Source organism: Meles meles, chromosome 3, assembly GCF_922984935.1.
Source record: "Meles meles chromosome 3, mMelMel3.1 paternal haplotype, whole genome shotgun sequence".
In the NCBI taxonomy this organism is placed as follows: Eukaryota; Metazoa; Chordata; class Mammalia; order Carnivora; family Mustelidae; genus Meles; species Meles meles.
The window spans coordinates 97,274,079-97,525,903 of NC_060068.1; the positions used below are offsets into that span (position 1 = coordinate 97,274,079).

Genomic DNA, 251,825 nt, shown 5'->3' on the forward strand with positions numbered 1-251,825 from the left:
GGTGTAGAGAGATGGGAGAGATTGATGTTATAGAAGCAAACAAACAGTAATTCTTCCCAATTGGACTTCAACCTGAGAAAGGAAGGCCCGGAAAAGAGTGATAAAGGCCAGTCCTGACACTCTTTTTATTCCATAACAATAGAAAGAAACAGACTCTCTCTTAAGGGTCTTCACTTCTGGTCTTTTGGATCCCAAATCCACTGTTCTCTGTTGTATGTCAAAACAAAAATGAACACTTAAGAGCTTAAAAAAAAAAAAAGCAGCCCAGTGGGATTCTCAGGAATTAGGATTCCCCCAGAGAGAAGTGGTTCACCTTCAGATAAGACCAAGAATAAGCCAATTGTTGATATCCAGTGCTCAACATGCAAAGCCTAGAGGTTAAATCTGGAAGAGTTTAGAGAAGTCAATGCAAAAACCAGTGAACATGATCATGATTTATGTAGATAAATTTAGCCACTTTTAGTATGAAAAATGGTCTGCCATGCAACATAAACAATCTTTTGTACAACTACTTTTTAAAGGCATCCATTTATCTTTCATCATATTTTATTACTGCTGTGTTTTATTATAAACATTATGAGCAGGATCATTTACAGGGAAAAGAGTCAAGAAAGTAGCGCTTATGAGAGGCAGTGATGAAATGCTGATACAAACTTTTGAGTGTGTGTGTATGTGCAGATTTTCACATCTTTTTTTTTTTTTTTTTTTTTTTGGTCTGCTTTTGTATATTCTAGGCTAAGGGATTTCCTCGTGCAGAATTTCTATCAGAAATGCTTGTTGCTTTCTTCAGAACTCTCAGAATTCCTGAGTGAATTAGCATGCCAAACACAGTGCCCGACACATCCTACACATTTATTTAAATTTTTTTTCATTTATTTGTGTTCACTTGAGCATCTCTCTAGGAAAGGTAATTTTTGAGGTCCTTATTGTGGGAAAAATCCTTCAGGTTTCAAAGATGACCCTTCTGAGCATGCTGTGCCCAGGTTGTCTATGAGTAGCTCTACCTTCTGTTGTTTGCTGCTACCACTATCGTTTCTCTTGATTCCTGGTTGCTGTATACCTTCCAGAGGTCTTACACTCTCCTCCAGAAACAGGGATTTCTCAAAAGAATCCTGGATGCTGGCTCTTTTATTTTTTAAAATTAAATTTTATTTTATTTTATTTCAGGGTTCCAAAACACATTGTTTATGCACCACACCCAGTGCTCCATGCAATACATGCCCTCCTTAATTCCCACCACCAGGCTCACCCAACCCTCCCCACCCCCACCACCCTCCCCTCCAAAACCCTCAGTTTGTTTCTTAGAGTCCATAGTCTCTCATGGTTCATCTCCCCCTCTGATTTCCCCCAATTCCCTTCTCCTCTCCTCCCAATGTCCTCCCTGTTATTCCTGGCTGTTGGCTCTTAATCTATTCTTTACCCCACCATCCTCCACTGGCACTTATTTACTGAATGCCTACCATGTTGGAGACATTATGCTAAGCACCAAGGATATGATAAGACATATTTGGTGGTGGGGGAAATCAACAAAATATGATAATATCAACAATTATAATAATGTGAATAGGTTTATTATATAGGAGTATGCATTTAAATATGGAAGGAGAAAGAGGAATGTTTATCAGAGAAGGTGAGGTTTGAGGGATGTTTTGAAAGATAATTAGGAATTAGCCAGGTAGAGAAGAGGAAGGAAGGAAGGACGGACAGACATTACAAGCTGGGAGACCAGCATGTGCAAAATTCTGGAGACATTAACCAGTGGATTGGTTTGAGGAGCTGTAAGTGACTGTACAAATGAATGAAGAGAGATTTAAGGAGTAGGTGGAGATGGGGGATAACATATAAGGTACTGACTGCATGACTCGGGGGTTTGGGGGGTGGTGATCAGAGGCAACTTTATTCTTCCTTACCAATGACCCTTCCGAATTTATTTAGTGGGATCATTTTCACCTGCTTACAAGGAGCAAAAGGTCTGAAATCATCATTTCATTGCCTGCATATTTCTAGAATGTCCAGTGCAGTACAAGGGTTTTAAGATTCATTGAGAGGTGGGATTTCTCCCCACTCACCACGCTCTGACCTGGTTAGTTGTTGCCTGCCCCTGGCAATATGTCTCTCGGCCTTCCCACTTGCTCCCCCATTTACTAGCTGTTCTTTCTGGCCCAGCCAGGATTGAAAAGGGTGTGTGAGAGAGAAGTAAAAGAAGAAGACAGTTCTTAGCTTACCAGGTAACACTGCACTTTTGGGTTCAGCAGATGGTTAAAACTAACTCTCTCCATGGGACCTTTCTGTGGTTCCTTGAGATCTGACCTCCCCACTGTGGTCTCTGGATTCAGGCAGATGCATCTCTATTCCGGTGGTCATTTGCAGTTCTTTCCTGAGCCCTTAGGAATCCAGCAGTGACACTAGCACTGACATGGGAATATAGGTCTGTCGACTGGGAAACGAGAGACCCTGAAATGACAGGTTGTGTGATTTGTCTGTGATTGAGGTAGTATTACAAACCAGTGGGAAAATGGTACAAGTGACTTTCATAAAGGAAAAAGTGAAGTTCTATTCCAACTTACACTATTCTCAAAAAAAGGATTCCTATTAGATTGAAAATCAAATGTGAAAAACAAAACTTTAAGACAATTATAAAAAAAAAAATGTATAGGAGAATCTTTGACATGAAAGTAGAGAAAGATTTCCTAGGCAAGACAGAAAGTATGACTCATGAAGAACAAATCTGATAAGTCTTTAAATTTAAAACTCCTTTCTTTCAAAATATGTTATGGTTAAGAGATCCAAAGACTTGGGTTGCCTGGGTGGCTCATAGGGTTAAGCCTCTGCCTTCCGCTCAGGATCCTTCTCTGCTCAGCAGGGAGCCTGCTTCTCCCTCTCTCTGCCTGCCTCTCTGCCTACTTGTGATCTCTGTCAAACAAATAAAATCTTAAAAAAAAAAAAATCCAAAGACTTATGGAAAATATTTGAACCATGGGTAACAGACTCAAGATTAGTATTCAGAAATGTAAAGACCTGCTGAAATAATAAGAAAAATGTAAACAGCCCAATGAACATGCATGGAGATTATGAACAGGAACCCACTGAGGTGGAAATCCAAGTGACCAAGAATCATACAAACATTTTCTCAACCTCACAAATAATCAGGGAAGTGCAAATAAAATAATCATAAAATACTCTCATACTTTTTGGATTGACAAAGCTTTTAAACTCCAACAACATCAGCAGCTGGTAAGGTTGTAGGAAATGGAAAACATTATATGCTTCTGGAGAATATAAATTAGAATGCTCTCTAAATTCCTAAATAAAATAAAATATGTAACATACCCTGTGACTCCTAAATGTAAATCCTAGAAAATGATTATACATAGTATAATATACAATGTGTTAGTTCCCTGTGGCAGCATAACAAATTACCACAAACTTAATGGCTTAAAACAACAGAAATCTATTCTCTCATGGTTCTTCAGGCCAGGAGTTGGAAATCAAGGTAGAGGCAGCATTGTGCTCCCTTCAGAGGCACGGGAAGAATTCATTCCTTGCCTCTTCCAGGTTCTGGTGGCTGCTGCTGTTCCTTAGCTTGTGGCTGTGTGTGTGTGTGTGTGTGTGTGTGTGTGTGTGTGTGTGTGTGCGCTCTGTCTTCACATTGCCCTTACCTCTCTGTGTGTTGTTAAATTTCCTTCTGCTTCTCTGTTACAAGGATCCACGTAATTGAATTTAGAGCCCACCTGCAAAATCCAGAAGAGCTTCTTCTCAAATCTTTAACTTAATCACATCTTTAGCTTTAACTTAATCACATCTTTTTAAGGTAATGTAGACAGAATCAAGGGATTAGGACATGAGCAAATACTTGGGGATATCACTCATCCCACTACAGGGACATATGCAATAATGTTTATTAGGAATTGCTGTTAATACCAAAAAATGGGAAGCAACATAAATGCCCCCCCATAAGATAATGGATAAAGTGTGATCTGTCCATATACATAGCAATATAGAGCCTAGAACCCATTTCCTCTTTATATCAAAACATGTAGATCTTGAAGACGTAATAAACCAAGTTACAGATACCATTTATTTAATTTTTGACATGGGAATACAGATATTTAGTAAAAGTGTAAAAGCATAAGTTGAATAGCTACATGCAGATGTATGATAGTGTTAGAAATGGGGGGCGCCTGGGTGGCTCAGTGGGTTAAGCTCAGGTCATGATCTCAGGGTCCTGGGATCGAGCCCCGCATCGGGCTCTCTGCTCCGCGGGGAGCCTGCTTCCTCCTCTCTCTCTGCCTGCCTCTCTGCCTACTTGTGATCTCTCTCTCTGTCAAATAAATAAATAAAATCTTAAAAAAAAAAGAAAGAAAGAAATGGGAAAGCATCAGTGGAATAGAAGATAGGGAGAAGAACAAAGATTATTTCATGTTAAGTCCTTTCTTTTTTTTTTAAATATACCAAGTAGAAATTCCAAAATTTGAATAGTTCTTAATTCTCAGTGATATATGCATAGGTATTTATAATTCCACATGTTAACATTATTTGTTAAATGTTTTATATTTTATTTTTAATATTAAAAAATAGAAAACATTTAATAGTTACTCTGATAAGAGTATGAAGGATAGATTAGAAAAGAAAGGAAATAGAGGAAAGGAGATCAGTTGGAGACCACCAAAAAGAGGTAAGACATTTGAAGATTTGAACTAAGAGAGTGACCATGAGAATAGCAAGCAGAGGGTGATTATAAATAACGTCTAAAGAATCTGTAGGACCTGTGACGAGTTGACTGGTCAGGGTTCAAGGGCGATGCCAGGTTACTTACTGGAGGAAGCAGATGAATGGTGGTGGTAAGTCACAGGCAATTACTGATCAGCTTTCTATCATGAAAGATTAGTTTTTACTTTCTAGAACTAGATGTAAATGGAATACAGTATGTACTCTTTTTGACTGGCTTCTTTGTTTCAACATAATTATTTTGATATTCATCCCTGTTATATATAAAAATAGTTCTTTTTTATGGCTTTTATTGATTGCCAATCAACCTAGACAGTCCCTTCCTTGCTGATTTGCTCCCCAACTTGTCACCACACAAGATTTATTCCCCCCTCCTTCACCTACCCACTGCTCTACCATAACAAAATCTGCAGCTTCCTGAAATCTTCTTGTCACCATTTGATGGGCAATGATAATACCAGAGGAGTTTCTTGGTAGCTTGCAAAGTGTTACATTAATAAAATATTAAGTGAACAATATTCTCAAGGGGGTTGCATGAGGTAATCCTCAAAGTCCTATTCTCAAAAATTTTCTGATATTCTGCATTTCTGCTTATTTCATGGTCCTACAAATGAACCATCATTTGTAATATGGATTTGCTAAAGATGCAAAGACAGTCAGTGCTAGTGAGATAAGGCTAAATGAACCCTCCAGTTTGGAGTTGCCCCCACATTCATCTTTTGGTTGGTCTATGAGGAAAATAAACAACAAACAAACTAGTAAGTAAACATCAGGAGACTGAGTTCCACATAATTATCATTTTGTGATTATCAGGGCTACCATGTGGATCAAATTCAATTGGTATCCCGAGGATTCCAGTGCTGCCTTAGAAAAATAATCAGTCCAGCATACCAACATCTAGGCAGTCAGCCGAAGCCTGATTCCAGGAAATAGGCACTTTGACAGAGTAACAAGCACGGATGCCGAAGAGAAGGAGAAGCCCTGAAAGAGTTATTTTAAGTAGCTGTTTAATGATTGAGCACCTTGAAATGCTTTCATTCGGAAGGGTGAAATTATACTACCTAGGGATGTCTGGGTGGCATTTAAAGTTGACAGTAATGAGTGTTGATTAAAAAAAGAAGAAGAATAAGAAGAAGTATTTTATTGCTCTAGCAATTGCTAGACCTCCTGAAATATCTCCATTCTTTACACCTGTACTAAGAGAAAAGAACAAAGCAAAGAAGAGGAAGGAAGAAAGAAAGGAAGGAAGGAAGAGTGTTTCTACCTTGGTTGCTTTGTTTCCAAGACTCCTATAACAGTTTAAAAGCCAACAGCAATTGATCTCTTACAACTTGCCAGGCTTTGTGCTTAGTGCTTTACAAATATTAGCTAATTTAACCTTCACAACTGTGTATGAAGCATTATTTCTCCTTCCTTAAAGTGCTAAAACCAGAGAAATCCTAGGTAAAGAGGTACAAGTTAGTTCTTCTACAGGACTACAGGAAAGTGAATCTTTCTCTACTCTTTCACTAAGCTTCTCCAAGTTAAGCAAAGGGACATTAAAGTGTGTAAAGAGACAGGGCTCCACTGAGTCCTCCTTTCTACTGCTCATAGCATGTAGAAGACCTCGGACAAGTCACATGACCTTTCCAGGCTTCAGTTCCTTCCTTCTTAAAAGGATGGATAAACAGTCCCCACCCTGGCTGCACACTAGAATCATGGGAGGAAATTTGAAAAACTGCCAATGCCAACCCCCCTCCCGCCCTAATTCCTGACTAACTGAATCTCAGAAGATCTGCAGGCGAGGTGAAGTATCTGGGTTTATTGCAGGGAACAAAGTGTATAATATGTCCCTACCTCTTTGAGCTAACAATTCAATTTAGTGGGAAAGCAAAAAGGAAAACAAAGATCATATATCTCCATATATATATATATATATATATATATATATATATATATATATATAATATATATAAAATACATATGAAACACTTATATTTCATATATATGTATATAAAACGCTGGTGGCAAGTACTATTAAGAACAAGAGACAAGGACGCCTGGGTGGCTCAGTGGGTTAAGCCTCTGCCTTCAGCTCAGGTCATGATCTCAGGGTCCTGGAATAGAGCCCCGCATCCGGCTCTCTGCTCAGCAGGAAGCCTGCTTCCCCCTCTCCCTCTCTGCCTGCTTGTGATCTCTCTCTCTCTCTGTCAAATAAATAAATAAAATATTTAAAAAAAAGAAAAGAACAAGAGACAAGAAGTTTGACAGAATGCAAGTGACATAATTCATTAAAAATCAGGAACTTGCTTGCACTGAATTTAGAGTAGTGTCTTTGACTTAATACATGCTCTTCTCTTCCTCGTGGGCTTATTCTGTTCCCAGACAAGCACCCCGAGTTGCCCTGCCTACATTCCTATTCTCGCTCCCATTGTGTTTCTTCTTCCTTGTCATTGTTTATATTTCTGTTCCAAGGCTTAGGGTGCCATTCAACCCTGTAGTTCCCATTTTTCTATCCTTGCAAGGGTCTCCATTGTGCACTAGAGCATGGTTGGAGGAAGACACTAATTGTTCAGGGTTTGGCCAAGCATTGATTATGTAGCTATTTTGTGCCCTGCTTGAGTGGCTGGTCCACTGGCTGCAGTCCATTTCCTAATAGAGAGGTGTCAGCTTCACAAAAACATCACCTCGATTGGCACCAATTGCCACTTTTCAGAGCCATCATCACCCAAAGGCTCAGGAACGAAAGGTCAGCAGGAAAATGAACTTTTCACTCACACCTTCTGGGGTGGTCCCTAGTTTCTGATCATGCAGGGCACAAGGCCTTTTGGGGAACAAGGTTCGCTGCCTTTCACGTCTTCCAGCAGATGCTTCTTGAGAAGCCAGCCTTATGACACTAATCTTCAGTTCGTGCAATGACCAGACTCACAGCAGAGCTCCGTCTTGGTAAATTTCTGGCCCTGTCTTGGTTTCCCGGTGATTCCCAGTCTCTCCACTCCCAGCCTTGAGAGGGTTCAGACTGCAGATGGTCCTGGAGAAGGAGGTGGCAGGAGCATGTTGACAGCACCCACATCCTTACCAGGCAGAGTGATTGAGCTGTCACCCAAAGAGTTCTTAAGTAAAAATAGCTCCTGGTCAAAGACAAATTTGCAGCACAGAAATTATGTTCACGTGAGTTCTTTCCCTTTGATCCTCTGACATGTTGTGAGGGGTGCAGGGCAGTCATTGTTATTAGCCCCATTTTACAAATAAAGGGCTAGAGAACAGAGCAACTGGTGACTTGCACAAGGTCCCACAGTTATTTTATGGTGGAGCTGGCTCACCAAGCTGAACTGTTAAGCGGGTAGGGGCGTGTGGATCATGTGAGATCACATGTACTAAAGCCCTTTGAAAGCTGGAAAGCCCTATATATTTGTATTAGTTTCTTGAGACTGCAGTAATAAATTATCACGAAATGAGTGGCATAAAATAACAAATGTATTCTCTCCCAGCTCTGGAGGCCAGAAGGCTGAGATCCAGCAGGACTTCTCTTCCCCTGGGGAGTTTTGGGGGCAGTCTGCTCTCTGCTTCTTCCGGCTTCCAGTGGAGGTCATTGTTTTTTTAGTGGAGACCACTTCACTCCAGTCTCTGCCTGGTGGTCACGTTCCCTCTTCCGCTTCTCTGTGAGTTCTCTTGTCTTAAATCTTCCACTTGTTATTGAATTTAGAGTCTACTCCCTAAACCAGGGGTATCTCCTCATCTCAAAATCTCTCATTTAATTCCATTTGCAAAGACCCTTTTTCCAAACAAGGTACCAGTCATAGTTCAGTGATTGGGACATGGACATGTATACAGTATTTAAGGCAGTCGCTGGTGATGGCACTTGTGGTAATGCTGCTGGAGGGCAGAGCCCTGGCATTGTTCAGTAATCCACACCCCCCCCCCTTTTTCCATCTCTGACAATCAAGTCAAGGCAATATAACCTACTAGTTAAGAACAAGGACTATGGGGCGCCTGGGTGGCTCAGTGGGTTAAAGCCTCTGCCTTCGGCTCAGGTCATGATCCCAGGGTCCTGGGATGGAGCCCCGCATCGGGCTGTCTGCTCCGCGGGGAGCCTGCTTCCTCCTCTCTCTCTGCCTGCCTCTCTGCCTACTTGAGATCTCTGTCTCTGTCAAATAAATAAATAAAATCTTAAAAAAAAAAAAGAAAAAAAAAAAAAAAGAACAAGGACTGTAGAGGCAGCCTGCCTAAGGTTCAAATCCTAGTTCTACCACTTGATGATTATGTGACATTGAACAATTTCCTTAATCTCTCTGGGTCTTTTCTTCCCCTGTAATATGAAGGTAAAAACGTCTTTTCTTACAGGGTTATTGCAAGGGCCAAATGATTTAATAATGTGTAAAGTGCTTAGACAAGTGTCTATATGGCAGAAATATTAAGTATAATTATTCCTTAGGTGGCGCTATGACTAATGGTAAGTTCTCTCACCTCACCTGTTTTATCATTCAGCAATGATTTGGGTAAATAATGGACTTGCTCCTCTGAAGAAGTATTTTTTAATCAGTCACTAATTCTAAGCATTTCTGGGTATGTTTTCTAAAAAGGAACATTCTAAATTTTGTGGGGGCACCTGGGTGGCTCAGTTGGGTTAAGCATCTGCCTTCGGCTCAGGTCATGATGCCAGGGTTCTGGGATCAAGCCCCCTGTCGGGCTCCCTGCTCAGTGGCGAGCCTGCTTCTCTCTCTCCCTCTGCCGTTATTCCTGTGCTCTCTGGCTCTCTCTCTCTGTCAAATAAATAAATAAAATCTTAAAAAAAAAAAAAAAAGTGTCACCTACCAAGCTGGAGCAGCCTTAATTAATTAATTAATTAATTAATTAATTTTGTGTAGGAAAAAAACCTAAATGCAATGAGAGGGAATCATGTCTTTTTGAATTCATTATTTGATCTAAAACTTTAGTGTGTCTTCCTAGGATTTAGAAGAGATCTGCAGGTTGACAAGTCCTTAAAATATTAGAGACATTTAAGAGAATGCAGTGCTTTTTAGAAAGGATTAAGTGTTTGAGCAAAATGTTACAAAGTGGAATGATAATAGATTGATTCACTGGTGTAGGTTCAACCCAAACAAGTAATGTTAGGTTTCCTGGACTAGAGCTGAGTACTACTGTGCTTCTCTTGGGTTTTATTTATAATAAACTCTCTTGCCTTTCCTAAATTTGTCCAGTTTCTCCCATGTTAATCTCAGCGAGAGGCACAACGTCAGAAGAGAGGTAAAGAATGATGTTTTTGCTCCTGCAATTAGGCTTAACCAAGACAAGCATTAAGTTTGGCATCTCATTAGTGTATCCAAAAGAAAATGATGGGGGAACCTAAGTGCTGTCGTAAAAATAAATGTTGACAGAGAATAGACAAGCTGGAAGGAAACTTGGGTATCAATTTCTACAATGCCTATAACTTTATTTTTTTTTCATTGTGCAAGTAAAATATATTCGTCAAAAATTTTGGAAATCTTGAAGAAGTACCCCCAAAACTAAATAAAACTACTTATAGTAGTCTTACTATCCAGAAATAAATACTACTAGTATTTTTGTTTTTCCCAATATAAGATGCAATTTTCTTTCTTTCTTTCCATGCTGCTAAAATTAGAAATGTTTCTCCTCTCCAGAAAATATTTTGATCCTTTTTTTATTATAACAAGGTGATAACTTTGGTTATAAAAGACAGAGATAGATCAAAAGACTCTCCCTCTCCTTTGAGTCCTATCTCATTGCAGTGCCAAGGGGTACCCAGTTGTCCACACTATTCCATCCTCCGCCCCCAAACAGGACTGTGCACCTGTCCCCCCAGTTCCACACAGCCCCTTGAGTGGATGAAGCAGGGTTGTCTTCTGCCAGCTGAATAGCAATACTAAAAGGCAGTCAGAGATGCATCTCATTTTCTAGGACAGTTGAAAACCTTAAAAATAATAATTACAATTAACTGATATCTTTCTATCTAAATACTTTGAACAGTAGCTCATTTAATCCTGACAATATTCCAATTGGGTGTTTTCCCTCAATAGGTGCAGAGTCCAGCTTTGAGCCCACAGTAATCTTGCCTTTAACCACCTTAGAAAACTCCTATAGAGATGCTGACAGTGCGATGGTGATAACAAAGCTGCAGAACATTCTAGTGATGAAGAGAGACCGGAGGAGTTTCCAAACTGAAAATCTGAAAGTAAGTTGGAAATTCAGAATTTATTATTAAAATGTGAGATGTGGGGTGCCTGGGTGGCTCAGTGGGTTAAAGCCTCTGCCTTCGGCTCAGGTCATGATCTCAGGGTCCTGGGATCGAGCCCCGCATCGGGATCTCTGCTCGGCGGGGAGCCTGCTTTCCCCTCTCTCTCTCTCTCTGCCTGCCTCTTGGCCTACTTGTGATCTCTGTCTGTCAAATAAATAAGTAAAATCTTTAAAAAAAAATAAAAAATAAAATGTGAGATGTTACCATACATAGAGAAATTGAGTGGATTTAATGACATTGGGAAGTGTTTCATTTTGTTTTAAAATTAGTCATCCATTCAATGATATGTAGTATTATATAATACTTTGGTTTATCTTCTTTTTAAAAATTTATTATTATCATTTTTAATATGTTATGTTCGTCACCATACAGTATGTATCTTCTTTTATATTTTGTGATTGAAAAAGAATATCAAATAGAGAAGTCCGCTGATCTGCCTTGGCCTGCTCCTCCAAGGGAAGCCATAGCTCAAGTGAGAGGCCACCACCTACTAGGGAGAGTCAAGCCATGGGAAGATCAATGGGGCTTCAGATTCAAATTCCTGCTCTCTGTTTGCGAGCTAAGATATTTACTCGGGGATCCTTGTTCACCCTTTTTACAAAATTTCTTCAAAAAAATATTTTTAGTCTTAATTTTAATTCCAGCATAGTTAACATACAGTGTTACATTAGTTTCAGATGTACAATATAGTGATTGAGCAATTCCATACACCACCCAGTGCTCATCATGACAAGGGTCCTCCTTAATCCCCATCACCCATTTCACCCATCTCCCCACCTGTCTCCCTTCTGGTAATGAAACACTTTGTTCTCTACAGTTAGAGTCTGTTTCTTAAGAAAGACTCTTAGGAATCTATTTATCTCTCTTTTTATTTTCATTTGCTCCTTTGTTTTGTTTCTTAAATTCCACATATGAGTGACATTATATGGTATTTGTCTTTCTCTGACTGACTTATTTCACTTAGCATTATACTCTGTAGCTCCACCCATGCCATTGGAAATGACAAGATTTCATTCTTTTTACGGCTGAATAATATTCCTGTGTGTGTGTGCGTGTGTGTGTGTGTGTGTGTGTATCACATTTTCTTTATCCATTCATCTATCTTTAGACACAAGGGCTGCTTCTGTAATTTGGCTGTCGTAAATGATGCTGCTACACACATAGGGATGTACGTATCCTTCGAAATTAGTGTTTTTGTGTTCTTTGGGTAAATACTCATTGACGAAGTTCCTAGATCATAGGATAGTTCTATTTTAACTTTTTGAGGAATCTCCATACTGTTTTCCAGAGTGGCTGCACCAGTTTGCATTCCCACCAACAGTGCACAAGGGTTCCTTTTTCTCCACATTCTTGCCGACACTTGTTGTTTCTGTGTTGTTGATTTGAGCCATTCTGACAGGTGTGAGGTGATATCTCAATGGGATTTTGATCGGCATTTCCCTGATGACGAGTGATGTTGAGCATCTTTCATGTGTCTGTTTGCCATCTGGATGTCTTCTTTGGAGAAATGTCTGTTTATGTCTCCCGCCCATTTTTTAATTGGACTATTTGTTTTTTGGGTGTTGAGTTTTATCAATTCTTTATATATCTTGGGGACTAATCCTTCATTGGATATGCCATTTACAAATATCTTCTCCATTCAGTAGGTTGCCTTTTAGTTTTGTTGTTTCCTTTGCTATGCAGAAACTTTTCATTTTGATGTAGCCTCAATGATTTTGCTTTTATTTCCCTTGCCTCAGGATACATTTCTAGAAAAATTTGCTATCGCCCATGTCAGAGATCCTTGCTCATCCTTAATTTCCTTAATAGAGAAATGGAATAAAATCTCCTTTGCAGTGTTTTTGAGAGGATTAAATAAGACCCTGTATATAAAGTGCCTGGCAGCAGAAGTTAGTTAAGAAATAAATAACTTCTTTTATCTGTGCTTCGTCCTGACAGTTCATCGTTTTCAAAATATAATATATCCAACAGGGAAAGAACATCATCATACATTCTAGTCTTGACAATGCAAAACCCACTGTGGTGGATATGGTAATCAAGCAGGATGAATGCAGAGGTTAGAGAGGAATAGTATATACCCCTCCCCCATACAGTGCCCCTACTTCCCCAGGCAGGGGCAGCAGCTGGGCCAGGAAGCTGGGAGTTGGCTGGCCTTCTGAGGCCAACTGGGATCAGATGAAAAAAGAGTGGAGAGAGGAAGAGAATCTCTCCCAAATACTCTGCTAATCTGCTCGTTTTAAAGCCCCTGAATCTTCCCAGGCTCATCCAGAGTCTTCAGTCTGTGCTCCCTATGTCCCTTGGGGACGCAGATGAAGATAAAACAGTTGGAAATATCAGCTCATTATAATATTACATATGAGAGGTCTGGAACAGGATGGTTGAGAATAAAATAATTACAACCCCCACAGGATCTTGCCTTTGACATCTCTCCTTTAAAGAGTCCAAACAGCCTTGCCAATAATAGACTCATCCTTGCTCCTGACACTGTTAAGAAAAGGAAAAGGGACAAAAAGAACAGAGAGACTGTTCCATGGCCCTAGTCAGTGAACCCCAGTTATTGGGCTCTGAGGAGTATTACTAACAGCCTTGGAGGGGCTCACAAACTTCACGTTGCTCATGGGGCCAAAATTAATCAGAGAGCTAAGTGGCAGAAGCAAAGGAACGTTAAAGTAGTTTCCCCTGAGAGTTGAGTTTTGACTGTAGCAGGGTGAGGTGAAGCTTGCCTTAAAAACAAAAAACAAGGGCACCTGGGTGGCTCAGTGGTTTAAGCCGCTGCCTTCGGCTCAGGTCATGATCTCAGGGTCCTGGGATCGAGTCCCACATCGGGCTCTCTGCTCGGCAGGGAGCCTTCTTCCCTCTCACTCTCTCTGACTGCCTCTCTGCCTACTTATGATCTCTCTCTGTCAAATAAATAAATAAAATCTTAAAAAAAAAACCCACAAAACACAAAATACAAGAAAATATTAAAAAGTCCTTGAACTCCTGTGAGAGTGGTGGGAGAAAATTTGTCTGAGAGCTTCAGGGATCTGTGAGGGAAGGAACTAAAACCCCAGTCCCTTTCCTTGTGATTCAAAGTGACTGAAATTTCTTGAGGTGAACTAAGGGTTAGTGGGTGACCATCATCACCACCCACAAACAAGAAAGGCAGGGAAGTCCCTGAAACAAAACTGCTTTGAGAGAAGAATGAGACAAGAGGGAGGGGCTGGGTCCTGCTATGAGCCAGCTGGTTGAAAGGAGAATAGCAGAGGAACCTGTTCTCCACAGGGCAGACTGGAGCCTGGGATGTGACTGTGAATGAATCGAAGCCAGTTTCACTGGAAGTCAGGCCAGGGTTGGTGTGGAAACCTCTCCACTGAGAGTAGTGCCAGAGGGCGGAGGGTGAGGGATTATCCTCTTTCCCTCCTCAAGAACTGTTGCAGCTGATCCCTGGAGAAGGCTCTGAATTGTGGCGGATGGGAGGCAGAACCCAGCCATGCCACCACCAGGAAGTCTTCTTGGTCATGCTAGGAGAGACTCTCTGCAGACCTCCTTGGCTTCAGCTGCCTCCAGCTTCCATAGAAGCAGCTGGAAAAGTATTGGTTTCTGCCGGAAGGGTGCAGCTAAGAAAAGAGATTGGTTTTCCTATTGATCTGAACAGCAGTGGGCTTGAGAATTGTATTTTCCAAGGCCAACTGGGTGGCCATCATTTCTATCCCCTAACTGTAGTGCCGTGGCTCAGAGCTTGGGCTCCAGGGTCAGACATACCTGAGTTAGAATGCTGCTCCTATCACTCAGTAATAGTCCTTGAGCCAGTGGCTTAAAGTTCTTCAACCGGTCTCCTCATGTGTTCTTTTTTTCAAATGGGGACAGTAACGATGCCTATCTCATAGGGTTGTTGTGAAAATTACATGAGATAATGCATGTGAAATGCTTGGCACCTAGGAAGCCTCAACAAATGTTCAATTAAACAAACAAAGACCAAATCAGTGCCAGGCGTATTGTCTGGGAAGAGAACTGCGTTTGGCAGCATCTCGAATGGATATAGCAAGTAGTGTGTGTGAGCAACGGCGAGCAGGATACTTCACTAACACAGAGAGATTGTGCTAAGAAATAACGAGCACTTCGGTGGGAAGAGGGCAAGTGAGTTTGGGACAGGCCCAGAGCATTCAGAAGAAGGGCTTGAATGACGAGTGGATACAAACAAGCATCAAGGCATCCTGAATCTAAAACAACATCACCATTTCTGATGTAATTTTTCATTCGCCCTAAAGATTTTCAGATTTGCACAAGGACTTTCTCTATTTTAGTATTTCTCCACTTGTTTCTCCCTTCCCCCAAATCTTTTTTGAGGGTTCTATTTCCATCGTTTTGTTACTTTTTTATTTCAGTTCTCGTTTGAAAATAATACGTGTGCCATTATTCATTTGGTGTTTCTGTCAAACATGCTCTACGTAAGACATGAGAATGCACTCTTCTGAAACATTTGGAGGTGAAAAACAAATGGTGCCTCTTGGGATGGTAGTGGAAGAGTCATAAAACTTCATACGTCAGGAATCTTCTTGACAGGCCTTCCTAGGCCCGAGTCCAAGATGAAGCTGAGAAAAATGAAAAGGGATTTGGCTGACAAAGCAGATGACAGCAGGGAGAGCCAGTGAAAGGGAATTGGCCAATGGCAAAAGGGGAATTGGCAAGGCTTTGTGAAACCCCTTGCTGGAAAACCATAAACCTCAGATTGTCCGTCTGGCGCATCAGTCCTCAGAGGCAAATCATTTTTGCCTGTGGAAGGTGCCTGCCAGGAAGCTGCACCTCAGGGGGTGCCTTTGGAAAAGGGGATCGTGTCTGGATCGGTGCCCAATATTAAGTGGATGGGGATGAGAAGAAACGGCTCACAATGAGATCTCTGAGGGCTGGGAAATGGGGAGTCGCTCCAGTGGCTGACACTTGTGAGTCACAACCATGGGAAAAGAAGTTGAGAAACAGAGGAAGAGGACAGGATGCTGGGGAGGGAGGAGGTGGGAAGCAGCTTTGTTTCTTCAGTCAGAGGTTGTCAGGGCCTGTCGTCTTCTGTGAAGGGCCTCCACTGGAAGTTACTCATCGACCCTTTCGAAACTCAAGTCTGCCTTCCTCCAGGTGAATAAGCCACTTATATGGGTCTCCTAAATGAGTGCTTCTACTGTGACCAATCTCCCTCAAAACTAAAATGTGTCTTTATGTGCATGATCTCGACATAGGGCAAACTGACATCTGGGAGCAGAGCTGATCCTGGCCAGGTGGGAGAGCAGGGCCTTCACTGCAGAGCCCTTCCCATTCCTCAGTTTCCTTTTCCCTTGTCTTGGGGTTGTACCTTTGGCTTCTGGGCCATCCAGAATCCTGTTTCCGACCTACTCCTGTGGGCTCCCACTCAATTCTTTCCTTCCTGAGAGTGCTGGTTTTTGACATGTATTCCCTTCATCTCCCCTATCAAGATTTCCTTGATAATACATTTCCTTTACTTCGCGAATTAGGGAAAAAAAAATACTCGTGCTAAAGGGTTAATACTGGTAATTATTCAGTGTGACAACCTCTGTTAGGCACACTGCCCTAGCCTACTTCTTCCCAACTCGTTTTCATGTCTGATGCATAGAGAAAATTTTTCCATACACTGTGATAAACGAAAGTGAAAGACAGTGGGCCACGAGGGCTCGAAGGGATCGATATTTCTGGACTTCTAAAACCCTTCTGTGCACATCAGTTGGGAAGCCATGTCTTAACTGAGCAGTTTCTCAAATGTGCTTCGGTGATCTGTCGCAGTCTGTACGCGTCTCAGAAGAAGAGTGGGCCTGCTCCAGTGGGTTTTCCCCTTCAGCTACAGCATCTCAGCTTTTCTGTTCTATTCATGAGACCTCTGAATAAAATTTTAAGGGAAGGAAGAGTGTTGGCAGCTTAAAGTAGCTAGAAGTCCCTATCTTAAATCCAATACATAAAATCTTTCATGATAGAAGGTCAGGTGACCATAACAGAATGATGAGGGAGATATTCTAAAGGCAGGGGTTTTCTGGGCCCTTCTACCATATCGTTCAGGCCGTGGAGTTTACTCCATACAGCCCCCTCCCCACCCCACCCCCCAGGCAGGCCCTGCATGTGACCTGTGCATTTCTTGCCCCTCTGGCTAGAGAGGTTTTGTTTCTTTAAAAACTCTGATCCTGGGGCATCAGGGTGGCTGAGGGGGTTGAGCATCCAGCTCTTGGTTTCAGCCCAGATCTTGTTCTCAGGGGTCGTGGGATCAAGCCCCACATCAGGCTTTGTGCTCAGCACAGAGTCTGCTTGGGATTCTTTCTCTCCCTCTATCCCTCCTGCTTGTCTGCACTCTCTCTCCCTTAAATGAATAAATAAATCTTGAACAAAAATTTAAAAAAAAATAGAAACTCTGATGCTTGAAAAAGTTATCCTCGTACCAGCAGGTAGATTAATGCCAGAGCTTGCTAATGTCTTAGCTCACTGAACCCAAAAACACAATCACTGTTCTTGCCTTTGGTACATTTTGTATTGCATTTTGATTTATGTCAGCCACTTTTCAGAAGCCATACAACTCTGTAGGAGATCAAAGGTGCTGGAAGAAAGCCAAGCAAAACAAAGTGCTTATAGGATGGCTGAGGTTTCCAAAAGTTGAGGCATTGATTTGTTTACTATTATAATTATATTATTTTGTTGTTTTTATTGTATGTATTTCCACCCTGCCTTGTTCCCAGAATGGGAAAGAGTCATTGAATCATGTTCTGTAGGAGAAATTTAATCTCAAATTTCAGGTTACTTGGTGTTTGATGAATATATAATTTCAAAACTATCAAGGGTTTTAAAAAATTTATTTACTTGAGAGAACACATGTATGCCAGAGAGAGAGCACAAGTGGGGAGGGGGAACACCGAGGGAGGGAGAAGCACACCCCTTACTGAGCAGGAAGCTCGATGTGGGGCTCAATCCCAGGACCCTGGGATCATGACCTAAGCCAAAAGCCGAAGCTTAACCGACTGAGCCATCCAGGCATCCCCAAAACTAGCAGGGTTTATTGTGAAATTATTTTACCAATTTCATTGCCTGATTTTCCTTTTAAATCTTGTACTGAAGTATCAGTGAGAGTTACAAAAGTGTGTGTGTGTGTGTGTGTGTGTGTGTGTGTGCATGTATGTGCCTGTGTGTGTTTCTTATTTATATTCCACATCCTATAATTTAATATAATTTAGGGTGAATGCCTTAAAATACTGGCAAAGTTTTATCTTTCAGCCAGGATTCTCCAGTAACATTCTATTTATCAGTGGAATTTGGGTAATACACTTGAAATTTGCTTCTTTGCCTTCAGATGTTTTTCTACTAGAGATTTGTTTTTTGTTTTTTTAATTGCTTTTCAGAAGCAATGGAGAGTGGAGTTGTAGAATTGGTTAGAACAGATATGTTTCTGTGATCCTTGCCTCAAGTTTTCTTTCTAAACTTCTAAAAGCTCTGGATACAGTTGTCTCATTTGTTCTGGATACTTCTGGGCCAGTGAAATTCTGATCTTCAAAACAAAAAGTTTTAGGAAGAGGCCAATTAAGGTTTATTTCTTATCAAATAAATCTGTCTCAAGCCAAAAGAACCTGTGCTTTCCATGAGTCTCATCACTTACTGAAGCAGGATTCATGCTCTTGAAAACAAGGGAGAAGTCAGCTAGTCAAGACTGTTTCCCTTGCTTCCAACTCTGGCCTACCCTCTGATGCCTTTTTCCTGTCCTCATGTGTTATACAGTCTGTGTGGCATTTTATTTTAAAATATTCCAATACAAACATTGTGACATCCTTGTACTTACAAGTTGACTCTAACCTAGCCTCCAAGTACAGTTAGCTAGTCTTTAGAGTACCCTATCTATCTTAGGGAGCTACCCTGTAGAAGTGGTTAATCACCAGTCGGAGTACCCTAGCTCAAATCAATGTTGTCTAAGATGGTCTCAGCATTGTAAATATAATTAGCCAAACCTACACTGGAAGGCTTACCAATTAGCATAAGGGATGTTTAAAATAGTTTTTAACTGGTGAAAAGAGTAGTATTCAGAGTGGTTGGTTAGAAGTGTCATGAATTATGTGAATGAATACAAATGGTTCAAATTTGAGGTCTAGACATCTGGATTGGCCCCGCAGTCTTCCCCTTCACAGAGCACCTTGCGCCTGACACAGCACAAAGCGGGTCACACCCCCCATCAGAAGATGCTTGCCTCAAATTCAGAGAAGCCTTTTTATGGGAAATGCTGAGCAAGAGGCCTGGATAGGAGAGGGCCCAAGGGTAAAGGGTGGGACTTCTCAGCTACCCATCAGGTTTAAGATTATTTTTGAGTCTGCTTAAGTGGTGTCCGAACATTATCTAAAACCTCTTTTCATTATAATACAATTCCTGGTAGCAAGCCTGTGGAGAAAGGAAAGCATTAGCTTCCCCATTCTCTCACCCTTCTAAATGGCTGAAGGCTGTTGACATTTACCAGAAAAATTTTTGTATTTGCCAGGAGACCGGTTTGGCTTGGATGGATTGCTGTGCCATGCAATTTTCAAATCTATGCTTCAAAGTCCAGAAAGGGCTCACTTACAGATATCAAAGGTTTATTTAGATAAAGATGTTTAGCTTAAGGTTGAAATTTTTTTCTGGGAATTTTAGGACTCTGCATTCTGTAAATATCCCTTTCTCAATTGTTAGAGCTGCTTGGAGGTCTTATACTTGTCCCTGAACACCAACCACGTTACTGTGATTTCTGGGATATTTTCTGAACCCTTTTAAATTCTGGAATCCCGTGAGTTTCCTTCTTGAGCAGTAATTATGCTCCTTTTCTGTGGCATTTTCTTATAAAACACTGGATCCTGAACAGGTTGCCAATCCAGAGCCACTGAGGAAAGGGGACAAACTGAGTACAATGTTCCCTCATTCTGTGCTGGCAGTGATAGGCAAGCATTACCCAGGGATCTGGGAGAGACCCACTGAGGACCCTAGGCTTCATGCCTGCAGGATTTCTTTTGAGATTTCATGCCTATCAAGCTCATCTTCAAAGAACACAATGCCTGCCCATCTGATTTTTTATTATTGTTTGAATGAGAGTCAACCACTGACTAATTGTGTCTGGAACATGTCAGGCCAGAACCTGCCTTGGTGGGAGAAGTTAGACAAGATGATTGGGACCGTGAGGGGGAATTAGGGCGACACCCTTGTGGAAGGATCAGGGTAGAAAAAGGTAGCAGAATTTAGTATTAGTAATGGATTTTCTTTTATTCTGCTCTCTGAACTTTTTGGACCCCTCGGGAGCTTTGGAGGTTCCCATTGGCCTACAGAGGGTCAGCATGCTCTGGAAGGCTGCAGGGTTATGCAGCAGGGAGCCTTTGGGAGAAAGCACTCAGGGGGCAGATCTCAGGGAGACTCTGGGCTGCAGCAGTGGGGAGGCATCCAGGGGCCACCCTGTCCTGCTTCTCACATAAAGATCAGGTCACAGGCAAAGACAAGGAACACCTTCCAAGCAGTAATAAGGTCTTGAATACAAGAAAGCAGGGAGCCAGAGCACATCAGCATGAAATAAGGACAGACTGGTGTGTCCAAGGGAATGCAAGCCAGGTTTCACCCAATTTTCACTAACAAACTGGATGTTGATATGAGAATCCTAAGGTATAATAATCATAACTGGGCATTATAATAATCATAAGTGGGTCATTATGCTTAACACGTGGTCCTCAATTCATATGGGGATTCAGTCATTTTCTGTGATTCTATGTCTGTTCTCTTCATGTAATCTGGAGTTCTAGAACCATCCTGCCCTTATTAGAGATAATGACCTGGCATGGTTGGCTTCTCTCTGCTTATGGAAGTGACAGTTCTGAGGCCACTAGCTGAAGATGCTTTTCAGTCATTTATTTCCCGGTCTCTTTCACATCCCACACTCACCAGCTTTAACTGTACTCAAAAAGTGGCTGTCATAGTCCTGACCAGGCTGAGAAGTAAGTGATCCATCACTTAAATATTGTGTGAATCTTAAATGAAGAACTAAATCTTTAGATTACCTTTGAGAAAGCTTCAAACTGGGTTATCTCTGGCACAAATTCATTCTCCCCCCTGCAGTACCTGGAAACTATTCTAGAACCCTGCAGTGTTTCTGCCTTCACTTGAGTTGCTGGTGTTTCAGAAGTGACCTGATGCTCCCACGGTGTTAGTAGTCTGGGTAAATTTACCAGTTCCACATCTGTGGAAAGACCCATCCTGGCCCTGGATTTCTGATGATTCTCAGAGATCCTTACACCCTCCTGGACCTTCCTACCTCTGCCTTCTGGGACCATGTATACTGTCTCTGCATCAACCTCTGTTCATCCAGGCACAAGTGCCAGTTTAGGTATTTAAAAATTCACTTTGTAAGTGTTTCATGAATAATGTGTTGTACTGGAGGCTTAAGACTCATGGGTCAGAGTACATAGATGGGTCATATCACCTAACAAGGCCTCACAGGTTCCTCATGCCTCTCTCTCCTGTTTCCCAACCTCCCTTACTATCCCTGGGAGCTCCATGATCCTTTCCCTCTGTTAAGCAAATGAACCGAATTCCCTTAGCTCCTACCTATAACCTCACAGAACCAAGTGTCCTCTATATAATGAGATCCATGCTTCTGAGAAAATAGCTAGAAATATAAATAACAGCAACAGAAATTCAGTTGCATGTTTTATTAGTTGATCAAAATCGAGCCTGAGTCTCTGCCTCCATTCAAAGGCAGCACGATATTTTAGAAAGGGGATTGAATTTAGAGTCGGCCCATTAGACTTTAGAACCAGCAGCACCCCTCCCTAGCCACATGAAGAAGCCAGCAATCCACTTGGAGTCTCAGCTCATCATCTGAAGAGTGAAGGTGTTGCCAATATTTTGCATCTTTATACTGATCCAAGGAAATGATTTCTGCAACGCACCATGAAACGTTAGAGCAGTAGTTCTAAAGACATTTTTAGCTTGACCGCAGCTGAGGAGTGCTGCTGGCATTTGGGAGTGCGGGCTGTCCTGCAGTGTGAGGAGATTCTGCATAACGCAGGACTGTCACGTTAGCAATAGCATCCCTATGGAAAAACATTGTTTTCGAACACAGAATAAGCGAAAGGTATGTTACCTCTGATCTTCTGCCTTTCACACAAAATGCAGATGGATTTATACATGGTGTAGATAATTCTTTAAAAAGATTTTCCTCATTTTGGATTATTTTACCACAATCTTTGTTCCAAGGTGATAACTCCTCTGGCATCTAGTATTCTGCCAACATTTTCATTATAATCTTGAGTCTTCTCTTATAAGGACTATTCTCATTTAAGATGTCTTTGTTTAATCTCAGCCAGAACTATATTTTACCCTGCAGAAGACAAAAAGGAGGAGAATAAATGATGAGGTAAAAGCTGGGGGCATTTTGCAAATGGTGAAGGTACAAAGAAACAAGTCATAAATGCCTTGGGCAGCTACGCAGGCCACAGTAGTCCTCCTCCCAAGGACCATATTATCTGGCATAAATAACTGTTGAACTGAGGCACCTGGGTGGCTCAGTGGGTTAAAGCCTCTGCCTTCAGCTCAGGTCATGATCCCAGGGTCCTGGGATCGAGCCCTGCATCAGGCTCTCTGCTCGGCAAGGAGCCTGCTTCCCTTCCCCTCTCTCTGCCTGCCTCTCTGCCTACTTGTGATCTCTATCTGTCACATAAATAAATAAAATCTTAAAAAAATAATAATAATAACTGTTGAGCTAAAGGCAAGTCAGGTTTCAAATCTCTCCCATCCTCCCCCCTCAGCTGGCAGTATGCACAGTAGCCCGTAATAGGACCCAGGCCTCCAGCCACCAGACCCCCGGGAGCCACACAGTTCTGATTCTTTGGCTCTCTATCTGCCTGTGAAGCTGTGGAGAGGCCCAACATCTGTAAAGCAGGCTCCTGATGTGCTGTTCTGGCCACGGTGAAGTGCTGGGGTGACCCGTCTACACTGTCCCTTTATCTTCACTTGGAGACGTGGGGCTGCCCCTTGTGTCATGGAGGCCAACCGTGAGAGCATGGTGCGGAGAAAGAAATGGTGTGTAGTGTCCTTGGGCCAGGAGCTGGATGAGCATTAGCGTTCCTCTCACTGACTGCATCCTTTGGCTTAATGAGCTGCTTTGGAAGATGCTTGACAAATTAATATTTCTTCATGGATATTTTCTCATTTATGTAAGCAGAAAACAAAACACTGCTTTACTGGGCTTAAAAGGAATGTGCTTCAGATGAGAGTGGGAGGGCCTAGCTGGCTTGGGAAGTTCGGAACCTATAAACCGGTTGTAATCCCACTTCCAGTCGGTAGGCTGAACCCTAAGTTTTTGTTCTTAGATCACATGTCTGATTACTTTGAAAGTGTCACATCTCCCTCTGAAGCTTTCAGTGGCTATGTGTGCTGATAGGAATCTCACAGTTTCCTCAGCCTCTCATGCGTAACCTAAACGCAACCTACTTTTCTAGTCTTCTCTTATAATGCTCTTCACAAACTTACACCACAGGTCTCTTCAAAGAAAAAAAAAATATTTGTTCTTCCCTGAAAGCAGGTTCTCCAGCTGATTCAACTGCTAATTAATGAGCAGTGTGACCCCGGTTAATCATTAAAGTCCCCAAGTCCCCAGAGCCTGGTGTGTGAAATCCAGGGGCAAGGCCCAGGCTGATGAATTTTTCACAGATTGCCCAGGTGGATCTAACACACATCAAAGTTTGTGAACATCTGGGCCTAAAACTCCTCCAACTCTGATTTTCCCACATTTTACCCATGCACTTCAATTCTGTGTCTCCATGTGTTTTAAAGTATCTTTCCCTGAAACATTTCACTTTCCTTCTAGTTAACCCCTAAACACCTGTGTGTACATGTGCATAGACACACACGCGTGCACACACACACACACACACAAGTCAAAGTCCTTCAAGATCACTAAGAACACCACATCCCCCAGTCCTTGCCTGAGGGCTAAGCTTGCCTTTCTAGACTCTCTTTCTTCAAACACCTCTACCACAACACTTACTACTACCTTATCTTAGTTCTCAGGGGATCTTGTTTAGCTCACCATATAGACTATAAAATTCCTGAGCATAAATATTCCTTCTTGTTCATCTTGCATATTCCACACTACTCATGGGAGTAGCTCGTGAGAGTTGGTAGAGTTGAGTTACATTGACTTGACATGAATTAACTGAGAGACATCTTGGTGAAGGTGACAAGTTAGAGGGTCTTGGGAAGATTGCTGATAGGGTGGAAGGTTTGTATAGCTCTTGCTATCGTGGAACATTTCCTATCTGTCTCTATCCGCAAGTGATTGTAGATTCAATAAGAAAAGCCACAGCTGTTTTTTGTCAAAATCAGATGATTTTATATCTGTAATCTTGCAGGCAGAGCAGTTGAGCTGATATATTTAATGACTCACTCTCGACAGACGAAAGTCTGTTCTTGAGAAATGAGGAGGGGGAGCTATTAATCTTTTCTAAAATAAACAGACTTGTAATGACTCTTTAATCTGAAGAGAAGAGATCCTGAGCTGGAACACAACACTCAAGTACCCGCCAAATTTCCTGACTAGTGCAGAGCACCCAGATGATAATTGACTGTGGGACCATTTTCCCTGTGGTCTCCAAGGGACAGTTACAGTACCACCAGCATTTAAAGGGCTTTATCAACATAGCTGCTCCAGCTTCATGAGAAAGAGCAGCTCATCATCATCTGTGGCCTTTGGGGCACTTGCTTTTCTAAGCTCCCTTCAAAGCTTTGGGATACCCACTCAGTCAACATTTTGCTTTTGGTTGCATAACCCTGTGTCCCATCCTACCTGGCCCTTCTCTTCCAACTACCCACATCCACAGGAGCTCGTGCTCCTCCCAGAGGCATGGGGAAGAGAGATTCTCTTCTCTGCTTTCCCAGTACTCATTCTCTCATCTTTGAAATTGGGCCAATGCCCCCCTCAAGGTCATGGAGCATTGTCTTTCTTTGCTGCCAACCAGGCTCAGCAGTCTCTCTCCCATGCACCCTGCTTGACTTCTCAAGGACAGGTTGCTCCACTGGATTCTCTGTGCTGCCTTGCCTTACAACATGTTTCACCTCCGCTTCTCTTCTCTGATTTTTTCACATGCTTCTTCCTTGCCTGTCCCTTAACTAATGGCATCCCCAGACTTCTTTCTCAGCTTCTCTTCTTCCTTTGTATTCTCCTCCCTGAAAACATCATTTATTTCCACAGAACTTGAGGCTCTCAAGCCCCTAGCCCTCTCCGAAAACATTTCTTAAATGCCCTGATGGGTATCATTTGGACATTTTATTGGTTTCACTCACCATTTCCAAATCCAGTGGATGATATCTTGTCCCCAGCTCCTCTTCAAAGAAACTCCAGTGCCGATTTCCCATTTCCTATAGTAGTCCCACGACCATCCCAATGACCTTGTCTCCAAATCCTGGAATAGGTGTGAATCCTAACTCTTTTCCATTCCTCTCTCTGTGCATGTCACTATTTACCAGATTCTTAGAGTTCATTCTTACAGAATTTTTGTCTGAACTGTCTCTAGTAAGTCTCTTCTTTCCACATCCACAACCATAGTTTAGATTGCCACTGATTTTTGTCTCATAGTAGCCTTGTTAGTGGTGATCCTACTTCAAACACCATTCATACCTAGATACCAAGGCTTGGGGCAGACTTTGCATGTGTTCTCACACATCATTGCTGGAGAGTGAAGCACGTCTCCATGTGACTCCATGAGGAGGGAGCATGTGACAGCTTGTATCTGGTTTCTCCTGGACTTTACTCTATGCACCTTTCCCTTTGCTTTTTAATCTGTGTCCTTTCACTTCAATACAACTGTGGAATAACAGTTTCTGAGTTTTGTGAGTCCTAGCAGATTATTAAGCCTTAGGGTGATCTTGGGGACCCCTGGCATAACACATCATTCACAGACTTCAAAACTTTCATTGTGAATTTATCAGTTGCTACTGGTGATTCATAACTGACTCATAACTGATTACATACTGATTACAACCCACCACCAAATCCTAACACAAAAATTATACTTTGCGAGGGGAGGGAACATGTCTTTCTCATCATTTCATCCCCTGCTATGCTTTGCACAGAGACTAGCTCAGAAAGCTGCTCAGATAACATAGAATTGTAAATGTTAGGAGCAAGATGTTGAGCAAATATTAGAAAGTATATCCCTGGTTTGTGTCATTCACAAGCCCAAGAAACACTATTTAAGGCTCACCTGCAAAACAAAGGGACTCCAATATACAGTGGCTTAAATAAGTCACACTGTTTGTTTTCCTCATAAACCAGGCTTGAAATGAACAGTCCAGGTTGTGGTTTTTCCCCATGTGGGCAATCAGAAAATCAAGTCCTTTTCTGTTGTTACTTAGCCATCTCTTAAGGCAGAATTCAGCCACTTGCAGCCCTTAGGTCAACTCTGTCCTATCACCTACTTTAGTAAACCAAGTCTTATTGGAATACAGACATGCTCACTTCTTTATGTATTGTCTATAACTGCTTTTGTGCTCCAAGAGCAGAGCTGGGTAGTTGTAACAGAGACGCCATGGCCCACAAAGTCTCAAGCATTTAGTATCTGGCCTTTCACAGAAAAAGTTTGCTCAGGTGACAGGAAGAGGGAAGAGTATTGGAAGAACACATTTTGATTGATATTTTAAGGCTAAGCATAAGAGTGGTATATGTCACTTTCACTCATATCTCCTCGGTTGGCATGTGAGTCATGTCATGTGATCTTGCCTAGCTGCAAGGGAGGCTGGAAAATACTGTCCTCACCTCAGGAGTCAACATGCTTTCTCTGTAAAGAGCCAGGGAGAAAATCTTTTCAGCTTTGAAGGTGCATGGTTTCTGTCACAATTACCTGTCAGTGTAGTGTGAAAATGGATGTAGACAATATGGAAATAAATGAGAATGGCTATGTTGCAATAGAACTGTACTTACAAAATGAGGCAGTGTCTGGTTTGGCCACAGGCCATCATTTGCCAACTCCTTCACTAGCTAGATGGCCATGTTTCTGTGTTTATGTATTTATGTCTAATGATAAGTGTTCCTAGTATTAAAAAGAAGGAGAGAAGAAAATGCTTGGGAAGGGGGGAAGGTGTCGGTCTCTGACACAAATACTTTTTGTACCTGGGCAAGTCTTAAAAATATTTATCCTTGATTTATTTGTTGGTGTGTATTGCACGATGACTCTTGTTGCAAAAGTTACGTGTGTTGGAAGAGTTGATCCATTTACCCGTTTTAAAAAATAGTCTCCCATTGCCCCGAGTCCAGCTCCACACTAGAGAAGCATAACAGTCCTCTCTGTTCAGTGTTTCCAGTGGTTTTCAGCTAATTCATTCTGCTGGTTAAAATCCACAAAACCCAAGGCATAATGCTGCTGGATATGGTTGATTGTTGCTCTGCATTGATTCTACTTCTTCCTACGTGCCTTTCTGTATTGGACAGTCAGAATGCTAAAAGCTGTATTGCCTAGACTTTTGTATCTAGGAGTTCTAGATGCAAATTAATTTTCACCAGCTGGACACATGTGGACACAATCTGTACCATGGAGGTGAGACAGAAGCTATCTCCCTGCTGCCAATTCTGTTGGGAAGCAGGTTGTGGGGATGTGTCAGAATAACAGAGGCACTGGATTCAGTATTCTGTGACTTTTGTCACCAGCTCTCACTATGAAGACGCAGTGTGGCTGCCATGCTAGGACCTGGAAGCCAAGACCGGGAAATTGCTGCCAGCCCTAGAGTAGGCAGAGAGCATCTCAGCAGATAGCACATAAGGGCTAGAGATGTAGGCTGGGAATATACCAGATGGGAGCTCCAGGACTTAAGGAAAGAAGTCACCAGAGGCAAATAACTGATATGCAGGACCATAAGTAGGCCTTCTTCCATGAGTATATTTTCTGGCCAAAGGCAGACGGTGTGTTTTATTTAGATTTTATAGGCAAGAATATGTATGCAAAGTCATTTGTTTCTGACAAAGTTCTAACTGTATACCTCACCCTTGGATTATTTATTATTTTGTCTCACAATTATATAGGTTTGGGGATGTCATAGCACATCTTGGGCCTCAGTTTCTTAATCTGGCAAATGACAGCATAAGATAAGATGGACTCTCCAAGGACCTGTTCTTTTCTAAAATACTACATGCTATTTGTGAAATCAAATCTTATGGCCTACATCCTTTTTCCTTTTCTTAGCCCTACAGCACTGAGCCAGCCACAGATTTGTCTTAGTGCTATTGGTTACTGTTATGGGCTGACATGTGCCCTGTACCCCCAAATTCATATGTGGAAGCCCTAACTCCCAATACCTCAGAATATGAGTATTTAGAGATAGGGCCTTTAAAGATGTGCTTATGGAAAAATAAGATCATATGGGTGGGCCTCAATCCACTATGGCATATTTCCTTAGAGGAGGAGAGGAGATTAGGAAACATAAATACATAGACTGAGAGAAGAACATGTAGGGACACAGAAGATAGCCATCTGCAAGCCAAGGACAGAAACCTCACAAGAAACCAACCCTGTCAACACCTTGGTCACAGAAGTCTAGCCTCCTGAATTGTGAGAAAATAAATAAATAAGTTCTGTTGCTTAAACCACCCAGTATACAATACTTCATTATGGCAGCTCTAGCAAACCAATATAGTTGTATTAAAATAAGACTTTGTAGAAAACTTTGGACAGGAGAATAGGATAGCACTGAGGAATTGCATAAGCCATGCACATTGTGACCCAACAGACCTTAGCCTCTGCCTCTGTAGCCAGCAAGCCCACAACTGGAACCACTTAGTTTCCCCCTACAGGCCACCATTGCCCTCCCTAAAGGGTTAAGCTTATTTCGGGCCCAGGTGCTCTGGTCTGAATATTTGTGCTCCCCAACAAATCCTTATGTTGAAACCTAATGTCCGATGTGATATTATGAGGAGGGGGGCCCTTTGGAGGGTAGAGCCTTCATGGATTAGTGAAGGGTATTAGTGCCCTTATAAAAAGACGCCTTTCCCCTTTGTGAAGTTACAGTGAAAAGATGACTGTCTTGTAGATCAAGAACCAGAACCCAGATCTGTCAGCCACCTTGATCTTGGATTTCCCAGCCTCCAGAACTAGGAGAAACAAGTGTCTGATGTTCATAAGCCACTTGGTTTATGGTATTTTTGTTATAATAGCCTGAACAGACTAAGACAACAAGTGAATGTAAGTAATCTTGCTAGTTTAGCATCAAGTAAACTTTGGTCCACCTGTCTCAGAATATTAGGCTACTGAGAGAGGTTAGTGAGTAGTGGGTAGTGTCTGCCCAAGGCTGCTCACATGGCTACTGGTACCCTGACTTCAGGGCCATTACACTGCTCTAGGGATCCCCAGCCTTTTTGATATTCTGACACATATGGGAATTATAATAGTTTACAACACACTGTTGTGGGGAGGGAACAACCCAAAGGCTCCAGCCACCCAGGACATCCTTGTGTTCACAAAAATTTTGAGTTAATTACTTGAGCATACTTGTAACCCATTCCTGCAGAGACACACAAATTGAGGACTGTGATACTGTATCCCACTGCATCCATTAATGGCAATAGGTAGACCTTGTAGTCTATACTATACCTTGTTGTCTATACCTTCTTGTCTATACTATAGTTATTATCTATACTATACTAGTACTTGAGAGTGACCGTGAGACATCTACTAAGAACTGAGAAATAAGGAAACGATGTTGCTTTCTGTACATTAAATGTTAAGATAAATATGTATTAGGCCAGAAGAAGGATATACAATCACCTGAAAAAAATAAAAAATAGCATGTTGCCCAGGTACATTGTTGATTAGAATTTGACTGAAAGCATAGAGAATATAAAGAAATAATCACCATCACAGAAATCTAAAAAATGGTGGGATGAATATTAGCTAAGACTAGTTAGGGACAGAGAGACTTTGTTATTAGTCTTCCATTTCTCCCCTTGTCAAGACCTTCCCAATAGTGAGATGGATATACCCAGCTAGCCCAGCCTCGTGCTGTTAGTACACATTTATCTGAATCTCCTAGGCATCCTTCTCATTTTAATTTGTGTCTGCCATGTGGTTTTTTTTAGGGGAGGGGAATGTACTTATTTTAGGAACTTTCAAGTGTTCTGGTCTCTGAGCTAGGGAGGTCTCTTGATGACTTCTGATTATGACTTGGGTTCCCAGGAAGCTTTTTTTTCCCCCCCAGGAGGCTTCTTCCCGGAAGAATATAGGGAGAAATTTCTCTGAACCAAGCTAAGGAGAGCTTTCTTGTCCATTTGATGACTATATATTATTTCATTTAAATTAATTTTTTGACACCCTTGACTCTCATGCAAACAAATTTTTTTTTTAAGATTTTATTTATTTATTTGGGAGAAAGAGAGAGAGGAGAGAGGGAGAATAAGCAATGGGAGCTGCAGGCAGAGGGAGAAGCAGTCTCCCTGATGAGCAAGGAGCCCAACGTGGGACTCAGTCCCAGGACCCTGGGGTCATGACCTGAGTCAAAGGCAGACGCTTAACTGACTGAGCCACCCAGGCATCCCTAATGTTTATTTTTATTGGCATGGATAACTCTTAAAGCCTGATTACCAGGCACTGCCGATGAAATTCTGAGTCTTCAGGGAAATGGATGGACCCTCACATGAAGTGATTTAACTGAAGGCCTGTAATGTGAGGAGGTATTTGTCTGCAGTGGGCCCTCCCTTAGTCCATACTACTCTCTCTGTTATATGTCTCAATGTCAGTGTAATAATTCATGTCCCTTTTAGAAATAAGACATAGTCTTGAGGCATCTGTGTGGGTCATTTGGTAGCGCGTGTGACTCGATTTCGGGTCATAAGTTTTAACCTCAAGTTGGGTATAAAGATTACTTAAAAAGAAAAAAAAGGATATAATCTTGAAACATGTGAATTGTGCTGAATGGTTCTGGTCTCTGTGATCAGATGACTCTGAAAGATTACATTTATTTATTCAGTAAATCTGGTCTACCCCAAATCTCTACTGCCAAAAAAAAAAAACCACAAACAAACAAAAAACAAAAAAAACCCACAACAACAATATGAGAAGTTTCCCTTGTAACACTGTGTCTTGCCAACTATTTATCTAATAGGAGAAAACTGAGCTTTTTTTTCTAACTCTAGCAATTCTGTGTCCTCTGGAGCAGCGCTTTTCAAACCTGAATGTGCATATCACTTGGAGATCTTTATTAAAATGAAGTTTCTGATTGAGTCTGGGCCAGGGCATGAGATTTTTGCATTTTTCCAAGTTCACAAGTGGTCCTAGTTCTACTGCTGGGCAACATTCTGAGTTACAAGACTCTAGGAAACATACATAAGTAGACCAGGTCGTCACTTAAAGCCGGGACTTGAAGAGGCAGGAATCAGGGCTCTCAGTCCTCTGCATAGTATCAGTCCCACAACCTGTCATTCTACCATCATGGTCTTATACTTTTGTCTCAAGAAATTTTTCTCATCCCAGGAATCCTTTGTTAAAATGCACATACTCACAATGGAATACTATGCAGCCATCAAAAGAAATGAAATCTTGCCATTTGTGACAACGTGGATGGAATTAGAGGGTATCATGCTTAGTGAAGTAAGTCAGTCAGAGAAAGACAACTATCATATGATCTCCCTGATATGAGGACGTGGAGATGCAACATGGGGGGTTAGGAGGATAGGAGAAGAATAAATGAAACAAGATGGGATTGGGAGGGAGACAAACCATAAGTGACTCTTAATCTCACAAAACAAACTGAGGGTTGCTGGGGGGAGGGGGGTTGGGAGAGGGGGAGGGGGTTATGGACATTGGGGAGAGTATGTGCTATGGTGAGTGCTGTGAAGTGTGTAAACCTGGCGATTCACAGACCTGTACCCCTGGGGATAAAAATACATTATATGTTTATAAAAAAATAAAAATAAATAAAAAATTAAAAAAAATAAAATGCATATACTCTGATGAAATCGTGCAGTAAGTCCAGCTAATACCATGATCTGCAGGAATTAGCAGGAATTCCTTAGAAGCCATTTGTAACAAAGATGGCAGTGGACTATAAGGAAGGTTGTAGTATGACCCTTCAGAAAGGAATATCAAATAGGGGGGTGCCTGGGTGGCTCAGTGTGTTAAGCCTCTGCCTTCGGCTCAGGTCATGATCTCAGGGTCCTGGGATCGAGCCCCACATCGGGCTGTCTGCTCAGCGGGGAGCCTGCTTCCTTCTCTCTCTCTGCCTGCCTCTCTGCTTACTTGTGATGTGTCTGTCAAATAAATAAATAAAATCTTAAAAGAAGAAGGAATATCAAATAGGAATGCTTTTAGTTGCAAGCAGCAGAAAACCTAATGAAGAGTGATTTAAGCAATAAAAACGTTCTCCTAATAAGAAGTTTAGTAGTTCAGGGGCACCTGGGTGGCTCAGTGGTTAAGCCGCTGCCTTCGGCTCAGGTCATGATCTCAGGGTCCTGGGATCGAGCCCCGCATCAGGCTCTCTGCTCAGCAGGGAGCCTGCTTCCTTCCCCTCTCTCTGCTTGCCTCTCTGCCTACTTGTGATCTCTGTCTGTCAAATAAATAAAAAAATCTTAAAAAAAAAAAAGGAAGTTTAGTAGTTCAGGGCTCTATCGTATCACCGAGAATCCAGGTTCTTTCTGTCCTCTATCTCCCAGACCTCCATCTTTGGTTATTGGCTTTTCATTCTTGTGCTTGTTGCCTCATGGCCCAAACTGACTGCTGCAATTTCAGGCATCACTTTCACTTTGAAATTGGAAGGAAAAGGAATGAGCTTCCCAAGCCTTATTTGTGCCGTTTACTAGGAAAGTGAAATTCTTATCAGGAGCTTCAAGAAGACTTCTCCTTGCATCTTATTGTCAGAACTGGATAACTTGCCTTCTCTTAAACCAATCACTGGCAAAGGGGAATGAGGTTACCCTAGGATTAGAGTAACCATGACTCAATCTTCTGAGGTTAGGGGCGGGGCCTACCCTTCCCAATAACAAGGCAAATCCACCTACTGCAAAATCAGAGAGTGAAATGTGGGGTGAATGACATTGAGTAGACTATGAATACCTTTCCTGGGAAGAAACAAGTTCATACTTGTAAGGGAGAAAACAGAACACCAGAGACCAGTTCCGGCTGTGCGTCTAGCTGATCCAGGCACAGCCCTAGCACCCACCTCCTGATAACTCCCCATGACTTCTTTGCTTTAGAACAGAAACATGATTTGTTTACCTTGAGTTCAAGAAGGCTGGGGAGGTGGGCTGCAGAATGTGTGATGGTTGCTTGATCAGTATTCGCTGATTGGTCAAAAAGGGAATGGTGAAAGAATAATTTGAAGTGTTGAGAGAGACATGGAAAAAGATGTCCAGAAGTAATGGGTCTAGTTCTTTGAATGAAACAGAGCTTCTAATAAAAACATTATTTTATTTATACTTCAAAACAATCCTATGAAGTAAGGACCATTTTTCACAGTTTATAGATTGGAACTGAGAGAGACTAAGAATCTTGGCCAAATTCACACCGTTTGTCATTGGAAGATTTGGGATTCCAGTGGACTTTCTGATTCCAAAGCTCTGAACCCTATCACCGCAACTTAGACATTCACGTGAGGGTCTCATTCAGAGTGGCTTTTATACTCTTGTCCAAGAGCTCTGCTTTGCTGAAAAGTCTTTTTACCCTGCCACATGTGCAAACACACACAGGAAAAACTATTACTTTCACACAGTTACATCTCAAAATGACCAAGTTCCAAATCTACAGTATTAAACATACATCTCTAATTCAGAACACATTTTACTTCTCTCTACCTCTGTCTCTGCTCCACCAGTCATTGTTATTATCTTCCTGTTACAAAAATTTTCTAAGTTTATTGAAGGAAACAGAAATTTGGAATGGAAACGAAAATATTCACTCTCGGGTCATGGTCTCGGGGTCCTGGGATCGAGCCCCGCATCGGGCTCTCTGCTCCACAGGGAGCCTGCTTCCTCCTCTCTCTCTGCCTGCCTCTCTGCCTACTTGTCATCTCTCTCTCTGTCAAAAAAAAAAAAAAAAAAAAAAAAAAAAAAAAAAATTCAGGATTTTATTTGCCTTCTTCAATTATCTAGCGGTTTTCCTACACTGGATTCCTAGTCAATCCAGATACAAGAAAGCACTCCACTAGCTCATTGGATATCTTGTCTGATGGATATCCAAGTCAGGCAATTAGAGAATTCTAGTGGAGGGCATCTCATTTGGGACAGCTTGTCTACTGATTTGTTTCTGCCTCCATTGACTAAATGTCTTTTGAGTTGCCTCCAGCAATTAGACATTCAGATCCTCAAGGCAAAGATCAGCACTCTGAACCCCAAGAGAAACAGATGTCTAGGAAACATATCCTGCTCTTTTAACTTGGGGCCTCTTGGTTCTGCCTGGTGAGGAAATTCTGTGGCTTCTGTTAGTGTTTTTGGTCTTCCTTGGCCGGCATGTCCGTGGGCCCAGCTATCTATCCCCTTTTCTGGGCTGCAGCAAGTGTTTGAATAGGATGAGGCTGTCTTATTCCTTGCTACAGTCCTCATAAGTATTTATCTCTGAAGCATCATCAGCTTCATTATCAGCTAAATTTATACAGCCTTTTCAGGAGAATAAAAAGCAGAAAATGCCTTTTTTTTTTTTTTTTTTACAGTGCTAATATGAGCTATAACAAAAGGAGAAGAGAAGAAATGAGTATGAGGAGGACAGAGAGAGGGAAAGGAAACCAACCCTCACCTTGTGCTAGGGACCAGCCTAGGCATTTTGGCATACATTCTACATTTCAGCCTCATAAGCCTGGGAAGGAAGCATTATTTTCACATTTTACAAAATAAGGATGTTAAAGCTTAGGGAGGCTGTGAACTTTGGCCAAGGACAAATTGTAAGTGGAAAATATGGGATTTGAATAATCTCTCTGAGTCCTGAGCCTCTTGCCATAACAATTTGATGTTTTGGCCACATAGGACACTTTTTGGAAAAGACATGGAAAAGGGAGACTCCTTTCCACTATTTCTGTTATGGATTTCAAATGGTCTCAGTGTCTTCCCAGCAATAACATGTAGATGATGGTCACTGGGATAAAACCACTGCCCAAACATGCTGTAGAAAGCCAAAACATGGCATTTTAATCCTTTGGCTGCAAAGATTTGAGCCTAGGAATATAATGCCCAGGAATACACAGAACCAAGAAGAATGAAGATAGCCCTGGAGATAGCTTTGAAATACTAACATCCATCTAAATGAACTTCCCAGGCTCCAAATTCTAAGAATCCCTTTCCCTTTAGCAGTTGATGGATGCACTCTTTAATCTGGCCAGACCTCTGGCCCAGCTTCAGGTTCCCTCTTTCTGTATAAAGTCCAAAAGCTGGAGCTCCACTAGGCTGGGAGTTTCAAAGCTGGGAACAGAGGCGGGCCTTTCTCTTCCAGCGGCCTCTCACATACTTGGGGATAGCCTTCTCTTTTCTTATGTTACCTTCCTTTCAATTCCATCTTCTGACTTATATGTGGTTATAGCCCCCATAAAGCTCTCAAAAACATATAGAGTGCGGATTCCATGGCGGGTACCCAGTTTTCCTTTGGGGGGAGCAAAGTGATACCTGCATAGCTGTCTGTCAAAGTCTGGCACAGGATGATACTTGAGAAAGAGTGGGCGGGAAGAAGAGATCTCCTAGGGATTCAAAACTGTCCACTGTTGATGCTGCTAGAACTTTTTTTCCTGTCCCAATCTCCTCCTTCCTGTATCATTCCACTAAATGGCCTGGAAGGTGAGTTTAAAGCACCATCTGCACTCTTCCAACCCAGCACTGGCAGTCTCCATGGTGATGGGGAGAGAGGGTCCACAGAATCCATATTCATGGCAAAGAAAGGAAAGAGGCTGCTGGTATGGACACAGAGGCGCTGGAGGAGATGGCAGACCTTACGAGGGTGTGCCCCACGGCCAGCCACTTTTAGGGACTTCTAATTCAATATCTGCAGAGCAGCTCTAGGATATCTGGCCAGAAAATACACAGTAAGCTCCTCCATGGTTCACCCGCACAAGCCATGTGTAGCTACCAGGGACCAACACAAACCAATTCCTTTGGCTAGGGCAGGGTTTACACCAGAGATCAGAGGATACATGCGGACATAGACAGCGCTGCTGGCTGGAAGTCCATACAGGATGGATGTGCCTTCTGTTCCCACCATGGGAAGTACGGAAAGCTCCAAATTTCCAGGTAGGGGAGGCTAGGCTCTGTTTCAAGGAGAGAGAGTAACATCTGGTGCCTAAGTCCCATCTTTTCCATACTGCCATTCTCTGAATTGAAAAAAGCAAGAGCAAGACAAAGAATAATGCTTCAGATGCCTCCTTAAAACCATTGCAGTAGCCCCTGAAAATAAACGTTGGTCTTAATCCACTTAAGGTCATAAAAATTACAAGACATAAATGCCACTCTGAGGACAAACATTTCCAGTCAGACAATGAGTAGGGATGCAAAATAGTAAGAAAAGGAACAAAACTTAGCTTCGGCCTGTGCACACTTTGCTCTAAATTAGAGCAAGGTATGCTGTGTAGAGTTGTTTCATCAGTTCTTTTAAAAAAGAAATGAAAATAGAAACAATTGAGCAAATCAAACTGAGAGTCATTTTGCCCAACAATTAGCTAAAACACTTAAAAAATTTCAGGGTCATGAAAAACAGCTGAAGGGTATTCTAGGTTAGAGGAACCAAAGAACATGACAACTAAATGCAATACTTGGTTCTGTACTTGCTCCTGGATTTAAAAAAAAAAAAAAAAAAAAAAAAGGAGAAGAGAAGCTGCAGGATTATTAGGACAGTATTAGCACAGTATTAGGGCAAGTGGAGAAATCTGAATTTAGAATGAATAGTAGATAATATTGTGTTGGTGTTAAACTCTCCCATGTGATATTTATAATATACCTTTGTAGGAGAATGTCTTTAATCTTAGGGGAAATGCCCTGAAATATTTAAGGGCAAAGTGTCACAGTGTCTGCGCCTTTCTTAATGGTTCAGCAAAAAAAAGTAATGATGATGCTAAGACACACACACATAAGAGAGGGAGAGAAAGAGAGAATTAAGCAGATGTATAAAGCATAAAGGTGAGTGAGTGTTCGTTGCTTTTTTTGCAACTTTTGTTTCAAGTGTTTCCAAATAAAATTAGGAGGGAGAGGACAGAGAAATTGTTATAGATTAAAACATGCTTAAGAGACATAAAAAAAAATGTAGTGTCTGGGCCGTATCTGAGTCTTAAATGGAACAAGCCAACTATTAAAAAAGGATATTTTTAAGATAATCTAGAAACATTGAACATAGATTAGGTGTTAGATAGTATTAAGGAATTTTTAATTCTGTTGGAGGTGATAATGGTGTATTGTAGCTATGGGGGGAAAAGCCTTTATCTGTTAAAGAAAGTAAACCTATCATCTTTTACAAGTGAAATGATATGTTGCCTGGGATTTTCTCTAACATAGTCCAGAAAAGAAAAAAAAAATAGAGCAAAGTGAGATGAAACAACACTGACAGAATGTGGATAATAGTTGAAGCTGGATGATGTATATGTGGACATTCTTTACTTTGTGTCCCAAAATCTTCATAATAAAAAGTTGTTTTTAAAAATTGAAATACAGGAGCACCTGGGTGGCTCAGTTGGTTAAGCATCTGCCTTCAACTCAGCTCATGATCTCAGGGTCCTGGAATCGAGCCCCACTTTGGGCTTCCAGCTCATTGAGAAGTCTGCTTCTCTGGCCCTCTGGCCCTCTCCTCTGTTTTGCTCTCTCTCTTTCCTCTCTCTCAAATAAATAAATAAATAAATAAATAAAATCTTTTTAAAAATTGAAATACAGGGGCACCTGAGTGGCTCATTCGGTTAAGCGTCTAACTTTAGCTCAGGTCATTATCTTGGGGTCCTGGGATCAAGCCCCATGTGGGGCTTCCTGCTCAGCAGGGTGTCTGCTTCTCTGTCTCCTTCTGCCTCTCCCCCTTCTCATGCTCGCTCACTCTCAAATAAATAAAATCTTTTTTAAAAAATTAAAATACATACAAAGGAGTGCTAGAAAATAAAATCATTTGGGCACCTGGGTGCCTCAGTGGGTTAAGCCTCTGCCTTCGGCTCAGGTCGTGATCCCAGGGTCCTGGGATCAAGCCCTGCTCAGCAGGAAGCCTGCTTCTCCCTCCATCCCCCCACCTGCCTCTCTGCCTACTTGTGATCTCTGTCTGTCAGATAAATAAATAAAATCTAAGAAAGTAAGAAGGAAAGAAAGAAAAGAAAATCTTTCTTTGTAAAAGATAGGGCCAAACCATTTATATAGATTTGTAAATTGTAGCTTTTATATCTTAGCTTTAAGAATTTGAGTGGTGGCATGGGCATGCACACACACACACACACACACACACACACACACACACTTTTTTTTAAATTCCTAAGACACTGTTGCCCACATTCCAGCCCCAGAGGTGATGCTGTGATAAGTAGTCACTTCCCATTTGCCAATGGATCACTTAGCAGGTCAACAACAGCCTTCCAAGCTCAATTTTTTCTTAAATTTGCTTTATGTTAGAATCTCTCTCTCCCTCGTTCCCAAATCTTCTATCTTCCCCACTCCTAAAAACAAAATAAAATACCGCTCCCCACAGGGCTCCAGCAAAGGTATTTTTTCATTCCTGCTTAGTTAAGACAGGATCATAGCACAAAAAGCAAGTTAGACAGGCTCACAGTGAGTCTGTGGTTGGACTAAGATTAGGACCTTGGATGGACCTTAGACCTCTGCTCTAACCATTAGTCAACATGTCCTCTCTTGAACATCTGTAATTAAGGTGGCTCTAGTCTCTATAGTAACCAATGTGCCTAAAATAGGAATTACGTGAGGAACAAAACATTTAAAACCAATTGGATCCATTCATACTCAAACAATGTCAATTTAAGGCTGTTACCCAAGTTTGTTGGCTTTTTGAATGTTCTCCCACCATGGGCTCAACGAAAGGAAGTGAAGGGGGGCTCTATATGGTCCATTCCATACAGAAAATCACATGCTGTCATCCCTTTTCCGTCCTCAAACATTTCTTTGTCCCCGAGTCATAAGCCCTTAAAACAAACTTTTTGTCAAGGCAGTTTTATGACCACAAGACTGAAACAGAAGTGGAACTCTGAGAATCCTTTATAGGCAAAGAAAGCTTCCCAAAGAAGAAATGGGACCGAGTCCAAATCCCTCACAGAAACCTGGCAGCTTCATGCATTATTTTACGTTTACAAGGTGGGGCTTTGAACACTTCTCCTACTGAGTCAGCTCCCCTGGGGGTCTTTGGGGAAGAAGTGGAATAGTATCTGGTACCAGAGCTAACAGGGCACAAAACTGCAGTGTAAAGGAGTCCAGCCCCTCGCAGTGAGCACCTGCTTCCTAGGGTTTGTAAGGATTCACTGGGAATGCCCTGCAAGTGTACCGGTCTGTGTTCCATGTAATCAACATGATTTCATCATTATCATTATTATTACTTCTGTATGTTAAGCATAACTTCTGGCTTCCATACCAGATAGTATCTGTCTACCCCATCTCTATTTTTTCATCTCTCATTCTGGAAGTTTTTGACTTCTGAAACACTGCTAAGGGACACCTGGGTGGCTCAGTTGGTTAAGCGGCTGCCTTTGGCTCAGGTCATGATCCTAGCATCCTGGGATCGAGTCCCATATCAGGCTCCTTGCTCGGCAGGGAACCTGCTTCTCCCTCTGCCTCTGCCTACCTCTCTGCCTACTTGTGATCTTTCTCTCTCTGTCTCTCTCTCTCTCTGACAAATAAATAAAATCTTAATAAAAAAAAAAAGAAACACTGCCTCTCTCTCTCTGACAAATAAATAAATAAAATCTTAAAAAAAAAAAAGAAACACTGCTAAGTACAAGAAGCACTATGACCTGTCCTAATTAAGTACCCAAAGGTTGTTTTGTTTTTTTGATTTTCCCAAGTGGGAAAAGACAAGCAGTAACATTTCTTTTTTGACCTTTCTTTTTCTTCTTTATTCAGGAAACATTTATTGAATAGGAGCTCGGTGCCAGGCCTGGAGTCTAGCGGCTCACTTAGATACAAGTGCCTTCAAGGAGCTCACAGGGCGGAGAAAGGAAAAGACTCGTCCACAGTTGAATTACGGCATGGCTAGGTTTGCCAGATTTAGCAAACAAACATCAGTATGCTCGGTTAAATTTGAAATTCGAATAAGTAACAAATAATTGCTACAGAATATTGTATGGAACCTACCTTATCTGAAATTCAAGCATAACGGGGCATCCTGTCTTATGTCTGATAATCCCAGTGTGCACAACACAACAGCTGCTGGCAATGAATGTGAGCAGAAAGGGCTGTGGGAGCGCAAAGGCTTGAACAGACACTTGGGTCCTTCATAGAGGAGATGGCATAAAGGACACCTTTCAGTAAGGAAAAATGCTTGCCAGGTAACGAAACCAGGGAGGACCTTCATCCACCAGTGGCTTAAGGAATTAAGTCAGGCCGAATGTTTGGGAAACTACAAAAAGTTTATGAAAGCTGGAACATGGGGGTCCATGTAGATAAGGAGCTTGAGGTCCACTGCGTAGGCTGGATATCACACAATAGGCCATTTGGGTCCTCAGAAAATTTTATGCTGGGGAGTGACTGGGTCAGACTTGATTTTAGGGTGAGAAAGGATGAAGCATAGGAAGAGACAAAGGTTCAAAGGAGCAGTTAGATGGCAGTGTAAGTCATCCAAGGAGAGTTCCCCATAAGGACTGAAACTGAGCCAGGGCCTCTGCAGATAACAGAACAAGGCAAATTGGGGTAATGATTAATCAATTAGGCTTGTCAGAATCTGTTGATGGGCAAGCCAGTTGACTGTGACACGCCTGCCTCTGTGGTGTCTAGCATAGGAGCTGGGGAGAATAATGATGCCGTGTTTGGCTGCAAATAGTATGATGTATATATACAGGTTAATTCCAGTTTAGTAGTTTAGCAGCAGTTGGTTAACATTTAAAGTATCTAATGAGCACTGTCCCCTTCAGAGGTAGTTAAAACATTGAGAACTCCAATTGGGAATCAGTATCTTTCAGGACTATTACTTAGGAGTTCATATAGCTTGTCTTAATCTACCCCAGTAGGTTGGTTACTTAGCTTAGGGGTAGGGGATCACTTAGGAGTAAGACTCCGGCATGCCCAGCGTCCAATCTCAAGTCCCACTGATCTTTTAACTTCATGAAGAGCATGACCCTCTTACAAGACTGGCCCATTCTGCCTTTGAAGTATCTCTGCATTTGTTTTTCATACTTATGAATAAATATTAATATATCTGCCAAAATTGATCCAAGACTCACTATCATTTTGACATACCATACTCTTTGGTAGTGAGGTTGTCAATAAGGGATTATATACATCTCCCTATACCTGCCTCTTACCACTGGATGGTATAATAATGTTAATATATACCAAAAAGAACATTAGATAATTTGCTGAGGATCAAACTGGCTTAAATCCATTCAAAATAGCTGCCATTGGAAGTTGACTTGAGGTAGAAGTGAGGAGTTTTCTTTAAAAATCATGGATCTCAACTTACATCCCACCCTGCAGGTTTTAGACTCATCCAGAATATACTATTAATGCCACATGTGGGGATGCCCCTTATCCAACCTTCTTTGAGTCAGATTTAATTGATGAAGTTCAGCTGAAGAAACATGATCATACATGATGACTTTCTCAAAACTCTGAAAAGACTTAAAAAATAAATAACATACACCCAGGCATCCCATCACAAATGTGAGCTCCAAATAGAAGATTTTATTGTAAACCTTCCAGACATTCAGACTCCACTGTTATTTTTGAAAAGGCATTCCAATAACAGATGCCCCTTCAATTGGGGCATGGTTTAATACAAAGCAGCAGGCATTATTTAAAAAAAAAAAAATAGGTCTCTTGAGACACATCAAAACAAATTAGCTGTTATGCTAAAATTGCTTCCTGTTGGGTTTAATAAAGTTAACAAGATAAGTAAAATGAAAAACAACATTAGGAAGCAGGGAATAATTTCCTCCCAAGTATCATGCTCTTGCAGACATTGATAACAATAGATAAGAAATTTCATTTGTCTATTTTTATTTACCACAGTGCCCTCATTCCATTTCTGTTTTTCAAAATTTCCTCCAAGACTTCTTTTGATGTGAAGTTATTTATGATACTATGCCTCTGTTTAGAAACCTAGTTAGAAACCTGTGATTCAAACATTTTGTTGGTTTTTCGTGTTCTGTTGCCACATTGAATGTAGTTCCTCCAATAAATTGGTAGACTATAACTGAGGAAAAAGTTGAAACTGTTATTTAAATAGCCTTGGGATATTTTGCATGCCTTTCATTTAACCAAGTTTCCTTGGTCCCAATTAGCATAAATAATTAAAATTTGACAGCAAGCTAAAAAGACATGGTGTCTTCCCCCAGTAATGACCTAAAAATAGGCTTCTCCAAAGACAGTTTTCTTACTGTTTCTAACCATTACTCCCTTAGCTTATGTATAAAGAGCCTCAAGATTTAGGAAGACACACAGGTCTGGAAGTCATCAGAATGGTTTCTAGTTCCAACTCTTTCACTATTATTTAATCACTTTATCTCTCTGGTCCTTAGTTTCACCATCTGAGAAATGAAGGGGTGGAATCCTTGATAATAATCACCTTTCATTGTATTTATAAGTGCTAAGCCCTTGACTAAGAATATTACACACATCATCTAATCAATGCTGACAATAACTTTTAAAGGCACTGAGAAGTTAAGTAACTCCCAAAAGGTCACTCAGCAAGAAAAAGACTAAGCGAGTATTTAAATACAGATCCACTCAATTCCAAAGACCATACCTTTTCTTATCCACAGTGCCTCCAATTATGAGATACCACCTCTAGATCCCTTCCCAATCAAATGCCCATGGTCCTGTGATTCCTTTAGAGTAACTGTTACTTGTAAGCAAGGAAAAATATGTTTAGCAAAAGAGTCCGATGGTCCAATGGACAGAAATATGGAACAGAATGGCCTAAAAAGAAAAATTCTGCATTCTGTCCTGTTTTGTTTTTCAAATTTTTGATTAAATTCCAGCTAGTTAACATAAAGTGTAGTAGTGGTCTCAGGAGTATAATTTAGGGATTCATCACTTATGTATAACCAGTGCTCAACACAAGAAGTGCTCCCCTTAATACCCATCACCCATTTAGAGCATCTCCTACTCACTTTCCCTCAATCAACCTTCAGTTTCTTTCCTATGGTTAAGAGTCTCTTATGGTTTGGTTCCCTCTCTTTATTTTTCCTTCCCGTGTTCATCTGTTTTGTTTCTTAAATTCCACAGATGAGTGAAATCATGTAGTATTTCTCTTTTTCTGATGGACTTGTTTCACTTAGCATAATACACTCTGGGTCCATCCATGTCATTGCAAATGGCAGGATTCCATTCTTTTTAATGGCTGAGTAGTATTCCACTATCTTTATATCTATATAATCATAACTTCTTTGTGCATTCATTAGTCAATGGACATTTGGGCACTTTCAGTAATTTGGCTATTGTTGGTAATGCTATAAATCTTGGGATGCATGTACCCCTTTGAATCAGTATTTTTGTATCCTTTGGGTAAATACCTAGTAGGGCAATTTCTGGGTCATAAGGAAGTTTGATTTTTAACTGAGGATCCTCCATACTGTCTTCCACAAACTGCAAAAACTGCACAAACTCCACATCCTTCCCAACATCTCTTGTTTCCTGTGTTGTTAATATTAGCCATTCTGACAGGTGTGAGGTAGTATCTTATCATGGTTTTGATTTGTATTTCCCTGATGACAAGTGATAGTGAACATCTTTTCATGTGTCTGTTGACCATCTGGATGTCTTCTTTGGAAGAATGTCTATTCATGTTGACTGCCCATTTCTTAACTGGATTATTATTTTTAAGGTGTTGCATTTGATGAGTTTTTTATAGATTCTAGATACTAACCAGATATCAGATATGTCATTGACAAATATCTTCTTCCATTCCATATGCTGCCTTTTAGTTTTGTTGATTGTTTCCTCTGCTGAGCAGAGCCTTTATCTTGATCAAGTCCCAGTAGTTCAAATTTGCTTTTGTTTCCTTTGCCTCCAGAGACATGTCTAGTAACCAGTTGCTATGACTGAGGTCAGAGAGGTTTCTGCCTGTGTTCTTTTCTAGGATTGATGGTTTCCTCTCTCACATTTAGGTCTTGCATCCATTTTGAATTTATTTTGGGGATGGTATAAGAAAGTGGTCCAGTTTCATTCTTCTGCATGTTAGCATTCCATTTTGATGGAACTTGATCGTTGGCAGGTATATCCCACAGGTATTTGGAAATTCAGACTAGAGCAAGGGACAAAAGTCAAAGCTGAAGATAAAGAACTAAATCCCCTGCAAGAAGATACTGATTGAAACTATGCAAATGAAAGAGAGTGCCAAGGGACAAAGTATAGAAAAAAGAAAGGGGAGACAGCTAAGAGCAGATCCTCGTGAGTATAAAATAAGAAGGCGGAGCCAGAGAAAGACTTCTAGAGAAGGAGTTGGGCAACCTCAAAGGTGGTGTTCCTGAAGGCAAAGTCACAGATAGGATGGCCTCAGGTGCCATTCGTCCAAAGTTAGGAAGATTAAGAGCAGATAAGTCCACTCAATTGGACCGCATAGTGATCCATTTGTTGATGGGAAGTCAAGAGTCAAGAAACACCTGATTACTTTAGTTCCCCGCCCAGATATTTTCTTTCACACCGAACTACTTCCATATCAGTAAAACCTTTTTTCTATTTTATTTCAAATAATTAACCCATTAGGTTTTGTAGTATGTATGAAGGAAGGGAGGATTTGTATTTGTCTAACTTTATGAGATTAATACTTCCATTTCCCTCATACACGTGATGCTCATCATATTTTGCTTCACTGCCACCTTGCTAAGGCTGTAAAGCCACAAATAAGAAGCTTGAATTCAGGAAACAATTTGCTAAATTAATACAAGACTAGTTGGACCATTGATATTGCATCGCCTGGATCTCCTTAAGGTTAGGAACTCTAATCATCTTAAGCTGCCCACCCACATGGCAATTCTCTGGGCTCAGTCACCACCTAGAGCTTCCCTCATAAACCTCCAACCTTGCCCACTCATAGCCTTATCCTGATGCACCTGCTTTTTCACTTCATAGGAATCACAAATCCTTCATCTTCTGCTTTTTCTCACATCCATCAGCCTCCTCCCGTCTGAACTCTTCTCTCCCAGATTCCTCAGCACCCTTGTCCTGTAGTCCTTCCATTGCCTTTGCCCAGGAAACCCAAGAGCTGACCAGAAACACAACAGCCTGCCTTGGCTGCTTTTTTCACCCTGGCTGCTAATGCTGCTGCAGCATCATGGTCTCTAGGGCTTCTCTACCCATCAATCCTTGGATTTATCTGGCATAAGCTGCTTCATGATCTCTAAGCCACAACTCAGTCTATAGGAACCCTCCCTCTCCTTCCCTTATGTCCTACCTGACCTCCTACTGGACAGAGAGAATCAAGGTAATCAGGAAGGATCTCCTTCAACTTCCTGCCTCCTTCACTATAAATATATTCATATCCGCACTCACCCTTTTTTCCTTTTCCCTCCTTTGTAAGGCTGAGATCTCCCTCGTCTTGTTCTGAGTTTGACCTCCGCCATGAACCACATACTGTTCTTTCCACCTCTCTCTGCTATACCCCCAGCCTCTTCCTCTCTCTGGGCTACTTCCCCTCACCTTCTAACTATGAGAGCACTTCTCCAGTCCTGAAAGACCCACCCCTAGACCAGAGGCTCTAGTTTATTTGAATCTATTTCTTCCCTTTCTCACCTAAACTTCTAAAAAATGTGGCCTACCCCCTTCTTTACTGCCAGTTCCTCAGCCCACTACAATAAGCCTTCTGTCCTCCTTCCATAGCTAAAACAGGTCTCCCAGGCCACGAAGTGACCTCCTACCTCCCAACCCAATGCATACTTGCTGCTCCCTACCCGGCAATCCCTCTGCTTGGGCTACATGGATGATTACTCACTCTTCAAAACTCTCTTGACTTCTGTGATTCTACACTTTCACAATTCTTTTCCTAGCTTTTACTAATCCAGTCATTCATTCCAAAAGGCATTTGTTTGGGACTTGCCATAGCAGGATTAAGCCAGGGGATTGCAAGTATCAAGAAGCGAGGACATGATGCCTACCCTCATGGAGTGTACTGTCCAGTGAAAGAGACAACTTAAACAGGCAAAAAAATCCAAACTTAGAGTCAGTTCTCATGATCCTTGGTCATCATAGTCTATAAAGTCACTACAAAGACTGAATTAGCAAATATTAAGCCATTGCTCCTAGACGAAATTAAGGGTCAGATTCCTACAAGACCCTGGGCACATTTTTGTCAACTGATCAATACATAGACTTGTTTTATGTATGTTCCTATTTAAAGACTCCTTATTCAATAATTCAGTGTGTATTTCTTGCTAATAACAAGTTCTATATAGTATCTCCTTAGAATAAAACACAAACTGAGAGGAGTTTAAGGCTCTCCTGATTCTGGGTATTCCCCCAAGGCCAGAGTCTCTTTTCATTAAAATCATTTCCTGAGCTTCTCCCTCATTGTGCTCCAGCATTTGGGACCACCGGCCCTACACTGATGCTTTTATTAATGTGCTGAATTTGTTTATTTCTCTCTCTCTCATACACACACACACGTGCACACACACACACACACAAAGACTTAACATCTTTCAACTCAGGTCAAATTATCCGAGCTTATGTCTCATCCTACAAATCATCTTGACACATTTATTTCTGCTTCTCTAACTATAATTTATAAGATGTTGTGATTAAATTTGAACCTGACACATCAGATTTCCCTGAGCATCAAGATGACATTGCATCAGCCAGAGGTGGATGTGAAGATTACTGTGGAGTCAGTGAGGCGCCGGAGTGTGGAAACAAGAGTGAGCTCCAGACTCTAACAGACCTGGGGTGGGTTATGACTGTGATTTGCTAACAGAGGTTTCAGCTTAGGTACTTAACTTCTCTGAGCCGTAATGTGCTCATCTGTACAATGGAAGTAAAAGTATCTTAGAAGAATACCGTGAAGAAAAAAATCTGGATTGCATGTAAATTTCCTGGCCCATAGTCAGGGCTCAGTTGATGCCACTCTTTCTTTCCTAAGACTTGTTCAGTTTTCAGGACTGTCTCGATGTCTACTCACCAGGGGTGATTCACTGGGCCCACCAGAGTACAATCTGATAGCACCACAGAGGAGGAAATCCTCATGGCTTAACTACAGAGGAAAGACTTAAGAGAGGAGGCAAAGATGTTGGGAAACGAAGACATAGATGCAGAGGGGCAATGAGCCTGTCTTTAGCATCTTAGAAAGGTGAAGAAGTGGGGGCCTGGGTGGCTCAGTCAGTTAATCGTCTGCTTTCAGCTCAGGTCATGATCCCGGGGTCCTGGAACCAAGCCCCACATTGGGCTCCTTGCTCAGTGAGGCATCTGCTTCTCCATCTCCCTCTGCCCCCTCCCCTGCTTGTGCTCTCTCTCTCTTTCTGTCGAATAAATAAATATAATCTTAAAAAAGAGAGAAAGAAAGGGGAAGAGGAGGTGATAGAAGAGACACAGTGACAGGAAGAATGGGCTGAGAAAGAAAGCAAGAAGTAATCCTAGCAAGGCCATCAGCCTAAGTGGAATAAGCCAATAGACTGTCACCATGTGAATCACCATCCCTCGGCACCTAGAGGAGCCACGTACCCCCACGTACCCCCTCAGATTTGGCTCCCAAGAAGACTAACACTGAGGGGGAAGGCCCAGGCAGGCCTTATCACAAGCCCTCAGGCCCCAGGCAGAGAGGAAAGAGCTGCTCTGCGGTTTATTTCCATGGCTGGGGTGCTGAACCCCAAAGTGGAGAGAGATGGGGCAAAAGAGCGTGTCTGGTGAAACGGGGACTTGGCTATCAGGCCTGGCAGCAGTGGGTCTGAATCCAACTCATTTGAATACAAGGACCCAGATACCAGTCCAAAGGATGCTCCTCTATGAAAGCACTTGAACTTGTAGTTACATGGTACACAAATGCTGCTTAGTACAAACGTAGATTTTGAGGTCCCTTTCCATGATGTCAGCAGTCTGCTCAAAGATTCAGAGGCCCTGGTTCAGCATAAGGTGCAACTCTGAGAGAAAGTAGAAAACCCCCACATATCTTTTATAGTTCTCTCTTCCTCAGTTTTCCAAAGGTGGAACTGGGGTCACTTCAGCTCTTTTAAGGGAAAGAATCATCTTCTCTCCTCTTCCTCTGTGCCCCGGAATGGTGGAATCTGACCCTCATAATTATATTCTGGCTTCACTCGGTTTCATCTCATTCATTCCCCGCCCCCATCCCTCTTTTGCCAAATTCCTCTTCCTGATGAGTCAGGGATTAAAAATGCTTGGCATCCTTGCTGAGTAAATAGTATTTGTCCACAGTGATACTGGTCAGTGGCAAAATGCCTTTTGCTCTTTGATGAAAAGGTATAAGCACACAGTTAGCAAGTTAACTCTTTTTAGGACTGATAAGGCGAGGACAAGGAACAGGACTGCAGTTCCATATAAGCATCACACTTATGCCCTTGGCCCTGCTTGTACTCTGCTCTAACTGGGCTGACTTGCACAGAAGAGAAGGAGAGAAGGAAGGAGGGAGGACAGGATGGGAGGGGAAATAAATGTGCTGATTTCCTAAATCTCCTACCATTTGATCATACCTGTGAGGATGCTATGATCACTCCCATTTTACAGATCCAGAGAAATCAAGTCACTGGTCAAGTCTGCAAGTATCAGAAAAGCTAGAATTTGAACACTTGTATTTTTAGTGGGAGCCTGTTGTCCTTTCCACCACATCGGGCTACTGATGGAAGTGAGCAGGCAATTGACTAAAATTGATTCTGCCTGACTTGGGGCCTTTAAGAAATGGTTTGCCCCAGATATAATGGAAGTTGCAGTGGGGATCAGATAGCATTTGCCTCTTACCCCTTGCCCTGGTGTCAGACTGCCCCCAGAGAGGATTTCTTTGTGTTTCGGGGGATCTGTTGTGTTTGAGCCAGCTATGGACGAGGCATTTCCCCTGGAGTGGTGGACACAGCAGTCTCCTGCTGCCCCAGCAGATTCCACTGGGGTGGGGTTGGGGGGTTGGTTGTGCGGCCATGCAGGAGGTGTTGACTTCCTTTAGCAGGTTCTGACCATCTCAAGGGGTCATGTTGGCTCAGGAAGCTGCAGTGTTCTCTGCCACGTAGGCTTTTTGTATTTTTCTCCTTTTCACAGCTTCACGAGCCTCTCTGAATGTTCTTTAGGACTCAGGAACTGATGGGTCCTACACTCCCAAAGATTCCATTTGTGTTCAAGCCTACTGTTTTATGTACACAGTTAACCAAAGTTCAGAGAAGGGAGTTCCTCAAGATCACACAGCCAGTGAATGACAGAACCAGGGCCAGAACCAGGACAACTGAATATGACTTAGTCATTCAACAGAAATTCCTTGAGTGCTGATTATCTGCGAGTAGTAGGCCCTGAGCTAGGTGCTGGGTGCCCAGTGTTTTAGCAGAAACATGCTGTGCTACTGGGGCTGGTGCTTCCCTGTTCCTCCCTTCTGGATGTTTTCCAATTCCAGCCCTAGGCTAACCCCAAGACTCCCAGGGCCACTCACCATGGCATTCCTAAAGACTTAGAAGAGGTGCCTTTGTGTGCAGCCTTTTCCTCCAAGACCCTGGAATGCGCGTTATGGGACTTGCTGATTTATAGCCATGTTGCCTTTCAAAGAATTCCCTGGCCTGCGTTAAGTCAACAGATATGAGAAAAGGCTTGTTAAAAGTTCTGTCACGGGAGCCAGTTGCTCCTTGTGTTAGCAGGATGCTTTCTTTAACCCCAGGCCCCTTGGGCCTGCAGCAGTACACCCTGGTCCTACAATAAACTGCTCGGAATCTACGTGGAAGATTTGGAAGCTCCTTGGAATATAAATGTATTCAATGCCATATCCAGCCTTGCCTTTCTTTTCCAAAGCCTGGGGCCTCTCTTCTCCCTTCGGCTGCTTTCTCTATTGACATTGACCTATTTTCTATTTTCATACTCTTGTCATTCTGCTTGTCAGCTGAGACGAGTGGCCACATCCTGTCTGCATGTGCTGACCTTTTGGGAAAGGAATTCATTCATTCATTTGTTCATTCACTCATGTATTCACCAATCCAGTCAACAATCCTGGCCCTCCTCTGGGAGCTGGGGATCAGCAATAAACAAAGATCCCGCCCTAGTGGCTACTGCTACGGTGTACCCTCCAGATTCAGGATCACACTGCTCATTCTCCCAGGTGCCAGGCATGGCGCCGGCTGCTGCCCCACGACTGACGACTCCTGGGAATTGCCCTTGGCCAAAAGGAGCTGTGTTACCCAAGGTAACACCCCTTCCCTGGTGTACTCTGCATCCAATGACTTGTTGCTGTGGGGGTACAAAGACCCAGCCCTTTTTGTTTCAATTCAGGACACAGAATCACTACCCCAGCTTCAGAGCTCCCCTTGGGATCAGCTGAGACCTGTGTTCAGCTGCACTCCACTCTTTGCCCAGCCCCTGCTTCCTCAGTCCCTTATGCCTGCTGTTCCAGGGAGCACCCCCCCCCCGCCAACCCCCCCCCCCCCCACAAATCTCCACCTCAGAGCTTTTTCCCAGAGTAATTGTCCTACAGTGTCTGCCATTGTGCAGTTTATATCCTGGAAAAGGGAGACAGAACATAAACGCAGTAAATAGTAACATGCTGTGTGAAAAGTGACATTGCTATGGAAGAAAATAGAGTGGGGTTAGGGGATCAGGGATATGGAATGGAGAGATAATTAATTTTCGTTTTTGATACAGTGATCAGAATAGGCCTCTATGAGAATGTGACATTTGAGCAAAAATTTAAAATTGGCTAGCTGAATGGTCAAAAGCTTCTGAATCCAAACTTGTTCCTTTTATCAGTTAGGATTTTCCAGAGAAACAGAACCAACAGCGTATGAGTGTGTGTGTGTGTGTGTGTGTGTGTGTGTGTGTGTGTGTGTACACATGTGTATGCTCCTTAAGGAGATTTACTTCAAGGAAATGACTCAATTTGGATTTGTTTGCTATTTCTTCATGATGAAATTTAAGTGAAATTATGTATTCTGGGCAGGAATATCGCAGATGTGATGATGTGGCATTTTCATGGCATCCCATAATATGATATAGGATCTTGGTTTATCCTCTTACTGGTGATGTAGACTTTGAGCTCATCAGTAGCATGGTATCTACCAGGGGTCTCTACTGTACAGTTGTTCTTTTTCTCCTTTGCTGTTAATAAGGGTTTTGTGGGCAGATATTTTGAAGCTATGTAAATACTCCAACTTTTATCCACTAGTTTTAGAATCTATTGATACTTTTTGTCTGAAATAATGAGGGTCTCAAATAATGTGGGTCTCAAACTGTGCTTTTCTAATTCCATCATTTCTTGGACATTTATAAACAGGCATTATACTTAGGGAAGATTATTCTTTTCCTCTTATGTATTCATTTACTTATTAATGTCAGGAAAAAGGAATGGATGGCCATTTTAATCAAGGGGACTTAATCCGATACTATGAATCATATTTATCAAATAATCCCTAACTGGACCATTTGGCAGCCCTTTGAGCTATCTTCTGTGTCCTTTGGACATGTCTCCATCACTCTTTGATCGCTTGCTTATCTTCTAGAATTATGAGATGTTCTAAAATGTCTTATATTTTTCCTGTTCCAGACCTGAAATCAATGCTGTTCCCTTTCAGTGGAGGCTGGTATTGAGAAACCAAGGTCTGGGCTCTAGGTAGACTCTTCATTATTGGGGTCACTACTCCCAAGCTCTCTCAGGGATAGAGCTAGGAAATATATGTATTAATGTGTGTGATGTACATGTGTATGCATGTGTGTACATGTGAAGACATAGCTGTATTTGCATGAGTACACAGAAATGTCCATCAGTGTTCATTTCTATACCTTGCTCTACATACTGAGCGCTCTAAGTTTACACCGAACTTCCAATTGTAATTCTACGCCAATGATTCCTTCCAGCTGTCTCCCTTTATTTATTACTCCCTTGTCTAGTGAGAAACCTGGTTCTCATCACCTTATTATACTGACTTACTTTCTAAAGTCCTCCTTATATCCTGCTTTTAATCTATCTCCCAAATCCAATGACCTGCCACCCCTGTTTGGCCAACTTCTCTGAGCCACCAGAATGTTTACTCTCATTTAAACATTTGGCTACAATGGTAAAAATACAGACTTGTTCACTAATAGCCTAACCACATTTTCTTTGTAGAAAATGCTACAAAAATTATAGTACAACAGACACTTTGAATGTGTTTGTTTTTTCCAGGCAATTTTGTTGGATTGGCTAAGGTGAAAGTCTATAGCTCTGAAAGTGTTTTTTCTAAGAAAAGCTGACTGCTTTGTGGGTTTAAATCTAGGAGCTGTGGGGTGCCTGGGTGGCTCAGTGGGTTGAGCCGCTGCCTTCAGCTCAGGTCATGATCTCAGGTCCTGGGATCGAGTCCCGCATCGGGCTCTCTGCTCAGCAGGGAGCCTGCTTCCATCTCTCTCTCTCTGCCTGCCTCTCTATCTATCTGTGATCTCTCTCTGTCAAATAAATAAATAAAATCTTAAAAAAAAAAAAATCTAGGAGCTGTACAACGAATGTATCACATGAGCCATTGTCCAATGGCTCCTGGTCTGCCACAAAAGAGAAAGGTGGCCACTGTTTCCTTCCAGATTTTTACTTTGTAGAAACAATAAAATGGATGTTACAGACTTTCTAAGGAGGCTCACATTTTCCCCAAGGCCCAAAGTTAGAAAAGGAAAAAGAATACATGGGGCATGGGTGGGCCTCTTGGTATGCATTTCAACAGTTAAAAATTATTTAGGAATGTGTTACTGAACTTCTTGGTAGTCCTTGGTAGGAAAGCTATCTTTTTTTAAAAAAATTATTTATTTATTTATTCATTCATTTATTCATTTATTTGACAGAGAGCACAAGCAGGGGGAGTGGCAGGCAGAGGAAGAGGGAGAAGCAGGCTCTCCACTGTGTGGGGAGCCTAACATGGGGCTCGATCCAAGGATCCTCCAGGACCCTGGGATCATGACCTGAGCCGAAGACAGACGTCTAACTAACTGAGCCACCGAGGCATCCTGATAGCAAAATTCTTTATGGAATCAATTGGCTGTAGTTTCAGGAATGTTTCATACTAGAAGATCCTCTAGGCTAATCAGATATTATTCCTTTTCTCTTTACTACATGCATTCTGGTCTGAGCATGATAGATGATAGTGCTAAATGATTTACTCCTAAACCTGCCCTGGAATCACGGGTGTGCTGACATGTTTAACAAAGTCAGCTTGCTAGGAGACAGAGCACTGATTTGCAGTTTTCCTCATTTTCATTTGCTCATGAAATTTGCTCATTTGTGTGGGGTAAATACTCTCACCATGGCCGGTGTTAGGCTACCAACATGACATCCGTTAAGTACATGGTAGGAAGAGATGTACACAATCACTTCTCATGAGTAAGCACTTCCAACCTGGGTGTGCGGCCTATGAACCAGTCAGACCTCCCCATCCACTTCAGCATTGTCTTCAAACTGCTGCTGACTTAGAAGGAAAAGTTCTTAAAAGGAAAGTTCTGTGCTCTGAAGAGATGAGGGTTAGGGATATATACTGGAGTCCTTCCTTGCTTCAGTGTATTTCCGTGCTTAACCTTGACACATGACCGCCCTGTGTCTGCAACCAGCAGGAGGGTTCTTGCTGGAAGTACTAGGGTGGGAAGAGAACAAGTGCAAAAAAATATAAAATAAGCCAATTGCTTTGAAGTCAGAATTAACCCTTATGGCAGAACATCTGAGATCAGCTGCCTCCTATGTCTTCATGGTTCTGCTCTTCCTGAAGACAAGGGTGAACCCAGAGGGAGTTCCTGCTGGGTTCCCGTTAGCAGGATTTGTGGATCTTGAGGTTAAAACTCACCAAGCAGTAGACACAAGGCAGAGTCTGTTTCATAGAGCACCTCTGACCCCCACTGGCTGCTGGCATGTGTTGCATCTTGGGGCAGCCTGGGCTAGAGCGAACGCTGCCCTTCCCCAAACTGCACACCAGTCCTTCCCAGGGGTTTCCAGACCCATTTATTCTTTGCTGTATTTTCAGTATTTCCTACATGGTGCCATCTATTCCTCATCGGGTTTTTTTCAGTTTTTAAAACTCTTCATCTCTTTCTCCTCTGAAATGGAAGATGTGTCTTTTATCATTATGTTGTATATGGATTTCATTCCAAGTCATAAGAAAATGAGCCAAGAGAAGGTTTGAGCTGGTTACATTTGTGGTGGGTTTTGGTTTCTCCTGTTCTGGTCCTTCGGGTGACAAACACCAGGTGTTACTCCTTTGCTCATGAGAAGCCCTTCAGCTGGGTCAGCAACTGAGCCCATGCTCTCTTGTGCTTGCTGGGGAAGAGCCAAAGCACTGGCCACAAAGAACACTCCCTAAACCTCTGTAGGGAGCCAGGGCAGGGCGGTGAAGAGAAGCTGGGGCCGGAGGGCCACAGAGACCCTTCTATCATCAGGACACCCCATCTTCGGAGCACATTTGGGTGTCTGATTCCATCTGCTCATTTTGGTATTTCTCTGGCATTTCTCACCATGACATCTTGGTAGTCTGGTACTCGCATTAAAGCAAGCCCAGGGAAAGGCAGAGTGTGGTTGGGTAAGGAGCATGCTTTCCAGTGGGTTTGCTCAAACCAGTTTAGCAATTTCTACTAACTGCTGACTGCGTGCTAAAAGGAAAACAATTGTACATCACAGGTATTCCCTATAGGATATTTTTTTAGGGCTCTGTTTTAAACTAATTTTGATTTTTTGAATTGGGACCTGAATCCAGTTGTTAATCCCCTTTTTAGAAGGAGATTTGTATTGTCATTTCTAGCTTAGTCTTCTCTCACTCTTTGGAGTCATCACCCAACTGTGACTGTCCCTGCTGAATAGCAATATTCTTATCTTTCTGTGTATTACTTTCAAAAGATAAAATTCAGGGTTTCTTAACCTCAAGAACGGCTTTCTGTCTTATTTCTCACGGCCAGCAGAGGGCGCCAGGGTAAGGCTCACCGGAGTGTGAGAACAGTGCACACCCGAGAGGTGAAAGATCCCCTACCTCTCCAGAGAAGTGACATTTCACCCGAGGGTTTCCCAGCATACACACAAAAGGGCTGAGAAATAGAGCTACATCTCCTGGGACCACAGGTAAAATAATCTTGATCTGGGACTGAAAAGAGCTTTGCAACCACATCCACCCCTGGCAAGGGGAGAGAAAGCAGGAAAGTGCTTCTTTGAGAATCAAAAACGAAAGGAGGGAGCAGCAGAATCCTGGATCTGGGCCATTATTTGTCATCATCACCACAAAACTTGGGGCTAGGGGGCGGCGAGCAGAGATATTCATGAAATCAGGAACAAATCAAGCTCTATGGTTGATAAACTTCATATGGATATTATTTTGTCACTTGTCACATTTTTTCCTGTTCTGCTTCTTCCTGTCCTGTAGATAATTCCCAAATTACATAAAAGTAATCTCTTTAACTTAATAAGGTGTATATTATAGTCCTACATACTATTCTGTGAGTTTTGAATGGCCAGTGTCTGATAATAGAAAACTTCATAAAGTTCCCTGGCACCTTGCAATGGCACCATTAGCCAGTGTCTCTGTGGCTTTGCTAAAAATTAACTTGTGGGTCCGTTTTACTTCTTAATACTGGGTAAGACTGAACAATAAAAAGCTATGGTATAGCTATCATTTTCAGGGAGCACACAAAGCAAAGCAAGGACTACAGATAAATACAAAATATGGTCCTTGAATACAAGAAGCTGATTGCCCTACTAGGAATATGTGCGTGGCCCAAAAATGTATCAAAGAAGTATCAAGTAATCCATTTAATGATAATGATGATAATAATACTAACTACTGTGTATTGAGTGCTTACTCTTTCCTAATCACTGTGCTAAAATAAATCCTTTTATATACCTTTTCTCACTAAATCCTCAAAACATCTTTATGAGGTAGGTACTATTATTAGTGTCATTTTAAGGATAAAGTAACTGAGGCACACAGAGCTTAAATAACTTGCCAGGATTTTATTCCAGGCTGTCTGACCCCCAAGACCATGTCCTTAGAGATCCAGTGATCTATACCGCCTCAGGAGAGCAATGGGAGTTCTAAGGTAGGAGATAGGTGTGGACTAGAGGAGGCCTTCTTAGAGGAAGGCTTGGCAAGAGGGAGGAGTGTGGTTTTGAGGATAATGTGGAGGAGAGGGAATGAGAGCACACAGAGGCAGAGAACCGAAAATGCTCAAGGCAGCTTGGGCTTCTGGGAGTAAAGCTGCTTTCTGCTGTAAATTCTTTGCGCACGTACGTAAGTGAACGGCAGATGGTTGCTTGGGAAAAGCAGGTTGAAGTCAGGTAATGGAAGGACCTCCTAGAATAACACCTTCCAGAAACTAGGGTTGAAAAAGGTAGAGCTGGAGCCAGGACAGACAGTAAGTAGATCACTTCAGTGATTCTCCATATGAGACCATGAAGGGAAGTCCTTGAGTGGTGGGCAGGAAACGACAACTACAGATGAGCTGTCCCCAGTGGGACCTGGCTAAATTCTGGCCTCAGGTACTTTATATTCTAATCCCTATCAGGAAGTATCAACCACTAGTGAATTTTACAACTTTGACACATTCACCTAAAAAACAAACTCTGACCGGTGCTTCATATTTTTTAAAGATTTTATTTATTTCTTTGTCAGAGAGAGAGAGAGAGAGAGAGAGAGAGCACGAGCACATGCACCAGCAGGGGAGCAGCAGGCAGAGGGAGAAGCAGACTCCCCGCTGAGCAAGGAGCCCAACAAGGGGCTCAATCCTGGGACCCTGAGATCATGACCCGAGCAAAGGCAGACACGTAACAGACTGAGCCACCCAGGCACCCATGACAGTACTTTATTACTTTTTTTTTTCACATACCTGTCCCTGTCCCAGGTGGGCTTAGGAATTATCACCATCATCATCATCATCATCATCACCATGTTACTGATGGGGAAACTGAGGCTCAGAGAGCACATGACTTACTAAGAACCTCCCAAATAGGAAATAACTGAGACAAAGCTCAGATCCAGATCATCCCACCCCAGGACACTCAGGAATGCACTCTGCCAACGCTGACTGAGCAGCCACGATACACCGTGGGCCTGATGTTGGGTGTCCAGAGAAGTCACTCTACCCACTCCTTAGGGAGCTCACAGCGTTTAAGTGAATAAAGCAAAACAGTTGCTAACAATAGGTGAGAAAGTCGGTTCCAAGCGTCTCAACATTTGTAATTGGGATGACTGTGTATATAAAAATGAAAGTGCTTTTTGAAAGTAAAAGGTTAATTCACAGGCAGTTTATTTAATCTCTCACTTCATGCCTGGAAATAGCTGAAAACGACCAGCTCCCTTCCTACAGAGTGGGATCAAAATGTGATGAGTCCGATTGGTACAGTCTCACCACTTCAGTCCCCTCTTTCTGAGTAGAGGAGGCAAGTGCTGACTGTTACCAATCCGCCACCTGCTGGAGCCAAGCAGAACTAACCCGAAATTCCACGGAAGAGGCTCATGTGGGCAAAAAAAAAAAAAAAATGTTCTCTTCTTTGGACCTTAGAGTGTGAGTTGACACCCCATAGTTGCTCCCAGCCACCCTTTTCATTGGTTAGCTTGGTGAAATGGGACCCTGAGGAGGCTTTTGGGAAAGGAAGTCATAAAGATTTTGTAAGCTATGGCATCAGACAGACCTAAGCACATGTCTAACTTGGCCACTCACTTGCTATGTCATTTAAAAAATACTAGTCAGACTCTCTAGACCTGCTGCGTTGTCCGTAAATTGAGATTCCTAGCCATCAAATGTGCGTTGAATGAATGAATGAAGAGAATGCATGAATACATTTTTGGTCATTAGATTAGGAAAAAAAATAATAAATACATATATTTATATTTTATATATATGTATCTCACCTGTTATAGCGTATGACACCAAGACAAGAATAAATGGTAGTTAGGAGGTATTATCATTAGAGCAGAGTGGTAACCAAAACCAATTCATATGCCTGACATGGAGCAAAGCTGATCACTGAGACAGCAAGGAAAGGGTTCACTGCAGAGAGAACTCGCTGTGGAGATGGAAGGGCAAGCCTCAAATCCACCTCCCCTCACTGGGATTAGAGCAAATTTTACATTTGTAACGGTTGGGATTATGCACATATTGGAGAAGACGGTGGGGAAATACAATACTATCCACGACCAAGGATGGGGCATCCGCACTGAGCAAACGTGTGTAACATACTTCCCATGTTCGCTTTGGAGTAGAGATTTAACACTGAAATGAGGCAAAATTTAAGCCCCTAACATCAGGAGGTGATCTGTAAAACAAGGAGAATGTTGTGCTCTTCTTCCCAAAGTTGGTATAAACTGGATGGGGTCTAGAACTCCTTATCTCTGGGAAGGAATGCAGAGCCTAGCTTGTTCATAGGCTAGAATCTTATCGGTGACCTTGGTCTGTGTCAACCCAGGCCTCTGTGGAGACAGCTAGTGGATTTGTTAGTGGGGTCTGAAAAGAAACAATAGCTGATTAGGGAGAACCAAGTCTCTGGAAAACAAGCTTTAAATTTTCTGTTAGTCTCAACCTCCTTAACCCTATGGGGCACGATTTCAGAAGTTATATAGGAATACAAGTCTAGAGGGAATTTTTGGAGGAATAACCAATGGATTCTTGCATTTCAGCTTTATAACAATTCCACAAACCAAATTCTTCATGTTGCAGATGAAGAAAATAAGGCTCAGCAAATTCAAGTATAGTAGACACCAGTGGTTATCTACCTAATACCCTCCTTTTCTTTGGGCAGAGTTCCCTTTTATTCAAATGCCCATCTCTCCCCAGGTGGCTTTGGCTTAAATACAGGTTCTGTAGGCCAGCCACAGGAATCCCATCCTTCTTACTGGAGACTGGCTTAGGTGGGAACAAGGGACCTAGTTATGTTCAACAAATCATGAAATGAGGTGTGCTGGGGGGGGGGGGGGCGGGTCCTGGGAAAGGATTACTAGCTAGTAAAAAGAGATACACAGGAAGGAAAATTTCCATTTTTTTCTTCAGATATTGTGTCTGGATGTAACTCAGGAAACCAAAAAGCTAAAGATAATACCAATACCTAAGATGGCAGATTAAAAAGACAGACAGAACTTGCATTGTGATGTCATCAAGCTTTTGAATCAACCAATTCTACAGAATTTCTATCCTAGACTTTTTAATATACAAGATAGTGAGTTATTCTTCTTTTTAAGCCTTTGAGGCTTTGTTTCCTATTACTTGCAATGAAAAGCTTCTTAACAGATTGATTAAGGAACTTGGTGAAGTTCACACATCTAGCAAATACCAGATCTACCTCTTAATTTTCCCACCTTCCTACCCACACCCTCACTCCCAGTTCAGGTCCTCTGGACAGGCCTGTGAGCACAGGAGTGGGAACCCTGAGCAGCATCGAGACCCTGGTGCCTGGAGCAATTGTCTGAAGTCTCGGGAGACAGCAAATCCAGTTAGTGACTGAAGAGTTACTAACTAGAAGAGGAGACAGAGAAAACTGGACTGGATCATTCCTGGGATGACTCTTGTAGCCATTCCTGTTCTTTATACCAATGTTCTTCCAGATCTAAGAAACCCACCTCCTTAAGAAGTTCCTATCTACTCTTGGAGTGGCTGGGTGGCTCAGTCAGTTAAGGGTCTGCGTTCAGCTCAGGTCATGATCTCGGGGTCCTGGGATTAAGTCCCGCATTGAGCCCCACATGTAGCGCCTGGCTCAGCAGGGAGTCTGCTTCTCCCTTTCCCTCTGCCCCTCCCCACCACTTGTGCTCTCTCTCACTCACTCTTTCTCAAACAAATAAAATCTTTTCAAAAAAGTTTTTAATCAGCAATAATCGCGCCTCGGATAAACCTCATTGGCTACGATACTGCCACTGTGCAAAGCTTCAAAAAAGTTTTTAAAAAAGTATTTCTTATCCGCTCTTTTCCTCTCTGATTCACCCTCCCTACATTGCTTATAAAACTTTCTTGCCATGAATTCTTTTTTTTAAATTTTTTATTTATTTCTTATTTATTTATAAACATATAATGTATTTTTATCCCCAGGGGTACAGGTCTGTGAATCGCCAGGTTTACACATTTCACAGCACTCACCATAGCACATTCTTGCCATGAATTCTTAAGAGAAGACTGCCCTAAATTACTCTTATCACAAAGTTCTAGGACAGTTATGGTTACAAATGCTTTTACTTTTGATCAGTGTTGAACACTGCGGATATGCCCAACTAAGAAATAAAAACATGACAACTTATTTTTAAAAACAATTTTCAGAGGAAAGTTGTGGAGCCATATATGGTTTGGGCTTTTTTCCTTCGAAAATGAGTAGGAAGCAGCATGAGTTCTAATTCATTGACTTATCAGGGTTAATCATTTAAATATAATCTTCAACATGTTTTCAAAGGTTAGGATGCCATTTGTGCCTTGTCAAATCTCTATTTCCCAGCAAAGTTCTTCCTGAGTGAATAATAATTGATCTTTTCTTGTTTTTCCCTACATCCCACCATGACCTCCAATCTTAGATGAGGCGATACCCTCTGGGAAAGGGACTTAGCACAAGTTTTGTTTTGTTTTCCCAGAAAAGTAGTTCTGCTTGACACAACTGTAGCTGGCATCATACTAACACTGTCTTCAAAAACAACCTAAATATTGCACAAAATATCTAAAGCAATTGTCTGAAGTCTCTGGAGACAGCAAATCCAGACCAGACTTGAAAGAAAGTCCATAACGTGAGTTCCACATTCTTCCCAGATATTTTCCTACAGACATTTGCAAATTGCAGAATGGGGGCATACAACCAGAGTCTCCTTGGACTGAAGAGGCAGAAGTCAGAATTTAGAGCAGCTTGGAGTTTGCTAGTAGGGGAGCCAAGTCCTGGAGGAGGGAGGTGAGCAGAGAAGGACACTGAAATTCTGCATATATATTCCCTCTGAAATCAGAGATCTCAGTAGTACTAGGGAGGCAGAAGTCATCACGAAAGCCTTACTAAGCTTGGTACAAATCCCAGGCTTTGAACTGAAACCTCAGAAGAGTCATGCCCTAAGAATATGAGGCATGCTGTATGAATAAGGACCAATCCACAGGAGTAGGAAAAAACTGAAATGGACTAGCTCCAAGAAGCTAAAATCAAGTTTTCTCAAGATCTTAAATATCTACCTGCCAGAAGAAAATAACCTGGGAAGAGGATGACATCATCTCAAGTCTTTATAATTTTTCACTGATGTCTGGCATATAACCAGAAATGATGATGCATGTGAAAATATAGGGGATCGAACTACTAAAATCCAAGTTTAAAAATATGGATAATAGAAAAAGATTTTTAAGTGATTCAGATATTGACATTAGCCCACAGGTAGTTTAAAATAACCATGAGGGGTGCCTGGGTGGCTCAGTTGGTTGGGCAATTGCCTTCAGCTCAGGTCATGATCCCAGGGTCCTGGGATTGAGCCCTGCATTTGGCTCCCTGCTCAGTGGGAAGCCTGCTTCTGCCTCTCCCACTCCTCCACTTGTGTTCCCTCTATTGCTATGTCTCTCTCTGTGTCAAATAAATAAATAAAATCTTTTTAAAAATAAAAATAAAATAATCATGATTAATATGTTTAAGAAAATGTAGGAGGGGCGCCTGGGTGGCTCAGGGGGTTAAGCCTCTGCCTTCAGCTCAGGTCATGATCTCAGGGTCTCTGGGATCGAGCCCCGTATCGGGCTCTCTGCTTGGCAGGGAGCCTGCTTCCTCCCCTCTCTGGCTGCTGCTCTGCCTACTTGTAATCTCTCTCTCTCTCTCTCTCTCTCTCTATCTGTAAAAAAAAAAAAAAAAAAAAATTTAAAAAAAAATAAAAAAAAAAGAAGAAAATGTAGGAAATGGTAGAAGAGAAGTTGGAGAATTTCAACAGGGAAATAAATCTATTTTTAAAAAGAAGCAAACAGATAGTAAAATTTTAAGAGCACCAAAAACATCAATTATAGAGCTAATGAAGGATATATAGTCGTCCTGCACTTAAAACTACAAAAAAGTACTAAGAGAAGTAAAAGAAGACCTCAATAAATGAAGGAAGATAACATGAACATGGGATTCAAGGATGTAACATTGTTAAGAAATCAGTTCTTTCCACATTCATCTCTAGAGTCAGTACAATCCCAACAAAAATCTCAGCAGCTTTTTTAAATTGGTAGAAACTGACAAGCTACGTGTAATACGTATATGGAAATACAGAAGATCTAAAAGAACTGAGGCAGTCTTGAAGGAGAAAAACAAAACCAGATATCAAAGCTAGAGTAATTAAAAGCATGTGGTATTAGTATAAGAATAGACAGTAGACAGTGGAACAGAATACAGTTTAACAGATCCACATCCATATGATCAGTCACTTCCTTCATGACAAGGACACCACAGCAATTCAGTGAAAGAAGGACAGACGGTCTTTTCAATAAATAGTGCTGGCTCAAATGGAAAAAAAAGGAGCTTGGCCCTCACCTCAAACCATACACAAAAATTCATTCAAGATGGATCATATACCTAAAGTTGAAAAGTAAAACAACCAAACTTGTAGAAGAAAACACAAGAAACATCTTCAGGACCCCAGGGGAGGCCACAGTTTCTTAAATAGGACACAGGCAATTCCGATAAATTGGATTTAATTAAATTAAGAAATTCCATTCAATAAATGAAAGTTAAGAAATTAGAAAACCAAACCCTAGATTGGCATGCACACACACAGACATCTCACAAAGGATTTATATCAAGAATATCTTTAAAAAAAAAAAAGAATATCTTTTTAAGCATTCTATAAATCCATAAGAAAACAATAGCACGATTTTTAAAACTGAACAAGAATCCTGAGCAGGCACTTCGCAAAGATATCAAAATGGTCAAATTGCAAATGAGAAGGCGCTCAGCATCATTACCCATGAGGGAAATGCAAATTAAAACCACATCTTGAGACCATATGTTGTTCATAGTCCAGAAACACCCATATTTGTCCTGGAAAAAACAATTGCAAAATCTCAGCTCTAAATACCAGAAAGTGAATTAAAATAAGTGTGAATAATTATAAACAACCTGGTTTAATTCAAAGAGTGAGGTTTCTCTTAAAGGTTTTCATGTTGCAGCGAAATGAATTTAATTCCCCATTGTAAGTACGTAAGAAACTTTCGCCAGCCTGCTGCAAAAAGTGAAAGCCTATCACAGAAACCTCACTCTTGGAATTAAACATGACTGTTTGCAATTATTGAAATCCATCCACATTCATTTCTTGGTATTTAAAACTGTGGTTTTAAAATTGCTTTTTGATGAAGAAATGTCCGAGAAACCTGAGTGCACAGCCTTTTAAAATCCCTCTCTGAGATGTGGGACTTGAGTGTCAGTAGATGTAATAACAGTGCAAAAATGTGTCTATTTAGTGAGCCATAAGCAAATCTACTTATTATGGAGCAATGAGAAAAACTGGTGTGTGGGCATGCACGGTACAGTGAAAATACGTACAGTTTACAATCTCTCGGAATGAAGCCTAGGGTTGGGTGTGAGAAGCAGTTTGGGCCCCACATCCACTTGGTTTGCTGTAGCTCTGGCCCCTCGCTGCCCTCTGCTCTTCCTCTCCATATCCCTGGTTCTCACAATGGTGATGTTCATGATGCGTTAGTACAGAAGTTTACACACCACCATACAATAACATTTTAAAACTTTTTGTTCTATGTTGGTATGTAATTGGTTTCCTTTGCAATTCCGTGCTTTTTATTTTATGCATTTATCCTGATAAGGAGTCCATAGGTTTTACCAGCCTGCCAGAGAGGTCCTTGACACACAGAAAAAAGGATGAAGTTCCCACCTTAACTTATTACTGACTTATTACTTATTATGCATTATCACATAATGTGTTGCTAAACAGGTCTTCAGATGTCCAGACACCTCGTCAGGGCTAGAAGCCCCATCCTTCACAGAGCCTTGCTGAATGGCTTGCATAAAGTCAATGCTCAAAATGTTTTTTGGTTTATTAATAGTATAAGTCAGGGCTTAGGCCTGAAGTTAGACTACCTCAATTCAAAATCTAGCTCTTGAACTTTGGGCAAGTGACTTAACTTCTCCAAACCTGGATTTTCTCATCTGCAGATGAAGCTATTAATACTACCTATCTCATGGGCCTCCTGTAAGAATTAAATGAAAAAAAAAAAAAATACACATAAAGAGCCTGGCTTAGCATCTGCCCCATAGTAAACTCTTAATGCAACTTATCTGTTAATTATGAACATATTTTTATCCATGAAAGTTTTGTGTGAAATACTGTGGCCAGATAGCAACTAGGGATCATGGGACTTAAAGGGAACTGAAAAGGTGAGGAGAGATCCAAAGGGCCAGGTTAACTCCAGAGGAAATTCAGATTTGAGAGCACAATGAGGCAATCAGTGCTGATAGGCTGAATCACACCTAGTCGTAGACATATCTTTGTGTTGAAAAGTGTGATCAAGAACTCCTGTCCGGGGGCGCCTGGGTGGCTCAGTGGGTTAAAGCCTCTGCCTTCGGCTCGGGTCATGGTCTCAGGGTCCTGGGGTCGAGCCCCACGTTGGGCTCTCTGCCCAGCAGGGAGCCTGCTTCCTCCTGTCTCTCTGCCTGCTTCTCTGCCTACTTGTGATCTCTGTCTGTCAAATAAATAAATAAAAATCTTAAAAAAAAAAAAAAAAAAAAAAACGAACTCCTGTCCCTCACATTGCCCAGTTCTCAAAGTTGCAGGTCCTTGGCTAGGAGATCATTCCCAGAAGGCACCTGTGAAAGTTAGCCAATGTTGATTTCCACCCACAGAGCAAGAGTAGGCATGGAGCAGTGGAGAAAACACTGGCCTGGGTCAACATACCTCTGTGGCCTTGGTTCCTCTTTTGTAAAATCAGAGTATTAGACTGGTTGTTCTCCTGATGTCAGGATATATGAAGGAATCTGCTTATTTCAGAGGATGATTATGTTCTAACCGTAGAGCTGGGTCTTAGAACAGCTAACCACTGGCACCTGCCTCACAGATGCTGGCCTTGAAGAGGAAGGATAACTCTCCAAGAGGCAGGAAAGTTTCTGAACACACAAGTCTTGCTCTGGAAAGTGGTCTAGAAGCATCACAATGTGAGAAGGGATAAACTGTACCCTTAATTTATACCTATCCATACAGAGAAATTGGACTGAAAAATACTTCTCCTTTCTGATTATTAGGAGTTCAGGTATACAGTAGGTCTAAGAATAGGCAGCTCATTTATGAAGCATGTTGGGATAGTGAATAATGGCACTAGATATCAGGCGGGTGCTCAATGAGTATCCAATGCATACTTCCTTTTTCATTTTTAAGATTTTATTTATTTATTTGAGAGAGAATGAGAGAGAGAGAGAAAGAAAGAGAGCATGAGAAGAGGAGGGTCAGAGGGAGAAGCAAACTCCCTGCTGTGCAGAGAGCCTGATGCAGGACTCCATCCCAGGACTCCAGGATCATGACCTGAGCCGAAAGCAGTCGCTTAACCAACTGAGCCATCCAGGCGCCCCCAATACATTCTTCTAGATCAGTGGTCAGTGAATGATCTTCCCTTAAACATCATTCTAACTCAGCTGTCTGGTGTTTCACTGAGAAAAACTTAAGAATTCTGATTTGGACCTCTATTCGTGCATGGGAAGCGTAGAACTTAATACACAAGGGTATGCTTGCATGCAAACAGAATTACATGAAAAGCACTTAAACACGCTGATTTCCTCTTGTGGAGACTATCGTTGCCGGAGGGGGAATTCAGAGATCATCATAGCCACCTCTTATTCCCATCAATTATTAGTTGCCTGATAATGAAAACCACTTTTCTCACATCTCAGTTTATCAGGCAAATAGTGAAAGCCTCTCCCTGTATGTTCTTTCTCTCTTAAGTTATAACAAAGAGAAGATATAATCAAATGACAACTCTATTCCTATGCCCATAGTATTTCGGTTTGTTTGCGTAACTGGATGAAGCAAAGTTTAAGCCTGTTAGCTGCTTGGAGATTCAGAGATTAATTGAGATTTAGCTCTTAAAAATTATTGTTTTGTTTCCTAAAACCTCACCATGCCTAAAATCTCATGCTGCAAATTAAGATCTCTTTTTTCCTTCTATTTCTCAATTTGGATTTCAACAGAATTTGTTTCCCTGAGGGAAAGGTGGGGAAATGTCAGAATATGAACTCTGGAAGCTTACATCCTGCAGACAGATGAAATGTTCCACCAAGCAAAAGTTGCCTAAAGGCTAGTATATTGCTACATGTAGAACTTCCACAGCACATCTCTACTGACAAACTGGACAAATTCGGCCGAAGAAGGACTCAGGCATTGTTTTACCCAGAAACATGCAGCCTAGGTCCATATGACCCCCAAAAGATGGTTACTTTAGGCACCCAAAGCCTACCAAACCAGTTGTTTAGCATAATTTAAATCAGATACAGTACATAACAGTTTGGCTACAATTTTTAATTCTCTGCTTTGTGAGCTTGATATAAATCTGTTTGCTCCAATGCCGCTTTCAGTGGAGAAGAAAACAGCTGTATTTCTCATTGTGTCTCACAAAAAGATTGTGAAATCCAAAAAGGGATTGCTGGATATCAACTCAGCATTTCCAAACTGTTATCTGGCACGAGCTCTTGTGAAAACATCCTTTTGGACAACGTGTAAAGGAAACCCCCAAACCTTTGATGTCACTAAATTGTTGATGCTGTACTCATGCAGCCCAAACGTCGCCTCAACCAGCAGAGTAATAATCCAAACTTCCTTATTTTTTCTTCCTACAAATGAAGGAAAATTATTTTCTCCGACAATTATTGGTTGAATTATCAACTCTCTGAGTCTGTTTGTAAAATGAGGAGAGGTAAGATAATTTTTTGCTCTAATGTATTTTATGATTTTATGATTCTTGGAACATTCAGAATTTTATTCAAGACATATAACAGGAGGAGTTCCAGGGTTAAGATTCTCATGAGAGGAAAAAGAGATTAGAGGCAGAGCTAGAAAGAGATTAGATACACTATAGATGATACCAGAGAAAAACCACATTGGCTTCAAGCAGGAGAGGATTTCATCTAAGCCCCATTTCTTTATTTAAAGGGTCAGATCCGGGTCCTGTGAGCAATTTCATCATCCTACCTTCATCTTCCTTCAGGACAAAATCCTTCTAAAGCCCCTGGGTTTACTCATTCTTGCTCATAGAAGCCTGACTTAGAGGCTCAAACACGGGACCTCTGTTCAGGCTCTGTTAGTGTCAGAGCCGACCTGGATAACTGATACATTAGCATAAAAATAAGAAGGCGAGAGTCCTGAGTGATTTGCTGGGAAATAATTCAGTGTAGTTTAATAAGTATTAGGGAAGCATCTATAATGATCAACAATGTGTAGAACAGAAGAGAACTTGAGCCCAGTTCTTGTGATAACAAAGTTCCCCCTTCTTTCCACCATACCACATTTCCTCCCACTCTACTCCCAGAATAATCCTGGCTTCTTAAGGTGTAGAAGGCCTGAGATATGTGGAAAATATTATTTGAGCTTGTCTATTTTTCATAGCAAGCATTACCGACCAACTCCACCAGCCATAGGTGCAGCCGTAGGGGTAGTGAATCCTAGCTGTTCCATCAGAACTGGTGCCCAGTCAACACAGTATCTGCACAGAGGGCCTGTGCTGAGCAGCTATAGAACTGAAATTTAAACAGACCAAGGAAAGATAGGGTGGTCAGGAAGGAAAGAGCAAATGTAGGCTCTCCTCCACCCCCACCAAAGCATGCTGGGAAAGGAAAAGTAAACCTGTTTGAAGAAACATCACAGTTTTGTTTTATATTGTTTCAGTTTTTTGGGGATTGAAAGATGTGAGCCTACATGTAGGCTAAGGAGAAGGATCTTGGGGGAAAATCATGAAGTTGCAAAAGAGATGGAATAATTGATGGAAATAATAATGTATATAAGAACTACTATGTATTAGGTATTGCTTTATGAACTTGACATATTTAAATCCATTTACTTCACTCAAAAACCTTATGGGAAGTCCCTAATATGATTCTGACTTTACCGATGAGGAAAATAAGGCATAGCTTAAACAGAATCAAGTTGCAAGACTGAGACGTGATCCTAGCCAGTCAGGCTCCAGTTGAGCTCCAAACGGTTGTGCAAAATCTGCCTTGCTAGGGGAAGTTTTTATGTAGAATGAGATACACTAGTGGTAGCTTAGCATTCTCAAGGAGAAAAGACATTTATTTCTTTGCAGCAGAAGAGATTGAGGAGAGACGAGGGGAAGGAACAGAAAAATTTGGAGGAACAGGAGAGAAGAGCTAAGGGCGTTCACATTAGATGGCGAGGCTGATTCTTAAGATCTCTTGTGTTCAGATCTATGTTGTTGGCACAAATACACAGGGAGACATTACCTCCCTGCTTGCTAGGGCAGGTGCCATTTCCCAGTTAAGCTCCCAGCTACAACTATTTTGACAAATGTGTGAAAACTTGTGACTGGGACACATACCTATTTTATAGTACTTGTATACATCCTTTTTCCCTCTTCTGATTTTCACTGAACAAACTTTGAAGAGACAATATCTTGAGATCTATCCTGATACCGTACAGCTTGGACCCTGATTTTTTCCTGTGAAAAAAGTCAAAACTCTTGGAGCAATGAACTCCAAAATTTCTGAAATTATGCTCAGTAGTTTCCTTGGAGACCTTGAAAAGTAAGGCTTTGATCCATGCGATATGGCAGAATATGCATCCAGTTTCAAAAGACCCACTCTTGAGAAGAACCCGATTATAGAATTTATTGAAAAGGAAACTGGTATAAAATATGCGGTGCTAAAGGATGTGTTTCAGACCACAAGTGCTAGAAGAATTCAGTAAGGTAGCTAAGACAGTATTCATATATATCAAGCTCTTTAGGCACTGGGTAATTTACACAAAGTGGTATGCTGGTAAATTAGCTCTCAGGAAAACAAAAAGTATTCCTCACTGGTAGTATTTGCCAATTTCCACGGTGTAAATATTCCCACTGTTGCTAATTTCAAGCTACCAAAGTACCTCATAAAATTCCTTGATACTTCACAGTTATCTCTAGAGAGCCGGTAGGTGCTGACTTCAGTGCACCACTGTTTTGCTATCCCATTTCACCCAAGAGCCTTTTAAGATAAAGACCACTATTATTTCCAGTGTACATATTGGGAGAAATATAAAATGCCCAGGACTAGAATGGGGGCAAAACTCTGAAGGAAGCTCAGGCTCTATGACCCTAATAACATCTAGCCATAACCTAAAAACTGCCACAGATACTCCAGGTGGTAACCAATCCCCACCTCTGGCTCACCTCTATTACGAATGCATTTCTTGTGACCCCTTGAGGACTTAGTTAATATTTATAGGTCTTTATTGCCCAGGAGAGTACCTTGGTATAAAAGCCCAATAAGTGTATATTTTACTTATTACTCAAAATATTTTTGGCCCCCTTGCTACCTAAAAAATGGGCCAACCAGCAGCAGCATCTGGGAACTTGGTAGAAATCCAGACTTTTTTTTTTTAAGATTTTATTTATTTATTTGACAGAGAGAGATCACAAGTAGATAGAGAGGCAGGCAGAGAGAGAGAGAGAGGGAAGCAGGCTCCCTGCTGAGCAGAGAGCCGGATGCGGGACTCGATCCCAGGACCCCGAGATCATGACCTGAGCCGAAGGCAGCGGCTTAACCCACTGAGCCACCCAGGCGCCCCCAGACTCTTTCTTACTTAGATCTACTAAGTCAGAATCTGTCCCGTAAGATGACCCCCAGATGATATGTATGACCATTAAAATTTAAGAAGCATCGCTTTAGACTACAGCAATCAAGGCGGGGCTCTCATGTACCAAGAATGTGTGACATTGTATGTTGTTTTGCAGTTGGCAGTGACAGGCACTGACACAACACACTCTATCCTATCCCATCCCCTTTGTGGTCGTTAGGGGTACAGTCTGTGGTCACAAAACAGAGAGACTCTACGGACTGAGACTCCGCCTCATTAGCACTATTCTGAGCAAACAGCCACAGACTTCTCTTGCATTAACCTGCTTAGTAACCTTAGATTTTGTTTTTCTAATTCTACAAGAAACATTGGAGAGCCAAGTTCAACTGGATTCCTCACAAGGATTTCCTCTCAGAAAAATTAATGCAAAGAAAAATAACTTCTAAACACTTGAGAGTCTGTCAGGAAGTGGTGGGGAGGAGTGAGCCTGCTGGAGCCAGACCTCTCTGACGTGCTAGCTTAATTCAAACCACAGGACTTCGTTTGAACTTGGCCAATCATTCATGCGTTGAAAATAGAAGGAAAGGATATGTGGCCGAAATTAGAACTTTTAAAAACACTTTTGAGATGTTCATAAAATTCGCCATCCGCCCATTTAAAAAGCATCGTGAGTTGGGTTTCTATTATGTTTCGTTTTCTGTTTTCCCAAGCCATCAGGTTGCTGAGGAAATGGCCACAACCCAGAGGCAACTGAAGGTAAATCCCTGTGGTTCCAGTTGAGATATAAGTCTAGAAATGAAACAAATGCAGTTCAAAGAAAAAAAAATTAAAGATCTATTTGGGATCTTAAAATAAAGGCCAACATTATTCGTGCTCATTAGTGGGTACTAGGCTAAATACATCCCACTGGGATAGCAGGGTGAAAATTCCCTTCCCGTTTTTCATCTGACCAAGGTAGCATAGTAAGCGTGCCTTCTAGAGGCCAGAAGAGCAGCATTATTCAACAGAAGGATAGAAGGAAGAACGTTCCATCTGCCCAGGTATGGGGAGGGTTACTATGTTCTTACAGAGGGTGGTCCTTCAGAGATATTTCTTCAGGCTTCTAGTGACCAAGAATAGCATCCAAGGACTCTGAAGTGCCAGGAGGCCACAAAAGGTGCCTCATAAATCATCCCTACACTGAAAGCATCTTATTAATGGGGACCACATGCCTATTTTGGTCATCACCATCCCCCCAGTACTAACAGCATTGCCTGGTACCTAATTAATGTTCATTAAATATTTATCATATGATGGATGAATGAATAAAGCCATTGCTCCAGATTAACCTCAGCATGCTGGAAATGCCTGGTAAATACTCACCATGATGTGCATGAAGATAGAAGGTTACCAGGTAGCCTGGGGCACCTGAGTAACTCTGTCCTTTAAGCATCTGCTCCTTGATTTCAGCTCAAGTCATGATCTCAGGGTCCTGGGATGGAGCCCTGCAATGGGCTTCCTGCTCAGGCTCAACAGGGGAGTCTGCTTCTCCCTCTCCCTCTGCCCCTTCCCCTGCTTGTGCTTTCTCTGTCTCTCTCTCTCTCAAAAGAATAAATAAAAATCTTTTTTTTTTTAAAGATTTTATTTGACAGAGACAGACACAGCGAGAAAGGGAATCAAGCAAGGAGAATGAGAGGGAGAAACAGGCTCCCTGCTGAGCAGGGAGCATATCTCGGGACTTGATCCCAGGACCCCAGGATCACAATCCGAGCCGAAGGCAGACACCCAACGACTTAGCCATCCAGGCGCCCCAATAAATAAAAATCTTAAAAAGAAATAAGTTGACAGTATCCTGGAAACTAAAAATAAAAGGAAAACATAGGGCAAAGTCAGAAATGGGGGTGTGTGCACTAAGTGGGAATGGGACTGTGCAGACTGGGAAGGGAGAAGAGGAGCAATCTCTGCGGAGTCAGAAGCCTCCATCACCCAGTTCGTCATTTTGCCAAAAGTTGGATTTGCCCATTTGGACATTTAGCACTGAGAATTTAACAAACCAGTATCTATAACTGGCTACTGTGAGCATAGCACTCTTTTGGCACTGTGAGAGATGAAAGACTTATCATTCATCTCAGGTCTTCTGGGAACTTAGAATTTAGTTGCAAATTTAAGTGTAACATGATCATATAACAAATTTTAAAAAACACCATGCAAAATATCAATATTTTATGATTAAGTGCCAAATAGGGTAATGAATGTTAAAAAGCCAAAGAAGTCTTTATAAAGGAGATATAGTTTAAACTGTAAGAGTCCCTGGCACACAGTAAGTGCTAAATGTTTGTTTGTGTGAATGAGTAAGTAGATGAGTGTTAAGAGGTACATGGTAGGGCGCCTGGGTGGCTCAGTGGGTTAAGCCGCTGCCTTCGGCTCAGGTCATGATCTCGGGGTCCTGGGATCGAGTCCCGCATCGGGCTCTCTGCTCAGCAGGGAGCCTGCTTCCCTCTCTCTCTCCCTCTCTGCCTGCCTCTCTATCTACTTGTGATCTCTCTCTGTCAAATAAATAAATAAATTTTTTTAAAAAGGTACATGGTATACGCTCAGAGCAACATGAAAATTATTTTAAGAATAATAACTATGTATATTATTATTTTATATATATTGTGTATATATATATGTGTGTGTGTATATATATATTTTATAGGGAGGAAGTTCATATTGCTGCTTTCTGAAATGAGTAGGTAGAATGTAAAAAATGGTTGGAGATCTGAAGTGACAGAGACCATCAATTTTCCATTTTTCAGGATTTCAGACAAGGATATAGTTCTGAGTAAAACGCTGGGATCTCCTAAGTATATGGGCTATCTATCCTTAGGAAAGGTCCAGATAAGCTTCTGGACAGTGTCCACTTATTTCAGAAGTAGTTTAGAAACCCCTTGACTCCAGGGATAGCACCAAGGATGGTGGTCCTGTGGTCCACAGTTCTTTTCCGCAGCTGATAATATTCTTGAGCAGCCATGGCTTCTTCATCCCCAGTTGTGCTGGTTCACAGAAGTATCTAATCGAGGATCTGGTGGGGGAGTAGCATGAGGGAGAGAAGCCATGTGGGACGGGAGGGGACGAGGGGTACATGGGAGCACAGGGCGGTAGTAGAGAGAAAGACACCCCACGGAGAAGCAAGCCCACTTCCACAGGGACACAGGTGAAAGCAACCTGCACATTGATACCATAGGAAAGTGATGCTTGAAGGGTGGGTGACTGACTTGTCATATAACGATAGTGGTGATGATGAAAATGATGTCGGCTTCTGGGGCTCTTCTGGGCTCCGTGTTCTTCAGTGTAGCCCTGTTTCCTCTCTTCCTCTATCCTCTTCCAAACTGTGCCCCATCAGTCCTGCTGGAAATTCGTGATGCAGCTGAGCCAGTCAGCTAAACAACCTTTCTTTAAGATGACATGGAGTCCTATAAAATAGCAGGGTACGGTAGAAATAAAATGCAAGCCACGTTTGTAATATTAACTTTTCTGGGGACGCCTAGGTGGCTCAATCAGTTAAATGGCTGCCTTCGGCTCAGGTCATGATCCTAGGGTCCTGGGATCGAGTTTGGCATTGGGCTCCGTGCTCTGTGGGAAGCCTTCTTCTCTCTCGTCCTCTGCCTGCCACTCTGCCTGCTTGTGCACTCTCTCTCTCTCTCTCTCTCTCTCTCTCTGTCAAATAAATAAATAAAATCTTAAAAAAAAAAGAAGAAAGAAAGAAAAAAAAAAGAAAAGAAAGGTCTTTATAAAAGCACTAATCCCATTCATGATGGCTCCACTCTTATGACCTAATCGGCTCCCAAAGACCCCCACCTCTAAATGCCATCATATTGGGGATTAGGTTTCAATACATGAATTTGGGGCAAAAAACAAACATTCATCTACAATGAACACTGTGGAAAAAAATTATAAAAGAAACTTGAATTATTTAAGCCGGTATTAATTAAAATTATAATTGAAACTACACATCATGCATCTTAATGGAAAGTTTAAATAAAGAAGTTGTTGACCGAGGTACTTGAAGAATGTGAAGTGCTGGTTAGTTTTAGCCTTTAAGTAGATTTTAAAATAACAAGATTCAAAAAAATTTTGTGCCAATTTCCATAAATTTAAGTTTAATCTAGACTTAGGTGTCATATTGGCATTATAAAGTTGAGTTTGCTTACCAAGAGGGAGAGAGAGAAAATATTGAAAGTTTTGTTTTAAAAGCTCCAAGGAGGGGCACCTGGGTGGCTCAGTGGGCTAAAGCCTCTGCCTTCGGCTCAGGTCATGATCCCAGGGTCCTGGAATGGAGCCCCACACCGGGCTCTCTGCTTAGCAGGGAGCCTGCTTCCTTCTCTCTCTCTGGCTGCCTCTCTGCCTACTTGTGATCTCTGTCTGTCAAATAGATAAATAGAAATCTTAAAAAAAAAAAAAACAAACCTCCATGGACTTTTGGCTTCATGATATTATATTTGTTACAAGAAACTACGGGATTTAGCAAGTTTGTGGTAGAGAACTGTATTAGTTCACTTAAAGTTATACCCATGTTCATTTTGAGAGATTAACTTTTCCCATGAGTCTTATGAATAATTAACCTACTAACTGATTTCTTTAGCCTAGTTTTAATTAATTCAACCAGGAAAAAAAGACTATGTATATTCTTCTATAATCAGAAACAAACCTAATGGCATTTTTTAGTAATACAGATAAGTGACTTCAAGACATTTCTTTAAAACCAGTGCATGATCTCAGTTTTCCATAATAGTATTTTATGTACATTATTGGGTCTTAATGCTTGCAACAACACTGTGAGTATTTTTTTTTTAAAGGATTTTATTTATCAGAGAGAGAGAAGTCACACAGTAGGAGAGTGAAAAGGGGAAGCAGATACCCAGCTGAGCAGAGAGCCCAACATGGGACTCGATCCTAGGACCCTGGGATCATGACCTGAACCAAACGCAGATGCTTAACCAACTGAGCCAACCAGGAGCCCCCACTCTGAGTATTTTTTTTTTAAAGATTGATTTATTTATTTGACAGAGATCACAAGTAGGCAGAGAGGCAGGCAGAGAGGGAAAGGGGAAGCAGGCTCCCTGCTAAGCAGAGAGCCCAATGCGGGGCTCAATCCCAGAACCCTGACATCATGACCCGAGCCGAAGGCACAGGCTTAACCCACTGAGCCACCCAGGCGCCCCACTGTGAGTATTTTTGATCTTCATTTGTAACTGTGGTTAAATGATTTGCTCAATATCACAAATGTACTAGAAATGTGCTTGAGCTGGGACCTAAACTCAAGGCTGCCTGTGCCCACGGCCCTGAGCACTGCCTGGGCTACCCCTGTACAGCTCTCCCTACCCTAACTTGAGCACATTGCAGGAAGAGCTCTGGTTTTGCCAGAATGAAATGTGGAGCCACCAACAATTTTTCTGTGAGTTCTCCTTTGGTTGATAGCACAATCAGAATATCATTAAAATCTGAAATTCTCAAATAGATGATTTCTTATTTATATGGGAAAGTTTCATCCTAAGTTCTTACCAGAAGGTACTTAATATGGAATTACCCCAAAGAGTGACGGTTAATTGGGTTCTAATGTAACATTATCAGCTTTGGCAGGAAGAGTCATTCAATGATGTTCATTCTCGAAGTATTCAGTGCAGTTCTTCATTCATTAGCACCTCCCTCCTTTGTGCCCTGCTCTGTGCTAGACTGTAGGGACACAGAGTGGACAAAGCAGACAAGAGTCGGGCTCTTAGGAAGTTTACCCTCTAGTGGAGAAGGGTCTCATTTTAGGTTTCTTTCAGCAGCAGACAATGATTCTAAAGCAAGTAGTTGGTTAAAAAGTGCGGGAAAATACTAGTAGTAAAGGGAGGAAGTCACACAGAGAGGGACCAGCAATCCAGCAACTGGTCTTCTTAAACCAGTTAACACAGGTGGCAAAAGCTTAGTTTTAAACGGGAAACTTAGGGAAACGGCATAAAACAGCACACCTTAGAATCATTACATCCAAGGACGACGCAGCTGATGGGTGTAGACCGGCTCCCAAGAGTCACTTGTTGAGGGCTGCTATTGGTTGGGGAGGGCATGAGTAAGCCCCTGGAACTTCTGACCTACCCTGAGAGCTAGCAGAATTCTGGAAAAATACCCTCAAACCAAAATACAGACATGGGCATTGGAAGTTGAAAGTGAAACACACTGAAAAGTCTGGGGACTGACAGGATCAGCTACAGGGAGACAAATAAGACCTAATGAAGTACAAGTTAATTATAGATAGGAGCAACCATAAAAAGGAAAAATGAGCTCATTGTATCAATTGTAACTGGGATGGGGCGGGGAAGCGGCTGCTGCTTTGAGTGGAATATGGAGATCAGTAAGGCCTCTGAGCTGAAACTGAGGATAAGAAGAAGCCTGCTGTGGAAGCCCACTGATCCCAGGGAAGAGGGATGTAGACCTGCCCTACGAGAAGTCTAGTGCCCCTCCAGGAACTGCTTGTCATCAGTCAGAGACAAGGTAAGTACAAAACTGAGAGTACTTCTAAATGTAACCATTTAGAATCGGTTACAGCAATTTGACATTTCCCCAGCCTCGAAGACTGTGATGATGGATTTGTCTCCTTGAACATTGTGTAGACTTGTTTGGGCATCGTCCAGCCTGCGTGGGAATTCATAGTAGAAGAGTGTGAAATATGTGATATTTTTAAGGTTAGCTTGTCAACTATTACCTAAAAGTATATAAAAATCTGATATAAGCACTTATTTATTTTTAAGACTTGCCATTTTCAGTTAAATTTTTAACAAATGTACCTTTAAATTTAGGGTAACATTGTTAGTTTAATTATAGTAGAATTTGTATTGTTGACTCAGTTTTATTGAGATATGATTTCTATAATCACCCATTGAGGTGTTTGGTTATACGAACTTGACAAGTGAACACAGTGTGTGACCATCATCATGATCAAGATACAGAGTATTTCTATCACTCCAGAAGTTTTCTCTGTATGATTTGTAGTCTGTTCCCTCCCCTGAGAAGCACTCTGATTTCTGTCTCTCTACTTACTGCAAGAATGCCTTGTAAGTGGAGTCATGCAGTGTACAGCCCTTTGTGTCCGGCTACTTTCCCTCAGTGCAATGCTCTTAAGATTCATCCGCGTGTGGGGCACCTGGGTGGCTCAGTGGGTTAAGCCTCTGCCTTCGGCTCAGGTCATGATCCCAGAGTCCTGGGATCGAGCCCCGCATTGGGCTCTCTGCTCCGCGGGAAACCTGCTTTCTCCTCTCTCTCTGCCTGCTTGTGATTTCTGTCTGTCAAATAAACAAATAAAATCTTAAAAAAAAAAAAAAGATTCATCCGCGTGTTGCATGCATCAGTACTTCTGTCCTTTTTATTGCCAGCTAGTATTCCATCGTCATGGGGCCCCATTTCGTTCCTTCACCAGTTCGTGAACATTTGCACTATTCCCAGTTTTGAGTGATAGTAAAGCTGCTATAAACAATCATATGTATTGTGAAACCAGGTATTTTCATTTTTCTTCATGGAATGCCAGGGAGTTGGATCACTGAACCATATTTATGTTTAACTGTCTAAGAAACTGCTGAGCTATTTTCCAAGATGTCAGTGACCATCTGCAGTCTGCCGGAGAGCCCGCATCCTTTCCAGCATGCAGTGCGTTGTTAGCTTTTTTAAAAGCTCTCCCAATAGGTGTGTGGTGGTATTTCGTTGTGATTTTAATTCACATTTTTCTAATGATTACTAATGTTGAGCATCTTTTCATGTACCTAGTTGCCATCTATGTCTCTTCTTTGGTGACAGCTCTGTTCAAATTTTTGCCCTTCTTAAAATGGGGTTGTTTTCTCTTACCAAGTTTTGAGGATTCTCTGTGTATTCTGGATATAAGTCCTTCATCAGATATGTTTTACAAATATTTTCTCCCTATCTGTAGTTTGTCCTTCCATCATCTTTCAAGCACTTCTTAAAGAGCAAAAGTATTAATTATGACAAAATATAATCACAGGGGCCATAGTGATTGAAGAAATAAGTTTTTAATTTTAATTAAATTTATATAGCTACATATGGCTAGGGGCTACCATAATGGACAGCACAGTATATTAATGCCTACATGTACTTTGAGTGAACAATGTGTACATTTTTTATGATTCTTTTATTATTCTATGTTTGTTTTGATTAAGATTTTATTTATTTGAGAGAGAGCTAGAGAGAGCATGAGCGGTTGGTGGGGGGGTGGTACAGCAGAGGGAGAAGCAGGCTCCTGGCGTGGGGCTCAACCCCAGGACCCTGGGATCATGACCTAAGCCAAGGGCAGACACTTAACCAACTGAGCCACCCAGGCTCAGTTTCGATTATTTTTATTGATTCGATTGTTTCGATTATTTTTATTGATATATAACATTATGGCTACTGAATCTAATAATAAAAATTGGGGCTGGCATTCTGTGAACTTTTTATTTTTCTGTTATTGATTTTTATCATATTTTATTAATGTATCAGTCCATGATGTTTTGGAAATTTTAAAACTTGGTCCTTTGCCACAGGTAGTCTGAGAAGAACGGCAGCCCAATCTCCCTGACAGGGCTATTTCTTATTGTAAATCCACTAACTGGCATTCTGGAGAGAAAAGTGACTGGTGGGGGAAAGACTGGAGGACTACTTTAGATAATGGAGTCAGGGAAAGTCTCTCTGAAATGGTGACATTTGAACTGGAAAAAAAAACAAACTCTCCAAATGGAGGGACAGAATGACAGAGTTTGGCAAGGCTAGGAGGGGGCATGGCATGTTTATGGAACAGAAAGGAGAGCAGTGTGGCTGGATGTGAAGGTTGAGAAAGGTGGTGGGTGATGAGCTGCAGGGGAAGCCTGCAGTCAGGTTTTGCAATCACAGGGAACTCTTCTCTTTTTCCCTCCTACAGTACAGATAAGAGTTTATGAACTCCTTCGCTGTGCAGAAGCTTTTGATCTTGATGAAGTCCCAAAAGTTCATTTTTGCTTTTGTTTCCTTTGCCTTTGGAGACATATCTTGAAAGAAGTTGCTGTGACTGATATCAAAGAGGTTACTGCCTATGTTCTCCTTTAGGATTCTGATGGATTCCTGTCTCATGTTGAGGTCTTTTATCCATTTCGAGTTTATCTTTGTGTACAGTGTAAGAGTATGGTCGAGTTTCTTTCTTCTACATATAGCTGTCCAATTTTCCCAGCACCATTTATTGAAGAGACTTTTTTCCACTGTATATTTTTTCCTGCTTTGTCGAAGATTCTTTGACCATAGAGTTGAGGGTCCATATCTAGGCTCTCTACTCTGTTCCACCGGTCTATGTGTCTGTTTTTATGCCAGTACCACGCTGTCTTGGTGATCACAGCTTTGTAGTAAAGCTTGAAATCAGGTAACGTGATGTCGCCAGTTTTTGTTTTTCATCATTTCCTTAGCAATTTGGGGTCTCTTCTGTCAACAAAACAAAGAGGCAACCCATGGAATGGGAGAAGATATTTGCAAATGACAGTACAGACAAAAGGTTGATATCCAGGATCTATAAAGAACTTCTCAAAGTCAAAACACACAAAACAGATAATCATATCAAAAAATGGGCAGAAGATATGAACAGACACTTCTCCAATGAAGACATACAAATGGCTATCAGACACATGAAAAAATCACTAGCCATCAGGGAGACTCAAATTAAAACCACATTGAGATACCACCTTACACCAGTTAGAATGGCCAAAATTAGCAAGACAGGAAACAACGTGTGTTGGAGAGGATGTGGAGAAAGGGGAACCCTCTTACACTGTTGGTGGGAATGCAAGTTGGTGTAGCCACTTTGGAGAACAGTGTGGAGATTCCTCAAGAAATTAAAAATAGAGCTTCCCTATGACCCTGCAATTGCCCTGCTGGGTATTTACCCCAAAGATACAGATGTAGTGAAAAGAAGGGCCATCTGTACCCCAATGTTTATAGCAGCAATGGCCACGGTCGCCAAACTGTGGAAAGAACCAAGATGCCCTTCAACGGACGAATGGAGAAGGAAGATGTGGTCCATATACACTCTGGAGTATTATGCCTCCATCAGAAAGGATGAATACCCAACTTTTGTATCAACATGGATGGGAATGGAAGATATTATGCTGAGTGAAATAAGTCAACCAGAGAGAGTCAGTTATCATATGGTTTCACTTATTTGTGGAGCATAACAAATAACATGGAGGACATGGGGAGATGGAGAGGAGAAGGGAGTTGAGGGAAATTGGAAGTGGAGGTGAACCATGAGAGACTATGGACTCTGAAAAACAACCCGAGGGTTTTGAAGGGGCAGGGGTGGGAGGTTGGGGGAGCCAGGTGGAGGGTATTAAGGAGGGCACATATTGCTTGGAGCACTGGGTGTGGTGCGAAAACAATGAATACTGTTACGCTGGGGGAAAAAAAATTTTATGAACTCCATATGCCTGAATAAGGGCCTTATTCAAAACGTACTTGAAGAAACAACCAAATGTTAGCTTACACTTGGTTTTAGATGGATAGCAAGAATTTTCTCTATGTTCAAAGCCTGGGAAGCAGACTCAACAATAGTAACTCTCCTAAGAAGTTAGGAGATGGAGATTTCTTGCTGCAGATTAAGGCACCAAGGCCCAGAAAGTTCTTTAACTTGCCTTAATTACACAGCGAATGAGAAACAAGTTCAAACTCCTATCCTTTCCACTCTGTTTGACTGCCTTTCTTCAAAATGAGCCCCACATAGCCCTTTTACCCACATGAAATTGTCTGTATTTTAATTTGGTTTTTGGTAATGTTATAAACGGATGCAGAAACGTAACAATTATAGAGATTTTGCATTTATTTTGAGAGTATGTCCTCTGTGTTGATTTCTTGAAGCAGCTGTGACAGATTAGCACAAACTTGGCTGAAAATACAGAAATTGTTCTCCCATGCCTCTGGAGACCAGAAATTCAAAATCAATCAAGCAACGAATGTGTTATGCTCCCTCTGAAGTTCCCAGGGGACAATCTGTTTCTTGCCTCTTGCAGTTTCTAGTGGCTCCAAGGGTGCCTGGTTTGTGGCTGTATCATCCAATCTCTGGTCACATGACTTCCCCTTCTCTTTGTGTGGCTCTTCTAAGGACACTTGTCATTGGATTTGGGGCCCACTCAGATAATCTAGGATGACTCGAAATCCTTAATTTAATTACATATGCAAAAATCCCTTTTCCAAATAAGGTCACTTTCACAGGTTCTGGGGATTAGGATGTTTATGTATCTTTTGGGGGACCACCATTGAGCCCACTGCACCCTCCCTGCACTTCAGCCTGGAAACTCTAGGCAGTCAGCGGGAGACCCATCAGACTCAGCTCATCTGTTTCTCTTCTTCCAGGAATCACTACTTGCTATCTGAAAAACCATTGTTTCAGATATTTTGCCCAATTTTCTAGTTGTTTACAAAGTAGGTAAATCCAGTTCCTATGACTCCACCTTGGCCAGAAGCAGAAGTTGCACCCAAGAGTGTTAAGTTCATTGAGTGTGGAGACCTTGCTCATCCCTGCATCATCAGAGCCTATAGAAGTGACTGGAATATGGTGATCCTTCCACAGAAATTGATGAATCAATGAGCAAATGCGTGAGAAGGAAACTAATCTAAATCGTTCTGCCTCAGTCCTCTGGGCAAGCTTGAGCCATCTTTCCTGAGCTGGGGATGTGCTAGTATGAGTCACTTTGTCAATCCACTAAGCCTTCTCACTTCCGCTTTCATGGCTAATGCAAAAAAACAACACCGGGAAATTTAAGAGATTTACCTATGGACCGCATCTTGCATGATGATTTAGAAGAAGCAGGTTTGCTCATGTTTCTTTTTTTTTTTTTTTTTTTTTTTGCTTGATGAATAAGTTTATTATTGTCTTTATCTGAAAAATCTTCATAGAAAATTGTGGTTTGGTTTATTAGCTCTCAACAGCCGGGTTTGCTCATGTTTTAAATAAAAAGAACACAGGGAATTTTGGGGAAAGGGGCTGATGTGAGAAAGATAAGTGAGTGGCAATATTGCAATAGGGAATTGAGGCCAGGAGATGTGTTTAATGGAAAATAAATGATAAGGCAGTGAGAAAATAGGAGAAGCAAGAGCTAAGAAAGAAGCTTGCCTAGTGAAGAACATGTGTCATAAGTTATATCAGTCAATATCAAAACAAATTATGGTCATATATGAAGAAAAATGGTTTCTGCTTTCATTTGCACATGCACACACAAAGTTAAAAAGAAAATATTACCATTTTTAATAGCATTTAGGCAGGTACCTGCTGCATGGCTCTGTGATTTACCCAAAAATCAAATTATTTAGAATATAGAGCTTTGTTAGTTTACTTTGAATTTACCACATCATATTTTTAATGACAAATGTGAAATAATAGGCATTTGTTATAGTACGACTAAAAATACAACGGTGGATGGAGTTAGAAATCTACTACTCTAATTGCAATCCCCTGAGATAACCAATTATTAACAGTTTAGTGGGTATCTTTCTGCATCTTCCTTGGTGTTCCTTAAAGCACATATAAATATATTTACATATACAGTGGGTGATTTTTGGTTTTATGAAAATGTGAACAAATGAATTATAAACTTTTTTTTCCATTTAACAATAGATTAGAGACATCCTACCAGATGAATAGAGAGATTTCCCTCACATCTTTTAATCTAGAGTATGAATTTACTATCATTTATCCAACTCTTCCTCAAATGATGTATATTCTGATATTTTCTGTTTTTTTTTTTTTCCCCATCACAGATAATACTGCACTGAACACCCTTGTGATGGCAGACTGTTTTAATTTCATTTTCCTGGGTCTATTGAGCCTTGAAATCTTACCTTTCAAATGCCACTTGCTTCCCCTTACCCTCCCTGTCATTTGGAGAATGAAGCTAGCTGCCGATGAGCCAGGAAAGCCGATAATCACTCCATATAGCACATGGCCAGCAGCTTCCTGCTACACTATTTACGTCCTATTCCATTGAGATGGCACTCTCGGCTCACATGACCCAAATGCAGCTCTCACTCCACCAAGAACACAGCTGAATCCAACTGCATTGACAGCTTTGCACATGCTCCGTCTGGCCCTGTGAATCCTCACTCACCCATTGAGATTTCTTTTAGTTTAAAGCAACATCCCAGCTGCTGAAGCTCCGTGACCTCCAGTGTTTTCCTGGCTCGAATCCAAGGCAGGTGGCCCCCTGCAAATGGCGTTTTTTTAGAGTTTGAGCATTTTTGTTTATTTGTTGGGGGTCAGAAGGTGTATGGTAATTACCCACAAGCATAGCTGATGAATGGAGCCATAAGAAATAACTCTTTTTTCTGGCAGGTATTATAGGAAGAACATTTACCTATTGCCATCGTTCGCCTTGACAACAACCTGCAGCTCTAATGCACATTTAATTCACAAAGAGAGGTCTTGGCGAGTGATGCTGTATCTGACTGATACGTTGACTGTAACATGAGAGGTGGTGCTTTTTCCCTCTCTAGAAACCTGGATGCTTTTTGTCATTCTGATGGTAAATGATGAGACAGGCAACCATGGATTTCAGCACTCCGTCTGTGTTTGATCAGCAAAAAGGTAAAACGCTGCTTTCATACATCCTTCGGTTCTTCGCATCTTTAGTTCAGTAGTTGAGATTTTGCAATTCTAAGGGGAAAGAGGGGTGTGTGTGTGTGGTGTGTGTGTGTGTGTGTGTGTGTGTGTGTGTGTGTGTGTAAAGAGGATTTCACACAGAAAACCTGTTCTAAATGCCCACTTCTTATTTGATAAGCATTTGGAAGGGAAAAATAAGCTTATGGTCTGTTTGTCTTGTTAAAATATTCCGATCTACAAATTTTAAAAATTGGGTTTCGAGCACACCAGCTATTTCAGATAGGATCATCTTTATTCTCATTTGATTTTTTTCAAATCTTCTCAAAAAATGTTATAGTAAGTTATATAAAAAGAATAAATCACGTATCTCTTTTCAGTCTATTAACCCAGCATCTCATTGCTCCAGTTTCAGAAATACTTCTTGATTTTCTTTTAGGAAGAGATGTTACCTAGATTTACCCTGTAGTTGATATATTATCTCATCCGGGGTTGTGATATGACTTATCACTGTGTTATTATTTGTGATGACAGGATATATCTTTCTTACTCCTAATTTGCAGAGTGGAGGTCATTTTCCTCATGAAAAGATTGCTATGGAATCAACCCATCCTCATGAAAAGCATGTATTCAGCCATACAGTTTACGTGTATCCATTTTGCTTATGAAGTGTTTACATAAACATATACATAAAACCTTTGTGCAATTATGCATTTTTTCTATGTATGTACAGGAAATTTCCACTCTGCAAATGTCATAGATTTTTTTTTTAGAATATTTAAGAAAAATATGTGATACCTAAACCACTTTCGTTCACCTGTGAGTATTCTTCAGGATCCTAAAGTCTTCAGGATCCTAAAGTCATTTCCTCGATTTGGCTACAGCATGAAAATGGTGATTGGTGAAAGCCTCATTCAGAAAATTCATTGCTTCTTTCTTTTTCCCTTTTCCTGCTTTAGGCCATACTGTGTTTACTATCCTTCAAGCTACATCTGGTTTCATGGGTGAATTATTTTAGTTTGGTGCTTTCTCAAATATTAGTTTTACATTTACGTCTCTGAGTAATTGTACGTACAGGTGTCCACACACATATACACACTCACAGATTGATCTCCACTTCTGAACTCATTTTGAATTGTGTGTGTGTGTGTGTGCACCTTCAGAATGTGCTGTTTCACCTGCGTTGGTTGAGGAATCCCATAGAGAAAGTGACTGTTACTGCTGTGCCCACAGCCATCCTCTCCCCTGTGTCCGTCTTGTATCACTGAAGACAATCAGCAAAAGTGAAAATATGCCTAAATCCAAAGACCTAATACTGGCTTTAAAAATGACATTGCTGAGCTATGCAATGCAAAGAGGAGCACAGTGGGCTTATTTTGTAAGATGAATGAGGAAATTGGGACCGACTGAAGAGCTGGCCCTTCATAATGAATTCATCTGTTCCAAGGTTGTGTCTCCTCACAGGACTGAGCCCCAAACAAAGTTAACTAGTTAACATATTAAATTGTAATATTCGTTTTCTTTTAGCACCTCTCATGTGAGCTATTCACTGCATTTCCTTCACCCTAGTCCTGACTCTCCCTCATCGAAGTTAACCCTGCCAACTCTATCTCCAGTTCTCTATCCTTTCTTTCTCGGGGTGATGTGGTATGGTGGAAATAGCATAGGTTGGAATGGTAGGTCGACTTCTTAGCTGTGTGACCTTTGCCAATTACCTAACCTCTCTGGGTCTTATTTTCCTCAGCAATAAAATGAAGGCAGTAATGCTGGCCTAGCAGGGTTGTTGTGAGAATATAAAATAATTTGTAAAAAGCACCAGTCACATCACCTAAATGTGCCATAAGAACCTTTAAATTGTGGTGCTTTTGTTTTTATTGTTGCTATTATAATTATTACTACCTTAGACTGTGAGTACCTCAAATGTGAAAGGCTCTTCACTCCTCTATCTCCAGCTTGAATGTAGCAGTTCTCAGAACAAATGTTTAAAAGCATGCAAGGCCATAATGGTTTAGACCATCAAATAGATTTTAAATACCAATATTATGTAGTTGGGCAAACCACGACAAAGTGACCGTCTCTCTAAAAGTTAAATTTGGCTTTATTTGAGGGCTTTCCATGAATTCTGAAGATTTAGAAAAATTAAAATTCTAGTAGATTCAGATGTTGAGGAGAGACGGGCTATCTGGAAGGATCTTAGAAGTCATGTAACCCATTGGTCCTCAAACGTAGCGTAGCAGCACATAAGAATCACATGAACGTGTTTTGAAAATGCTGATCTCCAGTTTAATTGGTGTGGGGTGTGGCCTAACAAAAGCACCCCAGGAAGATCTCTGTACAATGAAGATTGAGAACCTTTCATCCAACCCATCCCCCTAACTTCTCTGATGGGAAGAATGAAGCACAGAGAGGTTAAAAGTCAGGCCCTGTTGTATTAAGACAGCCAGCTAATGAGTAATAGAGGGGACTGAGACCCAGGTGTTCACTATCCAGACAACAGAACAAAAGAAATTTCTCTTCATGGGTGGTCTGCTATGGGGTGGTGGTAGGGCTCAGGCTGCTCTGGTTTATGGGTTCCCAAAGAACGGTTAGCACTGTACACTTGAAAAACGTGACACAGAATGACCTTCCAGGCTCAAATGATGTGGATATGCTAAATCTGAATCCCTCCGATGGCATTTTTCTCTATTTTCTATATTTCTCTTTGGTAGGGTGAGGCATCCTTATGCTAGGGGCACGGGGATGGAGGGCAGTGAGACACAGAGATGAGTGTCTGAAAAATGTGCAGGGGCAGAGCTGCTGGGAGGCTTGAAGATCTGGTTTTCTGACTGGCCAAAAGAAGTAGAGCCGTGTTTCTGGCTCGCTTTGTGAAACTGTGACGCAGGAAGCCTGGGTCTTCAGAGCTCTCCACTCCTGCTTTGTGCTTTTTGCTTTCACCATAGCAACATTGCTTCTGGTCCCACGTGCTCCTTCTGGCTGTCTTCCCTCTCAGAGCCCACATGCAGGAAAGGACCTGTAGTAAAATCATTTACTACAGAACACAAAGGTTCTTCCTGCAGTGGAGATGTTATATAACTGAAGAGATTTACGTTTTAAGCTTTGTTTCTAATTGTGGAAAGAAAAGGTTTGCGATGCCTGAAGGAGGAACCCAAGGCCTCAGAGAGAGAACAGGAGCTGGACAACTGGTCCCAAGGGTCTTGCCTATACCCGGCCCTGAGTAGAGCCTGGAAGTTACGTGTTTGATGAGCAGTGTGTTTGTGGGCACCTGAGGGGGCTGGGGCCCACCCCACAGGCTTTTCACTGGTAAGGGTGCTGAGACAATGGGAAGAGGGCCAGGCACTCTGGTGCAGATTCAATTCCTGCAGTAGAGTCCTAGAGCTACCTGGCAAGTACCATAGGTTGGGTGGCTTAAAACAACAGAAAGGCATAGTCTCATGGTTCTGCAGGCCAGAAGTACGAAATCAAAATGTGGGCTTGCTCCTTCGGGATTCTCTGGGAAGAATCTTCCTTGCCTTTTCCCTCTGCAGGTACTTTACCTTGAATACATTTGATAAGAACAAAGGTTTACTGAGCGCTTACCAGAACCAGGCTCTGTGCCACCTGGACGTAGACTAGCTCATTTAATCCTCATATCTGCCCCACTATTATTTTCCCCCCTTTTACCAAGGAGGGAATTTTTTTATTATTATTTTAATTTGTTTATTTGACAGACAGATCACAAGTAGGCAGAGAGGTAGCCAGAGAGAGAGGGGGAAGCAGACTCCCTGCTGAGTGAGAGCCCCATGTGGGGCTCCATCCCAGGACCCTGGGATCATGACCTGAGCCGAAGGCAGAGGCTTTAACCCACTGGGCCACCCAGGCGCCCCAAGGAGGGAATTTTTTTTTTTTTTAAAGATTTTATTTTATTTATTTGACAGAGAGAGAGAGATCACAAGTAGGCAGAGAGGCAGGCAGAGAGAGAGGAGGAAGCAGGCTCCCTGCGGAGTGAGAGCCCCATGTGGGGCTCGATCCCAGGACCCTGAGATCATGACCTGAGCCGAAGGCAGCGGCTTAATCCACTGAGCCACCCAGGCGCCCCAAGGAGGGAATTTTTTAAAAGTTACGACTGACCCAAGGTTACAACAGACAAAATGGCAATGCTGAGATTCAAGCATAAATCGGCTGGACTTCAAAACCCATGTTGGATCTAGACAGTACTCTTCCTTCATCAACCCTACATTTTAAGGAAGAAGTAGAGATTAATGAAAATTCAAATTAATGAGGTGGTATTTTCATAATCAAGCTGTTCTTCCGTTGTGTTGTGGATTTTTGAAGCTCCCACATACAGATGTGATGGTTTTCATTTCCAACTTTTCATCCAAAATGGGAAGGCTAAACAAAAAGAATTTAGAGTATACAGATTTGCACTTTGCTGAAAAAGCAAAAGTGAAAATGCTGGGTGACATCCAGATGCCCCCACAGGAAGAGTAAGCAAATTTCCAACAAGTTTTGGGAAGAGAGCAGAACAAAGGCAAAGGAGACAAGGCAGAGAGGGAATGATTTGGGCTCACATGATGATTTTAGGCTTAAAAACCTTGAATGGGTGCCTAGAGTGAAACCCAGGAACACTGAGGAGGAAGAATGCTGCGATTAATTTTCAGACTGATAAAGATAAAGGAATATAGGCTGGTAAATCATCAATCCACAGGTTTAGAAGCAGAATATCTTGGCCTCTGGGAAATGCTTAGCCTTCTCCCTCTTTTGGTGGAAGAGGAGGAGCAGAGGGAGAATGAGAGATGAGCGAATTCTTTTTCCAGTGTTGTTGCCCACTGAAGACCAAGTTTGGTCAAACGAGTTTGCTGGAAGCCTGCCCTTCGCCCTTAGTTGTTTCCTTGCTATCCCTTTGGCACAAGAACCTCCTTCCCATCAACCAACTCCTAGGAAAAGTTGTCACAATCCAGTCCTCTCCTGGTTCCTCTTCAGAGCCTAGCTGGAGGGAAGCCCTTGACTAGTCTCATCCAAACAATTACCATTCACAACCTTAGAAAGCCATGAAAAATGCGAGCTATTCAGCTAGTTGGGGATTAGGAAACTGGTGTCATTGTCATTATTCTCCTCTAAAGGACAGCCCTACCTGGGGAATGGGGCCTCTTGATCCACGGTGGATCCAGGAATGGTAGCCAGAGGGAATGGATACACCGGGTCCCATATGTCACCTGCATTAACACTGACATTTTGTCCCACATTGTAGCCAGATCAACTCCAGAAGGCAAATCCTCTATTCAACCCCTTATTCAGAAGTCAGCTGGGGCCCCACACTGAGCTTTTCCTACCATCTCTATTCATTAACTCCACATTTCTTTAACAATTATTAAGCAACTGTGTTGAAACTGATACATATTTTTCTCTTTGATTCAACCATTTGGATGCAAGGATATTTTAATGGAATGTGAAAGAGAAATGACTGACTACACATGTAGCTATGATTACTACCAAACACATATGAAACAAACATCTCACCTGTCCCCAAATATGAGACAAGGTGAGAAGGTGAGGGTCTGGATGCACGTACATGCAAGATTGGTATAGAAGATGTGTGCAGATATACACCATCTTGCAGAAAGACCACATCCAACCAGGAGTCATGCTTAGCATTTCTATCAAGAAGGCTGCCAGTCAGTCAATGTGAAGTGTTGGCTGATTCTGAGAATCCACCTGTAGAACAAAAATGATCTCAGCTCTTCTGATTTATCTCCTAAAATCATGGTGGTTTAACCTAAAACTTACCAGCTTTCAACTAACAAATAGATTTGTGTGCTTAATAAGGACCTTAGTTTGTTTTCTCTTTGTAAAACTTCAAAATGTCACTTGCTCATCAATGATCTGCTTTTATTGGGTCTGTTGGGGAGGAGGAAAAGGGAAGACTGTCCTTTTACATAGGAGATATCTCTACTTCTGAATGTTCCTCAGAATTTTGAAATATACATGTACAATATTTAATAACATCCTAATCCTTTTTAAACTTTTTGTTTAAAAATAATTTCAAGCTTAAGGAAATGTTGTAAAAATAGTATTAAGAACACTTGACTGTCTTTTACACAGATTCACCTCACATTAACATTTTGTCCAATTTGCTTTATTGTTGGCTTTCTTCTCTGTCTCTCTCTGTCCCACATCTCCCAGTTTCTGCCTCTCTCTGCCTCTCTGTATATATATGCATGTGTGTCCATATACTTTAATCTGTCTGCATTCCACTTTTGTCTAGTGAGCCAGTAATGTCTTTCATATCATTTCCTCCAGTACTTGATCCCATCTAGGATTAAGTATTACATTTAGTTGTCATGTATCTTATGTTTCCTTTCTTCTGGAACATTTCTGCATATTTCCTTTGTCTTTTATGACATTGACATTTTGAAATTACAGTCTCTTTCTCTTTTCACAGTGAGTTCCTCTTTCTGGGTTTGTCTGACACTCCCTCCTGACTAGATTTAGACTATGGCTTCCCAGCCAAAGTGCCACAGGGTGATGTCTCCAGCTCAGGTGATCACAATATCATTTAAATCTTTTTAAATGGTAATTGGAAGTGACAGGTGTTGCACTTCTAAGTATCAAGGAGTTCTTACAGTGTTTTTTTTTTTTTAATATACTAGGATTTTTTTTCTGTTGTAAAATTAACACCACCTTCTTCAAAATAGTCAAACAATACAAAAAGGATTTCAGCATAAAAAGTGTTGTATTCTAGGGGCGCCTGGGTGGCTCAGTGGGTTAAAGTCTCTGCCTTCAGCTCAGATCATGGTCCCAGGGTCCTGGGATCAAGCCCCACACTGGACTCTCTGCTCCACAGGGAGCCTGCTTCCCACCCTTCTCTGCCTGCCTCTCTGCCTACTTGTGATCTCTGTCTCAAATAAATAAATAAAGCCTTAAAAAAAAAGGTGTTGTATTCGAGCAATACAAGTGTTGTATAGCTCACGAATGGCTCTGTTCTTCTGTCTGTGAGCCCAGCCTGTCCTCAGCTTCTCAGCCACCAAGATGGACTCAGTAATTCACCCTTCCTGCTAGGGCTGGGAAGTAGCTTTCAAAGGGAGGTAAAGGAAATCAGGCCAAGAATATTAATCAGCATCATTAATCAGAAGAAGAGCAGTAACTGGTTTATTAAGCAACTCCCACGTGCTAGGTGGTGTGCTTAACTCTTTACTCCTGTTAATGTCACATGAACCTCAGTATGTCCCATCTTTGGTTGTCTGAGGTCACATGACTTGCCCGGCACCCCATAGGACAAAGGCAAAGCTACCATTTTAACTTCAGGTTCTGAAACCCAAGCCCTCCTCATACTTCCCTTCACCACAAAGTTAAACTTTGCGGTCTCCGATAGCCCACCCCATCCACCACTTCATGACTCCTAGCACAAGAAGGAAAAGAAAGGTAGTGGCACCTCAAGTGGGGCTGGTGGGAACTGACAGCCCTAAAGTGGCTACCCCACGCTGAACGTCCAGTTGCAATGAACTCTGACCAGTGGCTTCTGCTCATTGTGACAGCCTGACAGTCTCCACGGCAGGCTGCCTTGAGAGCAGAGCAGGGCACCAGCATCCTGGGAGACAAGTCTACAGCTAAAAGGTTGGGGTTACACTGGAGTGGGACCTAGGGAGCCAATGTGATAGAAGTTGGGTATTTGCAAAGTCAAGGCTTGGGTTCCATCACAGAAGCTTCAGAAACCAGGTTATTTTTTTTTTTTTAAGATTTTATTTATTTGGCATAGAGACAGACAGTGAGAGAGGAAGCACAAGCAGGGAGAGCCGGAGAGGAAGAAGTAGGCTTCCTGCTGAGCAGGGAGCCTGATGTGGGGCTCCATTCCAGGACTCTGGGATCACAACCTTAGCTAAAGGCAGACGCCTAATGACTGAGCCACCTAGGCACCCCAAGAAACCAGTTTCTTTATCATATCTTTGATTTTTTTTTTAAAAGATTTTATTTATTTATTTGACAGACAGAGATCTCAAGTAGGCAGAGAGGCAGGAAGAGAGAGAGGAGGAAGCAGGCTCCCTGCTGAGCGGAGAGCCCGATGCGATGCGGGGCTTGATCCCAGGACCCTGGGATCATGACCTGAGCTGAAGGCAGAGGCTTTAACTCACTGAGCCACCCAGGCACCCCTCTTTATCATATTCTTACTTAGCACATTTGTTCTGGGCAGCACACTGTTGATGTTTCTCCAAAAGACAGTTCAGGGAGCCCAGCCCTGTAAACAAGGTCACACATAAACAGCATTTGATAGAAAGAAAAAAAGAATTTTTTTGACATCAATATCCCGTGGTTTGATGGTGAATAACCCTGAGACCATTTCTTTGTTCTTTAACTCACCATAGTAAATCAGAACACAGTCTACTGTTTGTTTTTTTTTTAACTTATTTTTAAGAACTGTGAGAGAGACACCTGAAATTCATCTGAACTGACATTTTTATCCTTCTGATTACTTAGTACTATTTTAAAAATGCTGTGCTAGAGTGGCTACAACTTGACTGACTCAGCATGACCACTGAATATATTGAGAGAGTGGAGTCAAGAGGGGCTCACAAGTATCTGGTTTCAGGTAGTCAGAGCGGAAATCAATTTCAGGATGGATCCTGGAAGTGTTTTGAATTAGAACAGTCGTATTTTGGAATTGGAAGGAACCTCAGTGTGTAATCCAACTCCCTCACTTTTTATATGTGAAGACTGAAACATAGAGCTATTGTGGGGATAAAGTGTAATGCTGTAATGGTTCCTAGAGCCAAATTGAACAAGGCCAGTACCACCACTTCCTGTGTGACCCAGCTGTTTAACATCTCTATGGCTCATTTTTTGTACCTTGTAAACTAAGATGAAGCTACTACCAAGGACTGCTTATCTAGATTGAATTAATGAATACATTCAAAGCCCCTGTAACCATGCTTGGCTCATAGTAATCATTCAGTGAGGGCTATTAGTGGTTTTAGGATTGTTGTAAAGATGGTTATAATGAGGATTGTTCTAAAGATTTAATGAATACATACAAAGCAGTTGGACTACACGTGCCCCAGAGTAATCACTCCACAAGTGCCGGATGACTTACATAAGGTCCCATGGACAACCGGTCTTCCCAGGTCAAGAGAACATCTTACCCTTTAAGCTGGCTCCTCCTTAGTAATGAATACATGGCATAGCACCACTGTTTTTTGTGGAAATTGGAAGGCACAGAATTTTCCTGGGCAGGAAAACCACATCAGAAGGAAATGAATTCTCCAGGAAAGCTCACACATCTCGGACTACTTCTACTTTGCCTGTCCTCTGTTACTGGTGTTCTGTCGCCTTCCACATTAAACTCTTCCCTTCGCTCAAAAGCCAGTCTACCTGCTAGCTTTCACTGTCCACGCTGGTGCAAGGGAGGTTTCTGGGCTCTCGACGCAGTTCTGGGAATCTATCTGATTTTGAGGCAGAATGTTATTTATTTATTTATTTATGTGCTAGGTTTTTTAGATTATTTTTATAAACATATAATGTATTACTTGCCCCAGAGGTGCAGGTCTGTGAATCATCAGGCTTACACACTTCACATCTCTCCAGAATGTCATTTTTAAAAAACTTAATAGTTTTATTATGTTTTACTATTTGATAAAGGAAAACTCCCTCATTACTCTTTTTTATTTTCTTTCAATTTTATTGGATATTCTTACTCATTTTTTGTTTCCTTTGTTTGTTTATTTTTGCTTTTGGAAGAATGCTGCATTAATACAAGTTCAAGGTATAAAGCCATAGCCAAAAATATAAATATATTTTATATATTTATATTTAAATATAAATTAAATTATAATTTATATTTAAATACATAAATATATAATATAAATTAAAATATAAAGCCATAGCCTCAGCAGGGAGCCTGCTTCCAATCCTCTCTCTCTCTCTCTCTCTGTCTCTTCCTGCCTCTCTGCCTACTTGTGATCTCTGTCTGTCAAAAAAATAAATAAATAAGTCTTTAAAGCGTAAAGTTATCCATTTGTTCTTACAAATTAAAAGTAGTATCATTTTCCTGACCCTGATCCCCTAGAAAACTATTGTAACTTTTATTGAAATGACATTAAACTTACAAATGAATCTGTAATAATAATTAAAATTTATTAACCTATTTTGTTTGCCCTTTCTGGGAATATGACATATATCTCCATCAATTAAACTCTTCTGTTACATGGCTCAACAAAATTCTGTAGTTTTCCTCAATTACATTTTAACTATTTATTCCTGGGTATTTCATATTTTCATTGTAATGAGTTATTTTCTTTGTAAGGAGGACTGATTTTCCTGCTTATATTAATTATTACAAAGAATTATCTAGTTTTATATTGATTTTAAAATCTGCTAATTTAATCAGTTATTATTATTACCTCTAATAGTTTCGTCATTAATTCTCTTGTACCATCCTTATGTACAGGATGAAATCTGGTGGACTGTTTTCAAATCCTGTTTTGCCACTTAATAGCTGTGCAACTATGGGGAAATTATTAAACTTCTCCATGCTTCAATATTCTTATCTATAAATCGGGATAAAGATACCACCTACTTCATAAAATTGTTGAAGCAAATAAATAGCCTAATTCAAATGCTACTGTTGGGACAGTACTTGGAACATGAGTCATCAGTAAAGTTAGCTATTATTTAAAACTATGATAATTTTGCTCTCCCTTTGTGATTATTATATCTTTTTTTGTTTCATACTTACTGCATTAGATTATGTTTGTCTTCTTTCTTCTCTATTGCTTTACTATTAAATATGATATTTGGAACTGCTTAGAAATAAATTCACTTAGCCATACTTAGAATGTAAGCTTTTAGCTGTAAAGCATTTTTTTAAGATTCTTTACTCAAATTACTGTGTATTTCCCATTTGTTCTAGTGCTGTGATGTATTTTATTAATAGATATCAAGATATCAAAATGATGTGGTTTTGGAGTATGCGTGAGGTTAGGTGGGTGAGGTCCAGAGCCTAGGATCAAGAAAAAATTCTTCAGATGTCTTTGGTGGAAAATGGTGGTTTTATTAAAACTTGGCAGGCACCCAAGTGCAGAAAGGGCTGCTGCAACAGGGTCTTGAGGAGTGGGGATTACATACTTGGGATTTAGGGGAAGTAAGGAAAAGGGAGGTTTCAAAAGAACTTTCATATGCTAAAGAGGACTGGGGACTGACCGGGAAGATACTAAGGAGATACTGGAGGTCTTGCCATTGTTTTCCACTAGACCAAGGTATTAACATTGAGGTAGTTGGGAGATCCCAGGAAGACCTTCACACCTGTCCCACCCAAGAGTCGGGGGATGGAGGAGGTTGCAGGGTGTTAGCTTATGCTTTGTCTTCAGCTAGCCTTCTGCTCCCTCATTAAAAACATCTTTATAGATGATAAAGTATTTGATAAATGATAATTTATAAATGATTTATAAATGTAGCTGCCTCTGTGTCTGTGTGTGTGTTCTCAGTTTTGCTGCCTTAGAAAATAAATTTGAGGGGGTGCCTGGCTGGCTCAGTTGGTAGAGCATCTAACTCTGGATCTTGGGGTTGTGAGTTCAAGCCCCGTATTGAGTGTAGAGATTATTTTTAAAGAAACCCTTTAAAAATAAGAAATTAGCAAAATTTCCCTCTTTTTCTGTGCTTCAGTTTGGGAATTATTTGTTCCTTGGTCATTTGATATTTATCTTAACTAAAAGAATTCAGTCAACCTCACTTTAGAATCTTTATGCTATTACTACTAACTTTAACTCTCTCCCTGGTATACAACCGACTGTTCATAGATACATTTCCAATTTTCAGTTAACGTGTGAATTTTATTTTTGCTATTTTGCTACAAATGAGTTTAAACTCCAGGACAGTGGTCTGTCAGACAGAATGCTGACCACGAAGCTGGTGCCCCAGAGAGAAAAGCAGGGCAAAAGCTCTGTTAGAGAGAATGGATGGTAGAATGACCATCCAGCACAAAAGAAAGGTTACAAATTCGCTGAAATACATGAGAGCTTTGCCTCCTGAGTGAAAAGGCAATTATATACAATAGTGCACCTGGGTCAGAGGGTAGACTCTGAGGCCTGACAGCCTGCAGCCTTTTCTGAGTTACACCACTTACTTACTACCTATGTGACTTTGAGTAAGTCACTTTCCTGCCCTATGCCTCAGTTTCCCCATCAGTAAAATGGGGCTAATTTGTAGTACCTACTTCATAAGGTGAAAATTAAATGAGCTGATTTATGAAAAGGGTTTAGTACAGTGCCTGGTGTATAATAAATATGAAACTGTTAACCATCCTTGTGACTGTTTTTCTACTATCACAGTGACTGGGAGACATTGTTGTCCTGTAAAAGTGACTGTTATAATAGTTTTTGCTAACTCTGGGGTTGTTATAAGTTTTTTAATTCCTTCCAATATGCTACCAAAAATTCTAGAATTCGAAACTCTGCTGGAAACCCAAAAAAGCTCAGAACCTTGACTGTGGACTAACCACAAGACTCTATGGAATGTGCCTGAGGTGCACTTTGGCTCTATCCCCAAGTTCATGTGTGTACCACTGCAGAGACTGCAGGTCAGGGCTTCTGCCTGCCAAGCCACAGTTTAAGGGAACAGGAGGTAGGAAGAGTCTCCTGTGGGGAGTTAATAATGATTTAGTTTATGATAAGGTTGACTCTACAAAGCAGCAAGGAAAGGAACCAATTATCCACTAATTGGTTATTTGGGAAAAAATTGTAGCATACAAAAATTTAGTTTAGAAATTCCATATTAATTATAGTTCAATATTAACATATAAGTTAGGACCTTAGGCTTAAGGTCCCACAAATCCTGACCTCTCTAATCATAAAAGCAATGCAGTAAATTTTGTAAATGCAGTATCCATAAATTTTGAAGATGTATTTTTCCAAAACCAGCAAAACACTTGAAAACTTGAGTAGCAAACAGGGGAAATAACCGCAGCATAGGTAACAGGTGAAAAACTGGTGTCCTTACTATATATAAAAGTATTTAAAATCAACTCGATAAAGATAAATGCCCTGAAATAGTAAAATGTAAGGACACCAATAAATAATTCATAAATGGCCATAAACAGATGGAAAAACTCTTCTCTCAGGGAACAGAAGAACCATTGACAATTACATACTGTTTTCCTTCTTTCACATCAACATTAATTAAAAAAAATAATGTACAGTGTCATTAAGAAAGATGAAGTGTATGCTCTCAGGCCCAGCTTGGGGAGGGTACGTTGGTTTAACTTTTCTGGAGGCCAATTTGACAAACTCAAATGCACTTACTCCCATGTTTACTTCTAGGAATATGACCAGAGGAAATAGTCAAAGATGTGGGAAAAGACATATAAGCAAGAATATTATAGCTTTATTTGGAGTGGCCACAAAACTTATGATTCTTCAAAAAAAGAGAAAACATTTAAATGTCCTGTAATAAGAAAATGATCAAATTAGTTGTGTTAAGTTCCGTCAATGGAATCCTTTGCCACATTTTATAAACAACATTTTAAAATCTCACCTTGTGACATGGGAATACATTTATGATCAAATATTAGATGAAAAGGGGCAAAAATAAAAATTATATGTAAAGCATGATCTTATTTTTGTAAAAAACATAGATACGTGTAATTCCAGCACTATGCTCAGAACTGTTAGTCATCGATTTTTACAATATTAAAATATCTCTATACCCTCAGATCAATAGAGACCACCCATCTTCCTATACTGATCATTCCCCAGGAACACATACACATTACGTACAATTTAGCAGCTAAGAAGTTATAGATCCCACTCCAGCTATTAGGCCTGCCTCCATTCCAATGGAGGCTCTGATAAACCAGTTGTTAGATCTGCTTAACATCACGCTTGACCTGGCCCCTTATTATGGAAGGGGATTTTGGAGTGAGGGGAGGAGACACAGAGATTCACTTAATAAATAAGCAATGAAATGCCCTCACTAATTAGCCTAACTCACATGGGATCTTAGGAAATTTTATTCATTTTTTCCAGTCTCTATCATTGTATTCTAATCCCTTAGCTTTGCATTGCTCCGGAAACCCTGTTGCAGACATTCTGTCAGCCGGCCTTCCATGGATGTCTTGTTGTCTTGACTCTTCTTCCTCCCTCTTCATCAGTAATCCATTCCCAGATTGGACACTGATCTCTTACCTTTCTTACTTACCTTTTTCTTTAAAATTGCTCTGATCTTCAAAATGTCCTATTTGCTCTCTGTCCATAGCCATAGATTGACATTAAGTTTCCTAACAGCGGTCTCGTGTGTTTCTAAAGATGCCTGAAGAAATTGAAATGGAATTGTGGCAGACTTCCTGCCATGGTTTCTTTGCTACTTGTTCGTTTGTTTTGGCAACTATTTTTATTCTTTATTTTTTTTTAAATTCAGTTAGCCAACATATCGTATAAAGTATATACTTTCAGATGTAGCGTTCAGTAATTTATCAGCAGCCACAGGCAGGAAGCCACTGTCCTTATCCCTGAAGCACAGTACGTCAGGGGGCTATAGCACCTTCCAGAACTTTTTTTGTCCCATGGCCTTGCAGTTGTCATGTCTTCTCCTAGCTAACAAACTCTGCCTCCTCACCTATTCCTCACCTTCCAGAGTCCCCAGTTAAAATGGCATATACTTGATGTGGAAACCTGTCAATTCTTGGAAGTGAAAGAGGTAGGTGGAGTGATATATTTGGTCCAGAGGAAAGTCAGGGAGATTGGAGGAAGGGTGGTTGAAATAACAGTACTTCTTGACTTGTTCGGCAATTTCCAAAGACCAACTAGGCGAGTACAGTCCTTCACAAAATTCATTTAAAATTTATACGTGCCTAATTGCCAAAGAACTTAAAGACATAATATTTTAACATCAAGGAGATTTCCACAAGACCTCCAGTAGGTGAGAAAACCCACTGAACCTGCAGGCTAAAACACTCAGTTGATCCATTCATATCCTCATACATATGATTCATACATATCCTCAATGCCCTACGCACTGAAGATTGAGAGCTAACATTTTAGAATTAGTATTATTAAGATGAAGTTCATTCTATGAAAATACATTCTAGAGAGGCAACATTACTGAAGTTCAACACAGACATGCTTCTTAAAATAGCAAGTTTCATTTTCCCAGCACCCCCAGCCCTCATCCCACTACCACCCCAGGTTCAGTAGAGATGCCAACTGTGGAATGGCATTCACAGGTCAGAAGAAGTACCCCGAGGGACACAGTGATGGGGAGATTCAAAGAAATACAACATGTGCCACATCACAAATCCAGTTATTAAAAAAGGTTTGATTGTGGCCAGGTATTTGCCCTTGAGATATTATTGCAAGACTTCCTCCCCAGAGAATGAAATCCCCTTTTCCACTCCCAGGGCATGAAAGTTCCTTTGAGTACTTGTTCTCTCAGCTGGTATATACAGAAAGCTTGGAGCTATTTTTCTCTTTAAAATGTTAGAAAGAAACTCTTTTTCCTCCTCGCATATGACTGGCACTTTATAAAATACTCTTAAAGCCTCAGCCAATATACCCTGAGGGACTGGAGGAGAAAACAGGAGAAATAGCAAAATGTTTCAGATCCAAGATCTCTGCAGCCAGCTCAGCAATGCAAAGGGTCTCATTACCTACAAAGAAGACAGAGAGCCCTATTATGTCAGAGAAGTAATATTCATAATAATTGACTTGGTTTGAATACTCACTCTGTGCAGGCATGGCTTGAAGCACCTTGCATGGATTAACTCATTTAGCTCTCAAGACAGCACTATAAGGTAGTTATTATTCTTATCCCGTTTGACAATTGAAGAATAGGAATAGAGAAGTTAAGCAACTCCCCTAAGGTCCCACAGCTCGCAAGTAAGTGGCAATGCCAGGATTCAAACTCTGGAGGTTGGGTCTATGCTCTGAGTATTTTCCTACATTGCCTCTGAATATGTATGCAATGTGTCACATGATATATATGATGCGTCATATGAAACTACTTTTGTTTCAATGCCACCCAACTGTATCAATGATCTCAAACTTGTTTCTGCACTGTTAGAGATTTCCAGACTGGTTTTTAATTCTCTCCAGCAGAACTGGTACCATCCCGGTTCAGGGACCAGGTCAAGGCCCACAGGGACTCTTCATCACCATTGGGGGGCAATATTGTCACATGGAGCCATCAGAGTACAGTGTAGGCTTGGTATCCTCCCTAAAAGTGGAAGGGCCTCACCACCTTATTGATAGGTCATTCCATACAACCCCTGAAATGGAGTTTCTCTACTGTCCCTGAATCATCCAGGATAATCCTGCAGGAGGAGAGAGAGGGATCTGAATTAAGGGAATGCTCAGGGAACTATTCATTTAAGTGATTCTTCCTCTGTCCTTCCATATTCCTGGTATATCTCAGTTGTCATTTACACACTCGTCTCCCCACTGGGGCATGTCTTTCTTAAAGACGGAGACTCTGCAACATTTGTCCCCACAATTTCTAGGGTAGCCTAGGGTAGATTCAAGTAAATGGATGAATGATTAAACTTCAGCTCTTCACAGGCAATCAATTCCTCTGTAAGCAACAGTCTCAGGAAGATCTACAAAGTTAGCCAAAGTGAATCCAGACTTAGGGTGATTCTAGAGTGGGTTCAGCCACCCAAGGAGCCTCCGAATAGTGTGAACTAAAGAAAGCCCCTCAAGACCATTCTGGTCGGGACTCTTGAAACTGCAATACCCAATCTATCCTTACATTGATCGAACTCTTCCACAAAATAGTCACAGCTTAAGCAGAACAAGTGTCAAGCTGACCTCTGGGTAAATTTCAATAAAATAGGCCAGTTATTGCTGTAGGCAATGACTTTCCCAAGGAGCTCGGCAATAACTCAAGGGCAGAACTACTGTGTGAAGCTTTAGAAAAGAGGCCTACATTTGTGTAAAATGTGAGAAATTCTGAGGACGGTCCTCTAATCCCAAACGTTTCTAAAAGCCTGTCATATGTTTGAAATCCCACTATTAAAGAGCGAGGCACTTGGGATTAGGTACATAATTTATGGCACATCCAGAAACCTCTTAGGGTTTTTAACCATGAAAAATGAGGGAAATAGATGGTTGCAAGAATGTCTATCCTTCCAAGTTTTAGGTAAAACCTAACAAAAACTTAATATGTCACCTGTTTGTTTAATCTAGGGAATTTATAAAGGTCAGAATTAGAAAAATACATATATACATATATGTTTTTCTTTTTAAGAACTTGGTCAAATATCCAGGACTTGTTTTCTCAGTTGTAGACACACTAAGCTTTGTTTATCCTTTTAGTAGTAGCACATCAGTATAAAGCTTATGAGACACTTTCCTCAGCATTTAAGAAAAAAAACTTGGTTTACTTTGATGATTTTTAAAAATATAAACCCAGTATAGGGGCTCCTGGGTGGCTCAGTGGGTTAACGCCTCTGCCTTGGGCTCAGGTCATGATCCCAGGGTCCTGGGATCAAGCCCGGCATCAGGCTCTCTGCTCAGCAGGGAGCCTGCTTCCCTCTCTCTGCCTGCCTCTCTGCCTACTTGTGATCTCTATCTGATAAATAAATAAAATCTTAAAAAAAATAAAAATAAAAATATAAACCCAGTGTAGAAAACTTAGAAAATATAGAAAGTTCTAAAGAACATCTAAGAGATGATTTCTATTGACTTTTTTTAATGCATGTCCTTCCAGTCTTATATGTTTCGTGTTTATACCTATACATAGATAACATTTTATAAAACATGATTTACCTCTATTCACATGCTTCTTTCTTCCTACTTCTTTGTCTCTTTTCCATTTTCTGCTTTCAGCCTCTCCCCCTCTTGTGAATTCTGGAATTCTCTTTATGTACCCATACATAAGTCTATCTGTTTTACTTTCACACAATTAGAGAGGCTAGAGCCATTCAAAACATGCTCTAGATTGTAGTCAGATAATACTCGATAGAAAAATAGATGATAGATACATACAGAGATAGATAAGAAAAGAAGGAACGAGACAAAGGAAGAATGCATATATTGTTTGTTTTTTGTTTTGTTTTGTTTTTAATATTTTATTTATTTGACAGAGAGAAATCACAAGCAGGCAGAGAGGCAGGCAGAGAGAGAGGAGGAAGCAGGCTCCCTGCAGAGCAGAGAGCCCGATGCGGGGCTTGATCCCAGGACCCTGAGATCATGACCTGAGCCAAAGGCAGAGGCTTTAACCCACTGAGCCACCCAGGTGCCCCTGTTTGTTTTTTTAAACCTTCTGTTTTGTACCTTTGGTTTCGTGACCTGTGGTAGAAAAAAATTTTCTTGTTTGTTTTGATTCTTTAAGGACCATCATTCATCCTTCTCTTTGTACATGTGATTTCTACATCACACTTCCTCAGTTCCAATTCTTTGTATAGTCTTAAATTTATACCTAATTATTTGCATTGACTTCAACTTAAATTAGCTGTGTCTACCCATCCTCTGTGGAAGCCCCTTCATTTCCTATTTCTTAATGCTCCATTGTTTAGTGTGATAGTTCAGGGCTGGAAGGAACTCTGAAGGAAATTCTGTTCTGCCGCACACATCTTCCTGTCCCTTTATGCTTACCTCCTGCTGTGTGAATTCCTTTTATAATACATTTCCTTAGTGGCCATCTACCCAAGATTGGCCATCTTCAATGTCAGGAAACTCACTACCTCTTAAGTGACCCAGAATATTTTTCTTTCTTTCTTTCTTTTTTTTAAAGGGGGAACACAAGCAAGGGGAGAGGAAGAGGCAGGTTTCCCACCGAGAAGAGAGCCCGATGCAGGGCTCGATCCCAGGACCCTGGGATCATGACCTGAGCTGAAGGCAGATGCTTAACAACTGAGCCACCCAGGCACCCTGACCCAGAATATTTTTACAGTGCTTTAATGCTTAAAATACCCTTTCTCTGTCACTCTCACTCACTGCTATTTCTAACTGCTGTAGTTCCACAAAACAATTTAGCCATAAAATTGTTTAAATAATTCTTTGAAAAACAATGCTATTTACAAGCAGCATCAAAAAAAAATTATGAATAAATAGCCACGGAAGCTAAAGACTTATACACTAAAAACTATAAAATATTGCTGAAAGAAATTAAAGAAGACACTGATAAATAGGAAGACATCCTTGTTTCATGGATTAGAAGATAATATTGAGATATCAGTGCTACCCAAAGAAACCTACAGATTCAATGCAATCACCATCTAAATTCCAATGATACTAAATAGAAAAATGGATAATAGATAAGGAAAGAAGAAAGAAGAGAAGGAAGAATTTATGTATTGTTTATGTAGATCTTCTGCATATAAATGGTTTTGTAACCTTCTGTCAAAAAAAAATTCGTTTTTGCAAAATAGAAGAATCCATCCTAAAATCCAAATGGAATCTCAAGGAGCCCCAAATAGCCAAAACAATCTTACAAATGAAAAAGTTGGAGTTCTCAAGACTTCCAGATTTTAGAATATACTACAAACTTATGGTAATCAAAACTCTATAATACTGGCATAAAGATAGACATATAGATCCATGGAACAGAACTGTGAATCTAGAAATAATCCCATATATTTAAATTAACTGATTTTCAACAAGGGTGCTGTGATCATTCAATGGGAAAGAATAGTGCTGGAACAACTTGATAGCCATGTGTAAAAGACTAAAAATCAGACCCTTACCTTAACACCATATATAATAATTAACTCAAGATGGATCAAGGATCTAAACATAAGATCTAAAACTATAGAACCCTTTTTTTTTTAAATATTTTATCTATTTATTTGACAGACAGAGATCACAAGTAGGCAGGGAAGCAGGCAGAGAGAGAGGAGGAAGCAGGCTCCCTGCTAAGCAGAGAACCTGATACCGGGTCTGAGCCCAGCCCAGAGTCCTGGGATCTTGACCTGAGCCGAAGGCAGAGGCTTCACCCACTGAGCCACCCAGGTGCCCCTAAAACTATAAAACTCTTAGAGGAAAACATAGGAGAAAAGATTTGTGACATTAAATTTGAATTTGACAATGATTTTTTGGATATGATGACAAAAGGGCAAACAATAAAAGAAAAAATAGCCAAATTGAGCTATATCAGAGTTAAGAACTTTTGGGCATCAAAGGACATGATCAGCAGAATGAAAAGGCAACCCACAGAATGGGAAAAAAATATGTGTAAATCATATATCTGATAAGGGGTTAATATCCAGAATATATTAAGAATTTCTATAACTTAACCCCAGAAATTCAACAACCTGATTAAAAATGGATAAGGACTTAAGGAGACATTTCTTCAGAGATTTACAAAAAGCCAACAAATACATGCAAAGATACTCAACATGACTAATCATTGGGCCATGCTAATCAATACCATGAGATTTCATTTCATACCTATTGACTACCTATTATTAAAACAAACACACACATAAAATAACAGGAAATACCAAGTGTCTGTAAGGACATGGGAATATTTGAACCCTTGTGTGCTGTTGACAGGAATATAAAATGGTGCAGCAACTGTGGGAAACATTATGGTAGTTCTTTAAAAAAAAGAAGGGGCACCTGGGTGGCTCAGTGGGTTAAAGCCTCTGCCTTCAGCTCAGGTCATGATCCCAGGGTCCTGGGATCGAGCCCCACATTGGGCTCTCTGCTCCACGGGGAGCCTGCTTCCTCCTTTCTCTCTGCCTAGTTGTGATTTCTCTCTGTCAAATAAATAAAATATTTAAAATAAATAAATAAATAAAAATAAAAATAAAAAATTAGCATATGTTCCAGCAATTCCACTTTGAAGTTTATGCCCAAAAGAATTGAAAGCAGGGTCTCAAAGAGGTATTTGAATCCTGTGCTCATGATAGCATCATTCAAAATTGCCAAAAGGTAGAAACAGCCCAAGCATCTATTGATGGAGGAGCAGATAAGCCATGTAGTCTAAACATACAATAGAATATTATTCAACCTTGAAAAAGGAGGATATTATGACACAGCTATAACATAGATGAACCTTAGGACATTATGCTGAGTAAAATAAGCCAGTTGCAAAAGCACAAACACTATTAATTTCACTTAAATGGTTCCTTAGAGTTGTCAAATTCAGAGACTGAAAGTGGATGGCGGTTTCCAGGGGCTGTAGGAGGGATGAAAGGAGAATTACCATTTAATGGATACAGAGTTTGAGTCCCGGAAGATGAAAAAAGTTCTGAAAATGATTTATGGTGATGATCACTCAATAATACGAATGTACCTAATTCCATTGAACTATATATTTTTAAAGGGTTGAAATGATAAATTTTGTATTTTTTATATATATATAAATTTTTAATAAATTTTTTATATATATTTCACCACAATTTTTAATTTAAAAAAATCTTCAAATATCTGAAAGCTGCTGCTATAATGGCCCCATGGAATAATCTCTGGAGTAAACACATAGACATAGACGTAAGTGGTTGTCATCATCATCTCCATTTTATTATTATTTTTTTAAAGATTTTATTTATTGGAGAGAGAGAGCATGAGTGAGGGAGAGGGGCAAAAGGAGAACAGTGGTGGACTCCCTGCTGAACAGGGAAGCCAACCTCGGGGCTCAGTCTCTGGACCCTGGGATCATGACCTGAGCCAAAGGCAGACACTTAACCAACTGAGCCACCCACGCAGCCTTCATCATTTCCATTTTAGGAGCAAAGAAACAGAGAGGGTCATTTTCAAATTCACAGACCTAGTTGGTATAAATCAGAACTTGAACCCAAGTTGTGTGGCTCCAGAGTCCTCACACTTACCACAGAAGGGGCATCTGACATTGATACCTCTCACCTCCTACTGCCAGCCCCCAGGCAAAAGTGCACATGAGTCTGCTTTAAAAACACCGACACCAACAACAAATTTACTGTGGATAAATTAGGGAGCAGCTACTCACTTTACAAAGCAGCCTGTTGTCATAAGTGAACCATTTTCAATAACAAGCTCCTCCTGGGACAAGGTCAACTAGTTAAAAAATCACTAATGACTTCCCAGAAGTACTGGAGCAGAGAAACCCAGCCAACAGGTTAGGATCACTGCCAACTAGAGATTAGAACTGTAAAGTATTTCTGGTGTAATGTCCACATTCACAGAAAAACACGATTTTAAAAACTCTGTATGCACACATGTATTTTCTCTGAATAATGGCTGTGTGTGGGAGAAACCGTAGAAGCAGAGGGTCTCTGCACAGTGCCTCCCTTGGGGTCTCCACATGAGCAGAGCTTGCCTCCCAGCCCTTCGGGATTCCCCTGGCATCACCTGACCTGAAGTTCTGTTGTCACCTTTGGCAGTACCGTTAGTTGGTTCAAAGGTATAATACAGGTGACTACCAAATTCCAAGGAGTTGCATATAGGTCTGGTCCTTCTGGAAACAGCATATCATGAAACCCCAACTAGTTTTGTAAAGGGACTACATACAGAGATAAGGCAGAGTGGAGAGAATGGTTCCAAAGGGAACCCAGTAAGAGCTGGTTCTGGGGAGGAGGATACTCCTGGTGGGAGAGAAGCAGCTACTGTTAGACACTACACCAGGAGAAGACAGAAAGGAATTCCTTACCTCTCTATCTTCTCCCCATCAGTCTCCTGCCAGTGTCTCCTGTGGGCAAGCCAGAGAGTGAGGGGGCCTGGGTGATACAGTCAGTATCAGCCCCTCGGGGTACACAGCAGGGTGGGAAGGGTGGAGAGTACATCAGGAGCACAGGAAATAGAGAATGCTGTATCTTTATCAGAGTTGGGTAAATGGAGTCGTTGAAAGGAAAAGTTTAACATGTTTCAGATCAAAGAGGGAAACCTAGAACCCAAATAAGGGTCCCTTTTTCCTCTCTGGACTGATTTTGAGTAGCCTGAAGGCCTACAGAGAACATCTAATCCCTCAAACTCCTTCCCTGTATATGGTGATGTTACAACATGGCCCACAGGGGTCCACCTTTCTTCAGAAGCACTGAGGATGCTTGTGAGGAGGATGACTCAGCGTCCTGCCTGGATTCATCAGAGAAGTTTTCATGAATCACTTGTATGGGCGACATTGTGGGTGTTATTCTTTCAGTGAGTTTGGTACACAGACTGAGTGTATCTCTGTTTGATTCATGAAGGTGACTCATCCGAGGAAGTCGACCTGACCATGGTTTATCAGGCAGCTTCTAATGGAGATGTTAATGCTCTGACTTCAGTAATTCGGGAAGACCCTTCCATCCTAGAATGCTGTGACAGTGAAGGTGAGCTATTTATGCATTTTTTAATCCTGCAGAATGTTCTGTCCTATCGTTTCCAGATGGCCTTCAGAGTGAGCAATGTTAATAAAATTATATATGACAGACCATTGATACTGGAGGGACAAGGAGTATCCTGCTTCTGTGGCTTTAGTAGTTCTTGAAATGATGGTCCTGGACACAAATCTACCAATTCTTTTATATCACCTTGTATAATGAAGCCATTTGGTTGGGGTTTACTTTCTTTGTATGAATGACTAAAGTAGATAGGCCAAGTAGTTAAAAAAGGAGTATGGAAAGAGGGCTATTTTTGGTAGCATTGGATGTTGGGAAAGTGTGACTATTAAAGTCAGAAAGCAAAGATTTGCTTTTTAGAAAATGGAGTAGACATACTTTTATTCTATTCCTACTGCTAAATATAACTAAAAATCTTGGATGTTGTGTATCATATAAACATAAGAACACTCTAGAGAGTGGAAAGAAAATGACAGACTGGCTAGGACCATGGGACCCAAGGAATGACATGGTGTAAGTTTCCTCGGTTTTCTTTTTTGCCTCTTACGTCCCTTACTTGGAGTTGAAGAATCCAACAGCGCAGAAAGGCTAATAATCACAGACCAAAAAAACCCCAAACCCCACAAACAACTCTAACCGAAGTTAGAGTTGCAAACTCTAATCAAAGTTTGCTCTCTAACCGAAGAACCAGGAAAGGGACCACAAAGCAAGACAGAAAACTTTTAGACAGTAATGAGTCTACTCCAACCAAACATTCACACAAACACACAAACAAACAAGCAAACAAAAACTTGTCGCCCTAGCCCCGTCATTCCAGCAAAGACCAAGTAGAGGTCTTGAACCTCCACCCCAGCTACTGAGCCTCCCTCCCCTACCTGGCAGGGTGGTGTCAGAGGAAGCCTTTTTGAGAATTAGTATTTTTACCACTACCTAGTAATGAAGATTCTTCTCCCTCAGATGTCAATGGTAGTTAAGTAGGGAACCTGGACTTCTTTTTTTTTTTTTGGTAACATATTGTCCAGAGTTGAGTTTATTTCAACAATGCAAGGTTTTAACATCAGAAAATTTAATTTGTTCTAACATTACTAGATAAATGAAGAGAAATGATGCAATAATTGCAGAAAAAAAGTTATCTAATTAGTATAAACATTTAGCAACCTGGGAACAGAAAGGAATTATTTAATTTAATCAAGGATGTTTGCAAAAAAGAGGAAGTGGATTAGAGAAAGCATTATTTATAATAGTGAAACATTATAAGCTTTCTTTTTTTTTCACTTTTTTTTTTATTTGTTTATTTACAGCATAACAGTGTTCATTGTTTTGGCATCACACCCAGTGCTCCATGCAGTACATGCCCTCCCTATTACCCACCACCTGGTTCCTCAACCTCCCCCCCACCCCGCCCCTTCAAAACCCTCTGGTTGTTTTTCAGAGTCCATAGTCTCTCATGGTTCATCTCCCCTTCCAGTTTCCCTCAACTCCCTCTCCTCTCCATCTCCCCATGTCCTCCATGTTATTTGTTATGCTCCACAAATAAGTGAGACCATATGATACTTGACTCTCTCTGCTTGACTTATTTCGCTCAGCATCATCTCTTCCAGTCCCGTCCATGTGGCTACAAAAATTGGGTATTCATCCTTTCTGTTGGAGGCATAATACTCCATTGTGTATATGTACCACATCTTCCTTATCCATTCATCCGTTGAAGGGCATCTTGGTTCTTTCCACAGTTTGGCCACCGTAGCCATTGCTGCAATAAACGTTGGGGTACAGATGGCCCTTCTTTTCACTACATCTGTATCTTTGGGGTAAATACCCAGCAGTGCAATTGCAGGGTCATAGGGAAGCTCTATTCTTAATTTCTTCAGGAATCTCCACACTGTTCTCCAAAGTGGCTGCACTAACTTGCATTCCCACCAACAGTGTAAGAGGGGGGAACCTGGACTTCTAATGTGACCTGGCAATGATGAGGTGGCACACACACACACACACACACACACACACACACACACACCTTTACTTCCCCTGCAGAGCAATATGAGAGAAAGCCAGCTAAAATAGAGGGTTTAAATAGGGTTAGGCAACTCAATATAATACCCCAAACGTCCAGGTTTCAACAGAAAATCATTTGTCATATCATTAAACAGGAACACCTCAAACTGAATGAAAAAGACAATAGATAGATACCAGCACTGAGATAACAGATGTTAGAACTGACAAATTTTGAAAAGGCCATGAGAAAAGAAATGCTTCAATGAGCAATTAAAAGTGTGCTTGAAACAAAAGAAGAAACAGGAGCCCTTAACAAAGAAATAACAGATACAAAAAAACAAATAGAAAATTTTTAAACTAAAAAATAATCACAATTAAAAAGCCAATAGAAAAGCTTAGCAGCATAATGAGGAAGTAGAGGAAAGGATCAATGAACTTGAAAATAGTACAGCAGAAATTAGAAATAAGCCAGTCTAAACAACTGAAGGAAAATCGGCCTTAAAAAAAATAAATAAAAGCATCAGGGACCTGTGGGACTATAACAAAAGTTCTATCACTGTTTTCTTCTGTTCTATTACTTACGGAAACTCATTAATGATTTTTAACCAGTGTACCTGCCCAAGAAGAGCTTGGGAGTTCCTTATCATGACAGCAAAATGTTTTGTAAATGTATATAAAATGTTTTGTAAAGTGAGTAGTTGCCCCTAATTATCCATAGTAGTTTTGGGTTTTTTTGTTTGCTTGTTTTTAAGTCAGACTTACTAGTACATCTGCTTTGGGGCTAGAAATGGAAAATGAGGAGAAACAAATGTTGAATACCCCTTGTGTGATAATGTAAGACCCAGACTCTTTGGGTTCAATCCTTGCTTGTACCACCTTTGAGAGGAAATGAACATATGACATCTTAAAATTTGTGGGGCACAACTAAAGCAATACTGAAGGAAAAGCACTAAATACATTCATTATAAAAGAGGAAAGGTATCAGTCAATAATGTAAGTTCTTACCCCAAGAACGTAGAAAAAGAAGAACAAAATAAACCCAAGGAAAGAACTAATAAAAAAAAAAAATAGAAATTGATGGAATTGAAAACAGAAAACAATAAAGAAAATCAATGAGGGGCGCCTGGGTGGCTCAGTGGGTTAAAGCCTCTGCCTTTGGCTCAGGTCATGATCTCAGGGTCCCGGGATCGAGCCCCACATCGGGCTCTCTGCTCCGCGGGGAGCCTGCTTCCTCCTCTCTCTCTGCCTGCCTCTCTGCCTAGTTGTGATTTCTCTCTGTCAAATAAATAAAAAAAATCTTTAAAAAAAAAAAAAAGAAAGAAAATCAATGAAGCAAGGAACTGATTCTTTGAAAAAAAAATCAGTAACACTGAGAAATTCTAGCAATACTGACAGAAAATGAAAGAAGTCATAAACTACCACTATTAGGAGTGAAACCAAAGATACCACTACAGACCATGTGGACATCTCACCAATAAAAAGGAACTACAACAAAAAACTCTACACACATAAATTTGACTATGTAGATGAAATGGGTGAATTCCTCAAAAAAGATAAAACAACCACAGTTCATCCAGTAGGAAATAGACTATTTGAATTCCCATTATAACCATTAAGGAAAGTATATTCAAAATTTTTAAATTCCCAGAAAAAGAAATTTTCAGGCCTACATGGTTTCTCTGGAAACTTCTATAAACTTTTAATTTTTTTGTGTGTGGGTTTTCTTTTTTTTATTTAAATCCAATGAATTAACATATAGTGTATTATAAGTTTCAGAGGTAGAATTCAGTGATTCATCAGTTGCATAGAATAACCAGTGCTCATTCCATCAAGTGCTCCCCTTAATGCCTATCACCCAACTACCCCATACCCCCACCCACCACCTCTCCACCAACACCCAGTTTATTTTCTATGCGTAAGAGTCTCTTATGGTTTGTCTCCCTCTCTGGTTTCATCTTGTTTTATTTTTTCCGGGTTTGTTTCTTTTACTAACCAGAATCATGCTGCATGTATTATTGTTCTTTGATGTGCTTGTTGGTGATGTTCTCAGCCTAGCACATTCCTTTTATCCATTATATATTCCACAGAATTAATGTCACTCTTTGGGATGCTTCATTCTGCTATTATAATTATGCCCACTTTCATGCACAAACATGACCACAGGGGCTGGAATTTGAGGAGAAGAGTGTCAGTTTGAGCCCTTGGCAATTTGAGGTGAAGGTTTGTTGTCTTGGCATTGAGCAGTAGCAGGCCATGCATGCTCACTCGGGCAGGAGGGCAGCTGAACTGTGAATTTGGGACCCATGGGTGACAGGGATGTGGCTGGTTTTGCTTTTAACTTTTGTTTTTCTTGGAAACTCTGTCTCTCCTATTCTAAATGAAGAATGGATATGCTGGATAGAGTGTTCTTGACTGTAGATTTTTTTTTCCTTTTAGCTATTGGAATTTATCATGCCACTTTCTTCTGGCCTACAGAGTTTCTGCTGAAAAACCCACTGATAGCCACATGGGGTTTCTTTTGTATGTCACTGCTTCCCTTTTTCTTGTTGCTTTTAAAATTCTCTTTATCACTACTTTCAGCCATCTTATTTACTTTGTGTCTTGGTGCAGACTTCTTTGGGTTGGTTTTGCTGGGGGCTCTCTGTGCCTTCTGGATCTGGATTTCTCTTTGCTCCCATTCAGGAAGTTTTTAGCTATTCTTTCTTTTTGTTTCTTTTTCTTTTCTTTTTTTTTTTTTTTAAGATTTTATTTATTTAACAGACAGATCACAAGTAGGCCGAGAGACAGGAGGAAACAGGCTCCCAGCTGAGCAGAGAGCCCGACTCAGGGCTTGATCCCAGGACCCTGGGATCATGACCTGAGCCGAAGGCAGAGGCCCAACCCACTGAGCCACCCAGGCACCCCACAGCTATTCTTTCTTTAGACAAAGCTTCTGCCCCCTTTTCTCGCTCTTCTCCTTCTGGGATCCCTGTCATGTGACTATTACCCTTGACAGTGTCGCTGAGTTCCCTGGGTCTATTCTCATTTTGTGTACTTTTTTCCCCTCTCATCTGCTTAGCTTGATTACTTTCCATGACTCTGTCCTCCAGGTGGCTGATCCATTCTTCTACTTCCTCTTGTTTGCTATTTATTACAGATGATCTATTTTTATTTCCATTTAGTGAGTCCAGTAGATCTCATTGATTCTTTTTTTATGGCTGCTATCTCTTGTGGAGGGTCTCATGGAGGTTCTGCACTCCTTCTCGATTCTAGGGAGGATCTTTATGAGTGTTACTTTGAATTCAGTATCAGACATATATCTCGTCTCCATTTTGCTTAGGTCTATTGCTGTGATTTTGTTCTGTTCTTTCATTTGGGACATAGTCCTCTGTCTCCTCATTCTGTCTATTGCTGTGTCTGTTTCTCTGTGTTAGGAAAGTCAACTACATCTCCCGCACTTGAAAGTAAAGGCCTAATAAAGAAGAGGTCCCACAGTGCTATGTCCTATTCCCCAGAACCTGGCACTTCAGGGGTGTCTCCTCTGTGTGTTGCCATAGGGGTGTCCTACCATTGTGCCAGAGCTGTGTTTGCCTTCAGTCCAGGCTGCAATGGCTCTCTACCTGTTGTGGACAGAGTCTGGTCCCTGTGGTGTTAGTGGGCCGGTCGGGGCCTGCCTTGGACTTGAGTTGAGTCATACCAGGAGTTTACCAGACATGAAGTAGCACCAAACTGCAGGCATTTTCCCTGTGTTGTCCCATGAGAAGCTTTTGGTGGTGGGCGGGGCCTGTAGTCAGACTGGCCTGTGGTTCTCCTCCCCTCTGCCCAGCGCAGGACTCACTCTGGAGTGGTGCTGGCCCACCTCTGGGCTGCCTGCACATTGTTAGGCTTGTGGAAGTGCTTTGATGGGATCTTGCCAAGAGCGATCAGAGAGGTACATCTGCTTTGCTGTGGCCTCTTATCAATGTCAGGCCACAGAGAATCTGTTCTCCCAGCTTTCCGGTTGCTTTCTGGGTTATTTATGCCGATGCGGGTGCTCCCCAGGCGACCATGCAGCAAGGGGTGGGCCCAAGATCCTCCTATGCCACCATCTTCCCAGCAACCTCTCCAAACTTTTAAATAATAATATCAATTCTAAATAATCTCTTCCAGAAAAAAATGAGACGGAAACTCTTCTTGGTTACACTTATGAAGCTAATATTACCCTGATACTGAAACCAGATGGTATAAAAGATGATATAAAAAAAAAATGAACCTGAAGACCAGTACTCCTTGTAAGATATAGAAAACCTTAGCAAAATATTAGCAAATATAAGTCAGTAATTTATAACTAGAATTATATACCATGACCAAGTGGAATTTGTTGTAGGAATTGTGTGACTCAGCATTTCAAAATCAATGTAATCCATCATACTAACCAGCTAAAGAAGAAAAATTACATGATCATATCGATGAATGCAGGAAAGCATGCGAAAAAATTTTACACACAGTGGGGATTAAAAACTCATAAAAATAGGAATAGAGGGGCATATCCTCAATTTGATCTATAAAAAAAGAAAGAAAACCCTAGAGCTAACATTTTACTTAATGGTAAAAAATACTGAATGCTTTGTTCTTAAGATCAGGAACAAAGCAAAGATGTTCACTCTTACTTACTTCAGCACAGTGGCAGAAGTTCTAGCCAGTGCAAAAAGGCAAGAAAAGGAAATAAAAAGCATATCTGTTGAAAATTAACAAAATAAAATTATTGCCTTTTGCACAGCTTGATTTTCTACATAGAAAATCCTAAGGAAGCTACCAAAAGAACTTCTACAACTAGGTGAGTTTAGCGTGGTCACAAGGTATAAGATCAATCCAGAAAAACAAATTGTATTTCTGTATACCAGAAATGAACACATGGACATCAAATTAAAACTATAATACCCTTTGGGATGCCTGTGTGGCTCAGTTGGTTAAGTGTCCAGTTCTTGATTTCAGCTTAGGTCATGATCTCAGTGTTATGGAATCAAACCCTGCATCTGGCTCCATGCTGAGCTTGAAGCCTGCTTAAGAATCTCTCTTTCTTGGGGCACCTGGGTGGCTCAGTTGGTTAAGTGGCTGCCTTCGGCTCAGGTCATGATCCCGGGGTCCTGGGATCAAGTGCCCTTCGGGCTCCTTGCTTGGCAGGGAGCCTGCTTCTCTCTCCCTCTGCCTGCCACTCTGCCTGCTTGTGCTCTCTCTTTCTGTAAAATAAATAAATGAAATCTTAAAAAAAACAAAAAACAAAAAACAACTTTCTCTCCCTCTGCTCCTCTCCCTGCTAACTCTTTCTCTTTCATGAAAAAAAAAAGGCAAACAAAAACAAACAAAACAAAAACCTGTAATACCATTTAAAATCACTCAACAGAGAATACTTAGGTGTGAATATAACAAAATATGTACAATATTTATATACTGAGGGGCACCTGGGTGGCTCAGTGGGTTAAGCCTCTGCCTTCAGCTCAGGTCATGATCTCAGAGTCCTAGGATCGAGTCCCACATCAGGCTCTCTGCTCAGCAGGGAGCCTATTCCTCCTCTCTGTCTCTCTGCCTGCCTCTCTGCCTGCTTGTGATCTCTCTCTGTCAAATAAATAAACAAAATCTTAAAAAAAAAAAAAAGATTTATATACTGAAAACTATGAAATGCTAATGACAGAAATCAAAGGAGATCTAAATAAATGGAAAGACCTATCATGCTCATGGATTAGAAGACTCAAGATAGTGAATATGCAGTGCTTTAAAATTCATATATACAGGCTTAATGCAATTTCTATCAAGCCCCAGCAAGATTTTTTTGTAGATATACACAGAATTATCTAAAATTACATAGAAAGGCCAAAGAATTAGTACAGTTAAATCAATTCTGAAAAAGAATAAAGTAGGAAGAAGAACTTAGGAAGATAGAGGTATAGGAGGAACCTGAGCTCACACCATCCCATGTTTACTAGGTATCATCCATCTCCAAGTCAATAAACTGGAGAGTGATCCAGAGATTGGCAGAACAAACTCCACAACTAAATAGAGAATTAGCTGAAAGGTTAGGAAGGTCAGGAAGGTGAGGTGGGGGAAAGTTACCTGCAGGAGGGAGCTGCACATGGAGTGTGTACAGAAACAAGCCCTGACACAAGGACCTCACACAGGGAAGACCAATTCCCATAATGTTTTTTCCTTAAAAACCAGAGGGTTTGAATTCTGTGAGTTTTTAAAACCAGTGGACTTGGAGCCTAGATCTTTAAAAGTCAGCTGACTCAGCTCTGGGTGAGCCCAGGAGGGCGAGTGATGACTGGGTTGATACCCTTAATGAGGTAGCAGACTATGTGAAGGCAACACAAAAATGGCAGGTTACATAACAGCAGGGGCAAGTGGGAGACAGATCTGCCCATATTGATTTCTGAAAATGAGGGAACTGGCAGGCACCATTTTCCTCCCCTGTCCCCCATCATAAACACAGAGCCACCTGTGGGAGTTGGGGCTGCACAGACACTTATAGCCTTGGCCCAGAGCCCAAGGCACATTTTGTTAAAGCTTCGCACATGCCCTGCCCAGCAGCCAGGAGCACAACTGCCCCTTGTACCCCACCCAGCCAGAGTGCAGCCCCCAAACAGCCGCATGACCCCTGGCGCCGGGGTACAGCTTTCAGCCACCACGGTACTTCAGGAGATCCAGCATAGAATTAATGACCCAACACACTGCCACCCCATTCTGAAGTTCCCCAGTGGGCATTCTCCCTCAGAGCTCCCTGGGTCCCATTAACACCACAGAGCAAGCACAGCCCACAAAAGGCTCAGAGTCAATGCAGAGGACTGCACTGAAAGGAAAAGTGACTCAGATGCAACAGCAGGGCATAAACAGCACGCATAGGATGTTCTTCTCAAAGGGCCAGGTTCTAGTAAACAGGGGACACCACATTGCAGGGCATGCCAGGATCTCCTTTTCATAAAGTCACTACTTTCAAGAACTGCTTCCATTGAACATAGTATTGGAAGTCCCAGCTACAGCAATCATATGAGAAAAAGGACCAAATGTGTCCCAAGCAGTAAGGAAGTAATAAAACATTTACTATTTGCAGATGACATCATACTTATATAGAAAACTGAAAAGACTTCACTAAAAAACTGTTAGAACCGATACATGAATTCAGTGAAGTTGCAGCACAGTGGACAGAAATCTGGTGCTCTTCTCCACACCAATAATGAAGCACCAGAAAGAGAAATTAAGGTAGTTGTCCCATTTGCAATTCCACCGAAAACTGTGAGATACTTAGGAATAAACTTAACCAAAGAAATGAAAGACCTGTGCTCTGAAAACTATAAAATACTAATGAAAGAAACTGAAGAGGACACAAAGAAATGGAAAGCCATTCCATGCTCATGTCTTGAAAGAACAAATATTGTTAAAATGTCCACACTACTCAAAGCAATCTACACATTTAACGCAATCCCTATCAAAATACCAGCAGCATTTTTTACAGAACTAGAACAAACAATTCTAAAAATTTGTATGGAACCACAAAAGACCCTGAATAGCCAGAGCAATCTTGAAAAAGAAAAGCAACGCTGGAGGTATCATAATTCTGGACTTCCAGTTGTATTACAAAGCTATAGTTGTCAAAATAGAATGGAACTTGCACAAAAGTAGACATACAGCTCAACAGAACAGAACAGAAAACCCAGAAATAGACCCACAACTATATGGTCAATTAATCTTCAGCAAAGCAGGAAAGAATATCCAATGGGAAAGGGATAATTTCTCCAATAAATGGTGTTGGGAAAACAAGATAGCAACAAGCAAAAGAGAGAAACTGGACCACTTTCTCACACCATACACAAAAATAAATTCAAAATGGATTAAAAACCTAATTGCGAGAACTGAAGCCATAAAAATCATGGAAGAGAACTTCTTTGACTTTGGCTGTAGCAAATTTTGTCTAGATGCATCTCCTGAGGCAAGGGAAACAAAAGCAAAAATAAACTATTAGGACTACATCAAAATAAAAAGTTTCTGTGAGTGAAGGAAATAATCAACAACACTGAAAGGCAACCTATGGAATGGGAGAAGATATTTGCAAGTGACATCTCTGATAAAGGGTTAGTGTGCAAAATATATAAAGGACTTATAAAACTCAACACCTAAAAACAAATAATGCAATTTTAAAATGAGCAGAAGACAGGAACAGATATTTCTCCAAAAAAGACATACACATGGCCAACTGAGAACTGAAAAGATATTCATCATCACTTATCATCAGGGAAATGAAAATCAAAACTACATTGTGGTATCACCTCAGACCCATCAGAATGGCCAAAATCAACAACACAAGATACAACAGATGTTGGTAAGGATGTGGAAAAAAGGAACCCTCATGTATTGTTGATGGGAATGCAAATTGATGCAGCCACTGTGGCGAAAAAGTATGGAGTTTCCCCAAAAAGTTAAAAATAGAACTACCCTACTACCCACAAAAATACAAAAACACTAACTCAAAGGAATACATGCCCCTATGTTTATAGCATTATTTACAGTAGCCAAGATATGAAAGCAGTCCAAGTTTCCATGAATGGGCAGAGAAGATGTGATTGATTTTATATATCTATATCTATTTCTATATCTATATCTACATATAGTGGAATATCATTCAGCCATAAAAAAGAATGAAATCTTGCCATTTGCAACAACATGGATGGAGCTACAGACTCTAATTCTAAGCAAAATAAGTCACTTAAAGACAAACACCATATGATTTCACTCATATGTGGAATTTAAGAAACAAAACAAATGAGCAAAGGGGGAAAAAGGAGAGATAAACCAAGAAACAGACTTTTACTTACAGAGAACACACTGATGGCTACCAGAGGGGAGGTGGGTGGAGGGTTAGGTTAAAAAGGTGATGGGAATTAAGGAGGGCACTTGTTATGATGGGCACTGGATGATGTATGGAAGTGTTGAATCACTATACTATATACCTAAAACTAATATCACACTGTATATTAACTAACTGGAATTAAAATTTAAAATGTTGCGGTACCTGGGTGGCTCAGCGGGTTGAGCCTCTGCCTTCAGCTCTGGTCATGATCCCAGAGTCCTGGGATCCAGGCTCTCTGCTCAGCAGGGAGCCTGCTTCCCTTCCTCTCTCTCTGCCTGCCTCTCTGTCTACTTGTGATCTCTGTCTGTCAAATAAATAAATAAAATCTTTTTTAAAAGTAAAAAATGTTTTTAAAAAAGAATAAAGCAGGAAGAATCTGCCTGCCAAATTTCAAGATTTATTCTATGGCTACAGAAATCAAGACTGGGAATGGCTGAGGGATGCACACATGGATTAACGGAAAAGACCAAAAAATTCAGAAATAGATTCACACAAATATACTCAATATACAAATATACATGCAAATATACTGACAAAGGTGTAAATCTAATTCGGTGAAAGCAAGCTTCTTCAACAAACAGGCGCTAGACCAATTCAACACCCACAAACAGAAAAAGGAATAGAGATGGAGGGAGGGACAGTAGGGATTAGCGAGGGAAGAAAGAAGGGGAAGAGGAGAAAGAGGAAGAAATAAAGAAGGAACTATTGCAACTATTGAGGACATGGCGCTTCACTGCTGCTTTTACCCAAAGAGCATTGGAAGGGAGAGATTTGCAGAGCAACTGGGTTGCCAGTGCAGTCTTTTGGTGAGAACAGCAGTCCCTCCATTTGTCCATTCTCAGGGATCTCCTAGGGCCATAGCTTGCAGTTCACTAGGAGAAGGTGTGAATTGCCAACAAAAACTCTTGTAAACAAGTCTCAGGTTGGCAAGGGACTGTGTCTGAGATTTGGTTTCTTCACCTGAAGGAGTGTGAAGCACCTGGATTCTGCCTTACCAGCCTGGCTTGTTCCCGCAGACCTACAAGTTGTTTACAATGTGTAATTTCATCTCTGTTTTTGTTCAGAAAGAAAAGACATGAAGAACTAAATGCCTTGGCTTATATTAATAACCAAAACAGAGAAGTATTTAACAAGGGTGGACTCTTTTCTTTAGATTGTGTGCAAGCTAAGGCTAGGCTGCCCTTTATCACCCACCACCTCTAATAAAAGTGGGCTCAACCTGTCTGCCTGGCTGGAGTTACTTTCCCGACACTTCCAGATTCTACATTGTTCAAGCCAAGTCAGGATAAACCTGCCTGTTATGTCCCAAGTCATGCTGATTTTCAAGGTAGTAATGAGGAATTTTCATCATTGACACAAAATGTTTTAATCAACCCATTACTGCAAAATAACAGACGATTTAACAGAACCAGAAAAAAAAATACATAGTTTGTATTAATGTAGCACCAACGATCTTCATTTCTCTCCTGTTCCATGTAGCTCAGCAGCTGGGTTTGTGTTGAGAGCAGCTCATTTATCTGCAAAGAGCACATATATGGGCAAATATTATTTGCCCATAAATTTCACAAGTCAAATATTATTAAAGACTGTTGAAATGTCTCCTTCCAGGATGTACACCCTTGATGCATGCGGTTTCTGGACGTCAAGTGGACACAGTGAAGCTGTTGTTGAAGATGGGGGCCAATATTAACATGCAGGATGCTTATGGTCGCACAAGTCTATGCCTGGCAACCTATCTGGTACCAATCATGTCTTTGGTGGCTGTCAGGGAATGGGGAGGGCTGAATGTGTTGTTATGGGGTCCCTCTTGCAGGAGAAGTGTCCATCACAGCTCCAAACTCAGTGTACATATTTACCATGGATGTATATAAACTTAGGCAAATGACTTTACCTCCTTCCTCATTTGTAAAATGTAGTAAAAAATAGTATCCTACATTTATCACAAGTGAAAGAGAAACACATGTGGAACCACTCAGAGCACAGTGAGTAAAAACGTACTTGTTGGTTCTGAATAGTGACCACTGGTTTCAAGTCTATTCAGTGATTTTCTGATTTCTTTTCCAAAGAAAAAAAGAAAACCACATACACACAGTTCCAGGAAATGTTGCAAAATGATAAAAATGTTTCAACCCCTCCCCCACCAGAAGGTCTGTTTTCAAAAACTAAAACTTCGGCAACTGAAAAATTTGTCCAGCATGCCTTTCTTTTGGGTCTCCCGGTCATATTTTTTTCCTTTTAATCAGAGATTTTGATGACTTGGACATTAGAAACTAAAACCAGATTTAAAACTTTAGGAAACTACAACATTTGACTGAACAACATTTGCTTCTACTTAAGACATATATTATTGGTCAACTCAAAACGAAATTCAATATTAGAACCTATGAATGTTCTCTCACTGAAAGAATTTTTTTCCAGAATTTCCAGAACCAAAAGGTTCTTTTCTCATTATCTTTCTTTTCCATTCATTTAATAACATTTTGATTTTCACTGCTTCCAGTATTGTGAGGGAAAATCAGTCATTCTCATTGGACCAGGTAGTCTTCAAGTTTAACTATACAGGAATGGAGGAAGGCAGGAGAGAGAGTTATATATATTACTCTTCATAATAATAGTTTCATCTGCTTATATGTCTACTTATAATTGAATGAGTAACCCCAGTGGCTCTGGATGCATGTAGGAGGCATTCTCCTTAGCCAAACTTTGTTATCAATAGGGTTGAGTCAGTTACTTAAAGTAGTGTAGAACAGAAATGGAGGGAGGATTGGCTGGCTATTTTATCTGCCCTCTGAAATGAGAGATAGTGGGGAAACGGCCCACTATAAGTACGAACCAGGAAGGCGACAAGCATAAGGTGCAGCCGTATCACTCCCAGTCTGGAGAATGAGTGGACAGCAGGGAGTTTACATGAAGTTTCTTGGGGAAAATTCTTGGGGAAAACACAGCTATAGGGATATCTCAGAGGGTCCTGGTAGTAGCCCCGTATTCAGCATCAGAAAAATCAGTCAACGAGATGGCAGGGTCCTGCCCTTTGGATTAGGGCTCAGGTTAGGATTCTAGACATTGGGAGAAGACAGACTAGAATAAGCAAAATATTACCCTTGTAGTTACTAGAAAGGGAACTTAGAAAAGTGGACCAAAGCTTGCTTATCAGATATAAACTGAGGCACAGAGTGGAGGCTGGAACTCAAGAGTGAGAATTGGACCATGGCACCTGGGTCAGACCATTGACAAGCATGATTGGGAGCTAGGCCCATAGAATGAGAGGCTAGAGTTACCATGTGCCACATTTAGCCCTAGGAATTCAGTATAAAAGTGGAAAACAACAAGTAAGAAATGGGGAATGGGAGACAGAGGAGAGAGTCTAGGAAACTCAGGAAGCCACACCTCAAGACCGTCAGCCTTATGTTGAAGTGCTGAAATTGGAGTTCTGATCCTTAACCACTTCAGATCAATAAAACATGGTTTTAGCCACACTGAAGAAGAGATAGAAAATTGGAGAAAGTTTGTTGGTCTCTGTTATACCAGGCTGTGTTATATAATGACACTGTTGCTCTTGTATTTCAGGGTTGGCTGGAGGGCTGTGTGAGTCTGCTTAGAAATGGTGCCAAGCACAATATCCCAGATAAAAATGGCCGTCTGCCACTGCATGCTGCCACTGCTGAGCCCGATGTGAGGTAAGTAGCCAGGCTCACACAATGCTCACATTGGCAGGGACTTAACTTGGATTAGAATGTCACTTAATCAACCTTTGGTGGTGAATAAAAACAAAACCTGTCCATTTTTTTTGAAGTTGTAGCAGATAGGACCACATTTCAGTAAATCAAAATATCCTGGAAGAATCTTAAACTCTAATCTCAAATCCCCTCATACTTCAATAAAACCCTTTTCTCCTAATCTCTGATTTAAGAAATGCTATTTTTTTTTATTATCTGAATTCACATATTCAATCAGGCAGTTATTGATTCAATAAATCTTGAGTGCTTAATCACAGACCAAGTGCTATTCTATGCCCTAGGGGTTCCCAGTAAGCACGACAGGGTCTCTGACCATAAAAAGCTTATATTCTAGTGAAGGTGCTAAGTGGCATACCAGTAAACAAATAAAGAGGGTAATTTCAAAATAAATAGGATAATTTCAGATAGTGGGGAGGGGAGTGGGAAAGCATTGACTGGGTATAAAGATTAATGTCTGAAGTCAGAGTCATGCCAACGTTCTTCTTTAAGATTTCTTTCTTTCTTTCTTTTAGAGGGAGAGACTGAGCAGGGGGAGGGGCACTGAGTCAAAATCAAGAGTCAGACACTTAACTGAGCCACCCAGGTGCCCCAGAGTCATGCTTAACGTTTATGGGTTGGAAGGAGGCAAGGGACCCAGCAAAGTAGAGTGACACAAAGAAACAAGTGGGTTAGAAAGAGAACCAGGCCTCTGAGCTGCTGGGAGCTGTATGAAGAAATATACTCAAGTAAGCTGGATGATCAAAAGGGTCAGATTTTTGTAAGACAATTGAGCAACAAAGGAAAAAGTTTTGTCCAGACCAAGTATAGCTTCCCCAATCCTCTGTGTCTAAAGGCCTCAGTCTATAATCTTTTGAAAGCCCTTGGAGCACCTAATAACAGCATTTCCCACTGTGGAATCAGCAATATTCTGGGCACTTCCTCAACTTTTGCAGAACAGAACATGCCTCTGACAGGAATTTAGCATTCCCCAGAGCTAGGTGCAGACCAGCACCACAGGGGAGTATTCTGGGAGCCTCATCCCCTAGACCCTGTATCCAGAACTAAACCTAAAGCTCTGTGGGGGTTCATGAGACCAAGGTTGAGAGGTTAACAGGATTTCTTCATTTCATTCTGTTTTACACTAAAAGGGTTTGGGAAATTCCAGAACTATTCCCAACCAAGCACTGCCTCTTGTTATCATTGGATTATATCCAGGAAAAATAAAAAACTAGGATTTATCAAAGCCCAACAAAACAAGGAAGTTTAGAGAAGAAACAGCAAGCTCAGAGCTAACAATCAGTAGACATCATAAGGAATAACTCCTTTTTGATGAATCGGGAAAAAGAAAGAATGACTTTTCTGGACAACCCACAAAAATATTTAGTTACAAAATCACACTGTTTTCCCAAGAATAATCTTAAAAATATATATGTTTAAAGAGTGCCTTTAAGACTATTCTGCCGGTGGGGCGCCTGGGTGGCCCAGTGGATTAAGCCACTGCCTTCGGCTCAGGTCATGATCTCAGGGTCCTGAGATCGAGCCCCACGTCGGGCTCTCTGCACCGCGGGGAGCCTGCTTCCTCCTCTCTCTCTGCCTGCCTCTCTGCCTACTTGTGATCTCTCTCTCTGTCAAATAAATAAAATAAAATCTTAATAAATAAATAAATAAATAAAATAAAAAGATTATTCTGCCGGGGCACTCAGTCAGTTGGGCCTCTGCCTTCAGCTCAGGTCATGATCTCAGGGTCCTGGGATGGAGCCCCAAATAGAGCCCTCTGCTTAGCAGGGAGTCTGCTTGCCCCTTTCTCTCTGCCTGCTGCTCTGTCTACTTGTGATCTCTCTCTCTTTTTCTGTCAAATAAATAAATAACTTTTTTTTTTTTAAAGACTATTCTGCCTTGATTGGCTCTACTTCATTCTACCTGCCTCACCCAGTGGTCATTTCAAAATCTGCCTGACTCTGGAAGATAAATGACTGCTTTTTCTTATGGTGATTATAGCTTTTCTAACACATTAAATCCAAAGCTTCCATGTTTTAACACAGGAAGAACTTTGTCCAATGTAAGCATTCCTGGATTGAAGGGCTTCCCTCTGCATGGTAACTCAGGGATCCAAGTTTCTTCATTTTGTATCTCCACCATCCTCTAGTATCAAAGAATTCTTCTTTGTTCAGCCTGGGAATGGGAAAAGAGTAATGTGGAGATACCCCTCTTATTTCTTTAAAATCTCAGCCTTTGACACAATTCACTTCTGTTCACATTCTTTCAATAAGGATTAGTCATTGACCGTACTGGTCCTATACCGCATGCACATAGGTATAAGGAGCACTTGGGAATATAGAATAAATCCACCTCCTGGTAGTGACTCCAGTCCAAAAAAGGAGGTCATGAATTTTTATGAAAAGCTCTCTCCATCATCATGCCATTGCACCTGAGGGGTGAACCAAGACTTGTCAGTCAAAATCACACTCAAGGTCAATTTGGTCAATTGATTGGGCTCATCATCTCAAATCACTGCAATAATGAATTGAAAACCAACCCAACTGTACTTCCTCTTTCGTGGACATATTAGTCTATTTCTTATTATGCCCAGCAGTGGCTCTAGACTCTCTAGGATTTACATTATGTCACTATAAGAGATAACACAGAGTTGTGGTTTCCCCTTCTCTTGAAATTATACCTAATGGCCCAGTCACCACCTTCGGAAGAGGGGAAGCCAGAAAAATAAACATCCTTCTGTGTCCTGACGATATAACGTTATTGTCCTAAATGGACACTTAGCTGATTCTGAAAGATGAAATCCTACTTTGGTTATGACAATAGTAGCTGCGGTAACTAGGAAAACCCAAAGGTTAAGATTAACTACTGCAAAACCAAAACATCATTTCTGGTAAATGTTCTTCAAAAATGAATTGGGTTAAACCTCAACAATCAATATAGCAAAGCAACTGGCTTTGTTACCTAGAGAACATTTAGAAACTAGTTTGCCTTAAAGAATTCTCTATGGAATTACGTTGCTTAAAATTAGATATTTTATCATTGTTTTATGAGAAAAAATATAGCCACAGAGTGTTTGATAGTGTCTGCATTCAGTGTTTTAAGCAGAAGGTAGCCAAGCCATGCTCTCTGGCATGAAATTTGGCCTTCTTTCTTCCATCTGTTTGTGTGCCAGCATGAAACTGTAATTGTTTTCTGGAAAAAAAAAAATTGGTCTGGCTTGTGGGTCCTTTCTAATCCTACAGACGTAATGTAGAAGTAGTGACCTTCCATTAGGCCATGCAAACCTGTTTGCTTAATTTTCCTAAGTGGATACAACTTTCGGCTGGTTCAGCTAACCACTAAAGTATATAAATCTGCATTTATAATGATGAAGAAAAGAGGGACAAACAGCATTGATTATTTACCATGTTCTGAGCAAAGTTCTGAGTGTTTCCATGTATTATCTAATCTTGACATCACCTTTATGTAATAGGTATCTCTATCCCCATTTTATGGCTAAGGAAGCTGAGGCACTAAGAAGATAATTTTTTACCTAGTGCATTTGTAACCTGTAACTTGTAACCTGCCCAGGGGGCCTGCTATGTTCCTAGGATCTACTGCTGCAGACCCTATAGAATGTATTTTAACTGCCACATTCTGTCATTGAACCCTACCTTAAGAAACTTTACAAAATTCCTTACCGTCTCATTGTCAGGAAATACTTTGTCATAGCATCTAAAAAAATGAAAAACCACAAAAAAGATTTCTACTAAAGGAGGAACTGCTGTGCTTCTCCTGATAAATTATTGATTTTTACTATGTGGAAGCTGTGACTATGTTTTTCTCTCTGTGTGTTTAAAAAACCCATAGCCCAGTTTGTGTCCCACCTTTGGCACACATGTAGGACCATAACTGCATCATCTTCTCTTGTTTTCTCTTTGCCCTTGCTTTCTCTTTGCTTGGTTTCTTCATTTGTAATCTTGTTTTACTACATGTATCTGAAAACCACCTAAAATCCTTTTTGGATTGAGATAAAGGGTGGCCAGGCATGGAAGATCTGGAGTCAGACTGACTGGGTTTGAATCTGGTCCACCTCTTAATGACCACATTAACATGTCAAAGCTCAGCTAACTTCCTTTCTTACAAGGTATGAATAATACAATATTTATCTCACAGTCAAAAGGTAGAAGTAAATGAGAAAACATGGGAAAAGCACTGCACACTGTCAATCATCAGTGTTGAGTAAGTGCTGGTTATATTGATGATAGTGATAATCGTGATGGAAGATGGATAGAAATAAAGAAATACTCTAGATCAGTGCTAAAGAACAAATCCCTGCTATTGCCACCTCACCAGTTCTCACCGCAGTCTTCTTTACCTTAGCACACACAGGTCCACAAAAAATATACCCATTTTTGCACTGGGGACGAGTTGTTCGCTCTGCCCTTCAGAGTTCTTCTAGCTGAGCTAAGCATCAAACTGACATGAGACAGATTCACAGGTAAAACTAAAAGTTAGTAGCATGTGTACTGGGATCCACACAGACATGGAAATTCCAAAGACAGTCAAGCAACATGAGGCTAACCTAAGGAGAGGGGTTGGGATCTGAGCATACAAGGGGGAAAAGACCATGAAAAGAAAGATGAGGAGATATTTGGAAAACAAAGATTGCCCTATTAGACAGGTAAGTTTCCTAGGTAAAAGGGAATCTCTGTTAATAGCTCTCTCCCAGGTAGAGGCAGGCAGTTGAAGGGGAGCAAAAGAGCTCTTTCTGTATCTACTGCGTTTTGATTGCTTTAAACCCAAAGTAATGTCTATGCCAAAGTAGAGCATCATGGGGTGGCCTTCCCTTGGCCGCTACAAGACTGTTGCTAGACTTTAGAATCCAAAGAACATCAACTCCACCATTCAGCTCCCCTGAAACTCCCTTCCCCACCTTGCTGGTGCACATTCATCTCTGCTTGTCCCCTGATCATAAAACATATGTATGGGCCACTTTGTGTCCTTAAACTCAGGTATTCATACTCATTTTAAAAATCTAATAACCCTCAGATTTCCAAATAGCATGCTCCTACTCAGTGCTCAACTGGAGGTTATTTAGAGTAAAGCCTCAGACTGTAGCTGCTTATAAACAAGCCAAGGGGTCACCTCCCTTAGCCCTAGGTTCCCAGCAAGATACTGTGATGCAAACAACTCACGAACAAACCAGCCAGTTCCAATATGCAGCCTTAGCTAAGCTGCAGCTCAGTGGAGATTTAAACTGATGCACAAATAAGGGATCTATAATTATGAACAGGAAAGCAAGTTGGTGGACAAAAGCAAAGGAGTGCAGGTTTTATCTCATGGTTCCCTTTTCTGCTTTGAACCCTCAGTTCTCAGTAGGTCCACGTTTTCTCCCTTTCAGCTCGCCGTGACTTTTCTTTCCTTGGCTTGGACATTCAGAGGGCACCATGTGAAAGCGGGTTAAGATGAAGCTCCAAAGAGAAAGGAACTGTGTTTGTAGAGCGCTGTACATAGTAGCATTGGAAGGGGAGCAGTGATTTCTTCTGAATGCAGCCACAGGGCTCTCTGGAAGTCTTTTTCATGGTTTCCATGGTTACTGGCAGATTCTTTTTTTCCCCCCTGCCAGAGTGCCAGCGGCTCTGCCTCTTTTCATGGCTCTTGATGACACACAGAGGGAAGAAGGAAATTATTTCTTTGGGGTCCTGTTCTCGAGTTGCCAGGTGATGTATTCTAACCTGTGGGTGGGTGCTGTATTTACAGCATACTCCCACATCAGCAGCTTTAGGAATAGGAGGACAGACAGCTAATTTCGGGACCCTTTTCCCCAGCTATCACTGTGCTGGTCAGATCCAGGGCTGTGAGCCCAAGGAGCCAGCAAAACAGAGAAGCCGGAAGAGGCAAGCCGCTCCCACCTGAGCATACATCTAGTTGATCTCTGGCCTCCCAGTCACCTCATGGAGATCAGGGGGGTCCCCAAACATAAAGAGTAGGAATTTTTAAAAAATGATTAAATTAGGGATGCCTGGGTGCCCCATTTGGTTGAGAGTCCAACTCTTGGTTTTGGTTCAGGTCATGATCTCAGTCAGGGTCATGAGATCAAGCTTCGCATGGGCTTGACACTGGGTATAGAGCCTGCTTGAGATTTTCTCTCCCTCTCTGCCCACCTACGACACACACACTCTCTCTCTCAAAATTATTAAATCATAGAGAACTTGTAAATGTCACTCTAAGTGCTTTGTATGTATTGACACACTTAAACTCACAACAGATCTTTAAGTAGTAGGTGTTATTATTCTGTTTCAAAGATAAGAAAATATGGGCACTGAGAGTTTCCTAGCTTGCCTAAGTTTACTGGCTAGCTGGTAATGGAGCAGGGATTCTAATGGAGGCAATCTGGCCCTAGCATCTGTTGTCTTACCACTCACCATGCACCTGTCTGGGAGTGCTCCTGCTGGGCATTTACCTACTGTCCTGCTACATGGGATAAGGGAAGCTTTGTGCTGCTCCCTAGAGAGTTGAGAATAGGACAGAGCTGGTGCTATGAGGAGACTAGTTTGGGGGTTGTGCGAGAAATACTCCTGAGCCACCTTAGCACAGAACGAGAGCTCTGAGAAAACAAAACTAAGAGGTCTGCAAGTCCTCTGGTAATTAAGACAGATGTGGGACCAGCTCCTGGCAGATTACCCCTGTACCATGGAACATCATGGAAGCCCCAGGCTGGGAACCAAACACCTGCTTTCTAGTCTAGGCTGGATCACCACCAAGGCAATGCAGGATGGCCCTACAAGGTAGGGGCTCAAGTCATTTGCTCTGCCAAAAGCAGAAAGAGAACATACTTATCTGTAATTTTGTGTCCATCTTTGAAAATCAATGACTCTGAGACACTTAGGAATCAAACTGAATGAAGCAAAAATAGATTGGCATGTATCTATCAGGGTCCTAAGAGGGAAGTCGTGGAATAGTAGAAGGTAACTGTACAAAGCTTCATGGAAGACTACTGAAAATTAACTAACGGGAAATGGTAACATAATTCTCCACTTCCACCTTCCCCTCCACCACCACCCTGCCCCCAAACAGGAAAATGTTCCACCTAGGCCAGAGGAGCAAGGAAGGGAGCTGTTATCGGAACCTGCTGAGAGCTCTGACTGGAGAAGAGGGTCCACCTAGCAGGAGCCCTGGTCTTTGGTAAAGGAAAGAAGTCAGAAGAGGAAGTGGCTTCCTTCCTCTCTCCTGTCAGCTCTCCCGGCCAAACTCAGAGAGAAGTCAGAGGGCAAAGAAGCCTGCATGATAAAGACATTGCAGGGTAGCAAATGGATTTGAGAAGCAAACAGAGAAATATCCAGGTACAGGATTCATCCCATGCCCTCTTGGAGTCATCCCTAGGACGTGACAAGAGGTCTTGCCCTCCCTTCCCTCATTCCCATCTGGTCAGAGCCCAGCTTCCTTCAGTGTGATCACTGCTCTGGGGCAGTCCCAGGAGATGCTGTCTAGCTACATATGATCTCAGTCTGCTCAGGGTTAGCTGAGGATAACCAGACTGGACCACAGCTGACCTCTTGCCTTTCCCTCCCACTCTCCCCCCACACTTGGGGACCAAATGACCCATAGAGCTTAAACAATGGCCAGTAAAGAGAGAGAAGAAAGTCAGTTGCCAGTTGCCTTCCAGCCTTATAAAGCAACTATAAGGGAAAATATATCCAGGAATGAAATATAATTATGAAGATAAAAACAGCATTATCCACAAGTGCAATTATTTTTATAGCCTCATCCCACTAGATGGAGGAATTTTAGAACTCAGAAAGCTTGCATTTAGAGATATTGCTCAAGTCGCTGTACTACGAGCTTTATGCCTGTTTCATTGTTCCGTCCTTACCACGTTATCCCCATGCCAGTTATCGCTGTAATAAACGTGAAGATACAGAAGCTCAGAGAGGTCAAGCAGAATTAAATCACAGCATTATCCCAGCTCCCCAAAAGACAGTGATAAGACTAGATTTAAACCTTGGGCTTGTTGGTTATTTCACCTCCACAGCAAATAACCAGAAGGGTATCCCTAATTAAGCTCTCTTCGTGTTACATTTGCCACTAATGGAACATGATTGATCCCACTTTCTCTTCTATTGCAGGTAGCAATTTAACACTCAGGACTACACGGCATCTAAGCTGAGACACAATGAAAATCTAACTGGGGGAAAGCCTAAACCATTTCATTTTTTCAAATAATTCTTCCAAAATTAATTATCTTCACTGTCTCCCCACAGACGATCCTTTATCATCTTGCCTGGTTATATTAGTTTGGTAGGGCTTCCTTAACAGAGTAGCATAGACTCGATGGCTGAAGCAACAAAAATGTATTTTTTCAAATTTCTGGAGGCTGGAAGTTTACCCACGAGGTACCAGCAGGGTTGGTTTTCTCTGAGTCTTCTGTCCTTGGCTTGCAGAGAATCACCCTCTAGCTGCCTTTTGACATGGTCTTTCCTGGTGATCCCCTACCCCTGGTGTGTTTCTGTGTGCCCTAATCTCTTCTGAGAACATCAGTCAAACTGGATTAGGATCCACCCTAATGGCTTCATTTTTTAACTTAATTACCTCTTTAAAGGCTCAGTCTCCAAGTACAGTCACATTTTAAGGCACTGGAGGTCAGAGCCGTATTAATTTGGAGGGGGAGGGGACAGAATTCAGTTCATAGCAATGAGTATCCATTGATTAATTCATTCAGTACCTGTCTCAGTGGTTTTCATTCTTGTTTACCGGAATTTCCTGAACAGCCCTTTTCAACTGTGAAAACTGAGCTTCTCTCCAGACCTACTGAGTCAGAAACCCTGAATATGGAATCCAGGTATTTGTGGTTTTAAAAAAATTTCCCCTGGCGATTCTGAGATAGAGCCAGGGTTAAAATCTAGGGTCAGGGACCTGGGTGGCTCAGGTGGTTAAGAGTCTGCCTTCAGGGGCGCCTGGGTGGCTCAGTGGGTTAAGCCGCTGCCTTGGCTCAGGTCATGATCTCAGGGTCCTGGGATCGAGCCCCGCATCGGGCTCTCTGCTCAGCAGGGAGCCTGCTTCCCTTCCTCTCTCTCTGTCTGCCTCTCTGTCTACTCGTGATCTCTCTCTGTCAAGTAAATAAATAAAATCTTAAAAAAAAAAAAAAGAGTCTGCCTTCAGCTCAGTTCGTGAGCCAGGATCCTTGGATGGAGCCCCGCATTGGGCTCTCTGCTCAGCGAGGAGTGTGTTTCTCCCCCTTCCTCCCCCTTCACTCCTGCTCTCACTCTCTCAAATAAATAAATATTTTTTAAAAATTTTAGGGTTAAGTGCTCTAGAAATAACACTTGCTGTGTTCCAGGCATGCTCTAAATGCTGTATGCATTAACTCATTTAATCTGCACTCTGGGCTATAAACTAGGCACTTTTATCACCCCTCTTTTACAGATGAGGACTCTTAGGCACAGAATGGTTAAGGCACTTGCCTGGGGTCACAAAGCTGGTCGGTAGCAGGGCTGGGATGTGAACCCACACAGTCTGGCTCCAGATTATGAGTCCCTAACCACTACACTCAGTCACTTCTCTTCCACAGTGTTGACCAAGGTCATTCAAGTGTGAGACCCAACTGCGATAAAAACTTGAACTTGAGAAACACTGATAGTTGTTTCACACTGAGTAATGTCATTTCATGCTTAGATATTTGTATGTTTTGCAAAAAATAAGCAAAGTTGTAAATGCTGTCTCCTTTCAAAATCTATACATTTAAAAGGCATGACCCATGTAGTGAGTGGTGAAGCAATTTGAAAGCATTATATACAGTTATGTAAAAGAATAAAGAATAAGTAGTGGAGGGCTTTAGTTCTTCAAGGGTCACACAGAACAAGCTGAAAATTCACCTTCTCCATGCCATTTGCACCCTACCCCGACCTGAGTCACTGAGATGGAAAAAAGGTTGGAGGACAAGAGACAGAGGAATCGCCCCAGGTGCCTTCTCACTGATCACACTGCCTTTTCCATGGCTCTTTCCCCTAGGTAAGCAGAAGCAGCCCATCTTCATTTGGAGGCGTTCAGTGGACTGTCTTTCTAATGTTATGTCCTCATACAAATTGTTCTTTTGAGCCTTTCTATTTTTCTTCACAGGCTCCTAACAGTCTTGGTGCAACAGTCAAATCTCAGCGAGATTAATCACCAGGACAATGAGGTGAGCCTGCCCTCTCAGGAACAGTTGGCCATTGCACCTGTCAGGGTAGAAGGAAGGGCTTTTCTCAACCTGTGCTTCCTATCATACAGGTTCAGGGAGGGGATGGAGCACATTTGTGGGTTCCCACCCTGAGAGGGGAGCTTGTGTCTCTACTACTAACCCCCAGGTAGAAATTTATCCCCACCCTGGTTATGGGTAACTTCTACTAGGATAGGATTTCTCGCATCAAATACTTAAGCATCTATCATACCACTGAAATTTTGTAATTTCCCTCTGGATATTGAGAAATAAATGTTGCTCTTTCCTGTCTTCTTGAGCCAGAAACTTCAAGGGCAAGCTGCCATTGCTCTCCCTTTGAGAGAAAGATGACAGATAATTCCAGGCTCCATGCTCCGGAGGCCACATCATTAACACCAGGGATCACAGTTGCTGTTTCCTTTATGAGGCAGACACAACAGAAGTCTTCCAAGAAGACAATACAGTATTCGCAAACAAAATCCCTGCCTGAGTGTTACCAGATGCCAGGCAGAGCGGCCAGAGCCGCTCTTATTCTTATTCTAGCTACTGAACTCTTAAAAAACAGGACTGATTTTCATTACCCAGCCTGTTTTTTTTTAACAAGCTTCTTTAAACAGATTTAAATGTTTTAATGTTGTTGGTTTTTTTAATATATTATGTGCTTGGTTTGGCTTCACTCTACTAAGAATGTCTGATAACTTTGAGAAAGTGTGATAGCACTGAAAATGCATACGCGTGAAAAATCCCAAATTACACTGTTTTCAAGGAAGCCAGGTGGCCATAGACAGCAGTTGTAGGAGGAAGTGCCCTAACCAAGGCTGGGCCACTAGCCTTTCTTGAGTTTTCTGATGACAGGGTTTCCTCCCAGCTGGCTTAGCATCAATGACCACACTGAAAAGCCCCTTCTTCACAACCTCAGTCTGAGGTTGGACACCACCCTGACTCAGTGGTCACACGCTGCTTTCACTCCCCATGTCTTCAGGGACTTAAAGCAAAACCCTGGGAATGAGAGGTTTACATTGTTCTAAACTTCTGCTTTAAAAATGAGAACCAGCAATGAGAAAGCACACTCTGACCACTCTGCCCATGGTGTGAAAGCAGGGAGCTCGAGTGGTGCAGTTTTGTTTTTAAGATTTTTATTTGTGAGAGAGAGAGGGCACGCACAAGCATGGGGAGCGGCAGGCAGAGAGAGAAGCAGGCTCCTACCAGAGCAGGGAGCAGGACCCCAGCATCATAACCTGAGCCAAAGGCAGTTGCTTAACTGACTGAACCACCCAAGCATCCCAAGTGGTGCAGTTTTTACTAACTAATCAAGAACTTCTAAAGTTTGGGAAAGTTGACAATCAACTTCCTCTACCTCCAACTCGTACCCTCACCCAACAAAACTGGTTTTTCTTAGAAAGGGGGCAAATTCACTCATTCATACCCTACAGCTTTTTTCCAACTCCGTTCAGTCTTCAGCTAAAAGAACATCCTCTGGCAAAGTGATGGTTCCCGATTCTTCCCCACCCTGCAAGGCCCCTTGGCTGCTGGGGACAGTGAAAGCAGACCCAGGTATTTCTAACAATGGTAACTGTTACACTTTTCAGATAATATGTGCTAAATATTGGAAATGTCTCCACTTCCTTCTCATGCAAAGTAACCTCTCAGAAGAGATTCCTCCCACTGTTACACCCAGTGGCTTTTATGCGCAGAGAACAGGACCTCAAAAGGACACTTACAGCCATTGTTGCAGCTTCCTCTTTGGGATGCATCACAGCACACCTGAAATCCATCTAAGCCGACTGCTAATGCTTGTCTGTGTTTAAAAAATATGTGTGTGTGTGTACACACGCACACAGAGCAATGCTAGTATGAGTCAATCCACACACATTTGTAAGGGCTAGAAGCTCTTAATCACTAAGAAATGAGCACACTTCTGACATGGAAAGAACACAGCAAAGGCTTTTTTTCATTCACCACCTTGGCAGATTTCCTACACTGGGCTTCTCAGTGTTCTGAACAAGCAATGGCCCACTCTCCCCCTCCCCCAATCACTTTGCCAATGAGCTCCAAGCACAACGATTCTCCATTATATATGATGGGACAACAATTAAACATAGGCACATGCACACCCCTGCCCCCCACCCCCGCATCTGCTAAATAACAGGAAGGAGAAAAGATCAAAGGCAAGAGAAATGAGGGAAAAGTAAGTTACCTCTGCTAGTGAAGCATTAGGGTTGTCTAATACAAGAGGAAAAAGCAAGGCATTCCTCTCTAGAGTCTGAATGAAATTATTTTCCAAGAATAACTGAAGGACCCCCAAGCTTGTCACAATAATGACTGAAGATTAAAGGATCAGTTAGTAGAAATCTAACTTCATTAGGAGATAGATTAGGTTATAAACTGAAACTACCAAATAGAGAAAGGAAGAAAGCAACCGCCTCTCCTGTTCAGGTAAAATAAAACAAGAGGTGAAACTTCATATCAGGGAAGTGATTATCACTTTAGTGGCTGTCTTGATCTGAGCTCAGGGGCTTGAAACAAATTTTTTCGCATTATTAGTTTTTACTTGTATAATATGTAAACACATTTGCTTTTTACAAATTTAAATATTACGAGTAATGAGTTACAAGTCCTTGATTACTTCCACCCTACGACCTTAGCCCCTGGGTAATCACTGTCTGATGCGTCTCTTTCCCAATGTCTTCTATATACCCACAGACCCCGTGGACTGTAACATAAAGGTATCACACTCCGTATGTTGTTCTACAGCTTTGGTTTCTCACCCAACAGAATGTCTCTATTGATGTCTATTGATAGAATGGCTCTATTGATGTCAGTAATGTACAGATCTGGCTCATTCCTTCTAATGGCTTCATGATGTTCCCCACTATGAAAATACCTCTGTTTATGTTGCTATTTCCCTATGAATGTATATTTAGGCTGTCTCCAGTTTTTCACCATCACAAACACTCCTCTAAAGAGTGTTCTTATAGAAGCCTCCTTGAGTATTTTACACAATCATTTCCCTAGAAAACCATTGGTGGGAAGCGGCGTGTTTTGTTTCCTATACACACGCCTGGTGCTTCTCCAGACTGCATCAATTTATAGCTCTACCTGTGGTTGAATAGTGTGCTGGTCATATTTTCTTATTTTAATTTGCATTTCCCCAATAGCTAATGAGACTGAGTACCATTACATAGGCATAATGGCCATTTTTATATCTTCTTTTGTGACTTGCCTCTTTAGATTTTTTTTGTCCATTCATTTATTGGGCTACTTGTCATTTTTGTATGGATTCATAGTTTATTTTCTATTCTGAACATTAACACTTTGTTTGCTGTTGGATTACAAATAATTTTTTGCAGTGCATGACTCCTTTTAGAACTGTCTGTGATGTCTTTTCTAGTACAGAAATTTTAAAATATGATATAATCAAAGTGATCATTCCTATTCCTTACTGCTTTTGCTTTTGAGGTCTTTTTAAAGGCGGCCCACCCTGAACCCCACAAGGAATAACTACATTATGCTAAGTTTTCTTGTAATTGTTCTGTTCTTTTATTTTTTTTTTAAGATTTTACTTTATTTATTTGAGAGAGATCACAAGTAGGCAGAGAGGCAGGCAGAGAGAGAGAGAGGAGCAGAGAGCCTGATGTGGGGCTCGATCCCAGGACCCTGAGATCATGACCTGAGCCAAAGGCAGAGGCTTTAACCCACTGAGCCACCCAGGCACCCCTAATTGTTTTGTTCTAATGATGTGTTTGTTTTTCCTGTTTCATTGACCACTGAGCTTAATTGTAAAGTGACTTATTTACAACTGGCTATGCACACTGCAGAGTTTGACACTGTGGGAAAGGCAAAATGGGGCAGATTGTCCTTTGTGCCTTTGTTCTTCTGGACTTCAGAGGAATCACTGACATACAGAGTAGCTGTCTGTTGTAGTTAGAGGGAGCTGACAAGTTGCTAAACTCCTGGAATCTAACCTCTCTTGCTCCCATTTTAGCTTTGACAGGAAGAGCGCCTCATCAAAAGGGGCTACAAACTAATGGCAGCTCATTTAGAACTTTTAATGCATTTATCCAGAGAAGCACTGTTTTTAACTGTATTTAGGGTATATTGTTAATCCTATGTTGAACGCATATTCTGATATAAGTAGATTTTTGTGAGTGACCTGACAATGACCAACCTTTCATTATAACAGTGCTCTGAGAAAAAAAAAAATCCAAATTGCAAAAACAGATGTGAACATTTGGATGTAATTCTTAGCACTAAATTCACTTAAAACATCCTTAAGACATAATCATAAGCAGAGACTGTGCACTGTCAAGGCAAAATCAACAGAAACAGTTCCTGACCCTAGAAATCATTTTACTTTACAGTTAGCAAAAGGGAAAATAATAAATTTTTTTATCCTAATTTTTATTAGGAATTATCCTAATTTTATCCAGAATTTTATATATTTATATATTTATATATAAATATAATATATTTAATATATAATATAATATATATAATTTTATATATTTAATTTATAATAAAATTATCCTATATTTTTATAGGATATAATAATATTATATTATATATATTATATATAATAATAAAATTATCCTAATTTTATCCAGAATTTTTATCCTAAAAATGAATACCTTAAAAAAAATGGAGTAAAGTCTCTGCAGCTTAGGAATCCTCATCTTCTCTTTTCCCTGCATGTCTAGAGGTAGGCCTCTTTTTTTTTTTTTAGGCCTATCTTTTTTATTTTTGCATCCCTAGACTCTAGCTCAGTAACTTGCACACAGTAGAGCCCTCACCTCAAAAATATACTTACATATGTAGATAAGGAATTATCAAATTTTTAAAAAACCCATTTTATTGGCCTTTTCTCTTTGTTTTGTTGACCCAACTCAGTTACCCATTTTATGTATCAGATTTGACTCCCCAGGTGACTTTTAATTATTGCCAAAAATCTACTTTCAAGAAAAAGATGTTGTATCATTTGGGGTCTTCAAAAAATGTGCTGTAGATGCCAGGCCAGGAGTCCTTGTCCATTTTGATGATATGGACACCTCTGGTGCACTGGTGAAGCTGATGGATCCAACCACAGAAAAATGTTTGAAACTACATAAAATAAAATACATAGCATTACAAGAGAAACCAGTTATTTTGAAACAGCATTATCAAAATATTATAAAGATCAAATTTGTAATGGTGATATGCAAGCTTGCTTGTTAATACATTAAGATTTAGTGGTCAGACAAGTAACACTGTACTAGTGATGCATAGAAACAGTACTTTGAGATATCTGTGCTAATTAAGGCAATACAAAAGTATCTGTGATTTGTACCATTGGCAAAGTCACAGGTATCCTTAATAGTGGTTGCCTATATCCATATTTAAAGAAGATGCTAAACTTCCATTTGAAGTTAGTGACTGTAAAGATGTAATTTATTTCTTTGGTCTAAGCTCACACAAAGCCTACCTTCTGTCCATGGCTAGAACCCCTGCTGCAGTGGATATTGCAGAATATTTTTTGCAGAGTATTGCAGAATATCCAAAAAAGATCTTCCAAAGATATTTTGATCAACCAGTGGAATAACTGTAGGCCTCCCAAGGTGATCTGCTTGAAGTGGGAAAGTTGTCATGTTATTCATTAAAAAATATTTAGGTACCTACCTTGTCTTATGTAGGCTTGATTCCTGCTCTAATAGTTCACAGTTTAGTGCAGAATGTAGATGTTCTGTTTAGCTGAAAAATAAATACAACTACTTAGGTCTCTATTCTCAAGGCTTTACTTTAGAAGTTTGTTCTTATGAATTTGCTCTTTTGCTTCCATGACCTGAGTTATTCTTCACAGCCTTTCTTCTGTTAGGGTCTCATTTAAATTACAAAATTCTCTACCCTAAAGATTTTTATGTTTTTGTTGGATACACAGTTTTTGTCATTATTAAAGGGAGACAGTAAGCATTTTTTATTTATTTTTTAAGATTTTATTTGACAGAGAGAGACACAATGAGAGAGGGAACACAAGCAGGGGAGTGGGAGAGGGAGAAGCAGGCTTCCTGCTGAGCAGGGAGTCCAATGCAGGGCTCGATCCCAGGACCCCAAGATCCTGACCTGAGCTGAAGAAAGACCCTTAATGACTGAACCCCCAGGTGCCCCAACAGGAAGAGAGGGAGCATTTTAAAAGAATATCAGCAATAGCAGTCATTCTTACTGTCCTAAAATCCAACATCTTTTTTTAAAGTCTTTAATTATAATCTTTTGATTGTTATGATAAACATAACTTATCCAGATTGGAAAACTCTAAAACATAGATGAAATAATTTATTAATTTTTGTGATCTATAACATATTTTCAAAATAAAAATTAAAGGAAATGGCTTTCGTCCTCCACTTCTAACCATTTATTTTTTTTTTAAACTCTTTTAAAGCACATCATTTTTTCCTTTTTTTTTTTTTTTTGGTCTAGAAGAGACAACTTTTGTGAGCAGTAGTCATGTGTGATCATGAGATTAATAGTATGTAAATTTTAGAAAGGCAAGCAAAGCCAAGCTGGACTTCTGTGAAATTCTAACAGTTTTTCTGACCTCTCAGCACTTGCTATAATTTTACCCCCCAGAGCACCAAGTTGAGGGTGTAGCAAGTGCCTGGCCACATCATGCATCTCTCTCTGTGCTTCTCAAAGTCTGCAAATGCCAGTTTAAAGGTGCCATCCTGAGCACTTAACCAGATTTCTGGTTCAGAAAACACAGAAGAGAGAGTGGTTTTGGGTAAAAAAAAAAAAAAAAAAAAAAAAAAAAAAAAAAAAGATTCTGAGACATTGATAGGACTTGTAAACCCTTAAAGATAATGTCAGTGACACAGGCTCAAGGCACAGAATTCCTCATCTGTATGAAAGCGCCATTTCAAAGCAAACTGCTCAGCACCCAACGCTTACTCCCATCAGCAACCTCGAAATGGGATTCAAAGCCAACTAAAACTGAACATGTCCCTTTGAAACATTCTGGAGTGCTATGTTCTCAAGTGAATGTCAGTTACTTTTTATCTCTGAGCCAATACTTCTTCAAAAAGAGTGGAGTTCTGCTCTGACCTGGACCATCTGGGTGTTTGTTGCAAGATGTCTGTAAATGGCTTCTGGGTTTTCAGCTCCCTGATGCTTCGAAGGCCCAATTGACCCCTCAATGAAACTGCAGGGAGCAACCGATAGAAAAGGTCTCCACGGTTAGGACACAGAGGGCTGGACTGCATCCAAGACACGCTGGTATTTTCTACTCTCCCTGAGACCAAGTGAGCCATGATAACCTGTAATTCACTAATTCTTCCTGTATTTCTTGAACACTGTGTTCAGTGCTGTGGAGTTACCATGCCCAAGAAGCCACAGCTTCTGCCTTTAAGTGCATCACAGCTTAACATAGACAGTCTCTGAGCCTGAAGTCAGCTCCTTAAATGGCCACCAGCCTTCATGTAACAAAAGTGGGATGCCTTCTGGTCTGCCCAGAAGCTGGAGGAGAGGCGCAGTTGTAGCAAAAAGTCTACTTTCCTAAACAGTGTGTTGTGCAATGCCAGGGCCTGCACTAAAGCTGATTTTGAAAGTTTTGGTTTTCATATTACTAATTCTAAGGGGGTTTATTTTTCTCACTAGCCCAGTTGAAGAAACAGCAATGGAAAAGTTCCCTTGACTTGTTTGCAACCTGTTATAGTGTAATACATACAACGTTGTGTGTTTATGATTATTTCAAGAAGGAATGGAATGATTCAAGTCTTGATTTAAGGTCAGATCACCCAAATTCTAGGGTGGGGGGAAAGGAGAAAATATAGAGTTCAGTACCTTCCAAAATAAGTATGTGCCAGCTGTTTTTATTGAGAGCCTAGAAGCAATGCTAAATGCAACAAATATAGGATGGCAACCCTTATACTAATGAAAACCATTTCAAAAAGTTAGATGATCTGAATCTAGTTAATATCACACAGAAAAGCATTCTCCAGCAGTTGAGCTCACTTCCAAAAGGAAAGCCCACCAGCATGATGTGTGGGAAGAAATGTTATTCTCCAGGGTTGAAGAGACCTGGATTCGAATCCCAACTATGGCATGTACCCATAGCCACAGGCAAATTACTTAACCTGTGTTTCGGTTTCTTCACCTGTAAAATGGGGCTACAAAGGTCTACCCCTTAAAGGATTACATCTATAAATATGGTAAGGTAATATAAATTTCTTGACCACAAGTAGCTATACAAAATATGCTAGTTGTTTCTCCCCACCCTACCACTTTACCAAACGATGCAGAAGTTGGGGTTTTAAGGTTTTTTTGGCAGGGGGTGGGGTTGTTTTAAGGAAGTAACTCTAGAAGTGTAACGGTTGTGTTTAGGAGACAAGGATTAGCAGTGCATAACCAGAATTCAACCATATTTTCACACTGAGTTCGCATATCAGTAAATCATACCTATGCACAGAGTGATAGCCATGTACCTATTTGGAGAACTTATCAAAAATTCTACTGGAGGGGGCTCATGGGTGGCTCAGTGGGTTAAAGCCCCTGCCTTCGGCTCAGGTCATGATCCCAGGGTCCTCGGATGGAGGCCCACATCGGGCTTCTGCTCAGCAGGGAGCCTGCTTCCAGTCCCCCTCTCTGCCTGCCTCACTGCCTACTTGTGATCTACCAAATAAATAAAATCTTAAAAAAAAAAAAAATCTACTAGGTTTCAGTTGAAGAGTTGGTTAACAATGAGGTATCAGGGACGCCTGGGTGGCTCAGGTGGTTAAGCGGCTGCCTTCGGCTCAGGTCATGATCCTAGCATCTTTGGATCGAGTCCCATATCGGGCTCCTTGCTCGGCAGGGAGCCTGCTTCTCCCTCTGCCTCTGCCTGCCTCTCTGCCTACTTGTGATCTTTCTCTCTCTGACAAATAAATAAATAAATAAAATCTTTTAAAAAAACAAAACAAAACAATGAGGTATCAGACAAACTGATTATTATAAAGGGGAAGTCATGTTTTGCTTTTTTTTATTTATGTAGTTTTTAAAAGCAAAGCTAGATTTTACAAAAGCAAAACAATTTAATCAAGGATGGTTAAGAAGTCATTCATTTTAAATACCTGACTTAGCCCCTACAATATTCCTGACACTGTTCTAAGCTCTAAGCGTTTAGACAGCAGACAAGGACCTATCCTCAGAGTTTACACTGCAGTGACTTCCAGTTTTCTTTGATGTCTTTAACCCTGAATACTGGTAGCTGAAGCCAATGAGTTTTTTGAAGCAAACAAGACTCAGCACTGGGAAGGGAAAATCCATGAATGATAAAAATAATTAGATTCCCACTGAGTCCAGATTTCTACTTCCAGTGTACCACATTTATAATGAAGAGGACTTACTGAAATGCACGGAGTTATTCTGAATCCTCTGAATCAGAATACAAAAAAAAGTTCCCCTGTGTTTGTATAATGTCACCTTCGCAAGGCGGGGATCCTGGTGATCACAGCTGAAATGATGCGGGGGCTGTGGGGACTACCCATTGATGATCAGTAGACACTTTTCTTACTATCACTTTATACAAAATCCGGTTACAAACAGGATATAGATTTACGTGCAGGACATGAACTGCGTATGAGATGTGAGCTATGTCCAGGAGGTGGGCTACAAGGAGGCAAACAAGGGTGACACATGAACGAATCTCTTAGCTTTAAATGACAAGAGCAAGTTAAGGATTCTCCACACTTATCAGATGTAGAGGAAGCCATGAAAGCACTCCTGGGATCCTCCCATGTTTATTCTGGGCATCGTTGGCCCATGAAGACTCTTGCCCTCCAACTCCTGGAGTTTTCTCACAGGATCCTACTCCATCCCAGTCACATTGCCAAGGGTCCAGGTTGGTTCCAACAATTCCTTTTTTTTAATTGCAACATCTTAAGAGCCAATTCCAAGCTAGACACCTGTTTGTTCGCTCATCATTTGAGGTCGCTCGTCATTTAAGACAACAGTACCCTGTAAGAAATATACATAAACAGTATTAGCAAGCTAACTCCTGCCCCAGAAACAATGCATAATACTCTGAAACCAAGCTCAATGTTCAAAGCCCTGCAGTGCCTCAGCAATACCTGTAGCAAGATTCTCATAAGGAATACCCGTCAATCTGTTTCAAAAAGTTTCAAAAATCTTCTACTGGAGCTCTTGGAGGTCAAGGGATACATTCCCTCATAAATCTTGTAAATGATATTTGATCTTATCCCATCCATAACTAGTACTATTATATTTTGCAGGGGTAATACAGAAGGATGTCACATTCCAATCACAAGTGACTCTTGTGAGTGACCTCCTCTGTCTCTTGTCTCCAGATCTTTCTCAGAAATCGGGGGTGCAGTGGTTATCAGCGAGGTCATTGGTTTTCCGGGGCCTGATGAGCCAAAGAGGAAGCCATAGTGTTTTGGAGGGTCCATCACCGTATCTGAGGAATAAGAGCAGACCCTTTGCCTTTCCTTAATAGGAGGCCAGGGAGCCATTCATTAAAAGATTTGAACCAAATCTTTGAAGCATCTTGAATAGATGCTTCAAGGGATTGCTGTGATTGTGAGAAGTTTTTCTGCAGCTGTCTGAATGTCGCCTTGGCATAAATTAAAAAAATTAAGAGTAAATAGAGTGCTAAAACATCCTTGGGGTTTCCCCCTTTTAATAATTGTAGTTTTAGTGTACAATGAGCTTGTTCAACTATACCTTATCCTTGTGGGTTTTAAGGTATACCTGTAATATGATGAATCTGCCAATCAGAACAAAAGGCAGTAAAATCTGTGGCTTGTGTAAGCTGGTGACTTCATTTTTTATGGTAGTAGGGACCCCCGTAACACTAAAACATCGCAATAGAATAGAGCAGATGGCAGTAAAGGACTTGGAGGATTGAGGAAATGCCCAGAGAAATCTAGAAATAATGTATCAATAACACGTAAATAAGGTTGAATATCACCTTGTAATCCCTCTGGGCCCACACAGAGCAGAGGTCGGCTACTTTGTCTCAGTTGTTGAGTAGTTACATAGCCCTTGCTGATCAAGGGCATGATCAGCAGGCATTATAGGCTGTTGGCGTGGCCAACACGGACAAGAAAGGATGGAGATATCTGCTCTAGAATCTAAGAGCCCTTCACATATTCGTCCCTTAATAGAAAGCTTCATTTGGGGTCAACTTCCTTCCAACAGTTTTTTAGAAAAATGAATCTTTTTATTAGTACTGCTGAATCCTCCTTCCCTGAAGTTTGAAGATTGAGTAGGCTTTAATATAGGAAAGTAACAAAAGTTGGATGACTGGTTCGCCTGCCGAAAAGGTCCAGGAACAGTGACAGAAACCGTAATTTGAATCTCACCATAATAACCAGAGTCTGTAATTCCAGTATGTGCTGTAACTCCTTTCATAGTTAAGCTACTCTGTCCAAGCAGGAGACTAGCGTATTTGGGGGTAGAGGTCCATATCATGTAAGGACATTGAGATGGACGTATAAAGCAAGCCTGAGGAAGAGGGATATCAAGAGCAGCGCTCCCCTGAGTAGCAGGGACTAAGTCCATTACTAAAAGTCGCTGTTGGGTACAAACTGAATAGGAAATTCTGTGACCCCACATTTACTGAGGCCTGGGGTTGGCCCCTTACGGGGGTTTCCCTGATGAGAATTCCCTGAAAGATTTCCATCTCTATTGGTTTTTGACTTACATTCCTTAGCCCAATGTTTGCTTGCATTGTCGACCGGCTGGGGGGGGTGCGGGGGGGTGGACATTAGGGGGTTGACTCTTGATTTATTCAGGCGATTGGCAGGAGAGGGAACAATCAGACAGGGAGGGAGACGGCACTGCTTACGTATCCTGTTTGTCCACAATTAACATTTGCCTGCAACAGCCAGGGTTTCTAACACTGTTGCTCGGGCCTGATGTTTAAAGGATCCAGCATTACAACAAGCTTTTAAATAATTATTTAATAATTTATTAATTATTAATTATTAAATAAATAATTATTATTCCATAATTTTAAAATAATTAATAATTAATAATAATAAATAATCTGGATATTGCCAGATTCTCAGAGGTTAAATCAGGGCCTGGCAGTCTTCATTAGCATTATCATATGCTAATTGTCTTAAGAATATTTCCTGAATTTTTTTTCCTCTTAGCTGCTTTTCCAATGATTCTTTTAACCTGCGAATAAAATCAGTGTATGGCTCTTTAGGCCCTTGTTGTATTTTTGTGTAACTGGGAGTATAATCAGTACCTGAATTAATTTTTTGCCAGGCTTGTAGGGCCATATCACATATGCAGCTGTAGGAGAGATGTTAAGAGTTTGATGATTAGATGTCGTCCAAGCTGCTGTTTCCATGTTGAGTAACAGCTGCCACATTCCCTCTCTGTCCTAAACTCCTGAACTTTTCATTTGCCTCCTCAGAAAGCCATTTTCCATTGTAGAAATTCAGAGATTAATACCATTGGAGTTATGAGTTGAGAATCATAGGGAATCCAGCGGGCGTTACTGCTCCAACTGGATAAATATTCCCAACAATACGGAGAAGTAGGTCTGTACATGGAACATGCCTTTAAATTCTCTTACAGTCTCCATTGGCATCCCATCCTAAATATTTGGCCTATTAACCTGAAAAGTTACAGGGAAAACTAAGTGCAGCTCATGGGGGCAAGATGGTGTAGAAACAGAATTGTGTTTTTTAGTTTTTGTTGGTCCCAATTGTAACGTGCGTAAATCACCCAACCCAGTGTCATTTCACTCATCCCCAAAGAGGTCTGCTGCTATTTCCTCATCCTCATCCCCAGAGGGAATCAGTGGCCAAAGGAGAAACATGGCATTTGTCCTTTTTGCTGAAAAATAGTATTTTTACTTTCAGTTTGAATTTGTCAGGTTGTTTCATCATCTAACTCATATGTGTGTAGAGAAGTGGCTATTTCAGCCTTAAGATCTTATGTTCCCCTCCAAAAATTGGAATTACTGTTTTTACCAACGCCCATGTAACCCAGAACTCCACAAAAATGTTCTCACCTTGTCTACAAGCCTTTTCCACATTATGGCATGCATGCTTCCAAACTGTCTCTTCCAAGTTTCCTTCATTGGAAAACCAAGGATTATATTCACAAGTAGCATCCGGACAAGCTCTTAATCGACCACTGGACATTTGAGCACCTCTCTGAGATAAAAGGTGTTGTATTAATGCTAGCAAATGCTGGATGCAACTTTGATTCTGCCCCATCATTCTCATTTACCTCTTTCTGTGAGGTCTCCAGATCACTGCTTAGTGTTTGTCAATTTCAGGCCCCTGTTCAGGGGTCACTTGTCACCCATGCAAAGTGGGAATCCTGGTGATCAGAGCTGAAGTGATGGGGAATTACCGACTGATGATCAGTGATCAACAAACGACTTTTTTTTCCAATCACTTCTTTTATACTTTACATAAGATCTGGTTACAAACAGAATACAGATTTACTAGCAGGACGTGAACTGCACGTGAGATGTGAGCTAAGTGCAGGATGTGGCAATCAACTGTGACACGTGAATGATTATCTCTTACCTTTAAACGACAAGGTCAAATTAAGGATTCTCCACACTTATCAGATCTAAGAGGAGGCCATGAACACGCTCCGAGGATCCTCCCATGTTTATTCTGGGTGTCATTGGCCCAGGAAGACTCTTGCCCTCCATCTCCTGGAGTTTTCTCACAGGATCATACTGGACCCCACTCAAATTGGCGAGGATCCAGGTTGTGTTCCAGCAGTGTAGGCTTCTTTTCCAAATGTAACTAATTTCTTGAAGTATTCTCAAGAGCATATCTCACTTATGTGAGCCTCGCAACTTGAAAGCAGACCATAGTATAATGATTTAGAATTTTCGACCTGGTCAAGGGGATTAACATTCTCATCCCAGTGTCCCATAAACCTCAAACCCTAGATTTTCACTCACAGATTTGGGAACTTCTCTAGAGCTCAGCTTCCTCTTCTATAAAATGAGGAGGACAGCAGCACCTATCAGAGTTGGCCCACTGCTACAATAATAAACTCAAAATCTCAGGGGCCTGACACAGTTAAAGCTTTTCTTGCTAGAAGCATAGTCCAATCCTGGATCACAGGATAGCCTTATTCTCCTTCATCAGTCAGGTCCTAAGCGTCATAATTACATGGTTCTGGAATCCTCTCCAGTCTTACTGTCTGCATTCATTTGTTGGATGAGGAAAGAGAGAAGGAAGGGAAGGAGATCCTGTGGGTTTTGTTTTCTAGGCAGGCCTGCGAGGGGCTTCCACCCACTCTGTCTACGTTGCAATGATCAGGACTCAGTCTCAAGGCCACCCCTATCTGCTGGGAGGCTGGGGAATGTACCCTGTGCACCCTGGAGGAAGAGGACACAGAGTTTGGTGAACACATAGTGGAGTTCAGCACAGTACTTAATTTGGAAGATTGTTTAGAGGATTCAGTGAAAAATCTACATAAGAACTCATAAAGACCATTGGATTGATAAGTATTAGACTCTTAGCTTTATACTATGTGCAGAGATGACTATGAAAAAAACTTTAAAGCTGCCCATACTCTTTACCCTCTTTACCAAGCATCTTAATCTAGAGTCATTTCAGAGATATTTTGTGTACTGAGAGGGTGGGCAAGGAGAAGAGGCCATCTTTTCATGGTATACTCCCAAATAATACTTGTCCTCATGGTTACCTTTCCCAGCATAAGCTCATTGTATTATTAAATGATGCCTAAAGCATGTGACTTCAAGCTCTGAAAGAAGCTGAGATTCACCAGATGGACTCATCCAAGCTGCCACATTTCTTCTAACAGTGTAAATCAGATCATGTCAACATGCTCTTAAAACCCTTCCCTGCCTTGTCTTTTTTTCTTTCTTTTTTTTTTAAATATTTTATTTATTTGTCAGAGAGAAGGAGAGAGAGAGAGAGCGCACGCACAGGCAGGCAGAGAGGCAGGCAGAAAGGCAGGCAGAGGTGGAGAGAGAAGCAGCTCCCTGCCGAGCAAGGAGGTCATGCGGGACTCTATCCCAGGACCCTGGGATCATGACCCGAGCTGAAGGCAGCGGCTTAACCCACTGAGCCACCCAGGCGTCCCCTTCCCTGCCTTTTCATGGACTTCAGAATGAAATCTAAATGCTTGATACAGAGTTTGTATCCCCCATCCTACATCCCAAGATCAGCCCTGCCTCCCTCTCCAGACTCATCTCACATGGCTCTCTCTCCTTCTCCATTCATTCCTTCAACAACTATTTACCCAGTCTCTGTTGTAGCCACTGGGGATACTGTAGTAAAACAGTGTCCCTCCCACTGTGGGTGGGATATGGCAGTTTAGCGTGACCCCAGTCACAAGTGGTTGCCTCTGTGGCTTGGCGGTTGCTGCTCTTTTCCCCCAGCCTGGCTCCTAGAGGCCCATGTGGAACAGTCACTAAGCCCGCAATTACTCTCTCACAGCTCCCCATATGCATTCTTCATAGCACTGAACAATTTGGAAAATCCTTTTGCTCATTTCCGTTTGTTGTCTCTCTTCCTCTACTACACTGAAGTTCCCATGAGAGCAAGGATCTTGTTTATGTAATTCTCTGTAGTATTCTCCATCCCTGTTTTCCTGGCACAAAGCAGAACCTCAGTATCTGTTGACTGAATGGCTTAAGGACTGATTGAACTGACAGGCAGCCCCCAATGTATCTAGTGATGGCCCTTGGGTCTGGGGAGAAAGTGGGACCTCCCTTTTCCTTCCTGATAGCCTGTGCTCACCTCTTCCCTTTCTGGCTGTGGTTTTGTAGGGAATGACACCGCTCCACTGGGCAGCTTTCCACAACCAGCCTCAACATACTCAAATGCTGCTGAAGAAGGGAGCAGATCCCACACTTGTGGATAAAGACTTTAAAACAGCTCTCCACTGGGCAGTCCAGGTGAGAAACTGACCAGTAAACTTGTCTCAAGTTTAAATGGTGTAAAGCCATGTTACAAGTCTCTGAGTTTATCAGACCTGAAAGATGGAATTATCAAAGGTGCAGCCACTGCACTGATACAGAGGTTAAATGTGTGCTAGAGCAAGGAAGATTCACGCTGCCCTCCTCCCGTCCCTTCATGTCCAAAGGGCCTGACCACAAACCTGTCACTTTGGAGGATTTGAGTGCATCAGTTGTGGAGAAGAAACCCTTCCAAGGTACAGAGGGGGAAGAGAGCCTGCTTTGGCTCTTACAAACACACGCACACGCATGCACACACACACACACACACACACACACACACCACCTCTCTCGCTTGCTCTCTTACTCTCTCTATCTGCATGCTTGCTAAGTAGCTCACAGTGCACCAGGATAAACCTTCAAAGTTTTACTAGGAAAATCCCTTCAAAGTCTTTTGACCATAACTCTCTTCTTCCAAATCCTCCAAAGCAGAGTTACTCCAAGTGACCCTGAGTTCCGGGCTGAGCAATGAAAATCATGCCTCTTAACGCTCTCCCATGATCACAAAAGGGAGTCTGTCTTAGAACAGATGACCAAAGAAATCAGAATAGGCCCAAGAAGTCTACAGCCCAAAGAGGGGGAAAGTGAGAATAAGGTGAAAGAATGCCCATAGCTAACATTATTGACGTGCTTTCTATTTTAGAGGAATAGATTAACTCAGAGTCATGTACTCTGTCCTTCAGAGGACAGTAGTATTAGGCATCATTTCAACCAAGTTGCCAGCCCATTCTGTCTTTTGCTACCCAAGCAGAGACGCTGTTAACCTTCGATCAGCCCAATAAAGGTACCCTTGCCGAGCTGCTGCCAGGACGCTTACGAGAGGGGGTTTCTGCCTGCCCTGCTGGCGGTTTCACTTAGTGGTTTCACGTGCCAAGCATGCCAGAGACGAGCACCTGGCACTTTCAGGCTCGAGGTAAAATTGAAACTGAAGTGATTTGGAAACTTCTCTGGTTTTGTAACTCCAACTTTTGTTCTAGTTACTCTGTAGTAAGACGAGCCCTGGGCAAAACTGCGAAGTGAGCAAAACTTGTTTTGTCCTCCCCACCTGCTGTAGCAACCTCCTACATACTTTCAGTATCTAATCTCCCACCCTGCCCCCCTCATGCTAGTCCCTGCCCCCGCCAGTCCTCTGGCTGGGCAACCGTGTGTACGGGTCCTCAACTGAGGTGGGAGTGGTATCCAAATCAAGCATTTCCTGTATTCACGCTCATCACCCTGGCATCCTGATCCCACAGATCTGGGATGGGGCTCACACCCCTGCTCCCACGTCCTCCACCCCCCCCCCCCCCCCGCAATTTAGAGCTGCTGCTGTGGTCCCAGCCTTGCAATGGGATCAGCCACAGTGCTTGTAAAATGATAGGTTCCCAGACCCTACTCCTGACCTTCTGATTTGGACTCTTCAGGGGTGGTAACCCCTGCCCTTATCCTCAAAGAGACCATTTGGCAAAATGAAAAGAACACCCAGTACTCAACTCAAAAAATCTGTTTGCATTGACAGACCTGGTTTTGATCTGAGAAAAAATCACCAATCCCTCTTGGATTAACTGTCTGTGTGTCATTGGGGTATGAATGAGAGTGTGCATATGACAGCAACCTGTAACATGCTAGGTAATTAGAATAGATAACCATTTTTGTTACGGTAACTGATTTCCTCCACAACAGCTTAATTATCATACCCACATCTTTTTCCTCTCTACCAAATGATAGGGCTTTTAATGTGCCACATTGATTTCAGTCCTGTCTGCACTTTAAAATCATCTAAAGGGCTTTTAAGTAATACCGATACACAGGCCTCACACCCTAGATTTTCAGCTGGTTGTTCTGGGATAGAACCCAGGCATCCATACTTTTTAAAGCTTCTCTTTACCCCAGGAGATTGTAATGTGCACCGAGGGTTGAAAACTGCTATGATAAATGAATTCATATTAATGGATACTAAAATCTTATCTACTCATGCCTAAGATATTTGCATGTTGATCATGATTTGGTATAAACATACTGCACCATCCATTTGTTTACTCAATTGCCCAATACATATTTCTTGAGCACCCACTGTGTATCTGCCTTTGGGGGTAAAAAGGATTAACTAGACAGGTCTCTTCTAAAACCCCGACAACTGTATGAAGCATGCTATGTGTGAAGATGTAAATACGTTGGCAAACTCTACTGAGGAAGTCATCCACTTTCTTCAGTTCCTCCCTCAGTGCAGGTCAGTGACTATCCCTAAAAGGTGCAGAATCACACTTGTAGGAGAACCATGCTCCCTCTCTGTCCTTGTGGTTAGCAGTAAAATTCAGAAGTGGTGTGTCCTGCCCTTTAATCTGCCAAGAAGACTAAGGGTAATTCCAAATGTCAGCTGAAACCATGATTACACTTGCCTCCTTTAGCCTTCTGGTTCATTTATAGCACAGGACCAGCATTGTGCTCCTTTTACAATTTTTCCACATGAATGAGTCTATTTCCCGTTGTCATTTATTCCTTTCCCCAAACTTCCTGCTTTTCTTTTGGACCACATGAGCCCACGTTTAAAGCCATGACACTTTCAAATAATAGAGCCTCTGTATTTCACCCAGATAACCAAGGCAAGAAAGATTGGAAACATTAGGCCCATGAAGTGGTTTGGGGTTAGGCTTCTGCCCCATCTCTCAAGTGCCTTGGTAGCTGGTGATGCCCTCCTGTGGGCCCGTTGCCCTCATTCACCTCCCCTGTCTGCAGAAGTTCAGTCCTCAGTCTTTTTCTTCCTCTCTTCCTCAGACAGCCCATCCCATCAACTGTCATTCTACTCAGAAGATTCTCAAATCTGACCTTTCTCTGAAACTCTAGACTCACATTTCTAGCTCTCCTTGGCATCCCCACATCATTTCCCAGACCCTTCAAACTGGACATGTCCAAACTTAACCCGTGGTCTTCCCTTCCCATCACATTCTTGTCCTCCTAGTAGCCCAAGCCAAAGAGTTTTGCGTCATCCACATTCCTTCCTTATCAGCCTTTGTGTCTACCCTCAATTCTACCTCCTCAGCTCTCACATCTCTGTCATCTCCTTTTTCTCCCCACTGTACAGGTCAGGGTCAAAGCAGGAAACATAGCCCAGTCAGGATGGGATAAATTGGGCAGAGATTCCCAAAGAGCCTATCACATACCACAGCAGATTGCAATTAGGGCATCTGGCTCTAAAAGGGAGGGAGTGGTTACTTAGTGGTTACTAAGATACAACAAAAGCCAGAGCTGTAGGAGAGGGCCCAGGACCGTAGGTATAAACTTTGATGGAATGACCAAACCGTGGCCCAGCAGAGAGAGAACTGAATGATAAACACCCCAATTGTTATACTCGTACTCCCATCTCTGGTCAGTGTCACTCATTGGCCAAACCCAACCAGAGGCCATAGGGCAAGGAAGACTAAATGGAAGAGCAGAATGGAAAAAGATGGGAGCAGGATGGAGAAAAAAATGGGAGAGTAAACCCAGAAGAGCAAATGGAGACAATTTTTCACTTTCTTAGATCAAGCTTCTACCATCTCTCATCTGAACAGTTTCACTATCTATATCACTACTTTCAGCCCTTTCTTTGTCCCTTCTATTCTTACATTGCCACCAAGGGCTCTTTCTACAAATCCCAAAGGAATATATGAACACAACTGTTAATCCTACCAGAACAGTTATGGTCACTGTTGGTCCTTGACTCAAAAACCTTCTGTGAGTTCCATTTTTTGGTACAGAACAAAACCCCTGGCCTACTGTTGTAAACAACCACTCCCTAGTCCCCACCCACTCCTTGACCTCTCCCCTTCGGCCCACATAGGCTTTACTCCAGTCACACCAAAATACGAATGGTCCCTCCAGTACATCACAGAGATTCCATTTGTCTCCACCTTAATCACCCTCTTCCTTTTTGTTGAAACCCTTCTTGCACTCCCCACATCATTCCTTCTGCCTGAAGAATCTCTGCTTATTCTTTATTATTCCTGAAGACCCAAAGGAATGCCACCTTCTTTGTTGAACTCCCTTTCAGAACTGTTCCCTCTGAGTTGCCCATCTAGTACTTTCTTATGTCTAGGACTGGTGTTGCAAGCAGTGGGTTGGCTGATTCTTCCCTTATAGATTGTATGCTTAAGAACAATCTGCCTTATTCATGTAGATGTCTCTCCAAACCCAGAACAGATCTTTGTGAATCTTAGTTCCTTTAAGAAGTGTTCACTGAATTCAATCCAATAAATTCACCCATCTCAAATCAGCGAGATTAATGGCTTACTGAGTTCTCTTTGTAGAACACCATTTGTTAGCTCAACTGAGACTTGCAAGAGAGTAATGCCTTAATACTAGGGAGATTTTTCTAATGGTAGGAATGCTAGAATAGATATGATGGCAGGTCAGTGAGGGGGCAGGTATCTAGCACTCCTCATATCTCACCACTAGCTCCCTCCTCTGCTTATTACAAGACGTGTTTCTTTGAAATCTTCCTTAGCAGTACTTTCTTTTCATGAATTTTTAAAGGAGAGTGGAAAGAAAAGAGCTGCACTAATATAAAACAACTATTTCATGTTTGTTCATTCAGTATGTGGTTATGGGGTTAAGGAAATTAAACACACACACACACACACACACACACACACACACACACACACTCTCACCCTTCAAGCTCTTTAATATAACCTTTAAGCCTCTAGTGTTTGAGCCTGGTTTGGTCCAGTATGGAATCTTCCTCCTTCCTGTGGTGAAAATCTCAGAAATATACTTTTACCCTGAATATATTCAGAGTGATAGCGGATAAATGTCATATACCAGAGGGTCCAGTTTGTACAGGGAAAGAATCTTAGAGCTAGAAGTGACTGTGTTAATTCATTTAGTCCCACCATCCAATGCACGGGTAAAGAAACTAATGGACCGAGGTTGTCCTTGGAGCAAGGACACCCAGCACCCACGCAGGCACCCAGGAGGTATCTCCCAGCGCTTGATAAGAGGAGGACTACAAAGCCACTAAGCCTAAAGTAAACAAAAAGAAAGTCAAGTTTTCTAAACCCATACCCGGCAGGAAAGGCTGACCGACTTAGGGAAATTGCAGGCTTGAGGGGCAACCTAAGTTTAAGTGGCCTCATGGGTCAGCTCCCTAGCACCTGGTTATAGAGAGAAAAAGAGTGCAGGAGAAGAAGATAACAAGGACTCACCGAAGAGTGAATACATACAAAAAAAGATTGAAAAGAGTAAAAAGGGGGAAGATAATGAAGAAAAGAGAGGCTAAAAAGGATGGGTATTCTCTTTGGCTTTGCTCAAAGTTCATCAATTTTTTTTCTCACTTATTTATTTATTGTTCGGCAAATATTTATTGAGAGTGACTCTCTGCTAGGCTTTATTTCAGCAGAATCCCAGTCAGACATTTAGCAAGGACAAGATAGGGCCCTCCTGGAGATCTTCATCTTGTCAGACACCCAGAAGCAGAATTCAGCCCCTTTCTACACACTAACAGAGCAAGAAAAGAGATTTTTTTTTTCTACCATATTAGAGAACCTATGAAATGATGAGGCTCAGCAGCTGAGGGTCAGCATGCCTCATGCCCCATTCCCCCCCTTTTTGTCTTTCCCCTAGCTTTCCAGGGCAGTCAGCCCCAAGCTTTGGGGTACAGTGGCCTCTGGAGTCAGGCCAAGCAGTAAAGCTTGTATCCAAAGGGGCTAACCATGAAGATGGTTCAGACTTCAGGCTATTAGGTACTTTTTTTTTTTTTTTTTAATTAGGTACTTTTTATATCTGGTTAGCCCCAGGCTCTCAACTTTCAAATATTCACCTAGTATAGACTGGTAGATGTTCCCTCACAGCTATATTCCCAGCCTGATGCATCTGGCTCTGGCTTGTGACCTAAAATCCTAGCCTCCCATTTATCTGGTCACCATCATGAGACAAGTGATGCAAACAGGCCACTGCTTCCAAAAGAAGGGAGGAGGTTGGAGTTTCCTCTGAGAAGAAGCCACAATAGCACTAATTCCCCAGATATGTGTTAGTAAATAACCAAGTAGTCCTAAGTCGCCCACTAAGAGCTTTTGGAAGGTCTCCTAGAATAAAAAGCATCTATAGTCAGAACATTGGAATCTTGTTTTTTAGCAGTCTTCCTGCAGCAAAATTATTATACATTAGTTCAACTTTTGTGTGTGGGTGGCAAGGTTTTTCAGGGTATTTGAGAATGCGAGTCAATTCCAACACGACTCTCTGCAGATGGCACCAGGTTCCACAGGTGAAGTGTTCGGTCCTACAAGGCTGCACCTCACTCCCCACTTCCGATGCCAATCTCAAGCTCCAGGCTGTTACCTGTGCTTCTGACTGACGAGCTACAGGCTGGACATTCCAGTGACCTCCTCTTAGATTCGATTGATTTGCTGGAGCAGCTCACAGTACTTAGGGACACCCTAACACTTAACCATTTTATGAAAGGATATGATAAAGCATAGGAATCAACAGCCAGTTAAAAGGATACATAAGGTGAGGTCCCAAAGAAAGGAGCTCCTGCCTTCATGGATTTTGGGGTCTGGCTTGGTAGCAGATGGAAATCTTCTGGTTCCCCAAGCATGGAAGCTCTCCAAGAAAGGCCTAAAGATTGCCCTCTTGGATTTTTATGGAGGCTTTACTACACTGTCATGATTAAGTCATGGGCCATGGGCTGAGTCAACCTCTAGCTCCTCTCCCCTCCCTAGAAGCTTTAGATGGGGCTACTAACAGCTCCAACCCTCTAATCACACGGTTGGTCCACCTGGCAACCAGCCCCACCCTTGGGTGGGGTCCAAAAGTCACTAATAACAGGACACCCATTTCACCTTTATGGCTTTGAAGCATTTTCAGGAATCTGAGGGGCCATATATATATTTCTTATAAATCATTATATCACACAAGACTTCTTAGGAACCCTCCCTTACGACAAGTAACGTGACAATGACTAACACTCAGTAGTTCCCAGCAGTTCTCAGAGCACATGAAGGCAACTTCATGAACTATCCACGAACAGAAACAGAACAAATACAACAGAAAACAAAGAAACAAATCCACAATGCTCATCTGGTCATCCAGTGCAGAATTCCAGAGCTCCGTAAGAATACGATCTATACAGTATTACTGCTTCCCCTATTTAATGACATTTCTCCCAAGTGGAAACCCACTCTCCATTCTTCCTGAGGGCTCTTCCAGGCACCATCCCATTCCTTCTGTCCTGGTGCTTCTTGGTCTCTGTGACCCTTGCTGGCCTCCCAGGCCTGGAGAGCCTACCTTGGCCTGACACAGCCAGCTTGCCAAGAAAGAAATGCAGTTACCAGGAAACCAGCGAGCCAAAGCCCCAGCTCACAGCCTAGTGCTCTCTCAGGCCCCTCAGATTCCTCTGAGGGTGTACCATGGCAACCCTCAGAGCAGAGGCTTTTAAAGACCTCATGTTTCATTTGGCCGGGCACACATCCTTGCTACTGCTGTTGCAGCCTAAACAGGAGTTCTTTACTTTTTTACTTTCATTTCTCCAGTAAGAACATGAAGGATCAAATAAACAGACAGGGTTCCTTTTATCCGAGACTGAATGGTGTAGCCATGAGGTGCAAGGGCTCTGCAGACAGGCTGTCTACCATGCTATGTCACTTCTTGGCTGTCACCCTGCGCAAGTTACTTAACCCCTGTGTGCCACCATATTCTCCTCTACAAAATGGGGATCAAAGGAGGATCTACCCCACAGGGGTGTTGTCTGGATGAAATGAACTGGTACGTGAAAATGCTTGGAGCAGTGCCAGGCACACAATGTTCACTCAGTAAAGACAGCTTTCCCCATTATTCCTGGGAGTTACCTTCTTATCAGAGAAAACGAGATAGAGTGGCGCTGTTGTGTAAGTGAAAGCTAGATGTAGACACAAAAGAAGTTCCCTGGAAACTTCAGACAAAGGGTATTTGGGAGGAAAAAGACACCAAAATGAAAGGAATAAGCTTGTTCCCTGCCATGTGAATAGGGAACTCCACACATGATATACCTGGCCCTGGCTGTTGCGGTTAACACACACTCAGCACTCTGAGAGCTGTGAGGCTCCTGGCCCTCGGTGCTCAAGAGGTTTCGGGACTGTCAGCTGCTGTCCCCTTATGCACTGGAAACACACTCCAGGGTCCACAGTGTAATGGCTCATTGTGAAGCCAGCAGCAAGCTGAGTCATGGGAAATCCGGAGAGCCAGAGAGCCCAGAGTGCAAACAGAAACAAGGGAGGAAAAGGAAGAGGAAAGGTGAAATGAATGAGTGCTGTTCCATGGAATTGTGGAAACTGACTCAAGTTCTAGAATGCAAACTTGGGATCTCATGAACAGGGTAACAAAGCGGGAAGAAGATCAACAGGAAATTTTACATGGAAAAGTGTATCAGGAAGTAGCCGCTGAACAGCGTTTGAAGCCTATCAGAATCGCTGCTTTTTAAAAATCCAACTCTCTCTCCTGCCCGGGTCTCTGACCCTAGCATGTGGCCCAAAGCTGCACTTCCAGAATAACAACTTGCCTCTCCCATTTCCTTAACTTGGCTTTGCGTGCCTCCGAGGGGCCTCCATTCCACCCAGAAGTCCTACTGTGTGGAGTTCCAGGGTCTCTCTGTGGATTCACTGAGAAAATTAAAATGCTAATGAATTATTTGGATTGTTTTATGATCTTTCCAGAGATACCAGGAGAATCTAAAAGATAAGACTTTTATTGAGTGATATGAGAATTTTTTTCACTTGCCCCTGAAGATTTATTGTCATCTAACATTGCAAATGCTCATGCAATTTTTTTTTATTTTTCAATTCGATAGAAGGTATTCAATAGCAGTAATATGCACAGATTTTACTCACCTATTTGTGCAAGCTGGAGAGATACAGGACACCTCAAGAAAGAACTGGTGGCTTTTAGGGCTGGGACAGGTTACTAAAAAGAGTGTACAATAGCCTCCCTTCGAAGATAAGATAAAAAGTTTATTATAGATCTGCACAGAGAGGTAGACCAAGTTTATATGGTTGCCTGAAGTTCTTTCTCATATTTGTCGATTTCTTTATTGATTGGCTACTTAATTATGATTCATTTCCTTTCACCAAGGATTTTTGGAGATTAAGTTTCATGCCATTTGTAGCCATTTGACCATTACTGGATCCTCTTGGTCATCATTATGCCACCAGTGAGTACCTGTCATGGTCATTTTGTTAACATGAGAATTCACTGTACCAACTTCTCAGTGGTCACCTCTGCCACAGTTGGGGAAAGAAAGCACAGAGATCTGAGCAGCAAGTTGCTATGTCGGTCACCCCTGCATGGGCCAGCTCCAACGTTAGTCAACTAGTCTGGTGTATAACTGAAGTCCTTCTTAGCTGGCGAATCATAGAAGACAATTTAGCTCTTCTGGGAAACAGAAATCCCGGCAGTAAAGAGAGACAGGTGCGAAGGTGTTGGAGGGTTTGATAAAATGTGTTTACTTCCCTTTTTCTTTTTCCTTTTCCTTTTGCATTTGTTTTCCCCTTTGTATTTTATCTGAACATGCATAGGCAGGGAAGAGCCCCAGGCTGGACCTAATGAGCTCCTTTTGACCTCTCCTCCCCAGAGTGGAAACAGAATCCTGTGTTCCATTATCCTGAGCCACCACCAAGGGCCGTCCATCGTCAATTACGACGATGAGAGTGGGAAGACGTGTGTGCACATCGCAGCGGCAGCGGGCTTCAGTGACATCATTAATGAGCTGGCCAGAGTGCCTGAGTGTAACCTGCAGGCTCTGGATGCGGATGACAGGTATTCGGGCCCACTCAGGACGTGTGGGGGACTACCAGTCATCTTCTCCGAAAGTTAATCTTAAAGAATATGGTTACGGGGTTATCCTATATGACTATATCCTCACTGCCGGTAATATTTACACATGTGCTGGTGACAATAAAACCTGCTGTTTTTAGTCAGGGGAGGAAAAATCATTGTTGTGGAGAGAAATGCTGTGACTGTACAGTATTGTCAGATTTTCCACTTTTTGCTAAACGTTTTCAGAAAGCTTTCTGTATGTCAGTTTCCTGCTATACGTTCTTTTTTATTCTTAACAGTAAGTCTTACTTTTTTCTTCATTCCTGGATTATGTTATGAAGTCAAAGAGTTCTTGCTATCCAGACAAGAGCATAATAGAGGTTTTATATTCAGAACAAGAGAGGACTTTATCAAGCCTTTTTTCCCAAGCATTAAAATAATATTAGCATAGAAAAGGAAGCTGGTTTGGAAAGGGGAAGAGACTTATCTCAGAGGTAGTTAGCAATTAAAGGAAGACTTATATACCCTCCTCTTCCAAACGGAACTTTTCATCCACATTGCTTTTTCTTCTAATCAACTATTAAGAGCTTTTCAATTACACTGTTTATCTAATCTTCCTTTTAGTTAAGCATGACTCAATGGAAATGCAAGAATAATATAACAACAAACAAGACTTGGAAAATAAGTAAAAGGCTTACACACTATGGATGGGGTTTTTTGTTTTGTTTTGTTTTGCTTTTTGTTTGTGTGTTTTTAACCCTCTTGCAAAGTTAGCCACCTATTTATCCTAACTTTAAATAAATTCCAAGAAGCACCGCCTACTCCTGATTCCCGAAAAAAATCTTAGGTTGCGCCTGAGTCTCAGGAGCTGGGCGTGGTTAACATGACGACTGTAAAATTAAAGCATAGAGCACTGAAAGTAGACCTTTTCCTAAGAGCAGATGTTGATCCTGAGCAGGTAAGACAGTAGTAGCAGGACTAAAGTTACATGAAGAGAAAAGGTGAATGATCCAGAAGGCCAAAAAAAAAAAAAAAAAAAAAAAAAAAGGCAACACATTAAGGAGAGGAGGGCTGGAGAAAAGTTTGCCTAATTCAAAGTAGTTTTAGAACCAGCTCTGAAGAGGATATTTGCCATTCTGCATTAGCACACACTTAGCAAAGAAAAAGCCAGTTCCACAAGCATCGGAAGAAAGTAAAGCCAAGCAGAGAAAAAAAGGTACAAAAGATAAAGGCCGAGGAGGTTTAAGTTCAAGGACAATCTCGAGGAGAATCTAGTTCCTGCTCCTAAGCTCAGCTCACAGGTTGCCGGCAGTGACAGATCTGCCCTCCCTTTTGTTTCACGTCTTCTGCGTCATGCAGCTGTGCCTTCCCACAAACTATGAGCTCCTCTTCGTAGTAGAATTTCTTCAAAATTTTCCTAGGTGTAAGTGCCTTAAGCATTTGTATTAACTGTGATTTCCTATCTTTCTTAGCAGAGGGAAAGTGTTTGAAGAAAAGGGAAGAAATAAGGCAGTGATTTAAAAAAAAGGGGGGGGGGAATGTGGAGGTCCTAGTCCTCCTAGATACTAAAGTTTTACAGATCTGTGTGACATTTAGAACATGGTGTAAATTAGCCTAAGAGTGATGGCATAGAACACATGACCCAGAAGTAGCTTATGTAGCATAAATGTCCCAAGTTTCATCAACTGGTGGGGTCAGATTGACTCTAATACCCAACCCATTTATCGTCAGGAAAGACCATCTTCCATCAAGTTCCCCTCCCTACATGTTTCTGGGAATCCTCTAGGGAATACTTATATGTTCTATAAATCATTCCATAGCTGCCGATTCCTCAACCAATGCTTCATGCTTACAGCCATCATTTCCTGCCACTCAGAGACTACCTCCTCAGCGATCTCGAATGACTTTCTTCTGATCATGAGCTCTGATCCGCCCAACTCCACACTGTGATGACTGAAACCAGTCTGCTGTTCCTGTGAAACTGCAGGAAGTTTAGAGTAAGAAAGGAATTACAGCGGGGATCACGTGCAATTGAACACTACAAAGGCTCCATGTGTATCAGTTAGGAGTTGTCTATATACTTCCCTTGTTTTTCTGAAAAACAATGTCAGTTTCCCCCTATTCTTCTGGACCTCTTTTTCTGTGTTGGTAGTCCAAACAAAACAGTCAGCCTTCACAGTTGTTGTAAGAAATATTTCAAGCTGCTCCTGAGTGGGTTGTCATGGGTTAGTAAATTGCCGAAATTGATGTCCAACCTTTCATCTACCTAATTTATTGGCAATATATCCTCTAAACAGGATCGCATAATCTGGCTGCTGCCTCATCCTATTTCATAATAAATAGTGTCTGGAGACCTCTCTCAAGTAGAGTGGAATGAATCACATCTGCCACATATTCAAATAAGCACTGTGATTGATCACTATATTGAAGAAGAAATATGGTCCTATTAAGTGGTCTCAAAGTGCTGCCCATAGCATAACTTGAGGTGAAGGATGCTTGATTGACAGGAGATATAATCCATACCTCGGGACACTGGCCACACTGGGGACAAGACTACTCTCCAAATATTATGGCTCATGTGCCTTCACAGATAGCCCCAACTGAGCCCTCTCAGTCGAACTCTTCAGCTGCCTCCATGTCTGAAAGACCACTTGGCTGCCCTTCTGCCCAAATTTGAGGCCCCACCACAAAGCCAAAGAGAAGCTGGCAATGCCCACCTTTCCTGCCTCAGGACTGAGCCTTTCCCAGGGCAATTTATAAATTACAGTATTTCCTCCCAGTCTCTTGCTTTTTTTTTTTCTTCCTAAGAAAATACTGGTTTTACAATTTAATAAAGGCTTAGATACTGGTGAACATATACCTACCTTCTGGCTAATGGAGGGCTTTCTAAGCATAAAGTTATGAAAGAAACAAAAGTGAAGAGATAATTAAGTGTTTTTTTCAATTGTATGGAAAATCACTAAAAAATTAAAAGTCAAGTAACAAATTAGAGAAAATGTTTACCAAAAGATTGATACCTTTAATACATAAAGAGCCCACATAAATAGTAGAAAAAACTACCAATCTAACAGAAAAAGAGCCAAAGGGCATTAAGAGTCATTTCAGTGAGGAGACACAAATGACAGAAATGTATTTCAAAAAGCTCAACCTCACTGTTAAAGAAATGCAAAAGAAAACAACACTGAAGTATCATTTTGCCTACCAAATTGGCAGAGATTTTTTTAATTTTTTTTTAATTTTTTTTATAAACATAAAATGTATTTTTATCCCCAGGGGTACAGGTCTGTGAATCACCAGGTTTACACACTTCACAGCACTCACCATAGGGCAGAGATTTTTTTTTTTTTTAATATTATTTATTTATTTGAGAGAGAGAGAACAAGAGTGAGCACAAGCAGGTAGAAGAGCAGAGGGAGAAGCAGCAGCAGGCTTCCCGCTAAGCAGGGAGCCCGACGTGGGCTCAATCCCAGGACCCTGGGATCATGACCTGAGCTGAAGGCAGACACTTAACCGACTGAGCCACCCTGGCACCCCAACACCCCAGAAGAGAGTTTCTTTAAAGGTGCTAGGAACACTCAGTTTAGGGAAGAAATAGGCACCCAGCTGGTAGGAGGCTAAATTGAGTCAGTGTTGTTAGAAGACCGTTTGGCCCTGGGTATATAGAGCCTGAAAATTATCCGTAGCCATTGACCCACTGCTTCCTGTTCTAGGACATTCTCACGAAGGCCAGTGAAGGCAAAAGGCCAGGGAATGCTTACAACTAGAGGGCAGGCTCCAGTGGGCACACTGTCATCCTGAAGCCCCATCTAAAGCTTAGCATGTCCACAGCATACATAGCAACATGTGTCTCAGGAGGGGCCCAGACTTTAAACAGGACCTGTCGCTGGCTAAGCAACCTGGGCCATGTCTGTGCTCTGACCCTTGTATTGCTCCCCTGTTGTCCCCCAGGACCCCGCTGCACTGGGCTGCTGCTGCAGGGAAGGCAGACTGTGTCCAGTCACTGCTGGAGCTGGGCATGGACAGCAACCTGCGGGACACCAAGGAGAGCACACCCCTGGCCTACGCCCTGTACTGCGGCCACGCGGCCTGCGTCAGACTCCTCTCCCAGGAGAGCAGGTGAGTGCACCGGCAGGCCCTCATTTTCTTCCTCCCAGCAGTGCACAAAATCCCTTACAACTGTTGAATTTGTTGATGCACCAGGCCAGCACTACCTCAATACTGTGTTTGCTGTTGTCTAACAGAGGGTGAGGTGTTCTCAACGCAGTGGAGCAAAGTAATAGTCATGAGCACGAATCCATCAGACCCAGCGCCCTCTGGACTGGCGCTTCTCCTTCCTTTCTTCTCCCTTTCTTCTTCCCTTAATGCCATGGTCTCTTCATATTCTTTATTCTGTAATCAACAATTTCAAAATTTTGTTCTCAAGACCCTTTTGCACTTTCAAAAATTGGGAACCCCAGAGAGCTTTTATGGATGTGAATCACACCTATTGATATTTATGGCATTAGAAATTAAAATAAATTTTTAATAAAATATTTATCTAGTTACTCCTGTAAAGCAATAATAACTCCATTACATTTGCATGGTGACCTAAATACCATGTTTTTAGTTAAACACAACCTGTTCTCTGAAACCAAAAACAAGTTGTAATGAGAAGAATAGCCCAGCTCCACCTTGTTTGCAGATCTCTTTGATATCTTAACAGACGCCTGATACAATACAGCTGGATTCCCATATCTGCTCCTGCCTTCCCTCTGTTGCAATGCTTTGTTTTGGAATGTCTGGAAAGTGCTCGCTTCGGCAGCACATATGTCTGGAAAAAATCTGGCTTTGCATAAACATGTAGTTGGATAAAGATATTTCAGTGGCCTTTGGAGATAACTGTGGATACTTTTTCCTTTGATATTACATCAAAACTTGACAAGTGTTAGTTTCCTAAAGGTTAGTTACAATATGGACTGTCAGCATATCAATGAACTTTTTATACTCTGTTGTATCAAAATCCATTAATTCTATCTTGCACTTTAAATGGGTTTTCTACCCATGCATGACTTTATAACATCTTATTCTGGTCCTTTGGAAAATACTGGTTCAGTTAGTTGTGAATATCTTCCTAATCATGATAAATTTTTTTAAAAAATCACGTTGGTTAATACGACCACTGATCTTATCAGTAAAGCTTTTATGTATCAGGAGCTGTCAAGCTTACAGTGTGCCTGCAGGTTTTTCACAATTCTAATTTTTTCTTAAAAACTGGACTTTTGTCATTGGCAGCAATTACTGTCAATTGTTTACTTTCAAATGGCAGGCTTATTTTATTCATTTTTGAGAAAATTTCTGTAAATAGCCAACTCCAAATAACCATAATTTGTCTATGAGTCATAAAAATGGTGTTCTGTGAAAAAAAAGGTGTCTGGGTTAGCTGGCAACTTAATTACACAAGTGTTTTGCCTCAAGACAATGGTCATACTTCATTATATAGTGGAATTGCTTAAGAGCACTTCCTGTTTTGTCAAAAAATGTATACCTAAAGGTTAATATTTAATAAAATCAATCACTTTTGCTGGACATTAATAAATTAAATGACGATTTTTTTTTGTAACATAAGTCCATTGATGCTACTGTGTTGATTTATACCAAGGAACCCAATACTTTCACCCCCTATCTCTGTTTTACCCTTGGTGCAAAAAGCAGCACAGTGAGAAAGGCATCTTGATATTATTATGAATATGGTTTTAACCTCATGAAACTCCTGAAGACTATTGGGGACCCCCGCTCTCAGGGTCAATGGGCTACACTCTGAGAGCCCCCCCACCCTGAATCACAATCTGTGACAGAAGGAGGAAACACTGTAGGATTAATTCACAGGGCCATATTCTCTACAGGTCAACTTGAAAGAACTTTAGAAATCCCTTGGGGCTCTCTCTGGTAACGTCAGGGGTCCAGAAGTTGTGTTGAGTAGTTCAAAAAGCCTAGTGTAACGTGAAAGAAGGAAGATAGAAATACATCACAGAAGTAAAGATCCAATTACACACTGTGTGACCTATAAAGATAAACATGAATTATATGCAGTCAAGGGGCGATGTTTTCCAAATCACAGATTACAGTATCGTACTCCAAAAAGTAATGTTGCAATCTGGCTTTTAGGACACTCACGTGGGTCAGGTTTCATCATTAACTCGTACCATAGAAAGCACTAAGTCAGTTGTGGCCTCAAAAGAGAGTAACAGAATTTTCCAAGGAACAAAAACAGAATGGTGTCTCAGGGAAACTCTCCACAGAAAAGGAGCCAGCTGGACAACTTTTTTTTCTTTAGAATTTGCCTGCCCATTGGGCATTGCTCATATTGCTTCTGCTGCCACGCCCAATCTCTGGCTTACATACTTCCTCTAGAGCAGCTGAAGCCCAGACAAAAGCTTCTTCCCTTGCTTTCCTTTAGTAAACTTTTTTTAAAGTATTTTTTCAATAGGAAATTTAGTAAAAACTGAAAGGGAAGTGAAGAACATCCAAATAGCATAAAACAGGCCGGCTTCCTAAAGTAGATAATGTCCGAGCTCTGCCCAGATCTGTTGGGATCCCTTGCAGAGAAAGCCCCAAACCACACTTCCCCCACCCCTATGAGCACACCCCACTTCCACTAGTTGAAGCCTCAACTCAGGCCTGGCCTTCATCTCTGTGACTTAAAACTTACACTCCTATTGACTGCCCTTGAGAAGTGAGAACAGTAGTGTTTTAAGCTATTTTCAGCATAGGTTATCTCTTGGTGAAAATAGATTCTCTGGAGGTAAATTTTGAAAGGACAGCTCCCAAGAAACTAAAAGGAATCTAAGAAATAGCTGGGCTGAGAAGAGACCATGGCAAGGAAGGGGGAGAGACAAAGGGTGTTTGTTGCAAGTTCCTCCACATCACCTTTGACTTGAGACGGCTTTGGGGTCTCTTTGGATGACCTCAGACAACCTTCTCAAGAAGATGGAACAGAGGGAGGTTGTTTTGTTTTTTTTTTTGGTTGGGGATTGTCTCCATTTCCTGTTTTCTCATGGCATCCTTGTTATTTTATATCCCCATAGAACAGAGCCTGCTCGACCTCTTCCTTCCCAGAACAGTAGACCCCAGAAGAAGGAGGGACGATTCAGCATGCTCAACCAAATCTTCTGCAAAAACAAAAAAGAAGAACAGAAGGCCTATCATAAGGATCACAGCAGGGATCGACACAGGGGGGAGCACACCTCGGAAGTCGATGACATCATCACTACCTTTGACAGCATCACGGAGACCAACTGCCAAGAAGAGCCTGGTAGCCAGGTGGCTATGATTGACTTTAAGAAGCGGACCTTGGAGAATTCAAAATATCTTTTGCCAGAAAAGAAGTCTCTGGCCCATAAGGGGCTTCCACCAATCAGAACGCAGAGTCTCCCACCCATCACCCTGGGCAATAACTTCCTCATGGCTTCCCAGGGGGCCACTTCCCAAGCCGGCCTGAACTCCGGTACTCATCAGATGGCCCAAAGATCTCAGAAAAGCCGAAGCGAGCAGGACTTACTGTACAACAGAACTGGCTGCCAGACGTTGCTAGATCACCCCTGGAGAGGTGATTCCAACCAGGTGTTCTGTAAATCCTGGACTGTGTCTTCTTCTGATAAGCTGCTAGACAGATTGCTCACCAGCAAGTCTGGTCACCAGGAGGTCTTGGGGCTGCCCCAACTTCCTCACCTACACAATCCTTCATCAGGTACTGTCCTTACTTCCTTTTCCCTCATTCCGGGCAGGGTCTCTCCATAGAGTTCTGGGTGAGGAACTGGACCAACAGTAGTAGCCTTGAGGGCAGGGCCAGAACAAAATGGATGGTTAGGGCCAACTTGTGTCCTTGAATCCACTGGATTCAAGATCTCCAGGCTATGGGAAGCATTCTGCTTTTCCACCCTGAGAGCAGTCAGCAAGTTAAAGTATGTGCCTTCTCATCTTCCCAGCAAATACCTGTGGCAGATTTGAGTGGGAATATTAGTATTTCCAGTAGCAAGATTCTTAACTAGGGGTAAGTGGCAGAGATCAGTTACAAGGTGTTGATCTGTTTGTGTGCCAGCTTGTTTTTTGTTTTGTTTTTGTTTTTTTTTAAGATTTTATTTATTTGAGAGAGAGAGAGCATGAGAAGGGGGAGGGTCAGAGGGAGAAGCAGACCAGGGAGCCCTATATGGACTCCATCCTGGTACTCCAGGATCATGACCTGAGCCCAGGGCAGTCGTTTAACCAACTGAGCCACCCAGGCGTCCCCCAGCTTGGTTTTAAATCAGGTGTTCGGTCCCTGCTCCAGACCTACTGAAGCAAAATCTTGGTGATGGAGAAGGGGAAGTGGTAATGCCTTCTGTATATCCACATGGAAAGGAAACACATTCACATGTTAATGGTTCAAGTCTCCACACATTCCAAAGGCTCACATTGCATTTCTCCCTCCTTTCTCTTCCCCCAGCTGCAGAGCACCCCACATCCAAAACTACTGCTGCTTTTGTTTGTTTATTCTTCCAGAGATGTCTTATATACGTGATACACACACACACACACACACACACGAAACATATATACAAAAGTACATATCCCCCTTTTAAATAAATGTATCATACTAAAGAATTTGTTTTTATATACATACAAACAATATATATATATATATATATATCTAATTTCTCCCACTTTTAAATAAATATATCACACTAAAACATTTGTTTTTATTTTGTAAATGGTCCACAGGGGATTCTGAGGCACACCTGAGAAAGGAAGCCATTGTTCCAAAGCAGAGGCTACAAAACAGCTTCCCAAATCAATTCATTACCACAGTGTCTTTTGTTTTCAAATGAGTTAATTGCTAATATTCAAAAATCGTGAAGTTTCACACAAAAATGGAAAATTCTAGCTTCTCTTGAGAAGTTAACAAGTTGGGCAACCCTAAACCCAAATCGCACAGGGTCATGACGGGCTGGATGTGCATACCCACAGTCCCTTTCAATCCCAGTGGGACGTCACCGTCCCCAGTTTGGCGTTGTCCACCACGTGCCCTAGTATCTCTCCATGGAATGTCAGTTGTTCTTTATCCACGTGTTTCTGTTGTTTTTCTTACGATAGGGTTGAGAGGGAGAAAAAATGATGTATCTTGAACCCGTTTCTGTCAAACACAGAGGAAGGAAAGACCAGGAGAGCTACGGGTATTGTAAGAAGAGGAGGAGGAACATGTGTTTGGAGATGTAAAATATTCCTTCCTGTTTAATATGCAGCAAGAGTCTGGCTCTCTTCCCTCATTTCTGGTGTGTGGTGTCTGAAACACGTGAGGTGGAGTATGGCTGCCCTCATACGTGTCTGTTATGTATTGAAGCACAGGATAAATGTGGATGGGCACAGGAAGGCTTTTGCCTGGGATCCGAGGAAAACTCCACCCAACATTTTACTTCCTCCACAAAGCCCAAAAGTATGTGGTTAGTGGCATAGGTGGTATTTTGGCTTTTGTTCTACAGAACAATAAAGGAAGGAAAGATACTGGTCCTCAATTTTTTGATGCTTTAGTGGCCTCCAGGGCCTCAATCCAGCCTCCTCCCTGGATTTGGTCCTATCCTGGCTAATACCTTCTCTTTTGAAAAGCTTTTGGAATTTGTGAAAATCCTGTTCTTTTTCTGTTCCCCAGATAGCCTTGGTCTATCTTTTCTCTGTCAGTTACAACTGGGCTCAGCTGTCTGGAACAGAAACTAAAGTAACAGCAACTTCAACAACACTGAAGTAACTTGAATAGTCCTGGGGTGGCAGAATAGCAGAAAAGCAGCAGCAAAATTCTCCAAGGGTATCTTAAATAATTAGCTGTGGCACATCAAAGCATTTCTTTTTTCAACCAATGTTTTTAAGCACTGATGATAACTAGGAGCCATTGTAGGCAACTGAGTTGTGATAAGATAAATCTCCCAAGAATCTTCAGTGTATAAATGAGTTTTTAAAGATAATAGGTTTGCTAAAATGATTGTGCAACTGACTTTAATTTTCTTCTCATGTTTAGATAGAAGACTATACGGTTGTTATAATGGTTAGAGTCTCTGTCATTCTAATTTGTCAAGAGGCAGAACACTGCTGTGGTTAAAACATCTGGCTTTAAATTCTGGCTCTGTCACTGTTACTTAATCTCTCTGGGCTTTTTTTTTTTTTTCACCTGAAAAAAAACTGGGAGGAAATACCTTAATATAGGACTGTGAGTTGCTGTTAAGATTAAAAGAGGTGGTATATGTAAAGTACTTAGAACAGTGATTGGAATATAGTATTATACACACACAAAAGTATATATCGGTGTTGTTGTTTTTAAAACAATGTGCCAGAGGCGCCTGGGTGGCTCAGTGGGTTAAAGCCTCTGCCTTCAGCTCAGGTCACGATCCCAGGGTCCTGGGATCCAGCCCCGCATCGGGCTCTGTGCTCAGCAGGGAGCCTGCTTCCTCCTCTCTCTCTCTCTACCTGCCTCTCTGCCTACTTGTGATTTCTGTCTGTCAAATAAATAAATAAAATCTTAAAAAAAAAATAAAACAATGTGCCAGACCCTTTACTAAGCACTGTGCTTTAGATACAAGCTAGAAATGACCTTGTTTTAAAGATGATGAAGTAAATGTGCTAGTCAGCTGCCTCATTGCTCTCACATCTAGTCTTTTTTCTTCAACTCTGTTCTGTCTCTCCGGGAACGATGCTTCCTAGGCTCCCTTGCAGCTGCTTCCAAGTACTTTGGGCCAAGTACCGGGAGGCACAGCCGCAGCAGAAGAGTAGGAGAAGGAGGGAAAGCACTGTGGTTGTTCACAGTGTCTCTCCGTTTCCTCTGCTTCCCAACAGCAGGTCTACCTCCTCTTCCCACTCCCCCCACACAGCTGCTCACTGTGCCTCTGGCCCCCACTAGCTTCTACCATCTCTTCCTCTCATCTCACCAGCCTAGGGGTGGTTACATTTTAAAAATTATATATATATGGGGTGCCTGGGTGGCTCAGTGGGTTAAAGCCGCTGCCTTCGGCTCAGGTCATGATCCCAGGTTCCTGGGATCGAGCCCCGCATCGGGCTCTCTGCTTGGTGGGGAGCCTGCTTCCTCCTCTCTCTCTGCCTGCCTCTACCTACTTGTGATCTCTGTCAAATAAATAGATAAAATCTTTAAAAAAAATTTTATATATATATGTATATATATATATACAGCTAATCTCTGGATTGTCTTCCTCCTTTCCCTCCATTTGGCTTCTTAGCTTTTCTATCACAGACATAACCAACTGTACGAAATTCCCTCTTTTTGAAAGACAAACAGAGGTCTCTTTTTTCCTGGATGAGCCCTGACTGATAAAGCAAGACATGTCATCTCTCTGAGCGAGTTTCTTACTCATCCAGAGGCCGGAGCTATTATATCTCATGAGGCCCTTTTCAGTTATAACTCACATGGCCTAAAATAGTTAAAACAGTTTGCTCAGAGTCTTACAACCAATTAACGACATACTCAGCACTCAAACCCAGATCTCCTAAACAGCAAGGTATCATGGTGGCAATGTGCTTGTCTCCTGAAATCTCACAGTCCAGTTTGTTAGTATACTTGCTGCTTTACCCACAGTGCAATTTTCTTAGAAATTATGTTGTCCTTCTCCAAACAAAAAGATTTTCCTGCCTTACAGATTTTATTTTTGTGGACATTTTTTTTTATTATTTTTTTAAGGATTTTTATTTATTTATTTGACAGACAGAGATCACAAGTAGGCAGAGAGGCAGACAGAGAGAGAAGAGGAAGCAGGCTCCCTGCTGAGCAGAGAACCAGATATGGGGCTCGATCCCAGCACCCTGGGATCATGACCTGAGCTGAAGGCAGAGGCTTTAACCCACTGAGCCACCCAGGTGCCCCTTTTGTGGACATTTTTAACCCACTTTAAAATGTTGTTTTTAGAACTGCTGAGGCTTCAGGACTACAGTTCTGAGGGTTCACTTAAGTGCTTTAAGCTGTTTATCTAGCAGATTTCAACATTGATCCCCCATATGTGATATGAAAGTCCGATACGATAAAGCAGTTGGATAATGTAAATCATACCACTGCACCCACCACTGGTTTGAACTTGAATAGCCCCCTTTGGCATTAGAGTTTGTCTTTTCCTGCCCTGGGTTTAGTAGAAATAAGAGGGGCTAACAGTGCTACCGTTTGAATTCCTGGCAGCCAATATCCTGTGCTTGCATCAGCAACCCTGAACATTTAGCTGTAATGATTATTGTTTAACATTCATTGAGACCTGTCAGTGTGCTAGATGGAGAGAGATGTGGGATGGGGCACTTAACCTAATGAGGAAATTTGGAGCACATCAGCTTAATTCATTGCAAGCAGCTTTCAGAGAAAATGGAACAGAAAGCTCTGCGGTGTTTGCTACCAGCCTGGTTATTTACAAGCCATCACACAGAAAGTAAGAAAGTCCTCACTTCTCCTCTCCCTCCAGAGAGAACTCCCTTCTCCCAGTTTTCTAGACTATCACAGCTGCAACATGCTGTCCTCCCTGAGGCTGGGCCTCACTTCCCATTCTCAGCGTCTGGGCCTCACATCTCCAATCCTTTCCCGTCCCCTTGAACACTTCCTTGAATATCTCTCAGTTCCCTGATAACCCATACCTTTCAGTCTATGGCATCGGTGCCCCTGTTATTTATGCCTTCTGTCCACTGTGTGCTTGGCAGATTTGTATAGTCTTTTGAGAACCAGCTCAAAAGCCACCGTTGTCAGGAAGTCACCCTAACCTCTACAGGAGCTGCGGCTCTTTCTCACCGTAAGCCAGGGAAGAACGGCTCTGCCTTAATGAGCCTCCTGTGGGGCAGGTAGTGAAGTGCTACTTCCCCTTTGACAGTGCTGCAGGAGGGAAGTTCTTAATCCCTATTCTGGAAATGAGGAAATGGAGGCACAGACAGGTTAAGCCACCTGCTTAAGGTCACAGAACTAGGTAGGAAGTGGGGGAGCCCTGTGGGATTCAGGACACCGCCACCTTTCTGGACGGCTCTTTCCTACGTGATGCCCTCACACCTCTACTCTTGGGCTCGAAAAGAATAAATTAAGCTGCTTTTCTTCCAGCGTACACTATAATCCCCTCCTGAGTACCTTGCCTTGTCCTCTTTGTGCTCTAGGCTAAGGAATATGGTGAGTACACAATAGAGTGCTGAATTTCTTCAGTTGCTTAACCAAATTCCTTTGTTTAACTGTGAAAACCCTTCTTGCCATTTGAATCTAGGACAGTGGACGGGCTGGATGCTCCCCAAGGTACCCACAGGACAGGTAAAAGAGCTCTGGGCTGTGCATAGCTCCACTCTGTCCTTCCAAACTGAGCCAGATGCCAGTGCAGAATGAAGTCTAGCTCTCCCCCCACCTCCCAGATCACTGTCATGTCCCCTTTCTGCCCATCTCTTATCTTGTCAAATGGCTTTGGCTGCTAGGGAGGCGAGATGGGTTTTCTGTCACACAGACCTAAGTTGGAGCTTTGTTGCTTTGCATTCTGTGACCTTGAGCACATTTGAGAAGTCCTCCAACCCAGGGTCCTCATTTGTAAAGTGGGGATGATAATGGTATCTGTGTCACAGGGGAAAGTGATTGTTAAGATTCAATGAAGTCAGGCGGATAGGGTTCAGCCCAGTTCCTGAGTCCTAAGTTCTCAGTAAACATTAGCCATAATTACCATTATCTCATTTCTTGGTTTTGTAAATTTCTGCTCAAATGTTCATAGATAAGTAGATACGTAAGGTATGAGTTGATATGGATACTTGCTATAATCACTTACTTATTCTCTTCAGGGATATTTTCTTTTTAAATAGCTTATGAAGTTATTTGACCTTTAGAATACAAAGGAATAAAAATATAATATCCACCAGAGAGAGTGGAAATTTTGCTCAATTTTCATCAAATGGCAGTGCTCAGATGTCTGCCCTTAGAATATGTCATTGGACTCCTCTACGCAGATGGACAGTGGATCTTGGCTAATGCTTTTTCCCCCTTATTCTTGACCCAAGCAGAATTAAACCTATGAGCAGTTCTGTTAGTGTTTTGATTCTTACAAGACTATGAGGCAAAAGATCAAAAGATTCCCCACTCTCCAGGAGATCATGTTAAACACTCCACAGAATAAAACTGTAATAATTACTAATGTTTTGTGAGTGTTAATCTTGTAAGCTGAATGCTTTATATTTGTTCTCCTACTTAATTTGTATGACAAGTGAAAAAGACAGATACAATTATTTTCACCATTTTGTAGGTCAGGAGATTGAGACTTAGAGAGAGAGCATCTCTTGCCCAAGCTGGCAAATAAGTCTAATTCTGTCCCACTTGGTCATCTATTTAAAAGGACCTAAATACCTTGGGTATTCTTTCTACTTAAAGAGATTTAGATCACTCTTTTATAATTGGTAGTGTGTTGATAATTAATAGCTGGCTCTCCAGGAGAGAAATCAGTGCTTGCCATGTCCACGGTATAAATAATTCTACTATGACCGGCGCCAGGCTGCCACTGTGATATCAAGCCGATCACTAAATTCCTGCGATTTTAACCATTGGTTCCCAACAGGCAGTACACAGGGCTTCCGGACAGAACTGCTATGGCCTAACTTAAAGAGTAGCCATCTGCCGAATACCTTCACCCAGATCCCATCTTCTAGGGCAGTGATGCTCAAGCCTATTGTATTTTAGAATCCCTTCAAAACTGATAAAAATCTGACGCCCCATTCCAGCCCCAGAGATTCTCTTTTATCTTGGGTTTGGCTAGGGCAACAGTGTTTTTTTAAACTCCTCAGATAATTCCTATGTGCAGCCAGCATTGAGAAACACTAATCTAGAAGAATATATCCTACTGATTTGTGTTTTCACCACAGATTTGATTAAGATGTTATACTTTAGACCCTATTTTATTTTTTTTAACTTTTAAGTTTTATGGAGTGGGTAGTCAACTGTGTTTATAAAATTTTATTTCAACTAGTTTATTCAAGAATTGACTTCCGCTGTCTTTTTCTTTCATTGAAGCACTGACTTTGCTATAATAGAAATGCAGTAAAGTGTAGCTATTACGATTTTTGTTCTTGTTAGCATCTTAAACTCTGCAATCTCTAACAACTTATGATTCTCTAATGGAGTGGATTTTGTAATTTGTACTTGGTTATGTCACAAATGATTGATACAATTCTTTTTGTCCCCAGGACAAAATTTTCAGCATCTGTCCCCAAACAGACCCCAGATCAGGGACCTTCCTATCACCCGGAACAACCTAGCTCCTCTGCCAGACCAAAAATGTAAGTATTCTGAATCTTCCGCTGCCTTTGCAAGTGTTAACATGTCTAGATGCAACCAACTGTTATTTCAGTTTACTTTCATATTTTGAGGGAACATCAGGCGCCAAAACTTGTGAATTACAGGAAAATAGAAGAGAGACAGTGTTTAAATCTTCATCCAACTTGGTAATGCTTGTTTAGAAAAAAAAAAAAAAGAATACTCCCTCCCTTGAGGAATTTTTGTGTTTGGATTATAAAAACAATGACAAGTTTATTTTGCTATGTACTATTTAATGTGTTTAAGAAGGTGCTTTAAAAATTCTTAAGGCTGGTCTCTTGACATTGCTTTTCTTACTCTGATGAACAGATACAAATATGTGTTATTCCTGTACTCAGAAGCTATGCATCCCTAAACAGAAAGGAATAATCATTCAGATGCTGTTCAACCATACTGCTTTTGACATTATTGATTATTTTATAATTTGTACAAAAATTTCTTAAATATAAAATATTAAATCTGTTCTATTCAGCCAGTGACCTTCAAGTCACTTGAGTGTACTTAAAGAATTACCTGGGGGGTGCCTGGGTGGCTCAGTGGGTTAAAGCCTCTGCCTTCCGCTTAGGTCATGATCTCAGGGTCCTGGGCTCCAGCCCCGCATCAGGCTCTCTGCTCAGCAGGGAGCCTGCTTCTCTGCCTACTTGTGATCTCTGTCAAATAAATAAAATCTTTAAAGAAAAAAAAAAAAGAAAGTATTACCTGGGATGCTTGTTATAAAGTAGATTTCTGGGCCCCATACCCAGAAATTCTGAGTTTGTATATTCTCATATCTGTATAAGGAGGCAGGTTCTATTATTATTCCTATTGTACAGATGAGAAAACTGAGTTCAGAGAGGTTACATGATTTGCCCAACGTTACTTAGGTAGTAAGTAGCAGAGCCAGGAACAAAACTTATTATAAGACACTGAGTCAGATGACTCATGCAAACAAGCAATACTTAAGAATTCTAATTTCCTTCCTTCCTTTTCTTTCTATCCCAGCCCTGTCATTTATAACATGTATGCAAGCATGCAGGTACTTTCTCATGTGCGCGCTTGCTCTCTTTCTCTCTCTCGCTCTTGCTCTTGCTCTTTCTCCATACCCTCTTTATTGCGGAGGTTAAATGATTTTAGAGCTGCCCTGTTTCAGACAAGTTTCTTAACTTTCAGTTTACTCCCTTAGCCTATAGGAACAGTGCCAGCCTGACAAGGTTGTTGGGAGGATTACAGGAGGTAACAGGTGGAAAACCCTGGCAACACTTTGCACAGAATAAATATCCAACATGTCTTTTCTGTCCCAGGCTGTAGTTTGGAAGGAACCAGTCAAGGGTTCTAGGATTCCTTAGGTAAAAATAGTGACCAGTGGGGTCTTAGTATAACCCTGTCCTTCAGCAGATAAGGAACAGGAGAGGTGGAGATAATATGTCCAAATTCACACAAAGAGTTTGTAGCCAAAACCAAAATCTCAGATCCATTCCTTTGCTTTTCCTGATCCCTATAAAGCGAGAGTTTGGATTGGTGTGAATTCAATCACTGGATGAAATTCAAGCCTGACCTTATCTTTAAGCAGAAATGACTCACAAGGATACCTAATTAAGTAGTCCTTGAATTGGCCTTGAATCCTGGTGGGGTTTGGAGAAGCCAGAGAAGGGATTTTCTTTGGCAGAGCCCAGGAGCGTTTTGTTCTCCACAATTAAATGTAAGGAGAGAAGGGAAGATAAAGATACTTGACCAGCTTTAGCTCAATGAAAAAGAAATGGAAAGGTACAGAGGGCTTTTCTTAAGAGAACCCTGAGAACCTTTTGAGGTTCACATAAAATAGCAGTACAGATGTCTTGGGGCTCATTTAGAGCATTATGCTGACTTGGCCATCAACAGCTGTTCCACCCCAGGAAAAGAGAGCTCTGCCAGGCACGCACGGCCCGATGTGTTTTGATCAAACTTGGCTCCATCTTGTGTTTGTGCATAGTTGACATCGCTGATGACACGTGGTAAGTGTGAATGGATACAGAGACACAGCTTTTTCCTACACCTGGGCTCTCACCAAGACAGGCTCCTTAGAAATTCCTCCACTCCTCATTCTGCCACCTCCATTTGTCCTGAGACTCTGAGAGAAGCAAACCTTGAAAAACTCCCGTTCTGTTCTTTCTCCGCAGTTCTGTCTGGAGGACCTCTGCGGACAAACCGAGTGCTTCCTGCTATTCCAAGCCAACGGGGACACAGCACAGCAGCGGAAGACAGTGAAAGCTTGGCCAATTTCTCCACTGGTGAAAATTAACTGCGGGTCACCAGCTGTAAAAATAGAGATTGCATATATTTTCAGCCATCAAAGAATGAGACTCTAGTTTGTGAGAACAAAGAGTGATGTAGTAAACTCTGTTCTAGAAGCCATTCACAGTTTTATAACTCCTTATTCCAATGATACTTCCCAAAGAAGTGCTTGGAATCTTTGATTGTATATATGTTTTAAGTCTGTGAGTTTCTGTGGCGTCTCCATGCCAAAATAAAAAGTCACAATATGTTATCAGCAGGGAGACTTTGCTGTGTTTCGTTTGCATTGTGGCATCCCCCAATTTTTTTTCCTGAATGATTTTGTTTTAAAAATATATGCTTTGCTGAATAAAAAACAACAGAAAAGCATATTCCATACTTTCTCTTCACATTTATTGCAATTCTATCATAGGTTGATGAAACTTAATTAAAATCATAGTAGCAAATTCCTTTATAAACGGTCTGTTTATAGCTTTTAAATGTACAGGCTTCTGTAAAATGTTTTCTAACATCTTCTGATTCTGGCTATAGCCCAAATTGTTTGCCAGTGTTTATGTATCTTCTTTGTTATTTGATTATTTCCACTTACTGTCATTTTTTAGATATGACTGTTGTAATAGTGAGAAGATCATGTAAGTTGGAAGGGTCTACATCCTGGCCTAACCGAATAAGATAGGAATTTCTCATACATTCCTCAAATACTCTGTGTATTTAATCATTCTTTTCTCTGTTTGAGAATAATGGTCTCTGCCTATTTAAGACATTCTCAAACTTATGATTTAGTAAAGTTTGAAAGACTACTGCTAACTGTAGGTCTTACTAAGATGTTTGTGTGTCGTTTGGACTGATTTAAACTTCAAGGACTCAGTGTATAAGATCATAGTCATTCTGTGTTATTTCTTTTTTTTTTTATTTTTTTTCGTCGTGTGTGTGTGTGTGTGTGTGTGTGTGTGTGTGTTGGGGTTTTTTTGACAGAAAGACAGTGAGAGAAGGAACACAAGCAGTGGGAGTGGGAGAGGGAGAAGCAGGCTTCCCGCTGAGCAGGGAGTCTGATTCAGGACTCAATCCTAGGACCCTGGGATCATGACCTTAGCTGAAGGCAGACACTTAACAACTGAGCCACCCAGATTCTAAGCCTATATGTTATTCTGTAAATATCTCAAGTACAGTTCTACCATTTTATATTAGCATTATTTGTTGAGAGAGGTCAGACTGTGCCATTAACTAAATAGAAGCTCCTCTAAGGCCAAATCATAGTGTTTTGGCTTTGCACTTCTAGAAATGTATACAGTGCCTGGCACACAATGCGCAGTCTTCCCCCCCACCCCCCAGGAAAGAAGGAAGGGAAGGAAATAGGGATGTAGAGAGGGAGGTAGCAAGGTAGAGAGATGTAGGAAGTGATAATAAAGAGGTTACTAGTCCACAGTCTCATTTTGCCAACAATAGTAGTCTGAATTACGGATTATAGAAGAGAAAACCCTTTGACAGTCACCCAAGCTAATGGGAGGGCAAACAGAAGAGCTCTCAGGACATAGATTCTGAAGGGTTTTCTCTTACGTTTTGTTCATGGGCTGCATCTTGGAAGAATCCTTCTTTGTTAAGTATCAGTTAGGTGGTTCTGTTATGTCACCGGTTACTTCTGAATCTGTGTTCGTGCAAGTAGATACCCAGCCATAGATGGCTTAGCTTAGTCAGGACAGGCCAGCCTCTGCTGCAATAATAAACAACCCCCAAATCTCCTTGGCTGACAATGCTCATTCACAGTACATGTCCCATACCAGCTGGCAGAGTTGGCAGGTGTACATTCTACTTCAGCACATGCCTCCTTGGTTACGAAAACTCAGGAAGTGTGAGGAGAGTCTCATCACTTCCCTTTACGTTTCATTTGCCAAATCAAGTCATGTGGGGACATGCCTAACTCCAAATGAGGTAAGCAGATGAAGGTAATTCTTCCACCAGCAGGAAAGGGGAGAACTGGAATATTAATGAATTATCCAAAAAATTACCACACTAACCAAAGCTCAGTCTCCAAGTGCTCATTAAATTCTCTTTACCAAGTGGATAGCTAAGAGGCTAAAGCAATTTAAAAAACAGAGAAGCCATACCTGTCTATAGCTCTGGAAAAATCCACCATCCTCCAACAATTGTACCAAGGTATATACACATAACATTTTCTTTTCATTTTTTTTTCTTTTTTTAAAAATTTATTTCTTTTATTTGAGAGTGAGAGAGAAAGAGCATGCACCCAGGAGGAGGAGCAGAAGGAGAGGGAGAGAGAGAATCATGAGTTGACTCTGCTGAGCATGGAGCGTGATGCAGGGCTCAGTCCCATGACCCTAAGATTATGGACCTGAGCTAAATTGAGAGTCAGACACTCAACAGACTAAGCCACCCAGGGGCCCCCACACTTAGTGTTTTCTTTTCTTTTTTTTTTTTTAAAGATTTTATTTATTTATTTGACAGAGAGAGAGATCACAAGTAGGTAGAGAGGCAGACAGAGAGAGAGGAGGAAGCAGGCTCGCTGCCGAGCAGAGAACCCGATGCGGGGCTCGATCCCAGGACCCTGAGATCATGACCTGAGCCGAAGGCAGCGGCTTAATCCACTGAGCCACCCAGGCGCCCCCACTTAGTGTTTTCTAATGTTAGGTCTGCCCACTGAAGTTGATTTAAGAATCTTGGGTGCCTGGGTAGCTCAGTGGGTTAAAGCCTCTGCCTTCGGCTCGGGTCATGATCCCAGGGTCTTGGGATCAAGCCCCGCATCAGGCTCTCTGCTCCATGGGGAGCCTGCTTCCTCCTCTCTCTCTCTGCCTGCCTCTCTGCCTACTTGTGATCTCTGTCTGTCAAATAAATAAATAAAATCTTAAAAAAAAAAAAAAAGAATCTTTTGTCAGCTATCGAGAAGTAATATGTTGTCCACTACCCACTTTTTAAATAGACCAGTTATCTTTTTGTCACTAAGTAAAGCCACTGAAGTTGATTTAAGAATCTTGGGTGCCTGGGTAGCTCAGTGGGTTAAAGCCTCTGCCTTCGGCTCGGGTCATGATCCCAGGGTCTTGGGATCAAGCCCCGCATCAGGCTCTCTGCTCCATGGGGAGCCTGCTTCCTCCTCTCTCTCTCTGCCTGCCTCTCTGCCTACTTGTGATCTCTGTCTGTCAAATAAATAAATAAAATCTTAAAAAAAAAAAAAAAGAATCTTTTGTCAGCTATCGAGAAGTAATATGTTGTCCACTACCCACTTTTTAAATAGACCAGTTATCTTTTTGTCACTAAGTAAAGTGGCTTGTTTGAGGTAGATATATCCTTTTACTGATAAAATCAGATACTAGGTATTTGCTGGTTTGTGCCCAACTTAAAAAATGTCAAGTAAGTTTTTCTTCTAAAATGACTGTTCTCTTATTTTACCTCTTATATTTCCCTTCCTTGCTAAGGACATATCATTTGTTTACACAATAAAAATCATAACTGTTCATACATTATTTCACTGGGATCATTACATCAACCTGTATTATCCAAGTAGAGACAAGGAATCCAAGGCAAAGAAGGAAGTTAACTAATTTGCCCACAGTCACACAGCTAATGGCAGTCTTTCTAGTCCCAAAGTCCACATACATAATTCCCAAATCATTGTTTTCCTGTTCCAGAAATGTCATTGGTGAGATACACCTTTCGCAAAGCCTCCCTTTCTGAATTTATTCATTCAGCCTAAAAGCTGTATAAGCAGAGTAGAGCTAATGTTAATATTTGTGGAAAGAGTCCTCCAATTCAGTAATTTGTGCTAACCAGTTAGGGTTGTTGGAAAGGTAGGGTTTCCCCCCATTTTTCTTATTTTCCTTCAGTAATCACCTGGTGTAACACAGGTGTTCTTTCTCCCCATAAGCACTAAACTCTAATGCTCTCGTTTTCATAGGACTCAGCCAATATAAATAGCTTCTGTGACTCCAGCTTATTATCCTTTCTAACTATTAATAATCACAGCTTGATAACGCAATTTTAGAAAACGTCACCAAGTGACTGATTAGAAACATTGCCTTCCAGAAAGACAAACATAATCATTGATTTTGCTTTTGCCCCTACTCTTTAAAGTTTACCAATGCATGTCTCTAAGCAAGAGCATCTTGGCATTTTAAAGACAGTCTTTTGAAAACAAACTTTGGAATCTACTGTAGGGCTTAAATGGGGTAATTAAGAAGGAACGTATTTGAACTTAGCATAAAACATACACTCAAGTGAAAAACTAAATTAATAACAAAAAAAACACATGATAGCAACTCTCGCGTGTGGTAGTGGGCTTCTCTTATTGCCTTCAGAGAAAATGATCTTTCTCCTTAGAGGTGCAGGGGTGGCTCAGGAAGGTTAAGCTACCAACTCTTGATTTCAGCTCTGGTCATGATCTCAGTGTTGTGGGATCAAGACCTGCATTCCAGCTCCACGCTCAGCACAGTCCGCTTGTATATTTCCCTCTGCTTCTCCTCTCATGCATTCTCTCTCTCTCTCAAATAAAATCTTTTTTTAAAAAATCAAATCAAATCAGGAAATTACATCAGAGTCACATATTTCCTAGACATTGGCATAGAAATATTAATACTAACAAATGAAGATTGTCACCAAACTTTATGTTTCTATGAAAACTATTGTTTTCAAAGAAAATGCCTTCCCATTCTGACCTCTATTTTAGTCCATCCAACCTTGGTCTTTTAGGCAGCTGAGCTTCAAGCTTCAAGAAATCCCCAAAGACCAAACATGAAAAGTCAATGAATAAATTGTATAAAAATTGCAGGAGTTTCCAGTCAGCATGGTATACTAGCACAACTGTCATCAGAAGGACAAAGGGAATTTTCACACTAATGTGTGAAAAATGGGAAATAGCTTGTTAATTATTAAATCCCTAGTAAAAATTTTATTAATGGTGAATGGTAAGTCACTTTACAATTGCTAGTGGTCCACAACTGGGAAAAATGAGAACAAAAGAAACACTGATGTTTCCCTTAGGTAGACTCTAACATGTTGTGTTTCCTGATGGAAAGATGGAGTTTGGAGATTTGGAGATGTAAGGCCAGCTATAAGGTGAGAAGGTGGAGGGAAGGTGGAGAGTAGTTGGCTGCACATGGTAACTGAATGCAAAAACTGAGACCAGATGCAGATGATCATGGACAGTATCTTTGGTGCCCAGAAGGTGAATCACTACCAGAGACATAGCAGTAAGTTACATAAAGGGACGAGGAAAGGAAATTCTCTCCATTATTTCCACTTCACGTGGTGTATAAAGGTACTCCCAAAGAAGCTTTTAAAGAGAAACCAATTATATTTACCAACTATTTAGATGCTGATAATAAAAAGACCAGCATATGAAGAAGCAAAGCCACATATTAGAGCCCAAAGAATAGTTCTCTGTGATAAACAAAATAAGAACTGGTCTCACCTGCAGAAGATGACACCCATTTCCCTTGACTAATACTGAAGACATTGTTCCAAGAAGTCCCAGGAGATACCAATTATACTTTCTCTACTTGTCAGGGTTCAATCCTACTGATGAGATACAGAGCAGACAGGCATTATGCTCAATCAGGTTAAAAAAAGAAACTTATAACCCTAAAAATGGACTTCGGGAGCACCACTATGGAGCCAAACACTAACCATATTTGAAAAATTAGAACTTATTCAAGCTGCAGAGCTAGATGAGAAGTTTCTGTTAGTATGTAAGAGAATAACAAACCGCCAATGAGGCCAATCAGCACTGTGGTTTACAGCTAGAAGGAGGCTGCCAGAGGACTTTTCTCAAATCTCTATGACAAAGCTAAGTAAGCGTTTGAATTCCAGAAAAGCTAAAAACCAGGGAAATGTTCTCATGTGTTGAAATAGCTCGCTCTAAGATACCTACCCCGGTGTTCTCTGAATAAGTGACTTTGAGGAGGGGAAAAAATAGAAAGGCAAAGAAAAAAGGAAAAGATTTAAAGAATCTCCCTTCCATTGAATGTCTAATTCCTGAGTTCCTGAGAACTAGCCCTTTCAGTCTCTATTAGTGGAGAGTTTAGGGAGCATCCTCTCCCCTTTGCCACATTCTACTAGCTCAGGATGAAGAGTCAAACTTCCATAAAGCCCTTTCTACTGTTCTAACAAAGGCTTATATAATAAATAAGATTTTACTTCCTCGGATATGCTCGGGCCAGCTCTTACCAGCTTGTAAGAGTCGCTTGTTAAATCCAGTATTCAATAAGTCTGAACCATTGGTGGCTTGACCTTGGCCCCGGTGGGAACATTGACACCTTGGACTCTGGAAAACACTAAAAATCAGGACTTTCTTATATTTGAGATCTGGTTTACTAGCATCCCACTGGGTATAACATTTTGGGGAGTAATCTTTTAGATATAAGAGCACTTTAATGTTATTTTCTGCAAAAGTTTTGTTTGTTTCCATTTGGCTTGGTCTATAATGTTCAGGGTGGTTGAACAGAGGCCCCGCGTCTGCGGAAAGAGGCTTGGGCTGAAGCCCTGACTTCAGGCCGGCGCTACGGGGCCCCTCCGAGCAAGACTCCCGGTGACGCCTGAGGGGGAGCCGCGTGAGGAGACGCCTGGGGGGCGCCCGCCGCATTGGGCGGGCGGCGGCCATCTTCTCGACCAGCGGCGCCTGCGCCGCGAGGCCCAGCTCAGGCCAGCGGCCCACTGACCCCGGGCGGTGCCTGCGCGCTACATCGACGTCCAGGGTTCAGCTGTTCCCGTGGCCCGGCCTCCGCACACACATCCGGGAAGGGGCGCAGCCAGCCACCTGGTTGGCGTCTTCAGGCGACGCCGAGGCCCCGGGAGCTTCTTCTCCGCCCACTGGCGGGAGTGGCGCTAACGGAGCCACGTGCTCCCCGCCGAGCCGCAGCCCTAAGAGAGGTCAGTGTGGGGGGGGGCGCGCAGGGCCGGGCGTACACGCGGCCTCCCCCTGGGTGGGATCAGGCGACGGTGGGAGCTCCCGCTAGGGCGCAGGGGGCACTGCAGGGGCTACGTTCGCCCCGAGGTGTTGGCTGTCCCGGGAGGCAGACCGTGGTTCCGAAGCCGCGACGGGAAGAGAGGTTGCGGGTTGTGGGAGGCCGGAAGAAAGGGCGCCTCGGGGTCTGTTCCTTCCAGGCGCTGTTGAAGAGACCGATACCTGGAATTGTGTAGGGGATTGCGATATTTTAAAAATAGATCCTTTTGCAAACACTGCCGAGGCACAGGAATCCTGCGTAGGTTTTACTGTATTAAACTGTAATATTTTGTGGGATAGAATATAATCCAAGTGTCAGTGAAGCCCATATAATACATGAATGTATGACTCAACACTGCACTCAGAATGCGATTTGCACCTAGAACTCATCATGAGCCACATCACACCGCAACGAGTATTCATGGATGAACAGTTTCTCCGTGTTACCTTGTGAGTCTTAACAGTTCACAGCTCAGCTTAGGCCCTTTTTCTGTTCAAGATAGGTAGCCTGGTGGTAAGGTAGGCTCTGTAACTTCACGTCTGATCTTGTAGTTACCCCCACACCCTATAAAACTCAGGAAAATGCCTAGTTTCCCTGATAACTGCCCTCCTAGTTAAGAGATCATTATCAGCCCCTGGGAAGGAGTGGAAGGTGTTGGGTCCATGGTCAAAGGAGCGAGACTGATACAGAGCGAAGGTCAAGCAAAGCTTTATTTCGCACCAAGCATCAAGAATCAAACTGACCGGCCAGGGCCGTCTCTTGCAAAGAGGCGACCCCTCCCAGCCTCGCAGACTAACTTTTATAGCGTAAAGGCCATGTGATTGAGCCTGGCCACACACAGGTGACCAACTGAATTACAATTCACCCTATAGTGGCTATTTAAATTAGCCTATCACTCTGGTCAGAATTGGCACCCAAAAGGCAGGGCCCACATTCTAGGGGGGGGTTAGGGAGGTGCTTTCCTGATTGGATGTCTCCACCTGGCTTGACTCATCCTTGTATTCTGGGCTCTGGTATCTCCCCCTGACCTGACACGTCCTGGAATATGGGCTCTGATATGAGGGGCTGGTCAGTCATATTTTACTGGTTTCCCAGACTTGTTTCTAAGTAAGTTCCTCGGGGGGTGGGGGGGTGGGGGAGTCAATCTAAGTTTACTGCATAAACAACAAAATGGCTCGCTCTGGCTAAGCAGGCCCTTACAGAAGGCAGGTAGAAAATGAATGTGACAGTGCCTTTCTTCAGGCCGATTGAGAATCAAGGGGATAAGCAGGGTTCTCCTTATATGTATAAGCCAGGTAAATCATGGATATCTATGAGTCTGAATTTCTTGGCTGGTTGCATAACCAGTCACTGTTTGCTGGTAAAGAGAAAGGTTAATTTAAGTCTTGTGACCCAAGAACTCAGACATCACTCAGAGAGGCAGGGAGGCCTCTTATGGATTCAGCTCTAACGTCAACATCTGGAAATTATCCCCGTTTCCAGCATATCTTCTCTGTTCTTGCATTAATTTGTTCTGGATCAGAAGCAGATGATTGTACTGTATTTACGGTGTCATTTGTTCTCTCAGCAAGCATTTATTGACTGTTCGCCCTGTGGTAAATGCTGCAGGAAAAGTAACTTACAAAGTATAAAGGATAAAACAAATTTATAAGAGGTTATGTTATGAGGATTTTTCCTGTATTTATTAGAAGAAAAAAGTAATTTAAACTGTGCACTCTCTGTTTTGGTCATTTTTTTTAAAAGATTATTTGACAGAGAGAGATCACAAGTAGATAGAGAGGCGGGGGGGGGGGGGGAGCAGGCTCCCTGCTGAGCAGAGAGCCCGATGCCGGACTCGATCCCAGGACCCTGAGATCATGACCTGAGCCGAAGGCAGCGGCTTAACCCACTGAGCCACCCAGGCACCCCTGTTTTGGTCATTTTTAAAATTTGAAGCCAATAAATTATCTTTTAACATGTGAACCTTAAAAAATAAACTAGCCAGTTTACCAGTAAAAGGAGTTTATTTGGGAACAGGGGAATTGCAATACTGGACATGCAAACTATAGCAACCATAGGCAAGTCCAGATCACTAAGGAGAGGAGTGTTCTTTTATAGGGACACATAGTATTGGGGCGCTGTTGGAAGCAAAAGTCCATTGGAAGAGGACAAGGGTTTGGGGTTGTAGCAGTTTCTCATTTGCTGAGTTGCTGTAGTTGTCACTGGCTGGACTGTTCCTGGGCAAGGAGAAAATTTCCTTCCTCTTGTGGAGTGGTAAAGTAAGCTTCAGCCTCCTGGGAGATTTGAGCTATGCTTATTCCTAGTGGGATCTGCAAACAGGGACAAGAAGTCTCCCCCTTCAGTGTTTCTCAACTCCCCTTTAAATGAGGTTTCCTGTATTCATTTTCGCAAGTAAAACCAAATGTTAACTCTTAAATTGTTTCTCTACTTTTATTGTTTTTTAATTATTATATGGCTATTTATTTATTTATTTTTAAATAATCTCTACACCAAACATGGAGCTCAAACTCACAGCCCCAAGGTAAAGAGTCTCATGCTCCACCAACTGAGCCAGCTGGGCACCTCTATAGCATTTTATTTTAGAAAAAAGAAGAAGAAGAAAAAGAAAAAAACCTTTATTTTCCTAGAATAAATTTTCATGTTAGAAATTCCCACAGTGGGAATGTAACAATTTAGTGAAATGGTAATCCAGAGTATTAATATTGTACCTCTTCAAGATCCTGAAGATGAAAGCCAGAGGTACAGGGTCAGAGTATAAGGAAATCTAGACTAGTTCTTATAAAGTGGTAACCGCTATCCAAAAACCAAAAACTTGACATATTTGACAAAGCTGTGCCACTCTCCAAAATGTTGACATTGCTGATTATTTCTTTCTGGAAATGATACTTCATGCTAATTTGACCTCATTTCCTCATCAGTAGATCTGTTCAGGAAAGAATAGCCAACTGCTGAGACACTGTAGGAAGTGAGAGGAGGAGGGGTAGAGGGAGATGGAGTGGACATGGAAGCTCATGCTTTCACCAGCTCCAGTCCCTGCCATTCCCAGTCCAACCCAGGGGCCAAGGAGAGAGTTTCTCTGGGTGGAGCGACAGGAAAAGCAATGGTAGTTACCCCCGCAAAGAGGAGAGAGGTGCTTCTGGTACTCCTGAGGCACGTCCTTTTTTTTTTTTTTTTTTTTTAATTTAAATTCAATTAGTCAACATATAGTACATCGTTAGTTTCAGATATAGTGTTCAGTAATTTATCAGTTGCATATAACACCTAGTGCTCATCATCACGTGCCTCCCTTAATGCCCATCACCCAGTTACCCCATCTTCCCACCCACCTCCCTTTGTTCCCTATAGTTAAGAGTCTCATGGTTTTTCTTCCTGTCTGATGACTTCCCATTCAGTTTTCCTCCCTTCCCTTATGATCCTCTGCACTTTCTTATATTCCACAGAGGAGTGAAACCATATGATAATTGTCTTTCACTGATTGACTTATTTTGCACAGCACAATACTCTCCAGTTCACAGCTTTTTTAATGGATTATCCATTACCTTCTCTCTCTTGGTGCAAACCTTTTTAACACAGTGGCTCACAAGAGGCAAAATAAACTGACTTCTGTAATCCAATTTCTCTTAACCTCTTAAACATTCTGTGGGTGTGAACATGAACTCTGGAAGAGGGAGGAGGAAGGAAAGAGGCCGGAAAGATCTGTCAGCTTTGAAAGCAGCCCCCCAATGATAGAGAATTGGCTTTAAGTCTCATAGACCTAAGTATGTGCATATGCAGACATCAAGCATAAAGTTAAAAATCATCTGTCTTTTCTGTGTTTTCAATGTAATGCCGGTTGTTATGAGAAGGGAAACAGAACAAAATGTCAGGAAGCATCTCAGGTGTGTTTTATCTTCAACATTTGAAAGGTAACTGTACAAATCATTTTAAAATCAGTATTAACTCAACAGAACTCTGAATTTTTTTTATTACCTTAAAGTTTCCCTGGCAAGAATATATGGGTAATTACCTTTTTTCAATTAAAGTGAATATGGAGGAGGTATCTTTTTGACAGTTTTTAAGAGAAAATGAGTAATGTAATGAAGAAGAATGGCCATTTAGTTCCTAAGACATACATTTTTATAAAATGTGCTAGCTCTTCTAACACTACTAATATATTTTTTTTAAAAAAGATTTTATTTATTTCTTAGAGAGCAGGAATGCAAGTGGGGGGAGGGGCAGAGGGAGAAGCAGGCTTCCCGCCAAGCAGGAAGCCAGGTGTGGGGCTCGATCCCAGGACCCTGGAATCATGACCTGAGCTGTAGGTAGTTGCTTAACTGACTGAGCCACCCTGGCACCCTGACTAATATTCTTTTTGATGTGAGGAACAATATTTCCTAATAATGACTTTAATCTTATAATTAAAAATTCCGTAAAAAGTTATGGCAGAGACTACCGGAAGAAACTAAGCAGTCTTTCTTAAATGTTCCCTTGTTTTCATTTACCACTTATCTTCTTTTTTTTTTTTTTAAAAGATTTTATTTATTTATTTGCCAGAGAGAGAGAGAGAGAGCATAGGCAGGCAGAGTGGCAGCAGAGGCAGAGGGAGAAGCAGGCTCCCTGCTGAGCAAGGAGCCCGATGCGGGACGCTGGGATCATGACCTGAGCTGAAGGCAGCCGCTTAACCAACTGAGCCACCCAGGCGTCCCTACCACTTATCTTCTGCTGCTTACTCTCCCTTCTGCAGACAAAGATTGATTATTTTAGCAAAAAGTTGTGAATACCCATTATGTGCATTGGTCCAGGGTGAGGAAGCAACAGTTGTGAATAAAACAAAATGTGATGAGGAAGCCAACCAAAATTCTCCAGGTTGCATTTACATGCGTAAGGCATGACAAAAACTGTTAATTATTTCCGGTTCTATTTTCTGACTTTGTCCCATCAGTGTCCAAGGAACTCCATGAAATCTGATTGATTGCCAATTACTGGCATTGCTGCCACTAATAGCCCTGTTTGTCCTGGGGTCTATTTCCTGTGAGAATTGATAAAATATACAGAGAGAAAAGTAGAAAACCAGAGGGGACCATGCCACTTACTTTAGAAAGATTCTTTAAATGGGCAATAAAGACAAAGTCTCATTAAGAGGAGGTTTTCAGGAGGTATTTGATGGCGGGGAGGGAACTGGAGGCCAGAGGATAGAGCATAAGCAAAGGAGATTTTTACAACCAGAGGGTGTGTAATGGAGGAAATTAAAATCCAGAAGGGAAATAGCCATCCAAAGCTGCTGCAAAGAAGAAAAACAGGAAAGTAAAGGAGAAGCAGATCGAGGTCCGGGAAGGACCTCAAACATTAAAAAAGAACATTTTAGGGGGGTCCAGGTGGCTTAGTCGGCTAAGCACCTGACTCTTCATCTTAGCTCAGGTCTTAATATCAGGGTCATGAGTTGAAGCCCCGTGTTGGGCTCCACAGTGGGCATGGATCCTACTTTAAAAAAAAAAAAAAAAGAAAGAACATTTTTAGTTGAAGCAATAAACAAGAGAGAGGAGAAACAAAAGCAGCTCATGTTCTTCTGTTGGGCCTGGTATAGGTGCTTCCCATTCACAAACAGCTACTATCCCTCAGTCATTTACTACAGTGCAGTTGTGGTTCTAAGTCCCGTACTCAGGGAGTCCTCTTAAACCCTCACAACCATCCCATGAGATCAGGACCATTACTCTGCCTTACAGCTATAAGTGGCAGGACCAGCCTCCTTGCCCAGGTCGTGTGGCTCATAGTCCCTGCACATCCTGCTCCCCTCCCCCCAGGGAGCTCACCTGGTTCTGCTGAGACTGCCGGTGCCAACAATACCATGGTGACCTCTTCTTGGGAACATGGCAAAATCACTTGTCCCGAGCCCTTGCAGCAGGATGAGGCATGGGCTGATTCTGAATGTGAGTGGCCATGATGTGTCCAAACTCTCTAAAACCTCTCAGAGGGCCGCTCATGCTCTCTTGGTTCTGTCGCCAAGGGTAAGACTCAGAGGCCCCAGGGGAGAACTCTGAAGCGGTAGAAGATGGCGAAACCACTCCCTGACATGGTCTGAGTCCAATTGCCAAAGACCCAGATGGACTTCAGTGTTTTCAAGAAATAACTTGTCTCAAATCACTAAGATTTAGGAGTTACTCTAGTAGTAGCTTTTTGCTGTTAAGACCTCCATTTTTTTCCTGGAAAAGCTCTTTGTCATCTTGTATAGGGTATCTCAGCAAACCAATGGATTGGTTCTTGGCTTTGCCTGTAGAGCCAACACTTCAGAATTCTTGGTGACGAGCAAGCTGGGCAGGGTCACTCTGGGGACCTGTACACTCTGGAAGGCTAAGGAGGCTGGTGAGCCCAGAGCTGGTACAAGCTGCATCTTCTTGTAGAGTCAAGCTGAACTAGGACACCTCAGGCCACAAGAGGGGTCTTGATGTTCAGGCCTCCTGCTCTTTCTGTCTGTCAGGCCATTGAGACACCCCTGGGTTCTATCTGTGCATCGCCTAGGGGATTTCTCAGGTAAGTTCCACACATTCCTCACTGCACTCAGTATTTTTCTGAATATCCAAGGTCCTGACACACAGCTACAAATAATTGCCTCTTTCCTCTGAAATTTTAACCACTCAGTCACTGCATCTACTTCTAGAACTTAGGGGCCTAAGAAGAGAAGGGAAGGGGGATTCCGATTTTTGGTGCTCTGTCAACCACAGAATGCTTGCCAAGCTGCAAAAGAAGAGAGCCATCTCTTCCCACACCCACCAATCACCATAATAGGCATGGTAAGTGGTTCATGAGCTGTAACAGAGAGAATTTGGTGATGTTAAATGGAGAACTCAGAAGGAATGAGATTAATGGAGTATGGTCATTGTCTACTTCCATTTTCCTGCTTTAAGATCTTTGATATATCCTCCTACCTTTGTCTGTGCCCTTGGGGTGGGGAAAAAAGCTCAGAGATACAGAACCAAGGTTCTGTGGGAAGACTGACATCTTGTAAGCCTGCAAGCCTGAATCTCTGGGCAGGTGGGGGACCCAAATGTTCTCTGAAGATGAATAGAAATAATCTTATGTAAAACAAGGGCAATGTTGGACTCTGTTTTTGGACTCCCAGGCTTGGCTCTTGGTTGAATATTGCAGTTATTTAGGCTGGCAGATCCCTGGTCTATTGAAAAAAAGAAAAAGAAAAAAAAAAAAGCAGCAAGCATCCTTGGGTCTCCTGCAGAAGCAGTGAACCAGTTAGTGTCTGGAGCACCTCTCTGACACCAGAGGTTACTTCACTCTGTTTTAAGATGACCTAGTACATATCCATAAGAGAAAAGTGTGGTTTATTTCAATATATTTTATATTTTATGAGTGGCTATCCATATTATAAAATCACAAAACGTGGGAACTGAAAGAGAGCTTAATGAAACTTAATTTTCCTGATTTAGGAAATGAGTATGTTGGACTAGAACAGTTATAAATATGCTTCCAACTGTTAAAGTCATACATACATATCATATATATGGTACATATATATGTATACACATATATATGATACATGTATATATGTATGTACATACATATGTATGTATGTACATACCCATGGACACATAAAAAGCCGTAAAGTATCAAGCTGCATTTTTTTTTTTTAAGCAAACATGTCAAAATGCCTACGTGATACATTTCTTTCAGGAAGTAAGTCTCAATCGACTGTGAATATGAAAGCAATTTTAACGTTGCCCATCATTCCCTAGTAGACAGAGACCATTTTTCCAGGCCCTAGATAAAATCTCAGGCCGATCCAATAGCTTTTCAGGCCCAAGAACAGTCTTTGATGTTCAAAATTCCGAACAACTTAACATCTTAACTCCAACCTAATCCTCCTCTGAACACAAGTTGGCTTCCGGCTTGGAGGCCTGCTGTGGAGAACTGGATGTTGTTAGCTTCTTCTCTCCTTTATTTACCTCTTCTCCAACCTCCTGGCACTTGTATTGGGCCCCTGAAGGTCACCCTATGGAGAGAGGGGAGGAGGGAGCCAAAATGCATCCCCAAAAGTCTGAAGGAGTCCCCTTCTGGCCCCCGCCCCCGGCCCTACCCCACCCCGGCCCCTGGTGACTGCTCTGCCATCGAGGCCGCTCTCCAGTGGAAGGAGGCTTCAGGTTTATCTTCCTTGGTCTCTCTTGCTGAGAACAGCTCTCCTCTGGTCAACAGCTTATCTCTTCTCACCACCCCAAGATCCTAACTAGTTACCCACCTTTCTTTTGGGATCCCCTCTCTACTTTAGGAAGTTCCGTTGGGCAAGATCCATTTATCTTAGTCTGTTTAGAATAAGGAAGTTGGAAGAACTAAATTTCTGTTATTATAAGCCACCCAGTCTATGATACTTAGTATAGGAGCCCAAGAGGACTGAGACAACACCTTTCCTCCCAGTCTGAATGGTGGGGTAGGGAAGCATTAAATGCAACAATTTCTTCTCTTTGAAGATGAAATGGCATAATTTCATCCAGGAATTGCCTGGTTCTTCCTGTTAGGTCTTTGCAAACTGTTTTATAACAAATGTGGATAAAGACTCTGAAGATGGTAGTGGCCAGTATCAGATATGTAAGCTATAATATTATTTATAGCCTCTGTTAGATATGCTCAAAGCCTCACATGTAGAAACATCTGGTTGCTCTAGGAAGTCATCAAAAATTCCACTAACTCAGAAATAGTGACTTCATTGTGCCCGACAATGACCTCCTTTCCCTCAAATTAGCAATTAATATTAGCATATCATATTAGCAGTTGTATTTCTACAAGCAACCCAAAAGATGGCTTTAGCTTATTAATGATTTAATTATCAGAATTAGGGAGATGGGAAATGTGGTCCAGTTCCACCAGTTGAAAAATAAGCCCTAAACAAGTATATTTTTAAGTGGTGATGATTTGGCCTTAACGTTTTCAGGCTTCTGATGAATGGTTAGATGCACATGGTCAAAATATATCATGAATAACTGGGAAATCTATCCCCCTGAGGTCAGTGTTGCTCAAGGTCAGTGATTAGTTCTTGGGGCTTCTATACACCCTCTCCCACAAGAATGATCTCAGTTGTAATCACCACAGGGATAAAGAAAAATGAAAGTGACTTTATTTAAATGCCATATCAATGGAGTAAATAAGGAAGTGGTCTGGCTTTTTTCCCTACCCTTAGAAAATAGTATGACACACAGTAAACACACAATGGGTATTATTCTTGATGATGAAAAGGAACATGAGGACAATAATGTTAATGTTCTCAGGACAGGCCATCTCATGGAACCACTCTTGCCCACAAGCGTTGGTTGGAATCACAGTCATTTATTCGGCAAGCATTTGTGTCAGCACTGTGCAAACTATTAGAAAGGGTACAGTGAGCCAGAGATGGGCTTGCCATCAAGGTGCTTATCACTACCAGGCAGGTAATAGTGTGGTAAGACTCTTGATGGAGCTACTCTGTTGGCTCTGGAACCACCTAAAAATCAGAAAAAACTTTAGGGTGGGATTCATATCCCTAACCAGGGATCTGATAATGAGTTAGAGTGGGCCAGGAACAGGAGAAGGAAAGAGAGCCTATGGAACTGCTCAGACAAAGGTTAAGAGATGAGAAAGCATTCAGGACACAGCTGACAGTTCACTATGATGGGGGAGTGGAAGGGATGACAGGAAAGGAGATAAGAGAAGCAAGCAAAGAACTCAAGATGAAAGTCCTTGAAGGTCATGTGGAGAAATCTGGACTGTGTCCTACGGGTAATGAGGCACAATCAAAGGGGTATAGAGTGGAGGAAGGGGGTTGCATGCTCTGATGGGAATGTGAACAAAGATTGCTATGGCCCAGTGGGAAGAATGGAAGGAAGGGAACAAAAATGGAGTTGAGGAGACTATTTAGGAGACTGTTGGATTAACCAGGTGAGAGAGAAAAGAACTCAAACTAACATAGGGACAATTAGAAAAGAGAGAAATAAATGGATTTGAAAAATTGAAGAAGTAAAGCCGATAGTAGGCCTCAGTGACTGACTAGATGTGGGGAATGTGGCAGAGGGAGGAGCGGGGGATGCCATCGAGACTCTGACCCTGCAGGGCAACAACAGGGATGACAGGTGCTGTTCATGAGAAAGGCAATACAGTGCAGACGTGGGCTTGGAGGGAGCTATGATCGCAATTTAGGATATTCCCTTTCCAAAATGCTGGTGGATAGCCATGTGGAGGTGACAAGCATACTGTTGAATTTTCTGTGGATTCTGCAATGAAAAGATAAACAAATGGAACCCACAAAGGATTCTAAGAAATTGCGGTGGAAAAGATAAGTATCACTAAAGCCAAAGAAAAGCAGTTCAAGAACGCAGTGGTTACCAGTATCAGATGCCACTTAGAGCCTAAATCAAATAATGCCAGAAAAGCCACCTTAAATTTTAGCAACAAGATTTTAGTGATCTTGACAGGAGCAGTATTAGAGAAATGTTGGGAGAAAGGCCAGATTATAGGAGAATAAAGAAGTGGTGATGGTGAGTGTAGGCACCTGTTTCAATATACCTGACTGAAGCCAAGGGTAAACAGATAAGGAAGTAGGTGGATGTTTTAAAATTAGTTTTCATTATTATTCCAGAAATGGGAAGCTAGCAGATCAGAAGACCACTGCCATGGAAAACATAGTTTGTTACAGTTCCCAAAAGGAGGGGCAGACGGGCCACACTGGGCCACCCTGGGGAAGCACCAGGGTCAGCCAGGAGGCAAAGGAAGATGGGGGAAAATACAGGCAGAAGACTTTCTTGTGGATTTTATAGGAAGGCAAGGCAAGACAGGGTAAGGGGCTTAGAATTGACTAGCAGGACTAATTCCGGTGGGCTCTGGAGCAGAGGGCCTGTCTGTTGTTGTCTGGTACCTGGGCCTGGGGTAATTAGCGTAGGAGGAGAGTGGGCCAAGTGCAGCAGTCCTGTGAGAGCCACGTGAAAGAGGTGGTTAGGGTCTGGGTTCCGAATTGGCTAGTTTACACAGGACAGGTGAGTTGTTTTTTGTCTCTAGAAATTAGCTAACTTGGAGAGAGGTGGACCCTCTCTGGTCAGCAAGGCCTCAGATGCCAGAGCATCAAGAATACAGAATGGTAAAAGTATAGTTAATCCATAAGAAAGGAACGTGGAAACAAAGGAGGGCATTGTTTTGGATTGGAGGAAACTTGAACTGGTTTAAATGCTGATGGAATGAAGCAGTAGCAAGAGAGGCAGCAGGAAGGAGAAGGGACTAGAACAGAGCAAAGCTCATCAGGCTGAAAGGGAAATAGCATTAGCATTGACTGTGGCAGTGAACCTTCTCTTTAACTAGAATGGAGGGAGCCCATGAAAGGATGGGTGGAAGAAAGGTGTGTGGCAAGAATTTGAGGGCGTTTCTCTCCAGTGGCTTTTATTTTCTCTCAAGAAGTAGAAGGAAAATTCCCCCACAGAAGAATGATGAAAAATACAGATAGATAGATGTCAACTTTATGGTCACCCATTTTCCCCGAATGTGGTTTCACTTATAAGTAGAAAACATGACAGATCAAACTTTGTCATTCAGTCATTCTCTTTCTTTCCTTTAAAAGGTTGGTCTTAACCCCCCAGCCACCAACTGTAGGCCCAGGGCAGGCCTTAGCCGAGGTCCGTGAGCAGCACTGGGACCATCATGGCTGTTGATGAGTTCTGGGCACCTCAGATCATCAGTGTGATGGTGAGTTTAGAGAGCCTCCAGTCACCGGAACATTTGGGAAGGACAGATGAAGGAGCGTTTCCTGAAGCCTGGGAGTATCTGGTGGCCGGAGGAAAGGTGTATTGAAGAAGTGGGGGCTGACCTCAGGAAGCAGAGGCCAAGGGGAAGGAACAAAGAATCTAGAGGTGAAAGTCCAGAAAGGGCCGGCGCAGGCTGCTCTTAGACCAGCACAGCCAAACAGGGCAGTGTATTTAGAACTCAAAGATGCACACTTGTCCTCCCCCCCCCCCCGCCCCGCCCCGACCCTTCTCTCTCAGGTTTCTGTTTTATGATTTGTTAGACTTTCTGTCTTCACTGGTTTAAATAAAGCACTAACCTGCTTTGTAGCCCAAGTGATTATTTCTTATTACTTAGTTGCTTTCATAATGTAGTCTCAGAAAGCTGAAGCTGCCTCAGAACCCCAGTCCTCACTTCCCAGTGTAGCTTTATGCGGGAAGGGTCTGTCCACCCCACACAGCTGATGAGAAAAGACTTCAGATACCCCTGCATGCACGGGTGCCCCAGACCCCACCCCGGAGTGTGCATCAGGAGGGCCCTCACCTAAAAGCAGTTTTCAAGGTTCTGCTTTGCTTTGACATTTTCAGCAGTCTGCTTTCCAAATCAACCACATAATAAAGTGGCGGAAGTGAGCCACCATTATTTGCCAAAATGGCCACGCCTCCCACTGGATTTTGAGGAGGAAACAGAGAAACTTTTCCCATTTCCATGCTCTGCCCCTACTCTGGGGATCAAGTGTTTCTATACCAGGGGGAAGGGTCCTTGAAAGGCTACCTGCTCTGTCACCAGCACCAGGCCCTCCCTCAAGACACATGGGCTCCCTCAACTGTCACAAAAGAAGAAAGACTCAGACCTTTCCTTGGTAAAACCTCTAGATAAAAAGATCTCATAAATTTCTGCAGTGACTATTTCAAAACCAAATAACGTTCTGATTTTGCCAGCCTCTGAAATAAAAGAGAAAGAGACTGGAGGGTGGTAGGGCACAGAGAGCAAGGAGGGGAGTACCACTGCCAAATGGGAAAACAGGAAACAGAATATAGAGGGAGAACCAAAAAATAAAAAAGGTGTAACTGACCCCTAAATGAAGAATTTTGTATGAAAGTATAGAGCTGTCTCTTCTCCCCTTTATTACCTATCAACTATGTTTGGGAAGAATGAAATGGGACCTACTGCAGCCCTAGAAATGTAGCTGTTGGAGAGCTGTCTCTTCATTCTAACACACACACACACACACACACACACACACACACTACACAAACGGAAATCTGATGAGCCAACGTCAACAGATATTCATATCAGACTGGAGTAGACTGTCCCCTCAGGATTTCCAGCTCACACCCACGGCTCTCATGACTACTTCTCCACTTCTCTCTTTGCCTAGAGAGGGGTCAACACTTAGGAATCCTCTCTGCGCCTGCAGTTTTCACGTTTCTGTTTCTGACTGCCCTTGGCCCAACTTCCCACCAACTCCCTTCTCTCCCTGCTCCAAGCTGCCCACCTCTTCCTCTCCATCTGAAATGAAAAAGAGATTCTGCTCTTCCTGGCTGATTTGCTGGAGTGGCTCAGCCAGGACAATTCCCTGTAGACATTACAGCAGAGAGGATGGCCAAAAGCCCTCCTATTTCTTAGTCAAATCAATGGAAATGTCTTCTTTCTTGTACTTCTTTCCATGCCCCCTACCTTCCAACCTCCATCCCCAGCAGGAGCAGCTGCTGTGAATCCTTTATTGCCTTGAGATAGACCATCTGCCTGGGACAAGCGGGTGGGGAGTGGTATGTTGAACCGTATATCACTTAGGAAACAGAGATGAATTTGAGACGCCATTGAGTTTATGGAAGTTAGGAGGAGAGAGTTTTAATTTCATTCAAAAATGGTGGCCAGTGGGTGCTGCTATGAAGCCTCCGAGCCCCAACGTCAAAGACTTGCCTCAGCATATTTTATGGGCTCTGGGGCTTCATGTGGCTGTGCTGGCAGCTATGGGGAGAGCCGTGCAAGTTCCCTGCTTTACTGAAAGTGTCAGACCATCCAGAGGTGTGCCCACACTGAGGCTAGAGTGCCAGGAGAGCAGTGGTGGGCAAAATCACCCACTGGTCAGTCGCCCTTTTCCTGCTCTCATTTTTCCCTAGTGCACATAGAGTTGATTTTCCAGAAGTTAAGTATGCTGATGACATAATTCCCAACAGAGGTTTGAAGAGTTTGATTTTCATTAGTCCAGTTTCTTATTCTACTTGGTAAAGTCTCACTGGGAGTTCTATAACCACTCACGTGGAACTAAAACTTTTTTTTTTAAATAATAAACCAGTTGTTTATTGCACACTTAATGTTTGCCAAGCATTTCCTAAATATTACAATCCAGCATTAAAAATAGAGTCTTTGTACTCTGAGAGTGGCAGCAAAGTTAGAAGAGAAGAACCTAGAATGCTGAATTGCCCGAGAACAAGAGAGTATGACTTGCAAGCAGATGCCATCTTGGGTTTGTGACAGGAAGGGCTAAGGCTGTCCCCAGAGGAGTGAAGTCACTGCAGGCTGGGGGTCTGGGAGGACTTTGCAGTGCCATTGTGTCCTAGCTGCGAGGCAAGGGCCTCAGATGAGGCTGTCCTGGTTGAGTGTTGCCTCTGGCACTTACTAGCTGTGGGGCTTTCGAAGTCTCAGTTTCACTTCTGTTAATGAGGACGGTAATAGTACGTACCTTGTACCTCGCAGAACATTCGTGAGGATTAAAGATCGAGTATACAAGAGCCTGGCCCACAGTAAGCACTTCGGAACTGCTAGTAGGATTATTCTGAGCGGGGTCTCTGGAGGGTGGGTGGGATTTGGACAGGCAGATGGGGGAGAAGGTAGAGCCCAGGCTTTGAGGCCATCTGGAGTGAGGATAATGGGAAGGAAGTGCAGCCGTGATAAAGCGGATGTGAGTTCTGATCCCAGTTCTCCTATTTTCTTGTGATCTGGGGCAAGTACGCCCTGTGCCACAGCTTCCTCATCTGTTAACAATAATAGTAGTTGCCTTGTAGTGTTGTAGTGAGGACTAAATGTGGTAATGTATCCTAAATACTCAGCACACTCTTGGAAGGCAAACAGTGGGGGCTCATGAGCTGACGTGACTCTGGGCAGAATGTTTAGGGAAAAAGAATGGAAGACTTATTCTATGAACATCTCACTCTGTGCACTTCAGTTTCTTTTAAATGTTTTAGTGTGTGGAGATTATTAATTCATAAAAAAAAATCTCAAAAAGCATATGCAGAAAGAGATCAGTACAGAGCCTGGTATGGAGTAAATACAAAATGGGAACCAGCATTACATGATAATTGCTGCAATATACTAACATGTTCCACACGGGATGAGACCACATTCTTTATCACCTGCAAAAAAGAGTGCAGAATAAGCTCAAAAGACAGACTCCATCAGAGCAGTATTATGCAAAACAAATGCTGAAATTACATTCAGCCTTCTGAAGGAAACAAACCATGTTCAAGTACTTAAAGTAATCTTAGCATCTATTTTATAACACTTAATTGACCCGATTATACTACCCCCCCCCTCCGCCGCCTCCACAAGCATTAAACACCCCCAGGAGGTTTTCTACTTGCTTTCTCAGCTCTTTAACTATTAAGGAATATGCCTTAAAATAGTAAATTTACATTTACTTTAAAAATTAACACATACTTTATGTTTTTATGCACCTCAGATCCCTTTGACACTATTCTGAGTTACTGAGAGTTCATTGTAGCCAAATGCTTCAGAGCTGTCAGTGTTTCTTCTCCATACTTTAGGCTTGAACTGACATTTACTTTCCTTTCCTGCCTTTTTTTTCCTTCTTCTGCATCATCTCCCATTCCTTTCCTACATGCTGTGATCCTGTGGGTCAGCTTGGTGGGGTCTCATTGGCAGCTCTACAGCCTTCTAAGCAAGGGCGTCAATTCAAAAAGGCTTCCCTGATTACTCCAGAGCCCCCTGGGTCAGACGGTTGAATAATGAGCTCTGAGAAGCCCTGACTTTGCTTTCCAGGCGTGGCTCAGAGCCTGGCCTCCCCCTGTGCAGTGACCCTCACCCAGTTCCCCATCACACGCCACCTTCCAGGGACCTGGAGGGAATCACTGACATTCAGCCACTGCCAGTGGCTCAGTGACTCTGAGGCACTGTTGCAGGCTCGTAAGGGAATCTTCATGTGTTAAACCATTTGTTGAGTTCTTAAAAATCTGACCACTTTATTTATTTTTAAAATTTTAAAATTTTTTTATTAAATTAATTAAATTATTATAATTAAATTAAATTATTAGCCCCAGGGGTACAGGTCTGTGAATCGCCAGGTTTACAGACTTCACAGCACTCACCATAGCACATACCCTCCCCAGCGTCCATAACCCAGCCACCCTCCCGCTAGCTTAGCCCTCTCCCCTGGCAACCCTCAGTTTGTTTTGTGAGATTGAGAGTCTTTTATGGTTTGTCTCCCTCCCAATCCCATCTTGTTTCATTTTCTCTTTCCCTACCTCCCAAGCCCCCCACATTGCCTCTCAGATTCCTCATGTTAGGGAGATCATATGATAATTGTCTTTCTCTGATTGACTTATTTCGCTCAGCATAATACCCTCTAGTTCCATCCATGTTGTTGCAAATGGCAAGATTTCATTTCTTTTGATGGCTGTATAGTATTCCATTGTGTATGTGTACCACATCTTCTTTACCCATTCATCTGTTGATGGACATCTAAGTTCTTTCCATAGTTTGGCTATTGTGGACATTGCTGCTATAAACATTCGGGTGCACATGCCCCTTTAGATCACTACATTTGTATCTTTAGGGTAAATACCCAGTAATCTGACCACTTTGTGTTTTGTGTTAATCATTAGAGGGCCTTGCCTCCCTTCAGTTAAACTCAACCTATGACTCTATCCTCTCACCACCGGAAGTCTATTGTGTAGCGAATATGCTAACACAGCTTAAATTCCAGAGTAAAAGTACCAGAAGCAAAGAGAAAACAATCTCAGCAAAACCTGTGTCCTTGAGGTTTCATTTTTAAATTCTAATTTTTCTGAGTCATTGGCAATATTTTTCTAGAAATAGATTTTACTTTTTTAGATCAGCGATTGTTTTCCCATCTGGGTTTTCCACTTTGAAATTCATCAGGAACAAAGCTGAAGTCAAAATTTTCACAGCTCTTTGGTGGCAGCTTGATTACCGCTCTTCATCCAAGAAATACAAGTAAAATTGATTTGAATAGAGGACAAGATGTACAGAAAATATACTCAGAAATATCAGACTTTCCCAACTTCTTGCTGTTTGCCTCACAGAGGAGAACAAATCCCACATTCTGCCTCGTCGGCCCCAAATACTTCTCTGGAAATTCTCTTGCATGAGAGCCATATTTAGAAACTGATGTGAATAAGGGCAACTGATGTTGGCAGATTTGGTGTCTGGTGAAAGCCCACAGACACCCAAACTGTGACTGTGACAGACATACTTGTTGCCTCCCAGTATTTATTCCCCTAAATTTAAAGGATCACTTTAAAAAGAGCAAGACAAGGAGCTATTATTTCTTCCAGATGGATAGGGAGTCATTTTCAAAGAAATAAAGACATTGATTTCTTTGGGGTCTTGTCAATAATAGTTCAAAGTTTGCATTATCAGAGGAAGAGAGAAGCTTCCTCTTCTAGGAAAAGCTGGTAGACTTAGACGGGAACTCAGAAGGTTTCTTTATAAAGCCATGAATTAATGAAGGTTAAGCTGCGGGGCCCCTCACTTGCCCAGGCCCCTGCCAGTGCTGGGAGCTCATCACTGGTGGGAAGGGGAGGGCAGGTTGTAATCAGGAAGCTTTTCTTCTTAAGCATTTCTGGTAAATTACCCAATCTCAGAAGGAAAGGACTCAAATCTCCATAGCACCAATAATTTGTTGTGACTTTTCTTTTTATGTATATTTATTTTTATACAATTTTTATATTCATAATTTTATATTATTTTCCTTAAAGAGAGTGCCCAAAATTGTATTAGCTCCAGGACCCACAAAATCTGGTTTACTATTATATAAGAGTGAATCATTTTTCACTATAATTTATTGCCTGGTTTCCTTAATTGGTGGCTTCTTTTTAATTTTAAAAGCAGTTATTATAGTATGATCTTTCCTTCATTCAGCCAAACCGTGGAATGCAAACTTAGAGAAGAGTGTGTGTGTGTGTGTGTGTGTGTGTGTGTGTGTGTGTGTGTGTTGGAGGGGCAGGGGAGCAGTGATATGAGGGCTTCTGAAGACAGGACTTCATTTTTCTTCTAGAAGATGGACCCTTAGGTTTTGTTTTCTTTTGCTCCCTGAAACATTGAAATGTCTTAAATTGGCAGTATGTTTCTGGCTTTCCAAAGTTATGAACACACACTGACATTTCAAAGAAACCACAGCCCACCCACCATTGCCCTGAGTAGAATTTGCTATAATGAAAGTTGCGATTAGAAAGAGTTTATCATTGGATCTCCTGTAAAGATACGGTTGACCACGTTGTTCAGCATTTCACACTGTCCCGTTACAGGGGACTCTCTAAAGCGTCTCTCTGGTCTTAGTACCAAGAATGATTTACTTATTTTAGACCACTGGAGTGTTTATCTTATCAGCTACGTGAACTGTATAATCAGGGGCACTCACCACTTTGAGTTGGTTGCCAGTAAGCCCAGAGTTGGGTTTGCAGCTGAATCATGCCTAGTGCTTATGGTGTGCTCTTATAGTCATGTTCCTGGCACTACTTTATGTTATCTTTTTTCCCCTTTATTTCTAATAATTATTCATGCTATGCAGTTGGATTTTATATCTCCTTTATCAAGAGAATAGGGATATGAATTAATAAAACATTCTTTAAAAGGCATTCTGGGTATAGTTTTATTATAGGTGTATGGATTTGAAGCAAAAATTCTTTTCTAATCAAAACAAAAACTGAAAGGATTTTGAAGGGAAAGTAATTGAACTATGAAGCATCCTTCTTGTTAATTCCCACTTCCCCCCTTAGCATTCATACTTCCACTGGCTCATCCAGAGCGTTAGGTGTGCCTTTAGCATCATCCAGTGTTATTTATTTAACATCAGGGGGGCAGTAATGGTGACACTTTTTTCTAACTCCTCCTTGCCATACTCAGAATTTATCCCTCCCCCACCCCGTACCCCCATTCCTGAAAGGTCCCTGGCGCTCTGAGAGTAGTTATCAAGATCCAGATGGTACTCAGGATATCAATCAAATGCACTCAGGGCAGATGGATGCAAAAGAAATTTCAGAGACGGGTCTTAAAAGTCTGAAAAAGGCCTGGGTGGCTCAGTAGGTTAAAGCCTCTGCCTTCGGCTCGGGTCATGATCCCAGGGTCCTGGGATCAAGCCCCACATTGGGCTCTCTGCTCAGCAGGGAGCCTGCTTCCTCCTCTCTCTCTGCCTGCCTCTCTGCCTACTTGTGATCTCTGTCTGTCAAATAAATAAATAAAAATCTTAAAAAAAAAAAAAAAGTCTGAAAAAGGCTGTGAGGACCTTCTGGCCCTAGGGAGAACATCACAGATAATTCAGACAGAAAAGAGGTCTGACTGTGGGAGTGGCAGGCCCAATGTCCCCCAACCCTCTGCAAGACTCTAGCTATTATTTCCAGGACAATGGACCTCTTGTAAGAAGCAAGCAAAGAGTGATATGCCCCGGGGGTTAATTCTGCTAGGGTTAACTCTGGCTGGGACAGTCTTCCTCTGGACTAGTCTGAGGAATTTAATAGCCTTTATCTTTTTCTTTTTTTTTTTCTTTTGGAGAGAAAGCGAGCAAGAGAGCACGCATGTATAAGCAGGTGGGGAGGGACAGAGGGAGAGTCTTAAGCAGGCTCCATACCCAGTCCAGAGACTGACATGGGGCTCTATCTCATGACCCATGACCCTGAGATCATGATCTGAGTTAAAATCAAGAGTCAGACACTTAACCAATTGAGTCACCCAGGTGCCCCTAGTAGCTTTCCTCTTAAAATTCTAATCACCTAGGATTTCAGATTCAGGTCAGAGTGACAACTGAATCTAAGGGAGAGGCATTACCATTACTCCACATTTCTAGTTCTGATGCCCTTTGCCCCCGATGCCTCTCCGGTGTCTGTATTCAGCTCCCAGACTGCCCTCCTATAGCATCCCCACCCCTCTGACTTCACTGTCCTAGAAGCCTTCTCATTGACAATACTGACCTCTTTCCTTTATTTCAATCAAAGATACCTTTCTCAGACTTTCCCTCCTATTCCTAAAAAGAGGGGGTGGGTTGACTCTGGGTAAATTTGAAATTCTATGTGAATCAGGATGATGTAAGTATTTTATTTCCACCCACAAGCTGAGATGACTACTACTGAGTTATGTCACCTAAGAAAGGAAAGTCAGAATTCAAAAGTACATTAAGACTCAGAGAGCAATACTGAATGGCGTCTTAGTCAATTTGGGCTTCTATAACAAAGTCCCATAGACGCGGTAGCTTATAAACAACAGAACTTCATTTCTCATAGTTCTGGAGGCTGGGAAGTCCAGATCAAGATGTTGGCAGATTTGGTGTCTGGTGAAAGCCCACAGACACCCAAACTGTGACTGTGACAGACATACTTGTTGCCTCCCAGTATTTATTCCCCTATATTTTCCTTTGCTAGTAAAGTCCCATTTGGTTCATATATTAGATGACCATGTGTTTCGGAAACACCAGGCTTTTCCCTACTCCAAGAATGAATCCTGATTAGTGTAGGCTGGTCATGGTATTCTCTTCTTATCAAGGCTAGCATAAGATTATGAAGCAGCTGAGGAAGGGATTCTGTCAGGGAACTTCTGCAAGAGTTTACAGTACCCTTACAGTGGCACATGCGGAAGGGACATGCCTCTTCCCCTCTTCAAACCTTAGGACGCAGTGAGCTATGGCAGCTGTGTTGAGAACATGAGGGGGTGTACCTGAGAATAAACTGAGGATGGCAGAACAGAAAAGTGGAAAGAACCTGGCTCCTTGATTACATTTTTGAGCTTTTGAACTAGTCAACTCTGGAGTCTCCTTGTTTCTCACATTTTAATGAAAGGTAACACAATTTTCCTATTATTTAAAGTACATTCGGTTCTCTTTTCTGTTTCTTAAATCAAAAGCATATTCGTTAGTATAATAACCAAAAATATAAGAACAAAAAAAAAAAAAAAGGAAAAAAACCCCAACACTCAACTCACCCTAGTGAGAAGAGCTAAGAGTATGTGTGTTGGGAACAACTAAGATTCCCAGCAAGGCCACATAGCACCAACTTAACTTTTTATAAATATCACCCTTGACAATTTATCGTTTTCCTTATGATTCATTTGCTTATGGTTATACATGTTATTCAGTAGTTTCTCCAAGTTATTTTATTCTCGTTGCTTTTATTTGGAGGCAGGGACAGCTAATTATACTCTAGAACAGGAGTCAATAAACTTTTTCTGTAAAGGACTAGGTAGTAAATATTTTATGCTTTGTAGGCCATATGTCTCTGTCGCAATTTTTTCTTAATTTTGCCAGGATGGCTACAAGAGTAAACACAGACATTACATGAGTGTAGCTATGTTCCAATCAGACATTTTTATGGAAGATGAAATTTGAATTTCATGTACTTTCACCTGTCATACAATATTATTCTTTTGATTATTTTCAGACATTTAAACAATGTAAAAACTGCATAAATGACTACATGTAAAACTGGGGAGATCTGAACAAAATCAATGGATTATATCAATGACAACTTCCTGGTTGGTTATATAATGTGTGGTTTTTAAGATGTCACCACTGGGGGAAACTGGAGCATACATGGAATCTCTCTGTATTCCTTTTTTTTTTTAAATCTTGGTAACATATTCATAACATAAAATGTATCATTTTAACAATTTTTAAGTTTATAATTTAGTGGCATTACAGTGTTGTACAACTCTTACCACTACCCATCTCCAGAACATAATTATTCCAAAACAAAATAGCACGCACTTAAAAAAAATTCCTCATTCTTCCCTTCCCACAGCTCATTTTTAATCTTTATGAATTTGACTGTTCTTGATACCCTAGAATAAGTGAAACCATGCAGTATTTGTCTTTTAGTGTCTGGTTTATTTTGCTTAGTCTAATGTTTTCTAGGTTTACCTGTGTTCTAGCCTATATCAGAATTTCATTCCTTTTTAAAGCTTTTATTTATTTGTGAGAGAGAGAGAGCATGAGAAAGAGCAAAAGTAGGGGGAGGGGCAGAGGCAGAGAATCCCAAGCAGAGCTCTTGCTGAGCAGGGAGTTGGACACAGGGTTCAGGGCTTGATCCGATGACCTTGAGATCATGACCTGAGCTGAAATAGAATCAGATGCCTAACCAACTAAGCCATCCAGGTGCCTTCCGAATCCTTTTTAAAGATGAATAATGTTCCGTGGTATGTATATCCCACATTTTATTTATCTTTTTATGCATTGATGGACAATTGCGCTGTCTTTGCTATTGTGAATAATACTGCTGTGATCCTAAGTGTACTAATACATGGTCAAGTCCTTGCTTCTCATTCTTTTGGATATATAACTAAAAGTGCAATTGTTGAATTATATAATAACTCTGTTTTTAATTTTTGGAAGAGCCCGTGTAGTGTTTTCCATAGCAGCTACACTATTCTCCATTGCTATGGCCAGTGCATAAGAGTTCCGGTTTCTCCGCGTTCTTGCCAACACTTGCTGTTTTCTGAGTCATTTTCCCCTGATTTTTCACAGCCCTCCTAACGAGGGTAGATGGTCTCTTGCTGTTTTTTTTTTCTTTTTTCTTGCTATGGTTTTGATTTGCATTTCTGATTACTGATGTTGGGCATCTTTTCAAGTACTTAGTAGCCATTTTTATATCTTCTTTGGAGAAATGACCATTCAAGTCCTTGCCTTTTTTTTTTTTTTTTTTTTTTTAAAGAGAGAGGGAGAGAGTTGGGGAGGGGCAGAGGGAAAGAGAGAATCCCAAGCAGGCTCCATCTGCAGCATGGAGCCCAGTGAGGGGGAGGTGCTCAATCTCAAGACCCTGAAATCATAATCTGAGCTGAAATCAAGCGTCAAATGCTCAACTGACTGAGCCACCCAGACACCCCATTCCTCGCCCATTTTTTAGTAGGATCATTTGGGGATTTTTGTTGTTGAGTAGGAATATATATTTTAGATTTTAATCACTTATCAAGTATATACATGATTTGCAAATATTTTCCACTTCTGCGAGTTGCCTTTTCACACTTTTGATAGTCTTTTGATGCACAAACTTTTAATTTTATTAAATCCAGTTTATCAACTTTTTTTCTGTGTTCTTGTAACTATGTGACAGTTATCTCAAATTTAAAAGTTGAGTCAGACAAAATGTGCAAATCATTCTTAACTCACAGATCGCACAAAAACAAGCAGCATTTGGCCCAAAATCAGTTGTGTGCCAATCCAAGCTACACAGTAGACATTGGAGTTATTGCCACTGTTTCTCTGAAGTCAGAAACACCATCCAACTAAGCCCTCATCCTGCTCCTAACCCCCTACTTTGGGAGCTTAAGAACTCAAAATACTTAAGTCACATGCATTGCTATGTATATAATACATGTATGCACATGGTTCCATTTTATTCCAAATATCAAGGGATTATCAAAAAAGTGGCTGCACTTTCATATTTAACTCTGAGAAGCCAACAAGGTTGGCTTTTTTTTTTTTTGATAAAGGTTTTTAAATGCCTTTTGAAAGCTTTGCTCTTAATATATTTGTTCTATTCCTTGCCTTGAAATTTTTAGGATTTTTAGGATTTGAAAATTTTAGGGTTGACACCTTTGACAAGTCACTACCAGCTTTTTCCCTTCCTAGGATACCCCCCTCCCCGCCCCACATCCTTATCCAGACTGCAGTGTGGTCTCCTATGGCCTCCCCAGGTAGCCTCTCCTATTGTGTAAAAGCTCTGATTGTTAGAAAGTTCTTGTATCACTGCATTCCAATTAGAGTTTTGAATCCCTTTTTAAAATTCAGCAGAGTGGGATTCCTGGGTGGCTCAGTCAATTAAGTGTCTACCTTCTGCTCAGGTCATGATCTCAGGGTCCTGGGATGGAGCACCACATTGGGCTCCCAGCTCAGCGGGGAGTCTGTTTCTCCCTCTCCCTCTTCTTGTGTTGTTTCTCTCTCTCCCTTAAATGAATAAATAAAATCTTAAAAAAAAAAGAAAGAATAAAATAAAATTGAGCACTGAGCCGTGTTTAAACGAGGTTTTTGTAATGGTAATGTTCTAGTCCTGAAATAAGGAGATGACTACATATTTTTCTTTATGTGCTAGAATTTACCTTAATGTTACATGAATTCTTTTTTATATATTGAGTATTTTTATAATAAATCTTAAGAGGAGCAATTCATCATTCTTGTTTCTATTAGAAATATTAGAAATTATAAAAATTAGAAATATTAGAAATAAAAGGCCTCCATACAAACTATCTCAGGGCTGTCTGGGGGATAGAAGAGAATATCTCCAAGACTACAACCCAGACTCCAGCCTCTGGGCAGTTTTCCCTGGCAGTCCAGCAGGCTCCTCACAGTCATATGTGCCCCCCCACAATCTCTTCTCCACAGGGCAGCTAAACTCATTTTTTTCTGAAAGTCCTATCTGATTGTGTCCCTCTCCTGTATAAAACATTTTAACAGTCTCTCAACAGTCTGAGTAAAGAGCAAGATGCCTACCACAGGCCACAAAGCCCGAGACCAAGTATGTCTCTCACCTTGTCTTGTTGTCTGCCCCTGCCCTCCATGTTCCGTGTCCTTAACTCCTCCCACGTGTCATGCTCTTGAATGTGCCATTTTGTCTGCCCGAACCTGTTTCTACTGCACAAACCACTCCTTGCCAGGGGTATATGTTTTCTTTTCTCTTAGGTAAATACCTAGGAGTGAGATTGTTACGTTATATGCTAAGTATATGTTTAACTTTATAAGAAACTGCTCAGTTGTTTTCCGAAGTAGCCATACCAGAAATGGACAGCAATGTACGAAAGTTCCAGTTGCTTCAAGTCCTTGCTAGCACTTGTCATTGGTAGTCTCTGTTATATGCTATATTTTTAACAAAGCATAGAATGATATCTGATGATGAGGTTCTCCGAAAATGCATAGAGGATGAGTAACTCCTTTGAATTCATTTCAGTGAGAGCGCTTGGTCTCCCCCCTCTAAGCCTTCATTGTAATAACCTTTTGCCAAGCTGCTGTGAAAACATGGGGATTTAACATACTTAACCACAGAGATTGTTTTTCAGACTGAATTGATGAAGTACAGCAGCTTCAAAGTCTTCACTTAACATTTCTATAAAGTCCTGACCACGACTTGTCTGTTGGAATCAACGTGGTGAGTGTGAAGGTCACATGTGTGGAAATGTCACAAAGGGTATAGTCACAAAGGGTGTGAAGACTTCCGGGAACGGAAATACTTTTGAAGGTTGGTTAACATATTTTCCAGATCATCTTCTGGTTTAACTCCTCAGAAGACTACCATTGAATTCTTTTTTTTTTTTTCCCCTTAACACAAAATCTAAATGTTTGTAAACACTTTAGATGCAGGTACCTTTGACAACTCTAATTTGCAATGCTGAGTGTAAGTGTGGCTAATATTATACCAATTAAAAGGCTGACATGCACATTGCTTGGGGTGTTTTATAGACAATTTGCTTTTTATGTCATCAGAATATTCCAGTGAGAATGTTTTTGACTCAGAGGTAATAGAAGCCTGGCTCTGGAGCTAGCCTTTGCTAAGGTAACATATTAATGAGTCATCAGAAGCTATAAATAGAATTCAGCATGAACTTCTGTCCACAAGTACACCACTGTTCCCACAAAAAGAGCTTTTACTAATGACAGGACATGGTCTGCTTGCCACTGTTGCAGCTGGGGGAGGGGGAGTGGACCTGGATAACCACAACCTTGTGGGAAATGTGCCTTGAGGTATGATTTGCCAAGATATCATTGTGTACTTTCTTGATCTCCCTTACAGGCAGTGAAGAAGCACTTGTATTGTTTTCCTTAGGGATCATCACTGTATAGGCCAGCCAAGATTTTCAGTCTCTCTCACATGGTAAATCCCAGACGATAATTGCCTTAAGGCGTTTATTTATCTTCCTTCTTTTTGTCTCCCCCCCCCACCTAGCATATAGTATAGTAATCATATAGAGCAATAATGTATGCCTAGGAGGGCACCATAATTATTTATTGAATGAATAGATGGATGGGTAAGTGTGTTAGCTTTATGCCTCCATATAATACTCTGGAATTTTGACCTTTTGCATTTACAAGTCAATAGAGTCAAGTCAGTTTCCTGTGTAACACACATTATGTTCCCGCATTCAAAAATATATCTGCACGAGACTTCCTACCAAATTTTCTCACACTTCTGCCCTGCTCGTTTCTTCAGGTAATAGTGGGCATAGGATATAATATCACCTGCAAGCAGAGAGAGGGTGAACATGTTAAGATTCTGCCATTCACCACACCTTAAGTCCAATTTCACACCAGTTCTTAAGGGAAGATAGGATACAGGAAAAAGAAGATTGAGGAAAGAGGAGTGGTCAGAAACAAATGATCAAGTACATAGTCTTGCTGAGGTAGATAGCCACAGAGCTCTCCACCCTGAGAGTCTAGAAAGGCACCAAGCTCTGGGAGAAGAAGTCCAGGAAGGAAGTTAAAGTCTCCACCCCACCCCCACCCCCAGTTGTTCCTCCTCTTCATGACTAAGTCTGTAATAGCTGCTCCTGGGCCTACATCAGCCTGAGGAAGCAGGGGAGACAGGAAAGGCAAGGTGTTTGTGGAGGGCTGTAAATCCCTTTTTTGCTCCTGGTCAGATGCAGTCTAGGCGGACAGGAAGTTTAGTCAGTGATCTCTTCCTTACTGGTTCCAGTCTGAACTGTAACCTCATTGTGGTCCAACCTCCAATTCTCACACCTCTCCTTTCCCCTCCCCTATATCATACAAAATAACCTTCCTCCAGGCCTTCCTTCACCTCTACTTTATTTTAAGTACAGTTTTTGTCTGCCTTTCTTGTCTTCATGTTTCAGCTCATGAAACCCAATGGGGAAAAGGCAATGATGGCCAGGCAAGTGGAGAAGACAAGTGTCAGAAATTCTGCAATATTGACACCAATTTATCTAAAGAGGTTTCCATTACAGGGAGAAAGGAAAGGTAGAGAAAAGACTCCCCTGGCAGACTAGGGCAGGATCCCCTGGAGCTAGTAATAAGAAAGCTGAAGTATGTGTTTTTCAGATTCTAAGACTCAGTACTCCCAGAGATGCACAGAGCTTGGAATGACACCTGCCTTTTTTTTTTTTTTTTTAAAGATCTTATTTATTTATTTAATAGAGAGAGATATAGTGAGAAAGGGAACACAAGCAGAGGGAGTGGGAGAGGGAGACGCAGGCTTTCCACAGAGCAGGGAACCCAATGCAGGGCTCTATCCCTGGACCCTGGGATCATGACCTGAGCCAAAGGCAGATGTTTAATGACTGAGCCCCTGACACCTGCCTTTCAGAAGGACTCCTTACAGCCCACTGGGGTGGTGGTTGAGGGAAACCCTGGGGGTCTGAGCTCCACTTCCCAACTACCTTCTTCTGTTGGCTTGTTCTTTCATTGACAAAGCAGCTGGGAACACCTGAATCCTAGAAGAGGTTCGTGTAGGAGTATCCTTTCGTTTCAAATTGGCTAGAAATACAAGTGACACAGAAAAGACAAAAACAGAAAGCATAAATATATAGGGACGTCAAGGAGGGAAGCAGACTAAGGCAGGATTTGCATAGGGAATGGAGGACCAGAGAGACCCAGAGAATCCTCTCTCTGTCTCTCCACTTCAGTGTTTACAGTGAAAAATAAATCCAGAACTAAGGTCACACATTTCACTCTCCGATGCTTTGGACATAGCACTGGCTGGTTGGTTTGGCTCATATCTGCAAGGCCAGCCATATGTTGGCAGAGTCAAGATTATGAACATAAGGTCATCTGTGGCACATCTTGTGCCAGTGTAATGAGGTGTGATCGATTCAAATGTTGCAAAAAGCAACTGGTAAAAAGTAAAAATCCCAGAGGGGTAGGAATTGATAGCCAGCCAATCCCAAGCATCCAAAATTATTCTGTAGAATGTCGCGACAGACTTTGGGGTTGGCATGTCCTTGGTAGTCCTCCTTGAGAAGAATCTAGCCACACTGCTCTACTCCAGGAGAAGCTGACCTGGGCTTGATGTCGGTTCCTTAGAGCTCTGGTTAGACCAGAACAGAGTTGTGATGACCTAGAATTCTAGGTCCATTCAAACCAGGAACAGTCTCCAAGAGGGTGCCTAAACTACAGGTTTACCTTCTAACCACCAAGAATTGTTAAGACTCCCCAAACTTTCTAAAGAAAATTCAGTTTGTTAGAGATTCATGAGTTGAAGATGGGGCCCAAGTCTCAGTCTGTTATCCAGCCTCTAACAAATAAGACATCTTGAGCATGAAACCCACCCAGATACAGCCTCCCAAGATCAAGAAATTCCAAACTCAGAAACACCTGGGGAGCATCCTTCTTAATTGAGGTGAAACTTACATAACATAACATTAACCATTAATTATTTTAAAGTATACAGTTCGGTGGCACTTTGTACATTCACAGTTTTGTATATCCATAATGTGTATCTCCTTCTAAGACCTTTTCATCACTCTGTAGCCATTAAGAATTCATACCTGGGAAGTAATCAGAGTGGGAGACAAACCATGAGAGATTCTGGAGTCCAGGAAACACACAGAGGGTTGCAGAGGGTGGGGGAAAGGTGAATGGGGTAGCAGGTATTAAGGAGGGCACGTGTTGTGATGAGCACTGGGGGTTATATATAGCTGATGAATAGTTGAACACTACATCAGAAACTAATGATGTACTATATGTGGGCTAACTGAACATAATAAAAAAATAGTAATTCATACCTGGGGAGCATTTTAAGAGTCTCATGCTCTACTGACTGAGCTAGCTGGGCACTTCTGAGGAGCATTTTGAAAGTATATATCCCAGGACCCCACATCCAAGAGATTATAATTCAGGGAACATAGAAATATTTTCCACAAGATTCCAGGTGTCCCATTCCTAGATATTCTCGTCCCAGAAGAAACGAAAATGTATGTCTACAAGAGATCATATAAATGATTATAGCAGCTTTATTTACAGTCATTCAGACTTGGCAATAACGTAAATGTCTCTCAGTTGGAGTTATAAAAACAAACTGTGATAAATCCCTGTAGTGGAAGGGTACTCAACAATTAAAAGGAATAAATTTTTTTTTAAAGATTTTTTTTTAAATTTATTTGACAGACAGCGATCACAAGTAGGCAGAGAGAGAGGGGGAAGCAGGCTCCCTGCTGAGCAGAGAGCCCGATGCGGGGCTTGATCCCAGGACCTTGGAATCATGACTTGAGCCGAAGGCAGAGGCTTTAACCCACTGAGCCACCCAGGCACCCCAAAAAGGAATAAATTTTTTTTTAATATTTTATTTATTTATTTGACAGAGAGGGAGCGATCACAAGTAGGCAGAGAGACCGGCAGAGAGAGAGGAGGAAGCAGGCTTCATGCTGAGCAGAGAGCCCGATGCAGGGCTGGATCCCAGGACCCTGAGATCATGACCTGAGCCGAAGGCAGAGGCTTAACCCACTGAGCCACCCAGGCGCCCCAAGGAATAAATTTTTGATACAAAAATAAAGATGAGGGCAGCCTGGGTAGCTCTGGCTGTTGATTTCGGCTCAGGTCATGATCTCAGGGTCGTGTAATCAAGCCTCGCATTGGGCTCCAGGGAAGCATGGAGTCTGCTTAAGATTCTCTTTCTCCCTCTGCCCCTCCCCCTGCTTATGCATGCACTCTCTCAAAAACAAATGAACAAAAAAACAAAAAACAAAACAAACCCAAGGATGACTCTTTAGTGCATTATACAAAGTGAAGGAATCCAAACTGGCCAAACTATATTCCATTTATATGACATTCTGGAAAATGCAGATTAGTGGTTTTTTGGAGAGAATGGAGAGCAGGTGGTTTTGGGTAAAGAGACAACACAGGGGAATTTGGGGAGGGGTAGTTAAACAGTTCTGTATCTTGACTGTGATGGTAATAACAAGTGTTTGTCCAAATGCATAGAACTTAACACCAAAAAGTGAATTTTACTCTATTTAAAGATTTTTATTCAGGGGCACCTGGGTAGCTCAGTGGGTTAAAGCCTCTGCCTTCAACTCAGGTCATGATCTTGGGGTCCTGGGATCAAGCCCTGCATTGGGCTCTCTGCTCAGTGGGGAGCCAGCTTCCCCCCTCCCTCTCTGCCTATCTCTCTGCCTGCTTGTGATCTCTCTCTCTCTCTCTCAAATAAATAAATAAAATCTTTTAAAAAAATTTAAAGATTTTTATTCCTTTATTTTGAGAGAGCATGTTTGTGAGCACACACAGGAGCAGGGGTGGGGGGCAGGAGCAGATAGACAGAAAATCCAAAGCAGTCTAGTATCTAGGGCAGAGCACAGAGCCCCATGTGGGGCTCAATCTCACTACCCTGAGATCAAGACCTGAGCTAAAACCAAGAGTTGGATGCTTAATCAAGTGAGCCACCAAGGCACGCCTTAGTTTCTTTAATTTAAACATAAATTAGAGGGGTGCCTGTGTTGCTCAATCGGTTAAGCGTCTGCCTTCAGCTCTGGTCATGATCTCAGGGTCATGGGATCCAGCCAGGTGTTGTGCTCCCTGCTCAAAGGGGAGCCTGCTTCTCCCTCTGCCTGTGGCTTCCCTTGCTTGTACTCTCTCTCTGTCAAATAAATAAATAAATTCTTTTGAAAAATAAATTGAGAAACATTTATGATGTGTAGCCAGTTTGGGAAATGAGTATATAGATAATGCTGGTCAACCTAGTTATTCTATAACCCAATCGAATTGCACTTTGGACACCTGAGACCAGCCAACTTACCACTACTATTTCTCTGGTTCTCATCACAGTAGTTGGACATATCGAGCAACTAGAAGTGCAGGAGTATATTGCCATGCCCAAGAGTATGGTATGTATCTGAGTATTGACAAATCACAGGACATAGGCTATGTAGTAGTTTTGTTGCAGCGTTTGCCAAACTAAAATCCCCACACCAAATGTGGTGACTTTAGAACTTTCTTTAAAAATATGAGTTGTACTTTATCTCTTAGATTAGTTGTAATCAGAGTAATATAGAAATAATTTCCAGTAATGGAGATTAGAATGCAATCTATGAATTTTCCAAAAACATCATGCTTAACAACTGAAACATTATACCTAACAAAACATCACATTTAACAATTTATTTTTCAAATTAACCCAGAACCAGAAACCAAAAACAAGTTTTTATATGATAAATCCCATGATCCTAACCAACTCCATTGTTAGGCCATTTGGTTATTTTCCTAAAATTTGATGCCTGTTTCACATAAAGGAAAACAATGACAAGCACACTGTCACGGAGTCCTGGATACCTTTATTTGTGAAAATCTATGGAAAACAAATGAAAATCATGGACAGATGTTTATGTAGGGCACCAGTCCTGTTAGTTGTGGGACTAGCCTGTGTTCAGTCTCACTTGAAAAAAAAAAAAAAAACAAAAAAACAGCACACACACACACACACACACACACACACACACACACACACACACACAACCCATATCCTGCTGTGGCTGATCATCTACTCAAACAAGGTGGCTAAAATACAAATAGAAACTCCCAGGTATAGGAAGAAAAGAAGCAAGAAGTAGGCAATGGTTAGATTTGAAGATAATGCTAATTGCAACTGGGAGACCAAAGGGGGAAAAACGCCACAAAGCAAAACATGTAGTGAGGTAGATCCTATCTGTGTTTCTATCCCAGTAGAGTATATTTTCTAATTTGCAAATCTCTTTGCCTGCCCTAAACTCAAACTATTTCTAACACAATTGCTTCCTCATCAGTTTGCAAACCCTAGCTACAGCTCTCTCTGAGGCATTCTGTTCACATTGCTTCTTTTTTTAGAGCTGCTTATACCTGAGAGGGAGGAAATGGAGCTACAAGTGTTTCCTTTCCATTTAAAACTGGCACTTTCTTGTAGTGGGGGAGGTAGCTGAGGACTAGCAGCTTGCTCCCAGCAGCTTGAGATAACACTGAGTTTTCTTTCCTATAAGCCTCTCTTGAAGTCCTTGTATTATAAATAATTTATAAATTTTATCACAACCTCCAGGAAGCAAGTTGGTCCAATTTTCCTGATACCAGATGGCTCAGCAGACTTTTCAGATGTTGCTACTCTATTGTACATCCCAGCTTCAGTTGCTCCACACCCCAAAAGTACATCCAGCTAGAAAACACATGAAAAGGTCATTATTTCATGGGTTCCTCAGGCAAAACTTCCTCCATGAAGAAGGAGTTTGACCCTTCCCCAAACTGAGAAGAGGGAGTGTTCCTTCATTTTTGCTACCTAAGCACCTGTAAGCGGGGAGGAATAGGTACAGGTCTGGGCACCTCACTACAGGTGGGTGTTCAATTATATATGATCCATATGTATATATGATCCATAGATACATGATGCAAAATAAAAATATTGTTGGGTAGTTGTACAAATTTGATGGTAAATAGTGACTCCTCAGGAAAATTGCCATGTATGTTATTTAAGGCAGAATTCTTTTTTTTTTTTAAGATTTTATTCATTTTCTACAGAGAGAGAGAGAGAGATCACAAGTAGGCAGAGAGACAGGGGGAAGCAGGCTCCCTGCTGAGCAGAGAGCCCGATGTGGGGCTCGATCCCAGGACCCTGAGATCATGACCTGAGCCGAAGGCAGAGGCTTAACCCACTGAGCCACCCAGGTGCCCCTTAAGGCAGAATTCTTTTGGGTGTAAGTGACAGACATATGTGAACTAGGTCAGAGAGAGAAGGGCATCTATTGGCTCATATAACCAGGAAGGATGAGGAAAGGAATGACTCAGAGGCCTGAAACCCCCAGTTCACTTTTCCTCTCTGCCTCTTGTTTCTGCTTTTCTATTCAAGTGGAGGACAAGGCAGGATTTGGGGCCCCACAGCTCAGTTTCACCAGCAAAGAGGAAAGAAAGAATGTAACATGCATATGTATACACACACACACACACCCCAATCATATTTGGAAGATTTAGACAGCATATTGGAGCAATGGGGTGCACAGGAACTCTTCCCCCAAAAGAAGAGGGAGAGCACACACATGGCTCTTGTGGGAATCGTTCTGAGCCAGAAATAAGATTATTTTCTCTTGAGGCTCCGTATTCTCCAGAATACATTAACGTCAGTTTGAGAAGCACAGACATCTGTCATATGGTATCTCTGATGGCCTCAAATTTGAAGGCCCGTAAAGATTTCTATGGTGAAATACTGTCTTTGTTCTCTGGTGGGACATTTTGATGGATGGCAAGAGAGTCAGGAATCTGTGGGAGAAAAGAGTTAAAAAACCCTTTTTAGGAAAAAAAAATTAAACAGTGCTGGGTTATGGGAAGAGAGAAAAGGATGAAAGGAGTAAAGTGAGAGAGAAGTGTCGGCATGAACCTGGGCATCACATTAAAATATCCCCTATAGTGAAAAGACCAAGGAATCCCTAAAATTAGGAGATGTAACATTAAAGTTGAAATTTTTTGTGTTTCTGTGGTATAGATCCTATGACAATGAAAGATTAGGTGTTCTACAAAATACCATTTTCTTCCTGAGGGCAAAACTAGACTACATTTCCCAGCCTCTTTTGCAGTTAGGTACAGTCATGTGACTAGTTCTAGCCAGTGGAATGTTGGCAGGAGTGATGCCGCCACCTCCAGGCCTGGCTTACACAACTACCACCCTATCCTCCACACTCTTCCCTCTCCTGCAGGCTGGCTGCAGAAGATCGGGTAGAGGGCTCCATGACCCCAGCAGATGTGAGAGCCACCAGATGAACGAAACCTCTGTCTGTGAAGGACTGTATGGCTCAGACCCCTTGCCATCTCCATGGGACTATGATATGAGTAAGAGACTATCCTTTCGCTATTAAGTTTTTGCAGTAGAGACTTGTTTGTTATGGCAGTTGACTTATCCTGACAAGTGCAGACTTCATCCCTCCCCTCTCAGATCTTCAAAATACATTCAAATGTCCTGTGAGAGTGGGAATTCTGTGGCAATCATAAAGGAGGCTGAGTTTCACATGAGGGTTAGCATGGCATGGAACAGAAACCGCATTTACAGGAAGCAATATATTCCATAATGGAAACCCATTGCAAAAGCAGGTGTTTGAGGCCCGAGGTGACCATGAGAGCATAGAGTCCCTGTGAATTGGCAGAAGTGTTGGAATGGGTTTTAACTTCTGCAGAGCATGGAACGAGGGAGGCTTTAGGAAACTTATTGAGATCTGAAGGGAATAACATGTGGATTATGTTGTTATTTTTTTGTGGTACAGGGTACTAGGAGTGAAAAAAGTTTTTGATTCACATGTCAAGGATGGAAACTGGGTGGATGGATGGAAACTGGATGGATGTTTCTGACAACAAAATCCTGAAATAATACTTAAATCACTTGGATGCTTACAGAACCATTTTACCTAGTGAAATCCCTGATAGACAGCTGAGTGGGGTCTGTTTAACTGACTGTGAAACAGCACCCAGAATCTATACTTCCCTGGCTGTCCAGCCTAAATTAGAAACTCCCCATTTTTGTCTCCCATTGCATGCTGTGGTTTTCCCTTAAGACATTAACTGGGTATTTATTATGGCATTAACTTTTTCAGTGTGTCTCCTCTGCTAGACTCTAAGCTGCATGAGGACAAGGACTGTGTTTCTTTCATCCCCCAATATATACCTGGTACCTGGGATAGAGCCTGGCAAACATTCATGAATATTTGTTGCAACAAAACAAAATCTGTACCTGCGAGATCCTCAGATAAGCACCTGTTTGCCTCCGAGAATTCACCTTCTAACTTAGGTTTGACAATCAGATATTTTTTAGCTATTTGATCATTTGAAAATGTATTATTACCTTTATTGTATAGAAAAAATGGCATTTATCATAGATGAATATGGTAAGAGTTCTCATGTGAATTTTATAACAGTGATAGCTATGTAGGTTGTTATTATTATTATTGATAATATCTGCTTCTCCCTAGAAAATATGTGAATCCTTTTCCCATGGTTATAGCCTAGTCTGAGTTTCAAACTTAGAATGTCTCTTTCCCTTCAGTCCTGGCAGCACATTGTTAAGTAAATGGCCTTCCTGGCTGAACCTCAGCTGACCTGCCTACTGGAACCTTTCTTATCAGAGTTCCAGGAATGATCACTTTTGTTTTTTAAGAATAAGATACTGAAAGAGCATAGTGATATCCTTTTTGTTTTGTTTTGTTTTCCTGATGGCTTTGTGTAAGTCTGGCAGTTTTTCCTCAAATAGTACAGCTTAAATTCATAATTGTGTTTTTCCTCATCATTTCCCACCTTCCCCTAGCCACCAGACTCCAAAGTCCAAACGCCTACCTTCGTACCTTTTTAGCAGGTTTTAATCATTTTTGTGAAAATTTATGTTGAATATGCACTTACCCCTTTTCCTTTGTTTGCTTATAAGCTTTTGGGGCAGATTTCAGCGAATACCTACCAATTTTCTTTATTCCTTCATTCTGACATTATGTCCCCAGGGTAATTATTGTTTTTTTAGAATAGGAGAAAACAATGAAGAAGAGTATCTTAGTTTCTGACACAAAGAAGATGCAAATCTGTGGTTGGAATGCTTAGGATTTAATTCCGAGGTGACACTTGATCAAACGTTCAGCACAGTTAGCCCTCAGTAAGTAGTAGCTTCTTATTAACTTGATGACTTTCCAGAGCTTAATATAGCTTAATATAGCTTATAAAGGCACTTCTAAGCTCAGAGGGGAAAAATGCCGTAATCTATAATCCATATCACTGTGGGTATAAGTCAGAGAAATGGGATGTCTTGCTCTGGATCTACAGTCTAATAAACTTAAGCAAGCTCAGAATAACTTACTGAATTGGTGAAGTTCACAGCGAAGCTGAACAGAAGTGATCTTTCGATGACTTTAAACATTGGTAGAGTCTCCAAATGTCATTTACTGCCAGTAGTGGCACTGTGCAATCCCGGAGCCCCCAGCAACATGTGGCAATTTTAATTCATTAAAACTAACTGAAATTTGGGGTGCTTTGCTGGTAGTCATAAGAGCATGAGACTCTTGATCTCAGGGTCATGAGTTTGAGCCCCACATTGGGTGTAGAAATAAATAAACTTAAAAAAAAAACTAAATGAAACTTCAAATACAATTCCTTACATTTTAAGTACTTGGTAGCCACGTGTGCTATTGGCTACCCTGTTGGATAACACAGACCCAGAACATTCTCATCATCTCAGAAAGTTCTACTGGACAGTGATGCTCTCTAGGAACAATTAAGTTAGAAAATTGTGCTAATGCTTAAAGTACATAAACTTATATGTAGCCCATAGTATCAGTATTTTACAAATGTTTAATTAGTATGTACACTTTTTTGTTTTGTTTAGTGTGCACACTTTTCAGTCTTGAAGAAAAATGTGTTGAACTGTCCCTGTGCTAGCCACTGAATATTTAAAGCAGACTTTGTGGTTGAAACACTATGGCTGGTTTCACTTGCTGGGGAATAAAGTGCAGAAAGATGAAAATCAAAAGATTAACTCTTATCTTCTTGCAAGTGATAAAAAGAACTAGTCATCCTAGTTAGGGTTTTTGAGGCTGAGTAGGTATTTGGGGTTTGGGAGCTAGTCACTACTACATGAGTAACATCGCTAGCAAATATTTACTTCACAGTGAACAAACGGGAGCCATTAACCACCCTTTCTCAGTGTAATGTGCATAGAAGTGAATGAGGCTGATAAGCAAGTAGTTGTTGAGCTCTTTTTGTGTGCCTAGCTATATGAAAATACTAAGAAATTTTTAAAACATTTGCAACTGTATGTCTTGCATGAATAGACTTTCATCCAAATTTCAATAATTAGAAAAATTGTGTTCAACCTATTCTGCTCATTAAGATTTAAAATAACAATAATAGCCCATAACATTGTTCAGTACTCATTATGTGCGTCGTGCTTGGTACTTGACACACATCCATTTAACCCTGGAGACAACCCTGTAAGGTATTTTTATCCTTTAATAAATAAGGCAACAGCATTCAGAGGCATTGTCTTGTCTTCTGAGATCACACAGCTGGTCAGAGGCAAGCTGGCACTTGAGTCCAGATGTGTTCAACTCCGGAACCTAGTCCTTTAGCTGTTCTGCATGTTATCCTTCCTATCCTTAAGACAGTTTGCAGAAACTAGGTCTAAAGGCAGAAATGCTTCTAGTTAATTATCAGTTGATCAAAAAGTAAACCAGCCCTTCCTTCCATGCAGTTTGCTCCTTGGGATTGCTTTATGTTACAGACTTACTGTCTATTTGATCTTCTCAAAGTCTCATGTCCTTTGACCAAGCTGAGGATATGTTCCCATGTAGACTCTCTACTTTGGTGCATATACAATATATGTAGGAATAATGAAAACAGTGTTGCCAGACTTAGAAAGAAGAAAAGATACCCAGTCACATTTGGCTTTCAGATAAACAACAAATAGTTTTTTAGGATAAATAAATCTCATGCAGTATTTGTGTTTTTTTCAGCAACCCTAACTAAACATATATAGATACAGATAGATAGAGAGAGAGAGAGAGAGAGAGAGATTCTACACTAAAGGAATGAGTCACCCTATCACGTAATGTATAAGAAATTTTAACAGGAACATGCCAAATTAAAGATGGCCACAAATTCTTTGCTTTTCCTCCCATTGAGAAGACCACTTTATTCCCTTCCTTTTGAATCTAGTCTGGCCTCAGCAACTCCCTTGACAAATAAAATGTGGCAAACATTACATTCTGTGATTTCTGAAGCTAGGTCATAAGAAGCCTTGCAGCTGCCACCTGGATCCTTTTTTTAATTTAATTTTATTTTATTTTTTCACTGTTCCAAGATTCATTGTTTATGCACCATAGCCAGTGCTTCATGCAATACTTGCCCTCCTTAGTACCCACCACCAGGCTCACTCCTCCCCCTAACCGCCTCCCCTCCAAAACCCTCAGTTTGTTTCTCAGAGTCCACAATTTCTTATGGTTCTTTTCCCCCTCTGATTTACCCCAATTCACTTTTTCTTTCCATCTCCTAATGTCCTCCATGTTATTTCTTGTACTCCACAAGTAAGTGAAACTATATGATAATTGACTTTCTTTGCTTGACTTATTTCACTCAGCAGGATCTCCTCCAGTCCCGTCCATGTTGATAGAAAAGTTCATTCAGCCCTTCTGATGGCTGCATAATATTCCATTGTATATTTGGACCATATCTTCTTTATCCATTCATCTGCTGAAGGGCATCTTGGCTCTTTCCACAGTTTGGCTATTGTGGCCATTGCTCCTATGAACATTGGGGTACAGGTGGCCCTTCTTTTCACTACATCTGTATCTTTGGGGTAAATACCTAGTAGTGCAATTGCAGGGTCATAGGGTAGCTCTATTTTTCATTTTTTGAGGAATCTCCACACAGTTTTCCAAAGTGGCTACACCAATTTGCATTCCTACCAACGGTGTAAGAGGGTTCCCCTTTCTCCACATCCTCTCCAACACTTGTTGTTTCTTGTCATGTTGATTTTGGCCATTCTAACTGGTGTAAGTTGGTAGCTCAATGTGGTTTTGATTTGAATTTCCCTGATGGCTAATAATGATAAACTTTTTTTCATGTGTCTTAGCCCTTCTTATGTCTTCTTTGGAGAAGTGTCTGTCATGTCTTTTGCCCATTTTTTGACATGATTATCTGTTTTGTGTGTGTTGAGTCTGAGGAGTTCTTTATAGATCTTGGATATCAGCCCTTTGTCTAGAGTGTCATTTATGAATATCTTCTCCCATTCCATGGGTTGCCTCTTTGTTTTGTTGGCTGTTTCCTTTGCTCTGCAGAAGCTTTTGATCTTGATGAAGTCCCAAAAGTTTGCTTTTGTTTCCTTTGCCTTTGGAGACGTATCTTAAAAGAAGTTGCTGTGGCCAATGTTGAAGAGATTACTGCCTATGTTCTCCTCTAGAATTTTGACAGATTTCTGCCTCACGTTGAGGTCTTTTATCTATTTCGAGTTTATCTTTCTGTATGTTGTGAGAGAATGGTCGAGTTTCTTCTTCTGTACTAGATGTCCAATTTTCCCAGCACCATTTATTAAAAAGACTGTCTTTTTTCCACTGGATATTTTGCCTGATTTCAGGCCTTATTACAAAGCTGTGATCACCAAGACAGCATAGTACTGGCACAAAAACAGACACATAGACCAGGGGAACAGAGTAGAGAGCCCAGATATGGACCCTTGAGTCTATGGTCAAATAATCACCTGGGTCCCTTTGAATGCTCCGTCTAGAAACCCTGAGCTACCGAGTAAGAAATCCAACCATCCTGCACCCTCCATGCTAGAGAGGACACATGTAGATTCCCTGGCTGGCAGTCCCTGTTGAGCCTAGACTTCTAGTCAACCCTGTCAAGACACCAGACATGTAAGCAAAGGCATCCTAGGCCCTCTAGACCAGCTAACCCAAGAGGTGAATAGCACCAAGTGCCTCAGTTGATACCACATAAAGTAGAAAAAGCAACTGGTCAAGTCCTGTCCAAATCCTAGCCACAAGATCATGAACTATAGTAAAAGGGTATTGTTTTAAGTCACTAAATTTTGGGGTCCTTTGTGACATAGCAATAAGTAACCAGAACAGAAGAAAACAAAACTATTTTATTATTTAATATTTTAATGATTAAGTGTACATAATGCTACGAGTAGGGTGTTTTCTCACATTAATAAGTATGATCTCATTTAAATCAATGCCAAGACCATTCTTAATGATGAAGCAAAAGAGATCTATCCATTACCATCAAAAATAAAAGAATGATTACTCCCCAAATTACCATGTAGGTTTTCTAGAATTTTAGGCATATCTCAGTGAGAAGCAACACCAAAGTCATTTACTTGTTTGGGCTTCTGATACCTCTCGTGGCCCAGCCTGACATCCTCTCCACTCACCTTTTGCCTCAGCCACTACTGAGCAGTCTGTTTGCAGGTGAAACCTGAGAGCACCTACTTCAGCTGCTCCTCACCACTCTAGCTCTTCTGCTCTGGACCTGGACCTTCTCACATACTCTGACACACAGCACAATGACTGCAGCAGACTGCTCGGTCCCCAGGCTTGGTACTGAGGACATGAAGTCTTGGCCATGAGACCAATGCTGTGGCATAGGGCCTGTGCTCAGAATGCCCCAGGCTTTGTGTAGGCTCCTGTATCACTATCTTGAATTTCTTAATACTTTTCCAACATGGATCTGTAATTTTATTTGATCCTGGGCCTCACAAATTATGTATCTGGTCCTGCACCGTACACCCATGGAAAGTGAGCCCTTGACTAGAGCTGCAAATCAGATCTGGTGGGTAGATGGTAGATACCCCTTTCTCTGTCCCTTGAATGGACAGTTCTGAGATTTATTCTGCATAGTTGCATAAAAGATGTCCATCACCATGATCCCTGGTCTTGAATGGTCCCCTACAGTGGCCACATGAGAATAGTTGTTAGTATCAGTGGCATTCCTCCTGCCCTGGGATCATTTCCCAAAATGCATGCAAGCCATGGGAGCAGACTACATTCTCTAGGAAGAACTCACGCTGTTCATGTCCATTCCATGCCACCATCCTAGATACCAGGGCTTCAAACAGAAGCACAAAATGTCCTGCCATCTTATTGGAGTTTACATTCCAGGTGGCAAACACACAGCAGATAACTAAAGGATAAACAAAATTAATGTAGATTGTTGTAAGTGCCATGAAGAGCACAAACAAGATGCTCTGGCTAGGGCAGGGTAGGGATTTACATATTGGATATGAGGCCTGAATAATGAGGAAGTGAACACATGCCAAGGACTGCAGCAAGAAAGTTAGGCAAAAGGAGTAGAAAGTCCAAAGGACTTGAAGTGAAATGCTCTTGGTGTGTTCTAAGGACAGAAAAAAGGCAGAGTGATGGGAACCCAGAGAGCAAAGGAAAGAGAGGTGGTACAAGTTAGGAAGGGACCAAGCGCATGGGACTATGTTAAGGAGTATATGTTTTATTCTAAGTGGTGCAGGGAGCCACTGAAAGGTTTTTGTTTTTTTTTTTTTTTAAGATTTTATTTATTTATTTATTTGACAAAGAGAAATCACAAGAGAGGCAGGCAGAGAGAGAGGAAGGGAAGCAGGCTCTCCACTGAGCAGAGAGCCCGATGTGGGACTCGATCCCAGGACCCTGAGATCATGACCTGAGCTGAAGGCAGCGGCTTAACCCACTGAGCCACCCAGGCACCCTGAAAGGTTTTTAATAAAGGAGTGCATTCTGATTTTGGTTTTTAAACTATTAGCCTGTGAGGAAAATGTATTGACAGGGAGCCATTTAGAAGGCTATTATAGGAATCAAAGTGGGAATTGCTGGTGGCTCCAAGGAAGGCGGGAGCAGGGAAGATGGAGGGGAGGGAGGAACTGCATCAAGGAAGATGCACTAAGGGCCCTTGCACATGATCCAGGATCCTACCTTTTGACCAAAGACCAATAACTTCTTATTAGAACAAGAAGCATGTTAGCAACTTCTCTCCCACTGCAGAGGCTTCGGCCACTGCCTTGTCCTCAGGGAGGGAGGAGGGAGAGAAGGAGCAGGACTCAGGCAGAGGGAAAGGGAACATGGAAGGTTGCAGATTACTGACCACAGTCCATCTGGAACTGCTCAGGGCTACAGAAACTGCTACCCAGAGGCCTTCTATGCTGTTCTCAGAAAAGCACCATCTCTCTCTGCGCTCCCCTCCCCTCCCCCACTCTAGTTGTTGTCAGAGTGGAGGGAACAAGGAAGGACAGATTGCTTTAGACATTGTGTCTTACACATATTTTGAGCAAGTGACAATATCCATAAAATAGAAATAGGAGATAAGTTTATTTGAAAAAAATTAACATTATTTCCAGATGATCTGATTATGTACCCAACTAACTCAACCAGAAACTGTAAACCTTCTGCAATTCCTAAGAAACTTCTTCAGAGCTATTGAATACAAAGTATCCAGAAATCTGTCTATGTCCCATTTACCAGCAACAAGTTGGATCATATGGAGGGAGAAATAAGTCCATTTATAATACAAAAATATTAAAAGCTATAGAAATAATCCTAGCAAGAAACATATAGGCCTATGTGAAAACAATCACAAAAACAAAAACAGCAAACCTGTAAAATTTTTTAAATAAAATCGTAATCACTGAAGAAATATTCCATGTTCCTAAAACAGAAATTAATTTATAGCTTTAATAAAAATTTAATTAAAAGGGTTTTTTTGTGTGTGGGAACTTGATAACAAAATACTAATACTAGTACTAATGTTACTAACATTAATACTAATGTTACTAAATAATACTAAAAATACTAAATGATACTAATGTATCATTATATATATAATACTAAAATAAACTAAAAAAATAAGCATTCAAAAACTAAAAAAATTGAAAGAGAAGAGCTATCAGGTATTAAAACATAAAGCTAGAATAATTAAAACACTGTGTTGATGCAAAAAATGGAATATTTAGTGAATCTCAAAACAGACCTTAGAACATGTAAAAACTCAGTTTATGAATGATAAATTATGTATTATAAACCGGGAGGAGGGCTGGATTTCTAAGCATAAAAGCAATAGAATAAATGTCAGAGAAAAATATCGTATTTGACCACATGGAAGTTTAAGCATTTAGATCATGAAAAAATGTCATAGACAAACATTAAAAGCAACTTACAAACAGGGAATAATATTTGTAGTATAGATGGCATGCATGAGGTTAATATCCTTAATACACAAAGGACTCTAACAAATCTCTAACAAGAAAACACAAACCAGTAGGAATACATACACACATACAAATTGGCCAATAAGCATAAAGAACTTTATCATCATTGGTAATCAAAGAATATAATTTAATGCAACAGTGAAATAGTTTTTCACATATCAAATTGGAAGATAATTTTTTTAAGATTTTTTTTAAATTTATTTGACAGAGAAGAAGATCACAAGGAGGCAGAGAGGCAGGCAGAAAGAGAGGGGGGAAGCTGAGCATAGACCCTGATGTGGGGCTAGATCCCAGGACCCTGAGATCATGACCTGAGCAAAAAGCAGAGGCTTAGCTCACTGAGCCACCCCGGTGCCCCAAAGTGGAAGATAATTTTATTTATGATAATAGAACAGCATTTATTGAGTACTTACTATATGACGGGCACTCCTGTGTTTACTTGTAATATATCATTTAATTCTACAAAATAAGTACTACTGCTGTCCCCACTTACTAGAAGAAAAACCAAGTCACAGAGCAGCTAAGCAAGTTTTCTCAGTCCACACAGCTAGGAAGTGGTCCAGTTGGGGTTCAATTCTAAATAGTTTGGTTTGGGAGCCTATATACCAGTGAGCAACCATTAGGCAAAAATCACTCTTGAGTAGATGTGTGGAAGAGGCACTCTTGACACCACCAGTGGTGGAACAAACTGGTAACTCTTTTTGAAAAGCAATTTGACTCCAAATATCAAAAATCTTTAAAAGATTTGTGGTCTTTGGTTCAGTAACTCCACTTCCATGATTCAATTTTAGGAATATTAGAGATAGAAATAGAGAATCATGTTAAGAGTATTTGTTACAGGGTGCCTGGGTGGCTCAGTGGGTTAAGCCGCTGCCTTCAGCTCAGGTCATGATCTCAGGGTCCTGGGATCGAGTCCCGCATTGGGCTCTCTGCTCTGCAGGGAGCCTGCTTCCCTCTCTCTTTCTGCCTGCTTCTCTGTGATCTCTGTCAAATAAATAAATAAAATCTTAAAAAAAAAAAAAGAATATTTGTTACAGAATTCTTTTTTCCCCCAAACCCTTTACTATGGAATATTTATAAAACTGAAAAATTGGAAGCAAACCCAAGTGTCTAAGAACAGAAAATCATTTAAATAAGTGGCATGGAGCCCTGGGTGTTATACGCAAACAACGAATTGTGGAACACTACATCAAAAACTAATGATGAAGGGTGGGAGGTTGGGGGAACAGGTGGTGGGTAATGGGGAGGGCACGTTTTGCATGGAGCACTGGGTGTTGTGCAAAAAGAATGAATACTGTTACGCTGAAAAAATAAATAAAATGGAAAAAATAAAAAATAAAAAAAAACTAATGATGTACTGTATGTGACTAACATAAGAAAAAATAATAAGTAAATAAATAAGTAAATGGTAGTACATCCATAAAATATGAATAAATAAATGTGTGTGTGTGTGTGTGTTGTGTGTGTAGGTATAGTCTTTTAAAATTCCAAGTGACATGGGAAAATGGAGTGAAATAGAATGCTAAATGAGAAAAGTAAGGTATAAAATATTATATATAGTATGGTCTAAGTATTCTAAATATAGGACAGACAGACTTGTGGAAACACATCAAGATGTTCACAGTGATTATCTCAGAGAGGTGAAATTACAGGTGAACTTGATTTTCTCTTTATACTTTTCTGCACCTTATAAATTTTCCACAAGGAAATCTGTAGAACTTTTTTTTATAACCAGGAAAAAGCCAGTGGACATTAAACAATGTTTTAACAGAATTTATTATTTGGAATAATTTATTATTTGGAAAATTATTTTGAGTACTTTTATTCCTTTCAGGAGGTAAACTGGATACTGATTGAGACCTCGTCTGGTCAAACCTAAGAGCATCAGCTGTTGCCCTTGATCATTTCTGTCAAAAGCGGAGCTGCAGAAGGAAAGGGACCACAAATCCCCTTCTGGAAATTAAAGCAAGAGGGCCTGGAACCACCTGGATTGCCCAAGCTTTGAACAAAGGATGCCCACGCTTAGAGCCCTATTGAGACAAAACAAAATAGATTTATTTCCTAAGCATAGCCAAGGTCCAAATAAGATAGATTCATACTCTGGCTGCTTTCTTTTTCACTCAAACTACAGAGGAATTGAAGCCAAAAGACATGAATTCAACTCTTCTTTTATCAGCTGTATGACTTTGGGCCAAGCATTTCATTAGGCTCTCTGAATCTTAAAATTGTCACTTCTCAAATAGGAATAATAAAAGTGTGTGGCAAGTCAACTCAGATGTTTTCCACTGTGGGGGAGTCATTTGAAATTGAAATTACCCAGATGAAGGGAGATTATAATATAATTAGACCTTTCTCTCTGCCTTGAAGGACTGTCATTGTGGATTAGATGGTCTCTTATCAAAGGAAACACAGAAACTATAGAGAACTACAGGTATGCTAGATACCAACACCATGTCCTTAGACTGATCTTCTGAAGTCCCACCACCCCTTCTTCCAATCCCAGGCATGTTAGAGAATGTGAGCACCATTACTGTGCTATAGCTTGGCCACCTCTGCCCAGTTTCAAAGTGCTTCCTTCATGTGACCTGAATAGAGATTTAATGCACATAAACATTGTGTTTGAACCTCATGGGACTATGTTTGCTGTTAGTCATATGTTTGTCTCATTGGGGTGATTAATAGTTTGTAAATATCCAAAGCCTCACCCTTGAAATGTTGTTATGCCCTTTTTCTTTAGTTAATAAGTGTGAAGAGAAACTATTTACAAGGCAGCTGTGTATTTTTTTTTTAAGATTTTGTTTATTTATTTGACAGACGGATAACAAGCAAGCAGAGAGGCAGAGAGAGAGGAAAGGAAGCAGGCTCCCTGCTGAGCAGAGAGCCCTATGCGGGGCTCGATCCCAGGACATCAGGACCTGAGCCGAAGGCAGAGGCTTTAACCCACTGAACAACCCAGGTGCCCCCAGCTGTGTATGTTTTTTAACCAAATGATTTTGCCCTATCAAGCCCAGATGGAGCAGGATCTAGGCTGCAATGGGCAAGGGTTCTTCAAGCATTCTCCAAAGTTGTCCTAGCAAATTCAGGAGGCTTCTGTCAGTTAATCCACAAATTGAGAAACTTAACCTAACAAATAAAAGGGTATATGTCTAAGATTTTAGGGAGGCAAGGTCTCAGCAAAGAGTTATTTAAGTCTGTAGACCTCAGTTTTTCCAGCTGTAAAATGAAAGTTAGATGACCCTTATGGTAATTTCTTTTTTTTTTTTTTTAAGATTTTATTTATTTATTTGACAGAGAGAGTGAGAGATAGCGAGCACAAGCAAGGGGAATGGGAGAGGGAAAAGCAGGCTCCCCACTGAGCAAAGAGCCTGATGTGGGACTCCGTCCCAGGACCCTGAGATCATGATCTGAGCGGAAGGCAGATGCTTAACTGATGAGCCACCCAGGCACCCCCCTTTAGGGTAATTTCTAAAAACTATCAAGGTCCACTTAGTTTTTGGCCCAAATTCCCACACTGAGTGTCTCTGTCTAGTCAAGTACAATAAAATTCAATTTCTCCACTTTTCCCTGAGCTCTTTCAGGGAAAGGTGACCATCCTTGGACCTCAAGGGGATCCTTGTCCTAAGGATGTCTCTTTAAAGGGACTCTGGCTTTTGTCTGCTTGCCTTCCTCCACACAGGTGTCTGCAAGCCACCAGGAGCCCATTCCACGCTCCCTATATTAGTCAGTTTGGACTGTCATAACAAAATATCACAGATTCAGCAGTGCTTAAATAACAGGAATTTAATTTTCCACAGTTCTAGAGACGAGACGTCTGAGAAAGTGGTGTCGCAGGATAGTTTCTGGTGAGAACTCTATTTCTGGCTTACAGATGACTGCCTTCTGTCTATGTCTTCACATGGTCTTTCCTCTGTGCAGAGAGAGGGAGAAAACAAGCTCCGTTGTCTCATCTCAGAAGGACACTAATCCCCAGGGCCTCAGCCCACTATCTTATTCTACCTTACTTTCTTAGAGGCCCCACTTCTAAATGAGCCATAGTGGGAGTTAGAATTCAATCTATGAATTTGGGAGTTGGAGGTGGGGGACACAAATACTCAGTCTGTAACACTCCCCCTCCTGAATGAGTTCCTGGTACCCAAGACAGTGGAATGTTCTGCCTGAAGAGCTCAGGCCACATTGCAGAATATCTACCTGAGACTTTCTTGAGCCAGGTGGCACACTACCATCATCGGGATGGGTATGGGGTGGGGGTTCTGAGGTTGACCCTGGACACTGAGGTAGAAAGAAGAAGGAGAAGAGGGGAGGAGGCTGGAGGCCAGGGCCTGGAGGCCAGGGACTGGACACTGGCTTTCTCTGTACCTCCAGGTTCTTGATTTTACTCGTTTTTATGATTTGGAGCTCTGAGAATTCTGGATTCCAACCTGAACTTCCAAGTTGTTGAGAAGGTATAATTTCTCAAGATAGGAGGATAGAAATTTTTTAACAGTTTTTGGCCTCATAATTTTTAAGTATTTAAAATATGGTAGGTAGGCTGCATAGTTTTTTTCTCCCAGTGCCCTATAGATGTGAGGGGCAGAGTTGATGGCAGGTTGTCCCACTTCCTTCTGGACTCCTTTTACAACTCCAACTCTGATTAACTAGCCAGTGTTAATCAGGTAATGAAGTTAAGGAGAGTAATATTAGTCTGATTCTACCTGAGATCCGGTTCTTACCTTACTACTTTTCCTGACAGGAATCCTATGTCACGATGCTTACATCATACTATTAACTAATAGTTAATCCAGGCTTGCCATGTGCCAATTACTGTTCTAAGCAATTTATGTGTGTTAACTCATTTGATTCAGCAACCTGTAAAATAATATCATTACTATCTTCGTTTCATACAGAAGGATGTAGAAACACAGAGAGATTAATAAACTTGTCTATGGATTTGAACCAGACAGTTTGGCCTTAAAATCCTGCTCTTAACCATTATGCTATAGCTTCCTCAAATAAGAGCTAATATTTATTGAGTACTCCGTGTAGACCAAACCCTGTGCTATTGCTAATACTCTGAGGTCAGTACTATCATTTCCCCATTTTACAAGTGGAGAAAGTGTACTTTAGGAAGGTGAAGAAATCATTCCAGGTATACACCCCTAACAAGCCATGTTGGTAGACTTGAACATGGGTAATCTGGTCCCAAGCACATGCTCTTAACCAGACCCATTCTGCTTATTTGATGACCTTTCCTTGAAGAACTCACAGGTAGTGAGGAAAGCCTGGACATATCACTGGGTCAAATGGTGACAGTTACCACAGAAGAAATTCATCTATGCTCAATGAAGAAATAGGCTGTTTTAAGTAATAGAGCAATTTGAGGAAGTTGAATGGATTAAGATTGCAGGTCATGTTTCACATTGGGAAATATACTTGCATTTTTAGTTCCTGTGGCTTTGATATGAAATCTCAGAGTGAATCATTACCATCACATTCTGACTTTAAGCATGTCTTCAGTCCTAGTAAGAGTGATTTATTTCTCAGGAATTTATGACCTATTTGAAAGAGGTAGGCTCTGAAGCGACCTAACCTTTGGCTCTCTGATATAATGGCTTCTTCCACACAAAGGAATTTTGAATCTGCATTTGAGTTTGTCAACCAGGTGGCTTTTCTTACGATACCACAGTTTTCCTACTTTGGGACATTGCTCACATCCTCATTGATGTGATTGAAAGCTGGAAATAAGATGATATGGAGAATGTTCCAAATACATATCATCCCTCCTCGGTAGACTCATATCTAAAGATTCTCTCAAAGCCACAAAGGTCATTGAGGGTCAAAACGGATGACAGCACCTCACTCTTCTGCCCCAACTCTCATGACCACAGCAGTCTGGCATGACATCATTTATGTTATTGTTGTAATCGAGAACCCAGCAGATTCCCACAAGACTCCTATGAGGCATCTTGGGTCAGATGGCTTTGAGTGTTTTCCAGTCCCTTTGTCTAGTGTAGGGCCTTGTTTGTTGATCTTTATTGTCTTTGAAAACATTATTTGATTATGGGCAAGAGCCTGCCTAGAGAAGGTTAAAATATAAACTTATTGTCAATGCAAGAAGAGCATTAGCTCAAGGTGAAAAGATGGCTGCCTGTATGATGTGATTTCCTGAGAAGGAGCCTATTTCACAAAACAAACAAACAAAAGTACAACCTCTTCCCTCAACGCAAAGTCCTTCCTGGTTAACGTCTGACATTTCTATTGCCACACTTAGCATCTTTAGCTAAACGGAGCCCTGTCTATACTCAGGTTTATAACTTTCTTTATCAGAAAGGACAGGTATCTAAACAGTTATATTCAAGTTATAAGTTTAGAATGCTATAGGTTAAGTTAGGATTGCAAATTTTACTGTGCATCAGAATCACCTGGAGGGCTTTTTAAAACATCGATTCATGGACTATAACCTTGAGAGCATGTCTAGAGTTAGGCCTGAGAATTTGAATCTCTAATAAGTTCCTAGGTGATACTGATATGCTGCTAGTGTGTGAAACACTTTGAGAAAGACTGGACTGATGGCTCTCATGCTTCCTTCTCCACATTAACACTCCTGGTGGAGGATGCTGGGGATGGGATGCTGTCACCTAGATCACCAGGACAGTGGTTCTGACTGTATATTAAATGCACATGGAGATTATTTGACTGTAGAGTTGAAGGTCCATATCTGGGCTCTCTACTCTGTTCTACTGGTCTATGTGTCTGTTTTTGTGCCAGTACCATGCTATCTTGGTGATCACAGCTTTGTAGTAAAGCTTGAAATCAGGCAACGTGATGCCCCCAGTTTTGTTTTTCTTTTTCAACATTTCCTTAGCAATCTGGGGTCTCTTCTGGTTCCATACAAATTTTAAGATTGTTTGTTCCAGCTCTTTGAAAAATGCTGGTGGAATTTTGTCAGGATGGCATTGAAAGTATAGATGGCTCTAGGCAGTATAGACATTTTAACAATGTTTATTCTTCCGATCCATGAGCATGGAATGTGCTTCCATCTTTTTGTGTCTTCTTCGGTTTCTTTCATGAATGTTCTGTAGTTCTTTGAGTACAGATCCTTTACATCTTTGGTTAGGTTTATTCCCAGGTATCTTATGGTCCTTGATGCTATAGTAAATCGAATCAATTCTCTAATTTCCCTTTCTATTTTTTCATTGTTAATGTATAAGAAGGCAACTGATTTCTGTACATTGACTTTGTATCCTGCCACATTTCTGAATTGCTGTATGAGTTTTAGTAGTTTGGGGGTGGAATCTTTTGGGTTTACCATATAAAGTATCATGTCGTTTGCGAACAGAGAGAGTTTGACTTCTTCTTTGCCAATTTGAATATCTTTTATTTCTTTTTGTTGTCTTATTACTGTTGCTAGGACTTCCAGTACTATGCTGAACAACAGTGGTGAGAGTGGACATCCTTGTCATGTTCCTGATCTCAAAGGAAAGACTGTTAGCTTTTCCCCATTGAGGATGATATTCGCTGTGGGTTTTTCATAGATTTTATGAAGTTGAGGAATAAAATATACAGTGGAAAAAAGACAGTTTTTTCAATAAATGGTGCTGGGAAAATTGGACAGCTATGTGTAGAAGAATGAAACTCGACCATTCTCTTATACCACACACAAAGATAAACTCGAAATGGATAAAAGACCTCAACGTGAGGAAGGAATCTGTCGAAATCCTAGAGGAGAACATAGGCAGTAACCTCTTTGACGTTGGCCACATCAACTTCTTTTAAGATATGTCTCCAAAGGCAAAGGAAACAAAAGCAAAAATGAACTTTTGGGACTTCATCAAGATCAAAAGCTTCTGCAGAGCAAAGGAAACAGCCAACAAAACAAAGAGGCAACCCATGGAATGGGAGAAGATATTCGCAAATGACACTCTAGACAAAGGGCTGATATCCAAGATCTATAAAGAACTCCTCAAACTCAACACACACAAAACAGATAATCATGTCAAAAAATGGGCAAAAGACATGAACAGACACTTCTCCAAAGAAGACATACAAATGGCTAACAGACACATGAAAAAATGTTCATCATCATTAGCCATCAGGGAAATTCAAATCAAAACCACTTTGAGATGGCCAGTTAGAATGGCCAAAATCAACATGACAGGAAACAACAAGTGTTGGAGAGGATGTGGAGAAAGGGGAACCCTCTTACACTGTTGGTGGGAATGCAAGTTGGTGCAGCCACTTTGGAAAACAGTGTGGAGATTCCTTAAGAAATTAAAAATAGAGCTACCCTATAACCCTGCAATTGCAATTTACTCTGTAAATACTAGGTATTTATCCCAAAGATCAGATGTAGTGAAAAGAAGGGCCACCTGTACCCCAATGTTCATAGCAGCAATGGCCACAGTCACCAAACTCTGGAAAAAATCAAGATGCCCTTCAACAGACGAATGGATGAAGAAGATATGGTCCATATATACAATGTAGTATTATGTCTTCATCAGAAAGGATGAATACCCAACTTTTGTATCAACATGGATGGGAGTGGAAGAGATTATGCTGAGTGAAATAAGTCAACCAGAGAGAGTCAATTATCATATGGTTTCACTTACTTATGGAGCATAAGGAATAACACGGAAGACATTGGGAGATGGAGAACAGAAGTGAGTTGGGAGAAATCGGAGGGGGAGACAAACCATGAGAGACTGTGGACTCTTAGAAGCAAACTGAGGGTTTTGGACGGAGGATGGAGAGTGGGATGAGCCTGGTGGTGAGTATTATGGAGGGCACATATTGCATGGAGCACTGGGTATGGTGCATAAACAATGAATTTTGGGGGCGCCTGGGTGGCTCAGTGGATTAAGCCGCTGCCTTCGGCTCGGGTCATGATCTCGGGGTCCTGGGATCAAGCCCCGCATCGGGCTCTCTGCTCTGCAGGGAGCCTGCTTCCTCCTCTCTCTCTGCCTGCCTCTCTGCCTACTTGTGATCTCTCTCTCTGTCAAATAAATAAATAAAATCTTAAAAAAAAAACAAAAACAAACAAACAATGAATTTTGGAACACTGAAAAAAATAATATAAAATTTTAAAAAAAGAAAGCACGTGGAGCTTTAAGGAAATACTTCAGTCAGGATTATATCTCAGACCAAAGAACCCAGAAACCTGGAGGTGGGACCCAGGCCTGGGTAATTTTTTTTTTTAAGATTTTATTTATTTATTTAACAGAGAAAGATCACAAGTAGGCAGAGAGAGAGGAGGAGGAGGAAGCAGGCTCCCTGCCAAGCAGAGAGCCCGATGTGGGACTCGATCCCAGGACCCTGAGATCATGACCCGAGCTGAAGGCAGATACTTAACGTACTGAGCCACCCAGGCACCCAACCTGGGTAATTTTTTAAAATGTTCCACAGTTAATTTTGATTATTTTTAAAAAGATTTTATTTACTTATTAGAGCACTAGCAGTAGGGAGGGACAGAGGTAGTGGGAGAGGGATAAGCAGACACCCTGCTGAGCGGAGAGCCCAGTGGGTCTCCTTCCTAGGATATTGAGGTCATGACCTGAGCCAAAGGCAGAAACTTAACGGACTGACCCACTCAGGTGCCCCTCTGTAGGTATTTTTAATGTGTAGCCAGTGTTAGGAATCTTTGCTCACATGAGATTCTTTGGTGAGGGCAGGTGGGGGGGGGGGATGAGTGTAGGAGGCAGAGATTCGTGTTTTAACACCCTTCCCACATGTATTTTTGATACATTCCCATGGGATAATACTCCTGCCCATTTTTTAACCAGGTTGAAAATCTCCAGATGAAAATGTCCCAAAAATTAAGGCCTGGGCATGGCATTCCCAAAAGTGAAATGGTCGGGGTCACATATCTAGATATCTTTTGTGATTATCATTTTCTCCCCCTGCCCTCTACCCCTGTAATTGTACAGGAGAGGGTCACATAGCAAGTTGCAAGTTGGGAGCTGCAGTAAGATAAAGGAGCTGAAATGCTTGATTCCTTCTGTGGCCTCTTCTCCTGCCCTTACTCATATCCCCTCCTTCTTCTGTACTTGCTGATACCTGGACCAGATGGAGAAACTCACTGGCAAAGACAGCCTCTAGCTCCCTGAGAACTTCTCATATCTGAAGCCTTTTGATGTCAAAGACATGAACCCCAGAAACAGGTGAGGTCTGAGTGGGTATGATAGTAAAGGCCCCCTTGGGTCCCAGGGAGGCCTGGAGACAAAGGTGTGTGACCTCTTATAGTAATTGGATCAGAGATCAGATGTTGCTAAAACCCAAGGTTTCCATTCCGGTATTAACACTCCCTAAGTGACTAAGGGTAAGCCATCTGTCTTCCCAGAATTCCCCCACGTATATGGTTAGGAAACATGCTAATTTATCTACTAGAGAGATATTGTAAGATCAACCTACATGTTCTTACATAATCATAAAGCAAAAAAAGAAAAATGCTCACACCACAGCCATATTCTTTGGATTAGAAATATTGCCATTTTTAACTTCATCATGTTTCTAGATGTCTAATTCCACCTTTGTAAACACCCAGGAATTCTAGAGTTCATAATTCTGTAACAGTACTTGCAATACATGTACATATGATTCAGATTTCTGCATAACAAGCACTCCATAAATATTTGTTGTCTAAATGATGGGTGATTAATCAATTGATTAAACGAAGGCATTTTCAAAATCAGATGTACCACTAATAAATAAAATCACAAGCTGTTTTTCTAAATGAGTAACTCAATGAATACTTCCTCAGCTGAATTAATTACCACAGTCTACAACAACTCTACATTAGAGATATTAAATATGTAAAATACATAATAAATTTCCAAGTTAATCAGTTTACTCATGCCTAGACTAAAATGGTCACGGTCATACACCTAGAGCTGAGACAGCAGAAACTGAAAAAGCGACAGCTATGTTGGTGAGACCCAGTGATTCCTGCTATATTGTGACCGGAAGAAGGTAGTCCCAACAGCCCCTACCATGCTCTACTTTTTCTTGTGTTGTTTTTTTTTTTTATAGTATTTAATGCCTGCCAACATAGTATATAACTGATTTTATATTATATAAACCAACCAGTCCTTAGAGCTCACATTTGTATAGTGAAATATCAATTTTCTTTCATCTTCTACATTTTCCCATATGTTCTCATACTTGGTATTAAAAGCTTTCTGGATTACAGGGCCCAGAAAGAAGCTCATCTTAACAAAATGCAAATTTTAGGTGGCCTTAAGTTTAAATGGCATACAATGTGTTTCTGAAAAAGCAAAACTAACATTGTGTTATGTATGGCCCGTGAGGACATATGGAATCTAGCTCACAGAAAAAAATGTTTCAGTGTATTCTGCATTGGTCAGAATGAACTTAGAATATTCTATGTTCTGTTCTAGACAACATTATTTTGATGAGACAGGCACAAGCTGGAGTGATCTCAAAATGGGCAGTCTAGACAGTGATCTGGAAATGTTCTCACTTAAAGAAAATGGAACGCACTGTGAATTTTCATTTTAAAGACTGTGTTAGAATGGGCATGGTAGTTGATAGCTCTGGTATAGAAAAGGCAAGTACATGTAGTCTTAGCCAGTTCAGGCTTCTGTAACAAAATACTATAGACTAGATGGCTTAGTAGAAATTTATTTATCACAGTTATGGAAGCCAGAAGTCCAACATCAAGGTGCCAACCTATTCAGTTTCTGGGCAGTGTTCCCTCCCTGGCTTGCAGATGGCCCTCTGCTCACTGTATGCTCACGTGGCCTTTTCTCAGCACTTGCAGAGGATAAAGACACCAGCCCTATTAAACTAGGACCCCACCCAAATAACCTCATTTAATTTTAATTACCCAAAAAATCCCTTTGTCCAAATTCAGTTACATTGTGGGTTAGGGCTTGAAACATACAAATTTGGGGAAGACACAGTTCAGTCCACAGTACAGTCTGTTGCCCTCTAAAGTAAACATTTTGGGAGGCTTGTTGTAACTCACTATAAGAAAGCTTTCTAACTAAAGCTGTTCAACCTTGAAGCCAGTTGCCCACCCTCTGAAGCCGTGACCTTCCTATCACTGGAAGTCAGAATTCAGTTCAAAGAACCATTCTTGCAGTGATGTTGGGGAGGAGATTCCTGTAGTGAATGGACGTTTAGAACAGAAGACTGCTAGGGGCTCTACAATTCAAAAATTCTAATATTTAAATTTTTAAATGTTGCTATTCTACTAGATTCACCCCAGGTTTGAAACCATATGTGGTTATTTTGGCATAATAAGAAAAGTTCAGTAAAAGGCTTAAAACAACAAAATTCAAACAATTTTGGATTAAGTAAAGTTTCACAATTCTTGGTTTTGCAGAGAGCAACGATATGTCTATGATCCTCATCTGGATTGGATGTGGGTTTATGATTTTGTGTGGGGTTGGGAGGAAGTGATTTAAGTAAATTCTTAAACTGCATCCCAAACACCGAGAGTTATCAGTTTCTTAAGAAACTCGAAGAGTATCATTAGTGGATTCCATGAATAAGCTTAGAGGTGTCTAATATGTAAGATCATTTCATACCTAGTGATTGGTAGTCTTTAGGCAGAAAAAGCCAAGAAAAAGAAACTAGATTAAGAAAGAAAAATAAGAGTATACTTTCACTGCTTTTCTTCCAGAAATTACATGGCCTCTTAGTATGACTGCCACATGTAGTAAATTTTCAATAAAAACTTTCAGTTCCGGATGAGCCAAAAATACTTGGCAACCAACACTATTTATTAATTCTGAACTCTGTTTTACTGTGAGCTGCATTATGGTCAAAGTTTTTAAAATATGATATTTTACCTTAATATAAAATATGTTTTGTGTTTTCCTAAAAATTATGTCAATGAGCATAAGGCAAATGAGTTAGTTGCTGTCGATGCCTTACTATTTAGTAAAATGAGTTATACTCTTAAGAATGTTTAGCAAAACATTAAAAAAAAATCCAAAAAAGGATATCAAAAGCCGTATTTATGATGAGGAGAGAATAGTTTCCATACAAATTAAGAGCAATGCTTCCAACACACATCAGTCAGGATCCAACAGCATAAAACATGGTTCATAGTGATGGGTTTTTTTTTTCTCTCTCTCTCTCTCTTTTAGGTCCTTGGACGCAGGACAAAGATCTCCAAATTGGTACACATATTTTATATATGAGTCCTAGTTCATTAGCCGCCTGTGCTGACTTATAAAGAAGGATCTTTGACTTGAACTTGATCTCATGGCTTGCAGTAGTAAGGTAACCATGTAATTTATATGTGGAAATGACCAAGGCACTTTTGAAAATGAAAGGGGACATAATTACACTAGCTTAACAGGGGTAAAAAGAAAATGTGCCGGCAAACCAGAATATTTGGTAACCATATCATAGGACACATTATAGGGTGATACCCCAACCTCCATTCCACCCCAAATGATACTCTAAGATAGTAGTCCTCAAAGTACAGTCCCAGACCAGCAGCACTAGCATCACATGGCAATTTGTTAGAAATGTAACCCCAGGGGCGCCTGGGTGGCTCAGTGGGTTAAGCCTCTGCCTTCGGCTCAGGTCATGGTCTCAGGGTCCTGGGATTGGGCCCTGCTTCAGGCTCTCTGCTCAGCAGGGTGGCTGTTCCTCCTCTCTCTCTGACTGCCTCTCTGCCTACTTGTGATCTCTGTCAAGTAAATTAAAAAAATTAAAAAAAAAAAAAAAAGAAAAAAGAAATGTAACCCCAGACCTTTGGAATCAGAAACTCTGAAGTAGTCAGGGAAGCAGTGTGTGGCTTTTAGGATTCCTCCCATTGATTCCAGGAATGTTAAAGTCTGAGATCCACTGGTGTAAGCCAATCATAATATTCATTTCCTTCATCAGGGTTTAGAAACAGGAAGGTCTAAAGCTAGTTTGAGCCAATGAAATATTAAAAAAAAAAAAAAAGGCCAGCTGGAGATTTCTGGAAAAGATAAATCAATCTATCTCTTGTTGAACAAGGGAATATATTGCCTTACAGGTTGAAGACAAATGATCTGGGAACTATAGAGGAGACACGTGAAAAGACACTGGCTCTGTTTGGCTGCTGGATCAAGCTATCCAGAAGTCTATCCAACCTCTGGACTATGAAAAAAGAATTCACTGGTTGAAGCCATTTCTGTTTCAACCAGGAGAAAGCATCCTTCCACACCAGCACTCCTTCCCACTTGTCTTGAACTAGCCTTTGCAGGTTCTTCTCCTGCCTTTGCAGATTATCTTCTCCCACAATGCCATCCTTTCTTTCTTTTATCCCATCTCTCCCTACCCCTTTTCTCATGTCAGACCCCACCCCTCCTTCAAAGTCCAGTTCACTGCTTCCCTCATAAAGGCTCTACACCAACTGGTCTCTTCTTCAGAATTCAATTTAACTTGCTTTCCAAAACACTGATCTGTTTTCATCATATACTACCTCTTACTGCTTTGTCTACTGTCAAAGCTCCTTATCATGTGCAAGGACATGGCCCCTGGCATTGGGCATGACACTCCAGGATGCTCAGGAAATACTCAGTGTAGATGGTGATTCCTCTGGTCCATGGAGATGAGGGACTGGCACCAGTTTTCTGCCTTTGTTAGCAGCTGCCATCCCCAGGTCACAGGTGTTCCTTGATTGTGACCACCACATCAAACCCTGCCTTGATTACAACTCGATTCCTACCTTGGCCTAAAGCTAGAGTTAGACACCTTTATGACATCCATGAGTCAGAAACCCCAGGAACGAAAAGAGGTTACAGGTGAATGCTTGGCTACCCGCACAGAAGGGGGCTTGAGGTCACCGAGGCAGGTCTATGCAGTGAGTAGAAAATGGAGTTGCTGGACCATCCTTAGCACTGTTCTCGGCATTTGCTCTCTTCAGAAACTGGATACCACTGCCCGAGTTGCATTGGTGGCAGGAAGCTAAGAGGGAGGACAGATGTGAGCCAGAGATTACTCTGGCTCCTCAGAAGGCAGCATAGTTTACCGTGTGAGGAGGTGGGTTTTAGAATCAGAGCACCTAGATTTGACTCTTTGTAGAGTCTGCTGTCTACATGTAATCTTGGGCAAGTTATTTGACATCTCTGTCTCTCAGTGTCCTCATCTGTAAAATGGGGATACTAATCATACATTTTCTGACATGAGAAATACACAGGATTGTGTGTCTAAAACACTTAGCCTCCCGCCTGGTATACAGAAAGTGCTCAATCCATATTAGTTCTTAGTGAGCCAGGCTCTCCGTGGCTCAGTGCTGGCTTCCCTCCTCCCTGTGGGCATGGGGGAGGACGGCCTGACACTTCCTTGTTCAGAGGCAGGGCAGTGGGTGAAAGGTGAAGAGAGGAAACTGGAATCTCAAAGGCAGTTGGAGAGAGCAGGCTTTGCTTTGGCTTTCTGCAGCGCTGAGGCTGTGGTTTAGCATCAGAATCTAAAACTGACCCTTATCCTCCTCAGCACAACACTTTTCACCCCACCTTCCCCAGCGGCACTGGCACAGAGTCAAGGGCAAAGGGAGGAAGTGCTGGGGTTGATACTAACCCAGCACTTCCCAGCTTAGAAAGTTCTTTCCCATCTTTTCTCTCATTTGGCCCTCAGCCAGTCCTCATGCTGTAGCCAGCGATCTCCCTTCTTAGCCCCATTTTACCCATGAGGAATCAGAGTGATTGCATGACTTGCCAAAGGCGGCGCATTCAGGAAGTTACAGAGCCCGGACTCAGAGATGTTCTGACTCCAATTTAGTCATCAACCCACCCGCTGCGTGGCCCATATGCCCTGCACATGCAATCAGGTTTTCCAAAGAAAAGTATAATTCGTATGTTCTGCAGGTAACATTATTTCAGCCGGATTGTCAAATAGCAAAAAGCTTCTCATGTCTCCCTCCAGGATCTTTTGCATAATGTTCGAATATGTATCTGGTTCCCAAGAAAAAGAGTGGACAGGTCTGCTTTCAGTTAGTTAGTTATGCAGAAAGTATTTACTGTCATGCCTTAACCTGAAGGAGGAACCAAATCCTATTTCGCTTGAGTGTTTGCCCAGATCTCTATTTCTTATGTAAGAATTCATAATTCTTAAATAAATTCATAAATTCATGAATTTCTTATGTTAATTCAAACCCAAGTCCCCATATTTGACTGTCATGATTCTTTTCTTTCCCTTCATATTTAAGGAAGGAACCTGAAGTGTTTATGAAAATTGCAAGAGGATAAAATCAGATGGAAAGGTTTAGAGATCTAGGGTCAAAACAGTGTGAATTCACTGCAACAGGGAAGGATTCTGAGCACTTGTTTGAAACAGAATCTTGGTGTGTGAATCACGTTAAGCAAGCAACTCTGGTTTGGGACAGCTGATTCTTGTGCAGCAGTCTTGTTCTCAGACTGGCTAGGAACTGAAAATGTGGCCACCAATGGGAGAACAAGTCTTAGTCTCTGAGCCATCCATACCCAGTGCTGTAAGTGGCATAAAGAGCCTGGACTTCAGGATATTACAGACCTGACTTAGAATCCTGCTTCTGAAATTTACCAGTTCTGTGGTCTTGAGTAACTTCCCTAGCTTTTCTGAGCTTTGATTTCTTTCTTTCTTTCTTTCTTTCTTTCTTTCTTTCTTTCTTTCTTTCTTTCTTTCTTTCTTTTTTTTAGGACACTGTTTATTTACTTGAGAGAGAGAAAGACAGCAAATGAGAGCGAGAGCCCAAATGGAGGAGAGGGTCAGGGGGAGAGGGAGAAGTAGATTCCCTGCTGAGCAGGGAACTAGACGTGGGGCTCAGTCCCAGGACCCCGAGATCATGAACTGAGCCAAAGGCAGATGCTTAACCAACTGAGCCACCCAGGCGCTCCTGACTGAGCTTTGATTTCATCTGTAAAATGGGAGAATAGTACCAAGCTTCCAGATTGGTGGGAGGATTAAGTTAATCAGTTTAAGTAGGTTACCTGGCACATAATGGCTGCTTGATAAATGGTAGGGATGACTTCTTAGTGTTAGCAGCTAACAAGAATTATACCATGGCTGTGGTTTCTAAACCATATCCTTACAGATAATACAATTGAATATCAGAAAAATGACAAAAATCCATTGGTTATGCTCAGCCTGAACAATAATCCCTCTCTGGCCTGATGCATCAGGCTCTGCCAGTTACTCAAGAACCTCACTTACTTGCAGACAGAAGATTCTGCGTCTTAATGTGATGAGATCACTTCAGGATTTAACATCAGATCTAGGCTGTTCGAAGTCATTCAGTTCTGTCTTACATTTACTTGATGTGATCAGCTCTTGTCATCCCACTTCTGTCATTGACTATTTGTTTGAACCAAGGACTAATTGGAGCTAATCAGCAAGTTCTAATTTTCTCAACTGCAAAGAAGTTTGGATATACAGTAAATTTTCTTTTTTTTTGTATTTTTTATTTTTTATTAACATATAATATATTATTTGTTTCAGGGGTACAGGTCTGTGACTCACCAGTCTTACATAATTCACAGTACTCCCCATAGCACATACCCTCCCTAATGTCCATCACCCAGCCACCTCAACCCTCTACAGTAAATTTACTGAAGTCTCTACCAGTTCTTTTAAGCTGTGATTCTGAAATCAAAAGAGAGCCCTGCCTTGACTACTTGCCAAATAGGTAGCAAGAACTAGAAAGATGAAAAAAATCTCCTCATCTTTACAAAGGGCACCTACTAAAAAAATTGCTGTGTGTATATCTGTGTGTGTGTCTGTATCTCTATGTGTGTGTGTGTGTAAAGTTCTGACATTTATGTTTTCATTGTTATTTTGAGACCCTAAACTGAAGACTCCTGCTAATCTATAATAGTTTATTAATCAGTATGTAGCCCATTCCATGACTGAATTTAATAATAGTAGTAATCATATAGCAATAATAACATATCTTCTCATTTATATTATTTTTCCACATAAAGCAACTTTACATATATATCTTATTTAGATTTCATAATAACTTGCTGAAATAAATTGTATTTCCATATTACAGATAAGGAGGTGGTGGTTTAGATGAGACAAGTAACCCACCTAAAGTTATAGAAGGAATAAGTGGCAGAACTATGTGGTCTTCTATCTCCTCACCCCGGGATTCCTCTCCATCCCATCATCTTAAACAACATATCGTTACTCATGGTCCAGTGTGTACAAGGTGTCATGACTGCCTCTAGTTGCCTAACTGGTTGCTTCCACAAACGCCTGGCAGAACAGAAACCAGAACCAGCAGCCACCCGTCCCATGATCTGTTCTGTGCACCCTTGCACATAATGTGATGACTGGGAGCCTCACTTAGAGACTCACACAAAACGTGAAGTCATCGGAAGGCACAAAACAGTAATTAAGAATTCTCTCTATTGGTGTTATTCCCTTTCTTCTAGAATGTTAGCTTTATAAATGCTATCATAGATTTTCCTTTAAGGCAGCTTTAATGATGTGATCCATTTCCTTGTGTGAGAAAGGCTTAAGAATATTGGAACTCATTACTTGCCTCAAAGAAGAAAATATTTTGTTTGGCACAATGTCGACTGTTGACCCACAAGTTCAACCTGACTGTTCTACTTAGAAGAAGCACAAATGAGTTTAGATCTACAAATTCAGGATCTAAAATATTTTGGCCAAATGCTAAAGAAATTGGCCCCCTTACAAGTGAAAATTCCAATCAAAATGAAAAACACTTTGCATAGAGGCAACACTGTACATTTTTAGAGATGATTCCAGGGCCTGCTGAAGGTTTTCAAAGCTGTACAAGGGCAGCTTTTTCCACCAGTGATCTGCCATACTTCTAATTAATTTTTCCCATTGTTTGGTCGGTTAACACAAGGTAGCAAGTTTCTTAGGTCATGAGGGAACATGCGTTGGTGTCTGAAGTTTCTCTGTTGGAGAATGTGGAGAGAGGGCCAAGTGGGCCAGATGCTTCTGGCAAGTCTGAGCCTTCTGTCTCCTCTTCCTCTTCCTCACAAGCCAAACCCCAGAAGCCAAGCAAAGAGGGGCTCGAGGCATAGCTGTAAGAGAAGCAAGAGTACTGAGAAGCAGTCTGGTATCTGACTCTTTCCAAGACCAGACCCAGGCTAATGTGAAGTTATCATACCCTCCAGCTATGTCTACTGCCACAATCTATATATGTGGAATCTATTGGAAGATTTCATTGAGCTAATAAAAGCACTATGAGTGTAGTCAGTAAAATGAGCTTTTAACAACGTGGGAAATTGCTTAGGCCATAATGGTAAATGAAGAAACAGCACAAAGGGATATAGAAGTAAACAGTATTCTTAGAAAATAAGATTTGAAGAGAACACACCAAAATGTTAACACTTCTGGACTGGTAGTACTGTGGACTACTGCTGTATCCTGCCCAGGATACATTCTCCCTCCAGGAAATAATCCCCCATATTTGCTTCAGTGAACCAGCCTCCCCTCTTTCTCGGACAAGTGTCTTGGGTAAGCTGCAGAGGTGGGACCCAACGGACTAAAACTAATCATCTTATCTCATTCCCCCCACCGTGGTTTGCACATGGACATGTAGCTGAATTTGAGTCAATGAGACATGAGGAGATGTTTGCTAGAATTTGGGGGAAAGGCAGACTTCACTCTTCTCTTATTAAAATGGTAAGTGATGCTGAGTTTCAAACTGTAGCAGTCATTCTGTCACCGTAGAGTGAAAGCATGGTAATAATGCTGGTGACCCCTGTGTAGAGCCCAAGGCTCCAGCCATACTGTCCAGTCTGAGGAAGGAGATGGAGAGAAGCCAGGTTTTTGGTGGCATCATTTGAGCCCATGGATCAAAGCTTGCCTGGAGCCTCTGGAGTTCTCAGAAGTGGTATTGGGTTATTTCGTCACTTACAGTATAAGAAACCCTAATCGATACAGAAATTGATACTGTTTTATTTTATTATTTTTTGATACTGATAGTAGTTTAAATTATAAAAGTAACTTTTCACTCTGTTTTTATGAATAGCTGTTCCCATAGTGTTTTAAGAGCACAGTCTCAGGATTCAAATCCCAGAGTCTTTATTAGCAACAATGAGACCTTGGGATAATAGCTTTACCCACTCTGGGATTCAGTTTTCCCCTCTTTAAAAGGGGGCTGATATTTCAGCTGTGCAACTCAGTTGCACAGAATTGTTGTGAGAATTGCTAATTAAGCTATAAAACACTTAGAAAATTGTCTAGCACGGGGTGAACACTAAGTGTTTGTTTTCACTCTGATTTTCACACACAGTAATCCCAGATGGCCGAGCGTGGTGGATAGAAAAGATTTTTCTTCCAGTGCTCTCTAACCCATTACGTTTTTGACAAGCTCAAAATATCAAACATCATTAGAAGGTATTTGTGAAACAGGTGGTGAGGTGACAGTGTGGCGTAGTGAAAGAGCATGATTTTGAAAGCAGTAAAGACGAAGGTACCAGTTCCTGGAAATGAATTTCTAGCTGTGTGGCCTAGGGCAGCTGTTGAAATTCTCAGAGCTTTTACTTCCCCATATATAAAATGCGAATGACAGCACCTTCCACACTGGTTTATTGCAAAGATTAACTGGGATATTAAGTGCCTATGATAGTGAGTTCCTGTCACACAGCTGGCACTCAAGGAAGGGCAGTATTATGAGTAGTTCTTTAAGCACTGAAAGTTTGTCTCTGATCAGTTGGAGCAAACAGCGTAAATTATCCCTATCTGGAAAAAAAAAATCACTTTCTCTTCTTAAAATCAAAATCACAGTCAAATGATTTGGAATCATTTTCTGTATATAAGGTTGGATCATTCAGTCCACTGGAAGCCAGAGACCCTAGAGGTTTAAATATATACTGGGTTTCCCTTCTCCCACCACCTGCCATTACAGGTAGACACATGAAAGGAATTGTCCATTTTTTCATTTCTTGTTTGGCCTTCATACATGCAGAAAATGGCATGTTTTCATTCTCTAAACAGCAAAAATCACATTAAGGACAGCGGACACTCTGTATTCTAATTTAGGGTTTCTTACCTATGACTGTAATGGCAGATGTGAGAAGAGGAAGCATAGATTTGGGAGAGCTAAAAACTTCCTTCTGGTATTCAACTATTTTAGTAAGAGTTCATTCCAGATTATGTTTTTTCTCTTTGCACTCCCCATTTACTAACTTTCCTCCATTGCTTCAGAAAAATGATCACAGCATTTGTAGGGAATAAAGGTGTCAAACTCTTGGCTTTCAAATTCCAAAGGCTTGGTCAGGTATAAGAAGGATTTGGGAAGAGTGTTTGCTCACCAGTGTTCATTGCCCCTTCTGGTAACACCAGCCTCCCACCCTTATCCACCTGCAGGCCAGATAAAGACTCCCCTAGTTGGGGGGAACATAAGTAGATAAATGAGTGTAAGCAAGGGAAGTAGAGATAGTGAAGAAGAAAAGGACCCTCTACCATGTCCTTTACCTTGAGGTTAGTTCTCAGGTGGGGGAAGATGTTGGAGCCTCATGATGAGGTTGGGGATCTGTTACCCTATGAAATCCTGGGAGGCAACAGCCTAGCAGTGTTTCGTAGCACACAGTGTTTTGACAGTAGTAAGTTAAAGATGGCCACATAGAGTGCCATTGAGTAGGGAAAGCTTAAGGCAGCCCCTCTGAATCTCCAGCAGCCCCAGAGAGGCACAGGCGAAGAGCTGAATTGCCCCTGGACCCTCAGGAAGGGCACAGGATTTAGCTGACAAAGGGTGCAAGGGATCTTATAACACTGAGTCACGAAAGTAGAAAGTGGCATGGACTATGCACACCATGAGTCCCAGGTGGGTCAAAAACAGAATCTACTGTGGTGGCCGTGACACCCAGAAACCAGAGTGGGTGTCATTGTTGGTCATCTCAACAGATGTCAGGCCTTGTCAAGACTGAGGACAGAAGCCCTTTCCTACTGCCCCAGAAGTGAGCTCACTCTGGAGAAAAGAAAGTAGAGGAGATCATCTGGAATCATTTGCATTCTTTTGCTGTGAGTTTCTCATGGCCCAGAGCAGGGAGAAGAAGTCAGATATATTTCTGGGGGTGGAGATAATTCCCAAGATGAATATTGAAAGATGGTAATCAAGTTGGGCAATGAAAGTAAAAAAGGCAATGATAGGGCAAGAAACTGAGTAAAACTGTCTTTTCTTGGCATAAAAGCAGGAAACAGTATATTGGAAACTGGCCCAGGAACCATTAGCAAATTGGTAATATGACAGCCTGGAGTTGGAGGTTATGATAAAGATAAGTTTGGAGAAGTAAGTAGAGGGAAGGTAATGGAGGACTTTTATGACACACAAAAGTGGCTTAGGTGATAGAAAGGCATCAAAAGAGATGTTAGATTTTCAGCATTGTGCATGATGGGTTTGAGGGTTTCATTCTGGTTGTTTATTCCTCCCTGACAAAACTTAATGATTTAAAATAACATTACGTATTACAGTTTTGGAGGTCAGGAGTTTGGGCAGGGCTCAGCTGGGCAATCCTTCTGCTCTGTGTGGCACTGATTGGTACCACAGTAGTATTCCTCTGGCAGTCGATCTGGTATGGATGTTACAAGATGGCTTTATATTCATGCCTGGTAACCGGGCAGCTGGGCCCCTGTCCCTCGCCATGTCATCTCAGCTCTCGCCATATGGTCTCACAAGGAAGCTGGGCTTCTTCATGGTGGCTCAGGACTTCCAGAGATCAAGGTGAAAGCTTCTTTTAAAGGTCAGCCCCTGAACTGGCATAGAGTCACTTTTTCTGTACTGTGTTGATCCGTGCCATACTCAAGCTTAGCTAAATCCACTAGGCAGGGAAATAGACTTCACCCCATCCACAGAGAAGTATCAAAGAATTTCTGGCCTTTTTTAACCCACCACAGAGTGAGAGGATGTGAGACTGGGGTAGAGAGAAGTGCAAGAGTTCTTAGAATCCCCAGTTCCTTAAGTATTCTTGTGTGAGCACTTCCAAATGTTCTCTTAACACCTTTCTTGTGGCGCTAGGACATGGCTGTAATTGCTAGCTTATTCACCTCTTTCTCTCATTAGACTCTGAGATTCTCAAGACCAACACATGTTTCTTTCTTTTTTTTTTTTTTATTTATTTGACAGAGAGAAATCACTACTAGGCAGAGAGGCAGGCAGAGAGAGAGAAGGAAGCAGGCTCCCTGCGGAGCAGAGAGCCCGATGTGGGGCTCGATCCCAGGACCCTGAGATCATGACCAGAGGCTTTAACCCACTGAGCCACCCAGGTGCCCCCCAACACATGTTTCTTACTCAGATCCATATCTAAGTGCCTGGCACATAGTAGATGTTCAGTAATTGGAATAAATGAACTGAATAAATTGGACCAGTTGGGGTCCTCTCAATTTCTGGGTCTTGGAACACCAGAGCAAGCTCCTATTTGATATAATCCCCTTCTCCAGATCCAGATCTTCTTATTGACTAAAGAAATGCTGGATTTGAATGTATAAAGATAGCATTCAGTATGAACACATATGTAAATAGCTTTCAGCTTTTGCCTCCTGTGTTAGTTTTCTTTTGCAGCACAACAGATACTACAAACCTAGCATCTTAAAACAACACACATTATCTTCAGTTTCTGTGGGACAAGAGTCTGAGCACAGCTTGACTGGGTTCTCTGCTTTGGGTCTAACAAGGCTCCAGTTTGTTGGCTGAGGATGCTATCTCCAAGGCTTGATGTGGGCAGGATCTGCTTTTGTTGGCTAAATTCACTTCCTTGAGTTGTGAAGACTTAAGTTTCATACTAGCTGTTGGCCAGAGGCCATCCTTCATTTCTTGCTACATATCTGACAGCTCATAGTATGGCAGTCTGCGTCATCAAAGCCAGCAAGGAAGAAAGAGTCTCTTCCCAAGAGAAGTATTATAATTTCATACAACATAGAGGCCAGCACATGGCAATTTGATTTGTCAAAGCTACAAAAGAGAGACACTAGTAAGATGGGCACTGTCATCTTACATAACATGGCCCCGTGCATCGCTTCTCTCATGGAGAAGAAATCACACAAAGAATACTGAAAAGCCAGAGGTCATAGAATTTATACTAAGAGTCTATCATACCCACTTAAGGCAAGCTAAGGATTCTCATAATTTAAAACATGAGCTAGATTAGCTTTGTTCCCAATTTCATTTGACTCTGACACTAAATTCCATTTATTATTTGTTGATCCTGGAAAATGATCAAACCTTAAAATTCTAAAGGAAAAACAGGAAGGACAATTTTCAAGAAATTCCAGCTATCTCAAGAAGTATATTTATTTAATTTTTGCCTTTTCAGTGGTACTGCGAACCCCTCTTGAGGAGACAGACACACATTTGCCTAATCCAGTATTTAATATAATTAGTACCAAATCTCTATCCAAATTCTAGGCAAAAGCCTGGGCATTCTTGGCCATACAAGTCCATAAAATAAAATATTTTTTTAAAAGTTCATGTTGGTACTTTCTTATCTGGTTTATCTGGTTTTAGTATAAGTATCAGACTTGGAGCCAAGGAATCTATTTTGTAACTGAAAAGTATTCTTGCATATGAGGGTCAACAAAGGAAGAACCTTTGCTTCTCTAAAAGTTGTGTGAGAGTTAACAAAAGCAAAGTATGATGAAAATCCTCAGGATGACACTCTGAAGCTAACCTGGGCTATTGCAAAGTTACTTGACTTCCTTATCCTGTGTATGTGTCTGGGAAAACTATTGCACCTCACTGCTGCTCACACTTCTGCACTGGTCTTTCCCGCTCCCTGAAAACCCCGGGCTATCTGACAGGGTTTCCCAGAGGTCTAGTGTAACAAGAAGCTAAAAGCCCTCTGCTTCAGTTTGCATCTATGTTTAACCTTTATACAGAGTAGTATTTATTTCACTTCTAACTCTCTTGCTCTACTATAGTTGTCCATTACAATGAAATAAAATAAGCAAATAATGATAACATTAAGAAGTTTCTGCTTAAATTCTCAATTTTAAAATAATAGCCATAAAACTATTGTGTTAGGCTTTGCAATAACTAGAAGGAAGCAGGAGGGGCCTTTGGGAGGTGTTGGTCATGTTCTTTTTCTTGATCTAGATGCTCATTATATGGCTTTGTTTGGTTTGTGAAAAACCTCCAAGTTGTGTTCTTACAGTACACAGTGATTGTGTGAAATTTTTGAAGTGGGGTCACATTATTGTTTAGTTTTGTTGCTGTGAAGTGAGTTTGCCATGTTTTTGAGCTTGGAAATTTAGTTACAGCTTGATTTAAGTTCATATTTCATCCCAAACTTATTAAATAGATCACAGTGTGACTGAAACTGCTTCATTTTGAAATTTATTTTGAATTACTTTTCATTCTGCTTGGTGAATTAGATGCTATTAGGTTATAAAGATTTTAACACATACAAAACACTGTCCCCAACTCAACATTGATTAAATATTTAATTTAAAAAATTTTCTAAGGTATTTTATGCTAATAATGATAAATATAAAACTAGGGGACTGAAATTGGTAAAGAGTGGGACCAAGAATGCAGAGGTGGAAAACTTTTAAAAGAATAAGGCAGTGGGAAAAGAAGAAAAAGGTATACACTTGCCTCCTAAGTTGGAGAAAAGTGAAGATTGCTCACAAATGATGGTACTGGGTTTTCCATGGAATAATGAAACAGAAAATCTAGAAGAGATTTTGGGGTGGGGCTGATAGTTCAAGGACAAGGAAAATAGTTAGGAAATAGCACTGATAAGGTAAACTTGACTGAAGGTCAAGGGAATTGAAAATACTAGTGACAGTGCAGTTTAAAAAGTCGATAAAAGGGTTCCCACAATTTAGGGAGATAAGCAAAGGTAGGAAATAACTGATAAACGTTCAGAACAAAGACTGGAGGTCACACTGAGGACAAACCATAGACTCAGTGGGAGAGAGCAAGTAAAAGAGATACAAGAGTAGGTAGCTGTGGGTAGAGAATCTTAACAATTGAAAATGTTGCAGGTGGAGTAATTTCATCTGAGGACTGGATTCAAGGAGTGACTACACCTATGGGCTTCTGACAGAGATGAAGATGATTGGAAAAGAAAGATGAGAAATCGTGAGGTCAGGGTTCTGAGTCATTATCATGGATGCTGAAATCATTAGGCTGGGGCAGGACATGCAGATCCTTCCAAGGCTGACACAGAGTTTCAGAAACACAGTAGGGCACAGGCAAGGAAATAAATGGCTGTCTTGGTCACTGCCAACTGTATGCAAATAGTGAGCAGGCAAAATTAGTCTTCAGCACAGATTACCTTTGTTATGTAGCATTTTTTTCCTGGCTCTGTTCACCTGCTCTGAGTAACCTCATTGTCCTCATATTGCTCTCTCACTGTATACTTCCCCACTCTCTGCTTTTGATATATGTGCAATCCAAAATGATCCTAAGGCATACATGGAAAGTTCTTGATTGATATGTCACTTTTCCCCACTTACTGTTGCATCTTGACAGTTTTCTCATGACAAATCCTTAACTGAAAAGTGGTCACTTCAGGGCCAATACCCTAAAGAGGTGCCTGCAAACTCATATAATTCCAGCCGAGGGGGGAAGGGCTCTTTCTGTTTTGAAAAATCTTTCTCCAATATTGATTCATTCTTTTAGCCCAGGACTTTAGTCATCCCCACAAAACGTGAGTTTCTTAGAAGTTAGGGCTGGGTTAGGCCAATACATAGATACCCACAGAAGGACTGACTCAGTCGTTTGCTCTCTTGACCAGTGCACAAGGCAGACTAGTGTGCTGTGAGATACTGATTCCCTCCATCTTTATTCCCTATACTGGTAAAATATCATCATTTTCATTATATGCTTTGATGCAAAAGGTTTGGGAAGCGCTGACATAACAGTCATCCACGAACAGCTTACATTTATTGAGCACCTACTATATATACTGAGAGTCTCGTGTATTTTAACTCATTTAACCTTTGCAGCAATCCCATTAGGTTGAACCATTATTTTCATGTTGCTGATAAAGAAAACGAGATGACCTGCCTACCATCACAGACACAGGAAGTGGCAGCACCGGCATGCAAACTCAGGGAATTTGCAACTAGAAAGTAAGTACACTTAACCACTATACATTCCTCTAAATAAATGTTTGCTAGATCTAAATAAACATTTAAATTTAAATTTTATATGTTTGTTTTAAACATCCCTGTAAATGGCCGACCTAGAATACAATCCAGTCACACTGTAGGTTAGCTGTAGCATGACAGGGAGGACCAAGAGCTGAATACAGTGTAGCTTTGTCTGTCTTACAGCACATCCCCAGGTTTGCTTAGGACTCCTTTATCACTAGATCCGCTTTTCCGACAACTAAGAGATCATAATTTGTTGTTTTTCCTCTTTCTGAATCCTCAATATAATGAAAAACTTTGTAATTGTTTAGTTTATGGGTATAATTTGTTCAAGTCCGTTAAGCCATTATTGCCCTCCTACAGCCTGCCATTCTTCCACAGAAGGCCCTGGCCTCGGGTGTTTCTTTACGCACACACACACAGTTATCTTACAAGTTTCCCATCCTTCTTTGGGGGGAAAAAAAAAAACCCCACAGCGAGACTGAAAGTCCGTTTCTCAGACAGGGAAGGTATGTAATGAAATTAGCTTTTGCTAGGTATTTTTATCACAGATTGGGAGGTACAAACCGCAAAGAACTAGTTTCTTGGCATGTCACACCACCTCTGGGGCTCACTGATCAATAGCAAACAAACTCATTTAGTAACTTAAAAAATGTATATCCTGGCAAGGTTCATTTATGTATGCCTTGGACCGAGGCCGCCGCCACCACGATCTGCA

At 41.5% G+C, this 251,825-nt stretch overlaps 1 protein-coding gene and 1 pseudogene across 2 annotated transcripts; one reads left to right on the plus strand and one right to left on the minus strand.

The window, feature by feature from the left end:
* The first annotated feature begins 10,752 nt into the window (after positions 1 to 10,752).
* Positions 10,753 to 175,194, plus strand: ANKRD55 (ankyrin repeat domain 55). 2 transcript variants are annotated; one of them, XM_046000080.1, is made up of 12 exons: positions 10,753 to 10,900; positions 83,342 to 83,432; positions 106,504 to 106,626; positions 119,093 to 119,223; positions 121,052 to 121,161; positions 131,296 to 131,356; positions 147,123 to 147,251; positions 156,871 to 157,055; positions 161,004 to 161,171; positions 164,120 to 164,781; positions 172,236 to 172,328; positions 174,501 to 175,194. In XM_046000080.1, exons 2-12 carry the CDS (start codon positions 83,375 to 83,377, stop codon positions 174,620 to 174,622), a joined length of 1,842 nt encoding a protein of 613 aa, XP_045856036.1. In that variant the 5' UTR covers positions 10,753 to 10,900; positions 83,342 to 83,374; the 3' UTR covers positions 174,623 to 175,194. The 2 variants fall into 2 exon arrangements, with proteins under 2 accessions (XP_045856036.1, XP_045856038.1); XM_046000082.1 differs by lacking the exon at positions 10,753 to 10,900 and having other exon boundaries at positions 83,333 to 83,432.
* LOC123939422 lies at positions 59,896 to 60,022 on the minus strand (annotated as a pseudogene).
* Positions 175,195 to 251,825: the final 76,631 nt, after the last annotated feature.

What these genes read in the sequence shown, in the direction of transcription:
- ANKRD55 (XM_046000080.1), top strand. Translation starts at nt 83,375, where the DNA reads ATGATGAGACAGGCAACCATGGATTTCAGCACTCCGTCTGTGTTTGAT. An exon ending in AGAATGCTGTGACAGTGAAG is followed by an intron (nt 106,627 to 119,092) that starts GTGAGCTATTTA and finishes GTCTCCTTCCAG; the next exon opens with GATGTACACCCTTGATGCAT. An exon ending in CTCTCCACTGGGCAGTCCAG is followed by an intron (nt 147,252 to 156,870) that starts GTGAGAAACTGA and finishes TCTCCTCCCCAG; the next exon opens with AGTGGAAACAGAATCCTGTG.